Source organism: Colossoma macropomum, unplaced genomic scaffold (genome assembly GCF_904425465.1).
Source record: "Colossoma macropomum unplaced genomic scaffold, Colossoma_macropomum, whole genome shotgun sequence".
Classification (NCBI taxonomy): Eukaryota; Metazoa; Chordata; class Actinopteri; order Characiformes; family Serrasalmidae; genus Colossoma; species Colossoma macropomum.
Genome location: NW_023495625.1, coordinates 1 through 223,992, shown reverse-complemented (window position 1 = coordinate 223,992; position 223,992 = coordinate 1). Strand labels below are relative to the sequence as shown.

At 41.3% G+C, this 223,992-nt stretch overlaps 5 protein-coding genes and 50 non-coding genes across 58 annotated transcripts; 27 read left to right on the top strand and 28 right to left on the bottom strand.

Moving 5' to 3' along the window:
• Nucleotides 1–41,768: 41,768 nt before the first annotated feature.
• On the bottom strand, nt 41,769–67,561 carry nr5a1b (nuclear receptor subfamily 5, group A, member 1b). The gene is given in 7 exon segments (XM_036563102.1): nt 41,769–41,891; nt 41,893–42,023; nt 47,266–47,413; nt 47,574–47,693; nt 64,122–64,804; nt 66,875–67,016; nt 67,456–67,561. Coding segments are annotated over 7 exon segments (1,449 nt in total). The 5' UTR covers nt 67,558–67,561.
• Nucleotides 67,562–88,472: 20,911 nt separating this feature from the next.
• psmb7 (proteasome 20S subunit beta 7) lies at nt 88,473–100,839 on the top strand. Its single transcript, XM_036563097.1, has 8 exons — nt 88,473–88,615; nt 92,093–92,186; nt 92,878–92,975; nt 95,237–95,377; nt 96,076–96,191; nt 97,025–97,083; nt 97,158–97,309; nt 100,630–100,839. The coding sequence occupies exons 1-8, from the start codon at nt 88,554–88,556 to the stop codon at nt 100,739–100,741; spliced, it is 834 nt and encodes a 277-aa protein (XP_036418990.1). The 5' UTR covers nt 88,473–88,553; the 3' UTR covers nt 100,742–100,839.
• Nucleotides 100,840–103,060: 2,221 nt separating this feature from the next.
• Nucleotides 103,061–120,862, bottom strand: nek6 (NIMA-related kinase 6). The gene is made up of 10 exons (XM_036563101.1): nt 120,649–120,862; nt 112,870–112,950; nt 112,104–112,226; nt 109,446–109,508; nt 109,201–109,311; nt 107,068–107,176; nt 106,734–106,841; nt 105,963–106,057; nt 104,610–104,723; nt 103,061–103,612 (listed from the first exon to the last, which is right to left on the bottom strand). The coding sequence occupies exons 2-10, from the start codon at nt 112,933–112,935 to the stop codon at nt 103,502–103,504; spliced, it is 900 nt and encodes a 299-aa protein (XP_036418994.1). The 5' UTR covers nt 112,936–112,950; nt 120,649–120,862; the 3' UTR covers nt 103,061–103,501.
• Nucleotides 120,863–125,576: 4,714 nt separating this feature from the next.
• dennd1a (DENN/MADD domain containing 1A) lies at nt 125,577–161,508 on the top strand. 4 transcript variants are annotated; one of them, XM_036563091.1, is made up of 24 exons: nt 125,577–125,736; nt 129,932–129,996; nt 130,203–130,246; nt 131,334–131,383; nt 132,883–133,002; nt 133,218–133,287; nt 133,678–133,758; nt 134,306–134,359; nt 136,535–136,645; nt 138,366–138,466; nt 138,590–138,635; nt 139,434–139,535; nt 140,815–140,940; nt 141,767–141,868; nt 142,960–143,047; nt 145,868–145,908; nt 146,002–146,073; nt 147,555–147,611; nt 147,880–148,005; nt 149,297–149,401; nt 152,175–152,245; nt 154,494–154,622; nt 156,051–156,333; nt 157,489–161,508. In XM_036563091.1, exons 1-24 carry the CDS (start codon nt 125,720–125,722, stop codon nt 158,458–158,460), a joined length of 3,033 nt encoding a protein of 1,010 aa, XP_036418984.1. In that variant the 5' UTR covers nt 125,577–125,719; the 3' UTR covers nt 158,461–161,508. The 4 variants fall into 4 exon arrangements, with proteins under 4 accessions (XP_036418984.1, XP_036418985.1, XP_036418986.1 ...); XM_036563092.1 differs by lacking the exon at nt 149,297–149,401; XM_036563093.1 differs by lacking the exon at nt 154,494–154,622.
• A 3,668-nt stretch (nt 161,509–165,176) lies between these two features.
• Nucleotides 165,177–196,438, bottom strand: crb2a (crumbs cell polarity complex component 2a). The gene is made up of 13 exons (XM_036563100.1): nt 196,140–196,438; nt 182,054–182,713; nt 180,578–180,773; nt 179,678–179,817; nt 178,890–179,060; nt 178,246–178,359; nt 177,116–178,084; nt 175,700–176,274; nt 174,031–174,196; nt 170,467–171,337; nt 168,643–168,756; nt 166,106–166,232; nt 165,177–165,627 (listed from the first exon to the last, which is right to left on the bottom strand). The coding sequence occupies exons 1-13, from the start codon at nt 196,186–196,188 to the stop codon at nt 165,406–165,408; spliced, it is 4,374 nt and encodes a 1,457-aa protein (XP_036418993.1). The 5' UTR covers nt 196,189–196,438; the 3' UTR covers nt 165,177–165,405.
• A 4,781-nt stretch (nt 196,439–201,219) lies between these two features.
• Nucleotides 201,220–201,307, top strand: trnay-gua. Its single transcript is given in 2 exon segments — nt 201,220–201,256; nt 201,272–201,307. It is a non-coding gene; the product is annotated as a tRNA-Tyr (tRNA).
• Nucleotides 201,308–201,388: 81 nt separating this feature from the next.
• On the bottom strand, nt 201,389–201,460 carry trnae-cuc. The gene has a single exon. It is a non-coding gene; the product is annotated as a tRNA-Glu (tRNA).
• A 691-nt stretch (nt 201,461–202,151) lies between these two features.
• trnay-gua lies at nt 202,152–202,239 on the top strand. The gene is given in 2 exon segments: nt 202,152–202,188; nt 202,204–202,239. It is a non-coding gene; the product is annotated as a tRNA-Tyr (tRNA).
• An 81-nt stretch (nt 202,240–202,320) lies between these two features.
• Nucleotides 202,321–202,392, bottom strand: trnae-cuc. The gene has a single exon. It is a non-coding gene; the product is annotated as a tRNA-Glu (tRNA).
• A 691-nt stretch (nt 202,393–203,083) lies between these two features.
• Nucleotides 203,084–203,171, top strand: trnay-gua. The gene is given in 2 exon segments: nt 203,084–203,120; nt 203,136–203,171. It is a non-coding gene; the product is annotated as a tRNA-Tyr (tRNA).
• An 81-nt stretch (nt 203,172–203,252) lies between these two features.
• trnae-cuc lies at nt 203,253–203,324 on the bottom strand. Its single transcript has one exon. It is a non-coding gene; the product is annotated as a tRNA-Glu (tRNA).
• Nucleotides 203,325–204,015: 691 nt separating this feature from the next.
• Nucleotides 204,016–204,103, top strand: trnay-gua. The gene is given in 2 exon segments: nt 204,016–204,052; nt 204,068–204,103. It is a non-coding gene; the product is annotated as a tRNA-Tyr (tRNA).
• An 81-nt stretch (nt 204,104–204,184) lies between these two features.
• On the bottom strand, nt 204,185–204,256 carry trnae-cuc. Its single transcript has one exon. It is a non-coding gene; the product is annotated as a tRNA-Glu (tRNA).
• Nucleotides 204,257–204,947: 691 nt separating this feature from the next.
• trnay-gua lies at nt 204,948–205,035 on the top strand. Its single transcript is given in 2 exon segments — nt 204,948–204,984; nt 205,000–205,035. It is a non-coding gene; the product is annotated as a tRNA-Tyr (tRNA).
• An 81-nt stretch (nt 205,036–205,116) lies between these two features.
• trnae-cuc lies at nt 205,117–205,188 on the bottom strand. The gene has a single exon. It is a non-coding gene; the product is annotated as a tRNA-Glu (tRNA).
• A 690-nt stretch (nt 205,189–205,878) lies between these two features.
• On the top strand, nt 205,879–205,966 carry trnay-gua. The gene is given in 2 exon segments: nt 205,879–205,915; nt 205,931–205,966. It is a non-coding gene; the product is annotated as a tRNA-Tyr (tRNA).
• An 81-nt stretch (nt 205,967–206,047) lies between these two features.
• trnae-cuc lies at nt 206,048–206,119 on the bottom strand. The gene has a single exon. It is a non-coding gene; the product is annotated as a tRNA-Glu (tRNA).
• A 690-nt stretch (nt 206,120–206,809) lies between these two features.
• trnay-gua lies at nt 206,810–206,897 on the top strand. Its single transcript is given in 2 exon segments — nt 206,810–206,846; nt 206,862–206,897. It is a non-coding gene; the product is annotated as a tRNA-Tyr (tRNA).
• An 81-nt stretch (nt 206,898–206,978) lies between these two features.
• Nucleotides 206,979–207,050, bottom strand: trnae-cuc. Its single transcript has one exon. It is a non-coding gene; the product is annotated as a tRNA-Glu (tRNA).
• Nucleotides 207,051–207,741: 691 nt separating this feature from the next.
• On the top strand, nt 207,742–207,829 carry trnay-gua. The gene is given in 2 exon segments: nt 207,742–207,778; nt 207,794–207,829. It is a non-coding gene; the product is annotated as a tRNA-Tyr (tRNA).
• Nucleotides 207,830–207,910: 81 nt separating this feature from the next.
• Nucleotides 207,911–207,982, bottom strand: trnae-cuc. The gene has a single exon. It is a non-coding gene; the product is annotated as a tRNA-Glu (tRNA).
• A 691-nt stretch (nt 207,983–208,673) lies between these two features.
• Nucleotides 208,674–208,761, top strand: trnay-gua. The gene is given in 2 exon segments: nt 208,674–208,710; nt 208,726–208,761. It is a non-coding gene; the product is annotated as a tRNA-Tyr (tRNA).
• An 81-nt stretch (nt 208,762–208,842) lies between these two features.
• Nucleotides 208,843–208,914, bottom strand: trnae-cuc. The gene has a single exon. It is a non-coding gene; the product is annotated as a tRNA-Glu (tRNA).
• A 690-nt stretch (nt 208,915–209,604) lies between these two features.
• Nucleotides 209,605–209,692, top strand: trnay-gua. The gene is given in 2 exon segments: nt 209,605–209,641; nt 209,657–209,692. It is a non-coding gene; the product is annotated as a tRNA-Tyr (tRNA).
• An 81-nt stretch (nt 209,693–209,773) lies between these two features.
• trnae-cuc lies at nt 209,774–209,845 on the bottom strand. The gene has a single exon. It is a non-coding gene; the product is annotated as a tRNA-Glu (tRNA).
• Nucleotides 209,846–210,536: 691 nt separating this feature from the next.
• On the top strand, nt 210,537–210,624 carry trnay-gua. Its single transcript is given in 2 exon segments — nt 210,537–210,573; nt 210,589–210,624. It is a non-coding gene; the product is annotated as a tRNA-Tyr (tRNA).
• Nucleotides 210,625–210,705: 81 nt separating this feature from the next.
• On the bottom strand, nt 210,706–210,777 carry trnae-cuc. Its single transcript has one exon. It is a non-coding gene; the product is annotated as a tRNA-Glu (tRNA).
• A 691-nt stretch (nt 210,778–211,468) lies between these two features.
• On the top strand, nt 211,469–211,556 carry trnay-gua. The gene is given in 2 exon segments: nt 211,469–211,505; nt 211,521–211,556. It is a non-coding gene; the product is annotated as a tRNA-Tyr (tRNA).
• An 81-nt stretch (nt 211,557–211,637) lies between these two features.
• trnae-cuc lies at nt 211,638–211,709 on the bottom strand. The gene has a single exon. It is a non-coding gene; the product is annotated as a tRNA-Glu (tRNA).
• Nucleotides 211,710–212,400: 691 nt separating this feature from the next.
• trnay-gua lies at nt 212,401–212,488 on the top strand. The gene is given in 2 exon segments: nt 212,401–212,437; nt 212,453–212,488. It is a non-coding gene; the product is annotated as a tRNA-Tyr (tRNA).
• An 81-nt stretch (nt 212,489–212,569) lies between these two features.
• trnae-cuc lies at nt 212,570–212,641 on the bottom strand. The gene has a single exon. It is a non-coding gene; the product is annotated as a tRNA-Glu (tRNA).
• Nucleotides 212,642–213,331: 690 nt separating this feature from the next.
• On the top strand, nt 213,332–213,419 carry trnay-gua. Its single transcript is given in 2 exon segments — nt 213,332–213,368; nt 213,384–213,419. It is a non-coding gene; the product is annotated as a tRNA-Tyr (tRNA).
• An 81-nt stretch (nt 213,420–213,500) lies between these two features.
• trnae-cuc lies at nt 213,501–213,572 on the bottom strand. The gene has a single exon. It is a non-coding gene; the product is annotated as a tRNA-Glu (tRNA).
• A 690-nt stretch (nt 213,573–214,262) lies between these two features.
• trnay-gua lies at nt 214,263–214,350 on the top strand. The gene is given in 2 exon segments: nt 214,263–214,299; nt 214,315–214,350. It is a non-coding gene; the product is annotated as a tRNA-Tyr (tRNA).
• Nucleotides 214,351–214,431: 81 nt separating this feature from the next.
• On the bottom strand, nt 214,432–214,503 carry trnae-cuc. The gene has a single exon. It is a non-coding gene; the product is annotated as a tRNA-Glu (tRNA).
• A 690-nt stretch (nt 214,504–215,193) lies between these two features.
• trnay-gua lies at nt 215,194–215,281 on the top strand. The gene is given in 2 exon segments: nt 215,194–215,230; nt 215,246–215,281. It is a non-coding gene; the product is annotated as a tRNA-Tyr (tRNA).
• Nucleotides 215,282–215,362: 81 nt separating this feature from the next.
• trnae-cuc lies at nt 215,363–215,434 on the bottom strand. Its single transcript has one exon. It is a non-coding gene; the product is annotated as a tRNA-Glu (tRNA).
• Nucleotides 215,435–216,124: 690 nt separating this feature from the next.
• On the top strand, nt 216,125–216,212 carry trnay-gua. Its single transcript is given in 2 exon segments — nt 216,125–216,161; nt 216,177–216,212. It is a non-coding gene; the product is annotated as a tRNA-Tyr (tRNA).
• An 81-nt stretch (nt 216,213–216,293) lies between these two features.
• Nucleotides 216,294–216,365, bottom strand: trnae-cuc. Its single transcript has one exon. It is a non-coding gene; the product is annotated as a tRNA-Glu (tRNA).
• A 691-nt stretch (nt 216,366–217,056) lies between these two features.
• On the top strand, nt 217,057–217,144 carry trnay-gua. The gene is given in 2 exon segments: nt 217,057–217,093; nt 217,109–217,144. It is a non-coding gene; the product is annotated as a tRNA-Tyr (tRNA).
• An 81-nt stretch (nt 217,145–217,225) lies between these two features.
• trnae-cuc lies at nt 217,226–217,297 on the bottom strand. The gene has a single exon. It is a non-coding gene; the product is annotated as a tRNA-Glu (tRNA).
• Nucleotides 217,298–217,988: 691 nt separating this feature from the next.
• Nucleotides 217,989–218,076, top strand: trnay-gua. The gene is given in 2 exon segments: nt 217,989–218,025; nt 218,041–218,076. It is a non-coding gene; the product is annotated as a tRNA-Tyr (tRNA).
• An 81-nt stretch (nt 218,077–218,157) lies between these two features.
• trnae-cuc lies at nt 218,158–218,229 on the bottom strand. The gene has a single exon. It is a non-coding gene; the product is annotated as a tRNA-Glu (tRNA).
• Nucleotides 218,230–218,920: 691 nt separating this feature from the next.
• On the top strand, nt 218,921–219,008 carry trnay-gua. The gene is given in 2 exon segments: nt 218,921–218,957; nt 218,973–219,008. It is a non-coding gene; the product is annotated as a tRNA-Tyr (tRNA).
• An 81-nt stretch (nt 219,009–219,089) lies between these two features.
• On the bottom strand, nt 219,090–219,161 carry trnae-cuc. Its single transcript has one exon. It is a non-coding gene; the product is annotated as a tRNA-Glu (tRNA).
• Nucleotides 219,162–219,852: 691 nt separating this feature from the next.
• Nucleotides 219,853–219,940, top strand: trnay-gua. Its single transcript is given in 2 exon segments — nt 219,853–219,889; nt 219,905–219,940. It is a non-coding gene; the product is annotated as a tRNA-Tyr (tRNA).
• Nucleotides 219,941–220,021: 81 nt separating this feature from the next.
• trnae-cuc lies at nt 220,022–220,093 on the bottom strand. The gene has a single exon. It is a non-coding gene; the product is annotated as a tRNA-Glu (tRNA).
• Nucleotides 220,094–220,783: 690 nt separating this feature from the next.
• Nucleotides 220,784–220,871, top strand: trnay-gua. Its single transcript is given in 2 exon segments — nt 220,784–220,820; nt 220,836–220,871. It is a non-coding gene; the product is annotated as a tRNA-Tyr (tRNA).
• Nucleotides 220,872–220,952: 81 nt separating this feature from the next.
• trnae-cuc lies at nt 220,953–221,024 on the bottom strand. The gene has a single exon. It is a non-coding gene; the product is annotated as a tRNA-Glu (tRNA).
• A 691-nt stretch (nt 221,025–221,715) lies between these two features.
• Nucleotides 221,716–221,803, top strand: trnay-gua. The gene is given in 2 exon segments: nt 221,716–221,752; nt 221,768–221,803. It is a non-coding gene; the product is annotated as a tRNA-Tyr (tRNA).
• An 81-nt stretch (nt 221,804–221,884) lies between these two features.
• Nucleotides 221,885–221,956, bottom strand: trnae-cuc. Its single transcript has one exon. It is a non-coding gene; the product is annotated as a tRNA-Glu (tRNA).
• Nucleotides 221,957–222,648: 692 nt separating this feature from the next.
• On the top strand, nt 222,649–222,736 carry trnay-gua. Its single transcript is given in 2 exon segments — nt 222,649–222,685; nt 222,701–222,736. It is a non-coding gene; the product is annotated as a tRNA-Tyr (tRNA).
• Nucleotides 222,737–222,817: 81 nt separating this feature from the next.
• On the bottom strand, nt 222,818–222,889 carry trnae-cuc. Its single transcript has one exon. It is a non-coding gene; the product is annotated as a tRNA-Glu (tRNA).
• Nucleotides 222,890–223,579: 690 nt separating this feature from the next.
• Nucleotides 223,580–223,667, top strand: trnay-gua. The gene is given in 2 exon segments: nt 223,580–223,616; nt 223,632–223,667. It is a non-coding gene; the product is annotated as a tRNA-Tyr (tRNA).
• Nucleotides 223,668–223,748: 81 nt separating this feature from the next.
• On the bottom strand, nt 223,749–223,820 carry trnae-cuc. Its single transcript has one exon. It is a non-coding gene; the product is annotated as a tRNA-Glu (tRNA).
• Nucleotides 223,821–223,992: the final 172 nt, after the last annotated feature.

Below are 223,992 nucleotides of genomic sequence, written 5' to 3'. Positions count from 1 at the left end.
AGTGAGCTATAGAAAAGGCTTTAAAGCTGTGAATGAGTGATGTCGAGTTCTCATTTCAGTGTTCCACTGATTTTTATTTATTTATTTTTTTTGTAATAAAATTTCTAAATAATTAATTGGTGAAGATATAAAGAAAAAAAAAAAAAAACTTACCAAGTCAGAATTGTTCAGAGTGGTGGTGATAGGAACCAGACGTCCACCTCTAAAAGCTCCCTCACAGAAAGTTACTACATGAAATGGTTATGAATTCACTGCCTGATGACTGAGACACTGTTTTATGATAGTTTTGAGAACTTAAACTCCATTCATGGTGGAGGGATACATGGAGGGCGCTGTGAGGCAAAATAGTCCCCAAAGAAAACGTATTATTTCAGATTTTTGGAGGAAATTTTAATTATGTGAAAATTTTAAAATGGCCATAACCACCACAGGAGGGCAGCAGCAAGCTGCAGATCAGTTCTGAAGCTGCAGGTAAGCGAGGCCTACAGATATATTCTCATTTCAGGGTTAAAGGAACGTTTTTGTTCTGTTTTCTACACGTGGCCTCGTGTCCATTGTTGGTGCAGTCATAGTGGGGAAGAATAAAGCTCTTTAGTGTTATGGAGGGTCAGTATTCTGTGTCTGACTGTGAGATTTCTTATTCTTCATAAACTTCTAACGCAGCCCATTTCATGATAGCATATTATTACATATTGAGAAATATCTTTCAATAAACATGTACACTGACTATGTTATGTTTACCTCTGCCAGACACTCCATCTCACACAAATCAGAATGTATGTTACACATATGAGGAATTTGTCTTGGGTGCACAAATGTATGACATCTAACATCCTGAACAGACAATAAAAAATATTTCTGAGAAAATAAGATATCTAACTGAGAGACAAATAAAATACAAAATGAACGATTAGAATAAAGAATTAGGGAGTACATTGGACCTTAGTGCAGCATTCAATCCTGACTCCTTACTTTCAAAACTGTGTAGATATTTCAGTGACTGTTTTAGAATGGTTTAACTCATATTTGACAAACAGACAGTGTTTTACTACAGAGCCCTGCTGGTGATATCCTATATGAATAAAAGTAATGCGTGGCCACGCCTTATTAACGTGTGGAAACAAGATCCTAATGTGTGGCGATAACTTCGTAAGGCATGGGAATGAGATAATTAAGTCGTTAGGATCTCGTTCCCACACCTTACTAAGTTGTGGCCACACATTAGGATCTCATTCCCATGCCTTAGTCGTGGTCACTAATTATTTCATTTATACAAGATGTCACCAGCAGGGCTCTGTACTTTACTGCATTCGGGATATCATTTGTCTAAAAATGTATTTTTTCCTATGGAGTTCCACAAGGTTCCGCTCTAGGGCCGCTGATTTTTCTTACTTTACATGCTATCTCTAAGAACATGATTCGGAAACATGAGGTAATTTTCCATGGCAGTTAATGATGTGTAATTATACATTTCCCTTTCCCCCCTCAAAATCCCAGAGACACATACTTTGTGAGGCATTAGGTCCTCTTGCATTGTTTATAAAATCTTAAATAGGAGAACTGGGTGTCATTTTAAATTGTCATCTAAAATGTGAATTTGGCATTGTATCATCTAAAATGTTACTAAGCTTGCATTCTATCACCTACACTCTCATTAAAGATGGTTCTTCAAGGGTTCTTTAGTAAAGGGAATGGTTCTATTTAGGACCATGAGTACTATGTAGAACTATTTCATGCCTAATTGGTTCTTTGCATGGTGAAAAGGTTCTTCAGATTGATGGAGAATGTGTTGTATATGGTTCTTTATAGCATCAAAAGGGTTCTGCTATTGTTATGATGTCAAGGTTATAACATTATCAGAACCCGTTTTGGTGCTATATTGTACTATTTTCAAAAATATTCCAAATACAGAACCATATATGAGAAATGAGGTAAAGGATGGTCAGTATGACATATTTACCTTTTACCTTTACATCAATGAACTCAAGTTACAGTAGACCTAAAGTGAACAGCCACTGTGCGGTGATTAGAAGTGGTCACTAAGTAGTGACCACAAAGATACTTACTGTAGGATATTTTTACATTTAGTTCTACATCCAGTTTCTCATTTCCTCCGTATTCCTCAATTTAGGAATGTTGTTCAATTGTTCCTCTTCAGCTCCATTTTCTGCTCTTTCAGCTGTACTTTATCTTGAAAAAACAATCCACTTTTCTTCAATGTAAATGAGCAGGAATGATAATGTGTGGCATTGCAGGAACTTTTATTCAAGTTTCATACGTATTAATTTAATAATAGTTTAATTAAAATGACCACTTGAAACATGGTGGTCAGCCTACCTACACATCTAAAAGACATATATAGCTTAAGCAAAACAGCTAAACTCACACAGCTGCAGTAGTGCAGGTCAAACCCACACTTGACTGGACCTGGACACAGTTCTGTTTTCAAAAGGTCATTATCATAGAGGTCTACATACTGCTATCAATGACCTTATCAATATTTAAATCATTAGTTCAGTAAAGATACAGTTATGTACAATGATGAATGTTGTAGTTTAATAAAACCATCTTTATTATTTTTTATGAAGATTAGATCAAATTTTAGTAGCAAAAAATGACTGTGTGGCTGAGAAAACAATAAATATTCATATCAGCAGTTTTGATGTATGTGGGTCAATAGATATTTTAGTAGCTGGGTCTGTAGATGGGTCTGTGGGTGCTTCAGTACGTATGAAGATAGATCTTAAGTATTTGTGAGTCTAGATGGGTCTGCAGATGTATGAGTAAGTCTGTATATGGTCTGTAGATTTTTAAGTAAGTCTGTAGATGAGTGTAGGTGTTTCAGTAAGTCTGTAGATGGTCTGTGGATGTTTCTGTAAGTCTATAGATGAGTGTAGGTGTTTCAGTACGTCTGTAGATGAGTGTAGGTGTTTCAGTAGGTCTGTAGATGGTCTGTAGGTGTTTCAGTAGGTCTGTAGATGGTCTGTAGATTTTTAAGTAAGTCTGTAAATGAGTGTAGGTGTTTCAGTAAGTCTATAGGTGAATGTACATGTTTCAGTAGGTCTGTAGATGAGTCTAGGTGTTTCAGTAAGTCTGTAGATGGTCTGTAGGTGTTTCAGTAGGTCTGTAGATGGTCTGTATGTGTTTCAGTAAGTCTGTAGATGGTCTGTAGGTGTTTCAGTAAGTCTGTAGATGAGTGTAGGTGTTTCAGTACGTCTGTAGATGAGTGTAGGTGTTTCAGTAGGTCTGTAGATGGTCTGTAGGTGTTTCAGTAGGTCTGTAGATGGTCTGTAGATTTTTGAGTAAGTCTGTAAATGAGTGTAGGTGTTTCAGTAAGTCTATAGGTGAATGTACATGTTTCAGTAGGTCTGTAGATGAGTCTAGGTGTTTCAGTAAGTCTGTAGATGGTCTGTAGGTGTTTCCGTAGGTCTGTAGATGGTCTGTATGTGTTTCAGTAAGTCTGTAGATGGTCTGTAGGTGTTTCAGTAAGTCTGTAGATGAGTGTAGGTGTTTCAGTACGTCTGTAGATGAGTGTAGGTGTTTCAGTAGGTCTGTAGATGGTCTGTAGGTGTTTCAGTAGGTCTGTAGATGGTCTGTAGATTTTTAAGTAAGTCTGTAAATGAGTGTAGGTGTTTCAGTAAGTCTATAGGTGAATGTACATGTTTCAGTAGGTCTGTAGATGAGTCTAGGTGTTTCAGTAAGTCTGTAGATGGTCTGTAGGTGTTTCAGTAGGTCTGTAGATGGTCTGTATGTGTTTCAGTAAGTCTGTAGATGGTCTGTAGGTGTTTCAGTAAGTCTGTAGATGAGTGTAGGCGTTTCAGTAGGTCTGTAGATGAGTCTAGGTGTTTCAGTAAGTCTGTAGATGGTCTGTAGATGTTTCTGTAAGTCTATAGATGAGTGTAGGTGTTTCAGATCTGTAGATTGGCTGTGTCTCAGTAGGTAGTAGTAGTCTGTAGATGGGTCTGTAGGTGTTTCAGCAGATCCGTAGATGGTCTGTAGATTTTTAAGTAAGTAGGTGTTTCAGTAAGTTTTTATAGGTGAGCGTAGGTGTTTCAGTAGGTCTGTAGATGAGTATAGGCATTTCAGTAGGTCTGTAGATGAGTGTAGGTGTTTCAGTAGGTCTGTAGATGGTCTGTATGTGTTTCAGTAAGTCTGTAGATGAGTGTAGGTGTTTCAGTATGTCTGTAGATGAGTCTAGGTGTTTCAGTAAGTCTGTAATTGAGACTATGTGTTTCAGTAGGTCTGTAGATGAGACTATGTGTTTCAGTAAGTCTGTACGTGGGTCTGTAGGTGTTTCAGTAAGTCTGTAGATGAGACTATGTGTTTCAGTAAGTCTGTAGGTGGGTCTGTAGGTGTTTCAGTAAGTCTGTAGATGAGACTATGTGTTTCAGTAAGTCTGTAGATGAGACTATGTGTTTCAGTAAGTCTGTAGGTGGGTCTGTAGGTGTTTCAGTAAGTTTGTAATTGAGACTATGTGTTTCAGTAGGTCTGTAGATGGTCTGTATGTGTTTCAGTAGGTCTGTAGATGAGTGTAGGTGTTTCAGTATGTCTGTAGATGAGTCTAGGTGTTTCAGTAAGTCTGTAATTGAGACTATGTGTTTCAGTAGGTCTGTAGATGAGACTATGTGTTTCAGTAAGTCTGTACGTGGGTCTGTAGGTGTTTCAGTAAGTCTGTAGATGAGACTATGTGTTTCAGTAAGTCTGTAGGTGGGTCTGTAGGTGTTTCAGTAAGTCTGTAGATGAGACTATGTGTTTCAGTAAGTCTGTAGATGAGTGTAGATGTTTCAGTATGTCTGTAGATGAGTCTAGGTGTTTCAGTAAGTTTGTAATTGAGACTATGTGTTTCAGTAGGTCTGTAGATGGTCTGTATGTGTTTCAGTAGGTCTGTAGATGAGTGTAGGTGTTTCAGTATGTCTGTAGATGAGTCTAGGTGTTTCAGTAAGTCTGTAATTGAGACTATGTGTTTCAGTAGGTCTGTAGATGAGACTATGTGTTTCAGTAAGTCTGTACGTGGGTCTGTAGGTGTTTCAGTAAGTCTGTAGATGAGACTATGTGTTTCAGTAAGTCTGCAGGTGGGTCTGTAGTGTTTCAGTCTACATATGTAAGTCTCTATATGTAAGACTAAATATGGATACATAGATGGGTCTTTAGGTCTGTAAATTATTTTTTATATATCATCTGCGGTTTGTATTCATTGTTTGGTGAGCTACTGCAGCTCAAACCTACTGACAGCAATGAATGTTCATTACAGCCGTGATGACCAGGACCAAGCACCACCCACCAGTGTCTGTGTCTCATTATTGGTAATCCTCAGGGTACACTCAACGGCCGATGGTTTCTTACTCACATCCAAACTCACCGACAGCGTTGAATGTTCCCTGAACCCACCAGAAAGCTCTCTCTGTTCTTCTGTTATATAGAAGGAGCTCACTTTGCCTGGAAAAATGAAATATAACATTTTTGACTGATGACTGATATTTACATATTACAAACTAAATGGTCTGACAGGAAGTGACTTTCAGCTATTCTTTTAAGTTGGATGGATGCGAATTGAAAAATGAAAATGCTGATATAAACATATTTTTGTTGAATTTGGACATTTTTGAAGTTACAGTTTAAGAGAAAATGAAATATAGATGTTATAGAAAAATCTGAACAATAGTAGATGTCACCAAAATTGTGCTTTGAATACATTCATGGTGGAGGGATACATGCAGGGCGCTGTGCGACAGAATAGTCCCCAAACAAAACTTATTATTTCAGATTTTTCACTGTTTTCCATCATCAACATTCCATATAAACTCAGAAGACTCGTGTAGGTTCACTGGTGGTTCTGGAGAGTAAATAAAATGTCTATATTTGTGTTGTAGTCATGGCGACCCCTGGTTCCTATCACCACCACTGTAAAGACATCTGAACCATTTCACACCAAACCACTCTGAATTACTCTGTTTGCATCTCGACCACTGAATAGTTGGGGAATTTAGTAAAATTGGCAAAATTCCCATTTAAGGGTATAAATATTATGTCTTGCACATCACACTGATGACTGGGACACAAAGCTTTGATTTTTCTCTTCAAGGTTTTGTTCCAACAGTGACAGTGTTTGTTCAAAAATAAGTAAACACACTAAACTTTGTAGTAAAATGTACTATTATTATAATTTACAATACATAAACACAGATGAAGCTCTCGAATGAGTTAAATATAGCAGCTCATACGCTCCACTTTAAAAATAAAGTGTTCTTATGCCATAGAAGAACTACTTCTGTTCCCTAACGAAGCTTTCAGAGGAGTTTTGTAACTGAGAGTGTGAAGAACCTCCACATGATAAAATGGCTCTAGGAAGAAACCTTAATTTGGTCTAGAACCTTTACATTATGTGAAGTTTCTTTAAACCTTTAAATCTCACAAATCTCTTTTTCAGCCGTGGCTCTTTAGTAGTTCTTCTATAGCATAGATCAAAGAAGCCTTTGTTTTAAAGAGTGTACTGTTCAGAAGTTTGGAGTCACTGTTTTCATTAATATAAAACCAATTTTGTTGTGTTAAAATTAAATATTTAACTATTAAATGTGTCCAGAAAGATGATCCGATCAGAGCTGTAGGAGATTCTAAAATGACTGAGAAAACTGTAGAACAATCAAGAATTAAGTTATAATAAAATTTATATTCAGAATATCTCTTATATGAAAAGTGGTGATCAAACCTCATTGGGATCATTTGATAAGTTCTTGTTGTTCCCAAAGCATTTTGAAATATCTCCTTGGTAGTTTATAAAATTTCCATCTACACTATATGGCTTATTATTGATCTAAATAACAGCAATGATTACAATCAGAACAAAATATTACATATTAGGAATTAATTTTAACAGTTTAGTCATCATTGTTCAATTAGTCTGAACTGCACACTTTCACTAGCAATATCACACAAAATATACAGCGAATAATAAATCCCCATAATTCAGTGTGTGAGCTGTAATCAAGTGGTTTGGTGTGAAATAGCTTTTAGAGGTGGACGTCTGGTTCCTTTCACCACCATGGTGAACAATTCTGACTCAGTAAGTTTCACACCAAACCACTCTGAACTACTCTGTTTATGTCATAAACATTTATTTATGTAGGGATTTTTTTTTAAATCAGCAATGTTCCAAAGTTTTGAATAAAATATGAGAATAATAGAAATAGAATTGTACCTCTCTCTGCTGTCTTTGTGAAGAGGGCTGTTGTTTGCAGTGTGAGAGCTGCTGCCTGCTTCTCTTTATGGAATCTGTTGTATTTTAAATGAACTATATACAACCCAGCTGACAACTCCTCACTGAGTCATGTGTGCAGCTGTGAGGATTCTGATTGGCTGCTGGGAGCTCAGAGGGGTCTGTGATTGAATAGAGCAGAGAGAGGAGAGGGATGAGAAAGAGAGAGAGAGAGAGAGAGAGAGAGGCTGCAAACAATGATATGATTTTCAGTGTTTGACATAATTTGAAAATGCCTGTTGCCCTTTACATTTCATGATGAATTTCATGATGAATGGACCAAAAGAAACATCCCAAAATTACTTGTATATATATATATATATATATATATATATATATATATATAAAGCATTAATGAGGATGGTCAGTGATGGTCAGTTCTGAATCATTCCAACTCATCCCAAAGGTACTGGATGGAGCTCCATCACTCCAGACAACACAGTTCCACTGCTCCACAGCCCAGTGCTGGGGGGCTTTATACTCCTCTAGCCCTTGCTGGGCATTGGACATGGAGACCTTAGGATCATGGGTGGCTGCTCCAGAGCACCCCATTCTATTGGTCAGTGCTTTTCTATGGAAATTATACAAGCTGTTTTAGTAATGGGTGACCTTAAAGTAGCTGAACTCACTCAGTAGAAGGAACATCTGGACACTTTTGGACAGACAGTGGTGTGAAAAGTCTGAGATGTATTTTTTTCTAAACAGGAAGTTTTTTTCACTGTCACTGTTGAAGTTGACCATGTTAAGGTCAGATTTGTTTGGAGTCAGGGCGACTCTCAGGTGGATTTGATCTGCTCATCAAATTGTGGAATTCACGCCCCCAAACATGAAGGAATTTGAAAGATTCTACTCACACACCTTTTCTAAGCTGCTTATCCTTCTGGGTCGTGGGGGGAGCTGGAGCCTATGCCAGTGCTCATTGAGCAGAAAGCAGGAAACTCAAATTGTTACGCTGATAATAGAATTTGCAATGAAAATCTTTGCATTAAGTTACAAAAGAATAACATATGGCTCATGATTTTCCCATTTAGGGACCCTAATCACTATTCCCTGCACTGAAAAACCAAGAGACCTATTTAGAACCCCATTTTAATGGAATATAAAGGTTCCCCAATTCACTATTCCCTAAATTAGGGCACTGTGCAGAACACAATTACAAAAAGCATTATTATAAGTGTTATACTGCTCCAGTGTAGAAACGGCCCCCTAATCACTATTCCCTACATTGGAGTACTATACAATGCACTATTATAATAGACATTACTATAATAGTGTTGTACAGTATATAGTTCTCCAATATTAACATGCCTCAGTAATCATCATTCTCTATATTAAGCACATGTGTGTGTATTAGTTGGGGGCTGATATCTGGGGGGAGTGGGGTGTACACCTAGATCTTACTTTACCTCATTACCCATAATGCCTCTCTTTCAGAACAGTGCTTAAACTAGGTCAGTACTCACACTGTAGTGCTCTTCAGCTCCAGGATACAGAGATGTGTTTCACTGATACACATCAGTGTTTATAATGTGATTTACTTCAGAGTCGCTGTGTGACCTGTATCAGCATGTGTACACGTGTGTTTCAGCCAATGCTCTGTCTCCATTAGCCATGACATATATTACTATATGAGTTTTGCATTGTTTACTTGGAATAAAGTAGTAAAAAAAACATGTGGATGCAGTTTTAAGTACGAGTGTATCAAGAAATATTTATGTTTACATTAAGGAAAACAATGAGTGCTGGTAACAGAATGTCTTACAGACCTGACACAGCTTGCTTTGTTTAGACTGCTCTGAAACCTTATACAGTGCACTGGAAGCAGAATTTCAAAACGGAAATATACTATTTATTTAGTAGTTTATGTATCTTGTACGGTACATGAATACAGGTCAGTGGCAGCAGTATGAACGGCCTGGTGGTCCTAGGCCCACTGCTTTTGTCACTGGCCCACACAAAATAATTGCTCAAATGTCCTTCCAACATTACAATGTTATTAATAATTAAAACAGAATCACAAATGAAGTAAAAACTCTGAAAATCCCTCGTCTATCTCGGCTTCTGAATTATAGTGTTTTAATACAGTTCATTAGTCTGTTTGGTTGAGCCAATGACACTGAACAGTATTAATAAAAATTAGTGCTACATTCATAGTAACATTCTATTCCTTATGAAAAGGCTGCATTTCTGTTGCTAAGCAGTTTGTTCATGGGAGATATCTCACCTTTAACTAGTTCTGTGGTCCTTGAACAAATTTTGTAAGAAAAAGACTTTTGGAAGAAAAACAGCCCAAAACATCATTTAACACTGGGGAAGAGGTTCTTTCCTGTATATCCACATACTTAAAAAAGATGGTCCTTTATGGGTTCTTTAGTAAAGCCAGTGGTTCTACATAAAACCACGAACACTCAAAGAACCATTTGCATGCATAAAAACTCTTTTTGGTGCTATATATAACCCTTTTCAAAAAGGTTCTATATAGAACCATGTACAACACATTCTCCATCAATCTGAAGTTGAAGAACCAGTACATGATGCAAAGAACCATTTAAGCATGCTAGTGGTTCTTTGAATGTTCATTGTTCTACGGCCATTGTCTTTACTATGGAACCCTTGAAGAACCATCTTTTTTAAGAGTGTACCCTTCTTTTTACACCAAACCCAGTGTTTGTTGCCAACAATCTTTTTTCATCTGACCACAGAACTCGGTCGCAGTCTCAGCACCGTCTAGCTAACTCCAGGTGCTTACATTTGTGGTTGGATGAAAGAAAAGCCTTTTTTCTGGCATGAATTCTAAAATCTTTGTTGGTATGGAGGTGGTGTCTAATTGTTTTGGTGATTTGGTGACCCAAAAATTCTACCATCCTCTGCAATTCCCCAAAAAGTATCCTTGTAGAAATATTTGCCTCTCTTGTTTCTCAAATTAGATCGACAGTCGACTGTCTGCTCTGTTATTTGCAAGTGATCAGATCGGATTTGTGTGTCCAGACATCACCAGTCTATCTGCATGGGTTGCTGTGGTAACGAAGTAGATGTCAGTAACTACGTAACTATGATTGTGACGCGGATTTCAAATGCAGATGCAGGAGAGAGGAGGAGCATCATCTCGCCCTCGAAACTCTTCAGAATTCTCTTCATAATAATGAATCTTTGGAGCTCTTCCTCAATCTCAGCACTTCTTCACTCTGGATTTGACATTTTCATTGTTTGTTGTGTTGTGAGTAATGCAAAAGGAACCTTAGAATTTCATTTAAGTGCCCAGAGCGTTCAGACTGAGATGCATCTGTAAAGATCCAACATTTCAAGCCTCCTCCAAATATGGTTTGGATCCGATTTACAAAAATTGGATTTCATGTGGTTGTTTGCTGTCCAGACTATCAAAAATCAATCAGGATACAATCTGGATATGCAAAAAATTGGATTTGGGCTGGCAGTCTGAACAAGGCCCTATTGACAGTGCTCTTGCTTGGTTCTTATCCTATCTTCAGGATCTATTTTTACTTTCAGCCTTCCACAGTTTCCTTTTTGGAGTTCCTCAGGGGTCTGTTCTTGGACCACTTCTGTTTTCATGGCTTGCTAAATTACAGGGATCAGTAATAAGCTCACATGGCTAATCTTACCACAGTTACGCTGATGACACCTAGCTGCTTCTCTTGTTTCCTCCATCAACCACCCAGATCTCACAGAAGATATCTAGTTGTTTTTCTGATATCTCTTTGTGGATGGAGACCCACCACCTGAAAAAAAGGAAACTGATCTACCTGCCTTCAAAGCACTCTCCTACACTGGCCCTCTTCATCACTGTTGACTCCTTTACTGTCCATCTGTCATCCAGAGCGAAAAACTTGGGGGTTGGGGTGACATATAACATCACAATGCCTTAAGACATTTTCTTGATACATGATATGCATAACAATACAGGGTGATTCAAAAAGATTCATCGGATTTCAATGCGCCATATTTTTATAACCATGAGGCGTCTAGGAACCAATCACAATCCAACTGAAAGAGGGGGTCATAGAGTTTCTGATCGTCACCAGAAGATGGCTCCCTTCAGTCTGCAAGGAGATGGAGACCCCTGAGCAGAAAGTGTTCTGCATTCTCCACTTCAATAAGAGTGAATCCATCATAACTGTGCAGTGTGATTTTCGTGGGCAGTGAACCTCCAACAGCTCAGAGTGTTCGTCGTTGGTTCCACAACACTGGATGATCTCCGAAATCGCACTGAAAGAGCCGTGAGTGCAGCGACACCCGACATGCTCAATCCAGTATGGGATGAATTTGACTATGGCGTTGATGTTGTCCGTACAGCTGGAGGAGGTTCATACTGAGACCATGTACAGTTACATAATAAACTTTATGTACATTTAAACCATTTACAGTTTACTGCATTGATCTGTAATGATTTACAGGTGAAATAAATCATTTTGAAATCAGATGAATCTTTTTGAATCAGCCTGTATTTTGTTTTTCTGAGGTTTGATTAGTTGGAACAGACAAAAAAGCACCAGAAATGCTGCATAAAAAATCAACAAAGAATTCACTGATTTTTATTCGGTGTTTCATTCACTGTACTAAGGCCAGTTAAACAGGAGTAATTATGATGTCTTTGCAATGAAACATGCAGTTGCTCAATGTTCTTTAAACACCAATGATATCCATTATATGCTCTGAGAAGCATATTGTGATGTCATTTATTAGGATAACAATCTATAGCATCATATTGAAAACCTCTATTATAAACCTTGGCATAATGCTAAATGACCAGCTTCATTTCTCTGATCACATAATATCTGCCACCTACAGATTCCTACTTCATAACATCAGAAAAGTACAATTCTTTTTATTTCCTGATTACCCTGTGTCATATTACCTGAATGCTGGATACTTCGTTGTTAATAATTGTAATAATAATAATCCAAGTAGAAAAAGCTACATCTTCTCTATCAGTGCTAAATTAGCTGTCTTTAATATTGCCATGACCTTGGTTTTCCTCATATGGAGCTGAAGACTCATCTTTTTGCTCTGTTCTTTAACTTTCCTTATAAGAGCCTTCAGATCTTCATCCACGACCATCTTCCTCCATTCCTACTTTTCTTATGATATTGTCTGCATACATGGTGAACAGGTAAGGTGATAGTGGGCAGCCTTGCCTTACTCCTTTGCCGATGTGGAACCAGTCTGTCCATTTTCTGTGGCTTGTTGATCAGTATAGATGTTCCTCATTAGAACAATGAGATCCTCTGGAATTCCCATTTACCAGAGGAACTTCCATAATCTCACATGTTAGGTAGAGCTGAAATCTTTGCTGAAGTCAATCAGCATCTAAGATATTATCTATTCATCAACTTCATTCACCTTATTTTCCCAAACCCTAACCCTAAAACCTTATCCTAGCTCTAACCCGGGCCCTAAACTTAACTCTGGTCCAAATCTAAATTCTGACCCTAACAATGATAGTCAGCAGATACTCATATAATATACAGATGTTAATAATTTGAAAATGCAGCTAGGCAAATACAGTGGAAACAAGACTCCACATTGAGGAACACTTATTAGAGGAGAAATGTGTTTTTTTTTTTTAAATAAACTTCATATTTTTGTTTTCTCTTCTTTTGGTTGTCTGATGAAGAGTGCAGTCCTGCTCAGCTCTGAACTGTGAGAAGCCTCCACTGCAGCTCGGATACTGTCACTACTGTTAAAACTAGGCCAAACTCTACATGATGCAGTAATGAATGCTTTATGCGCAGCTATTCCAACACACGCATACACCACTGTGAATGTAAATAAATAAATAAATGAACTCATATCAGAGTCTCAGCTGGTGAGCTAGCGGAGAGATGCTGATCAGGCCTCACAGCTGCAGCAGTATTGGACTAACTGTGTAGAAGCTGATGGATAAGTACAGATAAGTCAGCTCACACAGAGTCTGCCTATCTGTCCTGTCTGTCTGTCTGTTCATATGTGTGTGTGTGTGTGTGTGTGTTAGCCCTTGAAACACTGGTCTGAACATGACGGGATCTGACTAGTTCAGGTTCTTCTGTGATTAATTGTCCATTTCTCTGTGTTGAAGAGAGTTTTCGTTGTTATTAGCAGGGCTGTTAGCTGTCCACTGACACTTTGGGTTGAGTCTGTCGACCAATCAGAGGTTTGTGTCCCTGACTCATCGAGTCAAAGCACCGAACAGCACACTATAGGAAACTTATCCAGACTAAACAGCTTTGGGATGTAGTTTTAAACATTGCTTCATGAACACATTTCTTAAGGCTGTCGATGAGGCTACTTTCAGTTTTCAGTTGATATGATATGAATGACCTTAGAATGAATGCCCTATGCATAATTACAGTATGACTGCATGCACGACTGTGTGGAAAGGTAGAGCCTTCTTTACGCATGGTTGTTTAAATGTATGTGGTTTTTTGTGATGGTCAGTCACAAATTTAAGTCCAGTATAAACTTCCATCAGGGACAATAAAACCAGTTCAGATCAAGACACATGCAGAAGTAAACATGCTCCAAATTGCATAAAATGTTAAGATTTCTGTAGATTATTCTCATAAATGTTAAACGCTAAATTCTTTGTATGTTTAGTGTTTATTCCAGGTTTTGCAAGTTTTTAAAGAAAAATATCCCTTTTGGTTAAAATTAGTTACATTATATTCTTCTAATTTTAAGGCCACACTTGTATAGATATTAGATGCTTTCTTTTAAAGTCCCTTTCCTTTTATCTTCCTCATACCTCTTTTCTCTCTCACATGTGCCTATTTAGTTATTTATTTATTTATTTAATCAGAAGCCAAGATCAGTGGTGTGTTATATGTAAATGTGCAGATAAAGATCAGTGTTTTGTTGTTTATGCCTGGAGATGATCAGGGGGAGTGGCTTTACGCTGTTTCTGTGATCATGCTGTGATTCTCACTCAGCTGGGACTGACCCACTTAGCTTTCTCTTTCAGCCACACAGAGAGTCTGTGTCCAAAACTGTGGAGACTCCAGAGTTTCCTCTGAAATGAAGGTGTTAACAGTGAGTCTGTGCTGCAGTAACAGCCTCTACTCTTCTGGGAAGGCTTTACTCTAGATGTTGGAACATTGCTGTGAGGATTTGATTGAGCATTAGTGAGGTCAGATACTGATGTTGGATGGTCAGTTCTGGATGACTCCAACTCATCCCAAAGGTATTAGATGGAGCTCCATCACTCCATTTTCATTAGTGAGCTACAGAATTTGCTCCTAGGGTATTTTAATCTCCTCTTGGTGACTGTAACACACATGATGATGATGATGATGATGATGATGATGGAGATGACGATGGACTTTGGACAACACACACTGAGACTGTGATGATGCTGCTGCTGCTGATGATGATGGTGATGATGATGGATTCAGGGCAACACACAATGATGATGATGATGATGATGATGATGGACTCAGGACAACACACATAATGATGATGATGATGATGATGATGAAGAAGAAGAAGATGATGATGATGATGATGATGGACTCAGGACAACACACATAATGATGATGATGATGATAACTATGATGATGATGATGATGAAGATGATGATAATGATGATGATGGACTCAGGACAACACACAATGGTGGTGATGATGATGATGATGATGATGATGAACAAAACACGATGATGATGATGATGATGATGATGATGATGCACACATGATGATGTATGAAGATAACAAGACATTGTTAGTGAAAACTTGCTTTATTGTAGCCTAACTATCTGAAGCTCAGCACTGACTACACAGAACAACATTTAGGTAAAAAAATTAGTATAATGGACTCAAAAAAATGTCCAAATAACAAAACATTATTTTTTATTTGTAATAATAAGCCAAACCTTCTAAGCTGAACTCAGAAAATCATACACATTTTAAAGGCTGTGTGTGCAATAGCATACTTTGTACTGTACATTGCATACTATGTCAGTGCTTACTGTATACTGCATCAGTACTCACTGTATACTACATCAGTACTCACTGTATACTGCATCAGTACTTCCTGTATACTGCATCAGTACTCACTGTATACTGCATCAGTACTTCCTGTATACTGCATCAGTACTCGCTGTATACTGCATCAGTACTCGCTGTATACTGCATCAGTACTTACTGTACACTGCGTCAGTACTCATTGTATACTGCATCAGTACTTAGTGTACACTGCGTCAGTACTCATTGTATACTGCAGTCAGTACTGCTAGTCTGTACACTGCGTCAGTACTCATTGTATACTGCATCAGTACTTAGTGTACACTGCGTCAGTACTCATTGTATACTGCGTCAGTACTTACTGTACACTGTGTCAGTACTCACTGTATACTGCATCAGTACTTAGTGTACACTGCGTCAGTACTCATTGTATACTGCGTCAGTACTCACTGTACACTGCGTCAGTACTCATTGTATACTGCGTCAGTACTAACTGTACACTGTGTCAGTACTCATTGTATAATGGACGCTACTCTTCATCAGTATTATACTGTACAGTTTTCAGTATACAATAAAAGCTGTGTGCCATACTGCAGTGAAGGGGTGCGAATAACCTGCCAACATCAGGGACAGAGCCAATTAGAACCATCTCAAGACCCACCCCATTTTCCTCAGCCCTCCAATCACTGCTTAGAAACCACTGCTAGCTGCTTTTCAGCATGTATGCTCGTATTTTGATCAAGAGAGTGACATTTAAAAGACACCCCACTCCATGACAGGCCGTGTTTTCTACTCACCTCCAGTGGGAGCTGTGGATCGGTCTGTGCGGAGAACCTGTGTGGTTTCCAAACACACTTGTTTTCCTCCATTTGTGAGTCATTTTGTTTTCATTACAGTTGTATTTGGTAATCTGAGCCTGTCTGAATAATAAGTAGTGAGCCTGAAAATCAGATGCTAAGCTGAGACCAACTTTACTACATTACAGTTTTTAGCCAAATTATCTGTGCAGTAAGTTTACTTTTAAACGAGCTCAAGACCTTTGAGATAGATACCAAGTATATTTTTACAAATTACTTACAAATAATTTACAAATTTACAATAAAAGTATGGTGCTATGCACAATCGTGGAGCATGCTAGCTGCTGTTCTAAGTAGCCCACATCTTTCTTAGTAGACAAGCTAACTGCAAAAATAGCAGGCTAGCTAATGTTTGCTAGCTTCCATGGTGATAGTTGTACTAAAGTAACAGAAAAGCTACGCATTCAAAAGAGCCTTAACTATTCACTTAGCAGAACACAGCAAACTGATAAAATAGGCTCTTCCTTGAACATTAGAAACTTTGGCAGGTCTGTTAGCTTAGCTCTACTTGTAGATTTCTTTTGGAGGGAAATCAGGCTTATACTGATGATGCCATAGATGTTAGGAGGTTTTGATTGGCTGGTGTGTTTTGTGTTCCTGTATTTTGTGGGCTTCAAAGTTGTTGCCCTCGGGACAGTCACGATTCGGCAAAATCAGGAGGTGCGATATCGAAACATACACATGAACAGGGTGTTCAGTCTTATCAGCAAAGGCCGATGTGGGTGCAGGTTTGTAATCCAAAAAAGAAGAGCACTCATTTAACCAGTCGGTCTCAGTCTTTAAACAACTGGTCGTGCTCCTGCTTGGTTTGCAATGAAAACCTGCAGCCACACCGGCCCTTTGTGGACTGGACACCCGTGTTGTAGAGCTGGAGGTTTAATGTCGTACCAGGGTCATTCTGGTGCTCTGTGCATGCACTACCCACTATAGACACCAGAGGGCACTGTTGATCTATGCTGTTGCACTACACAATACTCTCCCCTTCTCCCTGCTTCTCTCTCTTTCCCTCTCTTTCTGCTGTCAGAAGATGGAATACCAGCAGGTCAAACCAAAACTACTGAAGCTCTGGACTTTTTATTTTGTGCAATTGGGGAAACATTGTTACGTTCCAGCTAATTCCAGTTCTTCTTTACACTAATGGATGTATTGCATTTGGACCCCCCCAACACAACACACACGCACAGGCACACGCACACAATTTCATTATTTTATGTCAGTATAAGATATTTGACAATTTTCTTTGACAGTTTTAAACAATGTCAACATGTTTAAAACAGTGTATAATATATTTGATATATCTAGTCTGTATGTGTATATATTGTAATTTCTCAGAGATGCACTTCTTTTCCCATTTGTTTCTCCTTCGTTTTATCAGAAATTCACTTCTATATTCAAACCAAGCTGGAGAAATTCATCAGCTCACAATCATCAGAGACACGCTGCTGCAAAATTGAGCATCTTATCCCCAACAATCACCGAAAGGTTGTTCCAGTACTGAGCAGATAAAAGCTGTATATGTGTTACAGAGCCTGAGATGGACGTGGACTCTGGCCTTTTCCCAAATACAAACATATTTCAGTGTAATCCTTATTTAGATTGTTGTGAGGTAAGAATTCAGATGGTCCGCTGGTGTTTTGGGAGGGTCTGCAGGCCGAATGAACGCGAGATGTTTTCTATTCCTCGTTTGTTTTCTCTCCGTATGTCATCAGTTCAGCTCGGCTGAAAAGACTCGGCGTGAAAATTGTGTTTTGCATCTCGAGATGTGTGAGAGAATGTACATGTGTGTGTGTGTCCTGGTCAATAAAGACATGCTTGCTGATGGTTGTCATGGAGACAGTATTCAATAAAAGGTACAACTCCTGGCTGTTCCCTGCAAACGCACACAGCAGTAGCATCCCTTTTCCAGACATCCACCCGCAAATCTACAATCATTAGTTTTGCTATGCTATTCAAATGCAATTATGTAGTTACAGAGTTATTACACAGTTAATTACTTAAGGAATTACATATACTTTCGATGTGTACACTGTATTGGCGGGTTTGAGTCTGACATTTTTTTTTTTGAAAAAAGGATTTAAAAAAATGTGCCACATTCAAAAGGCTGCCTTTGAATTCTCCAAAACAAGACTGTACGCACAACAAGAACATTCCATCAGATTACAATCATAATAAAATATCTCTTATTCTACTTACAAACAAAAAGGATGTCAGAATGTGACTGCCCAGTGCTGCCAGCTCTGGTGAAGCATCATGACTAACTAGTGACTTTACGGAGGCAGCTGGTGTAGTGTAGTGGGTAACACCTCTTTCTTCTACACTGTAGACTGGGGTTCAATCCCCATCTGGGCAAGCAATTTAACAATGAGAGTCCTTGGGCAAGACTCCTAACACTACCTTCACCTACCTGTGTGAAATGATCATATTGTAAGCTGCTCTGGAGGAGAACAAATGCCATAAATGTATGTGTAGCATGCAGTTCTAGTATACAGACGCAGTTTCTGGGTCATGGTTTAGTCTATATCACAAGTGTGAACAATTGTAACCAGCTTTTATCTTTGCATTTCACACTGCACATAACATTTATGCTCGATGTGCAAACACAAAGCAGAAGACAATGAAATAAATGACTTTTAAAAGACTTTTAAAAACTCTCCTACAAAATAATTGCAAAACAAAGTAAAGAACAAGTAAGATTTAACAAAGTAGAACAAAACATCAACTGGAATAAAACATGAAGAGGTCAAGAAATTGTACCACTGAGTATAAAAACTGAAAACAGCAAGTGAATTAACTGTAAACATCAAGTGAAATAAACCAACCTATCACTCTTTTGTAACATTTTCCATTTATCAAGAGAGAAGCTGGTAGGACTTGAGATGTTCAGTTCTACTCAGCTTTTCACAAAGTTCTGTCTTTGTTATTTCTATCTTCAGCCCAGCATTGTGGGGAATTTAATATCACAGCTTGAGCTCCTTAAGTGATCAGAATCCTTCATTCTCTGAACTCCTGCAGCACTGCTGTGCCTGATCCACTCATAACAGCGCAACACACCACCACCACATTAGGGTCACTACAGTCCTGAGGATGACCCACCACCCAAATGATACCTGCTCTGTGAGGGGTCCTGACCATTGAAGAACAGAGTAACAAAGTATGCAGAGAAACAGATGGACTACAGTGTGTAATTGTAAAAGTAGTAGGTGCTACTATATGGTCAGTGGAGCAGATAAAATTGACAGGTTGGGCTGTATTTGATGATCTCAGGTGTATAGCAGAGCTGGCTGTACCTAATAAGTGGCATAAGCAGCTGCTTAGAACTGGAGTGTGAAGAGTTTGGAGATGCAAGAAGGTGAACTTTGGTGAACATTGGTGAAAGCATTTGCACAGAGCAGCACACTCTTTTGATGAGGCAGGAAAATATCACAGTTGACATCACATTCACCATGAGTCCAAACTGTAAACTAGGCCAGTGGTCTTCAGCCCTGGTCCTGGGCTGGACACAATTTGCTACACCCGCTCCAGCTAATCAACCTCTTCCCAAATCCCTGATTGGCTGGATCAGATGTATCAGAGTTAAGTAGGGGTGGGGCAGCTTATTGGATACAGATTGGAACTAAACTCTGCATGGTTGTAGCTCTCCAGGACCAGGACTAGAGACCACTGAGCTAGGACCTTTAGCTAGGTCAATGAAAATATATTTCTCTGACAAACCACATTCGCACACCATCCACTGTGAAGAAAACCGAAAATGCAGAACATCATGAGTTCTTATCAGCGTTTAGCTCTAGTTTTAGCTCACTAGCTCATCTGAAGAGGCAGCCTCGGTTACTCATCCAACACGAAAACCTACTGATGTTCCTAAATCTAAAACCTAAATCTATAAAACATGTTTACAAATGTATTTCTTTGGGTGCTGCTAAATGTTCCTGCTACTGATTTGTTGGCCTAGTAACAGCAGTGATATCATTTAGAACAGTTAGCCCACATCCCTATGCTAATATCAGACAAAGTACATTTATTATGTTGTTGGTTTTTCCTTCCCAATTAAACAATCAAACAGCTTGAGTTGATGCAAAACTGGCCTACAAAAAGCTTAATGATGTAGGAGCAGCGTATTAATCTGACATGCTGCAGCAATATGATAGTTCCATTAGAAACTAGTCTGTTAATTCTGTCGAAGGTGGAGACTGAACATGGAGAAGCAGCGTTTAGCTGCTATGCTGCTCTTAAATGGACCCACTTGACAGAGGGCATTAGAAGAGCCCCGACACTGGACACTTTGAATCAGCCTGAAAATGTTCCTATTAGAGCAGCTTTCAGCTCAGTTTAAACACTGTTAGCTCTACTGCACTTCTCACTATTATCCCAATTTAGTTTTTAAATAGATTTTTAATTTAATGTTTAGTTTTTTCTCTTTTAAAATGTTTATTTCTTCTATTTCAAATATTTTGTTTATAATCATGTTCTGATCATATTTTTCATTTCTATTCTCCTACATCTTTGTAAATTCTAACTTGAATTATCAGTATATGAAAGGTGCTCTATAAATAAACCTGTCTTGCCTTCTCAGATATCTGTTTATTAACTCTCACAGATACACGAATACCAGAATTAGTCAGAATGTACAAAGAACCATCTTCAATTCTTCACCCAGCCGTATCATTTTAATAAAACTGGAAAACGGTTTTGAAGAGCAGGTTGGGCTGTATTTGATGATCTCAGGTGTCTAGCAGAGCAGGCTGTACCTAATAAGTGACATAAGGAGCTGCTTAGAACCTCTTGGGAGTGTGTAGTGCGTGTGGTGCAGTGAGAGTGTGTGTAGAGAAAGCGTAAAGTATGTGTGGTTCAGTAAGAGAGTGAGTAGAGTGTGTGGTGCAATGAGAGTTTGTAGAGTGTGTGGTGCTCTCAGAGAGTGTGGAGTGTGTGTGGTGCAGTGAGAGAGTATGTAAAGTGTGTGTGGAGCACTGAGAAAGTATATAGTGTGTGCAGTGCAATGAGAGAGTTAAAGTGTGTGGTGCAGTGAGCAAGTGTGTACAGTGTGTATGGTGCAGTGAGAGCATGTACAGAGTGGGTACAGTGTGTGTGGTGCAGTGAGTGTGTAGAGTCTGGGTAGTGCAGTGAGAGTGTGTGGAGAGAATGTGTACTGGGTGTGTGGTGTCGTGAGAGTGCGTGGAGTGTGCGGTACACTGAGAGAGTGTACAGTGTGTGCGGTGCAATGCGAAATTGCAGAGTGTCGTGCAGTGAGCAAGTGTGTACAGTGAGTATGGTGCAGTGAGAGCAAATTCAGAGTCTGTACAGTGTGTGTGGTGCCGTGAGTGTGTAGAGTCTGTGGTGCAGTGAGAGTGTGTAGAGTGTGTGTGTGGCACACTGAGAAAGTATAAAGTGTGTGCAGCGCAACGAGAGAGTAAGAGTGTTTACAGAGTGTGTACAGTATGTATGGTGCAGTGAGAGCATGTACAGAGTGTGTACAGTGTGTGTGGTGCCGTGAGTGTGTACAGTGTGTGTGGTACAGTGAGAGTGTGTGTAGAGAATGTGTACCATGTGTGGTGTAGTGAGAGTGTGTGGAGTGTGTGTAGTGCACTGAGTGTATAGAATGTCTGGTGTAGTGAGAATGTGTGTAGAGTGTGTGTAGAGCAGTGAGAGAGTATGTAGAGGGTGTGTGGTGCAATGAGAGTGTGTAGAGTGTGTAGTGCAGTGAGAAAGTATGTAGAGGGAGTATTGTGCAGTGAGAGAATGTGTAGAATGTCTGTGGTGTAGTGAGAGAGTATGTATAGGGTGTGTGGTGCAGTAAGTGTGCAGAGTGTGTGTAGTGCAGTGAAAGAGTATTTAGAGGGTGTATAGTGCAGTGAGAGAGTGTGTAGAAGGTGTGTGGTGCAGTGAGAGTGTGTAAAGGGTGCATAGTGCAGTGAGAGAGTGTGTAGAAGGTGTGTGGTGCAGTGAGAGTGTGTAAAGGGTGTGTAGTACAGTGAGAGAGTACATAGAGGGTGTGTAAAGTGTGTATGGTACAGTATGAGAGTGTGAGGAGGGTGTCTAGTGCAGTGAGAGAGTATGTAGAGTGTGTGTAGTGCAGTGAGAGAGTAAGTAGAGAGTGTATTGTGCAGTGAGAGAGTGTGTGGAGTGTGTATAGTGCAGTGAGAGTAGGTAGAGAGTGTGGAGTACAGTGAGAGAGTAAGTAGAGAATGTGTGGTGCAGTGAGAGTGTGTATAGTGCAGTGAGAGAGTAAGTAGAGAGTGTGTGGTGCAGTGAGAGTGTGTAGAGTGTGTATAATGCAGTGAGAGAGTGTGTAGAGGGTGTGTGGTGCCGTCAGACAGTGAGGGGGTGTGAGGAGGTTTATCTGTCCGAGCTCTGAGCTGGTGGAAGCTGAAGGTTCCTCACACTGAGCTCATTGTTGAACGGAGCTGCAGTAATTTCCCCTCACTGTGTCCAACAGTGGCCTGTTTGTGTGAGTGGAACATCCTGTTTCTCTGGAGACTCTGGGAGTGAAAACGTCCTCTGAGCGGCAGAACAGCAGGAACAGGAGTCTTCCTCTCCATATCAGTGCGTGTGTGTGTGTGTGTGTGTGTGTGTGCGTGTGTGTGTGTGGTACTGCAGGTGTTATTTTCTGGTCAGGATAAAAAAGTCCTGGCTTACAGAAACAGAGAAGACAGTGCTTACCTATACATACACAAAAGGCATAAGTAAATGGACCTATGTCTTGTACAAAACCCAGTGTGTATGTGTTTGTATCTAGTGTTTGATCAGTGAGATCGGACTGCAGCTGTGTGAGATCAGTGTAGTTGACTGTCTGGAGCTGACCATCAGGGATGGGGGGGTGAGGTCAGATACAGGTCAGTAGAGCTTGCTGCACTGACTTACCTTCTCCGCACAATACACACACATACACACACGCTTATATACACACACACACTACTGTTTATTATCTGTCCTTACTGATACAGTCTCAACATCACTGTTATGTTCTCCTCCTTATTTAAGATTTACTCTCAGAGAAAGAGGGACAGAGACAGTGAGAGAGAAGAGAGACAAAGATGATATGGTTATGATTGGAAATACACCAATAACGCATAACATTATGACCACCTCCTTGTTTCTACGGTCATTGTCCATTATATCAACTCTGTTTACCATATAATAGCACTTTGTAGTTCTACAGTTACAGACTGTAGTCCATCTGTTTCTCTGCATACTTTGTTACCCTGTTCTTCAGTGGTCAGGACCCCATGGACCCTCACAGAGCAGGTACTATTTGGGTGGTGGATCATTCTCAGCACTGCAGTACCACTGACGTGGTGGTGGTGTGTTTATTGTGTGTTGTGCTGGTACGAGTGGATCAGACACAGCAGTGCTGCTGGAGTTTTTAAACACTGTGTCCACTCACTGTCCACTCTATTAGACACTCCTACCTTGTCAGTCCACCTTGTAGATGTGAAGTCAGAGACGATAGCTCATCTGCTGCTGCACAGTTTGTGTTGGTCATCCTCTAGTCCTTCATCAGTGGTCACAGGACGCTGCCCACAGGACGCTGTTGGCTGGATGTTTTTGGTTGGTGGACTATTCTTAGTCCAGCAGTGACACTGAGAGGAAGCAGCTCAAGGCGAGTCACACCTGCTCACTATATTTCATTAATTTATTCATGATTTTGTTTATCAGGCAGCACAGAACTTGTATGTGTCACTGGTGTTATGTGCTTTAATGGCTGGGTAATTATATTTTGTCAAAACAATGCCATTTATCATTTTTATTATTGATTTTAAACAGTTACACAAGGTCACCACGAGTCAGCCAGTTCACAAAATCCTCAGTTTTAACCAGAATGTCACTGGAGTCACAGTCACTGGTGTCACCCCATATTCATATTCATATAACACCAGTGACTGTAAGATATGTTTGGAATTAGGTTCTCCTTTCTGCATATATGATAATAGGAGATGTTAATGGACGTATTACGATTGTTTAGTTTTGGGATGAAAAACACTACAGTGTCAGCCAGTTGTTTACAGCACATTCATAAGCAGTTATGTTGTTTATATTCATATTCACAGCTTGCCACTTTAAGAAAGTAGCTTTTTTGCACATTTTAAGGTTGTGACAGCTTCTGCTGAGGGAAATCAGGTGAAGACAGGAGCTCATGCATGAACTTTTCAGAGGGCCCACAAGTCCTAATTCTGAGCAGCAACCCTCCTTTACTGCAGTAACAGCCTCTACTCTTCTGGGAAGGCGTTAGAGTAGATGTTGAACATTGCTGTGAGGATTTGATTGAGCATTAGTGAGAGTCGGTACTGATGCTGGATGGTCAGTTCTGGATCACTCCAACTCATCCCAAAGGTACTGGATGGAGCTCCATCACTCCAGGGAACACAGTTCCACTGCTCCACAGCCCAGTGCACATTCTATTGACAGTACTAGATTCACTTATTAGAATGAGTTTCTGGTCATTTTCTGATACCTTTATATGACACTAAGTGCAAAATAAAGGAATTTTTGAGTACAGCGGTTTGCTTTTGTAGTTGTTCACTAACAAGTGTGCTGACACGGGAAGAAAGTGCAACATTTGCACAAGCACATTTTTTATATTTACATTTTATTGCTTTTAACTTGTAATTCTCCATATTAAAAAATATATTTTGATTCTTTTAAGAATGTAGACTGCATGACAAACCATCTATTATCCTTCTTAAACCCTTAACTTTCCAGTTTATTTCCTACAAAGGCTTATTATTCAGTGACTACAGGGACTTAACTGCAAACTAATGGAGCTATTCTTAGGATATAGAAGGGCTTAATTAAGTGATTAAGAGTTTCTAAAGCAAATTTGAGCACAAGGGTGAACCTCTCAGTCTTTGTCGTGGGGTCCTTTGTAAAAAGCATCCACAAATTTGGGCCCTAGAGTTGCGGAGTTGTTGCCAGATGCTCACCGTATCTTCTGGAGAAGAGGTGAGTGTCCTGCAGCACCGCTGACCAGTTTCCACAGCAGTGAGGTACATCACATCGGATTGTAGCGTATTGTATGATGAGTAAATGGTGATCTGAACACAGCCGTTCAGGTTTGTTTAACGTTTAATGAGCTCAAGAGATCATTTCTCTGCAGCTTTGATTAAGTCTGAATGCAAATAACATCTCTCTCATTTAGAGTTACATTTACACATTAACATTCCATTCATTGAATCATTCACTGGTTAAAAAAACTCGAAATACATAAATACTCATTATTAAAGGTTCACCTAAACTTCCTGACCGAAGTTCAGGGCCACACTGACTCTTTTTACATTTGAATTTTCTCACTGTTACTTTTCAAAGAAGTACGATGGAATACTTGCAAAGAAGTTGTTAATATAGAACAGTGCTCATCAGTCTGTTTGGAGATGCCAGACTATATGTTTAATTTTCTACAATTCAGGGCCTTCCAGCATTTTTGGGGGCCCTATGCAGGATATTTTTGGGACTCCCATCTTGCTGGCAGATATACTGTAAAATCATGTGCTAATAACAATGACTACCACAGGTTTTCTAACTTATACACATTTATAACTGGCTAATTTGTGTATTGCTGATGCATATTTGATGTTCTAATATGTGACAATCTCAGGCTTATTACATACAAAGGCTTATTTCAGTGTCTGAGTGACTACTATTTCAGAATTCAGTGACTACGGAGACTTCAATGCAAACTGGCTGAGCTATGCTTTGGTTATAGAAGTGTGTAATAACACTTTGGGCTGCCTGTGCATCCTGGCCATTTAAGGGGTTAAATTACAGAGAACCTTTACAGCATTCTTGATCCAGGAGTCGATGCAGTTTGCACTTTGAGCTTAGCTGAATCTGACCCTGGTGGCACTGGAGACCGCATTGCTTTTCTCTGGTATAAAAGCTTTACTATCTAGATATTTAGGTACGCGCACGAGGATCAATCATAGCCTTAGTATCTAAAACATGGTTAAAGAGAAGGTTGTTACCTACTGTAGTAAAACAAGTTAAGCACATCTGTGCTTGTTATGTTTTGGCAAGTTGAAGCTGCTTCCTTAGCTGGATTGGTTCCTAAAGCAATAAAACACGAGAAGGAGTGTGTTATTGTGAAAAAACATCAAGGCTGTGAAAACTGGGCCATGAATGTGGCATTTAATATGTTTTAATGTTAGCAGTTCCCTCCGCCAAATTATAGTTCATTAACAAGCAGCTTGTTGCTGCGTCAGATAACGAGCTCCGCCCACTCGCTGTACAGCCAGCAGTTCGTTCTCCAACTCCTTGTTTTGTTCCAGCCAGTCTGTAAAGCATCTTACAGCCCATTTAGTTTGGCGAATGGTATTGGGTTCAGTTCTGGCTGATTCCAGGTTGTTTAGCTGTTCTTCTGTCACAGCTGCCGACTGAAAAGCTGCTCAGTGGTGATGACAGTTTGGGAGTTTAGTGTCGTCTCATCTTCAGAGTCTGACCAAATCGGCTGTCGGTCAAATGTGATCTTAAAAGTATCCATTTTCTGTTTCTGCAAAGTAAGAAGTAAAAATGTTCAAATGGCTTGAGCGTCTCCTACAGCGTTTTTTGTCCAACTACAATCCAAAACAACTGGCAAAACAAATGACTTTTTTTCCTCCTCACTCAAGCATCTTAAGCCCTATTCGAGTGGGATTAATATTAGCTGGGAATGTGCTATAATTTGAGTGATCACCGATAAGGTCTGTGATTTCAATCCAGTATGAATCTGCCATGTCCATAGTTTTTACAAGTCTGCTGAATAACAGCTCCATACCGCCTATAATTCGCCGAAGTCAGAGCTCCTCAGTATTAGTAGTCCTGCTCCAATCGAGGTCTTAGTGATGTAACAAAACCAGATAAAGAAAACGGATGAAGCTGAAGTGGCTTCTTATTTGTATTTGCCACCTTCTTGTTCAAATTTCTTGCGCCACCTTCAACAGTAAGTGGTGGAAGTTTAAGAAAATTTGTGGTGGAACAAGAAAATTTGAGCAAGAAGCTGGCAAATAAGAAGCTGACTTCAGCTTCAAAGAAAACGGTGACTCACTTTGCATTCCTTTTTGACCCCCAGACAAGGCTATTAGCTAAAATGGAGCTCGATTTGACCGCTAATCCTCAAGTTCATGGCAAGATATGAAATCCAAAAACATTTTTGTTGATGGCTGAATTACAAGGAGAGGAAAACTGAAATATCTCGAAAGCACCTTTCACAGGGCAGTGCATCGTCTGTGTTGTTGGGTGTCATTTGGTAAGTTAAATGAACCCTCTTTACTAGCCTAATGCTAGTCTACATATCGTATAGAAGCACAGTATGTTGTTATTGCTCAGAAGTGTGGCGCCTGACACATAATGCTGAGACAAACATCCACACAATGATGCTTTGATCAGACTATTTGCGGTAATTTGGGGAAATTACAGAGATCCTTTATGGATGTGTGTATGAATGAGTGAAATCACACATATATCACCTTTAGAATTGGGCTTTAGACAACATAATGGTACAGTAATAACCCAAATGTTGCTCGCGGCTGTAGGGCCTTAAGCAGCTGCTTATGTCGCTTATTATGTAGATCAGACACTGGTTCAACTTGTCCAGTTCATGTACAACTTGTTCTCAATTTTTGCTCGATTGAAAAGTCCAGCTGTATCAGACTTTTCAGTCACATCTGTGCAAAGCTTACATCCCTGTTATAGGCTAATTAACTAAAATTAAAAATTAAAAACTAAATTAAAAATTTGAAACATAATCTTTCTAAATTTAATTTCATAAAATGATAACACAAATCACTTCATGTTAAAAATGATCTCCTGGAAACTGCCTATGTTTTTTTTCTCTGCAGCCTGTGGCTTTCTGGGATGTGTCTGTGTTGTGTGCATGTGACCACTAGGGGGCGCCTGACCAGAGAGATTCTGAGCTGAGCCAGACACACAGAACCGAAAGAATCGTAGAACGAGATAAAGAGCCAAACCCAAGAATGTTAACTTTTTCATTGAATTTACACTGAGAGGTGTTGGAGCTTCACAATGAGTCCTAAACTTAAATCCTGCCTTTGATATATATTTAACATATTACTAGCCAGTTAGCATGTTAGTTGTCTACTGACCTGATCAGCCTATGTGACTGAGGGCAGAATATAGTCCAGTTATTACAAACAATATAACAGAACCGAAATTACTGAGGCCTGTGGTAACTACTAGCAGCATTGGTAATTGGTAATTCTTGGGTTTAATGAATGTAAATACAGCTAATAGAAGCACAATGTCCATTTATGGAACTTTATTAACTTCCTTTAGACCTTATAACCCTCTTATGCACTATTACAGTGGTGTAGTATAGACACAATGCAGTTTGACATCATTACATTAGCTCAATAATAACTAACTACACTGCAAATATGCCATTTTTAGCAGTCTTAAATGGGTTGACGTGCTGTGCACTACTTTCTCTCTGTGTTTATCTATTTGATCCTACATGCTTAATGCTGGCACTAATATGCCACCTGCCTGGCACCAGTTACCACAACAACCAGGACGTGTCTGATCACCAGATCACTTAAAATCCCCCACAAACAGACAAATGCACACTTTTATTTTTAAAGCGAAATGCACCTGTACAGCACTGTGCTGACCTTATCACATTGCTGCTATGGCTTTGTGGGAAAAAAAATCATAAAACTACTAATTTAGCCAATCCCACCATTCTCTTTTAATGGGGCTTTATTTAATGTTTGTATTGATCAGTGGAGTGGAATGGAAGTCCCATGTCCAGGACAGTGCTTAAGTAATGATGTCATGTGATCAGATTACCCAGCGTCCTTCAACGTGGGCACAGAAAGAGTAAGATGACCGTGCAGAGGAAAACCCGGCTCATTGCCACAGCTACCGTGATCAGAGCGCCTTGGTGACCACCTGCTTTTGGCCAGCATCCAGCCCAAGCCAACCTGACCCTTTTCCTCCAACACTGCTTCCTACAAACTCAGTCTTACTTCATATTCCAAACTTCTAACCCTGACCCTTAAAAGATTTCTCCACATGTGTGCATAATTAACTCATGAAGATGTTAACGGACTCATCCAGAGTGGTTTGGTGTGAAACGCTCTGTTCTAGATAAACTTACCGAGTCAGAACTGTTCACAGTGGTGCTGATAGGAACCAAATGTCCACCTCTGAAAGCTCCCTCACAGAAAGTTACTACATGAAATGGTTATGAATTCACTGCCTGATGACTGAGACACTGTTTTATGATAGTTTTGAGAGAATTTTGACCTACAATGCAGGGAATTATTTACAAAATAGACCCCAAATATCATTCATTACCATCATCAACATCATAGAAGACTCGTGTAGGTTCACTGGTGGTTCTGGATAGTAAATAAAATGTCTATATTTGTGTTGTAGTCATGGCAACCCCTGGTTCCTATCACCACCACTGTAAAGACATCTGAACCATTTCACACCAGACCACTCTGAATCACTCCGTTTATCTCAACTGTTGCATTACGGGGGGATTTTTAGAAATTTTGGAAATTTACTTACTTACTATTACCCTAAATCCTAATTTATAAGAATAAGTTCTGGCAGGAAAACTCTAATGCTTTAATGAATGCTAATGCTCATTTATTTATTGGTCCTGACCAATCACGGGCCTACATCTGTCTTTAAAGTGACTCGACTTTAGTACCTATTCTGTTGCTTTCAGGTGCCCACGGTTTGACACTCCCCTTCTCCCCACCACCACCAGTTGAGTCCCTGGTTGTCCGGGGGTAGGTTCTGCCCCTGCTGTCTCTATCCGACAGGATCAGCGAGGGTCTTGACGTTCCAAGCCCTGAACCGAGGAAAAGGCCTACACCAAAGACTCTTTCATTTCTACTGAATTGTTCTCTTTCAACTTGTAAAATTCCACTGAGGATATAAAAACTGTCCTCCTTCACTCCTGCCTCCTAGAGTCTTTGTGGCAGAACTAACAGGAAACAGCAAGACATAAATCTCTGAGGTCCTGTGTCATTTTCCAATTAGCAACATGCCCAAATAAGGAACTCGGGGTCAGAGCAGTTTATCTCTATGGGAAGAACGAGTGGCATATTTGAAAAGTGCTTCTAACTAAAAGTTTTGAACCTCTCTTTATCCCTTACAGCTAAACAGGCTGTTTATGTTACTGTGACTTCAACTAAGAATTAATATTTGAGGTGTTTCATGCAAGCAGCTCCATTAAGAGAGCCTGTTATCAGTAACCAGAGATGTTGTGCACTTAAATTCGTCACATGGTTGCATATGGTAGGTGTGGATTTCACCTGTACCAACAATGTGTAAAGACATGCTTCTCACTCTGGTAGTTTTGTATGTCGCTCTTACATTCGCTAGAGTCCAGTAAGGAAACAGTTGGACAGCTAAATTAGTCACTGTTAAATTAGTCTGTGGAAGGTTCTGTAGTATCAGCTCTTAATGGCTGCTGCGGTTCTTATTAAGAGTTTTTGAAAAAAGCCATATTAAAGCCCTAAGCGGCACATATCTGAGCCTGTCTGAACCCATTAACAGGTTGATGCACATTAAACCCTGTTATATAAGCCATGAGAGGGGAAAGTAAAGAGTGCTGATATTCAGCAGAGTGCCGTGTGTGTATGTGTGTCTGAAGGTGAAGGTTTTCGGGTCTTTTGGAGCGTGCTCTATTGAAAAGGTGGGATGAGTTCTTTCATGTCAAACGACCAATTAATGGAGCTGAAGAGGCTCTTCAGCTGTCCCTGTTTACGCTCCGACTGAAAACAGCCCCCAACAGACAGACACGCACACATACAGATGGGCTGAAAAGACCGATTCACTCATCAGCATCAGCCTCTCTCATGCACCTGCTCCCACACACATGCACGGACACACACGACCTCGGACCTACGCTGTCGCAGTCGGAACAAAACCTTGATTTTTTAATTATTATTATTTTTGCGCATAGTTTGAAAATGCTAGCTGCTGTTTACACTGTGGCAAACTTTCATGACGTACGGACAAACAGAAACGGTCAAAAATGACATTGAATAAAATCTTGTTACAATAAACTACATTGAAAGCTAGGATTTCTTTACCATTTTCAATAAAATGTATGGTTTAAATTATTTGCACATCACTGCATTCTGTTTTTATTTAAATTTTCTCAGCATCCCAATTTTTTTGCAAATAAGGTTGTACAATCCAAAACAAATGGCACAATAAATGGCATTTTGACTTGTCACTCAAGCATCTTAGACAACACATTAAAAACCCAGATGTTGTTAGGGGGTCCCTTGACAGCTGTGTGGCCTTAAGCTGCTGCTTATGTCGTTTATTAGGTAGAGCCGGCACTGGTCCAATTCGCCCAATTTGTGAACAACTTGTTCTCAATTAGTGGTCGATTGAAAGGTCCAGCTGTATCAAACTTTTCTCTAGCATCGTGCTCATATCCATGATATAGACTAATTAACTCTAATAAAATTTGAATCATAATGTTTCAAATTTAACCTCATAAAATTTTAGCACAAAAAAAGACCACTAGGGGGCAGCCAGCTAGAGAGATTCTGAATCGAGTCAGACTCACAGAGATGAAAGAATCGTAAACAAGATTTAAACACACAAGCAGCTGTTTACAGTGTGGCAAACGTTTCATGACAAATGGACCAACAGAAACCGTCCAAAACGACGTTGAATAAAATCTTGTTACAACGACCTACACTGAAGTTAGGATTTTTTTTACTCTTCTGTAAAGTGACAACGTGCTGCTGACTGCTGACATTTCTCCACTGGGCAGTACAGCACGGAATCCATATCCGCTCAAGTACCTGCGTCCATTTCAACTTCGCATGACAAATCTGTGAAAGTAGACAGAATTCACTTTAACTTGTGTGGTCGCATGATTTCTTGCACAAATCGGGTGTTAACAGTAAACACAAACAGCAGCAACATTGAAGGAGCCTCAAGTTCTGATTTACCTTAACTGCATTTGGTTTTGCATGAGAGTCACTGACCAATCAGTGGGTCGCACCATTGCTAGGTTCACCCATACGTTGCAGGTTTGTACACTTGGTACCCCAACGAGGTTTAGTACAGTCACTCAGGTGCAACGGAAATGACCACAAAATGTGTGATCATTGATTAAGGATGCAGTGGTGCAGTGGGCCCATGGTTTGGTATGTACCACGGTTTTTGAGCCACAGTAACAGTAAAGTTTGTGTATCTATATTTAAAGAAAAAAAAACAGCTCTCTTTAAATGATGACCTCTGCCTATAGACAAGAAAACCTTCTATTCAGAAAAATGGCAGCATGACTAACTAGGCCTGGTTTCTGTCTCTACTGTGTGAAATTAAGGGGAGAACAAAGTGCTTCTTAGCTTTGACCACCTGTAGGTGCTTCGCCTTCTCTATTTTAAATAGTTAACGAGAGCTCGATGGGGTTTCTGTGTCAATACATTTTCAGTTTCTCGCTGTGATGTTAGAGTTTACTACTGAAATGTGTGCAGGAGGGGACATAGTAAAGGCCACCACCCACTGGACACGCTGAGTCATGTAGTGTCATGTAGCATCATGCGCTGGCAAGGAAAGCCAGTAATGACCAGGTTCAAGTTTATTTTTACACTCTATTCATATAAATTGAATGGAATAAAGATTTCAGCATCACTTATCATGCTTGTTTACTACTGTTTACTACCTTTTCACAAACTAACTGTTTCTGAGCTGAAAGATACGAGCTGAAAAAGGCTTGGCTAGTAATGTTAGCTGAGGTAACCATTAGCTGTTTACACGACTTGTCGTGTGGATCTCCAATAAAATCTAAAGTTTGGGCTCCTGAGTGGCGCAACCGTCTAAGCATTAGCCCCATCATCAGGAGATCATGAGTCCAGTCCCTGGTGATGCTACAGCTGTCTGTGGCCAGAAGTCCAAGAGAGCACAATGGCTCTTCCTCTCCCCCCATCACTTAGCGCGATGCTAGACAGGGCAGGCGTCTGTTAGCTGACATAACTGATCTGGCTTTTGGTGCTTTTCTCCAATCGCGTTTAGCTTTCCAATGATGTTGCATTAGTGGCAATTCGAAAATATGCAGTGGGGGTTCACAGGTCTCAGAGGAAGCCTGTGCTAGCTTTTTCCCTCCTAGTGCTGGTGTGACTGGGGGAGTCCTAACTAGTGGGTGGAATTGGACATGACTAAACTGAGAAGAAAATTGGGAAAAATGTAGAATTTTTGGACACTGCATGACGTGACGCGACGCATCTGGTGTGTGGTGGCCGTAACTCTCTGTCTCGCTAGTGCTTACCACTGTCATGTTCCAGCTCACATTTGCATACAAAGCACTGACAGGCTCCAGGGAAATTCTGATAGGCTCCAGAGATGTTCTGTGGATCTGACTGTTCAGCACGCGTGTCTGCAGCACAATGAGTTTTGGAAATTATAGGACAATAACAGGCATATTCTAATACCATGGTTAATGTGTGCGTATTGAACCGTAGTGGCCTTACCGAACAGTCCGATAACATATCGTGTACCGTTGCATCCCTATCCGTGACTGTACCACACTGCCTGGAGGACAAATGGTGAAAAACAGAGCCCACCTAAGATCGTAACACTGGGGAGGTTGATCAGGACCTTCTGTTGGAGGGTTTTCAGCCATGAGAAATAAATCACAAAAGATGTTAAAAAGCTTTTGGAAGTATTCACAAATGATAACAAGAATGATCCAGTCTGACCAAAACAGTTCCATCCTAAATATGCTTTTAAACAGGTCTATCACAGCAAGAGAACCAACCCTCTTCTACAGTGATACAGAGACCATATTAACAGTAGTTAGATAATCCAACCAGCTCAATTGTTTCTACTGGGTTCGACTATTTGTACTATTTTGGGAACAACCAAGTACTTTGGAATGGGGAGTTGGCAAAAAAAAAAAAAATATTTTAATCACTATTTATTATATCAGTATAAGAAATGTTTATTTAGAATAGAATTTATTACTACAGAAAAAAAAACTATTTTTGTCATGTTTTATTACAAAGTAATTATTATCAAAATTCATTTTTGGGGGGTTACATGGTTAGAATCCATCCATTCATTCATCCATCCATATGAATATATGCCTCTCTATTCCTATATTTTGCATTCAAGTATTCAAGTACATCAACACATTTCCATATACAGTGTAAAATATGCTGCACACAGTAAAACACATACTGATACAGGCTGCAGTTACTGGCAGGAACTCAGAGCCGAACATACAGGCTTATCTCCTGGCACAAAACCAGACACTCCACCATTAATTATGTCCTGACTTTCACTCTCTCTCTCTCTTTCAGGTGCAGCGCTGAAGGCCAAAGAAAAGAAAAACGCTTTTTCTCTTTTCTTTTTAATTTTGCGCTCTGAAAAGGGCCCAGCTGTGCTCTGTCTCTCCGCCTTGCACTGAGAGGATCTGTCTGTTCTCTCCTACCTCCTAAAAGAAAGATCTCGCATGTTTCGTGTACGGACCCATTTCGGGATTTCTGATGTTCTGATGTGTTTTTATGGACTGGCCTCAAGACCACACACACGCACACACACACACACACACACACACACACACACACACACACACACACACACACACAGACACAGACAGTGCTTAAAAGGACATTCTTCACTTCTTCTTCTGCAGATCCCAAAAACAAATGCCCCATTACCATTTACTATCATTCTTACTCATGATGCTTGTGTTATGAAGAGTTGTCCATTCTTACGGTGTAGTTTAGCTAACGTCCAGTGTTACAGTGTAGTTTAGCTAATGTTGTGATACAGTGTAGTGTACCTAATGACCAGTGTTACAGTGTAGTTCAGTTAAAACTCAGTGTTACATTGTAGTTTAGCTAACATCTGGTTACAGTACAGTTTAGTTAGGGTCCAATGTTACGGACTTGTTTAGTTAATCTGCAGTGTTACCAACATCCAGTGCTACAGTGTAGTTTAGCTAAGATCAAGTGTTATAGTGTAATTTAACTCATTTCCAGTGTTACAGTGTGGTTTAGCTAAGATCCAGTGTTACAGTGTTGTTTAGCTAAGATCCAGTGTTATAGTGTAAATTAACTCAATTCCAGTGTTACAGTGTGGTTAAGCTAAAACTCTGTGTCTCTCACTCTCTCAAGTGTTAAAGAGTAGTGTAGTTAAAGTGCAGAGCTACAGTGTAGCTTAATTAAAATACAGTGTTACAGTGTAGTTTAGCTAAGATCTAGTGTTTTAGTGTAATTTAACTAATGTCCAGTGTTACAATGTGGTTTAGCTAACATGCACTGTTACAGAGTAGTTTAGTTAAAGCACGGTGTTACAGTGTAGTTTAGCTAACTTCCAGTTAGTGTAGTTTAGCTAGGCATGAGTGTTAAAGAGTAGTGTAGTTAAAGTGCAGAGCTATGGTGTAGCTTAGTTAAAATACAGTGTTACAGTGTAGTTTAGCTAACTTTCGTTGTTACAGTGTAGTTTAGCTAACTTTCAGTGCTACAGTGTTGTTTAGTTAATGCACAGTTTTACAATGTAGTTTAGCTAGCATCCAGTGTATTTAGGGTCCAGTGTTATAGTGTAGCTTAGTTAAAGTACAGTGATACAGTGTCATTAAACTAACACCCAGTGTTATGGTGTAATTTAGCTAAGATCCAGTGTTATAGTGTAGTTTAACTAATTTCCAGTGTTACAGTGTAGTTTAGCTAATGTCCAGTGTTACAGTGTACTTTAGCTAATGTCTAGTGTTACAGTGTAGTTAACCTAATGGCCATTGTTACTGTGCAGTTTAGCTAACATTGAGTGTTACAGTCTAGTTTAACTAAAGTTGCTACAAGGCTGCAGGATGCAGTGTGTGCAGGATGCAGGATGCAGTGTGTGTGCAGGATGCAGGATGCAGTGTGTGTGCAGGATGCAGGATGCTGTGTGTGTGCAGGATGCAGGATGCTGTGTGTGTGCTGCGGTGCAAATGTCTAATTTAAAGCAAATAAAAACAACAGTTAAAACAGGTTTAAATAATAATAATAATCATTTATTTGTAACAATACTTTTCAACACATTCATAACAAAACTGGCTCACATACACATAGTACACAGATACAAACAGAGAACCTGACCAATCACACTTCACTTACAAGGAAACCAATCAGAACAGAGAGTCAGTGTTACCACAGAGGGGCGTGGCCTGAGCATTTCAGCATGAGAAGATACAGCACAGATATGAGCAATATATTCACTCTCTCGCTCTCTTATACACATACATACACTCGCACGCCCTCAAACCCTTTAAAATAGTATTTTACAGTATAGTTTGATATATTTATATGCAGTTCTGTGCCTCTCTTGGTTAAGACTGGGCTTTCACAGGATCAACAGTGTTAAGGCAGAGATTCACATTCTAGAAACGCCCTAATAATCCACACACACATACTCATACAGTGCTGTGCAAAAGTTAGAGACCCCCTTCATTTATTTCATTTGCAGACGAAAACAGCTATTAAGCAAAATTTATTAATTTTTTAGCGTCAGGAAAAAATCTCAGAACATATTTAACAGAAAATGACACAGAAGGCTCAACAACTTGATCCGATATCAGCTGTGTGAGTGTTGAGTGTGTCACCCCACTGCTGCGCTCCCTTCACTGGCTTCCTGTAGCTGCACGCATCAGATTTAAAACCCTTATGTTTGCCTACAAAGCCAAAAATGGACCAGCCCCTCCCTACTTGATGGCAATGGTGAAATCTCGAACTGTACCACGAGCCCTTCGAGCACAGCTCGGCTTGACCCACCATCCTTCAAGGCGCGCGGAAGGCAAGCATCAAGACTTTTCTCTGTGCTGGCACCCAGGTGGTGGAATGAACTCCCACTGGCTGTCCGAACAGCAGAGTCTCTCGCTGTCTTCAAACGCAGACTGAAGACACACCTGTTTATTCAGCACTTAAATGAGCACTAAATTAAGTATTGTTTGTAAAGTATTGTACTGCACTTATGTATTGTATTGTATTGTATTGTATTGTATTGCACTGTTCTGTGTTTAACTCTGTCCCTTTTTCTCTAGGTGTCAATAATGACTTTCTGATTCTAGCAGTATCTGAGCTCAGGACTGGCTTTCTCTCTAACCTATTGGTAACTAGCAAAGATACTTTCTCTGGACAGACAAAGCACTTTTTGTAAGTCCCTCTGAATAAGAGCGTCTGCTAAATGCTGTAAATGTAAATGTAAATGTAACTGTCACTCTTTCCCTTTATTCCAGCTTCCATTCTCTTCAGGAGACTCACTTTCAGTTCCTCAAAGAATCTGCAGACACACCTCCAAAGTTCAGTGGTGTTGAGGTCTGGACTCTGGGGTGGTCAGTCCATTGTTCAGCTTCTTTGTTTGATGTCCGTCTCCTTTTCTCAGTGAGGTTCTTCTTGATCAGCTACACATCCTTTCAGACCCACAGCGCTGAGTCGTCTTCTCACAGTGGAAGGATGGACAGAAACACCTGTGGATGTTTTCAGATCTGAAGCAGCTTGATTTTCTCCTCTCTCTCAAAGACGAAATCTTTAAGTGCTGTTTATCTGATAGTTTTGGTGTTTACCAGCTCTTCCAGGTGGTTGTTAGGAGCCCCATTTTCTCTGGAGCAGTTTTTGAATATCAGTTTTTTCATGTTGACTTTCTCCTTCATTATGTAAGTAAATTATCTTATATCTAACCTCCTCACAAACATCTCCTGAAAAATCAGTGACTTGTACTTAGTGGATGTTTTGACTAGTAATTAAATGAATGAGGTGGGTCTCTGACTTTTGTACAGTGCAGTATGTGAAAACTGAAGAAGAGGAACAGAGAAAATTACCGTAGCATTACAGAAATCTGTTGCGGTCTGGCGTGCGGTGTTTGTACATGTGACTGTTGTATTCAGTGTCTTTATGGTGAACGTATGACGTTGTAATGACAGAACAACAGATATTCTCTCTCTCTGATTTAAAATGGCTGCTCTGTATATTCGCTGTCTGTATTGAGGAGCTCAGATAAAGAATCTGTTGTCAAAAAAGTATTTTCTGACTGTTGGACTGATGGTTCTTTAAGGGTTCCTTAGTGAAGAAAATGGTTCTATTTAGAACTACGAATGCTCAAAGAACCCTTTACATGATTTAAGGGTTCTTTGCATCATGAAAGCATTCCTTAGACTTATGGAGAATGTGCTACAGATGGTTCTATATAGCACCAAAAAGGGTTCCACTATTTTTACAAGCTAAAGAACACTTTTTTATAACTATATAGAACCCTTTTTGCTAAGGGTGTTTCCTGTAGAGTTTAGTTCCATGCCTCTAACAATCCACCTGGAGATTTACAGTCTTAAAAAAGATGGTTCTTTAAGGGTTCTTTAGTGAAGAAAATAGTTCCATATAGAACCACGAATGCTCAAAGAACCTTTACATGATTTAAGGGTTCTTTGCATCATGAAAGCGTTCCTCAGATTGATGGAGAATGTGCTGCAGCTGGTTCTATATAGCACCAAAAGGGTTCCACTATTGTTACAAGCTAAAGAACCCTTTTTGGTACTATAAAGAACCCTTTTTGCTAAGAGTGTTTCCTGCAGAGTTTAGTTCCATGCCTCTAACAATCCACCTGGAGATTTACACTCTTAAAAAAGATGCTTCTTCAAGGGTTCCTAAGTGAAGAAAATGGTTCTATATAAAACCATGAACACTCAAAGAACCCTTTACATGATTTAAGGGTTCTTTGCATCGTGAAAGCATTCCTTAGATTTATGGAGAATGTGCTACAGATGGTTCTATATAGCACCAAAAAGGGTTCCACTATTGTTACAAGCTAAAGAACCCTTTTTGGTACTATAAAGAACCCTTTTTGCTAAGGGTGTTTCCTGTAGAATTTAGTTCCAAACTGCCTCTAACCTGCTCATCCAACACTAAAACATCTGATCCAGCCAATCAGGACCTTCTGAAGAAGTTAAAGATCTGGAGCTGGAGGGTCGGATGGTGGTTGGAACTAGACTCCAAATGAAGGTGGATCTCCAGGAGCTGGTGACCGCTGCTCTACATTATTTCTGGTTCTGAGCAGGATTTAGTCTTCATTTTTTTGTGGGCGAGAGAGAGAGAGAGAGAGGTTTTTACTGCAATGAGAGAATGAAGGCACATTAAAACTAATGCTGCTTTATCTGAAACCCAAACCGCAATCATTCAAGAATCAGGAGTGTCACAGTGGTGAGTTTTCGCTCTTCAGCAGGTTTGCAGTGTCTCTTTACTTCCACCCCCCCCGACCCCTGCATGCACTAATGCACTAATGCCAGGCGAGGGGGGATGACAAGATCTATGTGTGCATAAACCTCAGATCTCCAAAATAATAACTTTACAGGAGAAGGACCAAAAAAATGTTTAGCTTTTAAAGCTTTTAAAGCTTTTTTTTAGCTTTTGAAGTCATTTTGCACTGTTTCTGTTGGTCCATTTGCCTTGACATCTTGCCACAGTGCAAACGGCAGCTGGTGTTTTCGAAATAAAAACAAACAAAGTGGAGATACGAGGTTCTGTTCCGACAGTGACAATATGTTTGCACATGTAAGTAAGAGCTGACGTTCTGTTCCTAAGAATCCTTTTAAGTGGGATTTGCACAGTTTAAAACATGGATAAAACACGAGGAGCACTGCACAGCCTTTGTTTTGTTGGGGAGGATCACACTGCATCTTTTGTGCACTGCCTCTGGCTGGGTGTCTACCTGTAACTGTCAATCAGCTGGGCTGGCTAGCTCTTGTTTCCTCACCCACTCATCACCTAAGCTGATTATCCTCCTGGGTCGCGGGGAGGTGCTGGAGCCTATCCCAGTGTTCACTGGGTAGACGGCAGGAAATTCCTTGGACAGGCTGCCAGACTCTCACAGGGCAGACACACACACACATTTTTACACATACACACACACACCTAGGGGCAATTCAGTATCTTCAATTGACTGCATGTCTTTGGACTGTGGGAGGAAACCCATGCAGACATGGGGAGAACATGCAGAAAGGACCCTGGTTGCCCGGCCGGGGAATCGAACCCAGGCCCTTCTTGCTGTGCTACTGTGCCGCCCCAGCTATTGTTTAACTAAACTGAAAAAAACAGAAATAAATAAACTACCAATCCTCCTCCATTACAACTGTAACTGAAGGCTGGCCTTACCTTTAATCTGATTGATCAGCTTAGAAAAAAATGCTCAAAACGTAGACTCCAGGCGCCTGGAGCACTCAGCACAAAAGGCAGCTCACAAAAACCGCAAGCTAAATGTTCTTTCCTGTAGAAAACAACTGGAAATAACAACATCTGTCTGCAAAAAAACGGTGTGTATGGTATGTTCCAGTTTTTTTTCTATGCAAAACCTTCAAGTCAACAGATTTTGAAACAATGACTTGGCCATAAATCAAGTTTATCCATTTACTCCACATATAGTCGATCAGCCAAAACATATTTGGTGTCTGAAGTTTGCTTCTTTAGTTTTAGCACAGTAGCTACGAGGCTAAGCTAGCTAACAAGTAATGGAAGTTTATGGCTACTAGCCTTTAGCACATGCCCAAATCAACACTTACATCACAACAAGTCTTGTTGTTCAGTCATTTCTAATAGACTTTATTGAGTTGTTCTCTGGCGCTGTATGATACGCTGTTATCTATAAATATGGGCTACTGTACAGATACAATTCAGGATCCGGGATGCTGCTACAGTTTTTAGCTATGGTAATGTACTTTCAGTCATATTTCAGATTGGTCAGCTAGTCATACTGCATCAGAAACCAAACAGAGTCTATGATTTAGGCACGTAGGTTGTGCAATGCTTGTTGGTGGCTATAAGCTTCCATTACTTGTTAGCTACATTATTCTTACAGCACATGAATTTCACATGTGATTTTTAGACACCATCATGTTATTTTTAACACGTTTGTGTTAAAAATGTGTGATCAAATGTAAAAAGTGTGATCATGTGAAAATCGTGATCACATGTGGAAAACTGTTATCATGTGGAAAACATGTTATCATGTGTGAAAACCCTTGTGATAATGTGAAAATGTGCTCATGTTAAAAATGTGATCACATGTTAAAAACGCGATGATGACATGATTACATAAAAACAATCACGTGGAAAAAACATGATCACATGAAAAAATGCATGATCGCTTCAGAATATCGTGTGATCATGTGGAAAACCATGTTATCATATGTGAAAACCCATGTGATCATGTGAAAATATGCTCACATGAAAAATGTGATCACATGATAAAACAAAATTATGTGAAACAAAACATGATTACATGTGAAAACATGATTTTTAAAAAAAAAAATCACATTTGAAAAGCATGATCATGTGAAAAATGCGATCATGTGAAAAAATGTATGATCACTTCAGAAAAATCTGATCATGTGAAGAATGCGATCATGTGAAAAATGATGTGAAAAATGTGTGATCACGTGCTATTTCGGGTTGTGATGACATGCGATCATACATCAAGTTACATGTGTTTGCTGGTGATCATGTGCTTTTTAGACACTTCATAGATGGAATAAATGTGACTGTTCTGTAAAGGTAGCCTTGTAGCTCCAGTGGATAACTAAAGAAGTGACACTCATTCTGGTTAATTGTCCAGATTTTGGGTCAACAGGAAATCTCTGTAAACTCGTTCCTTCTCCTACAAAGTTATTCTGTAGTTTCTTATGACGGCGATGGTGTCTGTGTGTACAGATGAGGTGGTCAGTCGTGGGTTCTCTCGGCGCGAGTGCGGTAAAGCGGCGGTGCGCGTTGGCGGTCAGACGCAGGCTCTCTTGGCGTGCAGCATCTCTATGAGCAGGTTGTTGCAGGGTACCTCTCCGCTCAGGTGTTTGTAGCACAGGTAATCCTCGGCCTGCACGCTCAGGGCTCTCAGCTCTGGGCAGGCGCAGCAGCAGCTGACTGAAACGCTCCACGTGCTGAGGGTAAACGCACAACGTGTACTCCAGCAGCGCCCCGCTTACCTGCTCGTACACGCTCTCCACATACACCTGGTTCTCCAGCAGCTTCACATCTACACAGAACCACACATACAAGAACATCAGGGACTGTCAAAGTCAGCCAAGAATCTAATTTACACATTGTTCCTCATGTTTTTATCTGGACAAACATGCAGATAAAAAATTACTGTGGCTGCTATTTTTAGCTATGCTGCTGTAATTTAGCCCATGTTTCTAGATACAGTGATTCTTACAGTGTCAGAAACCACATAATCAAGTCTGTTAGAGATACTGAACATACTGAGATACTGGGGTGTTCAGGCAGTGTATTTTTCATAGATGCTTCTCTTAATTGTTGTCCATGGAGCACCGCTCACCACCACTGAGAAGCTCTCCATGTTTATAAAACGCAAGTTGAGGTTGGAAAAAAAACAACTTTTCTGCTGACCGCCTACGAAAGAGCACCATGTCATGTATAGCTGACAAGTCAATATTAAGGATGCCCTCTCCCTAGTCACTCATCCAACTCTCACACTGTTATCTATTAACATGGACTGAATTATTAGCATAGCTAAATTCATCAGCAGGCATTGTTTGGCTGCTTTCGAAGCTCTTCAGCACTCGACACAAAGATTACCACTTTCTTTATTGTCGTAATCATATATGTTAATTTCCAAATGTTTATCAATCATCGTCTTTTGCGTTCTATGTGTCAGTCGACTGCTTCTTCTTGCGCATGAGACACAAATTGCGTTTAAAAATGCACCATATGAACACCCCTTTTAGACATACATTACATACAAGTTATTCAATTTTTTACATAAGGAAAAAAAGCAGAAAACACATTGACACTGATTTGGAACTTACAGTACGTAACCTGGCCTCACAGTTTTCAAATAATGAAACAGAATAGAACCATTCGTGTCCATTGGAAACTATAGCATGGCCAGCAGAGGGCGCTGGGGAGTCTAGAGGAAGGGAAATTTCCAACATGTGTTTTCATGCATGCCAAATTATCTTTTGTAATTATCGGCCATAATTTCAATATTGGACCAGCAGTTATGATAACGGTAACTCTTTACTAGCCATGTTTACATGCAGCCTGATAATAAGTTTGATTAGTCCCACAATGGGGAAATTTCACCTCCACATTTTAACTATCTGTGCAGTGAAACACCACATACACACTAGTGAATGCACACAGCCCTATCCACAGGGCCTGGGGAGCCGTTGGGTGTTAAGTGCCTTATTCAAGGACATTTCAGTCATGTACTGTCAGGTCAGGGGATCAAACCAGCAACCTTCCGGTCATAAGGCTGGTTCCTTAACCTCCAGCCCATGACTGCCCCTACCCTGTCCCAACCTGACTAACAGATCAATAGGAATAGACCTTCAGAATATAGTTTCTATCCCATTGAATGAGGTGGGTAATCCTGTAAATAATCCTTTAAATGGAATAATAATGTCTGTGTAAACACCTGTATCTGATTACATTCCCAGTCATTCTGATCATGTGCGTCTCGTCATAGTGAAAGTGTATAACATTCAACATGGCGGAGCAGAAACTGGTCTGCAGAGGAGACGAAGTTTATCCTCTGATCTTTAAAAGACGGCGGTGAGACGGACGTCCAGCTTATGTGTCTCAGAACACGACGTCTTCCTCTCAGCCTTCTTTAATAAGGACGTTTTCCTGAGTCTGACAACATTTTAAAGCAGTTAAAAACACAAGCACTGCTCACTGCTGCTCATCTCACTCTGACTGGACTCACATGATGCCGGTTGTCATGGTAACGTCAACACTAATTGGTTCTCAACACATGCGTGTAATTTTGTATCTGATTACTTGTAGTGAGCATGTAAACTAAGACTTTCATCAGATTGTTGAGTAGAGTGAGAATATAAACATCTCAGTCTTAATCTATAATCTGAATTTATTCAATCAGAATGGAGAAAATCTTTGCGTGTAAACACAGTCAGCACAGTCTTCATGAGTTTTCATTATACATGATAATTGATATAAACATACATAAACATTTATAAATGGTAGGGGTCATCTGTCTTTTAGCTTTAATGTCTAGTGATATAACACTTCTATCAAGTGACACTGATGTTTTCTGGGTTGTCATTGAGTAAAAATGACTGCATGTTATGATATAATACTGATGATATAACAGCTTAAATCTTATAAATGGTAAAGTCTCTTTATCGAAGACCACCGAAAATGTTCACTCCTGTTCACCCAGCCTGAAACTGTGTAATAATATCAGAATCTGTGGCAGCTCTACCTAATAAGTGACATAAGCAGCTGTTAGGATTTGTGAATATAAGTGTTTGGATTAAATTAAGACTCATCCTCACACGATAATTCAGCAAGTCATTTCTATATTAAACAGAATTAGACTGAAAATAAATAAAAGCAAGAGATTTCAGCCATTAGACAGCTTAGAGACAAACAGGACACCTCAATAAGTTGCTAAATTGATTATTCAAAATGACAGCTGGAGGCCTCAGAAAGAAAATTATTCTCTCCGCTTTTATTTTTAAACAGTGTAGTTCTGGAGGTTGCCTAGTACGATGGTGTTTAGGGCCACTGTTAAAAAAAGTAAATAATAACAGACTTATCTAAAAGTCATAGTATTTGGAGAATAAAGTGTAACTTTTTTAATAAAATCGCAATATTTTAAGGAAAAAGTCACAACGTTTACAGAATAAAGTCATATTTTTTGGAATAAAGTCATAATATTTTGATTATACAGTTGTAAATTTACAAGAATAAACTAGTAATGTTTTGAGGATAAAGTGGGCTAACTGTAGGGGGCTGCCATAACGTGTTGGGGTCTCAGTTGCTGTCCTAACACCAGAGTTCCACACACTACTGTCTCCTTGTGGATCAATCATTTTGATTATCATTCATTCAACTTCATGCCCTCTTTGAATGGGGGGAGATGGAGCCCCGATAGCCGTGTAGACGACCCTGCCTGCAATTCTCCTTCAACAACACAGACAGACAGTTTCCTCCGAGTCCGTCTGGCTCTTTATTCTAGATAAACACAGTTTCCTGCTCAGCCGTTTCAGCCGTTTCTTATACTAATAATAGGCTGGTGCTGATGTGCAGGAGAGACAGGGAGGCTGAGTGTTTCTTTATGGGTGAATCGATATGAAAGTAGAACTCCACCAACTCACTGCCCCTCATTTAACACGAGGAGGGGCTGCCTTCACTTCGCAAAGCCTTTGGCCACAATATTGCAGCCTTTCCTGGTATTAATGCCACTTTAATGTCGTAATTCTATGACTTTATTTTCAAAATATTATAACTTTATTCTCAAAGTCTGCTGTTTAACATTTTTTTAACAGTGGCCCTAAAACGCCATCATAGCCTAGAGAGATGAGGGGCTCCCCAAAAATAGTCCTGCTCAGGACCCCCAAAATGTTCATAGAGTGTCATAGCAGCCCAATTTCAGAAGGAAAATCAATACCAGCTGATATAGATGTTAACTTGACATCAGATTTGGCATAAGCAGCCTTTGTAACAGATGACATCTATTAGAATGAACCTTTATTAAAGTTTATGTTAGTTTATGTCAGTTATCACGATGCGCTTGTGTAGGTGCCGTGTAGCCTTATGAACTCTGACCTACAGTAAAGTGTTGCCATAGTAATTGCATTTTTCCATTTATTGGCCGCTGATATACCACAGATCCCTAAGAAGAAAGGTACCCAGCGTAGAGAGAGGTAGAAAAAGGCAACAGAGAAAGAGATGGAGAACGAGCGAGAGAGAGCGAGAGAGAGAAAGAGATGTATGGCGATAGAATCTTATCATTGACAGAACGAGTGGAAAGTGGATGCTCAAGCACTTCCACATATGTGCACCCATGTTGCTGCACGTCCGTGCAGTGGGCCGCGCTGCACCGTCGCTGAGCTACTTAAGCACTCATTACAGAAAGCAGCCTTTGTTGGCTGCAGGCTGGCACTAAATTGCTCTCACTTAAAGGGAATGTGGGGAATAAAGGGCCATTTTCCCCACTGGAGCCACACACAACCACACACCATGGTGAGGTCAGTCCATTAAACCCCTATTGAACACAAGTGTGCATGTACGAGCGTGTGTTTGTGTACGTGAGTGAGAGAGAGACGGGCGGCCCGTCTGTACGCCATTATAAACACAGCTTTATTTTTAATTAAGCCCATTAAAGCTTCGCTAACGACACACGCCAAACAGCTCGGCGCTCGCACATGGGAACAAACAGCCAATATCGCCGTGTCCTCGTTAGTGGCAGGCGAAATCAATTCAATATACTTCTTTTGACAAGTTAATTAGCCTGGGTCAAATCGCAGGCAAGGAGAAATAGAGCGGCCCTGAATGCGAGGAGGAGGAGAAGAGGGCCGAAGGGTCCTCCTCGCACAGAAAGCGTGATTGCAGAATGAGGAAACTATTAAAACATCTTAAATATCTTATTCATCTGCAGCAGGAGAGAATGTGCTAGAGTACAGACCCAGCGCAGGAGGGAGGGGGAGCAAATGAGAGAGAGAGAGAGAGAGAGAGAGTTTCATCTTCAGCCAAATATCTTCCTTCATCAATACTCAAAAATCCTTAGCAGTATAGGCCCAAAAACTAACCCATAATCTAACTCTAACATATACTCATAATCTAGTCTTAACTGTTACCCAACCCCACAATCTAGTCCCTACCAAAGCTCATAATCTAATCCTAATTTTAACCCATATTCATAAACTAGCCCTAATCCAAATTCATAATCTAATCCTAACCCACACTCATAATTTAAGATTAACTCTAACACACCCATAATCTAGCCCTAACATAACCCATAATCTAACTTTAACCCACACCCATAACCAAAACCCATAATCTAGCCCTAACATAACCCATAATCTAACTCTAACCCACACGTATAACCAAAACCCATAATCTAGCCCTAACATAACCCATAATCTAACTCTAACCCACACGTATAACCAAAACCCATAATCTAGCCCTAACATAACCCATAATCTAACGCTAACCCACACGTATAACCAAAATCCATAATCTAGCCCTAACTGAACCCCCATAATCTAATCCTAACCCACACCCATGATCTAATCCTAATTAGTTCATAGAGCTACATGACACCTACACAGTCTCATCCTGATGACAGACAAAAGCCTACATTGTTGCTGTCAAGAGACAGTTATGGATTATTTTCTGACATTAGGTTGTCCTGCCACTTTCTGGGTTCTGTGGCTCATAGACAAAGTGAGTTTCATTTGACTATTTTTAAGATTTAAGATGGATTATGTCAGTGCGGGTGGTCTCACCGGGGTTGAACAGAATGAGGTATTTGAAGCAGGCGATTTCTCTGCGGTCCAGCTGAAGCTCCTGAAGACGCTGCACCAGTTCTTGACCTCCTTGCACCAGTTCAGCCAGAGTAACACCAGCCTGAGCCAGCAGAGATCCCAGCTCTACCTAACACACACACATAAAGGTTAGGGTTATACAGTGTCAGCGTGTGAGGTCATACATATGCCTCATATATATATATAGGTATATCATTTCTATTGGGTCCCATATGTATGTACAGTGTGTATGTATACTTGTTTGGAAGTATGTATGTGTTTATTTGTACCTCTTGTCCAGTGATGAGCAATATGCTGTCCTGTTTCCCATGATGCACCTGTCTAGAGATGTAATCAAGTACCAGCAACTCACTCCAGCAGTTATGAAGAAGCTTCATCTGATCGCCCACCTGAGACAGAGAGAGAGTTTGAGAGGCTGAATGACAGACATATACGGACATCATGCTGTACAGCTCTTGTTTAAAATGATAGTTCAGTAATCACCCCCCCCCAAACACACACACACCCTTTACCACAAATATAGTCAATCAGCCAAGACGTGTTTAGCACTGGAGCAATGAGGCTAATATAGTTTACAGCTATGGAAGCTTATACCCCACCAATTAGCACGGCGCTAACTGCATGACTAAATCAGCACACGCTTGCCTCAAACATTCACCAGTGTCTTATTTGAATTTTCCGTTCCAGCTTAAATGCTACAGTTTCATTCTGCCTTTTTGATGTTGTACAGGTTCTCCATCATAGGAAAGAATGAATTAACCATATGTGCCCTGTGCCCATCCACCTCGAACACCGCTGAGGGACACAAGTGATGGCAGGAGGAGGTGGGCAGCCACCAGAGATGGAAAGACAACGACAGCCACGAGAGGCACAAAGGCAGGACACAAGTCCCGAACTCCACCGCCCAGGCCCCGATCTCTGTTCTGCAGCAAGGCCGCTAGACTGCACCTTATATTCGACCCAGGCGACCAAGCTGTGGAGCAGGGGCAGTGCTGGGGAGGCAGAACACCGAGCTCTCTTTCCCTTTTGGCTGAGGTGCTCACGCTGCCCTCCTCCTCCTACTGTCACTTGCATCCCTCAGCGGTGCTAGGGGTTCAGGGTTCAGGCCCTGCCCTCCCGCCGGCTCTCGTGGCCTGAGGTACAGGTGCTGGGCGAATCATGGAAAGGGCTATTTAAGCATTCAGATTCCTTGAGTTGTTGTCATTCTATAAATAACCACTGCCTTAACTAAAGAGCACTTGAAAAAAACCTTTTTAACGTATTTACATTGCATTGTAGCTATGCGAACTTTAGATGCCAAACATCTCTGGCAAATTGCACCTAAACATCACTGTCAGTACATCTGGCTTGACAGTATGCAAGTGGAAGCACAGCTAATCAGTCCCTGAGCAGGTGCAGCACGCAGGATTTCTCTCAGACTGATGATCAGAAATGTAAGAGAGAAAAAGATCTGCAGGACGACCTGAAAACAGCAGAACAACAGATACACAGAATAATAAGCGATGAACTGCACCAACCATCTCCGTTCCTAAACTCCTCTGATAAAAAAGAAGCTCAGAAAATCAGAACTGGTTTGGAACAATGTTCTCTAATCAGAAGAAACAAAAATAGAACTCTTTGGCAATGATTTAGCTCATCATGTTTGGAGAAAGAAGCATCTGATCCCAAGAACTCCCACAGTAAAGCATGATGGTGGGTGCATCATGACATGGAGCTGCTCCTCTGTAAACAGTACTAGAGCATCACATGTTGAAGGAAACATGAATGAAGTGATAAACCAAATATTAGAGAAGAATTTAATCTTCTTTAAACTGAATCTGGGGAGGAGGTGGACATTTCATCAAGACAAGCCAAGATAACCAAAGACTAGTTTCTAAAAAGTGCTAAAAAGGTGACGGCGCTTGCATTGTCGAGTGTACAGACCCCCTGACTTGAATCCCCCTGAAAATTCATGGAGGATTTTCAAATAGTGAGTCCATCGGGGGGACCCTCTTAACCTTGGGGAGCTGAACCACAATGCTGCAAAAAGTGAATCACTTCTAACTGTAGGTGTCTCAAACCTGTAAAACGGCTTAGCAACAAAGTACTAATGCCATTAATTTGTGTCTGAACATTGAATCTTTGGTTTTGCTTCTGAAAACATGTATTTTGTACAAGTTGTACAATGGCAGTTTATTAAATAACAAAAACAAAAGTGTCTGAATTCTTGTTTCCCCTCATTGTGGGGCAGCTGCTGAAAAACGTTCAGGCAAAACGCATATTTTTGTAGAACACTTAGGAATTCTTTCGTCTAATTTGTAATTTTTGAGGGACTAGTTTTCCACAGGGAAGAATTTATGATAATACGATGCTGACGTAGTGGTGTGGGTGGAGCTGTGAGGCTCTGAGTGATGGTGCATTGATACCAGAAGGGAAAGTAACTGGAACTGCTTTTTCTCTCCAGTTTTTGCTTAAGATAAGTTCAAGAACAGCTTTGGTAAGACATTCTCTCTCCTCTGAGCAGTACTGTTCCAGCACAATGGCTGTATTTTCAAATGATATGGGATTATATAGTCACACATTTTAAACATTTATGAATAAAAATCAGCACTTGCCCCTTGGCTCCTGTTATTTTGAGTTTGCGGTCTAAATGCACATCTGCCGGAACGCATTACGGTACGCATAACTATTTACCAACCGAATTCAGCAGCTGTCCAGTATTTTCTGTTCTTTTCTAAGACCGCTGACCCCTGCTAAACCACTGACCATTCACACAGAGGGGTCACTGTGGAGGGGTGATCCCTCATGACTGCTCTCATGTTGCTAGCTCTGTAAAACGAGTTTAATCAAGTGGTCTTTATTGTCGTTCCTCAATATAACTGATGGAACGAAATGTGGTTCTTCAGGCCCCAAACACACAACAGCAGCACATCACACAGGACTACGCAGAGTGCAGACACACAGCAGAATATACAGTAAATACATCAGACAGAAAATATACACAACAATAAATACACTAGACAGGATGACAAAACAATAACAAAGCGTTTCATTTGAGAATCTTTCAGTAAACATCATACTCTTTAAAAAAAGGAACAAATATCAACAAATTTGTGAGCCTCTGTATCTTCAGGTACTCGGAATCAATGTAATCCCCTCAAAACACCCCCCCACCACCACACCCCACCCACCCAACTGCCCACATGTGTGTGGATGTTGTGGATGCTGACGGGTGAAAAGATGGAAACATTACTGTTAGGTAGGGACAATGGAACTCCATACACGCTTTCTTTTATACACGTTTCTGTTGCCATGACGAGAGGATGCAGTGTTATGCACATACACTCAGTATCTCTCTCTCGCTCGCACTCTCTCTCTCTCTCTCTCTCTGTCTCTCTCTCTCTCTCTCTTTCTCATACAGGCTAATATAAGATGTCTCTCTCATTGCTGCAGTGCTGTGTATCTATTCAGAAACATTCCAGCTCTGTTCTTCTACAATCCTCAAAAAGATGGTTCCTCAAGTGTTCTTTAGTATAGAAACTGGTTCCATCTAGAACCCTGAGCGCTTAAAGAACCCTTTGCATGATTAAAGGGTTCTTTGCATCATTAAAAGTGTTCTTCAGATTGATGGAGAATGTATTTTACGTGGTTCTATATAGAAACTTTTACAAAAGGGTTCTATGTAGCAAAGGGTTCTGCTGTTGTTACAGGCTTGACATCGTAACAATAGAAGAACCTTTTTTGGTGCTATATACAACCCTTTCCAAAAAAAGACAGAACCATATAAAACGCATTCTCCATCAATCTGAAGAACACCTTTAATCATACAAAGGGTTCTTTATGTGCTCCTGGTTCTAGATAGAACTAGTTTCTATACTAAAAAACCCTTGAGGAACCATTTTTTAAAATGTGTACCATGGTGAGTGAAGCTATGGTCAATTTAGATTTCTTGCTTTCCAGCAAATGTCAGTGGTTGTATGAGCCCATAATTTATTTTTATGTTAAATATTTTGGCAGTAAAAAGAGACCCGTGGATACAGCCCGACCCGAACACACCCCTGGGCAGCTCCAGTTCTGGTGAGACGGAGATGGCAGGTATCAACATAGGCCATTGATTTGGATGGCTGAAAAAGTGACACAGTCTACAACAATGGTGCACTACTTGTAGATCGCATGGCCCCTACATTCAAGTAGATTGTATGCCTATACAAACCAACCTACCTATCACCTGATAGTACGACTGAAGTCCCATAACCCCACCCCTGCTTTAACCCCTGGGTTACCTCATGTCTCAAAAAGACGTTTGTGGTGACTCACTTGATACTTGCTAGCTTCTGGTCGAGTTTTACACAGCAGTAAAACTAGGTGAGCAAGTGGCAGACGTGGTTAGTAGATGGCAGTAGCCAGCCGGTTCTGTTTGCCAAAATTCGAATCTATTTTTTGTCAAATTATCCCATCATGAAAAACACAGCATTTATTTTCTTATGACCTTTACCATTCCTTAACTCCCCACCATTTATTTGCCACATATTTTAAGCATTTTATACATTTATCTATAACCGAACTGTTTCTATGTTATCAGAAAGTGATTTCAAGCTTCTGGACGTCCCATATGTTGAATGGTAATGGATCTCTCCATAGGTGTTGCTTGTGTTACCGATCCTCATTGGTGTTACACATAAGAAAGGTATTTTTAATGAACATTTTTAATGAACGATGCATTCTACAAAATAACTGCTACAGAGTATCAAACCACATGTCGTCAATCATGGAATCTCCACTAAAATATGGAATTTAATCCATTTGTATTCTATTTTTTTCACAGTTACCTCAGAGTAAAGTCGGTCACTCCAGTGACTTCAGCTAAAAGCTTCATATGAAATCATGAGCTAAATGAGAAAATCTCTGATAACTGAAAGACACAGTGGACTCATCATGTGCTTTTCTTCATAGATCCTCAGAAAACAGGTAAAACGAAGTCAAGTGATGTCATCAGTGTGACTTTTATTTCAGAATAAGAGATTTTTGTTATGCAGTAACACCAGTGACTTGACTCCAGGGGAACTTTCATTATATATTTTATAATATTTATTTGACATTTGTTTTCTTTACGTTATTTAAATCATATATTCCATTGTCATGTAGAGATTATTGAAGTAAAAATTGCAGAAAAACATGTTTTTTCTCTCAAAATATGGCCTCAACCTTTACACATGACTGTGGGGACAAGCAATTCTGTGGTGCTTGGAATTCTACTTTATTGATTTAAAAATCGATATCGCCAAATTGACGGCTTAAGAAGGTGTAATTGTTAAAATAGCTTATTGTTTTATTTTTAAATATAAATAAATTGTAACCCTAACATGTTTTTCAAGTGTAGTATATCTGTAGATGCTAGGGACACAAAAATGGACGTTTCTGTAGAATGACCCTAATGTAAATAAGGAGCTGGTCCTGAAGGAATCAGGGGTCATTCATGTTCCACATGCATTTCATGGCTGCTGGATCTGATACAGATGTGAGAGCAGAACTGTGCTACACCAATAGACGCGTCCAGCAGACTGTGCTGTAAACACAGACGTCTGCACAGAGTAAATAAACTAACAGCTCACGTCCGGAAGCATGTACGCGTGTGTGAAACTCAATATGCGCCTGTGTGTGTGTGTGTTAGCTCACCTGTGCAGGTGTGACAACAGAAGCTGGAAGCAGGACATCAGCACTGTGATGATGCCTGCAGTACTCAGCTCTGTACAGCACACTGGGCTACTGTGAACAGAGAGTCGAGCTGCAGTTTGATGGAAATGTAAATCATCTTCATGAGATTGTTTAACTGGACACTGGACACATTTTCAGATACATAGATAGATAGATAGATAGATAGATAGATAGATAGATAGACATACAGATAGATAGATAGATAGACAGACAGACAGACAGACAGACAGATAGATAGATAGATAGATAGATAGATAGACAGATAGACAGACAGACAGATAGATAGATAAATAGATAGACAGACATACAGACAGACAGACAGATAGATAGATAGATAGATAGATAGACAGATAGATAGACAGATAGATAGATAGATAGATAGATAGATAGATAGATAGATAGACAGATAGATAGATAGATAGATAGACAGACAGACAGACATACAGACAGATAGATAGATAGATAGATAGATAGATAGATAGATAGATAGATAGATAGACAGACAGACAGAGAGATAGATAGATAGATAGATAGATAGATAGATAGATAGATAGATAGATAGATAGATAGATAACAGACAGAGATAGATAGATAGATAGATAGATAGATAGATAGATAGACATACAGGCAGATAGATAGATAGATAGATAGATAGATAGATAGATAGACAAACAGATTGATAGATAGATGAATACATAGATAGACAGACATACAGGCAGAGAGGTAGATAGATAGATAGATAGATAGATAGATAGATAGACAAAGAGATTGATAGATAGATCAATTTATAGATAGACAGACAGACAGAAAGATAGATGGAAATATAGATAGATAGATAGATAGATAGATAGATAGATAGATAAACAGATAGACAGATAGATGTATAGATAGATAGATAGATATTTCTAACATGTTATTGTGGTTAAATTCGTTCATTCATTGCTCACTAGCAGCTCAACAACTTTTCACACACAGAGAAACAACAGAGTACTAGATCATCTGATAGCAGAGTTACGGGGAAAGCAAGTTTGATGTTATTTTTATTAAAAATATCTGAGTTGATTTCCATTCTAACAACAGAACCACTAGGGGGCACTGCAGAAAGAGGCCAACTTAAAAGCGATTATGTACAAATCATAAATTTTTCGAAAGACATTTCTAAGGAAACAATTCAGCGCTATGGGTCTGAAAGGATGTGTAGCTGTCAAGAAGAACCTCACTGAGAAAAGGAGACGGACACATCAAACAAAGAAGCTGAACAATGGACTGACCACCCCAGAGTCCAGACCTCAACACCACTGAATGTGTTTGATTACTTCAGAAAATCATCAACCAGCTTCTAAGACTGAACTTTGGAGGTGTGTCTGCAGATTCTTTGAGGGACTGAAAGTGAGTCTCCTGAACAGAATGGAAGCTGGAATAAAGGGAAAGAGTGACTCACTGACTCACACAGCTGAGAGCAGAGTTAGCTGCTGAGGCCTCTGTGTAATCTTTTGTTAAAATTTGTGATTCTGTTTATTACCTGATGCTGAAAAATGAATTATTTGTACTTCATGGCCATTTTGACTGGAAATGAAATAAATGAAGGTGGGCTCCTGAATCCCGGTTTAATCTCTGCCAACAGCAGTCATCCTCTCCAAACTGGACCAAGCCAAACCAAAACAGCTGGATTGAGCACAGTTTGACCGAACACAGGGTGAATATGTGTGTGGCGTGAGAGGCGTGAAAAAGAGGGATGGAGTGGTGAGTCAGAGATGGCAGGAGGAGAGGGGGTGTGTTTGGTCTATAGCAGGTGGCAGATGTGTGGCTGTGAGAGAGAAACGAGCTGACTTACTGAAACAGTACAGATACCAAAAACATGCAGGATACATGTCTTTATTACAGATCAGTTCTACTTAAAGGCAGTTAGTTTGTAAGAAATGGAAGAATTCTTGTCACAGCTCTGAACTCTACATGGAAGAGCTGCTAAACTGTCCCAAGTTTGGAGTTCAGAGAGAATGGAAAAAATTCACTGGACGCTGTTGGACATAACTTGAAAGCATCTACTGCTGTGTTTTTTTTTTTTAATGAAGCAGTGTGAATGCGGATGGTTCTGACTTTATATGCTATTGTACAGTGTCCTTGGGCGACTTGAAAATGCTTATAAATAAAATTCTACTCAGTTATTCATTTTGAGACTATTCAGTAAGTACTATGAATGAGGGGTTTAGGTCACCAGATGTAGAGAAAACACAAAAATAGCTACTGCTTATATAATCTCCAGTCACTCTTCCTAGAAGGTTATAAGACCTCAGCACTGGGCTGTGGAGCAGTGGAACTGTGTTCTCTGGAGTGATGGAGCTCCATCCAGTACCTTTGGGGAGAGCTGGAGTTGAGTGGAGTAAAGCTCCTGGAGTTTCTACAGGTTTTGGAGATGTTTTGTTATGGCAGCAACTATACAGGTGGCAATTCTCTGTCAGTGGGAACGTGTATGTGCAGTGTACACCAAGACAGCATACAGGCCTGAGTTCTGTCCAGTGGCTCTGTTATGCCATGGGAACATTTTGTTGCTCCCTTATCCACTTAGAGGCAATGGTCACTACTAATCAATATAAGGTTATTCTGATCGAGCACCTAAATCCTATGAAAAGACTTTTCTATCTTGATAGGAGTGGTCAGTGCCCCCCATCTACAAAGATGCTTTGATGAGTATGAAATTGGTCTTAGCCGGCATTCTCTACCACTATCGACAAAACACCAACTAGGGGGAACATCTTTTTGAAGAACGGTGTTCTTTCCCTCCAGTACAGTTCCAGAGACTTGTAGAATGTATGACAAGGGGTACTCAAGCTGTTCTGCTGGACTGTTAGCTCATGGGGCCTTTACTACTACACCTTACTATGATGCTTTATATTTTTACTTTAATTTGTAATCCATGTATAGCATTCTTCATTAATTCAATTTCCAGTCAAAACAGCCATTGTTGTTCATTTTCAGGAAATATTTCACAAGCTCCAGAGAAAATGTGGCTCCTAACAACCACCTGGAAGACCCGGTAGACCCCAAAACTGCCCCCATCAGATAAACAGCACTTAAAGCTTTCATCTCTGAGAGAGAGGAGAAAATCGAGCTGCTTCAGATCTAAAAACATCCACAGGTGTTTCTGTCCATCCTTCCACTGTGAGAAGACGACTCAGCGCTGTGGGTCTGAAAGGATGTGTAGCTGTCAAGAAGAACCTCACTGAGAAAAGGAGACGGACACATCAAACAAAGAAGCTGGACGATGGACTGACCACCCCAGAGTCCAGACCTCAACACCACTGAATGTGTTTGATTACTTCAGAAAATCATCAACCAGCTTCTAAGATTGAACTTTGGAGGTGTGTCTGCAGATTCTTTGAGGAACTGAAAGTGAGTCTCCTGAACAGAATGGAAGCTGGAATAAAGGGAAAGAGAGACTCACTGACTCACACAGCTGAGAGCAGAGTTAGTCACTGAAGCTTTTGTGTCATTTTAAGTTAAATGTGTGTTTTCTGCTTTTATCCTGACACTGATCGATAGATAGATAGATAGATAGATAGATAGATAGATAGATAGACAGACAGGTAGATAGACAGACAGACAGACAGACAGACAGATAGATAGATAGATAGATAGATAGATAGACAGATAGATAGATAGATTTTGTGTCATTTTCTGTTAAATGTGTTTTCTGCTTTTATACTGTCACTGAAAAATGGAGAACCTGCTCTGCTACGAAGAACCCAAACACAGCAGATTTCACACAAACACACTGTAGCACTCCATCCTTATCACACGCAGTGCTAAAGGCAGGGCTCTGAGCCTCACTGACAGTGCAGCTTCTTCACCATAGCACCTCTACAATCAGCTGAACACAGTCTGGACACATAGAGCGCGAATGCCTGACGGTACCTTAACCACCACCGTACTCCGTCTCTCTCACTCACTTACACTGTAAGCAGGGTTACGGTGGTGTGTATTTGTACAGACATGTTTCCTGCACTGCTGTATTTCTAATGTACAGCTCGTATGAGCTCTAATTCAGGGTTTCTCAGACACTCAGCTGGGGAATAGAAAGGGGCCGCAAGGCATCTCTGGTGGCCTTCAGGCCTATACTGTGGTGGAACCAACAATAACTGACTTAATAATAAGAAAGAAATATACAGTTTTCAATGAGTAAACAATACTAAACCTATAACAATGGTGCACGAAGCAGCTTCGTCTAACTGTTGCCTTACTAACATTTCATTTGTCCACTTGTGAGCAGCTCATATAAAAATAGGTTGCAGAAAGATTTTATCCTAAATGGCCACCATTACACTTGATTTATGGTATAAAGCAAAGCTACGTTAACATAAATCTGCTGATATTTTATGCTCAGTGTTACATGTTGCATATCATTGGGCTGAACAGCCTTAATATCAACACTGCAACCAGAAAAACATGCACACACATCTGGAATTAGATATCAGAGGAAAACAGTTCACAGCTGTGCTCTCCTCATTCAGTGTCCAGTTATTGAACATGTTTAGCCCAACGCTAAGTCCAAGAAGGACAAAGAAAGATCTTTACTTTCATTTGCTCCCAAACAGTACAATACAGAGTTGAATTAAGACTGGCTGTTAGGTCAATATTGTTTATTATTATTATTACTACCATTATTACTACTGTTATTACTATTCCTTATGGGCTTTCGTGGAAAAGGTTGAGAAGCCCCCTAGAACAACAAGACAAGACAATAGCAGATCTATTCAGCTTCTAGCATCAAATGCTTAAACGTCCATGAACGTTGATACACAGTTAAAAGAATGATAACACTATTTTTCACAACAGTGTACACTGTAAAAATGGCTCATCAGTTCAACTTAAAGAAAGACTATATGTGGTAACAATGAGTCGTTGTTTCAATCAAAGTATTATTTGAGAAGAATAAAACTAGTTTCTTTTTACCAAATGAAGCACTTTTTTAGGTTGAATTTACAAACAGATATTTTACAGTATATTTTCTGTTTAGCGACTGAACATCACGTTACAGCAGTTACTGCACTCATACCAGGTGTTAAGACTTTGAGGGTAGCAGTAACCAAATATCCAATAATTATAACATGATAGGATAAACTAGTTACTGAAACACCAACCACCATCACGGTTAGCATCACAAAACACATAAAATACATTCAAACATATCATTGGACTGAATATGATGTTAAACAAAATAATCTTCTGTGAAATGAAGCAAAGATTAGCAAAACAACAACTAACAAAGCCACAAAGAGTGCTGCAAAGCTCCGCCCTCCTCACTACAGTGTTCAGAGACAGTGATAAAGGTAACATGCTCTGCAAATAACAGTTAATTACTGTAAAATCATTTGGTATCTTTGACCAGAAGTGTGACCTCTGTGTCCCAGAATGCACCATTTTCTACAGCAGTCTGCTGTATTTTGCAGATTCTAAATGTTCAGTCCAAACCATATTTGTGTTTTTAAGTAGACAATACTTGAATAATTTGAATGTGAAGTTATTTGTGTGAGTACAAAGAGAGAATAAAACATCCTTCACATTCATGTAATGCTTTTATCATTTCTTAACATTGAAATAAACAGAAAAATTCAGAAGAGCACAGTCAAACCTCTCCATACAGAATGTAAACTGAATTTAAATGCAGGGGAGCACGGAGAACAACGCAGGGCACAAATTAACACAGACTTTTTGGGTTGTTAAAGAAGGTCAAGCAGCGTGTGTTTCTGGCCACATCACCACATTTCCTAGCCGCAGCCTCCCACCAAAATTCAGAGCATTTTGTCAGCGTTTTAAAAAGATCTGAGCCAAAGAGTGTTTTCAGAGCAAGTCATATTTTTAACACAGATTTTTTTTCAGTTACTGAGCTGTTTGTGTGAATCACAAAATCCAACCTTGTAGTACTGTAAATGCAGTACTGTACTAGTGAGAACACTACTTCCTTCAGAGGTTTAAGTCCAGCCTTCATACTGCAGGGTTAGTCCTTACACAGCGTTACAGCTCAGACACCTTCAGTACACAAAGACTAATAAAGCACATTCAGTCTTTTCGTTCCAGTTTACACAGATTTAAACTGAAACAGAGAAACACCTGAGAACAGAAATGTTCTTCTGCTTTATTAGGATCTTTCAGATGTCAGTATTTTGGTTTTCAAGACGTATTTTAATGAAATTGACATTATCAGTTGGTAAAGCTGTAGCTATTCAGAAACAATGTTCATGTTTTACTAAAGTTTTTATTTACTGGACTAAAATAAATAAGTCATTGTTTGACACAGTCTTAGTCAGTGTTCATATATGATTTGATGTGTGCGTATCAGTTGATCTGTCTGTCTTATAGATGATAATGTATAATGCAGTACGGTTGGAAAAAAATATTTGAATTATACTGAATTAAGTCTGTTTGCACTGATTGATCAGGTGTTAAACTGACCCTTCTGTCTGTTACAGTGAACCCACCCATGGGCTAAACTGGAACACTGCACTTCCCTCATTTTGGGTGGACTTGTACTGAATGGTAGGAGCTACAAACAAAGTTCAAGTGTTTGTTTGTAGCAGAGATGTTTATGTTGCTTGTATAAGAACATGATTATTCCAACTTAAAATTTTTTTAAGTTATTCAACATAAAAATTGTGTTCCATTCTCCCCTAATTCATGACAAAACTATGTAATTATTGATGTATAGCACATAAGCTGCACTCTCAGTGTTATGCTCTATGATGGGGATGTATATAAGAAAGATGTGAGCGGAGGTTTTTAATGTAGTACTGTTTGTCTGGAAACTAGCAGAGAGGATTGACTGATCTGCTGAAAGGCTGTTTCCTCCAAAACCACAGCATTCTGTCCCAAATCTAAACTACAATCAAATACAATAAAAAACAATAAAAAAAAAAAATACTTAGAAGTTCCTCAAACCTTAATGCTTAATTCACAGGCAATGATACTGCTGCATCAGCTCTTCTTTTAACAACACTCTGTTAGAGGAGGAGACACTGCTGTAGTTCTGAAAGTGAAATGTTTTCCTGCTCTTGTTTGATATAGGATTTCAGCTGCTCAGCAATTCTTAACTCCTTTGTCGTATTTTTCATTTCATAATGTGGCGAATATTTTCAGTGGGTGACAGATCTGGACTTCAGTCAGGTCAGTTTAGCGCCTGGACTCTTTTAATAAAGAGCAATGCTGTTGTAATACATGCAGAATGTGGTTTGGCATTGTATTGCTGAAATAATCAAGACCTTCCCTGAAAAAGACGTCGTCTGGATGGCAGCATACGTTGCCAAAACATATATATATTGTTCAGCATTAATGGTGCCTTCACAGATGTGCACATCACCTAGACCATGTACACTAATGCCCCCCTATACCATCATGAATACTGGTTTTTGAACTGTGCACGAATAACAAACTGAGTGATCTTTATCCTGGGGGACACAGTGTCCATGATTTCCAAAAATAATCTCTATTTTTGATTTATCGGACCACAGGACACAATTCCACTTCCACTCCAGTCCATTTTAAATGAGCTCAGGCCCAGAGAAGGTGGCAGCATTTCTGGATCTTGTTTATATATGATTTCTTTTTTGTGTTTTAGAGTTTTAACTTGCATTTGTGGATGCAGTGATCAACTGTTTTCACACACAGTGGTTTCCAGAAGTGTTCCTGAGCCCATGCAGTGATTTCCTCTACAAAATCATGTCTGTTTTTAATGCAGTGCTACCTGAGAGCCCAAAGATCACAGCCAGCAAATACTGGTTTTTGGCCTTCACCCTTGCATACAGAGATTTGTCCAGATTCTCTGAATCTTTTAATGATATTATGTACTGTAGATGATGAAATCCTCAAGTTCTTTGTTGTTTTACATTGAGAAATACTGACAAGCATTGTTGCACTATTTGAGCCTCTCTGAGATGCTCTTTAAATACTCAGTCATGTTACTGACCTGTTGCCAATTAACCTGATTAGTTGTAAGATGTTCCATCTGGTGTTTTTTTAATATTACACAACCAGTCTTTTGTTGCCCCCATCTCAACTTTTTTGAAATGTGTTGCTGGCATCAAATACAAAATGTGCATAACACTGCATTTGTAACTGTAAAGTTATACAAAATAGATCACAATATTTAGCAATTCTGAGGTTTGTAAAAACATTAGAATGGAAAAATGCACCAGCTTAACAGTACAAAGTATGAACTATTTAAGAAGGAACCCAATGACACAATGAAAACAACAAGAAAAACAGCAAGAAAAAAATAAATAATGGTAAAGAAAATAAAGATGGTGAATGGGCCAACATCCAATCAGCTACTTGTTACTACTGTGCACCACAATGTCATATTAAGTACTGTATTCTGTATACAGACCACCAGAAAAGCACTACATAGAGAGAGAGAGAGAGAGAGAGAGAGAGAGAGAGAGAGACAGACAGAGAGAGAGAGAGAGAGAGAGATGATTTATCACATTACATGTTCCTGCCACTCACTGCCACTGCCACACACAGAGTTGGAGTCAGTTTTGGTATGATGTTAGTGTTAAGTACCGGGGTTATGTTAGAGTTAGGGTCAGTGTTGGGTCAGTGTTAGTGTTGAGGTTTTGCTAGGGCTTGGTTGAGTTTTTGGGGCAGTGTTAGGCCAGTGTTAGTGATGGCACAGTGGTCAGTGTTGGTGTCAGTGCTGGGTCAGTGTCAGTGTTGAAGCATGTTTGAGTGGTGTTAGTGTTGTGGTCAGTGTTGAGGCAGTGCTGGTGATGGCATGGTGTTAGTGCTGTGTTGTGGTCAGTGTGGAGGCAGTGTTAGTGATGGGGTGATGTTCAGTGGTCAGTGTTGGTGTCAGTGCTGGGTTGTTAGTGTTGGAGCATATTTGAGTGGTGTTAGTGTTGTGGTCAGTGTTGAGGCAGTGTTAGTGATGGGGTGATGTTCAGTGGTCAGTGTCGGTGTCTTTGCTGGGTTGTTAGGGTTGGAGCATATTTGAGTGGTGTCAGTGTTGTAGTCAGTGTTGAGGCAGTGTTAGTGATGGGGTGATGTTCAGTGGTCAGTGTTGGTGTCAGTGCTGGGTTGTTAGTGTTGGAGCATGTTTGAGTGGTGTTAGTGTTGTGGTCAGTGTTGAGGCAGTGTTAGTGATGGAGTGATGTTCAGTGGTCAGTGTTGGTGTCAGTGCTGGGTCGTTAGTGTTGGAGCATGTTTGAGTGGTGTTAGTGTTGTGGTCAGTGTTGAGGCAGTGTTAGTGATGGGGTGATGTTGAGTGGTCAGTGTTGGTGTCAGTGCTGGGTTGTTAGTGTTGGAGCATGTTTGAGTGGTGTTAGTGTTGTGGTCAATGTTGAGGCAGTGTTACTGATGGGGTGATGTTCAGTGGTCAGTGTTGGTGTCTTTGCTGGGTTGTTAGTGTTGGAGCATGTTTGAGTGGTGTTAGTGTTGTGGTCAGTGTTGAGGCAGTGTTACTGATGGGGTGATGTTCAGTGGTCAGTGTTGGTGTCTTTGCTGGGTTATTAGTGTTGGAGCATGTTTGAGTGGTGTTAGTGTTGTGGTCAGTGTTGAGGCAGTGTTAGTGATGGAGTGATGTTCAGTGGTCAGTGTTGGTGTCTTTGCTGGGTTGTTAGTGTTGGAGCATGTTTGAGTGGTGTTAGTGTTGTGGTCAGTGTTGAGGCAGTGTTACTGATGGGATGATGTTCAGTGGTCAGTGTTGGTGTCTTTGCTGGGTCGTTAGTGTTGGAGCATATTTGAGTGGTGTTAGTGTTGTGGTCAGTGTTGAGGCAGTGTTAGTGATGGGGTGATGTTCAGTGGTCAGTGTTGGTGTCAGTGCTTGGTTGTTAGTGTTGGAGCATGTTTGAGTGGTGTCAGTGTTGTGGTCAGTGTTGAGGCAGTGTTACTGATGGGGTGATGTTCAGTGGTCAGTGTTGGTGTCAGTGCTGGGTCGTTAGTGTTGGAGCATGTTTGAGTGGTGTTAGTGTTGTGGTCAGTGTTGAGGCAGTGTTACTGATGGGGTGATGTTCAGTGGTCAGTGTTGGTGTCTTTGCTGGGTTGTTAGTGTTGGAGCATGTTTGAGTGGTGTTAGTGTTGTGGTCAGTGTTGAGGCAGTGTTACTGATGGGGTGATGTTCAGTGGTCAGTGTTGGTGTCTTTGCTGGGTTGTTAGTGTTGGAGCATATTTGAGTGGTGTCAGTGTTGTGGTCAGTGTTGAGGCAGTGTTACTGATGGGGTGATGTTCAGTGATCAGTGTTGGTGTCTTTGCTGGGTTGTTAGTGTTGGAGCATATTTGAGTGGTGTTAGTGTTGTGGTCAGTGTTGAGGCAGTGTTAGTGATGGGGTGATGTTCAGTGGTCAGTGTTGGTGTCAGTGCTGGGTTGTTAGTGTTGGAGCATATTTGAGTGGTGTCAGTGTTGAGGCAGTGTTACTGATGGGGTGATGTTGAGTGGTCAGTGTTGGTGTCAGTGCTGGGTTGTTAGTGTTGGAGCATATTTGAGTGGTGTCAGTGTTGTGGTCAGTGTTGAGGCAGTGTTAGTGATGGGGTGATGTTCAGTGGTCAGTGTTGGTGTCAGTGCTGGGTCGTTAGTGTTGGAGCATATTTGAGTGGTGTCAGTGTTGTGGTCAGTGTTGAGGCAGTGTTAGTGATGGGGTGATGTTCAGTGATCAGTGTTGGTGTCTTTGCTGGGTTGTTAGTGTTGGAGCATGTTTGAGTGGTGTTAGTGTTGTGGTCAGTGTTGAGGCAGTGTTAGTGATGGGGTGATGTTCAGTGGTCAGTGTTGGTGTCAGTGCTGGGTTGTTAGTGTTGGAGCATATTTGAGTGGTGTCAGTGTTGAGGCAGTGTTGCTGATGGGGTGATGTTGAGTGGTCAGTGTTGGTGTCTTTGCTGGGTTGTTAGTGTTGGAGCATATTTGAGTGGTGTCAGTGTTGTGGTCAGTGTTGAGGCAGTGTTACTGATGAGGGTGATGTTCAGTGGTCAGTGTTGGTGTCTTTGCTGGGTCGTTAGTGTTGGAGCATGTTTGAGTGGTGTTAGTGTTTAATAAATGATTTCCTGACTGATCCTCTGTATTTCAGCTCTGAGCTCCACTCTTCACTCACTTTTCAGACACGTTTCTCTAACACGCTCTTCCCTGCGGTGCGCTTCCTCACTCACCTTGAGCTCTTTGAAGAAGGTGCAGCTGCGCGCCCACTCCACGATAGAGAACAGTGTCTGGTCTGCGACGTGGCACATCAGGCCGAAGGTGGAGAGCGGTTCGGCTTTGCCGCTGCGGGAGTTCTGCTCCTGCTGCAGGTGCGCCAGGTGAGCGCTGATCTTGCTGCGCACCTGCAGCTCATCCTGTTCACAGCGCACAAACTCCAGCACTAGTGTCGGCACCGGCAGGCCTGCAGGGGGTGCTGATGGGCTACCGGCCTGTGTGTGCTCACTGTATGTGAATCCCAGGGCGGAGTCGGGCGAGCTGGCATTGGCATAGTGATCTGGGAGCTCGGATTTGATGGCGCGACTGGGGAAGGATGCGTAAGGGTACTGCGGCGACAGAGGGCCGTGAGCAGGTACAGGCATGCAGCCGGTCGTGTACAGACTGTAGTCTGCAGCTGCGGCGGTGGAGGAGGGCATGGTTGAGAGGGCGTGTTTAGGGGTGGAGACGGGCGGGAGGCTCGGCAGCATGCTGCCAAAGCTGTAGTCTGTCTGGATGGGTGACTGGAGGGGGGGTGTGGTCTCCATCTTAAGCCCACTCGCCCGTATTAGAGCTTTCTTCTGTTGCTTCAGGGCACGGTCTCGCTTGTACATAGGTCCAAACTTGTTCCTGCCACCTCGCATCCGGTCTGCGCGAACCGCTGGGAACAAATGGGAACAAACACTGCTGAAAATTCCCAAAACCTCCTAAAAATTTTGCATACATTCTCAAATTCTAAAACACATTCCAAACACTTCCAAATTCCAAACCCTCTCACACATTCCCAAAACTACATACACATTCCAAAAATCTCTGACACATTCCCGGAACTGATTACACATTCTAAAACCCTTACATATATTTCGAAGACCTCTCATACATTCCCAGACCTTGCTGACATTCTTTAAACATCTCCCAGATTCCCAAATCTTTTCAAATATTCACCGTTCGTTTACACATTCCCAAAACAAATGTTACATCCAAAAACCTCATACATTGCCCAAATTACACACATTCCCAAAACCTTGCTCACATTCCAGAAACATCGCATATATCCCCAAAACCTCTCAGGCAGTCCAAAAAACATCTCCCAGATCACCAGAACCTGTCATACATTCCCAAAACCTCACTGACATTGCTGATAACCATTTCACAGATCCCCCAAGCCTCTCACACCTTCCCAAAACTTCTCAAAAATAAAATCATACATTCCAAAAACCTTGCTGACATTCCCAATAATATCTCACAGATTCTTACTCATTATACATTCTTACACATTCCAGAAAACTCATTATGCATTCCAAAAACCTCTGACACGTTCCCAAAATTCACTGACTTTCCAAAAAAAAATTAAAAAACAGTACAGATTCCAAAAACCTTTCATACATTCCCGAACCTTCTCACACATTCCAACACACATTCCAAAAATACACATTCCAAAATACCTCACACATTCCCAAAACCGAATGCACATTCTCAAATCTATATTTCCAAAACCTCTCCTACATTACCCAGACCTCACTGACATTCTAAAACATCTTACACCAAAGGTTCATCCCCTAAAACTCTCAAACATTTCCAAAACACTCACAGATCCCAAAACCTTCCATAAATTCCAAAAATCTTATATTTGTCTCCTTGTGAATTTTGAGCATAAATTTTAAGAGGCTTTCACATTCAGAGCATTTTAAAATTCAGAGACTTTTTGAAGTTGGTTGATTAATGTAATTTCTAAATCGAGGTCTAAATTCTAAATTCTAAATGAATATGAATATGAATATGAACATTGCTGCTGTTTTGAATGCAGGCTCCATAGAGGCGCTGCGTCCATTAACTCAGGCTTTGGCTAAATAACTCCGGCTGCTTTGCTTATCCTTGATCAGAACCGCAGAGGGTCTCGCGATAATAACGACCTTGTAAAGCAGCGGTGATCATTTCTGACCTAAATCATTGCAGCGCGCGGACACAGGACTTCATCAGGAATATAAAGGGAACGCAGATTTTCACACAGTGCGACAACAAAGCTTTAGTGGGCATTAACAGCAAAGAAAATATGTCTGTTATCATATCAACACATAAACAATACAAAAGAAAAATCTGCTGTCAGGGCTGAGGGTATATTATTATTATTATTATTATTATTATTATTATTATTATTATGTTACTTTTGTCGTTATAAATTAATAATAAAATAAATAATTCATTACAGATATTATTATTGTTTTTATTATTGCTATTATTATTAGTAGTAACAATGATAATAATAATAATAATAATATAGAGTGTTACAGCTAAAACCATTAATAATAAAGATATTACGTCATTAATGTGTGCACTGTCAGATGAACAGCTAGTTTTATTGATCCAGTTATAAACACTGTAACTGTTCCTCAGTTTATTTATACATTTTAATACCTGAACAATATAATAATAATATACAGTTTACAGTAAAGACTGACCGTGTGGATCAAACACAGCCTGAAATACAGAACCTTTACAGTAATGTTCCCTAAATAAAGACCCTACAGTGGAACCTGCAGTGATGACGACACAAACACTAACGTACCGATTCATTATTAAACACGGCTCGGCGGCGGTTTAGCTGCACCGATTACATTATTACACATTAATATACATGATGACGTATTATGATGTATTATTGTATTGTTCTGTCTGTTAATGTAGCAGCTCGTGCGGTCAGTGAGGAGTGCGCGCTCGGCTCTCTGCTCACCTTCCAGCCTCATGCCGACGGTCAGGCACTTCTGGAAGCGGCAGAACGGACAGCGCTTCCGCTGAGTCTTATCGATCTTACAGTCCTGACTCTCCGCGCACGTGTAGCGCTTATTGTTCTGGACCGTCCGCTTAAAGAAGCCCTGCGGACAAACACATCACAGCATAATATAATATAATATAATATAATATAATATAATATAATATAATATAATATAATACACAGTAAAAAGTCAGTGAGAGCTGACTAAAAACCCAAGTTATCGCTATTAGCTTTGTTATTAATATTATGTTTATTTCTGTCATATTATTTTTCTTGTACACAGTACTGAATACAGAAAAAATACACAATAGTAACTGTAACATTATAATAATATATGACATTACAGAGAGAGAGACAGAGAGAGAGGGAGAGAGAGATAGACAGAGAGAGAGAGGGAGAGACAGAGAGATAGAGAGCAAGAGACAGAGAGAGGGAGAGAGAGAGATAGAAAGATAGAGAGAGAGAGAGAAGAAGAGAGGGAGAGACAGAGAGAGACAGACAGAGAGAGAGAGACAGAGAGAGAGGTGTAGTTACTGTACCTTGCAGCTCTCGCAGGTGAGCAGGCCGTAGTGATATCCGGACACTTTATCTCCACAGACCGGACACAGCTCCTCTAGATCGGCATCATAACCGTACTCCATCCTCCACGCACACACACACACACACACACAGCGGCACATCAATCATCGCTGCTAACCCAACACAGTGTAGTAACATTTGTGTTGTGTGTAGAACTCAGAGTGTGTTAATAGTGTTAGTCTTAGTGTTTATATTAATATTAGTATTAGTGTTAATGAATGTTAATATTAGAATATTAGTGCTATATTTTCATAAGTGAAATTTAACCTATATATATATATATATATAATCTGTATTACTAGCTATAATAATGTAATGAAAGTCTCGTGAGCGGCTCCTTTTGATCCTCATTTTAGCACTTTCATTCTTCAATAATCAACAAGAAAACAAAGGCTTCTTCTGCAGTCTGTTACTATTGTGTACATAATAAATCATCTGAAGACGCTTATTTTTCCATCTAATATTTAAAACAACATTAATGCATTACTAATAATAAAATTTAAGAATTCTACGAATTTAATCAGATGCATTTAATTTATTGTTTTTTCACGAAAACGTGTTATATATGCGTTATTATTATTATTACTCAAAACAGCATTATTATTATGTATCTCTCTCTTTCTCTCTCTCTCTCTCTCTCTCTCTCTCTCTCTATATATATATATATATATATATATATATATATATATATATACACTGAGTCTTAGCGTAATAATAATGATAATAATAATAATAATAATAATAAAAGAACACACAGATCTGAAAGCCCGAGCGCTATGAAGCTGTGCGGTTCTGTGGTTCTGTTTGCTGCGCTGCTCTGATGAAGGCGGCTGGGAGAGTCAGCTCGGTAGTTTGTTTGTTTGTTTGTTTAGGTGTTTGTTTGTCCAGGTGTTGTCCTACCTGTGTGCTGTCCGGTGCTCCTCTCGGCCCCCCGCGGTGGAGGACACGCGCTCCTCCAGGCCGTGCTGCTGCTCGAGCTGACTCACGTGCGGCAGGTCTCAGCAGCTACAGGCGCGAGACTAACTGCTTCACTTCTCGCTCGTGGCGCTTTGGCCTCATCCGCGCGCGCTGTACACCCCGAGCGCGACATCCCTTCATATGAACGCGCGCGCACACACATACGTAGACACACACACAGTAACAGAGTGTGTGCGCGTGCGACAGGTAGAGAGGGGTGGGAGGGGCCACATTAACCCCTCACTAATTACACTCGGCAGCGCGAGGAGGCCTGCAATCTGTATTATTATTATTGCTGTAATTACATTACGCACGCAGACATTACACAACATATAACAGCAATAACTTTATTATTATTATTATTATTATTATTATTTATTATTATTTTATGATTAATATTAATGTCAGTGAAAAGAAATGTAATGCAGCATTTTTGTACTAGTAATATATGTATATGAACATTACAATAGCCTAAGATACATATATATATATATATATATATATATATATATATATATATATATATATATATATTACAATAGCCTTAGATATATAGTGTGTGGGGTTCTTAAGGGTTCTTTATATAAATGTATTAATGGTTCTCTCTATAATGCTTCTATAGCACCAAAAACGTTGTTACAGGTCAGAGAACCTTCTTATGCTACTCCAGTAAAAAGTGGCTCCTTTGTAAGGTGGTTCTTTTATATAGAACCGTGACAAAGAACCTTCTGAACGCAAGATTGGTTCATGGATCGGTCCACGTTGTTTGTTTTATTTAAAGAACATTTAAAGAACAGCTGTTTACATAGGAATAGAACTAGGAGTAGGAGCAGAACCAGGAGCAGATCCGGAACCAGGTGCAGAACCAAAAGCCAAAACAAGAGCAGAACCAGAACCAAGAGCAGACCCAGAAGCAGAAGCAGGACGAGAATGAGCAAGAGCAGAATCAAGAGCAGAATCTATTGTGAGCGTCACTGGCGCGAGCTGTTAAGAGATTTTAAAATAAACCCCCCAAAGAAAGGAACTCAGAGAGCTCCCACCTCTGGCTTTAATTCAAGGACAAATACTGTGTTATAAAAACTAAGAGGCTGCAGAAAAAACTCAGCCCTTCATATTTACAGTCTCATACACACCCGTAAACACATAAATAAGTAAATAAGTAAACAAACCAATAGATAAACAAATAAATAAATATACGGGATAATAAATAAATAATATTTTAAGCTAGTTAAGTTTTTTTTACATTTATTCTACTGTTATTCTCGGCGTAATTACGTGGTTAAGATGTAAACAGAGCGGTTCAGAGTGGTTCAGAGTGGTTTGGTGTGAAACGCTCTGTTCTAGAGAAACTTACCCAGTCAGAACTGTTCACAGTGGTAGTGATAGGAACCAGACGTCCACCTCTAAATGCTCCCTCACAGAAAGTTACTACATGGAATGGTTATGAATTCACTGCCTGATGACTGAGACACTGTTTTATGATAGTTTTGAGAACTTAAACTCCATTCATGGTGGAGGGATACATGCAGGGCACTGTGAGGCAAAATAGTCCCCAAAGAAAACTTATTATTTCAGATTTTCCACTATTTTCCATCATCAACATCCCATATAAACTCAGAAGACTCGTGTAGGTTCACTGGTGGTTCTGGATAGCAAATAAAATGTCTGTAATTGTGTTGTAGTCATGGCGACCCCTGGTTCCTATCACCACCACTGTAAAGAAAGGAAGACCACAGAATTATAGAGGAATTTTGAAAATGGGTGGAATTGCCCTTTAAATTATGAAAAAACGGGTAAAAAGTAAAAACTTTTTATTTTTTCAAAATTCAATAGTTTCCTTTTTTTAATTAAACGTGCACGCGCCTCTATTCGGAACAATAATCAACAGCGCTGAACAGTTCACATTCAATTCCCCAGTTCAGCTCTCGAGCTTCTTTTAGCGCCGGCAACAAGCGATCCTTGCGCCCCTCCCCAAACACACACGCGCGCGCACAAAGAATTCCTCATTCTTCCTCTCCGTTCGCGCACAAGTGTCTCCATATGGCGCGTTTCCCATCAGCTTTTGTGCGCGAGCCAGTCAATCAGCAACACCCCGCGCGCACACTTACACACACACACGCATATACACGCGCGCCTGATGGAAACTGCGTGGGCATTACACCTGTGTCACGAGCGCAGGTCACTAATTATATAATTATTATGAAAGAAAAGGGCGCTAAAAATTACTGCTGAAACCCGGATGTAGACTCGCTTCAGCTCCTCTAATAACTAATATTAATATTGCTTATGGAATAATAATAATAATAATAATAATAATAAATAATAATAATAACATTCATATGCAGGCTTCTTGCCTCATGATTGCATTAAAGAGCCCATATCACTAAAAACTCATTTAAAAATGTATTGGTTTTGTGATGTCACAAAGACTAATGCATTTACACAAATCTACCTATTCCGCCTATGGCAGTTTAGCTCCGCCCATCTATGCAGAAGTTAAGGAGTGTTTAGGCCTGGATTGCTTTTTGAAGTAGGCACAGCCAATTGAACAGAACTCATTTGCATTAAACCAGGCTTAAAGGGCCCATGTCCTACATTTTTTTCTTGTATTTTATTTTTTTTCCACTGTGCCTCATTCAGTAAGCATTTAGGGCTGAAACACTCAGAGCATTAATGTGTATGGGTAGAACTAAACTGCTGTAGGCTGAATGGGTAGAACTAAACGGCTGTAGACTGAATGGGTAGAACTAAACGGCTGTAGACTGAATGGGTAGAACTAAACTGCTGTAGACTGAATGGGTAGAACGAAACTGCTGTAGACTGAATGGGTAGAACTAAACTGCTGTAGACTGAATGGTGGGGCTAAACTGCTGTAGCTGAATGGTGGAGCTAAACTGCTGTAGACTGAATGGTGGGGCTAAACTGCTGTAGACTGAATGGTGGGGCTAAACTGCTGTAGACTGAATGGTGGGGCTAAACTGCTGTAGGCTGAATGGGCGGGACTAAATTACTGTAGGCTGAATGGTGGGGCTAAACTGCTGTAGACTGAATGGTGGAGCTAAACTGCTGTAGCTGAATGGTGGAGCTAAACTGCTGTAGCTGAACGGGTGGAGCTAAACTGCTGTAGACTGAATGGGTGGACCTAAACTGCTGTAGCTGAATGGTGGGGCTAAACTGCTGTAGACTGAATGGGTGGGGCTAAACTGCTGTAGTCTGAATGGTGGGGCTAAACTGCTGTAGACTGAATGGATGGAGCTAAACTGAGGTTTGCTGTGAAATGGTTCAGATGTCTTTACAGTGGTGGTGATAGGAACCAGGGGTCGCCATGACTACAACACAAATATAGACATTTTATTTACCATCCAGAAACCACCAGTGAACCTACACGAGTCTTCTGAGTTTATATGGAATGTTGATGATGGGAAATAGTGGAAAATCTGAGAGTTTACTTTAATTAATTCACTTTTCATTAAACACAGATGAAGAGGGAGAGTAAATAGATCCATCGAGAAGAAAGATTAAGTCCTCATTTTTCTGTTGGTCAGTGAGATTCAGAGACACAGATGCTGAGTTACAGCCTGTTCTGCCGAATAGAGCTGAACACAGACTCACAGCTGAAACTCAGTGAGGGAAGTTTGAGGATCTGCTGCAGCTCTGAGCATTAAGAGGAGCTAACAGGTGCCAATCGATCATGAGGAGATAGACAGCATTACTGTTAACACGTACATCTTCAAAACCTGCCTTTTGTTTTTCTGTTGTTGTTGTTTTTGTCTGTAAAAGTCAGATTTGAAAAGGCTTTCAGGATTTGTCGCCCCCTTTTGGCTCAGATGGAAACTGTCTAAATATTATTAAATATACTCTAAATATTACAGTAAAATAAAGATTTAAACAATGAAAATATTTCCACCATTATACAGAACTGCAGTCCCAAAGTAAAAACTATTTAAACACAATTAGTATCAAATCTTGGATATTTACAAGGATTACGTTCTGATCTATTTAAACCCATGGCCTTAATAGAGATAGCAATAAGCTAACAGGGTGCTTTCTATTGGGAGGTGTCTGTCCTAAACTCTAACCCCTAAATTTACACTTGTGAAAGTATTTCTTTGTAAAGTGAAGTTGAAAGACTTACTAAAATAAAATAAAATAATAAATAAAATCACATAAAAAATTTTTGCCCTTGTCAACACCGAAACACAGAGTTTTAGCCAGCAGGTGGGGCCTTATTTTAGCCACGCCCCTGCATTTTAGAGCAGGAAGTTAGTCTGCATCCCTGTCCCTCATGGCCACATGGTGTGCAATTAGATCCCATTGTTTTGGAGTAAATGTGTGCGACATTAAGAGCCGTCACTCCCGAAACATGTATTTTCTGAAGTTAAGTAAACTGTTTTGTGTTTTAATGAAAAATATGATGATTTTATGTTCAAAACTGCTCAAAGCTGTGTTTGCTGGTCATGTACTGGCTACATTTTTGAGTTCTGCTCAAAATGAGCTAAAATTGTCACCATCGAAACACACACACACTTTCTTAGCCACTTATCCTTCTAGGCCACGGGGGGAACTGGAGCTTATCCCAGCAGTCATTGGGCGGAAGACAGGAAACACCCTGGACAGGTCGCCAGTCCATCACAGGGCAGACACATACGCTCACAAACACATTCACACCGAGGGGCAGTTTAGCGTGTCCAATTGGTCTTTGGACTGTGGGAGTACCCAGAGGAACCCACACAGACACGCAGAGAACATGCAAACTCCACACAGAAAGGACCCCAGTCGCCCGGCCGGGAATCGAACCCAGGCTCTTCTTGCTGTGAGGCAACAGCCCCACCATGCTGCCCACCACCAAAACAGACATTACTGAAACATTTGGTACAGTTACAGTACTTCCAGGGTGATGACCATTTGGACAGTGACAAAAAAGGAACAGTCAGCTGTTACTGTCGGTAGCGCTGTCGCCTCACAGAGAGAAAGGCCTGGGTTTGATTCCCCGGCCGGGTAACCAGCGTCCTCTCTGTGTAAAGTTCGCATGTTCTCCCCGTGTCTGTGTAGGTTTCCTCCTGCATGCTACTGGACTGGGGAAGCTGCTGTGTGCTGGACTGGTGACCTGTCCAGGGTGTTTCCTGCCTTCTGTCCTTTGAATGCTGGGATAGGCTCCAGCACCACTAAGTGAAAAGCAGAAGTCTTTTAATCGAAAGTTCAGTTAAAAGTCCTGAATGTATTTTCAACTCTGACTTTGACCCGGTTCAGCAGACTGACCCAGCTCTTTCTAAAAGAGAAACGATAGCTGTAAATAAACTGTGGAAGCTTCAGGTGCTGGTGGGCTTTAATGGATGAGGATCAGATCTCTTCTCCACACGCCACTGAAGTTGCTGGTTGTGGTGAGAAGTGTTGGGTAGCAGCTGTAAAAGATCAGCTCAGTCAATGACTCTGATCTTCTGTGTGATCATTACTGTAGCAGGACCTGAACCGCTGACTCTCTGAGAGCTGTTTGGGGGGGTGTATAGGGTCCTAAGGATGAGAGTCTGTAACCACCACTGTTGCTTAGAGACGCTCACAGCAGCACCGCAGGCAGCTGGCGGGTTCTGCGTCTGAGAAGAAAGAAATAATACACAGATTAGCAGTATTACTGAGAGACGTTCTGATTATATGACGATTATATGATGATGATATGATGAGTTTTGTGGGTGGGATCGATTTTAAAGAGCTAAACATTCCAATAGCTGATATAAATTAATATTTATATGTTTGACAATAATTTAATCAGCTTTCAAACTTTAATCTGCAGCTGGGATGATAAGAAGGTTTTAAAAATATTGATACGTGTGAATCATTTTACTGAACCCATTCAAATTCAGATCTGAAAACACATTTGGGACTTTTAACTGAACTTGGACTTAGACTAAAATCCTTTAGATTCTGAGTGACCCCATACCTTAATTATATTTATTTTATTAAAACAAATGATTAAACGTTCCCTTTTGTCACTACCAAAATAATCATAACAGTACAGAAATGGGTGTTTCTTGGCTAATTTAAATATAAAATGTTATATTTAAGATTCATTTCCTGAACACAGAGCAGCATTAAACATTTTAACACTGATGTTATATTTAAGAGCTTTTAAACTCGAGTTATAGGAGTTTAAAACGGCGCCTCATGAACGTTCATGAAGTCAGTGAGCGTGAACGGCCAATGAGCTGCTCTGCTCGCCAATCAATCATCACGCTCTAGCAGTAAAGCCCACCTTCTGCTGCCCAAAACCCGTTTGCTGTAGAAAAAGGAAACATACAGGTGAGTTTTCTTTGTTTTTTTACTGAAATCCATCCTTCTACTTTCTAAAATTAAAGAAAAGTTCTGGGTGATTAGAAACTATTTTAACATTTAGCTTTTAGCCGTTGAGCTCCATTTACTCCCATTCACTGAGGACTCACTCGCAGGCACCCTCTGCTGTTTAGCAGTCCTGTTTTTGATATAACGGGGGAAATAGGGAGCGACCAGACTCCTCATAAACTGGCTCTGGCACTGCACCGTAACCAATAGCCGAGCTGAAGACAGGATTTTAGCTAAAAGTGCTGAACATTAGACCTTCTTCAAAAGAAGGATAGAGGGATAGAAATAACGTCAGTGACAGCTTTTTACACTGTTTGTTTTTAGATTTCTCTTCGGTATTTGGAAAAAATGACATCAGTAATTGACATATATTGTTTATAGTAATTTAGTGTCAGTGAAAATGTGGAGACTGAAGTTGTTTCCTATTCGCCAGATTCTGCAGCATTTAAGGTGGAACGGAAAATTTAAACAAGAAGCGATTTCAGCTTTGAAAAAAGTTTACTTAACTGCAGAAAATGTGTTTCAGAAGTGACATTTCGTAATTTTACACACTGATTTTCAGACTTTGGGACACATTTACTTCAAAACAATGGGGTCTAACTGCTCACCATGTGGCCATGAGGGACAGGGATGCAGACTCACTTCCTGCTTTAAAATACAGGGGTGTGGCTTAAACAAGGCTCCGCCTACAGACTAAAACTGAGTTTTGAAGCACTTTTTGAATAGGTTTTTTAAGTTTTAAATTAAACTAATGACAAATCTAATTCTTTCAACTTCAACAATAGAAGAAATCTTAAAAAAATTCACAGGTGTAAATGTTGGGGTTGGACCAGGGGTTGCAACCCATATGTTAAGAAGAGCCATTTTCTCCTTTAAACAAAAATCAAACCACCTTGGAAGCCACAACATTTTATGATTTTTATTAAAGTGACATTTCACCATCTTGGCTGTAAATGTGTCTTAGAATGCGCTAATGTTCTAGTATAGACTAAAAAATATAAGCTTAATGAAAACACAGCCTTATTTTCTGCTTTAATCTTTAGCTCAGCTGTAGCTGCTTTTCTCGCGTCTCTGGCAGGAAACTTTTCCACAAAAGTGGAATATTTCCTTGTAAAATGTCTCTCAATGTTCAACTTTTTAAAAGGCTGACGTCGCTCCTCATTTACCAGCTTCTTGGTCAAATTTTTCTGTTCCACCCTAAACAAATGCAAAGAATGTAACTGCTGCACCATTTAAGCTGGAACGGGAAAATTTGAATAAAAAGCTGGCAAATGAGAAACTGACCTCAGCTTCACAACTTTAGTGTTTGTCAGTTTCTCACTGCAGATTAAACGTATCAGGAAACCAGATGGAGTGATTATAAATGTAAAAAATAAGTCCATTCATCTCCAAATTATCAACGCCACTGACTACTGACTACTGACCACTGTGTTTATGTTTATTTGTGTTTATTGTAGTGTTTATACAGTTTTTTTTACAGGTAAAGTTGCTGAAAGTTAGTTTCAGTCTGTCACCTGCCCAGTCGCTCTGCTGTGGTTCGATACATCATGCTCCTATGCGAAGGGTGAAGGTTTGGAGGGTCTGTTGGTGGAGCTGGTTAACGTCACCATGGCAGTCAGCACAGGGCCGGATCAGCAGTCAATGCCACTCACACAAGCGTAAACACTCTAACACTAACGGGCAAGGACACTGCCGGACACGCTGACCCTCACAGCGCACTGTACAGCTGCTTCTGGGTACATTTCCAAACATCTGGACTCCTTGATAGCCACATACAGTTAGAGCGAGTTAGATTATTTCATAAAAGAGATGCTGAGTTACAGCAGCTGCTTACACTGACCAGCTACTCTCTCCTGGTTAGCAGCAGGGTTTAACAATTAGAAATTGGTGTTAGATTGAAGTTGTGATGTTTATTGAATGGTGGATTTAAAATCGTGCACTGCTTTCATTTATTTGCCATCCATGTGAGTAAACAGAACATATCTGATTGTTTTTGGGTTTGAAATAATGCAGCAGGATATACTGACATAAGCATAGAACCAATCAGCAAATAGCTACATCGTTACGTCATCCCACCGAATGGTTCTCCGCCTCCGAGTACGGCTAACCGTGGCACTTTTTAAGTGTTCCATGTCGAACTGTGTCTGCGTGGAAACGCCACTGGAACGTTTATCTTCATATAGATTAGACATGGAGCTCACTGGACTCACTGCTTGATCACCACTGTTGAAGTATGATGAGTTCTGGATATTAATGTAATTAGATGTTCATTCTGGATGTTCTACAGCTTTCAAACCTGTGTTCTACTGAACTACATACTGACTGCTGTGTTGTGTTTATTCTAGTTATACAGTGTTGTTACAGAAAAGCACACACTTTCACATAGTTTCACACCCAGACACATAGTTTTAAAGAATACAAGACGTTCACACAGCGCTGTGTATTTTTCAGTTTTCAGTGTAGAACGTCTGAAACACATCAGTCCAAACGGTGTCAATCAGCAGTTCTCACACAACGAGGAACATGAGGGTGAAGTCAAATACCGAATTCTCTACAAACACGTTAAAGACCAAAACTGTAGTTTCTACAATAATAACTGCACTTCAGCTCCGTCACAGCTCAGCACTCACTGACTTCCTGTCTGAGAGACACTCAGAGTGATAGAGTAGAGAAGTGAAGGTCAGTTGGGGTTTCAGTTTCTGATCTGATTCCTCACCTTAACTAATAAGATTACATGCAGAGAGAGACAGAGAGAGTGAGAGAAAGAGAGAGACAGCGAGAGACACAGTGTGAGAGACAGAGAAACAGAGAGAGAGAAAGAGAGAGACGGAGAGTGAGAGAAAGAGAGAGACAGAGAGACAGAGAGAGAGAGTGAGAGAAAGAGAGAGACAGAGAGAGACAGTGAGAGAGAGACAAAGAAACAGAGACAAAGAAAGAGACAGAGAGAGAGAGAGACAGAGAAACAGAGAGAGAAAGGGGGAGAGAGATACAGTGAGAGAGAGACAGAGAAACAGAGAGAGAAAGGGGGAGAGAGACACAGTGAGAGAGAGACAGAGAGAGAAAGGGAGAGAGAGCCAGAGAGAGAGAGACAGAGAGAGAAAGGGAGAGAGTTCCTGAAGTAGTCCATTTTAAACAGCAGGGGGAGACACTGAGTGAAGAGAGAGTGAGTGAATGCGTGACTAAGAAGAGAGAGGATAAACGAGAGATGCTAAAAGGTCTATTAAATGACGCTGTATTTTACTTTGATACACAGTCAGTATTTAGTCTGTAAAGCAGGTGCGGCATGTTTGGAGGCTGCTGTGTGAAGCAGAGATCAGCCGTGACTGTTAGAGCTCAGCTTCAGTTCAGGCCATAAAACACCTCTACCATAATGCTGATTTCTGCTAGCACCCCTATGGGATTGCTAATAATGTGTTAGCTGTAAGCTAAAGCTGGCGCACATGAACATTTTTGTTCTATGGTCAAACCAGAGTCTTTACACGGGGAGTCTGTCCACTCAGCGGCCATCTTGGTAACATCACCAGGCAGTTATTTCCCCTCTTACGAGACCGATCTCCTCTCTCTCTCTCTGGGAGAGAGACCTTTAAAACAGCAGCTAAAAGCCAATCATAAAAACATAATTAAAGTCCCTGAAAAAAACTGACAGAAACAGCATAAATAGTTTGTAGTAACACAGACCTCCACCACGAGGGGGACTTTTCCCCTGACTGACTCATTTCTCTAAAGGGCAGGATTTTCCTCATAAACAGACGCCATGTTGAGTGTTATGAGCTTTCTCATTCATACCTTAACCAGTGACCATCTCTTTATAACGTCTCTGATCAAACACAGACGTTTGAAGCTTGTAAAAGAGATTCCATGATCCGCCTGTTTTCTGTTCCTAACAATTAATCAGAACCTGCTTAGACTGTGGCTCATATTCAGTCAGTGACGTATCTAGAACCTCCAGACGGACTAGAGTGACTCTTTTTTCAATATTCCAAATGTATTTATCAAATATAGTTTTGTAATGTATGAAAATGGCCAAAAATGTGTTTGGTAAATATATATTTTAATATGCATTTTAAGTGCATTTTCCAAGTATATTTGTCAGGTTTTTTTTTTTGCAATTTATGAAAATGACATTATATATTTTTTAAATGCATTTTAATTGTATTTTTCAGATATGCTTATTACATTTTTTGTTTTTTTTTCTGCAATTTATATATTTTAATGTGCATTCTAAATGTATTTTCCCAATATATTCATAAAAAATATTTCTGCAATTTATGAAAAGAGCCAAAAAATGCATTTGTTAAATATATTTTTAAAATGCAAATACGGTTTTGCAATAAGTGAAAATGGCTAAGAAATGTCTTTGTTAGATGTATTTTTAATGCTTTTTTAAATGTATTATTATAATGCATTTATTAGTTTTGTTATTGTACTTTTTCAATTGTATGCGATTTCAACCAAGTTTACAGATAAGTTAATATACAGTAACCGAATGAATGAAACTGACCTCTGTGATCTGCACTGTACTTTACATTAACCATGTACGTCTGCAGTGAGACTCTCACACACAATGCATTTCACATAAACAAGATATCAGATCATAACTGCATTTTCACAGAGTATCAATACCCACAACACTCGCTTCTGTCCTGTTAAAGGATCATTTGATCAGATTTAAAATGAAGATACTGGAACACAAATTCATTTCTAAAAGAATCAGACAGGATTTGGGGTATTTTCCTACATGTTCAAATGGATTTGATAAACACATTTACACACAGTTATTTTTGTATGGTACATTTCTGTGTGTAATATTTCCCCATACATTTTAAAATAAATGTATTTTCAAATATATTTGGTTAATATGGCAAAATATTCTGAAATACATGTTAGTGTTTGAATGTATTTCAGCGTCGAACGCAGTGTGTTTGAAATGTATTTCAAATATGTTTGAAAAACATGTCTGTATATATATTTTTCGGTATGGGTCCTCTGTCACTTTATTATGATGTTGGTATTGGATCTAACGTGTGTTATTGTTATCACTATTATTATTTAATGAATGAAGCATTTCAATTAAGAGTCCCTTAGTAGACCTGAAAAGTGTTTGTGAGCTCCTGTCGCCCTTGAAACCGCCCTAATCGTCCACCCTGTTCTGATGACTCTGACTGAGACAGGAGGTTCAGGACCTTTTAGACTCTTGATGAAGGTTCTGCAGAAACAGATCTAACTCCTCAATCTGACCCCAGCAGGAACAGCAGGTAGGAGCACAGCAGCAGGAAGACATTATTCTCTCCGGTGGAGACACACGAAAGAAGAGAAGGAGAGGAGGAATAAAGAGAGGAAGAGCGGCAGAAACGGCCGAGCTAAAAACAGCTCCTGCTCCGCTCGTCCTGCAGGAAGGGGAGGGGCTTAAAGAGGAAACAGCAGCTTCAGATGCTTTAAGTGATGATATGATGATTCAGCATCTGACAGTGGAGAGTATTTGGGGTGAATATCTGACAGTGTTTACAGTTTACTGACTAATACAGAGAGAGAGAGAGAGAGAGACAGAGAGAGAGAGAAAGAGAGAGAGAATAACGGGAAGATAAAGTGGTTCATGGTCATCTACAATGTCTTTAAGTGTCCACTTAGAAATGTGCTGAGCTGTAGAGCTGGACGTGCTTCCTCCACTGCTGATCTCAGCTCTAATACACAGCAGCATTTCTACTTTTAGAGAACCGACAGAGCTGAAAATGACCGGCCCATAGCACTTCAGAGATCACGAGGGACAAAATTACAGCTTCAGCATTTTTTATTTCGTTTCAAATGTGTATAAAATATGTGAGTCATTCTTTGGAAATAAAACAATACGTTATTTTAACAATTACACCTTCTCGAGCCTCAATTTAGCAAGATTAGTTTTTAAATTAATCATATAGAAGCACCACAGAAGAGCTCGTCCTCACAGTCATGTGTAAAGGGTGATGCCATATTTTGAGGTAACAAACGTTTTTCTGGGGCTGATAGCCGATACTGATCGGCTGGACACCAAATTCAAAGGCGCAGTAAGAAATTCTGAAGACTGTTAATATTTGAACTCAACAGCAAAACAAATGCACCTCTCCCTTTAGATGCCCCAACCCCCATCCCCAATCAAATTCATTGCATTGCCAAGGTGAAGAACACTTTTGAGACCTTTGTGGCCATAAAACCCTTAGCAAATGTTGTATGGACAAAAAACAGTTAGCACACTGTCGCTACTGCGAAGCTACCCATTTGGGATCAGCAAACAGTACAAAACAATACTGACCTGCTGGTTCTGTGAAACACTGAAAATAAATGAATGTAGCCCACCTGTCAAGCAACCTCCTTAACCCTTTTCAAGTCTCTTAACTCTCAATGAAGCTGAAGTCAGCTTCCTATTCGCCAGGTCCTTGTTGGAATTTTCCCGTTCCACCTTAAATGGTGCGGTAGTCACATTGTGGAGCCTAATCATTGAAATAATCAGAGCAGTTAACAGGACAGAACAGTCTTCCTGCTTCAGGGAGGCATTTTAAATATGGGAGAAAAACGGGCTAACATGCTAACAGAAACAACTCATTCAAGCTTTGACAACAAACTGCATTAAGTTACAGTGCTGCACGCTCATATACAGTAAACTAGAGAAACAGAAACGACCACACTGAATATAACACTTCCTGTTCGCCTGCTTCTTGTGCAACCATTCTACCTTTCTTGTTTTGCTGTCTGGCATAGATGGATGGATAGATTTATATTATTTAGATTGTTTTATTTGTACGTAATTAAATAAACTACGGAGTCCAAAAACTGTGATTCCTTCACGTGAAAAAGTTTTAAAGTAGTCTGTGTCCATTTGGCGCTGATCTAATGCAATTAATGGGTTGAGTCCTGTGTGTTAGATGAGGCTACAAAAGTAGTGTTGGGTCTCCAGGACTAGTACTGTACTAAGAGATAACCTGCCCCCATACTCACACCTGCCTTAAACAGTGGAGTCCACGATTTTCATCTCCATGGCAACTGTCTCTGAACTAGAAAAGCCCTAAACTGAACTAGAAACGCCCTTACCAACAGGAAACACTCACATCAGCCAATCAAACAACCAACCAATGTCAGTTAATTAAACTGTGGTGAACTCTAAAATCTAGTCTAAATTGTAAACTCTAAAATCTAAACTCTAAAGTCTAAACTATTAGGTTACTAATAGGTGCACCGCGGTCCGAGTCCGGACACAGCCGCTGTCCTATGTGGACCTGGATCTATAACCCATAAACTATAGAGAGTTATTTAATTTTGATGGGGTGGTCCTGTTTTAATCGGCGTAACTTTTCTAGCCTTTACGGTAGCTTTAGCGGTCGGAGACTCGCACACCAATGTCATGCGTTGTACATATCACATGTGACGCTACTCAGCCAATCAGATCTGTGCATTACGATGAGCACTGAGACTCGAGTGAGTGACGCGCACACAGGGGAGGGACGAGGCGAGAAACAGCAGTCGGAGAAGAAAGTGAGTCAGAGGGTTATTTCACACGTAGTGATCTAAAGAGAAAACTGACAGTAAATGTTATTGAAATGTTACTGAAATGTACTTTATTTGGTTTGACATTCAGTTGTTGACTGTATAAGATGTTGATATACTTACTAGGCTACTTCAGTAAACAGTAGAGGGCACTGAGTCATGATGTAAGTTAGACATTATGAAGTTCTGGACCTTTGCTTGAGGAAATTTTCTCTAACTGGACCTTATTGGATTTTAATTAAAGACCCCTGATCTAAAGTCTAAATTCTAATATCTAAAGTCTTAACTCTAAAGTCCAACTTCTAAACTTTAATTTCTAAACTCTAAACTCTGAACTCTAAAGCCTAAATTCTAAGCTCTAAAGTCTAAATTCAAACTCTAAAGTCTAAATTCTAAAGTCTAAACTCTAAACTCTAAATTCTAAACTCTAAAATCTAAACTCTAAAGTCTCTAAACTCCAAAGTCTAAACTCAAAATTCTAAACTCTGAAGTCTAAACTCTAAAGTCTAAATTCTCAACTCTAAATTCTAAACTCTAAAGTCTCAATCTCAAACTCTAAAGTCTCAATCTCAAACTCTAAAATCTAACCTCAAAATTCTAAACTCTAAAGTCTGAAATCTAAACTTTAAAGACTAAAGTCCAAACTTTAGAGTCTAAATTCTAAAGTCTTGAGTCCCTTTAGCCAAAAACCCTTAACCCTAGCCAACCCACACACTTCAGAAGAATATAAAGCACAACTAATATACATGCTAACCAGGAACCTGGGTTCCTCTCAGTGGTTTCTCGTGGTCTTAAAGAGGTTCAGCTTTTGAGCCTTGGTTCTTCTCAGTGGTTCTTCCTTGGTTCCTCTCAGTGGTTCCCTCCTTTCTGGAAAGCTGCTTTGGGACATTGATTCCAGCTCACCAACCCGAGAGGCAAACCCCTTACCGAGGCCTTGGTTTCCAAGGGCAGCACCAGGTGGTGGCTTGGCGTAACTGCAGGCACCCCTAACCAGGTCATAACAAGTTTGCCTTTAGCGATGATAGCATCCCAACTGGAGAACATCCGTCTGTTAGCTTTGTGTTTATGAAAAGGTTCAGAATAACCAACACTATTATACTATAACACTATTAGATCACAATCTGATTAAAACTGGCTAAAAAAGCTGAATTCAGTAATTAGCCATTTGAATATCTCCCACCCCTGCTGACAGTCTCTACACTCCTCAGTTTGACTCAGTTTGTTGCATCATCTTGCTGTTTCTTTGTGAAGTCTGAAATACATTTATGCTACAGCAGTTTAGCCCCACCCAGTCTACAGAATTTAGTCCCACTCATTCAGCCTACAGCAGTTTAGCCCTGCCCATACAGCCTTCAGCAGCTTAGCCCCGCCCATTCAGCCTACAGCAGTTTAGCCCTGCTGAAAAACTTCAGCAGTTTAGCCCCGCCCATTCAGTCTTTTTGACTCTGTGAACATCTTGCTGCCCACAACATTGTGCTCATCGCACCTGCGGAATTTATTATTTTTTATTAAGTGAACGTTTTCAAAAAACATAGAAATATTCAGTATAAAGTTTAAATATAAACATATTGCAAACTATACTGACATAATTCATAACTGTAGCACCAAATAAAAACTGATCAAACAGTTTACTAACCATCAGTCAGCAGTAAAGTATCAAGATGAGCCACTTACCAAGAAAAAAACTGCAAAGAACTTTCCACTGTGTTAATGTGAATCTCAGCCATAGCTGTCAATCAAACACAGGGCCCTTTACAATATCACCACATAACGTTTGTCATTAGGCTGGCTGTGAATGGAGAGGCTTTATTTAGTATGTAACTTATTTGTATCAGATTGGCTTACAACTTACGAGTGTGATATGATTGGCTTACAACTTACGAGTCTGATATGATTGGCTTACAACTTACGAGTCTGATATGATTGGTTTACAACTTGCAAGGTCTGATATGATTGGCTTAAACTTAAGAGTCTCATATGATTGGTTTACAACTTGCAAGGTCTGATATGATTGGCTTAAACTTAAGAGTCTGATATGATTAGTTTACAACTTGCAATGTCTGAAATGATTGACTTAAACTTAAGAGTCTGATATGATTGGTTTACAAGTAAAATGTCTGATATCTGTAATAATTACAGACTAATAAAGATGAAATAAAGTAATCATAAGCAGCTGTTGTTTGAGTCATTACGGGGTTGTGAATGTGATGTTGCTGGTGTAAATGGGGGGTATGTTTGTGTGTAAAAGAGAGATTTAAGCGTTTTGAAAAGTGTGATCTGGGATTATTGATCTGTGCCGGGGTCAGTGCTGTTATTGATCAGGAGCTCACTTCAGGCGGAATGCTAACAGTACAGGAAGCTAACCTGGCGGATCTGTCAGGTCTCACTGTATGAGTGTCTGTGTGTGTCTTTCTTACAGACAGTGAAACGTGCAGTCAGAGAAAACTGTGAGCGGTTTGCTACACTCGTCCTTCCCCCAGCCTCTCTCTCTCCCTCTCTCTCCTCCTCTTCACTAACACGATCAATAGTGAGACTCGGCTTTGCGTGTGCGGCTGTATGTAGATAAAGCTGGACCGGAGGTGTGATCCTGCACTCGTTTGCACGGCTGGTTGGGAGACTGTGCTCCAGTTAATTCAGTCATTCCTCTTCAGTGTTGCCAGATTGGGGGGATTTTGGTGGAGAAAGAGAATATCAAAAAGTACTTCAACTTTAAAGCTGCACCATGTAAGATCTGTGTTGTTAAACCTGAAAGAGCAACTGAAGCGGTAGAATGTAAACAGGCTAAAGTATAGTGAGCGGCGCTGCTGTAAGTCGCCCTGTAAAGCCCGGAATAATCAGTTAAAGTCAGATGCGTCAGGTTAGGAGCTTTTCACACCACGTCATATGCCTTTACATCACGTCACACAAAGAGGCTCAAAAAGAAGGTCTGGTTCAGTGTTTAGGTCTCAAATGATCTAAAAATCAACATTACAATATGAAGAGAAAAATCTGATTGGCTGAGCCACATTCGAAGCTGCTGTAAAGTATTCGATATACTGTAAAGTATTCGAGTGCACAGATGAAGTAAGAACCCATTTTTTGTTAAAACTTATTTTCTTATCCAGAACTAGTCTGGTCAGCTAGCTAACAGGCTAAAAGATAGCAAACATGCTAAACAACTCCAACATTAATATCACAGGTTTGAATTAAAGCACTTACGGTATGATTTACTGTAAAACGGCAGTATAAAAGTCTAAAAATGTCACTCTAATGTCTTACACGCTTCAAATGTTCCTGTTTCAGTCAGAAGTCACGTCAAACCCAGGCTGAATCCCAAACATCTCCGTACTCCCTAAATAGTGTGCTAGCTAGGGACGTTTAGAAGTTCTAGCCTCCATATCCAAACAATGCAATAAGTGTTATCAAGTTTATCGAGTGTGGATGTGTCTGAGTCCCAAATGACTATTCCTTAGCTGTATTTTGCTCTGTTGGGCTGCAGAATCCAGTATTTAAACTCCTATGTAGTGCACTATGTAGCGAGCAGGAAGCCATAAGAGGTTTAGCCCCAGCTTGGGAAGATGGGCATTGTTAGCTTGGTGCTAAGTAAGATGGGAAATTGCGCAGTGGCGCTAATAGAAATTAGCACGGTGGTAATTTGGTGACCAAAAAGTACTTACAAAGGGAAAGTTTCTGCATTAAACACTGCTTTGTTATAAAATGTTCATTCTTATACGATAAAAAGTCAAAAATATCATGAAATGTCTGCAGTGAACAGCGATGAGCGACTGAACGTTCTACTCACTCAGTGGTATATGGTTGCTTGGCAAAAAGCACTCTAAAAAAGCTATATTTCTTGGCGGAATACTTGTTTATGTTGATTATTAATAATAATAACTTAAATTATGTACTAAAATTTGTGTATTTTGTCATATTTTATGTGGTCTGCCGTTTTATAAAAACAATAAGCCACTGTTATTGGGATTTTATCACAGGGAAGGGAGTTTTACTCCCTTTCACGTTGGGCCTAAGAACATCCTTCCTCAGGATGAAATCGCTGTAACACACAGCCTCTAGTGTCTTGTTGCTTAATTACACTGAAGAACTTATGATGACAAGAGTACATAATGTGTAATTACACATTTTCACCAGAGAGGTCTCCAAATCCCCAAAATTGTATTTCTTAATAATGCAGCCAAACTTTACCCAACTTTGAATCAGTTATCAAAACTTTGACATTTTATTCACTCCTGTTCAGAGGAGACCCTTCAGCATCATCCTCAGTCTCAGAGCTAATGGATTGATCAGGACCCTCTGCGTTATTGACTGTACTGAGTATTATTATTATGACTGTACTGAGACTGTACTGTACAGTGTTCTGCAGTATTTGGACATTAGAGTAGCTCATAGCAGAGGAACCTATAAAGATAAGCAAGGTTTAAAAATGTGTATGATTATTTCACTGCATGCACTATTATTGATATTTATATTTTACTTATTGTTCTGTTTATTTGTTGTTATTTATTTGTTTATGTGGTATCATGTCAAGTCTTTTCACTCCACTTCAATAAACCAAAATTATTTTTGTATGAAGGGGGTCATTAATTTTTTTGCACCAGAGCTCAATTGTGGCAATCCATGGAATTTTCAAAATTCCCCCATAACTCAGTGTGTGAGATGTAAACGGAGTGATTCAGAGTGGTTTGGTGTGAAATGGTTCAGATCTCTTTACAGTGGTGGTGATAGGAACCAGGGGTCGCCATGACTACAACACAAATATAGACATTTTATTTAGACATTTAGTTTATATAGAATGTTGATGATGGAAAATAGTGGAAAATCTGGAATAATAAGTTTTGTTTGGGGACTATTTTGCCTCACAACGTCTGGTTCCTGTCTAATGTGATTATGCACATATTAAGAAAGATCTTCTTCTCTAATGGTAGAAGCAGCTGGAAATACTTCTAATGTGTAGCCTACTGGTCAAGTGCATGGACAAAAAAAGCCCTACAGTCAGCCTGGGGTCAGTCTGCGGTTTTAGATTTTAATTTTCCTTCAGGAGCTCTGAGCTCTTGCTGCTCCCGAGTGGTCAGAAATGGAAAAACACTCATATAAACTGGCTCAGCCAGTTTTTTTACCAAAATGAAACACTTTCTCATTAAATTACCAAAACTAAACAACTTCGCTGAAATCCACTGAATAAAAATGATCTGTACTGAGTCAACGAGTATGGAGAAAAATAAGTAATGGTCCACTCCTTCAGTGGAGTGAGCTCCATCCATACCTTTAACAGACTGTTGAAATATTGTTAGTGTATGTTTGGATCCCCTAAAATCTCATACAATATTGTTTATTTGTCTCAGTAGGAAAGGAGTGCACTCGTTAGCGTTTTGAGCGGTCTGCAGTTTATGGTGCAGCCCTTAAAGTAAAAGAAGTGCACTTGTCTGTGTAGTGAGTGGTCTGTGGTTTAGGATGCTGCCGGTGGTTGAACTTTGTACAGGCCCCGTTGAGAGGAAAAGACACATACTCTTTAGTGTAGTGAGCAGTCTGTGGTTTAGGAAGCTGCTCTGTTGAGGGGTAAAAAAGTTCCTTTGTTAGTGTAGTGAGCGGTCTGTGGTTTAGGATGCGGCCCTGTTGAACAATAAAGGAGTGCCCTTGTTAGTGCAGTCAGCACTCTATGGTTTAGGACATGGCCCTGTTGAATAATAAAGGAGTGCCCTTGTTAGTGCAGTGAATGGTCTGTGGTTTAAGATGCGGCCCTGTTTGGGGGTAAATAAGTGCATCCTTTAGTGTAGTGAGCGGTCTGTGGTTTAGGACTTGGCCCTGTTGAATGATAAAGGAGTGTCCTTGTTAGTGCAGTGAGCGGTCTGTGGTTTGGACACGGCCCTGTTGAATGATAAAGGATTGCTCTTGTTAGTGCAGTGAGCGGTCTGTGGTTTAGGACACGGCCCTGTTGAGGGGTAAATAAGTGCACCCTTTAGTGTAGTGAGCGGTCTGTGGTTCAGGACGCGGCCCTGTTGAATGATAAAGCAGTGCCCTTGTTAGTACAGTAAGCGGTCTGTGGTTTTGGACGCGGCCCTGTTGAATGATAAAGCAGTGTCCTTGTTAGTGCAGTGAGCGGTCTGTGGTTTAGGACGCGGCCCTGTTGAATGATAAAGGAGTGCCCTTGTTAGTGCAGTGAGCGGTCTGTGGTTTAGGACGCGGCCCTGTTGAGGGGTAAGGGCCTCCAGCGCTGTGAGCTCCACTTCCCGGAAACAGCAGCTCAGTGTACTGAATAATGGCGACTCTATCGGTGTGCCAGCCTCAGCTCGGAGGTTTCAGTTTCGAGAACTGTAAGAGGTAAGAAGGGGCCGATAAAGAGCCCGCTCCGCTCACCTTTGGGGCAGTTCGGTTAGACCGCTGTGGGGGATACTCCGCCGAGTCCTGCTGGTGGAGTGTGTAACGTTAGTGTGTGTGTTTGTTAGCTAGCAGCTCGGCCCGTGAATGACTCAGTAGATTTCATTGAAACTGTCCGGCGCGGGGATTAAACTGCAGTTAGTAAAGCTGCGGAGGAAACCCCGCTTCTGTGGAAATGTGACTGAATAATTATGGTTTATTTTAGAACGAAATATGTATTTTCTTCAGTTTGTGAGCTGTTTCATTCCAGCGCGGTGACCATGTGAGCGTTAGCCGGTGAGCTGAGCTCAGTCATGATGTTGCATCGCTAACAGAACCGGCGCTGCGCTCACAGCGTCGCGCTACTGAAAGCTGTTTAAAATAAAAATATCTGCTGATTCATTCAGAAAAATTGCTAAAATAATGGCCGTAAATATGATAACCTAAAATGTAACGTTGTTCCTGCGCTTTATAGCGGCTAATGTACCGAAAAGCTCTCAAAAAGCACCAACTATGGAGAGAAAATTAGCCACTGCTAACGAGCTCCTTTGTTTTGTTTTTTCGGTGTTTTTACACAGATATTCCTGAAACAAAGGGGCGAAAATGTGTAAATAAATGTTTTATTTAAAATGGGAACGGATGAAACTGAAAAATGTTTTGAATATTTTACACCGATTAAATACACAAAAAGCTCAGAGCGTTAGTTACGTGACAGTCCAGAGAAGCCCGCGTGTGCCTTTTAAATAAACTAGTAATAAAGTAGTAATAAATAAATCGTTCATGTCTCTGAACACTTGCAGCTGTTAAGTTTATATCGTTAGTTTAACTGTGTTGAAAATGTTCTAAACTGTGGGTCTTTAATTTGAAGGTAAACGATTCTCCTGTTTAACCCGGTTCTCAAACTTTTATTCAGTAAATTGATTTGTATCTTCTATAAATATGGACTTATTTATTTGTTTGTTTGTTTGCTTGCTTGCTCTCACAGTTGGAAATTGCTCTGATTCCTTTGCTCTAAGCTGTGTGGGTTTTTAGATCCTTAAAGAGGAATTCCACCCATTTTTCAAAATTCCCCCATAACTCAGTGTGTGAGATGTAAACGGAGTGATTCAGAGTGGTTTGGTGTGAAATGGTTCAGATCTCTTTACAGTGGTGGTGATAGGAACCAGGGGTCGCCATGACTACAACACAAATATAGACATTTTATTTACTATCCAGAACCACCAGTGAACCTACATGAGTCTTCTGAGTTTATATGGAATGTTGATGATGGAAAATAGTGGAAAATCTGAAATAATAAGTTTTCTTTGGGGACTATTTTGCCTCACAGCGCCCTGCATGTATCCCTCCACCATGAATGGAGTTTAAGTTCTCTATAAACGATTATAAAACAGTGTCTCAGTCATCAGGCAGTAAATTCATAACCATTTCACGTAGTAACTTTCTGTGAGGGAGCTTTTAGAGGTGGACGTCTGGTTCCTATCACCACCACTCTGAATGACTTTACATCTTGATCATTTAACTGTGTATAAATTTATAAAAATCACCCTTTATGCCTTCATATTTTCCTCCTTCAGATGGAAATGGTGGGTGTGTGTAAAACTCCAGCCCCTCTGGTGAAGGATGTAAAGGATAAACATTCCTCCTAACCTAGGAGTAATTTGAATCTGAGACTCGCACAAGAAACTAAACGTCCTGCTGAAATTTCACTCCCTGTTGTTTGATTTAAACATCTCATGTCTCTGGTGTCCATCAGTCACTGTAACAAGTTGAAGATTCTGACGGTGCAGTTTTCGTTCTCTAACGTGATCATTAAAGCTGCAGATGCGCTGAGATGGGACTTTAAATCCACCTGAATCAGCAGAGCAGAGATGTGGAGCTTTTATTTGTAGAGGGTTGAAAATGCAGATATTGGTGCCTAACTCGGCGTCACAGCGATGTAACTGCATCAGCTAATACTGGTTTGAAACATCAGCCAAATTTAATCAGCTGTCTGGTGCTGGTATTTAGATATGATTCCAGTATTGTTTTAATTAAAATGTGTATTCTTCTGTAGTTTGTTGTACCTGTTGCAACATTTACGTCTCCCCAAAAGGGCAGTTTTAGAGGAGAAGCTACACATTTTCTCTGCTTTTAATATGAGTTAATGTCAAAAGGTTTTATTCCAGGTAGGTTTGGAGCATTTCTAATAATCCATTCATCATTACACATTCATGCAGAGCTCAAATGACGTGTACACACACACATACACTTTCTAAGCTACTTATCCTTCTGGGTTGCGGGGGATGTAGAAAAATAAAAATGTGAAAAAATTGAGTTTTTTTGGACAGCGATGATACAATGAATGTAAACATTAGCCCAATAACTTCATAAAAATAGTTTAAAAATATACAGAAAATGAGGTTTTAAACAGTGAAGCGTCAGTGAAATTCATTCAGGTGAACTGAGAGAATAATGAGAAAACAATGATTAACATAAACAAGACATTTAGATGTCAATAAAGCATGTTTAAAGGAATTATTTAAAAAATAGGTTTGCCTCATTTAGTTTCTGAATGCTTCATGTGATACAGCACCATTTTAGCAAATGTGCTACAATTTTATGTTCTGAAACGAGTTTACAGTGAAACCTGTTGGTCATTTTATCTCTCAGATGCATAAAATTAATCACATGATGCAGCAATTTAAGTGTGTGTTGAAAAACTCGGATGTGAATCAGTGGTTGTAAATGTGAATCAGTGGTTGTAAATGTGAATCTGCATGTCTGATTCGCCCCTCACTCTCTACAGTGTATCTCACTGAAACCCCTGTTAGTGATAGAGTAAAGTGGGCAGAGGGGGTGGGGCTTATGCTGTGGACACACCCACCAGGAGCTGAAAATGTTCTTCTGGAGAACCTTTAAATCCATGTGTTAATTTAAAAGGAGCAGTGGACAGTTTAGCTTTATTTTTGTCTTTTCCAAAAGCTTGATTATCATCTAACAGTAGGCTCAGTAATATTGGAATCATTTCAGTCTTAACAGATAATTGCTTAAATAGGGGCAGTTACTTAGATTTAGCTGATATTTCAGACAAATATGTGTTTATTGAGCTCCAGAAGGGCCGAACATTTAGGAGATGCTGTGTTACTGCACTGCAGTATCTGCATTTTTCATTTTACTGCATTCTATTCTAATGTATCCTTAGAGAAATAAATATTATATTTCTTTGTAATGCTAATCTGGGTAGATGTAATCACAATTTCTACATTTTCTAAATGTTTATCAGCATCTGCAGATACGTACATTAAAATGACAAACCTCGGCATCAGCACACATTTAACTCCTTATTTATACAGGTAGTTCAAGGATGGTTGAAAATCATTAATATTCTCACTGTTTATATAAAACTGAAGCATGAACTGATTCATTTTCTGTGTAATGTGTTGTTTCTGTGTTTTTCTGCAGGAATGCTCTGCTAGAAGCTAACATTGCTAAGCTGGGATGCAGTCTGCCTGCAGCTCGTAAAACCGGCACCACCATCTGTGGAATCGTGTACAAGGTGACTTTCACAGAACGTTACTCTTACAGTGTCTGACGGGTGTTGTTTTCTCCTCCTTTCGCTCTTCATTCGCTGACAGCTGAGATGCAACATAAAATATATTTGACTTTTAGTGCAGAATGTGCATATATTTACATGAAGTAAATATATTGAAAAGAATATATGGAGTAAATTAGAGTGTATTGCACTGTAACCATACACACAGTCGTATGACCCTCAGTCAGATTACATCCTCGACAGGGAACGCACTTAAATATGACATTTTTCTGCAATTGTTTTGCATAAGTTATATATATATTAGCTGAGTTTAATGCACTGGAACAATATAAAATGTGCTGTAACCTTTGCTCAGGCCACAGTTTCATTTATTTCTCTTATGTTAATTTCTGCAAAAAACCATAACTGTACATTAAAATGTGCAGAACTGAGTCTCTGTGGAGGTCAGTATGTGGAGTTTGACTGGGGCACCCCAACTTTTGCACACGGCTATGCAGCTGCCACCGCTGCATCCTTTTTTTCAAGTACAGCAGTTTTTCAGAATGGGAAAAGAGTAGGAAAGATTACATACTAAATATCTCTGTGATGCGTTTGTTCTTTTGAGTGGGTCGTTTTAAAAACTCCTCACTGTTTGTTTGTTTTGTGCAGCTCATTGTTGTGATTATTTGTTGTGTATTTCTCTCTGCCTGTCCAGGATGGAGTGGTGCTGGGAGCTGATACCAGAGCGACTGAAGGAATGGTTGTAGCTGATAAGAACTGCTCTAAGATCCACTACATCTCCCCGAACATTTAGTGAGTCCTCATCTCACCATATACAGTGCTGTGAGAATCGATTTAACCTCTCGTCCGATTTCTTAAATCATTTACACGTTGCAGACTTGTGCGATGTCAGTATTGCAAAGACCAATATTGCGACAATTGACAAACAATATACTAAATATTTATTATATTTATTGGTTGAGAAGTGTTCTAACCATGCTGTTATTTTGCCATAACATCACAGGTTTTTCACAAACAATATCACTCCGCTGAGATGACGCTGCTGGGCAATGACTCTGTCAGCTGTAGGAGACCCTTAAGCCATTTGAACATTTTTACTTCTTACTTTGCCACAAACAGAAAATGGACACTTTTAAGATCACATTTGACCGACAGCTGATTTGGTCAGACTCTGAAGATGAGACGACACTAAATTCCCAAACTGTCATCACTGAGCAGCTTTTCAGTCGGCAGCTGTGACAGAAGAACAGCTGAACAACCTGGAATCAGCCAGAAATGAACCCAACACCATTTGCCAAACAAAATGGGCTGTAAGATGCTTTACAGACTGGCTGGAACAAAACAACATTAATACTGATCTGGCAAAAACTGACAAAACTGAGCTGAACTTGATATTGCGGCAGTTTTATGGCTCAGTCCGATTTGGTCAGACTCTGAAGATCAGACTACACGTTTGGCGAATGGTATTGGGTTCAGTTCTGGCTGATTCCAGGTTGTTTAGCTGTTCTTCTGTCACAGCTGCCAACTGAAAAGCTGCTCAGTGGTGATGACAGTTTGGGAGTTTAGTGTAAGGAGCTGGAGAACGAACTGCCGGCTGTGCAGCGAGTGGGCGGAGCTCGTTACTCTGACGAAGCAACAAGCTGCTTGTTAAAGAACTATAATTTGGTGAAGGAAATGCGAACATTAAAACAAATTAAACGCCGCGTTCACGGCCCAGTTTATTAATTTATTACTTTATTTAACTGTTGTATTAAAGCAATAGAACACTCGAGGAGTGTGTTATCGCCAATAACATCGGTTCGTGTTCGTGCCTGCGACCAAATCACAGCCGCGATGTTATTTCGCAATAACACACTCCCTCTCGCGTTCTGTAGCTTAAATAATATGCCAAATAGCGCATTGTGACTGTATTGCTATACATTACAATTTATGCAAATTATTCCTCCAAATAACTTTCATATAGCAAAGCTTACATTTTCTCACTTCAACCTTTTTTACTGAAGCAAAACTGAACTGTTGACAACTCAACATAAACATTTTCTTACGCTTACATATTTGATAGGTACTTTTAGTAAGAATCTTATCTAATGACTCTTATGGGTATATTTATGATAATGTTTCTGATTCCTGCCTAAACACTGCAAGTGAACCTCGTTATACCACTTTCAGGCAAGCATGTTAGCAACCACACTACTCATCTCTTCATAGCAGAACCTTCACTGGTGTAAATCCTGGTCTCATTAGAAAGAAACAGCTACATCTTGTGGACTAAGACAGAATTGCATCTTGGTAATCTATGAGTCTCAGAAGGGGTTTAATACGTAAAAAATATGTTAAAGATTCAAAATTAAATAAAACATCAATACTTGAATATGTAAGTATAAGGAAATATGCAAATAGAGATACTTTTATTTCTACTCTCTTATACTGTATCCTATGTATGTTTTTTTTGGTCTGTTTTTATTTCTGTTTTTTTATTTTCTGCATAGTATATGTAAGTTTATGTGCAGTTATGTGTGTTGCTACTGAAACACTGCAATTTTCCTTTGGGTCGGTCGGTCTGTCTGTCTGTCTAGCTGTCTTTCTATCTAGCTGTCTATCTAGCTGTCTGTCTGTGTCTAGCTATCTGTCTGTCTGTCTATCTATCTGTCTATCTATCTGTATCTATGTGTCTGTCTATCTATGTATATTTCCATCTGTCTGTCTGTCTGTCTATCTGTCCCTCTGTCTGTCTGTCTGTCTGTCTCTCTATCTGTCTGTCTATCTGTCTCTGTCTATCTAGCTGTCTGTCTGTCTGTCTATCTGTCTATCTATCTGTCTGTCTATCTAGCTGTCTATCTGTCTCTCTATCTTTCTATCTGTCTGTCTGTCTATCTGTCTCTCTATGTGTCTGTCTATCTATCTGTTCCTCGTTGTATTTGTAGGATTTCTAAGCCCCAAATATTGTGACATCATATTATATGGGAATAATATGTATATATTCAACTCTGCAATCTGATTGTCCAGCTGGACAGTGAGTTACTGTGTAAACCGGGTTGTGTTTGTTCGTGTAGCTGTTGCGGAGCTGGTACGGCAGCAGATACGGAGATGACCACCCAGCTGATCTCCTCTAATCTGGAGCTGCACTCTCTCTCCACCAACCGCCTTCCAAGAGTGGCCACTGCTAACCGCATGCTCAAACAGATGCTCTTCAGGTGCCCACCAACAAACACCTTCTTTCTCCCGGTGTCTTTCTTTCCTTATATATTACAGTTTACAAACAATTCAAAGATTTATCACTTAATCAGCTGAGTGATTCAGTACTGCTCACATCTCACCTCCTGCACACAAACAGATATTGTCGTACTGACGACCACAGAGGAGATCTGCTCTGCTCCTTTAGATTTCTCACAGCCCCCTCAGAACATCTTTTAAAGGCTTCCTTCATAACATCACATTCCTGTGGGTCTCTGGGGCTTAATTTTAATCAGGGGGCTCCTGATTGGATGACGATCCTAATGCTGCGGAATGTTAAACCCCCCCCCCAATATGAGGTGTTATAAAGCATGCGAACAAAATGTGTTCTTGTTAGGATATTAGAATACTCCTCAAAATGCATCTGTCTCAGTAGAAATGGTTGAAATGAAAGTTTAAAATTTACACTTATAAAAAGCTGCATTATTTTAGATTTATATTATATAAATTTGTAATTTTATGATCTTGTATGTCTTACGCACGATCTTTAGATTATATATACATGCTGCATTCCATCCACTTAGCTATTGAAGAGTGTTAACCTTTTATTTAATCCCTTTTCTTTGTCTCTGTTTCCCTAACATCTGGTTTATTTATCTGCCATTTGGTAAATTTTTCCATTTTTGACTTTGTGGTGTCTTTGCGTTTGTGTGTGCAGGTATCAGGGTTATATCGGAGCAGCGCTGGTGTTGGGTGGAGTTGACTGTAACGGGCCGCACCTCTACAGCATCTACCCTCATGGCTCAACAGACAAGCTGCCCTATGTTACAATGGGTGAGTCTCTGACACTGAAAGGCATTTTTCTAACGGGCCTTGTGGTACAGAGTGGTACGATTGTTAATTCCAGAACTATCCGAACCCTGCTCAAATACCCGTATCATGCTTAGTGACTTTACGGTGAAGGGAGGACCACTGTACCCACTCAAAGAGGAAGGACATTCATGATCTCTGACTCACACTTACAGATGGCTGTGGCATCACTTGGCATCAGACTCACGATCTCACAATGATGGAGCGCTTAGATTGTTGTGCCACTCAGGTGTTGATTCACCATTTGCTTTTTTCTGGCTAGCTGATGTGGCAGAAATGGCAGTTGTCTGATTTGAGTGACATGCGAAGATTAAGTTTGATTGATGGCCTGCACTGTTTGTATCACAATCCGAACATCCTCATTCAGCAAATGTGATGTGTTGTAGCTCTGGGGGCCGAGCTACACAGAATTCTTTGCTCTTTTTCCTTTCTGTTAATCATCTAATTTTTTTTTTTATTTATTAGTTCCCTTCAGTGAGAGACTGAGAGTTTGTATCTGGTTAGTGTGCAACCTAAAATAGGTGCTAATTATCAGTGTGTTATCGACAAGGTTATTGGCCAACACTGATAATTCGGCATGTCGCTAGTATCACCTGGTATCGGTCAGCTGATCTATCAGACGTTACTTTAAACTTTTTCCGCTGCAGTGAAATCTGAGAAATATAAAATCAGCGGCGCAGATTAATCGGCCCCTCATGTTTTTAGATGTGCTGGTTCAGTGGTTATATTATTGTTTCTGTTAAGGTTCTGAGTTGTTTCTGCGTGGTGTGATGTGCATCTCCGGTCTGTATTGTCAGGTTCTGGCTCTCTGGCTGCTATGGCCGTGTTTGAAGACCGATTCAAACCCAGCATGGAGGTGAGTGTCCGCCTGTCTATTTCTCTTCCTGTCAGTGAAGCATTGCGATGCTCACCGTATGTTCTGCCCATCAGGAGGAGGAGGCGAAGCAGCTGGTGCGTGATGCGATAGCAGCCGGGATCTTTAGCGACCTCGGCTCAGGCAGCAACATCGATCTGTGCGTGATCACCAAAGGCAAGGTGGACTACCTGAGACCACACGACGAGGCCAACAAGAAGGGCGTCAGGTGAGTGACACCTGCAGACAGGCCACCAGTCAGGACTTCTCTTAGCCTGTCATGAAAACACTTCAGTTCTTCTTTAAGCACTAAATGAGCAGAAAAGATGGGCGTTAGCAGAATTATGCAGAAATTAGCAAAATAAAAAAGGCGTTAGAAAAACAGAACTGTCAGTGTTATAAAAATGCGTTACACAATGATGTTTCCTGCAGAAAAGACCCCCATTTAAGCTTTGCTTTATCAAATAAAGTTATGTTCCTATCAAGAATTTCATTTAAAGTGCATTTTGCTGTTTCAGTCACATACTTCATTGAAGTGTTAAAACATGTTTTGCATAGAAATTATCAGTGCACGTGGGTAGAGCTACCCAGAATTCTTTGAGGCTTTGGTTTCTATTAATTGCATCTTATGTTGTTGATTTTCTTTACTTCTCTTCATAAAGAGGTTGTTTGTGTCATAACATGCTATGTTGATGATAAATGTGAAGTTTGTGTTTTACTTGTGTTTATTTTAATTATGATTGTGGAATGCGCTCGTCCCCCAGACCCCGACGACGGCCGCAAGAGCTGTCCCTGTCACTTTAATTTGCCTCACATTTGACCCCGGTGGCCAGGAGACGGGCGCATGCCACAATGATGTTCGGTCCCCACCTCCCCCTCCACCCCCACCCCAAAGCAAAACCATTTCAGATGCTTGGATGTCACTTCACTTTTTAACAAGAGCCACATTAAATCTGAAATATTTTTGTTGTGGCAATAATAAAATAATAGATAACCCAATATGCACAGATAAATATATAAACCTTTGATTTTTAACCTTAATCGCACAGCGGTTTCTCTCGGCACGGCAAAAACGGTGCTAAAAAACAATGTTATTTCACGTCTGAATTTCTACGGGGCTGGAGAGGCTTCTTATTCAGTGTCTGGCTGTTTGAATGTCCTGTTCCACCTTAAATAGAGCAGCAGGTATGTTCTGGAACCTGTACAGGCCGTTCAGCCCCTTCCCCTCACCGTCAGACTTTGCTCGGATATAAAAAATATTTCATTTGTTCACACTTCAGTATGAGCTGCACCTGGGCTTATTTTAAGACTGCGGCTTCCTCTGTTGCACCTGATTGAGTCAGGCAGCTACTCAGGCGCAACAAGAGGAAACAGAAGCGCTCTGGTGCCCATGCCATGCTTATGCTAACCCCAAAAGTCCCTGCAGTTGTTATCAGGCTATTTGGATACATGAAATTTTCTCTTAGTTTCTAACAACGCTAATGGAACCACAGTATCAGACAGTTAAGCCAACATTATTTTTTTTCTGAGAAAGCATGTAGTGGAGGGCTGCAGCACGGCTTTATCGGTTTAACAAGCACGACCACAGTAAGCAAAGTGCTGCCTCTCGGCGCTGTAGAACGTTCTGAAGCCAGACCACGAATCAGGACTGATACAGAGCGTGGACTACACATTAAAAGAAGACAGTTCACTAGACGTGTCCGTTTTAGAGCTGCGGATGGTGCGTTGTCTGACATTTAAATCATCCAACCTGATAGCCTTTGTGATGGCTGCAATCTGATGGTGATTCGTGATACTATCGTCAATAAGCTCGAGGCTAAAATCCCAGAGATGCAGCAAACAAAAGAAATTGCGAATTTTGTTTGTCAATACTGATAAAAAGCCCAGTAACTAATATGTGGGTCAGTGCTGGTGTGGAGTGCTGTGTGTGCTGAGACTCTGACCAAATCTCCACCTGTTCTGCTTTAAGACTGGAAGAGCATGTTCGAGCTGAAGAGTGAGTAAAAACGCGTGTGATTTAGAGAGTCTGTGTTTTAATGTTGAAACTTGTAGACAAAACAGATTCTGAAGCGTGTTTGTTTTTAACCTTTGCTAACATCGATTCCAAATAAAACGGGCCCCCCCACCCCTCACTTCCTACACACTTACGCCTCCTGTTAAGGGAGAATAAGTACAGCTGTGTAATTCAGGGGGGTTAAAGTGATAATTTAGCATAAAATTACATTTATACAGATTTCATATCAGCCAGGACATTGGAGTCTGAAGTTAGCTTCTTTAGTTTCAGCACTGGAGCTATGAGGCTAATGTAGCTAACAAGTAATGGAAGCCTATATCCCACCAGTTAGCATTGTGCTAACTGCATCCCTGAAACCATGTTAATAACTCAGACGGTGTGGAGTTGTTAAGTAAGATGTAATAGATTTGATGGTGGTTTCTGATAGGGTTGTGCATTCAAACTAATATTGATAATTGTGTATCTGCAAGGATTAATCAATGAATAATCCATTGGCTGCATGGAAGAACACCCCACCCCCCAAAAAGGAATGAAATTAATGTAGTCCTGTAGGCTTACCATTTAGGTGGGAGCACTGGTGTTGCACAAAAATTAGTACTCATGTTGGATAGTAAAATAGGCTAATGAGCTAAAGCAAACACTACAGCTAATTGGCACAACACTGGATACTCGTGCCAACATGTGGATTTTTAGTGTTCCTGGGCCTAGCTAACAGTAGCACAGTAGTCAATAGTAGCCTAGTTAGCGATAAAGAAGCCCTCCATCTGACTTCTTAGTCAGTTCAGAACCTCCAACAGCTCAGAGCGTTCGTCGTTGGTTCCACAACACTGGATGATCTCCGAAATCGCACTGAAAGAGCCGTGAGTGCAGCGACACCCGACATGCTCAATCCAGTATGGGATGAATTTGACTATGGCGTTGATGTTGTCTGTACAGCTGGAGGAGGTTCATACTGAGACCTTGTACAATTACATAATAAACTTTATGCTCATTTAAACCGTTTACAGTTTTCTGCATTGATCTGTAATGATTTACAGGTGAAATAAATCATTTTGAATCTTTTTGAATCACCCTGTACATGATCTTTAAGTCTGAACAGTTGGTCCCTGTTTATAGATAACAGTGAGTCATACATATACTGAACTACTCCGCACGCTTTGAGGCTAATGATGAGTTAGACATGCACTTAGCACCATGCTAGTTGGTGGGGTACTTGTTAACTGCACTAGCCTCGTCACTTCAGTGCTGAAACTAAAGAATCAAGCTTCAGACACCAGACCCATCCTGACTGATCGACTACATTTGGTGTAGAGGGAAAACTGTAAATGTAATTATTTGCTAAAGTATCACTTTAAGGGCTCGTCTGGAATTGCGCAGGTTGCGAGTGCAGTTCTTACTGACTTTACTGACATTCTAACAGTGGTTTACTGCAGTGCTCTGCTCGGAGGACGTACTGATCTCTGTGGAGTAGACGGGTAGAGTGCTGAACTGAACTGAACTACACGCTCGCTCACGCTCTGCTTTTCTTCCTGCAGAACCGGTGACTACAAGTACAAGCACGGCACCACAGGCGTTTTGACAAAGGAAGTGACCCCTCTTCAGCTGGAGGTGATGGAGGAGAGCGTGCAGACCATGGACACGTCCTGAACAGACACCACGCTGACCGTCACCCTTGACCCCGTTCTGTATTTCATGTATGGAGATGTTTTTTCCCCGTGTTTACAATAAAATCTGTTGTGAAGAGACGTGCGGTTCTTCCTAAAGCTTCATACGTGTTGAAACTCTGACGTTCAGCTTCGCGGAACAAACGCAGCTGCAGGGAACGACCTGCTGTTAGTCCAGGCTTAGATACTCAGGCTGTGGTTAGTCCTTGAGCACATGAAGGTGGTACGCTTATGACGAACGGTGTTTATTAGAGTAATAACTGCTTTATACTTGGGCCACAATTGTTACAAATCTGCCCGATCAGTTATTTGAGATGATCGCAGTTATTTAGGACCACAATATTTCTCCACAGTTGTTAGATTTCTGCCACTAGCAAAATGTGAATCAAGTGTAAGCAGTAAATGCGTTCACTGAGACATCATAGGGTTTATGACAACACAAAAGGTCTGACTTATAAGTTGGCGCTCCATGTTTAGAGGGCATTTGTTAGCTATGTGGCTAATTCTAACCTCTTTAGCATGTACGCTGGCAGAATGAATGTTTTTTGGCTTAGAGTTTAACTCTGTACACCATTCTGTAGACAACTGTTCTTGCATAAGTGTAGTGCATCATTTTGACAGGAAGCAAGGTGGCTTATCAGCGAGTTTGGCCAATTTAGGCTTGTTCATTGAAGGTAAATATTACAGTAGAAGAACAGAATTAATTAGAATTAATTATCAGCTGAAATTTCATAATCGTGGCCGCCCTAGTTATATTATCTTTGTAGTACTTTTCCTCCCTGAAAAGCAATGTTTTTCACCTGATAGATGCCACAAACATCACAAAGAGGGAGTAAAAACTTAGGGGAAAGAGACAGCCATCCCTGATTGGCCCAAGAGCTGTTTGTGATCCTAGATGTTTTGGTTTAGATTAGTCCCATATAGCAGCAAATAAGGTCAGCCCCCTGCTTGACTGTTTGCCACCGCTGGTCCACCCTCAGACCACCCAGATTACTGTCCTGCATACAAGCTGTAACTAGTTTTTAATCTCCTCAAACAAATTTTAAATGCACAGAGACTTTTATTTTAGAAAATAAACTTAGACAAATATTACAAACAACTGAGAGAAAAATATAATGGCAAGGCTGATATAAAATGATTTTATAGATGTTATTGCTGACACTGAGCTGGATTAAAATTATTTACTAATTTACAAAGTGTAACTAAAGAAGGGAAGGAAGGAAAATCAGTAAATTGGACTGGGGGAGGAATATGAGCGATGATACTTGGAATTTTGTCTAATATTCTGCTTAACCACCGGTGGGCCGCCCGGAAAACACCAGTAGACCACCAACTTTGCCATCAGTGGGCTGACAGTGATCCACTATCCTCTTGCTATCATAGGTATTGGGTGGTGGGGTGGAAACATGATTTTATTGGTGTACAATTTTGATCAATAATGAGCAGGAAATATATATATATATATATAATATATATATATTGTATTCTTCAATAACTAGTATGATTACAGTACTAAGTTGTGTGGTTTTGAGAGAGGAGCCTATGTGTGGGCCCTCATGCTGTGCTTATGACGGTAGAAACCGTATAGTTCATGTTTTTAATGGGGCAGCAGCCATAATCGCAGCGTAGCGCAGCTGTCTGCAGAACGTCCCGTTAAGACCTTTTGTGGTCAGGATTAGTGGTGGGAAAAACTGGATCTTGATTCCTTTAGCAACATGGCTGCTGACTGTTTGTAGCTGTCCAGGCGTACGGCCGAACGCTTAATTGTTTAAATATCAAAACTGCGATAAAAAAAAAAAATGACATCATATCGCGATAACCTAATCTCACGCAGCTCTGGCGCACTAAACCTCGAGTCTGAAAAAAGGATGTGCTGGTCTTCTTGGCAAAATGAAGCCTAATTAACAGAAAACAATCTCATTTAAACTGCAAAAAATGTTGGTTAGAAAGTCGAAGTTGGATGTTTTTCCCAGATTTTCCCTCCTCCAGATGTGCCCGTAGGAATATTAGCATGTGTTCAAAATACCTTTTAGGATAAAACGCTGTCGCCTTGCACTCAAACAGGAAGGCCACTGTAATTCCACTAATGTTATCACCATGGCAACATTTACATCACCGCATGCAGTCGTCGGTCATGTACCATTGCTGATATTTTTCAGCGCAAACGTACAGTCGGCTTTTTAAGGAGTTAATGCATACAGCCTCAGTAGGGTACGAGTAGGGAGCAGTCATTTTCCCTGACCACCACTGAGGTCAGACCCCTCCCTGACCACCAGCGAGAGTAACCGCTAAACACAAATACTTCACAAGGTTTCCAGAATATGTATTTGAACTGTTAGTACTTGAACATGAGCACAATTAAGGGGGGGTTACATATTAAGCTGTTCAGTCCACTTTCTCCAAACTCATCGAGTCTAGTTACAGTTCATCGGACGGTAAGACGGTCAGGGATCCGTCCAGTTAAAGCGAAAGTTCAAATGGTGAATATTGATCCCACGTTGAGCAGAAAAAGAACAGTAAAGGAACTGATATTTGACAGTGCAGGAGTTTTTGATGAAGCGTTTTAAGGCGTTTTGGAGAACAGCGTCTGTGTGAGTTTGTTATAGTTGTGTTTGATCAGTGCAGTAATACAGCAGAGTTCTTCAGGCACAGAGTCTGAATGAGTCCACAGTTCACACACAGTCCTTCTTCTGCCTCAGCAGCGCTTGGCAGGTGTGTGCAGGTGTGTCTCCAGAGGGCCGTTTCAGGTGCTGGCCGTCCACAGCTGCATCTGTTTGGAGAACTGCAGGACTAACACGATGTCCGGCCGCTCGTCTGGATCCGGGTTGATGCACATGCTGACCAAATTCCTCAACTACGACACAAAGACAGTTTTTACATTCAGTTAAAACATTAAACTACTACATCTGAACTTCAGAAAGGTCTGAAAACAGTTTTTAATAATAAGAAACCAATATAGTTGTAGAGAAGTGTATAAAAAGTATATAGTAAATGTATAAAATGGTTCTAATGTGCTGCATGGTTTCCCTGTTGTGCAATGGTCAGGATCCCCACAGAGCAGGTACTGTTTGGGTGGTGGATCATTCTCAGCACTGCAGTAACACTGACATGGTGGTGGTGTGTTAGTGTGTGTTGTGCTGGTCTGAGTGGATCAGACACAGCAGTGCTGCTGGAGTTTTTAAACACCTCAGTGGCACTGCTGGACTGAGAATAGTCCACCAACCAAAAATATCCAGCCAACAGCGTCCTGTGGGCAGCGTCCTGTGACCACTGGTGAAGGACTAGAGGATGACCGACACAAACTGTGCAGCAGCAGATGAGCTATCGTCTCTGACTTTACATCTACAAGGTGGACTGACAAGGTGGGAGTGTCTGATAGAGTGGACAGTGAGTGGACACAGTGGTTAAAAACTCCAGCAGCACTGCTGTGTCTGATCCACTCAGACCAGCACAACACACACTAACACACCACCACCACGTCAGTGTTACAACAGTGCTGAGAATGATCCACCACCCAAATAGTACCTGCTCTGTGAGGGTCCATGGGGGTCCTGACCACTGAAGAACAGGGTAACAAAGTATGCAGAGAAACAGATGGACTACAGTCTGTAACTGTAGAACTACAAAGTGAAACTATACGGTCAGTGGAGCTGATAAAGTGGACAATGAGTGTAGAAACAAGGAGGGGGATGGTGTGTGTATGTATGTAAACATCTAAAAACATCTTCTGATATCTGGTTTATATCATCTACACTGTGCTCGTCATTAGTGACTAAATTGGCCAAAACTATTACTATGAAAGTGTGTGTGTGTGTGTGTGTGTGTGTGTGTGTGTGTGTGTGTGTGTGTACCTTCTCTGAAAAGTGGTCTGGAGGTAGAGGAGGATAATCACACTGCTCAATCTTCTGGCAGAGCATCAGCAGGTTCATCTGATCGCTGTAGAATGGGCTCTGCAGCGCCGCCATCTGATACAAACACACACACATTAACATTTCCTCTAATCTACATCGGTGAGATTCAGACAATTTAAAGGAAGCTGTAACAAGAACTTTTCACAGATGAACGGAGCTGCAGATGATTCCATAATAACTGAGGAAGTTCATTTTTCAGCATTGGGAAAAAAAAAGCAGAAAACACATTTAACAGAAAATGACTCAGAAGCCTCAGTGACTAACTCTACTCTCAGCTGTGTGAGTCAGTGAGTCACTCCTTCCCTTTATTCCAGCTTCCATTCTGTTCAGGAGACTCACTTTCAGTTCCTCAAAGAATCTGCAGACACACCTCCAAAGTTCAGTCGTAGAAGCTGGTTGATGATTTTCTGAAGTAATCAAACACATTCAGTGGTGTTGAGGTCTGGACTCTGGGGTGGTCAGTCCATTGTTCAGCTTCTTTGTTTGATGTGTCCGTCTCCTTTTCTCAGTGAGGTTCTTCTTGACAGCTACACATCCTTTCAGACCCACAGCGCTGAGTCGTCTTCTCACAGTGGAAGGATGGACAGAAACACCTGTGGATGTTTTCAGATCTGAAGCAGCTCGATTTTCTCCTCTCTCTCAAAGATGAAAGCTCTAAGTGCTGTTTATCTGATGGGGCAGTTTTGGGGTCTAACAGCTCTTCCAGGCGGTTGTTAGGAGGCACACGGGAGTCTGTAACTTTTAATCAGTTTTTAAACTCCAGTTTTAGAAACTCACTTATTTCCCTTCATTACCTCATGTCTAATCTCCTCACAAATATCTCCTTTAGTCATTTTAGATGAGAGAAATGTGTGAGGCAGCTGAGGTGAGTTTGGGTAGTTCTTTGTATGAATGTGTCAGTCTGAAGGGGAACAACGTCAGTGACACCTTTAGGAAGCTTTTGTTGGAGGACAGCTGTAACTGGTTGGGTTTAAGATTGTAAGGATGGAGTTAAAGTGACAGCAGGTGCACAAAAGTAAAGAGTGGACAAATTAAATGCTGATATCTGGTTGTTGAGGCTTGTGTGAAATTTTCTGTTAAATGTGTTTTCTGTTTTTTTTTCTGACGCTGAAAACAAATTATGACTTTTGACAGAAAATTACATAAAAGGAGGTGTCTCTGTACAGTACTCTCTCTCGCTCTCTTTATATATATATATATATATATATATATATATATATATATATATATAGAGATATAGAGAGAGAGAGAGAGAGAGTAATTAATAGTAATACATGAACTGTATTTGTGTACCTCGTACAACAGACAGCCCAGAGACCAGATGTCTGACTTGAAGTTGTAGCCGTTCTCGTGGATTCTCTCAGGAGACATGTAGTACGGGGTTCCCACTGAGAGGGGGGTCAAACAGAGGATTCAGAAACTGAGGGTGGGACAAACACAGCTTTCAGAAACTGATGTGGTTGTTGTTGGAGTGATTTATATGAAAGAAGTCGATGACGGAATGAATCAGATCATCAGATCCTGCTCACTAATGACCATCACAAACAAATTCAAATGCCTGGACTTACAAACCCTGGAGATTCCTTCCTGCGGACTTTAGCTCCAACCCGAATCCACCACACCTAATCAGTCTAATTCTTACCTTCAGAAGTTCTTTATTAGCGTATTAATGTGTGTTACCTTTAGGTTGGGTGTGCAGAAAGGAAGATCTCCAGGAGGAAGTGTTGGTGACCACTGATGCACTGAAGATTCAGCCAGCAATACTTAACCATTACAAACACTGTACAGTAGCTTTAGCTAAAGTACAGCAACTACAGCCAAAAATCTACTCCCATTAGATCCTTCAGTGGACAATCATCATAAAATAAACTGTCATAACTATACTTATATTACTAATAATTACTATTATTAATAGTAGTATTTCTAACTTATTTATCTTAGCAGTGCTTAACTTTTTATCACTGAATACATGGGGCTGATGTGCGATCTGTGCATGTGTGTATGTATATATATGTATACATGTGATATGCATATATGTGTATGTGTGTGTGTGTATATATTCACCCAGTGAATGAACGACTGTAGTTTTGGAGCTGAAGAAGCGTCCCAAACCCAGATCTCCCAGTTTGACCACTCCAGTCGCTGTGATGAACACGTTAGCTGGTTTTATATCTGACAGAGACAGAAACATACACACAGACCGTTACACCACCAGTCAAGAGTCTGGAGTCACAGAAGAGTTCAGAAGTTTAGAATTACAGTTCCAAAATTTGGAATCACAGTTGAAAAGTTAAGAATAATGGTGTGCGTGTGTGTGTGTGTGTGTGTGTGTCTGTGTGTGTGTGTGTGTGTGTATGTGTGTGAGTGTGGGTGTGTGTGTGTGTGTGTGTGTGTGTACCTCGGTGCATGACTCTGCGGGAGTGCATGTGCTCCACTGCACTGCACAGCTGAACAAAGTACTTCCATATCGTCCTCTCAGGAATCAGCCTCCGCTTCTTCTTAAAGTACTGCACACACACACACACGCTGTTATTTTAGTCGGTAATATTCAGTGTAGACTGAAATACTCTAAGTAAGATGACAGAAGGTATTTTCAGATGCTTTATTAAATATTTCATGTTTTCTGGGATCATCAAAAAGTTATTAAATGATAAGGCTTTTTCGATCCCAGGTGGGTAACATAAGTATTCACAACAGCATTAAAGATGTAAGAATAAGCAAGAGTATGAATACATGTAGGAAAAAAAAACATAAAATATGAAATAACCCTAAGTTTTGCACAGGCCATATTTTATGGTCTATTTGTTTTCCGATAGGTTAAATGCAGTAAATAAACAGTAACTGTGTAGTACAATGTGCAGAAGTGTGTTCTCTGTACAGGATGTCTTAACTTTTCACTTCAACAACAACAATATGGAATTTGACCAGGGTGCACAAACTTTTGCATACAACTGTACACCGATCAGGCATAACATTATGACCACCTCCTTGTTTCTACGCTCATTGTCCACTTTATCAGCTCCACTTACTATATAGGTGCACTTTGTAGTTCTACAGTTACAGACTGTAGGACCCCCATGGACCCTCAGAGCCGGTACTATTTGGGTGGTGGATCATTCTCAGCACTGCAGTAACACTGATGTGGTGGTGGTGTGTTAGTGTGTGTTGCGCTGGTCTGAGTGGATCAGACACAGCAGTGCTGCTGGAGTTGTGTGTATATATATATATATATATGCAGATATGCAGACAGCTCACTAAACAGCAGCACTGTGATAATAAATAATTACTGTAATTATTTCAAATAAGCGTATTCTGGATGTTAGTTTTATTATAACTGTTAGAATTCTGTATACAAATTTTATCATAAGATTGATATTAATTTTATTATAATCTCAAGATGTATTCAAAACCTATATCATTCATGTGAAAAAGTAACTGCCCCTAAACCTAATAGCTGGTTGTCACACCTGCAATCAGACGTTTGCGATAACTTGCAGTGAGTCCTCTACATCACTGTGGAGGAATTCTGGCCGACGTTTCTTTACAGAATTGTTTTAATTCGGCTACATTAGAGGGTTTTTGAGCATGAGCTGCCTGTTTAAGGTCTCACCCACAGCATCTCAATAGGGGTTCTAGTCAGACTTTGACTCAGCCACTCCTTCATTTTAGTTCTTTTGAGCCATTCAGAGGTGGACTTGTGTGGAGCATGTGTGCTTCAGATCATCGTCCTCCTGCAAACCCAACTGCACTTGAGCTTTAGGTCACAAACTGACGGGCAGACATTCTCCACTTCATGGCTCGATTAATTATGACTAGTCGTCCAGGTCGTGCAGAAGCAAAGCAGGCCCAGACCATCACACTACCACCACCGTGTTTCACTGTTGGTATAATGTTATGGTGGAATGAGGTGTTAGCTTTGCGCTAGATGCAATGGGACCCATATCTTCAAGTTTTCTCCAGTTTGTAAGATGACTGGAGTCCCAGAGTCTTGGCAATGGCTTTGTAACCTTTTCCAGACGGTAGATTTCAGTGACTTTGTTTCGCCTCTGTATTTGAATCTCTTTAGAACGTGGCATCATGTGCTGCTTTTTGAGACCTTCTAGCTGTTTCACACTGCCAGACAGGTTGTTTTTAAGTGATGTTTAGATTTAACAGGTCTGGCAGTAATCATGCCTGGGTGTGGTCAGTGAAACTGAACCCAGTAGTCAAATAAAATTTGGTTAACTGGTTCATTTAGTAGCTAAGGGGGCAGTTACTTTTTCACATAGGGTCAGGTAGGGATGAACGGCATTTTTCTTTATAAAAATGAAATTATCATTTAAAAACATTATTTTTTGTTTACTTGCGTATCTTTGTGTAGCAATAAGAGTAGTCTGATGATCTGAAACATTCAAGTGTGACAAATATGCAAAAAAATGGAGAAAATGGGAAGGGGGTGAATACTTTCTCACAGCACTGTAACTCCGTTCTGGATGTTCTACAGTTTCCTCGGTCATTTTCGAATCTCCTGCAGCTCTGATCACAAACTCACCTTTATCATGTGTGACAGATCTCCAGCGTCGGCCAACTCCAACACGATGTTCAGCTCGTTATCCTCAATGAAGGAGTCCAGATACTTTATCACGTTGGGATGATTCAGCTGCTGCAGGACGGAAGAGGACAGTGTCACACACACGTATATATACATAAACATATCTCACAGAAATGTTTCTTTTTCAAAACATAGATAAACACTCTGACCTCCATCACAGAGCAGAGTTTAATCTCATCACTAACCTTCAGCAAGTCGATCTCTTTAATGCAGTCCTGACGAGATTTAGCGTCCATCATCTCAAAAATCTGAGACACGCAAACACACAGCAACAATAAAACACAAACACTGTTATTATATACAGATATTCACACGCACACATCATCTAAACCACTTATCCTTCTGGGTCGCGGTGGGGTGCTGGAGCCTATCCCAGCTGTCACTGGGCGGAAGGCAGGATACACCCTGGACAGGTTGCCAGTCCATCGCAGGGCTATATACAGATATTATATCTCTACATACACATATACTGTATATATATCACTGTACATATGACATATATACCACACTATATACAAAAAGTATTGGAACACACCTCTTAATCAGTGAATTCAGGTGTTTAATTCAGTCTCATTGCCACAGGTGTATCATAGGTGTATAAACTCAAACTCTTAGCCATGCAGTTTGCCTTTACAGACATTAGTGAAAGACTAGTTTGTTCTAAAGAGCCCACTGAATTCCAGAGTGGTGCTGTAAGATGCCCCCGTTGTAACAAGTCAGTTTGTGAAATTTCTTCCCTCCTAAATATTCCACAATCAGCTGTGAGAGGTATTATTGAAAAGTGAAGCGTTTAGGAACCACAGCACGAAGTGTCAGACCATGTAAAGTTGCAGAGCGGGTCGCAGAGTGCTGAGACGTATAGTGCATAACAGTCTTTAATGCTCTGCTGATCAATAACTGCGGATTTAAACCTCCTCTGGCATCAACGTCAGCACAAACACTGAGCGCCGGGAGTTTCATGGCAGGGTTTCCATGGTCGAGCAGCTGCATGCAGCCTTACATCACCAAGCACAATGCCAAGCGTCGGATGGAGTGGAGTAAAGCACCACCACTGGACTCTGGAGCAGTGGAGACGTGTTCTGTGGAGTGATGAATCAGCTTCTCTATCTGTCAGTCTGATGGACGAGTCTGGGTTTGGTGAATGCCAGGAGAACGTTACCTGCCTGACTGCACTGTGCCAGCTGTAAAGTTTGGTGGAGGAGGGATGATGATATGGGGCTGTTTTTCAGGGGTTGATCTAGAACCCTTAGTTCCGGTGAAGGGAAATCTTAATGCTTCAGCAGACCAAGACATTTTGGACAACTGTACACTTCCAACTTTGTGGGAACAGTTTGGGGAAGAACCTTTCCTGTTCCAGCCTGACTGAGACCCAGTGCACAAAGCAGCTCCATAAAGTCATGACTGGGTGAGTTTGGTGTGGAAGAACTTGACTGGCCCTCACAGAGCCCTGACCTCAACCCCATCGAACACCTTTGGGATGAACTAGAATGGAGATTGTGAGTCAGACCCTCTCGTCCAACATCAGTGTCTGACCTCACAAATGCTCTTCTGGATGAATGGGCAAAACTTATTAAACTTACTAAATTATTCAGCATGAATTATCATCTAATTTCATTCACTATTAGTGTATGATTGGCAATGTTTTATTACTGAAGCATTAACAAGTTTTCAAGTCAGTTTTCTTTACAAATTCAGGAAAGTTTAACTGCAAAAATCACTAAAAGCTCTTCCATATTTATCCACAACTGGTTGTTAAAATAGGTTTAAACCAACTTAAATATTCTGAGACTAAAACTATATGAATCTAAATAGTTTACTACCTAAAGGTAAGAATCGGTCTTAATAAGTGATTTTTGATTTAATCAGCTCTTTATTATTACCTGGTTCTAGATAGTATATAGGCTAAAGGCAGTAGGAACAGCAGGGGGCACCTCAGCTTTCAGATCTAGAGAAGTCTTTAGGAAGGGCTTCGTTTTTTTAACAGGCAAACCGTAAAATCACAAATCATTGCTGGCTTTAACGATAACATTACAGCCCCCAAAAAAACTTCTGGGCATTTAGTACATCGTGAGAACCTTTGTTTACAGACATCTGGATTTGCCCTCTATTTTTCATATTACCTGATGGACTACAATTACCATAAACACAAGAACTGAACCTTCGTTTCAGCTCACACGACTACGCAGAGCAGATGGTTTGCGCGGTGGGGAAATGTCTGATATTGTTCACGCCATGTAGTCTGATGTCTTGTGTGAGTGTTTTGGGGGGGTGGGGGTGTTGTTACACTGTTAGAAATAAAGGTTCTGTTCAGGTACATTTTTCCCTCATCAAGGTACAAACAATGTAAACTTTCCCTCAAAGCTCCAACAGTGGTTTTAAGGTCTGATTGTGAACCTTAAATAAGTTTTTCCAGGTGAAAAGTTTGTATTTGTACCTTTTCATAACCGAATGTTTTAAAACAGAACAGTAAAATAAAAGCCTGGAGGCGAGACGGGGTGTGTGGAGTCAGTACAGCTTAGAACATATCATTTCAGTGGATTATGGTTCAGTTATGTTCCCTGACTAAAGGTCCTGAGATGGAGCCTTGAGGGGACCACCCCAGTGACAAGATTGTGACAGTTTACTACCTTTATTTCTGAGAGTATAATATACATTATTATGATGAATTTTGTGATGACACGCATTTCTGAGAAAGTGATGGGTATGTTCACAACTCTGTAAGCAGAACCTTAGAAAAATGACTGTCATGTTCTGTGTATAGCGAAGATGTTTTCAAAAATCACATTTTTACAGTTTCTATGTATTGCTGACCCTCTCAGTCACAGTGCGCATGGTAGAGGTACCTGTACTTTCTTCAGAGCCACCTGCTTGTTCTCCAGCAGATACGTGGCTCTGTACACCTCACTGAACTGCCCGCGGCCGATCTTCTTCTCGATGCGGAAGTTGGACAGTGCGCTGCAGTAACTCTGCCAAAACGAAAGAGGAGCGAGAGTTACTTACACGTAACACCAGAACCAGAACCAGAACCTGCACAACAGAATCTCAACTCAAACTATTAAAGCACATATTATAAACACTGCACATACAGTCTGTGTCCAAACCTGTGGACACTCCAGAGTTTCCTCTGAAATGAAGGTGTTAATAGTGAGTCTGTGCTGCAGTAACAGCCTCTACTCTGCTGTGAAGGCTTTACACTATATCTTGAACATTGCAGTGAGGATTTAATTGCACAACACCTCTGTAGCAGAACTAACTGACTATAGCGCCCTCATGTGTGCAATCCATAAACGTGCTTCAGCTCGAATGGTTTACTAATTGGCTAGCAGTTAATCATTTACACTCTAGCTCTATCTAACAGCTTTTGCTGATTAAATTAATTGCAGCAGTGATGAATAAATACTCGAGTACTGTAATTACTGTAATTACTCTACGGGAGAGTCAGTAAGAGTAACTAACTCTAGATAACAGAAATGAGTGGACAGATGAGTGGGCAGTTTTTAGGGGATGAGTAAGGCAAACTGAAATCAGTATTAAAGTGTTAAAGTGTTGTAAAGTGTGTGTGCGGTGGGGGTGGTTCTGTGGTAGTGTGTGTGTGTGTGTGTGTCTGACCTGGTTGTCGTGTTCTGGTAGCGTGTCATTTTTATTCTGATCCTGCTGGCTGTGCTGACCCTCCATACTGACATACCACACCTGTAACACATAAACACACAGTATATAATCAATACATCATCAGTTCATTATCAGTACATTATCAATAAACTATCATTATATTATCAGTTTATTATCAATATTTCATCAGTACACTATCAGTATATTAGCAGAACATCAGTTCTTTGTCAATATATTGGTGTGTTATCAATACATTATCAATATATTATCAGTACATTATCAGTTCATTGTTAGTACATCATCAATATATTATCAGTATATTATCAATCCATTATTAGTACATTATCAATATGTTATTAGTACAATATCAGTACACTATTAGTATATTATCATTACATTATCAGTGCATTATCAATAAACTATCATCAATATACTACCAGTACATTATTGGTACATTATCAGTATATTAGCAGAACATCAGTTCATTGTCACTATATTATTGGTGTGTTATCAATACATTATCAATATAGTATGAGCACATTGTCAGTTTATTATTAATATATTATCAGTACATTATCAGCATACTATCATCAATATATTATCAGTATGTTATCAGTTCATTTTTAGTACATTATTAATATGTTGCCAGTACATTAGTACATTACCAGTACATTATCACTTCATTATCAGTACGTTATTAATACATTGTTAGTACATTATCAGTATATTGTCAGTATGTTATCAGTATATTATCAATATATTATCACTTCATTATCAGTACATTATCAGTACATTATTAGTACATTAAAGGTTCATTATTAGTTCATTATCAGTATATTATCAGTTCAGAGGAATCTGGGCAGAGTTGCAGTTTCTAGGCTATGAAGGACCAACTGGGTGAACCAGTCTGCTACAGCGCCACCCTGAGGCAGAGCAGTGCTGCAGCTCTGGTTAGTTAAGAACACCAAAGACAGAAGCTGATTGTGGGTGAAGCAGATAAACAATGACAGCATGACGTCATAATATGTTTATTTTCAGGGGCCCCAGGAATTTTGATTTTGAGATATTCAGGGGGTCCAAGAGGTTAATTAGGGAGTCCCAGACCCCTAGGACCCCTTGTATTTTGCACCTTGGTTGTAACCCGAAAAAGGGAATAAATAAGGAAATGAAACTAAAGCGTTTGCCATTTAATCAACTAGTAAAACCAGTGAGAGCTCCCCCTGCCGAATGTTTACAGACATAAACATTATGTCTTCTTATAGCATTCTTCACAAGGCCTTATAATCAAATGCAGATCAATCTGGGCATCATACAGCATTTAGAGTTGATACATAAACGTTCTACAACATAGTCTAACTTTTCTTATCCGTTTCTACAGAAATATATGCAAATTATTCTCTGACTCATTATGAACTGTAAAGCATTCAGTTATAAAATAACTTTAGTGCCATGCAAATGTTTTCTAAATGAGCTGATTTGCATAATCTGACTAACCAGAGACGCATCTGATTAGCAAGCATACATACAAGTGATTAAAATCCAAAATCCATAAATCCTCTGAAACGAGCAGGTGTAAAATGGGGTCTCACCCTACCAACAACACATCTGATTGGCTCAAACACATAACGAGGACATTCCATTTGTTACCTTCTAATACGACTCACACAGTAATTAGGATGATACATAATGTGTCCAAAGAGTTTCTTCTGAAATGAAGGTGTTCACAGTGAGTCTGTGCTGCAGTAACAGCCTCTACTCTTCTGGGAAAGCTCTATACTAGATGTTGAACATTGCTGTGAGGATTTGATTGAGCACTAGTGAGGTCAGGTACTGATGTTGGATGGTCAGTTCTGGATCACTCTGACTCATCCCAAAGGTACTGAATGGAGCTCCATCACTACAGAGAACACAGCTCCACTGCTCCACAGCCCAATGCTGGGGGGCTTTATACCCCCTAGCCCAGGCTGGGCATTGGACATGGAGACCTTAGGATCATGTGCAGCTGCTCTATTCTATTGGTCAGTGCTTCTAAGGAGATTCTACAAGCTGTGTCAGCGATGGACGACCTTATAGCAGCTGAACTCACTTCATGTCATTCAGACTCTTTTCCAGCGTGGTCAGTTTAGTAGCTGCTGCTCTTTTCCTTCTCACTTTGTTTCTTTCTTTATTCTCTCCTTGCTCTGCTCTGAGCTGTTGGAAACTCTCTGTTGTCACGGTCCACAGACACGTGTCAATCCAGATTACTCAGAATATCACAGCAAGGAACCCGCGCACATGAGCAGTTCTAGGAAAGAGTGCTCGCACAGGCTTGCTGCACACACAGCAGCTCCACGGATTCCTCTGCTCTGATGTTCTGGGTATTTCGGATATGAGTAGCTTTTTTTTCTCGGCCTGCGTGAGCGGAGTGACGTCGTCTAATTGCACTCTTTATTTGGTGTTCCACAGAAAGGTTTCACACTGCGTCACTCAACACTTTTCACCTGCTACAAGATGCTGGAGAGGAATTTACCCACAAAAACCTCCCGCCACAGACACACACACACACACACACACACACACACACACACACACACACACACACACAGACACACACACACACACACACACACTCACTCTACATTCAGACACTGCACGCAGCTCTGAATGAATGTGTAAAAGTTGCGGTAACCGTTCTGTCTAATTTAGCTCCACGTGTTGGACAATGTGATAAAAATATCATACTGCAGTACTAAAGACATGTTTCAACACACCAGCAGTGCCACAAACGCTGACAAAAACGATGATTTGTATTCAACATTTCACAGTCTGCACTGCACTAAACCAATTAAACAGCGCTGACCTCTTCAGCACCCTCTAGTGGTCATTCTGCTGGTGGACTAGAAATCAACTCTATATTTTTAGGCAATATAATCAAATAAAACTGACTCTGTTATCACATGAACTAGGACAGGGGTCAGCAACATGTGGCAGAATTATGTTTGTAGGTAAAAATAAAATAATCCTCCTTTACAGTAAAATAAAGCTCTGCTGATCGTTCAACACAGTTTAACAATAAATGATCTTAAACGCTGGAGTTAATGTAGAACTGCTAATTCACCCTTTAACCCTGAAGATCAGCGCAGACTGCTGGTCACCATAGCAACACAGACAACAGTCTGGCATAGCTAATAGATAATGGACTTACTTGCGTTTATAATCACTCCAGCTGAGAAGCGACTTCAGCCTCGTAAAAAGTCAAACGTTGAGAGACATTTTACAAGAAATTGTTCTACTTTTGCTGAAAAGTTTGCTGGAGATGCGAGAAAAGCGGCTATAGCTGAGCTAAAGCTTAAAGCAGAGCAAAGTAAGTCTGCGTTTTCGTTTATATATAATTTGATAGCCTACACTAGCACATTAACTCATACTGCGACGTATTTAAAGCCAAGATGGTAAAATGGACATAAAATGTTGTGGCTCCCAGGATGGATTGATTTTTGTAGAAAGGACAAAATGGCTCTTCTTAACATTTGGGGTGCGACCTCTGGGCTACACAATGTCGTCTCTCAGTGTGTGAAACGTTGAGCTGCTAGTGAGAAATGAGATTGAAAGGGGAGGGGTGTGAGGCCCCGCTGTGAAAGACAGTTCACACCTCTCCACAAGACGTCCGTGCTGAGATAGACGACTGCAGCTTCTTAAACAGTCCTGAACAACAACACTTCTAGAAACGAAGATAAAAATCCAGTTCACTTCTGGTTTAATACCTACAAATTTCCATCTGAATATATTCCAACAATGTTACTGAATACAAAAAAATACATAGTTCAGAAAGTGAGCAGCTCCAACACAGGCAGAAACTGTATTTTATAGCTGCTGCGAAAAAATCCTAATTATACTTTCACTTTAGTGATATAAAATCCACCACATGCTCACAAAAGCCTGCTGATTATGACAGTAACATTTGTCATAATGAGATTAAAATACCATCATATTTCCAAGCTCTGCAGATGGTGCTGTGACACTAACTGGTGATCCAGCTTCAGTTTTAACCTGCGATGCTCTTCATACATGGATTACAGTCTCAGCAGGTTTAAAACTGCAGAAATATGATTAAAATCCAGGAGAGCTGAAGTTTTAATTATCATCTACATCATCAGGTCTATGGTCTAATAACACTGAGCTCGTTAGAGACAGGCAAACATCACAATGTGTGACATCACAACCATGAGTTCCCCACTGCCTGCCTGCCTGCCTGTCTATCTCTCTGTATGCCTGTCTTTCTCTTTGTCTGCCTCTCTGTCTTTCTCTTTGTCTACATGTCTGTCTGCCTTTCTCCCTCTCTGCCTGTCTGTCACTCTGTCTTTCTGTCTGCCTTTCTTTGTGTGCCTGTCTGTCTGTCTGTCTCCCTGTTTGCCAGTCTGTCTTTATTTCTCTTTGTCTGCCTGCCTATCTCTCTGTTAGCCTGTCTCTCTGTCTTTCTCCCTCTCTGCCTGTCTGTCACTCTGTCTTTCTCTTTGTCTGCCTGTCTGTCTGTCTGTCTCCCTGTTTGCCAGTCTGTCTTTATTTCTCTTTGTCTGCTTGCCTGTCTCTCTGTCTGCCTGTCTTTCTCTTTGTCTACATGTCTGTCTGTCTTTCTCCCTCTCTGCCTGTCTGTTGCTCTGTCTTTCTCTTTGTCTGCCTGTCTGTCTTTCTTTGTTTGCCTGTTTGTCTGCCTCTCTCTGCCTGTCTGTCCGTATCTCTTTCTCTCTCTGTTTCTCTGTCTGTCTGTCTGTCTGTCTGCCTGTCTGTCTGTACTTCTGTCCTCTTTTCTCCATCTGTCTGTGTGCGTGAGTTGAGTGACACAGTTTAATTTCGCTATTCATTCAGTTCAGTGTTTGTTCCACAAAAATGGTTTCAGTGTCACTCAAACACTCTCCCTGCAAACCCACAAACCCCCCACCACACACATTACACACACACATTCACAGACTATACACACACACACACTCACTACACACACAGACTACACACACATACACACACACACACAGACATATTACATCTACAAGGTGGACTGACAAGGTAGGAGTGTCTAATAGAGTGGACAGTGAGTGGACACAGTGTTTAAAAACTCCAGCAGGACTGCTGTGTCTGATCCACTCATACCAGCACAACACACACTAACACACCACCACGTCAGTGTTACTGCAGTGCTGAGAATGATCCACCACCCAAATAGTACCAGCTCTGTGAGGGTCCTGTGGGGGTCCTGACCACTGAAGAACAGGGTAACCAAGTATGCAGAGAAACAGATGGACTACAGTCAGTAATTGTAGAACTACAAAGTGAAACTATACGGTCAGTGGAGCTGATAAAGTGGACACTGAGTGTAGAAACAAGGACGTGTACTAAAGTCCTACATGTATATGTTATAAAACTATCATAAAACAGTGTCTCAGTCATCAGGCAGTGAATTCATAACCATTTCATGTAGTAACTTTCTGTGAGGGAGCTTTTAGAGGTGGACGTCTGGTTCCTATCACCACCACTGTGAACAACCCTGACTCAGTAAGTTTCTCTAGAGCTAAGAACCACTCTAAACTACTCTGAACCACTCTGAACGAATCTGTTCATGAGAAATTTTGAAAAACAGGTAAAAGCTGCTTTTTTTATTTGCTAAATAACACATATTGATCAGGCACAGAGAGATCTGTCAGAACACAGCCTGTACTGTACGAACATGATCTCAGATTACTGTTAAACAAACTGAACAGAGTTAGTCAGAGAGAGAGAGAGAGAGAGAGAGAGAGAGAGAGAAAGAGAGACAGACAGAGAGAGAGAAAGAGAGAGAGAGAGAGAGAGAGAGAGAGAGAGGCCGAAGGAGGAAGCAGGGCGTTTGTTATGATTCAGATTGTAAGAGAATCCCGCTCTCTCTCCTCCCTCTTCTCTTTCTCTGTGTTTTTTTGGAAGTGTTGGTCTGGAGTGACTCACGCTGAAGGCATTAAAGAGCACTTCCACAATCAGAAGACACACTGAGGTTCACTCAGTAACACACACACACTACATAATACACGCTTTCACAGAGCACGGCTACTCAGTTAACCCGGAGAACTTCATCCAGACGTCAGATTAGTCCAAAAGGTAAAGAGCAGAGAGACTTTCACATCTAACGGTCTTCAGTTCAGGCTTAAAGGGGAACTCCACTGATTTTCCTAAGGTTCTCTGCATAATTTAGTGGTTAAGATGTAAACAGAATCGTCCAGAGTGGTTTGGTGTGAAACGCTCTGTTCTAGATAAATTTACCGAGTCAGAACTTTTCACAGTGGTGGTGATAGGAACCAGACGTCCACCTCTAAAAGCTCCCTCACAGAAAGTTACTACATGAAATGGTTATGAATTCACTGCCTGATGACTGAGACACTGTTTTATGATAGTTTAGAGGGGTTATGGGGGAATTTTGGAAAATGGGTGGAATTCCTCTTTAAGTTCTGCAGTGTGCTTTGTGAAATCCCCCCGAGTCTTAAAGACGCAGTGCAGGATGTGAAAGTTAGTGCAGGAAAAACACTGAACAATGTGAGACTGAATCAGTGATTAGAATGTGACCCGTATTACTGTGTAATTAACCTCTGGACATCACAGTTACAGTTAGTGCTGCAAGCGTGCTGTTATTTTAAACCTATTATAGTTTTTAGATTAGATTAGTAAATCCTGTGTGTAATTAATGAAATATAATGTTAATGTAACTCATTAACAGGGCAATTAAATATGTAATAACATAATTACAGTTTAATGGTATTGCCAAAGGCGTAAAGAACACGCCATTGAAAATTAGGACTGATACAATTAATTGTAATAATAATTGAAAAATCTGCTGATTATTTGGATGATTAATCGAGAAATGTGCGTTGTTTTTAAGACCAAATAATAAAAACAAGCTTAACTGAGCAATAATATAATGTGTAGAGTTGTTCAAACAGTCCAATATACTTTACTGAAAAAGATACAAACGAAGTCTTTATTGCATACAAAATACAATAAATATAGTATTTCGTAGAAGAAACACTGTGGCCGACACAAACACTTCACAGATTAATCGATTAATCGAGAACGCAACTTCTAACCGTTTTTAATCGCCCAGTCAAAAACCAACCATTTCAAGACATGTGAGGGGGCGGGGCCGCGCGTTGAAAAGTAGTGGTGCTCATGAATATTAATGAGCTCACAGCAGCACTGCAGATGCGCGAATAAGACTTACTGAAACTTGAAGCGAACAAAAAAAAGACCCTTCTGTCTATGTTTTCAGTGTAATTACGCTCAGACGCCTGAATTGGCTGCTAAGTCCTCAGCACAGCTCCTCTAGACTCCTCATCAGCTTCCTCTTCGCCAGTTTCATGCTCGAATTTTCCCGTTCCACCTTAAATGGTGCAGCAGTTACATTCTGGCGCCTGCACCATTTAAGGTGGAACGGGAAAATTCGAGCATGAAACGGACTTTTAGCAGTTAAGCTGAGTTGAGGAAGTTAAAGTGAAGCAGTGCGCAGCTCGGCCTGCTCTCCATTTCCCTGTTTACCCCCCAAAAGACACACACACACACACCCACACACCCACTGTGAAACAGGCTGTTTCAGCTAAAGTTAGCGTCTCAGCTCACTGTAAAGCACGCGCTCAGCCTCTGCGCCAACACTCACGCATCACACAGATATAACGTGTACGCACGTGCACTTATTATTGACGCTCCTGCGCAGTCTTACTATCAGGAGCGCGAGCCATTTCACCACGCTTATCCAGCTTTAACTTTCTAAGCGCGTTTTTTTCATCATCCTACCTTTAATCTCCTTCTATCCGGATCAGAAACGCATCAGCCTTGTTTTACTCCTCTTCGTGCCTCGTGCAGCTGCGCGCTCCTCTTCTTCTCCTTTCCACTCTCACTCTCACTCTCTCTCTCTGTCTGTCTCTCTCTCTCTCTCTCTACATGTTCTCCTGTAGCGCGCGGGCGCTCCGCTCTGTTTTTCCGCGAGCTGGGCGGAGAGAGTCTTCGCTGAACTTCGGAAGCGCCTCAGCATCAGTGGAGCTGCCGCGCATGCGCATAGCGCCACAGACGCTAGTCGGAGAGGAATTGGGTGAAAAGTCGTCGAAGAGCTTCAGGATCGAACTTCACAACCAAAGGGAGGTTCCATCACTATTCTGGCGCTCCAGATTTAGAAAAGTAATACAAAATTATTGTAATTATTGTTTGGATTATCGACAGAGACAGACAGAGCGCGCCCTCTGGCGACGAACGCACAAAGTGCTGAGGAGGCGCGCGCGTCTTTGAGAAGGAAACAGAGCCTGAATGTGTTTATAACCTCCATCAAAGCTAATACACACTCTTCAGTAGGCTTAATGATCGGTACTGTTAAAAGCTGCCAAGGCTTTTCTGAGTCTTCACAATCTCCCTCTTCAGTTCCTGCTCGGTGGTGGTCCTGTGGTGCTACTGTGGGGGTCCTGTGGTGGTCTTAGGAGCATCCTGTGGGGGTCCTGCGGTGGTCCGGACCTTGTTTCTTTGATTATATTAGTTGTTTTGTTGATGCAAATGAAAATCATGTAAAAATGATTCCAACAATCATGTCCTGGTTAACTCTAGACCTTTAGATTAGATTAGATTAGATCCAACTTTATTGTCATTGTGCAGAGTACAAGTACAGAGCCAATGAAATGCAGTTAGCATCTAACCAGAAGTGCAAAATACAGTGTTATTTACATATAAAGTACAGAAGAACGGTATAGTGGTAAAAGATATGCAAATATAAATATATTTACATACATACAGAGTGAGTGGAGAGCGTACAATGAGGTAGTATGTCCTGTGAGAGCAGCATATCACTGTCGTCCAAAATGGTAATTTCACAGAAGAAGGAAAAACACATAATTTACTTTCAATGTAAGTCAATGGAACCAGACTTCTTTCCAAGTCATTTTGGGTTGTTTCTTTTGGTCCATTCATTATGAAATTTATACACAATGTAAAGAGCAACAGGTTTTTGCAAATTATGTCAAAAACTGAAAAACTGAAAAACTTGTACAGTAACTGTTGGTGCAAATATAAATAGTGCAGTAATAGACTTATTTTTTTAATAATTATAAATGTTATTTGGATTTATTCTAATATTAGTGCTTTTTCTAAACAAATAAATACTTACTGACCAGATTATCAGATTTTTTCTAATTTTCTCAGATGTATAAACATAGATAGATAGATAGATAGATAGAAAAATAGATAGATAGATAGATAGATAGATAGATAGATAGACAGATAGACAGAAACTTTCATAAAGATATTCTGGATGCAAACCTTCAGAAACCCTGCAAAGAAGAACTTCACCAGGCAACTTCTTAAAGAAGACTTTACCAGAAATAAAATGTCAGGGACTGACATTCAGTTTTCTAACTAACACAACGAACTTAAAACACCATTAAATATGAAACAAAAGTCCAGACACTTTTGGCCCCGCTGTTAACTACACACTGCTGTACACAACACGTTTCCCAACACGTGAAGCGGCTCTCATCATCTGCGTCATTTCCGGTGAGGTAATACTTTCAATTCACGTATTCTCCAATGCTCAACGTCATCAAGAGATTTACAGAGAGGTTGTCGCCATGACAACAGCCCGTCATCTTCATCAACAGCGGATCACATGACCCTGAGTCGCGGCCCGTCGACGAAAAAGAGAAACTAAAACAAGCGGCGACCTAAAAACGGTCATTTCTAAAAGCAGCGAGCCGGAGCGGCTTCCTCATTCACTGCTGTACCACTGAGACCCGACAGGGGGCAGCACCCTCACACTGCGGTTACCATGGAGACAGACAACACCGTTATGAACTAACAGCGGCTTGGGTTGCCTGGAAACAGGCATGACAACTGATGATCGACCTCGATTGCATAGTTTAGGGTTTTTATAAGACGATATAAAATTAAATCCACTTCTGTGATCTTATTTATTTATCTTAACTGAGGACTTAAAATAGGGAGGTTCTGTAACACAGACACTGATACTGGTTTAGTCTGAGATGTGCATAAGCAAACAGAGCAATTAACAGAATAAAACAAACAAATAATGATTAATTACAATACATAATATATAAGAAACCCATAGGTCAAATGAAAATCCATAGCAACCCATTTAAATTCTGAAGTTACACAATTTCAGCCGAGAATAATAAAGCAAAGACACTGATCTGGGGGGAAAGTTAAAGTTTGGTGGGAATTTCAAAAATCTACCTTTATGAATAAAGAATCCGAATTTAAAATATTAACTAATAAACATGTTCCTTAACTTATACCATATGTTGCCTTTGGCCCACCAGATATTAAACCCCCCCACCTCCCAAAAGAATACACAGAATTTGACACAACATGTAAATTATTTAATTCATATTTTCTTTTTAAAGTCATATTTTTGAAGTAGATTAGTAACAAATATAGTGTAAAATTATAGTGTAATGTTGTAAAATACAGTACAGTGAAAAAAGCTATGTAAGCTGTTTATCTCAGTAACAGTATATTTGCTGAATTAATCCCTATTAGATCAAATACAAACATAAATATTAGTACAGTAAGTAATGATGTATGTTCAGTGTGTTTGTTCGACTGTTTCCTGGCCTCTCCTCAACAAGATCCAGTATTATCTGTAGTTACACTATATGGACAAAAGTATTGGGATACCTACACTTGACACCTACAGGAGCTTTTATGAATCCCATTCTAAATCCATAGGCATAAATATGGAGTTGGTCCCCCTTTGCAGCTCTAACAGCTTCCAGTCTTCTGGGAAGCACAAAGTTGGAAGTGCACAATTGTCTAAAATGTCTTGGTCTGCTGAAGCATTAAGATTTCCCTTCACTGGAACTAAGGGTTCCAGACCAACCCCTGAAAAACAGCCCCATATCATCGTCCCTCCTCCACCAAACTTTACAGTTGGCACAGTGCAGTCAGGCAGGTAACGTTCTCCTGGCATTCGCCAAACCCAGACTCGTCCATCAGACTGACAGATAGAGAAGCTGATTCATCACTCCACAGAACATGTTTCCACTGCTCCAGAGTCCAGTGGTGGTGCTTTACACTGCCTACACTGCCAATGTTTGTCTATGGAGATTGCAAGACTGTGTTTAATTTTATCCACCTGTTAGCAATGAGTGTGGCTGAAACACCTGAACTCAATAATTAGGAGGGGTGTCCCAATAATTTTGTCTATATGGTGTATCATCCAATGGAACGTTTCACAAAGCAACTGACTGTTGATTACTCATTGAAAATCTACTGCTCTATTAATTTATTAGAACATGCCGCTTGAATGTTAAAAGCTCCAAATGCTTCAGAGGTTCGTGTTTAAGTGCAGGACTATAGACCACTGAAGACCACAGACCATCTTCATATGCATATTTGAAACCCTGGCTCTAAGCTTAAGTTCTCCATAGCAAAAATGAATGGAGCTTTTGAAAAATTGCCTCTTGCACCCTGTGGTGAATAAAAATGTTCAGAACCCAATACATTTTGTCATGTATATGTTTTTTCCCAAATATCACTGGATCCTTGGAATTACGAGGTTGTTAAAGAGCCATATTACTAATATTGCTACATGCTAATGCTGCTGAAGATCAATTTGACATCACTAAGCTAGACGAAAGTAAGCCGGGTGTTCTGACGAATTGTGCTACCTTGTCGAAACGTCCTACTGTAGTGTATATTTATAGGTAGCTTCATATATAAAACCTGTTAGTAGGATGTTCTGAAATTTAAATAAATTTTATCAAACAGTACTGCCAGCAGCAAAACTACTATTTACGTGTATACCTGTAATTATGCGCTACGGTAGAACATTTCGATAAGGTAGCACAGCTCGTCAGAGCACCGCCACAGCCCGCCTTAGTTTCAAATAGCTTAGTGACATCAAATTGATGCGCAGTAGCTTTAGCTCGCATGTAGCAATGTTAGCATTAAGGCTCTTCAACGACCTCATAATTAGATAGATAAATAGATAGATAGATAGATAGATAGATAGATATACAGATAGATAGATAGATAGATAGATAGATAGATAGATAGATAGACACACACTTGGATGCGACAGAGGCCATTTTCGAAAATTCCAGTCATTTTTTTCATAGAGAAATTCCTTTTAGACCCGGAGTTCCTTATATGGGTATAAGAGTATGGCGCCGACTACAGAAGGACGATATGACAAAGTCTAATTAAAATGTATTACAGACTTTACAGTAGGGCACGCAGAAAACACTGAAAAATAAATGTGAATCCAGAGACAAGGTCTCAAAAACTTTTAGCCATGAGCCCAGTTTCCATTTAGAGTAGGTTTGTTTGGCTTTGAATTAAACTCCATTTTAAATCATTTGGTCAGCTCGTGGTAAGAACATGTGGGACAGAAAAGAGCAGGGAAGAATGTCCGTTACAATTAGCAACTGTGTGAAAACGGGTTATGACGCTGATAAAATATGTAACATGCTCTGCCCTAAAACTTCTGAACAAACATCCACAAACCCACAGCTTTAAAGTTATTAAAGGAACATCCAGAACCGACCCATCCAGCTGTCACCGCGCTATTCGAGCCTGTACGTTTCTCTGTCATGAGACTCCTGCGTCGCTGCCCGGTGGCTTCATGGTAGATGTAGTTTATTTATACTGTACACGCCGCGGCTCCCTTTCCACCGACACGCCTCTGACTGCTTCCGGAACTACAGCTCCCAGAATTCCCGCGGACAGTCGGTACCGTGATCTGCGTGTGGAGACTATGGCGTTCCGGAGTGCTGTGTAACGGGCGGACTGAGGGGGAATCTCACTGTTTCACCGCCTTCATGTTCACAGTCACCCCGGGAGAGACGGACTGAGGAAAAGAGGAGAAATGGGCTCCCGCATCAAGTAAGCGTCCTTCCGTTTGAGCTCCTCTGCTGAGTCTGGGTCTCCGGACGGAGCGGTTAGCGGGGCGAGTCCGGCTCTCCGTGTCCGGGCCTGAGCAGACTTGTTGCGGTAACAGTGCCGGAGCTGAACGCTGATACTGCTGTTTACCCTGTACCGGATTCAGCGATAGAAACATTAAACGGGATTAAATCAGCTTAAGTGTCTGTTTATGAGCTCCAGGCTGGGTTTACTCTCCGGGCTCGAGCCGTAAACAGCGGACCTGATTAAGGTTCTTAAATTATGAATGTGGCGCGTTTGTTTATAGTAGCGTCTTCAGCGTCTTCAGTGTCTTAAACGGTCTCAAAGCAGGAAAACGGGAGTTTGAATCATCACGGGAACTCTTCGCTGTCATTGCAGAAGCAGTGTTTTATTTCGGTTTGTTTACAACTCGGACAGGTGGAGATAACACACATTTACCGTCCTTAGACTGGCTGTTTTAGTCGCGGAAAACAGAATTTTCTGTGCTGTTTTTAAAATGAAAATGAAATTTTAGAGCGTAAACACTGTAAAAGTTGACTCTCCACTCCATACAGTCCATATATGGGGACTAAACCAGCATATTTAATCAAGCCTAGTTTTTCTGTACTGAGCTGCATGAAATTTGTTTGAGGCAAATGTCAACAGTACAGGATAAAATACCCTTGCAGGGAGGCATAAAAATACTTATAATTAATTAAATTTATATTGTTATTTCCAATAACAATAATAATAACATGAAGAATATGAATATTAATTGGTAGGATGTTTATTGAAGCACATATACAGTCTGCTTTATTATAAAGGACTCTTATTGTGACAGCAGTGCTGTTCTACTTTGAACAGGAGATAAGTTCTCCACTACGTTATGAAGTTGGTACCCTGTTGGTGAAGAGAGCGGATAAATCTTCATTCTCTGCAGATCTGATCGATAATTAGATTTGGTTTATAGCTGTGAAGTCAAACCAATGTAAACATCTGAGCAAAGACCGCCGGATTTTAAGACTTAGGACCACCACTCAAATAACACCTGCTCTGTGGGGGTCCTGACCACTGAAGAACAGGGTAACAAAGTATGCAGAGAAACAGATGGACTACAGTCTGTAACTGTAGAACTACAAAGTGCACCTATATAGTAAGTGGAGCTGATAAAGTGGACAATGAGTGTAGAAACAAGGTTGTGGTCATAATGTTATGCCTGATTGGTGTTTTGTTATCAGCTTAAAAAACCTTCCCACGTCCCTGAATACCACTCACTCTCTAGTCGTGAGCTGGAGATAGTTAGGCCTGCTCTGTAAACAGAGACTAACTGTGTAGAAGACAGCAGGAAACAGTTAAACCAGGTTCACATTCAACCAGCGCAGCTCAACAGCTGCATCTACACAGTCTCATCTATATCAGTCCAATAAATGTGGTATTAACATGGATCACGTCACCAACATGTTTAACAGTTCAGTTATGATCATGTGTGGGAATATTAGTGTCTTGCTGTGGTTTACGTGAAATAAATCCACAAATAAATGATGTTTTTTAAACCTGCAATAAAGTGTTTTTAATTGTATCTCGGTGAGCTGTCACCAGGCACAGGCCTAGAGCCGGTAATATCAATCTCCACCTGTAAATCAGTGTAAATATCAGGATTTAAAGGCTGGTTAGGTCAGACAGAGTTCATATTAGTATTGGTGTTAGATCCCTGGTGATGCTACAGCCGTCCGTGTCCAGGAGTCCAAGAGAGCACAGTTAGCCTTGCACTCTCTGGGTGGACAGGATGCCAGTGGAGGCGTCTGTTAGCTGACGTAACAGAACTGGCGGTTAGCGTCTCCTCCGAGCACGTTCAGCTGTCCAATGACGCTGCATTAGCGGCAGTTTGAAAAGATGCGGTGGAGCTTCACATGACACAAGGGAAGCTTGTGCTCGCCTTTGCCCTCCTAGCACTGGTGGTATAGTGTGATTGGGGGAGTCACGGGCAGAACTGGATACGACTAAACTGGCGAGAAAATTGGCCAGTTTGTTTTGTACTTTTCAGCCCAGCTATTTCAGAAAGAGTCATAAGAGCTCATGTACATATCAGTCTATGAGGTGTGAGTTCATATCTGTAGTTTGGTTCTTTTAGTCCGACCGTGTCCAAAGTCCAGCCCCAGGGCCAAATGCAGCCTGCAGGCAGATTTTAATTATATGAGGCCTGCCAGTCAATATGTTGCCATTTTTCCTTTCACCTGATGGTGGCACCAGTGGCGTTAAATGAAGCGAAATAAAGTTAGCTAGAGTTTAGGAGCCTTTCTCCTCTGACTGACCTGCAGTTTCATTTACTGAAAGACAGTTAGTCCAGACTGCAGCCATAAAACTGGCGATTCTGGCGAGATGGAAATTTGAATATTCTTTCATTGAGAGCCACAGCAAATGTGTGAGCCTCAGATTTCAAAACACTAACAAATTCAGTGTCGGTAGATACAAAACAAAGTATGGACATTACAGTGAATATTCAGAGAGCAGAGAAACTAAAGTAACTGCAGCTGTTCAGGTCTCACAGCACCAACGCCTTGCCAGATCAAATTTAGTAATTTAGTAAGTATGCAAAAAAAAATGTGGCAGTTTATGCTGGTTAATCTGCTCCGCTTGTTTAATGACGCAGTTTCTGAATGCTGTCGTTGCATTTATTTGATATGACAGTGCTGAAAATTTAAAGATTTTTATTTCGTTGGTCACACAAATGATATTTCTGAACAAGTAAACACTGGAATAGAAAACATTATTGTCACGTTTTATTGTTACTCTTAAAGAAATCAGTAATTTGTCCTAAGCAGTTCCCGATCTAAATTACTCTGAATGAGCAATCCAGCAATGAAAGAGCCTCGTCCATCTTTTATACAGTGATAGGAAACACAGTTGCTCACAGAAAGCTCTGATTCTGCATGCTAATGTGTTTCTGACCAGCGTTTTCCAGACAGTGTATTTATGTATGCTTAAGTGGTCATCAAATTCTCAAAATGGATTTCTCGGTTCGGTTAATTTCTATACCTGTATTTGTATTGTATTTGTCATATTTAATATTTTTAATCATTTATGAATAATATCTCAGCCCTCACATTGCGACCTTGGTGTCTGATTTGGCCCTGTTTGAAAAATTTTTAGACCAAAGCAAAAAATTATACATTGTTGCATTTTAGTTTTTGTTCTCTTATACATTTTGAACATCAGACCAGGAGATATAAACAGTGATATGACTAAAATATTTCAATTGATTGGACAGATTTTATGAAAAATTATTGTGTGTATTGTCTTGTTTTGTAGAAAGGAAGTCGTTTTTGTCATTCAGTGTGTTTACATGCATTTAATAATCCGATAACAGATGCAGAAAATCAGATTTTGTCAGTAATCCGATCAGCGCGTTTACATGCACTTGGGCAATCAGATAATGTGAAACTCCAGGTCTATATGAGTAAGGCAGTAATCAGATTTCTGCTTTACAACCAGCCAATAAGCTCACAGAATAAGACATGATGAAGCGTAATGTAAAACTCAAACTTCATGATGTGGCTTTTTTTAAAAACTTGCCGCTTTACCTGAATCTAGGAACATACGTCATCTAGAAGATGAAGAATATTTAAATCCATCATTTCATCAAGCATGTATTTGGTCTGTGCATGTCTGAGAACAGACTGCAGTACCAGAAATAAGCAAGCAGCGTCGCTCCAAAAGTGTTTTGTTGCGTTTCACGGCGACGCTACTCGCTTATTTCTGGTACTGCAGTCTGTTCTCAGACATGCACAGACTGAGAAACACGAAAGAAATCAGAGTAAGAGTTTACATGCACTGAGAAATCTGATTACTGAGCTAAAATCGGATCTAAGAAATCGGAGTATGTTGTTTATATGACCGTTTAAATAATCAGATAACTGCAGAAATCCGATTACGATCAGATTATTGAGTGGATGTAAACGCACTAATTTTTTTGATGTTGAAGTGAACAAAAACTTCAGAAGTGCAGGCATGAATCTGTGGATACAGAATGTAAATTGACTGTAAATTAAACTTTTCTCTTGTTACTATGTAATTGAATGTGTAATTACATGTAAATAATAATGTAACGAACAGCTAATGCCCAGCTGCAGTACTGTTGCTGTGGTTATGCTCTTCTGTTTATGTTGCATTTTAAAGTTTGGGCTCCGCTGTATTTCAGGGACAGCCCTGAGACCACCTTTGAGATGTACATGGAGGTGGGCCATTCTGGGACGGTGGGCACAGGTAAAACTCTGCTCATGAATAATGCAGCATCATCCCATTAATATTCATATTAAGGAGGTCTCTGCCAGTTTCCATTTGGAAGAGCAGTGACTGATACAGCTTGCTGTTTTTGGTAGCGGCAGTAATAATAATAATAATGATAACAGCAACATCATTGAAACGTTATAATAACTGTCTCTCTGTCTTTCTGTGGTTGTGTTGTGCAGAGCCGGAGGTGCGGAGAGTTTTTCCTGAGGACTATGCTGAGCAGGTCTGTATTATACTGTGTATTATGAGCTCATTTCTCTTTTCACACTCAAAGCCTGAAATATTATCGCCATACTTTCACTGTTTTTTTTTCTTTGCGTTATTCACACATGCAGCTATTTGGGATCATTATCGCTTTACTGGACCCCCCAGTCATACCATAATCTTGCTATAGCAGATGTCATATGTGGTCATGACACGTAAAGTCCAGTAATATAACAGTGTCATGCTATTATTACTGGTAATTGTCATTTATGGATGTTGTAATGTTTCACATCAGTTTATGTCACATAGTCATTTTTGCTAAGTGTGCTCTAATGAACCATCATGACATAAAATTTTCTGACATCTGTCATTATAATCATCGGTAATGATAACATAATACTTTTATCATTCTCATAAATCTGAAAACCTGACCGTAAAAACACGCAGTAGCAGTCATGCACGCACACGTTGTAGATTTTCACCACTTCACTGTAGAATCCAAATTCACTCCTGTGATGTTTTCACTCTCAAAACAAAACTAAGAAACTCGGCTGTTAAACTAAAGGAGCACAGAAATGTTCAGCTTTGCCAGCTATAAACTAAACATCGCTGTATTTCCCAGAAAAGAATTAGCTTTCGCTCACAAGAGTCCTCCAGGTAGCTTCCCAGATGTCGTACTGGGTCTCCTGCAGGTAAATTACCAACTCCAGCTTGTGCTCACACTGAAACCCTTCCTGTTTAGTATTTAATTACCATTTTACTCGAATCTTCTAAAAAACATGGAAGCTGGAATAAAAGGAAAGAGTGGACACAATAAATACTGCAACATCTGATATTAGATATATTGTTGAGGCTGAAAATGAATAACCTGAACCTAATGATCATTTTGACTGGAAATCAAATTAACTAAAGGGTGTCTGAGTTTAGCACAGCACTCTGTGTGTTATAGATTTTAGGAGAGCATGACTACCAGCAACTAACGGAAGTCTGGATCTTGCACAATTCGCAAAATTTCCTCTGAATGTGTTAAGTTTAAAGGCTGTAATACTCTCTCTCTCTCTCTCTCTCGCTCTTTCTCTCTCTCTCTCTCTTTCTCTCTCTCTCAGGAAACTCTGCAGACTGTGCCAAAATTTTGTTTCCCCTTCAGTGTGGACAGGTATAACACCTACTGCTCATGGTTTTTACTGGCAATACCAGAAGTTAAACTCCTGGTATTTCACTGAGACTTCCTGTTTACCACACTGTTAGTAAATTGTGTTTTTTAAAGAGCTTGTGTAGTTCAGCCAACTGCAGTTTAGCCCCGCCCATTCAGCCTACAGCAGTTTAGCCCCACCCATTCAGCCTACAGCAGTTTAGGCCCACCATTCAGCTACAGTAGTTTTGCCCCACCATTCAGACTACAGTAGTTTAGCTCCACCCATTCAGCCTACAGCAGTTTAGCCCCACCCATTTAACCTACAGCAGTTTAGCCCCACCCATTTAACCTACAGCAGTTTAGCTCTGCCCATTCAGCCTACAGTAGTTTAGTCCCGCCCATTCAGCCTACAGCAGTTTAGCCCCACCCATTCAGCCAACTGCAGTTTAGCCCTGCCCATTCAGCCTACAGCAGTTTAGCCCCACCTATTCAGCCTACAGTAGTTTAGCCCTGCCCATTCAGCCTACAGCAGTTTAGCCCCACCTATTCAGCCTACAGTAATTTAGTCCCGCCCATTCAGCCTACAGCAGTTTAGCCCCACCCATTCAGCCAACTGCAGTTTAGCCCTGCCCATTCAGCCTACAGCAGTTTAGCCCCACCCATTCAGCCTACAGCAGTTTAGCCCCACCCATTCAACCTACAGCAGTTAAGCCTACAGCAGTTTAGCTCTGCCCATTCAGTCTACAGCAGTTTAGCTCCACCCATTGAGTCTACAGTAGTTTAGCCCCACCCATTCAGCCAACTGCAGTTTAGCCCCGCCCATTCAGCCTACAGCAGTTTAGCCCCAACTATTCAGCCTACAGTAGTTTAGCCCTGCCCATTCAGCCTACAGCAGTTTAGCCCTGCCCATTCAACCTACAGCAGTTAAGTCCCACCCATTTAACCTACAGCAGTTTAGCTCTGCCCATTCAGCCTACAGCAGGTTAGCTCCACCCATTTAGCCTACAGCAGTTTAGCCCCACCCATTCAAAATACAGCAGTTAAGCCCCACCCATTTAACCTACAGCAGTTTAGCCCCACCCATTCAACCTACAGCAGTTTAGCCCCACCCATTTAACCTAAAGCAGTTTAGCTCTGCCCATTCAGTCTACAGCAGTTTAGCTCCACCCATTCAGTCTACAGCAGTTTAGCTCCACGCATTCAGCCTACAGCAGTTTAGTTCCACCCATTCAGCCTACAGCAGTTTAGCCCCACCCATTCAACCTACAGCAGTTTAGCCCTGACCTTTCACACTGAAGTTATAAGGAGTGTTTCAGTCCAAATTGCTTATCATATGTGGCACAATACAGAGGAGCCAATGAAAACATTTACATATATCAGTCCCGAAGACACAGTAATAAAAACAGCCTGTTTAATTCTAAGGAACAAAGCAAGGCTGGAAAATGATCATGCAAAAATGAGTTATGGTTCTTTCCCTGTATCTCTCTCTCTCTTTCTCTCTCTCTCTCTCTCACTCACAGTCTGGCAGTGGGTCAGGTGGGGCAGAACTTCACCTTTGTTCTGACTGATATTGACAGTAAGCAGCGTTTTGGGTTCTGCCGTCTCTCGTCTGGAGTTCAGAGTTGTTATTGCATCCTCAGGTCTGTATGTTCTCTGCTGTGGTTCTACAGAGTGATACGTGTATATATATATATATATATATATATATATATATATATATATATATACACACACACACACACACACATATGTATGTATATATATATATATATATATATATGTATTTATATGTATATATATATATGTATATACAAGCTATTATTCAGTGTATCTATGCTTGTGTGTGTGTGTGTAGTTATCTTCCATGGTTCGAGGTGTTTTACAAGCTGCTGAACGTGCTGGCTGACTACACCATTAAAGGACAGGTCAGTGACATCACCCACACTGGGAACGTCAGGTGTGTTTACCAGCACAGGCGCTGTGCAACAGGCATCTCTGTACGAGTATTTACCTACAGTGCATCTGTAATGAAAGTGTTTTCATGACGCATATGGTGACAGTGTGTAGGGGTGCATATATTTTTTATTGACTTGTAGTTCAAGAGAAGAGTATAAATAACAAACATACTAAAACAAAATATTAAAATTTATAGGAAATCTTTTTTTTTTTTTCATTCAGTCAGTAAAGTGAATTTAAAATATTCAAATGTTTCTGATAGTATATCTTAGAATATTTGAAAATGAAAATATTTTATAGGTGCAGTCTAGAAAAAGTAACCTCTGTTATTTATGTGTATGTTCTGCAAATATGTGCAGGAGAGTCAGTGGAGGGAGCTGCTGGAGTCTCTGTATGCGTTACCAATCCCTGAACCTGGAGTCCCTGTACACCTGAGCGTGGTAATGTTGTCTTTTTACTCCAACACACACTGTGTCCCTGTCTGAGCACATCTCAGTGATGACATTAATCAGAGTCAGATTTGAAAAAAATATTCTAAACAAGAAGAAAGTTAGAAAAACTGTTCTCTGCTTCATCAGGACTATGTGAACATGTCTGACAGCACAGTGATTGACAGTGGTATAACCGCAGCAAAATAAAGTAGCTTTTCTGGCAGAGGTCAGATTAGGACACTGTGTAAGATACTGAATTATGGAGGTAAAATGATGTTCTGCTGGGAGTTGTTTAGCACTTGACATTAGAATCTACCAGTATATTTCTGCCCAACTCAAATGCAACTGAGAAAACGCAAAAGGACAAAAGTCTCACAAATGAAATGACCCATGTTGTTCTTAATTTGATAGTCAAATGTAAACTCCTGCAGGAGCACAAACCTAAAATCATAAACAGATCAACAAAACAAGTTGACAGCAGTTACTGAAGTTTTATGATTGATACTTGAATGATAATCATGCATATCTCTCTCTGTCTCTCTCTCTTTCTTTCAAGCATGCCTTTTTCTCAGTGCCTGATCTGAGGGAGTTGCCAAGTATTCCGGAAAATGTGAGTTTACTTGTTGTGTTCTACGTTCTACACATTAGACAGATACAGCATTACAGTGATCCAGTGCCTGTTTCATACCACAGAATGCTTCACACTACATACTACACGTTAATCCACTGCATTCTACATACTACACACTAAACCACTGCATTCTACATATTACACACTAAACCACTGCATTCTACATGCTACACACGAATCCACTGCACTCTACTTACTACACACTAATCCACTGCATTCTACATACTACACACTAATCCACTGCACTCTACTTCCTACACACTAATCCACTGCATTCTACTTCCTACACACTAATCCACTGCACTCTACTTCCTACACACTAATCCACTGCATTCTACTTCCTACACACTAATCCACTGCATTCTACATAGTACACACTAATCCACTGCACTCTACTTCCTACACACTAATCCACTGCACTCTACTTCCTACACACTAATCCACTGCATTCTACATACTACACACTAATCCACTGCACTCTACTTCCTACACACTAATCCACTGCATTCTACATACTACACACTAATCCACTGCATTCTACATACTACACACTAATCCACTGCACTCTACTTCCTACACACTAATCCACTGCATTCTACTTCCTACACACTAATCCACTGCACTCTACTTCCTACACACTAATCCACTGCATTCTACATACTACACATTAAACCACTGCACATTACACACTAAACCAATGCACAGTACATTCTACACATTTATCTACTGCATATCACTAGGGGTGGGAATCTCTAGGCAACCTGTAGCTCTTTTACTGGCCGGTTGCAGCTCCACAGCAGAATTAGATTTCTAGGTAAAAATAAAATAATCCTCCTTTGCAGTAAAATAAAGCTTTGCTGATCGTTCAACACAGTTTAACAATAAATGGTCTTAAACTCTGGAATTATTGTAGTCTATAACTGCTAGTTCACCTAGCTAGTAGCTAACGAAAAGGCAAAGAGAAAGATTTAAGATGAACATCGATAATTTGGAGACGAATAGACTTATTTGCGTTTGTAATCACTCCAGCTGGTTTCCTGATATGTTTAATCTGTAACAAGAAACTGTCGAACACTAAAACACACGTGAAACTGAAGTCAGTTTCTCGTTCCTCAGCTTCTTGTTTGAATTTTCCCATTCCACCTTAAATAATGCAGCAGCTCATTCTGCCGCCTCAGGAACCATTTAAGGTGGAACGGGAAAATTCAAACGAGAACCTGGAGAATGAGAAACTGACTTCAACCTCGTAAAAAGCAGAACATCGAGAGACATTTTACAAGAAATTGTTCTACTTTTGCGGAAAAGTTTCCAGTTGGAGAAGTGAGAAAAGCGGCTATAGCTGAGCTACAGCTTAAAGCAGTGCAGAGTGAGTCTGTGTTTTTGTCTGTATTATATTTTTACCCTACAATAGGATATCAGCACGTACTGAGACACACGTACAGCCAAGATGGTAAAATGGACATAAAATTTTGTGGTTCCCAAGGTGGTTTGATTTTTGTTGAAAAGACAAAATGACTCTTATTAACATTTGGGTTGCGACCCCTGCGCTAGCTTTTAATGTTGTGTGCTGCCACAGACTGTCCGGGTGCTGCACTTCTGCACTTCGCAAAGTTGCGCCTTTTTCATTCCGTCAATGTTACGTTATCGATTAAAATTTAGAAAATCAATTTTTGACGTTTGTGAATCGATTCAGAATCATCCATGTCTGAATCACGATGCATCTAAGAATCGATTTTTTCCCCCACCCCTACACACTTAACCACTGTAGACTACGTAGTACACACCAAACCACTGCACACTACAGAATTTGTTTATCATAATATTCTCCTTTGCAATACTGACATCACAGCAGGCCTCCATATGCAAATGAGCCCCCTGACCAATCACTGAATGTCTGACTGTGCTGTGAACATCCTGAACCATCTCAGACATTCAGGATGAGTTTCTGCGCATATTTTGATAAATCGAGTGATTCACATTATCACTTTATCAGACTTAAATCATTTTAATCAAATATCCAGTGTTTAACCACGTCACATCAAAGAACCACTAAAGTGTTTTTGTTTATTTAATGGATTGTAAATTATATCATGATCAAGATATGGAATTTTGTCTGTATCATTTGGTAAAACATCACTTGTTTGTTTGTCACAGAGGAACCTGACGGAGTATTTTGTAGCAGTAGATGTGAATAACATGCTCCACCTGTACGCCAGCCTGCTGTATGAGCGCAGGGTCCTCATCAGCTCCAGCAAACTGAGCACTGTGAGTGTCCGACTGTACAGACACCTTCAGCATTCTTTGGGTTTTGTTCTCAGGTGAATTCAGCGTCTGGATCCCAGACAGTGTGTTAGGAATGAGGGGCATTTTATCCATTTCTGCAGTTTGAATATTTGCTTATTAAATGAACAATATATCTCAATAGGAAATTGTTTTCTACTGATATAAGTACAAAATAAAAACACAGAAGGTTCATATTGGTTTATAGAGTGCAGCTATTGTTAGAGATGATCCGTACCTCATAATTTGGTTGATTTAATGATTTCTATGCCACAAAAAAGACAGATACCATACAGATAGTCTAAAACACTGAATTTCTCACCTTGTGTGTAGCTGCATTTTGAGGGCAGTTAGTGCAGTCTGAGATAAATGACTTCAGAAATTTGGGCGTAAAACAACATTCAGCTCTAGTTTTTCAGAGCTCGGAGATGATGCAGTGTGCTTACATGCGCTCATGTTTAGCTAATAAGTGAAAGCCATACCATGAAATTTTTCTTCATATTTTATTTATTTCTGTTTATACTATTTTATCCAATACAATTATTTTAGCTTTATTTCAGTTGTTAAATATAATTCTTATTAAAAGTAAGACACATTCCAGAATAATATGCCACTGATAATCCACATAAATAGCTTTAATGAAGCATCTAAAATGATTTTATTTAAAAAAATATGAAGAGCTTCATTCCAACATGCTGTATAGCCACTGGTAATAAATTTGGATATAGAAAATGTATGAAAAGAATAACAGCTTGTGTGTAACAGAAATACATTATTTTCTGTAATTAAGTTGGTTTTAATCATAGCATTGATATTTCTTGTATGTGTACAGCCCACTTCCTACAACATGTATCATGAAAAATTTGACAGTGACCTATAATGAAACTGCAGCTAAACTCCTTAAATGTATAAACACACTGTACCTGATACGTACTGAAACCATCAGAAACTGTTCTGTGACGTATGTTATTGGTTACACTACCATCCACTACGTTTCTCAGCCATAGACCACTATGATAAACCCACCTGGGAAATAAAGGCAATGATGCGTTATAAACCTAAACCTTTAATTATTGCCTAACGACACTGTCAACATTGGAATAGGGTAGATGCTTATTTGAGGCTTTTAATTAATGAAAAATGTTGCTTTTGTTTATCTAACCTGACTACATTGCTTTTCGTTGGTTTATTTAAAGCGTTTATGTGAGTTGAATAAAATCAGGTCACTTATTTAGATTGAACATTGGACATTTTTTAATAGTGCATTGTAAAAATGGTTAAAATAGGTTAGATAAACAAAAGCTGTGTTTTACAGTTCAGAGCTGAAAAAATTGTTTGCAGTGTATGGTGGTGGTAATTAAAGGTTTATAATGGGTAATTTCATTTTTCCTCCCAGGTGGGACTTTCAACCCATCTGTGCAGTGAACACACACACACAGTGAGCACACTTGCCTGGAGCTAGTTGGGGGTTAGGTGCCTTGCTCAAGGGCACTTCAGTCACATACTGTCAGCTCAGGGGATCAAACCGGCGACCTTCCGGTCACTGGGCTGTTTCCCTAACCTCCAGTCTATGACTGCCCCCGTATGACTAAAGGGCGGTTTTGCATGGAAAACCTGCAGTGCGTGTTATTGTTATACCAAATGTTCTCTCTCTCTCTCTCTCTCTCTCTCTCTCTCTCTCTCTCTCTCTCTCTCTCTCTCTCAGTTAACAGCGTGTGTCCACGGTGCAGCAGCCATGTTGTATCCCATGTACTGGCAACATGTTTACATCCCGGTTCTGCCACAGCATCTGATAGACTACTGCTGGTGAGAGAATACACACACACACACACACACACACAAACGCACACTATCTTACAGACTGCACTCTGTCAACACTCTGTGTGTGTGTGTGTGAATATTTGTGACCTTTTTCTCTCTCTGTGTTAGCGCGCCGATGCCGTACCTCATAGGAGTTCACTCAAGCCTGATGGAGGTAAGAGGAGACGCCTATAGTATAACCAGTAACTTCCAACTCACCACTAACCTCTATAACCTGCTTTAGCTGGCCCAGCCTAACTAAACTAAACCACTAAAACATCATCATCCCTGACCACTAACCCCATGATCCCTGACCACTGACCCATAATCCCTAACTATTGATCCACCATTCTCTACTGCTAATGCTTTATCCCTACCCACTGACCCATCATCCCTGACAATTTAGCTAGTATCCTTAACCATTACCCACTAACACATAATCCTTAACCCCAACTCTTAATCCATTACTACTAACCCATGATCCCCAACCCCTAATCCATATTCCCTTACTCCAACCCCAGCATCTAATCCATAATCCCTTACTTCTAATCCATAACCCATAATCTATAACCCCTAACCCTTAATCCATAACCCCTAACCCTTAATCTAGAACCACTAATTCTCAATCCATAACCAGTAATTCTCGATCCATAACCAGTAATTCTCGTTCCATAACTAGTAATTCTCAATCCATAACCACTACGTTTTTATCCATGACCACTAACCCTTAATCCTTAACTCCTAATCCCTGATCACTAACCAGTAATCCCTTACCACTAAAACCTAATCTCTGAAAACGAACCTCTAACTCCTAATCTTTAGCCCTCTGCGAAGTTCCATTTGGTTCACCCCAAGGAGTCAGTTTCACCCTAACTGCAAATCTTTAAATCCTATATCTAAAATCTAGTATCTAGTCACTAATTACTAATCTAGCTTTACAGGTTTCTAAGAAGAGATGTATGTGTGTTTGCAGAAGGTCAGAGGAATGGCTCTGGATGATGTTGTCATTCTCAACGTGGACACTAACACGCTGGAGACACCGTTTGATGATCTGCAGAGTCTTCCTAACGATGTGGTGAGAGTTCACATACGGACGCATATACAAATCAATAAGATCAGAGCGTTAGAAGGAGAGAAGTAAGAAAATTCTCGTCTCTCTCTGTCACACACAAACAGTCTAATTCTTTTAATAAGTAGACGTGGGCTGGTATTCGGTAGTTTGGCATGCCATGATTTTAGTCGTGTTCGGTTATCGTGCACGCTTTAAAAATATCGTTACATGTTACTCAAACAAGCTGCAGTTTTACCAGAGATTTTTAGATCTGCAGCTCTGCTTTCACACCCTCCCACTGCACTTTCACGCTCTCATCACCTGATACAGTCCTTCCTCTGAGAGAAGCCACAAACTCATCATAACAGCCACAGCACGGCAGAAGGAGGAGCGAACTGAGTTTTTCAGAAAGGTGAAAACTCATGTCTCATCCAGATTAGAGAAGGGAAAAATGCTCCATCTCACAAATACACATATGCTGCATGTTTATGAAGTAAAAGACAAAAGAATACCGGACTAAACCTGTTTTTATTTAACAAGCAGAATGCTAATGAGCTAACAGGCTTATCCAGTAATATTCAGCTTTTGGCTTTAAGATGAACTATTTACTAAATGATTCAGTGTAAAACTGGAACAAAAATGTTTTCCAAGGTCAGTGAGTAGACTTGAGCCATGTAGAATGGAACCCAGTGTGGGGAGAAAACACCCTCATTAGCCTAATAATAGAAAATTTCATACATACGATAGCAAAATTAACACCATTGTTTTTTTTAATAAGTAAAGGCTGCTAATAAAGTAAAGGTGTCCACATCTTCAGCAAAGGGCTGACGAGCACTGTTATGTAATGACTAGCGCAGCATGTTCATCATTGTATGATACAGTGCAGTATATGACATTTATTCAGATAAGTTCAGGTACTGGTAGGATGTTTTACGCTGTAGGATGTTGGAGCAGCTCTTGATAAAGGTCTCAGTCTGAACTGCTAATGGTCCTGTATGATAGTGACAGTGAGCATCTTTATGTGGAAGTTTAGAATTTTTATTTTTAACGATGATGTTTTTGCAAATATTATACACATATGCTACTATTCTTAAAAATGACATTCAGAACATCTTTATAATATTAAAAACATCGAGATGTGGAAAGATATTTTTTTAAATCAATATTGTGGTGATATTGTGAACTATGATGAGAGTTTCAGCAGTTATAGTGCCAAACAAATTAAATGTTGGCACATGCCCGTTAGTAACTGCATGCTGTGTTTTTATGTATCTCTGTTGTGTTGTGTTGTGTTGTGTTGTAGGTGTCTTCTCTGAAGAATCGCTTGAAAAAGGTTTCCACGACAACAGGAGACGGAGTAGCCAGAGCGTTTCTGAAAGCACAGGCTTCTCTGTTCGGCAGCTACAGGAGCGCTCTGCGCATAGAACCGGTAATACACACAGTCTGCACATAGAACCACTAATACATACACACACAATCTGTGCAAAGAACCGGTAATACACACACATCTGCGCATAGAACAACTAATACAAACACAATCTGCGCATAGAACCACTAATACATACACACAATTTGCGCATAGAACCACTAATACATACACACACAATCTGTGCATAGAACCAGTAGTACATGCACACACAATCTGCGCATAGAACCACTAATACATGCACACACAATCTGCGCATAGAACCAGTAGTACATGCACACACAATCTGCGCATAGAACCACTAATACATACACACACAATCTGCGCATAGAACCAGTAGTACATGCACACACAATCTGCGCATAGAACCACTAATACATGCACACACAATCTGCACATAGAACCACTAATACACACACAATCTGCGTATAGACCTGGTAATACATACACACACAATCTGCGCATAGAACCACTAATACACACACAATCTGCATATAGACCTGGTAATACATACACACACAATCTGCGCATAGAACCGGTAATACATACACACACAATCTGCACATAGAACTGCTTATACATTCATAATGGGTGTGTTTACGGCTCCTTTCAGACAAATTCCTGTTCTGAGACAATCTCCTGAGTCAATTGTGTAACTGGAGTGAAGATGTCTTTAGATGTTTTGAAGTATCACAATGTTATATGTTGTTTTAGATTGCCCATCCATCCATAAAAGGTTTTATTATTATTAGTAGTATTATTATTATTACTTGTCTGAGTGATATTAACGCAGTGGTCACTGAGAGTTTTCTTGTGTGTCTGTTTTCAGGAGGAGCCGATTACGTTCAGTGAGGATGCGTTCATCACACATCGATCCAGCACCATGAGACAGTTCCTCCAGAACGCCATCCAGCTCCAGCTGTTCAAACAGGTACACGCACACATAGGAACAATGCCATATAGTCCCCACAAATACAGTAGTACAAGTAATTATATACAGAGAGACACACCCAGCAGCAAAATATTTATTAAAAACTTTACATTAAAACACACAACTTGCTTTTGTGTATGTCATTTAAATAGAAGAAACAGCCGTGAACTCACACCATCAGGAACTCACTAGAGCAGGTGTCGACAGTCACAGCTTTCAAAATGACATGGAATAGTTCACAACTAAAAGATGTTGAGATGGTGAAGACTTTCGTTGAATTGGTTAAGCTTAAAAAGCATACAAGCTTTTAGCGTAGGATGTAGTGGAATGTGTGTTCAAAAAGATTATATCCTGTATGTTTAGTAATGTAGTTAGTTTTGGAAGATTTATTTTTAGATGATAGATTATATTTTTTAGATATTGTCCAGGCCTGGTGAAAAGAATTTGTTTTGTTTATTAAGATGAATTCTGCTGGTGTTGTGGGTTTTTGAAAGAAAAAGAAATTTCCAGGGCAGGTGATCAAGGCCACAGAACATGAGTATTATATGGACAGATAAACGCACATTATTTTTTTTACTGCATGTACTTTACATTTTGCCCAGAACATGAACATTTTCTGACTCCTCATCACTGAGTTACACACTGTCCTCCAGATTTATTGGCGCTCTTGGAGAAAATGAGCAAAAAGGTCTTTGAAAAAGTCTCTTCATTGGGGGGCAGGGTGATGTTATTGGATATTCCAATTATGATGATGAAAAACAAAAACATTTTGTTGCATACATGCAATACTCCTCATGGACTTGACTTTGTAGCACACTCACTCATGTTTATCAGGCTAAAGACTCTCCATAAGAGGGCGCTGTTAGCACTTATAGTGGCACTTGAGCAAATAAACCTTTGGTGCCAATATTTATTTATTATTTTTTTTTAATTATTAGATTATTCTGTGTCTCTGTAACTCTGAAGAACAGTGGGTTTTTAATATTTGAGTAAACAGTTATTTTGATTTTATGTTTTTGGTCATGAGGCTGATTTTTTTTCTCAGTATTTGTCTTTTCTGTGGATTTTAGTGTCTGTATTTATGTGTTTAGTTTATAGACGGGCGTTTGGAGCTGCTGAACTCTGGTGAAGGTTTCAGTGACGTGTTTGAGGAAGAGATTAATATGGGGGAATATGCTGGTGAGTAGATTAGCAGATTATGTTTGCATTGAGTGCGTTTACCTCCACTTAATAATCCGATAACTCCAGGTCTAGAGGAGTCAGGCAGTAATTGGGTTAAATTGGGTAAACAAGAATTCTTGTGTATATTTTAAGAAGCAGTAATTGATGAGATCTGTGCCTGATACCTGAACACACAGTACATTCAGTATATAGAGGTTAAGTATTATTGTGTAAATATGCATGGATCTCTTTCAGTTGTATTATTCTAATTATAAAACTGATAGTCTCAGTCCTAAAATCTGATTGGCTGAGCCGCATTTGAAGCCATTGTAAAATACACAGTGTACCGCGGCTATGACGCCTCGCCGCTACTGAACTCGAAAAACCCTTCTGCTTTTAATGAATTAATCTTTGACTCTAATGCTGCTCACACGGAGCACTGAGTGTACTGATGAAATAAGAACCTGTTTTTGTTTAAACTGAGGAGCTGACAGCTTATGTTCTTATCTAGAACAAGGCTGGTCAGCTAGCTAACAAGCTAAAAGACAACTCCATCATTAATATCACAGGCTTGAATTAAAGTACTTACGGTATGATTATCTGTAAAACTGCAGTATGAACCACTAAAGAATGTAACTTGAATATCTTTTATGTAGGGCTGGGCGATAAAACGGTAACGATAATTATCGCGATATAACTTTTCCTCGATAGGGCGATACGTCATGTTCGATAAATGTTCGTTATAATACACTACTCTCACACTTCCACGTTCAGCGACAGCCTTGGTGCCGTTTTGTACTACAAGGAAAGCGACACTACTCTGCTGTCGCCAGGAGAGGGCGCACTTCCGAGTTTTTCTACATGATTAGAGAGGGAGGGGGCCACGAGTAAGATGAGTCTTTAGCAACGGCTGAAATGCGGAGTTATACATTCCCTGTTTGAGTGGAGCGACAGGCGATCTCTTCTCCTGTGACCGAGTGTGAGTGACGAGGTCAGTGGCGTATCTGTACTGACCTACAGCGAACTCACCTCTTTCCCAACATCCTAACCAGCTTTAGCAGTGTTAAATCACAATCCTCACAACTACAGCGCTGTTACAGCGCTCGGATAGTCATATTTAAGTATGAGTGCATTCCCAAGCAACGAAAGTGAAAGAAAGAAGTGGTTCATGTAAATTACAGCCCTGATTTAAACGAAAGTAAACTGAGGAAGCTGTGAGGCATTGGAGAGCGGGAGAGCGCTACCTTTCCAGGCTAGCTGTTTTTAGCAGCTGGCTAACTTGAAGCAGCGCTCCGTCACTCACACAACACAGGGAATTGATGATACTGTAGATCAAACAAGACACAAAAGCACTGCTTTCAGTTTAAACGTTCCTAAAAGGAGGACTCTGTTTGTCTGGTGTTGATATTTTGCGGTTCACCACTTAAACTACTACGATAGTATAGAGAAATCCAGTCGTTGCTAGCTGGTGTTTGAATACTGTGATGTCATTTGTAGCGGGGTAGCCGAGCGCTCGTCACCAGCTAAAATAATCTGTTTTCTTTCTTAAATTATGACTATTACAAAACAGCCATGCTTTTCCAGCTGGTAAAAACAGCTCACCAGACACTTTCTCCCACTCTCTCATGACAGATGTGTGAAAGGTTCCACTGTTTGAGTGTTTGTCGTGTTCCGACCATAAAGGATAGTTTAAAACAGCAATTAACCACCCAGGAGCAAAAATCAGCCTTCAAACTTGTAATAAATAATGATTTGACATTTATCGCGGTATGTATCGATATCGAACGATATGAATTTTGTTTATCGTGATAACATTTTTGGCCATATCGCCCAGCTCTACTTTCATGCATGTTTCAGTCAGAAGTTGCACCAAACCCAGGCTGAATTCCAAACGGCTCTGTATTCCCTAAATAGTGTGCTAGCTAAGAAACTTTAGAAATTTTAGCCTACAGCCAAACAGCGCATCATTTAACCAGTATAAATGTTGCTGAATCCCAAATGACTGTTTCTAAGCTGTATTATTCTCTCTTGGGCTGCAGGATCCAGTGTTTAAATTCCTACATAGTGCACTATTTAGGGAGCAGGGATTCATTTGAAATTCAGCCCCAGCGTAAGAAGAGGAGCACTACTAGATTGTTGCTATATAAGACTTGCGGTGGAAATTTGTTAACCAAACACATGATCAGAATTGAACGGTTAAATGTGTTGATGTTACCACAGTTACCGTACTAATATAGAAGAGATATTTTTTAACAGAGCTGGTTGAACAAGCTAGGTGCTGCAGGCAGATATCAGGCCTACAAAAAGCCGTCTGAACATTTTAGAACATCCTCAGAGCACAGAGTCCAGATTTACAGATCACACACAGCAGACTCAGAACGCAGTCTCAGCTCTCATACAGTCAAGAGAGACTGGATGTTAGATCATTGGACGATAAAGTTTGTGTGACATGCACAGTTCTGCTCTTTATGACTAATTACAGTTTTTTGCTAAATGATGGGTGCCAGCAAACCACAATGTTTACTGAGCTGCGCTTTGTTATGTTCTTTAATTTGACAGCGATTTAACTCGCATGCTGTCACTGCACAGTCAGGGACCGTCTCAAAATTACTGAAAGAAAACATATATAAAGGCTTTGTGGAAATAAAAAAAGCTAAAAAAAGATTTAAAATTCCCCTCTCCCTCCCTGAAGTCTGGTTTACCTGATTCCTGTGGTTATGTTTCACATGGTTTCCCAGTTAAGAGGATTCCGTTACAGGCACAGATCTATGTCAGTGTATGCCCAGTACGACTTCACGCTGTGTGAAATGTGTGATGTGTTTGTGTTTGTGTTGACAGGCAGCGATAAAGTTTACCATCAGTGGCTTCTCACAGTGAAGGTGGGTGTTTCGCTGCTGAGTATGAGAGCTTTATGTAGGTATCCGAGTCTTTGTGTCTTTTTTAACATCACTGGCCTTGCATCTGTCCTGCAGAAGGGCGGTGGAGCCATCTTCAACACCGTGAAGACGAAAGCAAATCCTGCCATGAAAACCGTCTACAAGTTTGTACGTTCAGCTCCGCACAGATGCATCACATTGAGCTCCAACCAGCCACGCTGCAAAAAAGTGTCTGAGCAAGTGTAAACATCTTAAATGTAGTTAATATGTCTAATGTTTCTCATTATGAGATTGTTGTAATGATATCATACGATTATTTAACTTGTTTCTGCACAGTTTTACTTGTTTTAAGTAATTTTATCCAGAAAGTGTCTCATTCCATTAGCAGATCATTGTGTTTCAAGAAGTAAAGAAGATAATTTTGCTTGTTTCCAGTAATATTGCTTTAAACATATGAAAAAGATCTGCCAGCGGAAGAAGATAAAACAATTAAAGACTGTGTCAAAATAGGTTAAATAATCTTAGAATGGTTTTACAACAGGGTCATGACGAGAACTTACATATATTGGCTACATTTAAGATGATTTCACTTGCTGAGATAAATATTTCTATAAATTGCTTATAAGCATTTTACATGCAGTTTTACCTGCAGTGTGTGAAACTTCACTTTGTTTTCAGTCTTCATGTTCAGGTTCTACATTCACACGATAAAAAATGTTATTGAATTACTTGAAAGTAATACATTCAGATGAAGCTCATTTTGTTAACTTCTATACGGTCGCAGGTCTTCAGATTCAGTTCAGTGTTGAGTTGTTTAGTGCTGGAGTTGAACTGGACGTCTGTATGTTAGTGATGATTCTTTTGTGGTTCAGTTATAAATTCTGTTCTGCGGCTGGATTCACGAAAGTGTCCTAAGAAAGAAAATCTTAAATTTGTGTTTTTTCTTTATTTTATTCTTAAGAAAAAAGTTGAGAAATTGTTATTCTTCAAATAATTTCTCAAGAATTCTCTTATTTTCTTTTCTTAATGATTTTCTTAAGAATGATTCTAAGAACAAATGTTATTCTTAAAAATATTATTTTCTTAAATGTTTTCTTAACATTGCGACAGTTTGGCTGTAAGAGTCAACAAGGTGAGCATCTGAATTTATCACGGATGCTGCCTCTGCTGCTCCTGCCTATCTTCGTCTGTCACTCCACAATTATCATATTTTCCAATGAGGATTTTTTTTCTGTTTGCTGTTTCTGACACCATCACCTATAGTTGTTTGCTAAACTTTTCTACTGCTTGGTTTGATGTTTTTCCTCCATTTTGCTCCTCTGAGCGGATTAAACTAAATAATGGAAATAGCAGTTAATACAAATTCAAATTAAATCTCACATTGTTTATTTTATGTGGTAAAATGCAGCACAGCCTACGTAAGAAAACGAAGATTCTTTAAAGAAAATCTTAAGAAAGTAATTAAGATTATCTTAAGAGAATATTTGGGAACTTCTCAAATGTTTTGGAGAATTGCATTTAAGAACGTTCTTATAAACTTCTTAGTTTTCGTCATAATTTAAGAACGTTTTTTCTCAAGATAGCTTTTGTGAATCTAGCCCCTGCTTCCTTTGCTTTTCTCGTGTCGTACTGATGTTTCTCTCTAACAGGCCAAAGATCACGCGAAGATGGGTATCAAAGAAGTGAAGAGCCGCCTTAAACAGAAGGTACGTACACACACTTGTGCACTGTGGGGAACAAAAGAGTAACTTTACAGGAGAAGATAAAAGTGTTCTCAGTTTGTAATGGAACATTTTATTTGTCATTTTGAACTGTTGAACGAAGTTTTGATATGATGCAAAACTTATCAATAAATAAATAAATAGTGGAAATATGAAGTTTTCTTCTGACAGTAATGAGATGTTTGTTGGCTCAGCACAACTACACACACACACACACACACACACACAACCTTACGTGTCTTTTTCTCTGCAGGAACTGACGGAGAACGGTTACTCCGGCAACAGAGACGAACCTGGCTCCGCCCACATACCCTCCACACACAGTAAGGACTCGCTCACCTGGGAACAGAGACGACCAATCACAGTGCACTTCGGACAGGTGGGTCCTCTTCTGCGTGTGCTTGAGTGAGAGAGATGGGTGGTCTCATTTAGGTGGGGTTCATATTTGTTGAAGAACTTGTTGGGTTTTTGAATGAGTCTGTGTGGCGGAACTCAGCACAGTTGGTGTATGATGAGAGGATGGAGCTGCCGGAGACGCGTTTGGGAAATCTTTTATTTACGTTTAGTGAGACTTCGGCTAAAATACGCTACACAACAAAATACGCTACACAATAAAATATGCTACACAGCACAATATGCTATGCAATAAAATATGCTACACAATAAAATACGCTACACAACAAAATACACTAGACAAGACAAATACACTACACAACAAAATACACAAAGAAAATATGCAACACAAGAAAATACGCTACACAATACTGGAAATTAAACATTTTCAAACTGTTGTTTTTTTTTTTGTTTGTTTTTGGCAGCTGAAAAACTGAGAATCAGTCACTACCCAACCTAAAACCTTAAACACACCAGGCAGCTTTCTCATTAATTCACAAAGCACAAGAAACATGAAGCTTGTTTTGCTGTAATTCCATTGGTCATTAATGAGATCCATTCAGATTACAGTCGATCACCAGCGGGCACTGCTAGATCACTCTTCTGTTAAAAGATTGGAATTAATATTATGTAAAACCAATTTGCTTTACAATAAATGTATCAAATAAATCCATAATAATAATTATATAAATACGTTAATAAAATCAATATCCAGAATGTCATTTTTCAAAAGTGGTGATCACATTTAGAGAAAAACACTGTAAATTCAGCATTGCAATATTTAGTTAGTGTATAAGCTTTCAGTCCACAATGTATGCATCATTATTTCTTATTGATCAGACTGCAGAGTAGAACCAGCAGACTGAGCCTGATCAGCTCTTCTGTCAAGCTGCTAAATAGATGAATGTGTTTCTATAGAATAAAGCTGTGACCACTTATTGATGACTAATCGATTTGAATACTACCATGAAATCTACTTTTTCTTTTAGCGTAACGTTCTGAGCTCTGATCTGAGACTGTGTAACTGACTCTCTCAGCAGTGAGAGCTGCCGTGTGAGACAGGGTCTCGGTGGGTCTCGGTGGGTCTGCTCTTGGAAAAAGAATGTATCTTCATTTAAATTGAATGAAATGTCACTTCTGGTTCGGATGGAAACTGGACTGAATATCGAACTGAATATTGAATGTTTATCTATGTTTTTTTTATCCTGATTTATGAACTTTTCTGATTGATCATCTGAGCTCTAATGGAGAAGTGTTTTTATATGTGCCTGTAACAGTCGGAGCGAGGTCAGCCCCCTCGGCCCACCCGCCCCCAGCGTCCCCCTGCCCCCCAGCGCCCCCCTCCCCCACACCCCTCCAAACTGCAGCGCAGCAGTCGTCCAGTGAGTACAACAGGCTGACCCTTCGCTCTGGAGTTTTCACCTTCGGGCCTGTCCACTTCCTCCTGACCGCACTGCTTCATCTACTGATTGCATGCAGATGTGCTGGTTTTAACACTTTCTTAAAGGCTCTCAGAGAATGCTAGTGAGAGCAGTTCAGCGAGTTGTTGAGTACAAATCAAACAGTTGATACAGATTTTGTGGTCAAAATTGCCACAGTGATTTGTTAAATGTAATCAATCACTCAAGAAGTGTCCAGTATCTCAAGTGTACTTCTTTAGTTTTAGCAGTGAAGCTACGAGGTTAATGTAGCTAACAAGTGATAGCAGCTTATACCCCACCAATTAGCATGGTGCTAACTGCATGCCTAAATCTCACACTTTCCTCAAACCGTGTGCCGTTCGGTATCTCTAATAGACTTGATTGTGTGATTTTGTGATGCACTGTTATCGGTGAAATACACTGTACAGCTGAAAAACCGTAGTAGCAGCTGTCCTGAACTTGACCACATTGTATTTAAATGCTCCCTCCTTATCAAATATCTAGTGGTGTCACCACATAGGATAAGTCTGTTGAGAAAAGCACCCCAGGTGGCCCTGCAGAGGAGGGAGTGGGTTACTTTAAAGAGCCCAAAATAGACATTTGAATTTGTTTATCACTTTTTGGGCGTTGCCAACATCTGTAGGTGTTTTACAGTAACTTTTAGAGTTTCGATTTCTGGAGATCCTTTTTCCCAAATGGGTAAGTAGTGAAACTTTGCTTAAATAATCAGATCATGTTGCTTTTTTTTTATTACTCTCAGCAGTTTTCTGACTTGTGATTGATCAATCATTTCAATCCTGTAGGTGTTCCAGAAATGTACCTGTGTTTGTAGCATGAAATGTTTAACTAGTAGTTTAGCGAGTATTTTGCTTGATAACAGCCATGAATGTGGCAGGCCAGGGTTGGAACAGGAAGGCAGATCTCCTGGACTGGGTTGCACCACGTTTGCGTAAGTTTATGTGTAAGTTTGAGCGTAAAGTCTTTACTGAGTCCTTAGTTACACTTGTTAGTTTAAACCGTCATTTTGCTAAATTTGGTTGCATCACAAATCTGTGCGTCATGTCTTAACTAGTAACAGCTAACAAATGCGTACGTTGCTTTAACACGACGATAACATGATCAGAACTGATCAGTAAACGTGCTGCCATGGAAACACAGCGGCAGCTGCTCTGACTGAGTATCCAGTCTAGAAGAGAACGACGTGTACAGGTTAAAGTGAATGATCTACAGCTGCTGTCTGTTTATTCTTTAATATTTCACTGAGAAACAAATATGCAACGGCGGTTTCTGGCTGAGCGACACAACAGCAGATCAGTTTAGCTGTCTGTGCAGCTGTTCAGTCTATCTGGGCTGGAGCTGTGGGGGTTGAGCTTCACGCTCAGAGTTTAAACCAGGACGACGATCAGAGCTGTGAGGAAAATCACAGAGTACAGCTTCTAGAGTTTTAGTTTAGTAACCAAAAAAGTCGTGTTTTTGGTCTTTTTGTGATTCCTATGTACAAAACCTACACCTGCTGAGGGGGTGTGAATATTTAGTAACTGCTAAGCTGAACATTAAAACTAGTTTGTGTGCAACTCGTTCTGATTTAGTGATGATAAAACTGAGCTTGTGTTATAACTAGCCTACGTTTGAACGGACGGCTGGTGCATCTGGCTACAGGACAGAGTTGGTCACTCTCTTACACGTTAAGACTTTGCGTTAATCATCTTAAATTGTCACTGAAGAGAATCTAACGCGTAAATTTGAACTAGACGCAAACCACACTCCAGAAAGGAAGCCTAGCAGTTATGTCCACTATCTGTCCAAAGTTTGTGGACACCCGCTGATCCAGCATTTCTTCTGAAATGAAGGTGTTAATAGTGAGTCTGTGCTGCAGTATCAGCCTCTACTCTTCTGGGAAGGCTTTACTCTAGATATTGAACATTGCTGTGAGGATTTAATTGAGCATTAGTGAGGTCAGGTGCTGATGTTGGATGGTCAGTTCTGGATCACTCTAACCCATTCCAAAGGTACTGGAGCTCCATCACTCCAGAGAACACAGTTCCACTGCTCCGCAGCCCAATGCTGTGGGGCTTTATATCCCTCTAGTCCACGCTTGGCATTGGATGTGGAGACCTTAGGATCATGTGCAGCTGCTCCAGAGTGTCCCATTCTATTGGTCAGAGCTTTTTTATGGAACTTATACAAGCTGTGTCAGCAATGTGTGACCTTCAAGTGGTTAAACTTGCTGAGTAGAACGGCCGTCCAGATACTTTTGGAAATGTAGTGTATTTTGAAGCATAAACAGTTTGAAGCACCCAGAAAACTACCTATACTGCGGTTATCTACATTCTCTTTATTAATCTAGACCTGAAAATGAATATTAATGTGCAACAGATGCCTGTATATAAGTACAGCTGCTGGATCTCCCAGCGCCGCAGTTGAATGTGATGAGTTGTATCTGTAGGTCTGGGTGGGCGGGTGGTCTTTTCTCTGCTGCTCTGCCACGTTCCTCAGGGTGCAGACTGATCTCTTTGGCCAGCATGTAGCCCAGCTAACTTGAACCTTTCTGACTCACAGATAATCTTCACATGCTAATGTTTTTCTTCTCTGTAGCTTCTGACTGAGCATGTTTATTATGAGCAGGTTTACAGCTGAATCTGAAACTCGTCTGATCTCTGTGTTCTAACATCACATTTATCTCTGAGAGGTTCTGACTGGTGTTCCTGTGTGGTTGATGTGCTTGTGTGTGCAGGCTCGTCCTCCTCGGCCGCTGGTGGCGAAGAGGCCGCGCAGTAACGTGGGATTGGAGGGCAGTCCTGAACAGTAAGACTCACAGACTCATATGACCAAAGTCCCAACATTCTCTTTTACAGATTCATATATTAAAAATTACTTGCAGATTTGTTGTGATTTTGATTTTAAGTTAAAACATTAATGTGGTGCTTGTAGCTGATTACTGTAGAATGTTAATGCTCTCCAATAAAACCTGTATTTTCACTGCATTGCCCTCCGCAGTTATTGACACCATTAGTAAAAATTAGCAGAAATTAAAACTGATCTGTTGTCTGTCAGCTTAATCTTACACTGAAAATGCATGATCAAGATTCGTAACTTTCAGTGAAGTTAAATTATTAGCACCTCTGCATGTTCTTTCTGCAGCACTAAGACTTTTATAAAGCTGAGTGAGGTAGGAATATAAGAGTTTGAGAAGAACGTTCCTCAAAATGTCTTCGATCCTCGTCTTTGATGGACTCTCCTCATCAGCTCAGCTCGCTGGTTTTCAGTCAGGGTTAAAGGTCAGGAGGCTGGGATATGCACTACTAATGCTTCATTCTGTGGACAATGAATCTTTTTTTGTATGGATTTAAAGGGTTTGCTTTGGATCATTGTTCTGCTAGAGCAGGGGTGTCAAACTCAACCAGTAAAAGGGCCATATTAGAAAATCTCATCAAATCTGTGGGCCAGAGAAAAAATGTTTGATTTAATTTTTAATTAAAGTTGTGCTGTAACCCAAACTGGCCATTGTTTATTCAAAATATGCAAAAACTTCAACTGTAAAATAAAGACACTTGTAGTAGCCCTTGAAATATTACATAGACACTTGAAATATCCAAAATGTAAATGTCCCCAGGTGCTTGGTCTTTTAAACCTACCTATCTGCTTGAACTAGACGCCTGGCATCCTCTCTTTGCTGCAAGTTCATTAAGACTTGGGCTCAGTTTCTGAGCTGCTGGGCTGATGTTCAGTGTTTAAATTGGCTGAACTGCAGTTAGTGTGTTTGGTAATATGACTAGTGTGGAATTGTGTAGAATTGTGTAGAACTGAGGTGTAACCACTGTCCCATAGACTGTTGTTGGAGTAGGAGAGTCAGAGCACACATTATGTTGCAGTGCATGCTGGGGACTGTAGTTCAGCACATTGTGAAACAGGCTAATATTAATAGAAAATTAGAATACCTTTGCTGGCTGGATAGGATTGTGAGGCCTAGTGTTTGACACATGAGTGCTAGAAGATAGAACCAGTCTTAGATGTTGATGTCAAATCTCCTGGTATTTGTCCATCATGCTGTATATTCTAAACATCACGCATCCACCACCATACTTCTCCATAGAGATTGTTTTTGATGCCAAAATATCTGTCATTGTCTTTTCTGACCACAGAACCTGGTTCCAGTAAGGTCTACTGATGTTTAGTGAACATATTCTACTTTTCAGACACATACTTTTATGGATTGATGACCACAGGAGGCTTTCTAAACGTTTTCTAAATAGTTTGTTGGCGTAGAGATGGTGTATAATTGTAGTTTTGGAGACTTGGTGACCCCAGGATGCAGCCACTTCCTGCCTTTGTCCAGCCGTGATCTTGAGAGAAAGTTCTGCCTCTCAAACCTCCGGCGAGGGCAGAGCCTGGTGGTTATCCAGTTCACTGCAGCTCTGGTTGTTTTAAACTTCTTAATTATTGCTGTAACAGTGGAGATGAGCATTTTTATGCAAGTAGATGTTTTTTTATAGCCATTATCTGATTTTTTTAACTTTTTTTTTTGATGATGATGGTCACGTCTCTGTACAGTGAAACAGAAAGTCATGTATGACTCGTCTTAGGTGAGGTTAAAAATGGTGAAGTTTCTTTTACTAATTTAATCTCACTGAAATGTCATATTGCTCCCATATTATCAAATTTATTGTAAGATTGATGCGATAAACAACAGACATTTTTCACAGCCTTTTGGAAAGGTGCCAATAATTCTAGAACTCATGGTGTGTCTAAGTTTCTATGTACGGTGAGTTTGGCTGGAGCAAAACTGTGGACTGTCTGGGGGCCCTGGTTTACTAATGGGGGTTTCAGGGGTCAGTCCTGACTCAACTTAGACTGTACCAGGGCCAGATCAGACTGTAGCTCATGTAGTTCATGGAAACCAATCAGCATCTTTTTCAACAGTAATGAAATTTGTATGATTTGTTTTTTGCATGTCTCACATTGCACTTCCATCTCTCTCTCTCTCTCTCTCTCTCTCTCTCTCTCTCTCTCTCTCTCTCTCTCTATGCATCTCGCTTTGTCTCTCTCTCTTTAGCTGTATGCGCCCTACGCGTCACTACACTGTGTTTCTGTGTGAGGACTCTTCTGGTGATGAGCTTTCACAGGACGACGACTCCGTCTCTGCTTTTCCTGACCACTTCCTGCTCTCCGCCCCCTTTGAATGGTCTCTTCTTTAATCTGCTTTTGAACCAATCACAGCATGCCCCTTTATTCTCAGCCTGTTGGTTATCTCCATGTGGGTGTGGTCTAATCCTTCTGACTGAGTATCTCAGATTGGGTGAATACTTTCTAGGAAAAATGTCCTCTTGGATGGTGGATAGTGTGTAAGAATGTGGGCTTGTGTTTTCATTAGGTTCTTAAATATCGGTTCTTTGAAACTGACGTGTCCTTAATTTGCCTTAAGCCTCATTCTCACTAGATACTTCCTGTGTTTGTCATCTCACTGACAATAAAGGGCAGAAACAAAAAGTAAAGAGCTCTGCCATCTAAAACTGGCTGTGTATCACACAGTCTCTCTCGTGTGTATTTATATCCAGGGAGGCAGAAATCTTTAGCCATTCATGTTTAGACGCTGATAAAAATAGCGTTTGGTCAGTGCTGCTCTGTGAAGCCCTGCCCCTTCAGATGTCACACCAGCCAAAGCTGTAGTGCTGTTGGTCAAGGATGCAAACTGGCAGGTCAGATTTCACTGTAGTTGAGGCCAAAGCAAAGTTTTGTGACATGATGCTGCTAATCACAGCAAATTCCATTAAATGAAACACATGAACTTGTGTTATTATTATAATGTTTGTTTATTTATTTAAAAAAATGTACAACCTTGAGTTCAAGGACAAAGGTTTATACAGGGGTCCAAGTACAAAGACGCATGTTTTCAGTAGCAGTAAATAACTCTTTAAATGTAATATATCTGAGTGTGTGAGGTTGCGCCACCTGACATTTTCTGGGAGGTAAAACTGATCTTGTTTAAAAATGGATTATAAAAGTAATGAAACAAATATTAACACAGTGAATCTGTTCTTTCAGAAAAAAATACACAAACCATCCTTGTTACTCATTTTTTAGAGTGTCATTTTGAAATCTTGCATTTTTTTACTGACCCAACTGCGTGTTTAGGGTGGAGCCTCAGATAATGGAGTCAAAAATCAAGATTAAATTATTCATTCTATGCTTTGGCACTTTTGCGCATGCAGGCATTGACATCACGTCCTGCAGCTGCACTCTCACGCCAAATAAACTGCATTAGGGTCTACCCACGAGCGGAACTGCATGCCTGCTCGAATACCATCTTTCTCATGTGTTGAAACAAAGAACTGCACCAGTGGAGCTAATGTACCAGTGTTCAGTTATATTAAAACAAAGAGGCCAAACCAGAACTCTGTCTGTCTCCAGAGAGTCTGGTAGTTTTCGGTTCTCTACATGGTCAAGAACCGCCTACTTTAGCAGGAAAGGACCGTTTCACTGACAGAATGACCAACCAGAGTCAGTTGTTTTTGTATGACGTGTAGCTGTGAGTGGAGTGTCTTGCTGAGGCAGAGTGTGAACGTGCTTCTGTGTCTCTGCCTCTGTGTTCACTTGTCTGTATGTCTCTCAGGCCTCAGCCTTACAGATCTCTTAAGGAGGCGGAGCTTGTGGAGGAGGGTGAGGAGGTGGGGGCAGAGCGTTTCCAGGGCAACACTGCCCCACCCAGCCCAATACAGGATAAATTCTCTGAGCTGAGTCTGTTGGAGACTTCCTTCAGCAGCCAGCAGGGGGAGCCCACGCATGCTTCCCGCACTAAACTCTACATGCACGTACCGCTTGGTCCAGCACGGAGTCTGGAAGAGCTCAGCTCAGTGCCCGAGACGCAGGAGCAGCGCGCCAACTTCAACTATCAGGTGACCAAACATACACGAGGGCCTGAGGGGTATATTGGTTGTCAGATATTTTGCCACAACTTCAGAAACTAAATCCACAGTGTTTTGTGTTGCTCCACCTATATGTATATATATATATATATATATATATATGTAGCTATTAGAGGATAACATTACAGTATACACCAACTCTATCAAGTCCACTTTCCTGTATACACTCATTCCATTCAGTCCATTTTATTAGCTCCATTTACTTTGTAGTTCTACAGTTACAGACTGTAGTCCATCTGTTTCTCTGCATACTTGTTACCCTGTCCTTCAATGGTCAGGACCCCCAAAGGACCCCCACAGAGCAGGTATTATGGATGATGGATCATTCTCAGCACTGCAGTGACACTGACTGCATTGACTGGTGTGTTAGTGTGTGTTGCGCTGGTGCGAGTGGATCAGACACAGCAGTGCTGCTGGAGTTTTTAAACACTGTGTCCACTCACTGTCCACTCTATTAGACACTCCTACCTGGTCAGTCCACCTTATAGATGTAAAGTCAGAGACGATAGCTCATCTGCTGCTGCACTGTTTGTGTTGGACATCCTCTAGTCCTTCATCAGTGGTCACAGGACGCTGCCCACAGGACGCTGTTGGCTGGATATTTTTGGTTCTCAGTCCAGCAGCGACACTGAGGTGTTTAAAAACTCCAGCAGCACTGCTGTGTCTGATCCACTCAGACCAGCGCAACACACACTAATCATACATTACTCTGTTAGTACATGAGAACAATAGTATAAACATCCCAGGGCTGAATTGATTGTTTATCAAAATTTTAAAGATTTTGATCTGAAAGAGTGCAATTTTCAAATTGCAAGAGTTGCCATTATATAGTTCACAATAATTTGAATCGCAGATTCAATATTAGTCAGAAAAATCACAAAGAGATATTTTCCCCAAACTGTTCAGCCGTAAACCAAGTTGGAAAATGGTGTACTATGTTATTAGTATTTCATTCAGTTGAAATGCAACAACAAACCATAGTGTTTCCGTTTTCCATTGTCCTGCAGTTCTGATTTGACGACATGACAGCTTTATGACTTCACGAGTTATTGAGGACCATCTGTACACACTGTACATGTGTATGTATATAACACGCATGTAACCATGTTTGTTTGTGTGATGTAGCGCATGGAGATTAGTGGCGATGAACGTACTCGCACTCTCCCGGGACTCAAGCACTCCAGTTATAACAAGTTGCGCAGCCAGAAAGGGCCGGACGATGTGACTGTTTCAGACCGTGAGTCTCCTTGCTGGGAGCGGCCTCTATCCGTCCCACCCCTGGAGCCACCAGAGCCACGCCCACCGAGCAGCGAGAGTCCCGCCCCGACCCAGGAGAGCGCAGAGAGGACGGAGACTGGCAGCATAACCATCCCACGCCCTCAGGGCCGCAAAACGCCCGAGCCGGGAAAGGTGTTGGCACCAGCCGTCACCTTGCTGCAGTGCCTGAAGCAGGGGGACAAAGAGGTGGGGCTAAGTGTGAGTGCGGGGGGGCAGGAGTTCCGACAAGCACTCAACATGTCCCCTTTGTCACAGCCCTGCCCAGCCAGTGCGGAGGCAGAGCCCGACTTGCTCAGCCTGCTGGACCCTCTGAGTGGTGCAGAAGAACCCCGCCCACCTCCCAAACCTCCTGTCCCCCCACGGCCTGCCCTGCCCACGTTCCCGCCCCCTCTTTCCCTCAACCCCTTCACACAACACCCCCAGTACACCCTCCAGAGACACTACAGCCCTGTCGCTCCCAGCAACCCCTTCAGCTCCACTTACGTGCCTCCTCAAACTGGCACTTACTTCAACGCTCCACCCCCCCGCCCCCTCTCAGTGTTCGGTCAGCCTTCTGCTTTGGGTGGAACTCAGGCGAGTGGGGCGTGGCCACCTGCCAAAATCCCACCCACTTCCAACAGCAGCAGCTCTCTCTCTAGCTTGTTAGATTCTCCGGCCCCACCCTCTCTGAGCCAGGCTCTGCCGCCTTCCAAACCTGTAGACGCGCCTCACGACCCCTTCTGTGACCTGCTCACCATGACAACCATGCCCACCGGTGTGTCCACGCCCCCTAAGAAAAAAGTGGAGGACTTGCGGAGGAGGTGGGAGACTTTTGATTAGCCTTGAGCACACCTTACCTCCACTGCTGCTACTGACCAATGAGGGACAGCACTTGTCTGTTGACCACTGGGTATTTTTTTAAAGGACTGCGCCCTCTGCTGGCCTGAACGCCCTGCTACATGTGTGCGAGTGAGTGTGTGCGTACACTAATGCTCAAACTGCAGCTGTTTGTTTTCCCTGAGTTTATGAACTGACCTCAGACAAAATCAGGCCTTCGGCTGACCTCGCGTGCTGTCTACTAGAATGTGGAAAGGTGAAAGGTCATGCTCACAGTAGTTTAGCTCGGCATTTATCTAATAGCATCCAGACTAATAGTACAGTTTGTATAGCTACCACTCTGATGGCGTAGCTGTTGTGGTGTGTAACTTTCTATCCGCCCCTCTGCAGGCTTTCTTCATCACATCGTGCTGTTAGGTACTCACTGAAGCGGCTGTTTAGGGTCAGTGTGAAGGTCAGGGGTTTGGATTAAGGTGCCACACAAACTATGACGCCTTCCTCAGCTGATGCTGCAGTGTTTCCCAGACTTCATAACACTATCGTGTAGTCCTATCCCAAAACCAGAGCCCTTAACCAAGTTTTCACTGATAAACCTAAACCTGAAGTCAAATCTGATCTCAAATTACTACAAAATAAAAGTACATAACACAAAGCACACTATTCACTACACAACGTCCACTACACACCTTGTAGCCTAAATATCAGAGACACTAAACAGGACTCTAGGGCTGCATGATATGGACAAAATCCTTTTATTGCAATTATGTTGCAGTTTCAGTGGGGAATAAATAATGTGATGATATGCTTAAAGATTGATCTGCATTATTTGACCAAAAGTATTATTTTGCCTTTATTGATCTACATCTATATTTGCATATTGCATCTTTCTGAGACATCTGCGTTGTGATAATTAAGGCTGCAACAAATATTGGATAATATCAAACACTGACCACACCTGACCAGATAAGTTGTATTTGTTTGTAAGATAATGATAAACAGGTGCTTTCTTCAGCGTTGCCAGATTGGGCAGGATTAGGTAGCATTTTATGCTGCTTCCTATGAAAATTATCTATCAGTGATGTTTTTATATCAATATTTCTTATAATAATTAATATTAATGTTATAGTGTAATAACGATAATAAAATAATAATGACAATAATAATAATAATAAAAATGAAACATCTTAATTTTTTCTTATTCTTACAGAATATTCGAATGTTAAAGATAATACTGGATAGAATATCATAAAATTAACACATTTGATAGTTGCAGCCCTAATAATGACCTTTTCACTCAAACTGAGCCACAGCTTCTCCTGCAAGGGGTGCACTGGATTATAACCCCCTTAGGCCTAATCCTGATCCCTAATACTAATCCTAACACTGATCCTAACATTAATCCTGATCCCTCAACCTAATCCTAACCTTAATCCTAATCATGATCCCTAATACTAATCCTAACACTAATCCTGATCCCTAGTCCTAATCCTGATCCCTAATACTAATCCTGATCGCTAATACTAATCCTAATCCCTAATACTAATCTTAACACTAATCCTGATCCCTAGTCCTAATCCTGATCCCTTACCCTAATCCTGATCCCTGACGGCAGCCGCAAAAGTGACAGGCTCTGAAAGCAAGCTCCGCTGAGTTGCTGAGGTCAGCTGGCTGACCGTCAGCTCTACATGTAGTTATTATGTCGTAGTAATGAGTTAAACGGTGAGGGCTGGGTTGGGGTCACTGTGTGAGAGTTGGGGCAGGTTGTCCTCAGTAGCTCATCAGTCATGATGTCTGTTGTGTCCACTCAGTGCTGCTCAGTGAAAACACACAGCAAAGTTAGACTCTCGGTTCTGTATTGTTTGGACTGGATGAACTGGAGTGGACAGGTTGGTGTACAGCGCCTTTTTTCTGGTTCTGGTTGTTGCGGAACATAGAAGAAGCAGGACTTGTATTTAAATAAAAAATATGTAAAGTGTTAGGTGAGCAGTGGTCTTAGATCTCTGTACCAGTCCAAAGAGATGTGGTAGTTTAGGGTTTAGAGCATTCTGTGAGGAGTCGCCGCTCGTTCAGCTCAGACGTTAGTGCTGAATCTCAGCACGTTTAGTGTAAGACGTACAGTAACCATCATAATCTGTTGTGTTTATTACAGTCTGGTAAGCACCCGTTCCACCCAGTCCAGTGCTGACCAGTAAACCTGACTAAAACCAGCTAAAACCAGTAAACCCTGTTAAATCACACCACAATATTTCAGATTAGTACAGTGAGGAGGGATGACTGAAAGGGCAATTCCAGTGATTTTTCTAAATTCCTCCATAATTGAGGGTGTGAGGTGTAAACAGAGTGATTCAGAGTGGTTTGGTGTGAAATGGTTCAGATGTCTTTACAGTGGTGGTGATAGGAACCAGGGGTCGCCATGACAACGACACAAATATAGACATTTTATTTACTATCCAGAACCACCAGTGAACCTACACGAGTCTTCTGAGTTTATATGGAATGTTGATGATGGGAAATAGTGGAAAATCTGAAATAATAAGTTTATGAAAAATCAGTGAAGCTCCCTTTGAAGTGCTAGTCAGGCGTCCTCCACTTCACTGATACTCCTTTTAAGAGTAGTTTGAGTGGGAGGCGAAGGCTGATGTAGTCTCTCTGAGGAGATTCAGTCAGTGATTGAGAGTCATGGTGCCCTCTACTGGCCCACTGCAGCACTGCAGGCTCACTGGTGAAGGTGCCTTAAAGGACATTGAAGCGTCGTTCTGTAAAGAAAGGCCGTAAAGCTTGTTTCCTGAGACCTGTCAGTAAAGCAGCTCTGTTAGTGTAGGTTAGTGCGAGCCAGGTGTATTTACCCCTCTGAACAAAGCCAGGCTGCAGACAGAAGCTTCAAAACACACTTTTTTTGTTGTCTGAATATTCCCAGGTTTATTTGTGCCCTTTTGAAATGTGAACTCATGTTTTTCGTTTATATCATCATCAAGCACTTTGAGTTTGTTTTTATTTGAATGGTATGATTTTATGTATAATGTATGTCAGCATTAAAGAGCACATATTATATTCCTGTGAAAATTCGGACTCTTTTCTTTTCTCATTCCTTTTTTTTTTATAGCTAGTAAATGATGTAGTGGTCAAGGATGGACAGAACTGGCTCACACATTCAGCTCACACTGCTGTGCAGATTTTAGCGATTGATGTTGACACTCACTCACACATTATTTACACTGTTAAAACCTTCACACCAAGTACGACTCTTTAGTACTAAAAAAAAGGATGTGTTTTCAACGCAGAGGAACCTTCACATCAAGTTCAATGCACTTTTTTGTTAAAGCACTTTGTAAGAAGACAAAAGAGGAAGAACAGTGGACTGAAAGTAAAGGTACAGTCACTGGTAGACCTCATTCTACAGAAACACACAGGATTCACAGAGATGAACAGTGATGAAGATCTATAAACAGTCTCTGTTGTACACTGAGGTTCTCACCATCGTTTCTGGTCCACCATATTTTCCTTTTGCCTCCGTATGTTCATAGTTTGTGTTGATCGTTGTAAAACCTTCGTGCCATGAGACACATCTGCCCAACTTTATGCATTGCCGCAGTCCATCAGTTTCAGGTGTTTGGTGTCTGAAGTTTGCTTCTTTAGTTTTAGCACTGGAGCTACAAGGCTGATGGAAGCTTATACCCTCCATTAGCATCCTGACCCATAAATCTTCATTTAAGCTGTGTGGTGTTGTTAAATAATCTGTAATATATTTAATTATGTAGTTTTTGATATTTATCTCTAAATGTCAACATATCCAGACAAAATTCATGCTTTAAAATGACCATCATATTCAAGTATATTAGAGATTACAGAACAGCTCCACACAGTTTGATGGTTTAGGCTGCAGTTCGGCTGATTAACTACATTTGGGGTCAGAAAGGTGAGTAACGCTTGTCAGTGTTGATAAAGCTGCATCACACCTACATGTGTTCATCATGATTATTGGCATAAACCTACATAAACACTGTACACATCATCAGCATTAACAACACCAACTTCACATCAAACAGCCTTTATCACAGACAACACCTGTATTGTAATAATAAAGCTTTATAATTGTTGATGTAGGTTTATGTCACTTATCAACACTGACTGACAGTAAAGAATTTCTGAAAATGTGTTGATTCCATTTTGCCGTCCCATCACTTTAACTCTGCTCTGCAGTGAGGAGCACCTGCAGTAGTGCTAAGTGAGGAGAGGAGGACCTCTAGTGGAGTTACAGCAGCATCACAACCTAAACCTGAACATGGCTAGAAGTGAAATATTTTAGCTGCAGGTAAGAAGGCTGGGCAAACTTGGGTTAAGCCGTCTGTATGCAGTCTAGAAAAAATGAATCGTATGGTTCTAGGTAAAGCCTTTAATTGGTAAAGAACCTACCTTTTGCAAAAAGGTTGTTCAGGGAATAAAAGTGGTTCTTCAGTGGCATCACTCCTTTCTTGGCATGTGTGTGTGTGTGTATGTTTTTAAGGTTCTCAAGTCATCATACTGTTTTACTCCTCAATATAGAAAACTCAGCTTAAAGTGAATGGAGGTGGTTCTATCAGTTAGGATGTCAGCACAATTACAGCAACACAGTTTTATTACAGCGGTTTGTACACATTTTTACATGGAAAAATACAGAGCTAGAACATCTTTACAGTACCATTCACAAAACTGCACAACTGTGGAGTGCACCACAACCTGTGTGTGTGTGCGCACACCGTACACTGATGGTGAAACAACCAATGCTGAGAAAATACAAAGCAGTGATAAAACAACAATACATGATTCAGCAATTTACAACAATCAGAAACTCCAAACAGTCTCACCAACACCTGAACCTGTCCTGCACTAGATTCAACACTCGGTAACAGTCATCACTTCACTACTGATGTAGTTCAGTCGTTTCATTTATTTCACATTATATTCATTTTATGTTGGAAATCCCATTAGTATTTATTAATGTATTTGAAAATGCTCATAGTAATTGCCAATAATATTAAATCCATCTCCACCCACAAATGCGTTTTTGTTGATGTTGTGAGGGCACTGTACATACTGTACCACTATATACTGTACACAGTTTCATTTCATTTCACAGTGTCAATATATACTATATACTCTACCAGTATGTACCGTATACTGTTTAAATGTATGTACTGTATACTGTATATACTATATCAATATGTACTGCATAGTGTCAATATATATTGCATAATATATCAGTGTATATTGAATCAATATATACTGTATGCTGTATCGTATATACTGTATATACTGTATAGTATATCGACATATGCTGTATATTGTACCAGTATATACCACATACTGTATCAGTATATACTGTATACTGTGTCAATATACATAGCATACTGTATGAATATATACTGTGTACTGTATCAGTAGTTCATGTATACTGTATCAAGTATATACTGCATACTGCATCAATACATCAGTACATATAATGATCGGTATATACTGTATGTCAGTATATACTGCATATTGTATCGGTATATGCTGTATTAGCTATATACTGCTTCCTGTGTCAGTATGTGCTGTTGAAAAATGTTCATTCATTTTTTTTGGCCGTGTTAGCACCACAGTGGCTTGGGGATCATGACCGATTACAGCTGAGGACATTCATAGCAGAAACCCCTAAAACTCACACCAAGCTAGAACAATTAAAAACCTACTCAACATTAATCAGGTACCGCAGAGGAGGTGAACAGTCACAGCTCTGTAACAAGAACTGGGTTACTGAAACAGTCAAACACACACTGAAATATCATCTTATAAATAATTATCCTCCAATTATTCCCCACAAACTGAATGACCGTTTCATCTTTTCAGAACTAAAGACTTCATTAAAAGGAGAATAGTTGGCCAATCTGGGCGCCATGTAAATCAAACACTGCACCTGATGACTGTTTACACCTGAACACGGTGTTTATTACCGTAAAGAAGCCTGAATAAAATGACCAGAATATGACATTTATTACAGTAATTATGTCATTATTAAGGTTAAGACTGGCCCGCAGTGTGTTTTACACACTTTGATTCCTTTGTTGGTATTTCACCTTTAAAAATCATAATAATTACATTTCATAAATAAGCACAATTTTAAGTTAATATTTGCTATTGCAGTTCAAAATCTGTCCAGTAGGGGGTGATGATGTATTAATAGTGTAGAACCGTGGTTGTGGTGTGAGGTATGTAGAGTCCAAGCAGCACTTGGATCAGGATCACTCTATTTACATATTTGAAATGATTCGTCCCTTCATCATGATTTTATGGCTTTATGATTGTATAGGTTTTGGTGTATGATTGTTGTTAGGGAGGGTGTTTGTGTTTGTGTGGGTTTGGAATAGAAATTCCGGAACAGCGCTAAAGTCTCTGGTTTCCCGCACCAGACGCCAAAAGATGGGCAGATGATCAGCTTATCCACGAACATTAAAGCAGGTAAAGCACTAACCTGTGCAGTGTTTAAAGCGACAGCTCATAGCCCCCCTCCCCCCATTTACCCCAAATTTAGTCCATCAGCCAAGAGATGTGTTCCTCTTCAGTTTTAGCACTGCAACTACAAGGCTAATGTGGCTAACAAGTAATGAAGGCTTATAACTCTGCCATGTTGTGGTGATCGTGACCAAAACTAGAGTTTAATATGTTATTCGTGGTGTTCAATTCATGAATTTATGGCTTTTCTGTTCCACTCAACAAGGTTCTCTCACTAAAATGCCCAGCATGCATTATGCTAATACAGCATACATCCATTGGGACTAACAGACATTAGCATAGCTAATAACACTAGCAGTCATCTGGAGGCCTGTTTATATTTTCATTCATTTTTTTAATAAACAGTTTATATATTATATTTGGAGATAATTACGTAAATCAGATGTTTTTGCTCTGATTGAACGGGGATGTTGGCGTGTCCTAGATGAGGCGTTCCTCTGGAGGGACTTTTAGCATACTGTCCATTTCCAGACGAGCGCCTGCTACTTCCTGTTGGCTGGGTGAGTACGCCCCCTCAGACTGACGCTTCCTGCGCGCCGTCATCAGTATGAAAATCAGACCAATCACAGCCAAGAGAGCGCAGCCGCACGCCAGCGGAATCGCCACCACCAGCCACGGCATCCGATCCCGCTGAGCCTCTTTCTGCACACAAACAATCACCGATATAAACACAAACAAACAAATATAAACACAAACAGACACAATAGAGACACAGCCACAGACATGACCATAAACAGACATAAACACATATTTAAATATAATGTAATATATACATACATTTACTAATATAATAATGACATAATATACTAATAATAATAATAATAATACTAATAATAAAAACAACATACAAGCATATACACATATAAACATAAACACAAACAGACATCTTTAGTATCACAGAGATTAATAGTTTAATATTAGTAATCAGACTGACAGTGATTTGATTATGTATTCATATCCACAGTCAGCCATTCATTTTACTGCACATAGAGGAAGAACCGATATGTGCCCATGTCTCTTCATGTGTCTTGTATAGAAAGACATCATTAGACATGTAGGTCTCTGATATGTATGTCGATGGTCAGTACAGTGTTAATGAGGGATGTTTAGTTCAACGTACGTTAGTTTCGCAGTACGGTCCACTGAACCCTGCAGCGCACACACACTGAAAGAAGCTCAGACGATCCAGACACGTCCCGCCATTCAGACACGGACTGGACAAACACTCGTCAATCTCCGTCTCACACCTGCACACAGAAACCGCTCATACACTTACTTCAGGACGTCCTCAGTGTCCCGCACGGCTCAACACTCGCATACAGAACAGTTCAGTGTGGAGGCTTTAAAGCACATGTCAGGCTCCTGTCCTTGTGGGCCAAAAACTGCAGACTTCAGCTCACTGCCTCATTCAGCCAATTAGTGAGGCCTTCATGAACTGAATAAAGAGCGTTAGATGAAGGTAAAGATTAATGTCCACTGCACTTTGGCCTGGAATATTTTCCCTAGTTTGACACACCTGCTTAACAACATCGAGCTCAGTAAATACGGCTCTATCGCCAATTAGTCAATACAAGGAATATATACTGTGGAAAATGTGCAAACTTCAATAAGTGAATCATGTTGAAATGTTTAGGGATTAATTTATTTTTACACTAACACGTTCTTACATTAATCTGGTACATTAATCTGGTACATTAATCTGGTACATTAGTCTGGTACATTAATCTGGTACATTAGTCTGGTACATTAGTCTGTTACATTAGCCTGTTGCATTAGCTTGTTACATTGGCCTGTTATATTAGCTTGTTACGTTAGGCTATTATATTAGTCTGTTACATTAGCCTGCTGCATTAGCGTGTTACACAAGCCTGTAACGTTAACATGCTACAGTAGTCTATTAAATTAGCCTGTTGCATTAGGCTATTATATTAGTTTGTTACATTAGCCCATTACATTAGCCTGTTACATTACCATGCTACAGTAGTTTATTACATTAGCCTGTTACATTACCCTGTTACGTTAGGCTGTTATATTAGTCTGTTACTTTAGCGCACTGCATTAGCCTGCTGCATTAGCATGTTACATAAGCCTGTTACGTTAACATGCTACAGTAGTGTATTACATTAGCCCATTACATTAGCCTGTTACATTAACATGCTACAGTAGTCTATTAAATTAGCCTGTTGCATTAGGCTATTATATTAGTTTGTTACATTAGCCCATTACATTAGCCTGTTGCATTAGCCTGTTACATTAACATGCTACAGTAGTCTATTACATTAGCCTGTTACATTAGCCTGTTACATTAGGCTATTATATCCGTTTGTTACATTAGCCCATTACATTAGCCTGTTGCATTAGCCTGTTACATTAACATGCTACAGTAGTCTATTACATTAGCCTGTTACATTAGCCTGTTACATTAGGCTATTATATTAGTTTGTTACATTAGCCCATTACACATTAGCCCATTACATTAGCCTGTTGCATGCTACAGTAGTCTATTACATTAGCCTGCTACATTAGGCTATTATATTAGTCTGTTACATTAGCCCATTACATTAGCCTGTTACATTAGTCTGTTACATTAGCCTGTTACGTTAACATGCTACAGTAGTGTATTACATTAGCCCATTACATTAGCCTGCTGCATTAGCGTGTCACATTAGCCTGTTATATTAGCTTGTTACGTTAGCCTGTTACGTTAACATGCTACAGTAGTGTATTACATTAGCCCATTACATTAGCCTGCTGCATTAGCGTGTCACATTAGCCTGTTACATTAACATGCTACAGTAGTTTATTACATTAGTCTGTTACATTAGCCTGTTACATTAACATGCTACAGTAGTCTATTACATTAGTCTGTTACATTAGCCTGTTACATTAACATGCTACAGTAGTCTATTACATTAGCCTGTTACATTAGGCTATTATATTAGTCTGTTACATTAGCCCATTACATTAGCCTGCTGCATTAGCATGTTACATAAGCCTGTTACGTTAACATGCTACAGTAGTGTATTACATTAGCCTGTTACATTGTTCTTTTTATATTAGTCAGTTACATTAGCATGTTACATTAGCCTGTTACATTAGCCTAGTTTAAAGGTCTAATTCAGAATGCATTAGTTATAAATTAACAGTGATGACTTGCAGAATATACTGAATATGAATAGATGATATTTAATTTGCTTTTGATGAATCTGGAGACTCCTACATTAGGTTTCCACACTTTAGTGACTGATTTATTATGTTTCTTTATGATTTCATTGACAGTAGGCAGGTCTGGCTTTGAAATAACGTTTTATCAGCCACTGTTGTGGATGTATAAATGTAGGTCAGACATATTTATAGAAAATCAAATAACGCAACAACAGAATAAATGTATTTTTGTAATTTAGTATTCACTTTTTATGCATCTGAAGATTTAACACTAAGGTGTGGGACGTGAACAAAACTGGCATCAGTTCATTATATTTACACTTTCATTGTGTATGTAAAATTAAGTTATGACATTGATAAAAATATTTTCTATGCTTTGTGCTACAAATGTCACCACACATCCAAAAATCCATAGCTGAGACTTTAATGTGTCTGAAGCTGCAGAAAGACATTTTTAACAGGATTTTAAAGATCAGGCGTGAGTGGACATACCTGTGTCCAGTGAATCCTGGTGTGCAGATACACTCGGCTCCCCACAGCGCATCTCGACACACTCCACCATTTTCACACTCTAGGTTCTCACACTTCTGAGGAGGATGGTTCCACCTGAAGGGCAATGAATATATATTATAAACAGAACTGCTGCAGTTTAGAGCTGTCAGTATGGACAGAATGCGCTTCTCTCTCATACAGTCACATTTACAGGGAAGATTGTCCAAAATGTCAACGAAGTTAACAGTGGTTTAGTGTAAAATGCTCCATTCTAGAGAAACTTACTGAGTCAGAACTGTTCACAGTGGTGGTGATAGGAAACAGACGTCTACCTCTATTCACAGGAAGCTATTACATGAAATGGTTATGAATTCACTGCCTGATGACTGAAACACTGTTTTATGATAGTTTTGAGAACTTAAACTCCATTCATGGTGGAGGGATACATGCAGGGCGCTGTGAGGCAAAATAGTCCCCAAAGAAAACTTATTATTTCAGATTTTCCACTATTTTAATCATCAACATTCCATATAAATTCAGAAGACTTGTGTAGATTCACTGGTGGTTTTGGATAGTAAATAAAATGTCTATATTTGTGTTGTAGTCATGGCGACCCCTGGTTCTTATCACCACCACTGTAAAGAAAAAAACTGCTGGAATTCCTGTTTAATTTCAGGTGCACTGTGGGCTCATATTGCTGTTGCATCGAGGCACATTGTGCCTGTGCTCGTACGTACACTATATTGCCGAAAGTATTCGCTCGTCTGCCTTCACACGCATATGAATTTGAGTGACATCCCATTCTTAATCCATAGGGTTTAATATGATGTCGGCCCGCCCTTTGCAGCTTTAACAGCTTCAACTCGTCTGGGAAGGCGTTCCACAAGGTTTAGGAGTGTGTTTATGGGAATTTTTGACCATTCTTCCAGAAGCGCATTTGTGGCTTGCAGTCTCTGCTCTAATTCATCCCAAAGGTGTTCTATCAGGTTGAGGTCAGGACTCTGTACAGGCCAGTCAAGTTCTTCCAGTCATGCTGGAACAGGAAGGGGCAATCTCCAAACTGTTCCCACAAAGTTGGGAGCATGAAATTGTCCAAAAGCATTAAGAGTTTCTTTCACTGGAACTAAGGGGCCGAGCCCAACTCCTTGTCCATTGGATTGCCAGATGGAGAAGTGTGATTCGTCACTCCAGAGAACATGTCTCCACTGCTCTAGAGTCCAGTGGCGGCGCTTTACACCACTGCATTTGGCGCTTTGCATTGCGCTTGGTGATGTAAGGCTTGGATGCAGCTGCTCGGCCATGGAAACCCATTCCATGAAGCTCTCTACACTGTTCTTGAGCTAATCTGAAGGCCACATGAGTTTGGAGGTCTGTAGTGATTGACTATGCAGAAAGTTGGTGACCTCTGCGCACTATGCGCCTCAGCATCCGCTGACCCCACTCTGTCATTTTACGTGGCCGACCACTTTGTGGCTCTGTTGCTGTCGTTCTCAATCGCTTCCACTTTGTTATAATCCCACTGACAGTTGACTGTGGAATATTTAGTAGCGAGGAAATTTCACGACTGGACTTGTTGCACAGGTGGCATCCTATCACGGTACCACGCTGGAATTCACTGAGCTCCTGAGAGCGACCCATTCTTTCACTAATGTTTGTAGAAGCAGTCTGCATGCCTAGGTGCTTGATTTTATACACCTGTGGCCATGGAAGTGATTGGAACACCCGAATTCAATGGTTTGGATGGGTGAGTGAATACTTTTGGCAATATAGTGTATATCTGGCCCTGAATGTAGAATTACAGAGAGTGAGAGAGGATGTTCTCACTGGCAGTGTTTGCCGCTGTAGCCACGTCTGCAGATGCAGGTGTACTGATTGACTCCATCCATGCAGGTGGCTCTGTTCAGGCAGGGAGAGTCTTTACATTCATCTAAGTCCTGAGCGCAGGTGGGTCCACCATAACCTGGCTCACACTCGCATTCAAAGCCCCCAAGCTTGTCCCTGCAGCTGCCGTGGAGACAGGGCCCCGAGGCGCACTCGTCCGTGTTGGTTTCACAGGTGAGCCCCTCCCAGCCAGGTGGGCAGGCACAGCGGAACAGGTGGAATAAGTCCTCACATGTGCCCCCGTGCTGGCAGGGCTGCGGCCGGCACACGGGGGCGCCCACACATCCCAGCCGTGCCCGTTCACCCCGCCGCCGACGGAAGCGCAACACCTGCGGTGGTGCGACATCATCAGTGAAGGGCAGGTAAACTCCACCCACCCTGACCACACCAAGACAGCCACCATAGCTCTCCGCCAGCGCCACTTCGCTCGTCACGTCGCTGAGGAAGCGCAGAGCTTCGGCCTGCTCTGGGGCACTGCTGCCGTCAGAGATGCCATCGACCATGATCACCCATGACGAAGCCTCTTGCTCTGGATGTTCCATGGCAACCACAAGGTGATGCCAGCGTCCATCTGTGATGCGCTGTGTTCCAGAAAATGCCACCGGCTCCAGGCTGTTCTCTCCGTGTAGCTCTGCCCTCACCGTGCCGTCCAGCAGACCAATCAGGAGAAATTCCGCCCCCCTCCAGGCTCGCAGCAGCACACTGTTCTCCTGCCGTGTGCGTAGATCAATAGTGATGTTGGTCACCGGAGCCACTAGAGAGCCTTTAGCAGTGTAGTGGAGGGGGGAGTTATCGAAGGTAGCGTTAGCTACACCTGTGAAGAAAAATTTAGACCTGTTACACCACTGTGCCTTTAAAGAGCCTTTATGTAGTAATAATAATAATTATTATTATTATTATTATAGAATAATAATAATAATAATAATATTAATATTAATAATAATATTCATAATAGTATGCAAATACACAAATATAAAATTGCCTATATAAAATATGTCCCATATATATATATATATATATGTAAGTCTCTGTATGTAATAAGGACCCATGTATGCAATGTATATAGATATTAGTACACATATATAAAACAATATATCCAGCAATAAACAATATTGCCAACAAAACTTTACCAATCATAATCTAACTCTAAACTTTACTCAACCACGATCTGATTCTAAACCTCATATGACCATAATCTAACCCTAAATCTCACCTGACCATAATCTAACCCTAAATCTCAACTGACCATAATCTAACCCTAAATCTCACCTGACCATAATCTAACCCTAAATCTCAACTGACCATAATATAACCCTAAATCTCACTTGAAAATAATCTAACCCAAATTTTACCAATCATATCTAAACCTAAATCTCACCTGACCATAATCTAAACCCAAATCTCACTTGACCATAATCTAACCCTAAATCTCACTTGACCAAAATCTATCCCTAAACCTCACCTGACCATAATCTTACCCTAAACCTTACCTGACCATATCTAACCCTAAACCTCACCTGACCATAATCTTACCCTAAACCTTACCTGACCATATCTAACCCTAAACCTCACCTGACCATAATCTAATCCTAAATCTCACCTGACCATATCTAACCCTAAACCTCCCTTGACAATAATCTAAGCCTAAATCTCACCTGACCATAATCTAATGCTAAACCTCACTTGACCATATCTAACCCTAAACCTCACCTGACCATATCTAACCCTAAACCTCACTTGACCATAATCTAACCCTAAATCTCACCTGACCATAATCTAACCCTAAATCTCAACTGACCATAATATAACCCTAAATCTCACTTGAAAATAATCTAACCCAAATTTTACCAATCATATCTAAACCTAAATCTCATCTGACCATAATCTAACCCCAAATCTCACCTGACCATAATCTAAACCCAAATCTCACTTGACCATAATCTAACCCTAAATCTCAGCTGACCATAATATAACCCTAAATCTCACTTGAAAATAATCTAACCCAAATTTTACCAATCATATCTAAACCTAAATCTCATCTGACCATAATCTAAACCCAAATCTCACTTGACCATAATCTAACCCTAAATCTCACTTGACCAAAATCTATCCCTAAACCTCACCTGACCATAATCTTACCCTAAACCTTACCTGACCATATCTAACCCTAAACCTCACCTGACCATAATCTTACCCTAAACCTTACCTGACCATATCTAACCCTAAACCTCACCTGACCATAATCTAATCCTAAATCTCACCTGACCATATCTAACCCTAAACCTCCCTTGACAATAATCTAAGCCTAAATCTCACCTGACCATAATCTAATGCTAAACCTCACTTGACCATATCTAACCCTAAACCTCACCTGACCATATCTAACCCTAAACCTCACTTGACCATAATCTAACCCTAAATCTCACCTGACCATAATCTAACCCTAAATCTCAACTGACCATAATATAACCCTAAATCTCACTTGAAAATAATCTAACCCAAATTTTACCAATCATATCTAAACCTAAATCTCATCTGACCATAATCTAACCCCAAATCTCACCTGACCATAATCTAAACCCAAATCTCACTTGACCATAATCTAACCCTAAATCTCACTTGACCAAAATCTATCCCTAAACCTCACCTGACCATAATCTTACCCTAAACCTTACCTGACCATATCTAACCCTAAACCTCACCTGACCATAATCTTACCCTAAACCTTACCTGACCATATCTAACCCTAAACCTCACCTGACCATAATCTAATCCTAAATCTCACCTGACCATATCTAACCCTAAACCTCCCTTGACAATAATCTAAGCCTAAATCTCACCTGACCATAATCTAATGCTAAACCTCACCTGACCATATCTAACCCTAAAGCTCACTTGAAAAGAATCTAACCCTAAACCTCACGTGATCATAATCTAACCCTAAACCTCACTTGACCATATCTAACCCTAAACCTCACCTGACCATATCTAACCCTAAACCTCACTTGACCATAATCTAACCCTAAACCTCACCTGACCATATCTAACCCTAAAGCTCACTTGAAAAGAATCTAACCCTAAACCTCACGTGATCATAATCTAACCCTAAACCTAACTTGACCATATCTAACCCTAAACCTCACCTGACCATATCTAACCCTAAACCTCACTTGACCATAATCTAACCCTAAACCTCACTTGACCATATCTAACCCTAAACCTCACTTGACAATAATCTAACCCTAAACCTCACTTGACCATAATCTAACCCTAAACCTCACCTGACTACATCTAACCCTAAACCTCACTTGACAATAATCTATCCCTAAACCTCACGTGATCGTAATCTACCCCTAAACCTCACCTGACCATAATCTAACCCTAAACCTCACCATAAAAAGCTTTAGCCCTAAAATAAAGTGAAGACCTGAGAGTCACCTGCTCATTTTCCTACATCTCAGAGACCAGTGAGTCTCAGATGAGCTCTGTGTAGAGAGAAGAACTTACATTCAAATCCGTCCAGCAGATCCACACAGAGCCCCCCGTTTACACACGGATCACTGACGCACCACACACGGGTTTCACATGTCTTCCCTGTGAAGTTCAGCGGACACGAACATGTGAAATCGTTCCAGGTGATGGAGCACTCTCCTCCGTTCATACACGGCTCTGCCTTCCACACAAACCAACACAGAGCAGCTGATTTAGTACGGACTTCAGACCTGACTTCAGTGTTCTCATACATTCAGCTCATTTTTGATGCTAATTAGTTTCATTAGTAAGTTCATTAGTGATTATTAAAAAGTGAATAAAACAAAATAAATAATCTTCGAGTCACTGGGAGTTTTGAGAGTGAAAACAGAAACTGCTGAACATTTAAACAGTTGTAGGAGTTGTTTGGATCCTGGAGCCTCCACAACTACAGTGAGATGTTTCCTCCATGCTGATGAATTTTTTAGAAAGAAAAATTAAGGTTTAATAAAGTTGTGGGAAAAATACCTTGAGAGGAGTCGATAAATACATATTTTTCACATAAACATCTACTCTTGTGGGGACATTTTACTTGTTGTCATGACAAAGGCTCTTCTCCATTTTAAGTCATATAAGCAAAATGTTTCTATCTTGACTTATTATTAATATTAGTAGTTGATAATGATCAGATAATATAATATTATCAGACATCTTCTGCGATAGATCCTGTAGGAGGTGTCTTGTATTTTTAAGATACGATTTCATACAACTATGAGATAATATGTCATAACATTTCACAGTTATATAGATGTGAGATCATGCATCTCCTAAAAAGTGCTGTGATGAATTTGGTTATAATTAGCTCTGTACCATGAAGCTGTCTTCTAGACAAACGTGTGCTCTGGAATCAATACTGTCTAGGTATACCTCCACTGCCCAAGGTGGCGCTGATCTGCTGGCGATGCTGTGCTGCTCCCAGATTGGGCATAGTCAAGAGACATTTTAGAGAAATTGCTGCCCAACAACTTTATTCTTTCCTAAGTAGGAATAATACACATCATGTTGTGAAAGTGATGTGTTTCTGTTACAGTGCTGTTAGATCCAAGTACAGCATTTGACACTACTAATAATAAAAATGTTAATTTGTAGACTTCTTACCTGGTTTAGATCATATCTGACCCATCATTACCAATTTGTGAGCGTCAATGAAGAGTTTTCAGAGCCTAAAAGAGTGCATTATGGTGTCCCACAAAGCTCTGTTTTAGGCCCCCCATTGTTTTCACTCTACTTACAGCCCCTTGGGATGTGTAATCCACAAAGCTAGTACTGGTTTACATTTTTATGCTGATGATACAGTACAATCACACCCAAAAAAGGAATGCAAGACTTTAAAGACATTAAAGCCTGGATGACTTAGAAAATGTCTTCTCCTAAATCATGACAAAACTGAAGTACTGACATCGGATACTAAATCTGCTCAAGATAAGGTCATTAACTTCACCCTAGAGCTCAGTGGTTGTTCAGTAAAACCAAAAGCTACAGTCAAGGACCTTGGTGCAATACTTGCTGGTTTATCATTTGATTCTCATCTAAACAACATTTCTAAAACTGCATTTAATCATTTGAGAAACATAGCAAAACATGCTATTTTTATATGATAGAACCCAACAGGAAATAATGCAGAAATCTGTTTGCGTTGGTGTACCTTGCATGTATCATCACTGATGCAGCCATGCAGCACGTTTTCTGCGTCGCTGGGGACGTATGCCGTGTCATTGGCAGTGTTGTTCCACGCACCTACGTCCAGATGCACATTGTCCAGTCTCACATCCTGCAGGCAGCCCTTAAACTGGCCACCCCACTCACTCGCCATCCCCTCATCTGGCAGCCCCCCCACATACACCATGTCACCCTCCTGCGGGGTCACAGGGGTCACAGAACCGAGGTGATAATTGAACCCTGCATGGCTGAAGAACACGTCGCCCTGCTGTAGCTCCACCTGAAGCTCCTGTTTGTGTCCATCACACACAAACACAGGGGACCTCACGCTCTGCCCCACTGCGTTCACCTGCACCCGCCCCATCTGCAGGTACACAGTGAGGTACGGCTCCGCCTCCTCAGTCCCACCCGACTCCGCCTCCTGCAGCTGCAGCAGAACTCCGTCTGGCTTCAGCGAACGCAGGAAGAAGGAGATGCTGAAATTCTCACCATGACCTGCCAGCAGGTTGAATGAGCTGAAACTCGCTGAGCTCTCGTGACCGTACGTCCAAGAGGAAAACTCTGAGAGAGAGAGAGAGAGTTCAGAGAGTGACTGTGTGTGAGTGTTGAGGTTTGATTTTATTAGATTTAGTCCACAGTCTGATGTCATTAGAACTGAAGACTAATTTTAAAGGGTGGAGGGCTCTGTGTGTGTTTGCTTATATTCATACTTGTATTCTTATTACAGGGATGAAGTATAACAGATCTCATTTTTTGTCTAAATATGTTTAAGGATCAGTTTATTTAGAGCAGAACACAAAAATCAGATCTTTTCTAACTGAATTAAAGCTGTTTTCATATGTGCTCCTAAATCAGATAGGTACTTATAAGCGTGGTGTATTCATTTGACCATAATGAGAAGAGGGGATCTCTTAGGTGAACAAGCTTATAATGTAAATGTGATGTGGCTCTCAGAGCAAGCAGGATGTCATACTGTGCAAAAGTCTTAGTCCTTCTGAGAAAATAAAATATAAAGCTGTTTCTCTGGACACAGCAAACATTTATTGGTATTTTACATTGGTAGAGGAAGGTAGTATTGCAAGGCTTGCCCAAGGACTCTTATTGGTATAGTGTAGAGCCCAGGTAGGGGGATTGAACCCCAATCTACAGCGTAGAATGTAGAGGTGTTACCCACTACACTATACCAACCACGACCTGGTGGGGGCTATTACACAAAGCAGGATTTCTCAGTTTAGCAAGACAAATAAGCCCCAAAGTTAAGCCTGTCCAATAGGAAACAAGCTGAAGGACATTAATGGACAGTTTTCATCATTAGGCTTAAGTTATCTGACTAACTGAGAAATCATGCTTTGTGAAATATCCCCCTGACATTAATGTCAAGTGTAAACAGGTCTTTAGTTACCTTGGCTGCAGTCTTGTCCATAATATGGTCTGTGGCAGGAGCACTTGTAGCTAGTCCAGAGATCAATGCAGTCTCCATGGTAACTGCAGGGGTGAGGCTCTTCCTGACACCACTCCCTCTTACTGCAGCCCAGCTCAAGCTCTGGCCCCTCTGCGCCCTGTGGCAAGATGGTCCGCCCATCCACCAGGAGGTCCTCCATACAGCCCACAAAGCCACGCCCACTCTTGGTAAGGCTCAGGTACTCCTCCGGAGCTCCACCCACGTACACTTGTGTGAGCTGGTGGTGTTGTAAGAAGGGGGCATGATCTGTGTTATGCTGTGCCCTGCAGCCTTCTTTACCACACCCACCACCTTTAATCTCCAGCACAATTTCTGCTTGCTCAACTGGTGCCACGGCAACGCTCACGCACACTTTATGCCAACTACCATCATTCACCAATCCAGAGGAAGTGATCTGTAATGAGACTCCGTCTTCTCTGGACTCTGCCCATGCTCGCAGAGCACCTTCCACCAGTTCAAGGATCAAGAAGTGGTCAGTGCTGCCCCGGAAGAAAAGCAGCCTGTTAGACAGCGTGGTGCGAAAGCGCAGACACACCTGCAGGGGGCGCTCCGTTTCCACAGAGCGCTTCTTCCGCTCATCCACAGGAACCTCCAACAGGAAATAGCCTGGCTGGGAGAAGGAGAATGTGGTGGGGGTGGAGCAAAAGTCATCAGAGAAACCAGGTGCGCACAGGCAGGTGTGCCTGTGTTCCTCCCCATCCAGCCAAGGCGTGCAGGTGGCTCCATTCTGACACTGGTGGTCGAGGCATCCAAGCAGCTCCACTGCACACTGGCGCCCTCCCCAGGCCGGGAGGCCCTCTGTAGGCTCTTGACAGTGACACAGGTAGTCAGCCACTAAATCCTCACACACTCCACCGTTCAGACACGGGGCGTTTTCACACTCGTCTATGTCCACCTCACACTCCACACCTGGGCAAAACAGAGAACAGAGACAGCGTTTGTCATCTCACAAGCGAAGATATAACCTGTTTCTCAGTTAGGGCTTTGTGCAATACATTCACGTCATTAAATCATGCCTAATTCCTTGTCCAGAGACCGATCAGTGTCTTTATGACACACATAATTCTTACCTGTGAATCCATCTGCACACAAACACACGTATCCGTTCACCAAATCCTCACATGTCCCGCCGTTCTGACACGGCTCCGACACACATTCATTAATGTTTACGGAGCAGTTCTCTCCTGTCAACAAAAACACATTAACAAACACATTGTCATATTCATCTTTCCCCAAATTTTCATATTCAACCTAAAGGAAAAGTAGTCGTTCAACATAGAACCACTTAGTGTAGACGTTACCATGACAAACAGCATCACGTGAGTCCAGTCAGAGTGAGATGAGCAGCAGTGAGCAGCGCTTTTGTTTTTAATTGCTTTAAAATGATGTCAGACTCAGGAAAATGTCCTTCACAAAGAAGGCAGAGACGAAGACGTTGTGTTCTGAGACACATAAGCTGGACGCCCGTCCCACCACCATCTTTTAAAGATCAGCGCTTATATTTATGAGAAAACAATGAAGTTGATAAGATAAAACAGTAAATAATTTATCTTTGTATTGTTTTTTCAAAATTCAGGTTAAAGTGGATTTACACATTACCCTTTTCTGTTTGTTAGCATTACACACATCCCGACGTTTTCGGAGTTGAGATTAGTAGTTTCCACATTTAAGAATAATAGTAAATAATGAATGAATAGTAAATAGTGAATGCTACCTGTGTATCCTGGCTGACACTGACACACATATCCTGCGGCTGTAGCATAACTGAAGGTCCACTCAGTATCCCAGTTTGTGGGGTCAGACTTCTCAAAGCACTCGCCTCCATTCTCACAGGGAGAATCAGCACAATCATCAACATCCACTTCACAGTTCAGCCCCTTGAAACCTGCACACACACACACACACACACACACACACACACACACACACACACAGAAAAATATACTGTCACTCCCATTTGAAAAAATCTTCACTTTTCTACAGCAGGAAGACGACAATCCTATTTAAAGGAGGTTGCTGTGGCTGCAGGTTTTCATCTCAATCCGGCTGGAGCTCACTGGTTTATACATGTTTAATCAGGTGGTCGAACAGTTAATCAGGTATTCCTGCTTTGTTGGATTGAAAACCTGTAGCCATGCCCTCTGCGGATCAGAGTGGGCACTCCTGATCTGCACCATTTGGGAACCAGCTGGCTTTTTTTAAAGAGGTTTTTGTAAACTCATACAGCTACAACACAATACACTGCTTCATGAATGGAAAGTATATTTTTGAGTCAAATCTGAGTAAATAAAACAAATGAGATTAATCACGATAAACTACACAATATAATGTGATTATGTTAATTGTTTGACAGTCTTAATATATTTTAACAAGTAATCTTAACAAGTATAGCAATAAATGCACACGGGTTTATGTATGATTTATGTCTTTATACATCTGTCATTATTTCCACAGTTATAGCTTCATAAACACCTGTTCTGTGTGTGTGTGTGAGTGTCTTACCTGGCCAGCAGGTACAGGTGTATCCATTAGTCCCTTCGACACAGGTGGCTCCGTGCTGACAGGGGTCCGATGCACACTCAGGAATGTCCTCCTCACAAACATCACCCATGAATCCAGAGTCCCCACAGTCGCATTCAAAACTACACACAAACACATCAACATTCCTATTAGTGCACCACACAAGTGAAATGTATTAGTGTATCATATTAGTATACTGTATTAGTGCAGTGTATTAATGTGTGATATCAGTGTTCTGTATAAGTGTGTCATATTAATGTACCGTATTAGTGCACTGTATTAATGTATGATATCAGTGTGCTGTATTAGTGCACTGTATTAGTGCTTCATATTAATGTATTGTATTAGTGTACTGTATTAGTGCATCATATTAATGTACTGTATTAGTGCACTGTATTAGTGTACCATTTTAGTGCATTGTATTACTGTACCATAAAGTATTCTATTAGTGCAATATATTAGTGTAAACAGGTTAAGATAAGTCTGTTTCAGTACAAAAGGCATAATTATTTATCCATTTTTCTCCCCTATGTTTTTCAATTAGTCCTGTCCATTTCCCCCGTTAGCTAGGTCTCCCTCTGTCACACAAAGCTACCAAGCTGGGAGGGTGAAGGCTAGCACGAGATTCCTCTAAAACACATGACACAAGGTAAACACATTTAGAGGAGAATGTTAATGGCTAATTCTGTTACGTTAGCTTACAGGTGGCCACATTGGCTACCATCTTGCTGGTTGATGGGGAGAGAGAGAGACATTACCACCCTACCCACACAGAGAGAGACAGGACCACCCTACCCACCCAGAGAAAAGGCCAAAAAAGACCAAAACATAAAAAACATACGTGTTTGTCTGTGTAAGTATAGACAAGATCGTTGTTTTTACCTGTCGACCAGATCGTGGCAGGTGCCTCCATTCTGACACGGTGCACTCTCACACTCATCGATGTTGATCTCACAGTTGAGGCCACTGAATCCTTTCACACAGTCGCAGGTGTACAAACCCATCAGGTCATTACAGGTAGCTCCATTCTCACATGGGTCTGACTCACACTCATCCACCTCCACCTCACAGTTCGTTCCTACATATAGTCAAAAAGGAGACGACAGAAATGATTCACAACGTTAGAAAACATGAGAGTGACTCGTAAACGCCAAAGAAATGTTTCAGAAAATGATTTTCAGGAAAAAAACACAAATTTATCAGCAATGTATATCAGACTGAGGGTCATCATCAAGATATTGTGCTTATGTACCTCATTTTTAAATGTTTACCTGCTATTTATATTATTTAGGATACCAGGCTACCACATTTACAGTAATAGCAGAGGTAGTTGCTGTATTAAATATAATGTTTTTTCATTACAATGACGACAGCGTAATACTGTAATCTTAGACTTGAACCATAAATCTTAAACTATCTGCTGTTGCATCAGGCAGTGTACTGTATTAATGTAATGTATTAGTGCACTATATTAATGTACTGTATTAGTGTAATGTATTAGTATATTATAATAGTGTACTGTATTAGTGTAATGTATTAGTGCACTATATTAGTGTAATATATTAGTGCACTATAACAGTGTACTATATTAGTGTACTGTATTAATGTACTATATTAGTGTAATATGTTAGTGCACTATAATAGTGTACTGCATTATGCACCATATTAGTGTACTGTATTAATGTAATGTATTAGCACACTATATTAGTGTACTGTATTGGTGTAATGTATTAATGAACTATATTAGTGTAGTGTATTGGTGTAATGTATTAATGAACTATATTAGTGTACTGTATTGGTGTAATGTATTAATGAACTATATTAGTGTAAAGTATTAATGCACTATAATAGGTTACTGTTTTAGTGTACTGTATAAGTGCACCGTATTGGTGTACTGTATTGATGTAATGCATGTAATAAACCTTAAAACTTAAACTGTCTGCTGACTCATCAGACAGAAAAATGCTATCAGTCTCAGGCTAAGCTAAGCGGCTACAGACATCACAGGCTTGGACGGTGCAATCTGTTTGATGTTCAAAATTCATTTTTTTCTTATTAAATTAATTTTAGTTTTGTGCTAAAGATGACAGTAATCTACAACCGCAACTTCTACTGAGCTGTGCTTTTATTTTGTTCTTTTTCTTTTAAGCTATCACTGTGTTTCTTTCCATGTTCAGTGTTAGGGACTGTCTCACAATTACTGGACTACAACAAGTGGAAATGGTGTGTGGACATAAAACAGACAAAAAACTATTTCATGTAGTTAATCGTATAAAAAAAAACAAAAAAATGACGTATATGTCATTTTAATTCTCCAACAGTCATTACAGAACTAAATATGAAGACTCTTCTCGTTACCTGTGTATCCCAGGAGGCACTCACAAATGTAGCGGTCCTTTCCATTGATGCAGGTTCCATTGTTCTCACACGGTCGGGATGCGCATTCATTAATGTCGATCTCGCAGTTGTAACCTTGGTAACCAGGTACGCAGAAGCAGTGGTACTCATTGGTTCCATCCTTGCATATTGCACCATTCTGGCAAGGCTGTGACACACACTCGTCTATGTCCTCCTCGCAGCGTTCTCCGCGGAACCCTGGAACGCACTCACACCTAAAGCCGTCCAGCTGCCGCCTGCAGGTGGCGTTGTTTAGGCAGGGCTCGTCCACGCAGTCAGTAATGCGTGCAACACAGTCTTCTCCTCCGAACCCATCCGGGCACAAGCAGGAGAATCCATCCGGTTCTTTTATGCACTCAGACCGAACGCCTATGCAAGGCCCACTCGCACACTCATCCACCTCTGCTGGACAGGTGAACTGGTCAGTGCCCAGCTCACTCGTGCAGCCCTCACAGTCCACAAACACACAGGCGTCGTACAGTTCTTCACAGTCCTTCCCCATGTACCGCACACCGTCCCATGCACACAGACACACATAATCGTCCATTGTGTCCACACACGTCGCTCCATTCTGACACGGAGACGACACGCATTTCTCAGACGACTCTGAGCAGAAAATACCTGCAGAGGAGAGAGAGAGAAAACAGGTAAGGGTCAATAACCTGAGTGAATACAAAGTTCATATTGCGGTGTTAGTGAAAAAGATGACCCAGGAAACATAGAGCTTTAGGCAAATACTCTTTTATTGAACACAGCAGCAGTAGCTAATACTGCCTGGAAGCAGGCAAGTCACCAATAGCCACATAACTATAGTCTACAGTAGATATACAGACCCACCAAACTTCCCCACAATGCAGAACAATACAGCACATATAACATTGCTGCACCTCATCAACTGAACATCAACCACTTATTTACAAATTTAAGTCTTTTATTGCGAGTCTGACGCTCCCATGGTGCTCTGCATGGCCATGCCTCCCAAGTGTCCATGGCTGAACAAGCCAGTAGCAGAACGTTACAATATATTGTCACCGTTGTAAATGTTTCACTAGGGCTGCTCGGCTGGACACTATGACGATACATTATTATAACAACACTGACCAACTGCATGTTTATTTACAAAGAGATTATAATTAGTAATGATTAATTGGATTTAGTGCAATGAGTGAAACACTGAATAAAAATCATTGTATTTATAGTTTTTGATTTTTTTTCTATTTTTCAAATGAGGATTTTTCTTAGTTCCAGCTTATCAAATCTGTGAAAAACTAAATATTGTGATGCGCATTTTGTATCAAGAAAGCTGTTGGACATGATGTTATGATAAGCCATAAATTATTATTAAAATAGTGAGTCTCTGACTGGCGGTGTAGCAAGTGTGAACAGAAATTTAAGCAAATTACAAATTGCAAAAGCTCCATTTACTATTACTATTAAATAAAAATAAAACAATATTAATGGCTACGTATGTCAGAAGTGCGAGCACATTGTTGTGCACTGAAACACTGCTATAAAAAATCACCACCATTTCCTAAACAGCCATTACTGCTTCTCACATTCAGAGCTGATCGGCTCCATATGCTCACAACACGTTACAAAGGGCCCAGCAAATTATGTCCCGCGGCCCTCAGGTGTCACAGCTGCTTATTATTAAATACTTTGATGAGAGAATGAAGAGTAACTATCATGGAAAAAAAAAAACACCAAGAAAGAGTGAATTGCAGGAACATCAATCAGGTAAACTCTCTCCTCTCCATGTTTGATGTCAGCAAGTAACAAAAAAGTGAGAGTAAAATACACCTATTTATTACGTTTGATTAAATCCAGTGGGCACCGGTGTTTACAAACTGCAGTTCGGAAAAGATAACCACTGTTTTAAAGGAGGGAGGAATGTAGTGGGAGCTCAGAGGTGTCAGGTGTGACTATGTGGCAATTGCGAATGGTTTACATGGATCATGGGTCAGGTAGGAGGGCCCTTTGCAGAATTTTGCTTAGAGGCCCAGAGAGATCAGGACTGGCTCTGCACATATCTAACACAGAGCTCTGAGACAGGGTTGCACTTGTTATGTCCCCCTAATCCAATTATGCCACACTGCACGACGTGATTTGGTTCATTCAGCCATTGTAGCCCTCTACACAGTGTTTTCTCATTATAGTATCTAGCATGCTTTACACCAGTGATGCTTAAACTGGTCTTTAGCACCCCCAGACCAACCACCAACACAGAGAGTCAGAGTTCCTGAGAACCAGTTTAAAAACCATTGCACTGCACAAATATATCATAGAGCCACAGATCCTCACACCCTCATGCCTGTGTTAGGAACTGCAGGTCTGTTGGGAAAAATGAACTTTTTTCTTTACTTTGCAAAGCAGTCGTATCAAACCAGTCAAACATTTGAGGCCATGTGTTACTGCAAATAACGTCACATATAATGACATGTTGCTTGTGTACCTGCTTTAAACTTCTTGCATGCATTCATATCAGAACTCTTTTACAGTGTACTTCAACTCAACTTCCCAACAAAAACCTGTATTTAGCACATTCACGGTTAGATATTTGGGTGAAAGTCATTTTGATCTATATCTGTGGTGCTGCTGTAACTTCCTACTGACGAACTGATCTGCTAAGTAGCATTAAAACGTATTTATAAGTGTAACCGGATTTCCACTACTTGGCTGTCCTGCAGTCTGTAGACTATAAATACTGCCAGTAAGTCAAAGCCAACTGGCTGTTCTGTCATTTCTTCTTCTCAACACCCACATTTTTCTCTCAGATTACAATGTGGCCTGATTGCTTCTGTTTTGATTGCTCTCTAGCTAAAGATGACAAGATTCATAGGGAGTATTAATATATCTTATTTTCATGGTATGCAAAAAAGTGCCAAAGTGTATAACTGCAACTAGTGTATACCAACTTTATGTTGGTAGCACTACATCTATTTTTCTTTTTTCATTCCTCCATCCGGCCATGGAAGCTACAGCCATCAAGCTTTGGCATAAACCTGCCAAACTAAATGTCTGGTTTGGAAAAAATCCAACAAAAAAGCCATGAAGCTGCCATTTGGGAAAAGAACAGATGAATAGAGGAACAAAGCCACAGTACTCTTCTACCCAAAAAGTTATAATGCTTTATTACCTACATAGAAAATCTAAAAACAAGAATATCGCTGTTGTAGGAAGAAAACCTCATATCTCCAAAATGGTAACTTTACAGGAGAAGAAAAAAACCTGCTTCACCTTTAATGTAAGTCAATGGAACCAGTGTTTTTTCCAAGTCATTTTGGGCCATTTCTTTTGGTCCACTCATCATGAAATGTACAAACAATGTAAAGGACAATGGACTTTTTCAAATAATGTCAAAAACTGAAAAATGACAAAAATGGAAATATGAGGTTTTCTTCAGACAGCAGTGATATGTGCCTCACATAGAAATGAATAGAAAATTTTTCATTTTTATAAAAGCACTCAGCAAATCGGAAACAGGAGCAGGAGACAGGTGAGCTCTGGGTAACAGTATGCATTTATACCACTAGGGGACAGAAAGCACATCAATCAACAATTAGACAATAATCAACTTTAAATTCAAACCAGGATCTTAGCACAAACCTTATTCTTACAAAAAAAAAAGGGCTAAAAAATATCCTCATTTAAAGGGGACCTGTTATGTTTGTTTTCAGTGTTCATAATGTTATTTCTGGGCTCTTCTAGAACAGATTTACATGCTATGATGTTCCAAAAACGTTATTTTTCTCATACTGTTCATCTCTATTCACTCTCTGTCTGAAACACTCTGTCAGAGCTCCTGTGTCTTTAAGCCCCGCCTCCCGATGAGCCCAGTGTGCTCTGATTTGTCAGCTTGCTCGCTCTGTTCTAATTGGTCAGCCTCCAGATTGGTTCCGTCCCTCCAGGTTCTGCACCAGTCCTGCAGTCTGCAGACAGACCCTTCTCTCCTGAGCAGCTGTAAACTCCACTGGGGCTGGATTCTGTGGGAGAGAGTTTCTCCCTCTGGAGGGAATGCTGAGCTTTGGGACTTTACAAGCACAAAGAGCTATATAACACACTAAAGGAAAGAGAGAAACAAAAAACAGAAAAGCATAATAGGTCCACCTTACATCCTGGAAAAACTGTGGTTTTCATTTCATAAATAGAAAAAGCGAAAACATAAAGAAAGCTGTCTCCTTCTCGAATATGCTTTTCAATAGTTTCTAAACCTTCAACCACAGGACATTCATCACTGTTGTGTTCATTAGAACTGCATGCCATATTTCCACCTAAAGCTACTTTTCCTTCTTTCGTCACTTCCTTCCTTCCAGAGAAATAACATTACCCCACTGATTTTGCTCTTCTTTAAATGTGCTAGAGAAAAACAGGAAATTCAGCAGAAAGATTGCTCCACTGACCCAAATCACATTCCTGTATTTCATAATAACAGATACTGCAACACGACTAACCTCTTCTGTCTCTCCTGTATTACATAAAATCCTATAAATTATAAATTTGAAATTTTAAGCTAGAATTTTCCCATATCCTTAGTTAGCAGAACATTCTTTTAGCAGGCTAGCTTTAAACATTGTCCAGCGTTTTTCTACCTAATTTCTACTTGCTGTATCTCTAACATACCATCGATTACAACAATCATTTCATGCTTTTTCTTAGAAAAAACAAGATTACTGCAGTTCAGCCCATTAGCTTGTATTATGAGTGTGTTTCGAATCAGCAGTTTCTCTGCTCTTTTGTAAGTTCAGAAAAACATTTTGAAATGATTATCTGTGGTAACTGATCGTATAATACAGGCACAGCAGATTGAGATTGGGTCCTACATGCTGGAGAATTCGATGATCGTTAGCCAAAGATCCTCAGCCCATAACCACATCCAACACCACTCCCCCCATGCTTAATCCTGCAAGGGATTTACAGAGACCACCCTCCAAGCTTTAAGTCAACAAATAAATGAGCAGAGAGAGGCTAATAGTATTAGAAATGCTCCAAAATGTGAATCAGAGTTAGTGACAAAATAGGTAATGAGATATGTTGGGCATGATGACATGATAAGCCATAAATTATAGAATTTTATGAATATGCAGTCTTCACCTGCCTTTCACACAGACTGCACTTCTGATGGAGAGATACAGAGAGAGAGAGAGAGAGAGAGAGAGAGAGAGAGAGAGAGTGAGAGAGAGAGAGAGAAAGAGAGAGGGAGAAGCAGAAAAAGACAGAAGAGAGAGAGATACAGAGATAGAGGGAGAGAGAGAAGAGCAGGAAGTGTTCAGGGGGGATTTGTATGCTGTTCAAATTGACCAATCACGTGAGAGCACTGTTAAGTCCTTCCACATTCCTGCTAGCTGGCTGAGCTTGACTATACACCCTCCCAAAACTCCCTGACCACCCTCCCTGCCCCCTTCACCTTCACACTCTGAATGAATACACCTTCACACTCTGAATGAATACCCCTTCAGACTCCCAAATCTGACTGAAAGGTTCATCCGGCGACCCAAAGTGTACGACTGTCACAGCGGGCCTGGCAGGTCACTACATGAAAAAATCGAGCAAGAACTTAAAATTAAATTCTTGCAACCACATACATTTTTAAAAATGTTGCTTGTTTTTTTTCATATTTAAATTTTTCTTTTAAAATAATGAAATTTGCTTCAGAAGGTTTGAAGCTCTGGCTGTATGTAGAGTGACTAAACTGGGCTGAATAAGTGAGATTTCACTGCTGTTCAAAAATTTGGAATTGCAATTCTAAAGTTTAGCAACATTTTTTTAATAATATAAATTCAATAATGTAAATAAAAGTGTAGAAATTTTAGATGTGTCCATGAACAGAGCTATAGAAGATTCTATAATGATCGACACATTGGAAAATATCTATCTATCTATCTACCTATCTATCTATCTATCTATCTATCTAACTATCTATCTATCTATCTATCTATCTATCTATCCTTTCAATCTCTTATCCTTCCATTCTTCCATACAGCCCAACCCCCCTCTCCCTCACCAAACAGGGCCCCTCATCTCCCGCTCCTTTAGCTCCTCCCCCTGCTTTGATCAGTCCTCTCTCACCTAAATCTTCATTCATGTGGAAGATATTAATGAGTGCAGGACAGGAATGTAGGGGTGTTAGTGTGGGTGTGGGTGGGCAATCGAGGGTGGTGAGACAGTGCGATGCTCTTACACAAGTAAACTTCAGTAGCAGGTCCTTTCGAGGGTAGAGGGGCTTTATCGAAAACAACAGAAACTTAATTAGACAGAAATTACGCTTTAATAAAAGCTTATAATAAAATGTTTGAAAAAACAGCTTTTTAAACTTTGACAAAATTCTAATTAATGATTTTATTTAAGTGAGTGTGCTGTGCAAAAAAAACAAAACTCTTTTACTGTAAACAAGTCTTAGTATTTATTTATTATATATTATATATTTAACTGTAACTTTTAATCTCTCTTTCTTGCGATTAACCGTTTCCTGCCGGTTTGTATTTGAGTTGCAGATGCCTACCAGAATTCTGCTAAGATCATTACTATTCATTACTATATTACTATTTATTCACGTCTGTAGGTCACCTCAAGGGTGAAGCAAACACATGCATTTAACACCTAATCAGTAGAGAGGGACGGAAACAGAGGACCAACTGGGACTTCTGGACAGAGTAGTGACCACAGGTGACATCTTAATGCTTAATGCCATTTGAACACGCTGTTAAGCTCACACAAACAGAGAGTAGTAGCTGATTTTGCATTTGAGACACAAACATCAAGCCGGACCTTCTTTTGTGTCTGTGTGATGTTAATATATAAAGACGTATGACGTTATCCAAAACACTGTCCTGGTGCTGCTGACTTTTCAATGAACATTTCAGGCTTTACAGGGCGACTCACAGCAGCGCACACTCACCACATTTTGGTGTGTTCTTTTTTCTCCATATTGAGTAATGCTACTAACAAAAAAAAATACACAAAGCTGCTTTAAGGTCACCCATTACTGATACATCATGTATAATCTCCATAGAAATACACTGACCAATTGAATGGGACACTCTTTATTTATTTACACATATTTATTCAGTACTGTCATTATATGCCGTTACCAGTGCCTCCTGGTACAATCATTGCACTGCCACTTTCATCTCAGGTTATAGATATTATTCCAGATTGTCGTATTTTTCTATTTGTATATATGCCTGTAGATAGGATTTTTTTTTTTTTTTTAATATTTATTCTTCCTGTTATATTGTTTACACCCTTACTACTATTGCTGTCCTGTGTTGTGTGACTGCTACTGGCTGCTAAATTTCCTTTGGGATCAATAAAGTATCTATCTATCTATCTATCTATCTATCTATCTATCTATCTATCTCTGGAGCAGCTGCACACGATCCTAAGGTCTCCAAGTCCAATGCCAATTGTGGGCTAGAGGGGTATAAACCCCCCCCAGCATTGGGCTGTGAAGCAGTGGAACTGTGTTCTCTGGAGTGATGGAGCTCCATCCAGTACCTTTGGACATCTAGTGTAAAGCCTTCCCAGCAGAGTAGGGGCTGTGACTGCAGCACAAACTCACTATTAATACCATCATTTCAGAAGGAAGACATTTTCTGCTGCCATCCCCTCTGCAGAGTTTAACTTTTAAGGGGTCAAAGGTTTAGGCCACCGTAGCCATAGCAACAGCTTCAGTTGAGAGGAGCGGCTGACCTCAGTGACCTCCTCCTCCACCTCAGACCCTCACATACATAAACACCCTCATACCAACCAAATAACACGTTTCCTTCAGTTAGATTAATTAAAATGCACATCATTTAGAATAAATATTCTAAATATTCGTTTTATTTATTTGAAAGTCGTAGCAACTCTATTTTTATTGCACTCACTCACAGTCTCTCTCTTCTCCGCTGTAGAGGACACGCTGCTCTCTTTTCCATCCTGATCTGATCTTAACTCTGTCCGTCTGTCTGATCAAGCTGCTTCTTTACAGGAAATTAAAGTGGATTAAACCACCTCCACCTGTCCTGCTTTACACAGACTCACCTCAGGTGACTAAACGATGTTGATGTTTAGCTGGCAGAGCTGATGCTAACCCTTAGCCTTCCAACGATCACCGAAGAAGTTTGCGAACATACAGAGTTAAGGACCTATCACACCCACATTTCTGTAATATTCATGTAGCATTTTAAGTATTTGTGGTTTTGCTTTAGATAAGGCTGCTAAGCTGAATAATTACTCCAGCGTTTTTCATCCTAATCTACAGTGTACAGTTGATCACCACAGACAGTAAAGCTACAGGTTTCCTAGTTCTTAGAAAGAAACAACTATGGACTCATTTATAAGAGAAACCAATTTGCAGTTGCTAAAGTTTAAACACCGGTCAGTGGAGCACTGGAAACTTACTGTCCCCCTCAGTCTTTCTTTCACTCTCTCTGTCTGCCTGTCTGACCTCTTCAGTTCTTTAGCAGCTAATCTCAATCTGCCCTGCGCATGTAAGCCATGGATTACTACAAAGACTCAGTCAAACTGTCTCACACGTGCACACACTCACTCATATTCACCGACAAAGCTGCTTTTGAGAAAACGGTGTGTAGTCCAGCTTTTGCAGTACACAAGTCATTCAGAGCTTTTATCGCTGATCCTATATTAATAACCCAGTGTTTACTGTGAGACAGTAATGCTATGATGGGGTGTTTGTGGTAGACAGGTGATGGCAAACTGGATATTCCATTGTTTTCAATAGAGTAACAATTGGAAATTCTGCCATCACAAGTTGCAACATTTTGCAGACCGCAGTGATGAGCGGAACACTCCGTCAAGAGTTCAGTTTTACCAACTTTTGCCACTGATCATAGTGATGGAATAAACTGGATGTTGATTTTTTGGGAGCCATGGGTGCCAAATGTCTTAGTTTTGAATTTCATATTTATGCAGTAGATGTCCTGATCCCATCAGGGCTGATTCAGGCATAATTTAATGGACCGGGTATCAGCTATTTTAAGCCAGGTCAAGTCCTGTTTTTTTGCATTCGACTTATGCCACTGACATAAACAGACATTCCATCAAGTAGTTAACAGAAGAATATGAAAACTTGTACTATGTGCAACAGTAGGTTTTCAACTGTATTTGAGACACATTTCATCTGATGAATGACATGCGAAATGTGAGTGAACGGTTATTATGCTTCGAGTCTATTTTCAGCCACTTGTCACTTGCAGACATGAACACCTTTAAGGGCGGATTTTGCAGATTACAGGAATACAAAAACAATGCTAGTAACCAACTAAAATTACATTCTCATGCACTTTTGTAAAAGCATTGTTTTATTTTGAGTTAAATCTAATTTAAAACAGTATTTCTTAATCAGAGTGTACAGCTTTGTAAATAATTGATCAAGGTTATTACTGCTTTACTGTCATATATGAACAATGACACTTGATGTTGCTGGTGTCGAGGCAACTTGTCACTTTTCATTGCTGAAGAATTTGGATCTTTTTTATACTTTATTTTTTCCCATTTTACAATGACCACTCAATAAATTTCAGGGGATACAACACATAAATACAAAAATGGACAGATGTAACTAAAACAGAGGCTGTCTAGCAGATAGTCTAGTATAAAATTTCTTACAAGGCCATTTTACAAACATAAAGGATTACAAAGTATTACACAATACTACACATAACCACTTATTTAACAGGGAAGGGTGAAATCCATTTTCCCAATATTTTGTAAAATATTCCATCTTCAGTTGTAACATATTAAATAGATTTTATGGGCAATTTCAATTATTTGTTTTTGTTGGGGGATCCTGCGGCATCCATTTTCTTATTATGGTCTTTTTATTGGCTATCAACAATATTTTAAGCAAGTGTTTATAATTGTTCCCTAAGAAATAAAGATTTAACCATTAAAACTCAAACTTAATTCCAAATAAGTCCCCTATAGTGTTTCCAATCTCAAAATATATGTTTAAGTTGCTGACTTTTGGAACAGAATGATTGCCTACTCATTTTTAGTTCTGTTGCCTGCTGGTGTGAATGTGGGGTAAGCCTAATACGTTTCAGGAGTGCTCTGTGTCTGAGTGGGGGTGCATCTGTCAGTGTGTCTGTCTGTCTGTCTTTGTGTGTGTCCATCTTTCAGTGTGGCTGTGTTATCAGTGTGGCACTGCTGGAGGAATTGCAGTAATGTAAAGCAAGTTCCAGGCTGATAGGCAGGTTTGTTACAGAACCCTGATCTCACCTATATCTACCAGCCACTCATAGCTCCACCACAGTCCTTGCACTTATACTAACTCACACCAAAACGCACAGAAAATTCACACCAGACACAATGTGTAAACGCAGCGGAAATGAAATGTGAGTGATCAGGCGTCCCATCCACACTGCTTCTAGCTGAGTTCTGTTCCATAAGATAGATCACAGTGTTATAGAAAGTGAGTCTGAATGGATCTCTACAGAGTTTATAGGGGTCAGAAGGTAGAACAGGTCATGGTTTGGTGGACAGTAAAATGTGTTGTTGTGGACTGAAATGATTTGATTGCTTGATTAAAATGGAGTTACGTATATTCCATCAGACAGACAAATGAAAAACGTGAGTTCCAATGATTTAAAATCATTCTATTTAACTAATACAGCACTGTGCGAAAGTCAGAAGCCTTATTCATTTATTTAATTTCCAGTCATAACAGCCATTGAGAAGTTATTCATGTTTAAGTTTCACAAAAAGCAAATCACATATTTGAATGAAAATTACACAGAAGCCTCAGCAGCTAAATCTAATCTCAGATGTATGAGTGTTCAGTGAGTCGCTCTTTCCCTTAATTCCAGCTTCCATTCTTTTCAGGAGACTCATTTTCAGTTCCTCAAGTAAATCTGCAGACACACCTCCAAAGTTCAGTCTCAGAAGCTGGTTGATCATTTTCTGAAGTAATTAAATACATTCAGTGGTGCTGAGGTCTGGACTCTGGGGTGGTTAGTCCATCGTGCAGCTTCTTTGTTTGATGTGTCCGTCTTCTTTTCTCAGTGAGGTTCTTCTTGACAGCTACACATCCTTTCAGACCCATAGCGCTGAGTCGTCTTCTCACAGTGGAAGGATGGACAGAAACACCTGTGGATGTTGAAGCAGCTTGATTTTCTCCTCTCTCTCAAAGATGAAAGCTTTAAGTGCTGTTTATCTGATGGGGGGCAGTTTTGGTGTCTACCAGGTCTTCCAGGTGTTTGCTAGGAGCCCCATTTTCTCTGGAGCTTTTAATCAGTTTCTGAACTCTTTTTTCACTTTGACTTTCTGCTTCCTTATGCAAATGTATTATATGATATGTAATCTCCTCACAACCATCTCCTGAAAAATCAATTTATATTTAATGGACATTTTGCTTGGAAATTAATAAACCAGAGGTGGACTTTTGCACAGTACTGTATAATGGGCTTCATGGAAAAGCCTGAATTTAAACCATGAACTTCGCACACATACAGGTACACATCTGTGGAGTTTGTGCCTGGACTCTGAGGGGGAAGCGCAGGAGTGGGATTGATCTGGTTAATCTTTCACTGCCACAAACACATACGAAGAGATAACACTTCACTGTAATAACACTGAACAGACAGAGCTTAAAAACAGAGAGAGAGAGAGTGAGATAGAGAGAAAGAGAGAGAGAGAGGTGTGAGTGATGTGTGACAGCAGTCTGATAGTCTCTGCTCTGTTTGTTTTCAAACTGAGATTTCAGCTGTTTAACTCAGCTAGCAGAACTTTATCAGAGTGGGAAGGTTAGCATTAGCAGGCTATCAGTTCTTTTAGAGAAGCGCCCTTATGGATCTAGGAATTAAAATGCATTTTTTCCTTTAAGGCATGTGCAAAAAAGTGTCTATTTCTGCTGTTTTATTGATGTTCTTCACTAATATTGTGATTTCCCAGTGCTGTTGTTGCATTTATTTTGCTATGTAAAGGAGGTGATCTAACAAACACCATTAGGGTTTAAGTCACACATCAAAGGCACTTTGTTGTTACTCTGATTAAACAAAACAATCAACTGCATGCTGAATGAGCTCAAAATCATGGTGCATCCAGCAGTAAAGGAGACATGTGCATCTTTTACACAGTGATAGGAAACACAGTAGCTCACAGAAAACTCTGGCTCCACAGTAATCAATTGCTGATAAACAAAAGTTATTAGCTAATTATGTACACACGAGTTTGGCCTAGGGGCGGCACGGTGGCGCAGTGGGTAGCGCTGTCGCCTCACAGCAAGAATGGCCTGGGTTCGATTCCCGGTTGGGTGACCAGGGTCGTTTCTGGGTGGAGTTTGCCTGTTCTCCCCGTGTCTGCGTGGGTTTCCTCCGGGTACTCCGGTTTCCTCCCACAGTCCAAAAAACATGCAGTCAGGTCAATTGGACGTGCTAAATTGCCCCTAGGTGTGAGTGTGTGTGTGTGTGGATGTATATGTCTGTTTGTCTGCCCTGCGATGGACTGGCGACCTGTCCAGGGTGTATCCTGCCTTCCGCCCGATGACAGCTGGGATAGGCTCCAGCACCCCACCGCGACCCAGAAGGATAAGCGGTTTAGATGATGGATGGATGGATGGAGTTTGGCCTATTTCCAGAGTGGCCTATAGAGTGTTGTTACCCCCAGGACAGAACCACAGCTCATATTATCTACTGTTTTGGGAGAACTGTTTTTACTGCTTCACGTGGTTTGAGGAAGATGATGTCGGCTTCATATTCCCCAGCTTTTTATTTAAATTTCCCATTCCATCTCAAATGGTGCAGCAATCAAAGCACTGCTGGTGAACTTCAATAACACGGCTTGAAGAAAGCACATGATGACTTAGGGATGCAGTAGCACCATGCTAATTGAAGTATACGTTTCCATTACTTCCATTACCTACATTAGCCTTGTAGCTCCAGTGCTAAAACTAAAGAAGCAAAGTTCAGGCACCGAACATGTCTTGACTGATCGACTACCTTTAGGGTAAGTGGGAAAAACTGAAAATTAGATATTGTTGTCGAACTATCATGTTAACTGTGAATTGCTTCCCCTTTTGTTTTAAAAATAGGAGAAAAATAAATCACACACGACACAGACACTGTAAAAGCTAAATAATATTCACTTGGAAATAATTTTTTAGCTTGTTAATTAAACAAAAACTTTCACTTTGCTACATCATCACTCACAGGACAAAGTGACAGCCGAAACTTTGCCTTGTGGTGAACTTTCATAAGGACATAAATCAGCTATTACATGGAATAAAGTCTTTTTATAATTACTTACATAAGATTTTTTTTACAAATTTTGAAATGCAACCACATAAAGGACTCTTTGTTGCAGCCACTTTGTTCTTCAGTACTCAGCGTGCTGTACAAGTGATGCATGTAAAATTGAAATAGAATGAAGCTTAAACTTATGTGGACATTCACTAAGCTTACGGTCCAAACCTCCATGTGCAGAAATATGTCACTATAAATATTTAACTAGATAAAACTATTTACAGTACTGTGCAAAAAGCTTAGGCAGATAAAATTTTATCTGAGCAGTAATTGTGTTTTTGCTGTAAAAACACTATAAAACTTTAGAATAAGTACAACTAAACACTGTACAATAAAAATACCATTAAAAGTGAGGGACCATGAAAAAAGAAGGATTGATTACTGTAAATACCAGAATTCATTAAAGGTATATTGTTTTATTCGATAATGTTGCATAAACATTTGTCCAAAACAGCTTATGTTAATATGTTAATGGACAACACATTTTTATTCTCTAATAATATTAGAGGGGATATTAATCATAATATAGCACTGCTATTTCCTGCGCCCCTGGTCAAATTATTTTTTATTGATTTTCTAAGTGAATATAAGTTTGTACATCCTCTACTGAGACCACACTTCAAGTGACAAGTTTCTGCAAATTTTAGTACACAATTTTTCTTTCTATGCTGAGTTTAATATTAACAAAATTTTCCTGATGTGTAAAATTCATATATATATATATATATATACATATATATATAGATAGAGAGAGAGAGAGAGAGGTAGAGAGAGAGAGAGAGAGAAGCTGATGAAACCAGACTCACCACATTTGAACATCATTGTGGTCAGTAAAACAACTTTTCCAAACTCCATTGTAATAGTAGAGCTCTAGTTCCACAGGAAATGTTCTCTAGTCTTGTCTCTTTGAGTTCTCCATCCCTCAGCAGGTTCTTCACTTTCCAAACACTTAAATTAAAACTTTGTGGTCCACATTTTTAGTTGAGATCTGATTCCAGGTGATGTAGCGTTTTGAAGGTGCTTTCAAAGGCTTGGTTGACGTCTTCGGTCTTTAGTTTCGGTCAGTAATGCCATGGCCAGAGAAGCAGCTCATTCCACAGGCTCTAATGAGACTAACTCGCACTGCCTGGCTTAACGCCCTCATCACCCACTAATGGGGGCAGGGAAGGGGGTGGGGTGGGGTCAGCCAAGCACAGATTGGACTGTGTGTAGTAGGGGTGGGAATCTTTAGGCACCTCACGATTTGATTACGATTCAGAGGGCTGCGATACAATTATAAAACGATTATCGATGCATTGTGATGCATCATTTTTTTTTTTCTTACTGTCTGAGGACTTCGTCGTTTTAAAGCAAAGTATTTGTAATGATCCATAATGCATTTACTTGCAATATCTTTTATTATTAAATCAAATGGAAGTGATGTGGCAAGTGAACTAGAAGGCTCTCATTCACTGCTCTTGTTTGGAGCACATGAGGTGCTGATGCCACTCATCTGCGATAAAATGTGCTGTTAGGGTGACATAAGATCCAGTGGTAATGGATGTCCACGCAGCACATGTTACAGCTGTCCTACCCGTTTTCTTTAGTGATTTTATAACTTTGGTTTTGGTCTCATGGTAGAGAATGAGTCGCTGTGTCAGTAAAATATCTTCGAGACTGGACGCTGAATCTCGGCTCCAAAGTGTGCAACATAGCGCAAAAGCCCTGTTTCTCAAAGACTGAGAAATGGCGTGCAGACTGCAGGTCACTTAGCAACGAAGTCTCGCCTGGCTAGTAACGAACAAAAGGACAGACAGAGATTTAAGACGAACATTTGGAGTTGAATGGACTTATTTGCATTTATAAGCACTGCAGTTGGTTCCCTGGTACGTTAAATCTGCAACAAGAGACTGTCAAACACTAAAAAGTTGCAAAGATGAAGTCAGCTTCTCTTTCTCATTTCCCCGTTCCACCTTAAATGGTGCAGCACTTACATTCGATGCCTCAGGCAGAATTTAAGGTGAAATGGGAAAATTCGAACGAGAAGCTGGAGAATAAGAAGCAACTTCAGCTTCATAAAACAGTTGAACGTTGAGAGACATTTTACAAGAAACTGATCTACTTTTGAGGGAAAGTTTTCTGGTGGAGATGGGAGGAAAGCGGCTACAGCTAAAGCTTAAAGCAGAGCAAAGTAAGTCTGTGTTTTCATTTATATTTTTTAGCCTATACTAGGACATTAATACACACTGACACATACTGGACAATAAATGTTTTGGCTCCCAAGGTGGTTTGATTTTTGTTGAAGGGACAAAATGGCTCTTCTTAACATTTGGGTTGTGACTCCTGACCTAACCTGTCTTTTAATGCAGAGGGAGCTGGTCGGATTTCTCGCTCATCCAGTTGTGTTTTTGTTATGTGCCACCACAGACTGTCCGGTCGCTGCACTTACCCACTTCCAAGTTCCGCTTTTTACGTCCCGTCAACATTACATTATAAATTAAATATTTAGAAAATCGATTTTTGACATTTATGAATCGATTCAGAATCATTCACGTCCGCATCGTGAGGCATCTAAGAATCAAGTTTTTCCCCCACCCCTAGTGTGTAGAGTGTGTTTGTGTGAATCAGTGTGTAGTAACTAGTTCCACTTATTTAAATACAATTCTGATTGATGTGTACTTTGCTGAGTATTTTCCAAAGGTTACTGCTTTTCCTTCTACTTGAGCACTTTTGTAATGATCTTCTCCCCCTAAGCCATTCTCACTTATTCTTTTTTTTGTGTTTAATTTCATTCTGTTGTGGTGGTTCAAGTCTTGGACTGCTTTGCTCTTTATGTCTCTTTTGAGCCTATGCTGCAAAATAATTATATCTTTGCAAATTTAAATATAATATATAATGTGTATTTTAGCTCTTTGATGGACTGGCGACCTGCCCAGGGTCTTTCCTGTCTTCCGCCCAATGACTGCAGGGATATGCTCCCCATGACCCAGAATAACAAGCTACTTAAAAAATGTGTGTGTGTGTGTGTGTTATTTTTAGTTATAACACTGCTGTAAGAATATTATAAGTATCAAACTATTTCTAATAATGGAATAGAATAACATAATTAACTACATAAATAAGTAAAAATGTCTAGAAATAAGTTTAATCTTATACCATTCTTGCAATAATCTTTTGATTAGAAATATTAGATACATTTACTAGATTTAAGATCATTTCACTTGGCAAGATGTAATTTTTTGGAGTGTACAATTTTCCAAACCAGAGAAATGGAAAGAAATGATCCAGAAACAGGAGGAGGAGTGGCAGCGTAGATTTCCAAAGATGGAAGGAAAGAAAGAGAAAGAAATCAAGGCTCAGAGAATCAGAGAAGCACAGAGAAGAGGAAAGAGAGAAAGAGAGGAGGGAGAGACAGTAGGAGAAAGCAAGAGAGGAGCATATGAAGAAAGAAAAAAAGCAGAAGAAAGAGTGGATGAAGTGGATGTTTGGTGAGGGGAGTATATTCAGGCCACAGCAGGGAGCTGAGCATGAAAAATGAGCAACAAGCCTTTGATGATGACCGATGGCGACCAGAAGCAGGATGGGCCTTTGGAGCAGAAGACAGCGGAGCCATTGAGCAGGTATGTTTCTACAAATATGTATGTTGTAGGCCTGCAGTTAGCGTTGTGCTAATTGGTGGGGTGAAATTCATGTTCTCCTCTAGGAACAGAAATAGGACCATGACAGCTAACTATGTGATATCAGTGGATCCCACAGGCCTGTCTGAAAAGGGTAAGAACATTGTAGGGAAACTAAGGTATGTATGAGCTCCCTTTCTGTGCAGCTGTCTTCCTCTCCATAAACCCATCTTCCTCTCTCAGTAGGTCTGATCATGTAGTCTTAGGTTTTCTGTCTTTTGTAGATCAAACATGTTGGGGACTAAATTCACTTTATGTGGAAAAAGCAGCACAACACACAGATCAGCAGAGCTCTGCTGAAGAAAAGAAGCCCAGAGAAGGAGCTCCGAACAATCCGCTATGTGAGTACACAAACATAAGCACACACATTCTTATTGGGAAACAACCAGCGTAAAGGATTAATGAACATATATGTTGTGTGTTCTTTCTGTAGGAGGCCAATCTGATGGGAGATGCCCGTCATCATCTCTGGCATGAATGTGAACTTTGAGCGCGTTCCGTTTCACTCTAAGGTGAGTTTATGCTATTCACTGTTGATGACCACAGATTATCACATCTCACGTTACCTCTCACAGTTCTCATGGGTTCTCAGTTGTTTTAGAAGCTGGATGAGCTTAGTGAGCTGATAAAGATGTACAAAGATTCTTTTTAATGTTCCCCATCATCAAACCTTATTACTATGGTCTCAGTGTGGTTCACATAGCTTAGACTATATATGATTCCAAGAGCCCTAACGAGACAGGGGCTGACAAAGATCGTACCCTTTTCTTTATTTTTTAGCATGACATTTTTAGTCTTACTGAAAGATTCTTAATTAAAACGCTTCATTCATTAAATATTAATTAAAAACTGCTTTTACTAGTTTACATCTCAAATGGAGATGCTGCCAAAAATATTATTCAGGCCATCAGAAACACCAGAAAAAAAATGAAAAAAAGAGAAAAACAACAAAACAAGAAAGACTGTGTCAGACTTTATTTTAGGCATCTGGTCAGTGGTGGTCCAATGGTGGTTCCACTGATGGACAGGGTAGTGTTGCAACAGATCAGCTAATATTGTTTCTAATATCTCTATGTGTGTATCGTTAACATGATCAGTGATCTTTTTTAAAGAAGTGGCTAAGGCCTAAACAGGAGAATGTCATTCAGCCGCAGAAAAGAAGCAGTGTGGAATGATGTGACTGAGGGGTACGAGCTGAACTTCTAAGGAATGATGCCATGGGCTTCCAGGAGAAAGTTTCAGCGTTCATGCTGACAAAAGTAAGTTCACAAACTTTACTCATTTGTACATTTGTTATGTGTATTCAGATAGATGTTTCTCATTTCATTGGGTCGTTTCTTCTCTCCTTGGGTCAGAACAGCTCAGCTGATTAACTTTTTTTCTCGTGTTTGGATTTTGAAGAGTCTTTTGTCTGCATGCTATTCCTCAGCTGACAACACTCTGATGCTGTTTGTCTGCATGGCTAATAATGACTTCACGCTGGAGTAACTAGCTATGAGGACACCAAGGTCCGGACATTGGTAGTTTCAGAAGGGTTTTTTACTTTCCTGCATTTATGAAATTAAAGGTAGAAACATCGCCATTATGATAATACAGTAGCCTACTCAGGGGCAGAGCCACAGTAACACATGCTTACCTATGAGACGTGGAAAATTTTTTTTGACAAAAACCTTTATCAAGGTCACAAATGCAGTTTCGATGATTGCGTCTGCACACCGGAGGGCCTGGCATAGCAAGAGTTCGCGTGTCTAAAGATTTTTACTCAAAACAAGCAGGAGCACACCTCATTCAACTTCTTGAATCAGTTGGTGCCAGTCTTGTAACAACTGAACTTTCCAACTCCTGCTTTGTTGAAATAAAAGCTTGTAAGCAAGTCGGCTCTCTGCATATAGGATTGGACATACCTGCTTCACGGTGACACGGCTGCAGGATTTCAGCCCACATGCAAGGTCTTGATGTCTATTCATTTATGTATCATTTTACACCAAGTGATGAAGTGCTCTTTCTGGAGCTCGGCTGAAATGCAGCTGTGAATAACCATCAGTTCCACCAGACACTCTGCTAACTTTGATGGCTCCTTTGGTAGCTGTAATAGGAAAAGGATGCCTTGCACTCTAGGGCATTCAGCCATAAGCCAGGATCCTCAAAAGTCACTGCGTCGCATGTTGGCGTGTGGCAGAATTTCAAGCGTGTCCCATGAAAGTTGGGGAACACACGAGCGAGCTGGGCACCTTCGATAGCTCAGTTGGTAGAGCGGAGGACTGTAGATGTTACAAACGGCCATCCTTAGGTCGCTGGTTCAAATCCGGCTCGAAGGACGTCTCGTTTTAGCAAAGAGGTGTGAGGACAAGCTGACAGCTGATTTTGGTTATGTTTTTCGCTAGCAAGAAACAGTGTACTTCCCTGACCGGGAATCGAACCCGGGCCGCGGCGGTGAGAGCGCCGAATCCTAGCCACTAGACCACCAGGGACAGCAGTGGGAAAGTTTTGCGACAAAAACCTTTTTCAAGGTCACAAATGCAGCTCTGTCGATCTGGTCTCCTTGCTGGAGGGCCTAGCGTCCAAAACAATTCCAGAACTTTAATGCAGCCGCAAGTGTCTGAAGGTTTTTTTTCACAAATGCAGCTTCGTTGATTGCGTCTTCACACCGGAGGGCCTGGCATAGCAAGGGTTCGCGTGTCTAAAGATTTTTACTCAAAAGAAGCAGGAGCACACCTCATTCAACTTCTTGAATCGGTCGGTGCCAGTCTTGTAACAACCGAACTTTCCAACTCCTGCTTTGCTGAAATAAAAGCTTGTAAGCAAGTCGGCTCTCTGCATATAGGATTGGACATACCTGCTTCACGGTGACACGGCTGCAGGATTTCAGCCCACATGCAAGGTCTTGATGTCTATTCATTTATGTATCATTTTACACCAAGTGATGAAGTGCTCTTTCTGGAGCTCGGCTGAAATGCAGCTGTGAATAACCATCAGTTCCACCAGACACTCTGCTAACTTTGATGGCTCCTTTGGTAGCTGTAATAGGAAAAGGATGCCTTGCACTCTAGGGCATTCAGCCATAAGCCAGGATCCTCAAAAGTCACTGCGTCGCATGTTGGCGTGTGGCAGAATTTCAAGCGTGTCCCATGAAAGTTGGGGAACACACGAGCGAGCTGGGCACCTTCGATAGCTCAGTTGGTAGAGCGGAGGACTGTAGATGTTACAAACGGCCATCCTTAGGTCGCTGGTTCAAATCCGGCTCGAAGGACGTCTCGTTTTAGCAAAGAGGTGTGAGGACAAGCTGACAGCTGATTTTGGTTATGTTTTTCGCTAGCAAGAAACAGTGTACTTCCCTGACCGGGAATCGAACCCGGGCCGCGGCGGTGAGAGCGCCGAATCCTAGCCACTAGACCACCAGGGACAGCAGTGGGAAAGTTTTGCGACAAAAACCTTTTTCAAGGTCACAAATGCAGCTCTGTCGATCTGGTCTCCTTGCTGGAGGGCCTAGCGTCCAAAACAATTCCAGAACTTTAATGCAGCCGCAAGTGTCTGAAGGTTTTTTTTCACAAATGCAGCTTCGTTGATTGCGTCTTCACACCGGAGGGCCTGGCATAGCAAGGGTTCGCGTGTCTAAAGATTTTTACTCAAAAGAAGCAGGAGCACACCTCATTCAACTTCTTGAATCGGTCGGTGCCAGTCTTGTAACAACCGAACTTTCCAACTCCTGCTTTGCTGAAATAAAAGCTTGTAAGCAAGTCGGCTCTCTGCATATAGGATTGGACATACCTGCTTCACGGTGACACGGCTGCAGGATTTCAGCCCACATGCAAGGTCTTGATGTCTATTCATTTATGTATCATTTTACACCAAGTGATGAAGTGCTCTTTCTGGAGCTCGGCTGAAATGCAGCTGTGAATAACCATCAGTTCCACCAGACACTCTGCTAACTTTGATGGCTCCTTTGGTAGCTGTAATAGGAAAAGGATGCCTTGCACTCTAGGGCATTCAGCCATAAGCCAGGATCCTCAAAAGTCACTGCGTCGCATGTTGGCGTGTGGCAGAATTTCAAGCGTGTCCCATGAAAGTTGGGGAACACACGAGCGAGCTGGGCACCTTCGATAGCTCAGTTGGTAGAGCGGAGGACTGTAGATGTTACAAACGGCCATCCTTAGGTCGCTGGTTCAAATCCGGCTCGAAGGACGTCTCGTTTTAGCAAAGAGGTGTGAGGACAAGCTGACAGCTGATTTTGGTTATGTTTTTCGCTAGCAAGAAACAGTGTACTTCCCTGACCGGGAATCGAACCCGGGCCGCGGCGGTGAGAGCGCCGAATCCTAGCCACTAGACCACCAGGGACAGCAGTGGGAAAGTTTTGCGACAAAAACCTTTTTCAAGGTCACAAATGCAGCTCTGTCGATCTGGTCTCCTTGCTGGAGGGCCTAGCGTCCAAAACAATTCCAGAACTTTAATGCAGCCGCAAGTGTCTGAAGGTTTTTTTTCACAAATGCAGCTTCGTTGATTGCGTCTTCACACCGGAGGGCCTGGCATAGCAAGGGTTCGCGTGTCTAAAGATTTTTACTCAAAAGAAGCAGGAGCACACCTCATTCAACTTCTTGAATCGGTCGGTGCCAGTCTTGTAACAACCGAACTTTCCAACTCCTGCTTTGCTGAAATAAAAGCTTGTAAGCAAGTCGGCTCTCTGCATATAGGATTGGACATACCTGCTTCACGGTGACACGGCTGCAGGATTTCAGCCCACATGCAAGGTCTTGATGTCTATTCATTTATGTATCATTTTACACCAAGTGATGAAGTGCTCTTTCTGGAGCTCGGCTGAAATGCAGCTGTGAATAACCATCAGTTCCACCAGACACTCTGCTAACTTTGATGGCTCCTTTGGTAGCTGTAATAGGAAAAGGATGCCTTGCACTCTAGGGCATTCAGCCATAAGCCAGGATCCTCAAAAGTCACTGCGTCGCATGTTGGCGTGTGGCAGAATTTCAAGCGTGTCCCATGAAAGTTGGGGAACACACGAGCGAGCTGGGCACCTTCGATAGCTCAGTTGGTAGAGCGGAGGACTGTAGATGTTACAAACGGCCATCCTTAGGTCGCTGGTTCAAATCCGGCTCGAAGGACGTCTCGTTTTAGCAAAGAGGTGTGAGGACAAGCTGACAGCTGATTTTGGTTATGTTTTTCGCTAGCAAGAAACAGTGTACTTCCCTGACCGGGAATCGAACCCGGGCCGCGGCGGTGAGAGCGCCGAATCCTAGCCACTAGACCACCAGGGACAGCAGTGGGAAAGTTTTGCGACAAAAACCTTTTTCAAGGTCACAAATGCAGCTCTGTCGATCTGGTCTCCTTGCTGGAGGGCCTAGCGTCCAAAACAATTCCAGAACTTTAATGCAGCCGCAAGTGTCTGAAGGTTTTTTTTCACAAATGCAGCTTCGTTGATTGCGTCTTCACACCGGAGGGCCTGGCATAGCAAGGGTTCGCGTGTCTAAAGATTTTTACTCAAAAGAAGCAGGAGCACACCTCATTCAACTTCTTGAATCGGTCGGTGCCAGTCTTGTAACAACCGAACTTTCCAACTCCTGCTTTGCTGAAATAAAAGCTTGTAAGCAAGTCGGCTCTCTGCATATAGGATTGGACATACCTGCTTCACGGTGACACGGCTGCAGGATTTCAGCCCACATGCAAGGTCTTGATGTCTATTCATTTATGTATCATTTTACACCAAGTGATGAAGTGCTCTTTCTGGAGCTCGGCTGAAATGCAGCTGTGAATAACCATCAGTTCCACCAGACACTCTGCTAACTTTGATGGCTCCTTTGGTAGCTGTAATAGGAAAAGGATGCCTTGCACTCTAGGGCATTCAGCCATAAGCCAGGATCCTCAAAAGTCACTGCGTCGCATGTTGGCGTGTGGCAGAATTTCAAGCGTGTCCCATGAAAGTTGGGGAACACACGAGCGAGCTGGGCACCTTCGATAGCTCAGTTGGTAGAGCGGAGGACTGTAGATGTTACAAACGGCCATCCTTAGGTCGCTGGTTCAAATCCGGCTCGAAGGACGTCTCGTTTTAGCAAAGAGGTGTGAGGACAAGCTGACAGCTGATTTTGGTTATGTTTTTCGCTAGCAAGAAACAGTGTACTTCCCTGACCGGGAATCGAACCCGGGCCGCGGCGGTGAGAGCGCCGAATCCTAGCCACTAGACCACCAGGGACAGCAGTGGGAAAGTTTTGCGACAAAAACCTTTTTCAAGGTCACAAATGCAGCTCTGTCGATCTGGTCTCCTTGCTGGAGGGCCTAGCGTCCAAAACAATTCCAGAACTTTAATGCAGCCGCAAGTGTCTGAAGGTTTTTTTCACAAATGCAGCTTCGTTGATTGCGTCTTCACACCGGAGGGCCTGGCATAGCAAGGGTTCGCGTGTCTAAAGATTTTTACTCAAAAGAAGCAGGAGCACACCTCATTCAACTTCTTGAATCGGTCGGTGCCAGTCTTGTAACAACCGAACTTTCCAACTCCTGCTTTGCTGAAATAAAAGCTTGTAAGCAAGTCGGCTCTCTGCATATAGGATTGGACATACCTGCTTCACGGTGACACGGCTGCAGGATTTCAGCCCACATGCAAGGTCTTGATGTCTATTCATTTATGTATCATTTTACACCAAGTGATGAAGTGCTCTTTCTGGAGCTCGGCTGAAATGCAGCTGTGAATAACCATCAGTTCCACCAGACACTCTGCTAACTTTGATGGCTCCTTTGGTAGCTGTAATAGGAAAAGGATGCCTTGCACTCTAGGGCATTCAGCCATAAGCCAGGATCCTCAAAAGTCACTGCGTCGCATGTTGGCGTGTGGCAGAATTTCAAGCGTGTCCCATGAAAGTTGGGGAACACACGAGCGAGCTGGGCACCTTCGATAGCTCAGTTGGTAGAGCGGAGGACTGTAGATGTTACAAACGGCCATCCTTAGGTCGCTGGTTCAAATCCGGCTCGAAGGACGTCTCGTTTTAGCAAAGAGGTGTGAGGACAAGCTGACAGCTGATTTTGGTTATGTTTTTCGCTAGCAAGAAACAGTGTACTTCCCTGACCGGGAATCGAACCCGGGCCGCGGCGGTGAGAGCGCCGAATCCTAGCCACTAGACCACCAGGGACAGCAGTGGGAAAGTTTTGCGACAAAAACCTTTTTCAAGGTCACAAATGCAGCTCTGTCGATCTGGTCTCCTTGCTGGAGGGCCTAGCGTCCAAAACAATTCCAGAACTTTAATGCAGCCGCAAGTGTCTGAAGGTTTTTTTCACAAATGCAGCTTCGTTGATTGCGTCTTCACACCGGAGGGCCTGGCATAGCAAGGGTTCGCGTGTCTAAAGATTTTTACTCAAAAGAAGCAGGAGCACACCTCATTCAACTTCTTGAATCGGTCGGTGCCAGTCTTGTAACAACCGAACTTTCCAACTCCTGCTTTGCTGAAATAAAAGCTTGTAAGCAAGTCGGCTCTCTGCATATAGGATTGGACATACCTGCTTCACGGTGACACGGCTGCAGGATTTCAGCCCACATGCAAGGTCTTGATGTCTATTCATTTATGTATCATTTTACACCAAGTGATGAAGTGCTCTTTCTGGAGCTCGGCTGAAATGCAGCTGTGAATAACCATCAGTTCCACCAGACACTCTGCTAACTTTGATGGCTCCTTTGGTAGCTGTAATAGGAAAAGGATGCCTTGCACTCTAGGGCATTCAGCCATAAGCCAGGATCCTCAAAAGTCACTGCGTCGCATGTTGGCGTGTGGCAGAATTTCAAGCGTGTCCCATGAAAGTTGGGGAACACACGAGCGAGCTGGGCACCTTCGATAGCTCAGTTGGTAGAGCGGAGGACTGTAGATGTTACAAACGGCCATCCTTAGGTCGCTGGTTCAAATCCGGCTCGAAGGACGTCTCGTTTTAGCAAAGAGGTGTGAGGACAAGCTGACAGCTGATTTTGGTTATGTTTTTCGCTAGCAAGAAACAGTGTACTTCCCTGACCGGGAATCGAACCCGGGCCGCGGCGGTGAGAGCGCCGAATCCTAGCCACTAGACCACCAGGGACAGCAGTGGGAAAGTTTTGCAACAAAAACCTTTTTCAAGGTCACAAATGCAGCTCTGTCGATCTGGTCTCCTTGCTGGAGGGCCTAGCGTCCAAAACAATTCCAGAACTTTAATGCAGCCGCAAGTGTCTGAAGGTTTTTTTTCACAAATGCAGCTTCGTTGATTGCGTCTTCACACCGGAGGGCCTGGCAGAGCAAGGGTTCGCGTGTCTAAAGATTTTTACTCAAAAGAAGCAGGAGCACACCTCATTCAACTTCTTGAATCGGTCGGTGCCAGTCTTGTAACAACCGAACTTTCCAACTCCTGCTTTGCTGAAATAAAAGCTTGTAAGCAAGTCGGCTCTCTGCATATAGGATTGGACATACCTGCTTCACGGTGACACGGCTGCAGGATTTCAGCCCACATGCAAGGTCTTGATGTCTATTCATTTATGTATCATTTTACACCAAGTGATGAAGGGCTCTTTCTGGAGCTCGGCTGAAATGCAGCTGTGAATAACCATCAGTTCCACCAGACACTCTGCTAACTTTGATGGCTCCTTTGGTAGCTGTAATAGGAAAAGGATGCCTTGCACTCTAGGGCATTCAGCCATAAGCCAGGATCCTCAAAAGTCACTGCGTCGCATGTTGGCGTGTGGCAGAATTTCAAGCGTGTCCCATGAAAGTTGGGGAACACACGAGCGAGCTGGGCACCTTCGATAGCTCAGTTGGTAGAGCGGAGGACTGTAGATGTTACAAACGGCCATCCTTAGGTCGCTGGTTCAAATCCGGCTCGAAGGACGTCTCGTTTTAGCAAAGAGGTGTGAGGACAAGCTGACAGCTGATTTTGGTTATGTTTTTCGCTAGCAAGAAACAGTGTACTTCCCTGACCGGGAATCGAACCCGGGCCGCGGCGGTGAGAGCGCCGAATCCTAGCCACTAGACCACCAGGGACAGCAGTGGGAAAGTTTTGCGACAAAAACCTTTTTCAAGGTCACAAATGCAGCTCTGTCGATCTGGTCTCCTTGCTGGAGGGCCTAGCGTCCAAAACAATTCCAGAACTTTAATGCAGCCGCAAGTGTCTGAAGGTTTTTTTTCACAAATGCAGCTTCGTTGATTGCGTCTTCACACCGGAGGGCCTGGCATAGCAAGGGTTCGCGTGTCTAAAGATTTTTACTCAAAAGAAGCAGGAGCACACCTCATTCAACTTCTTGAATCGGTCGGTGCCAGTCTTGTAACAACCGAACTTTCCAACTCCTGCTTTGCTGAAATAAAAGCTTGTAAGCAAGTCGGCTCTCTGCATATAGGATTGGACATACCTGCTTCACGGTGACACGGCTGCAGGATTTCAGCCCACATGCAAGGTCTTGATGTCTATTCATTTATGTATCATTTTACACCAAGTGATGAAGTGCTCTTTCTGGAGCTCGGCTGAAATGCAGCTGTGAATAACCATCAGTTCCACCAGACACTCTGCTAACTTTGATGGCTCCTTTGGTAGCTGTAATAGGAAAAGGATGCCTTGCACTCTAGGGCATTCAGCCATAAGCCAGGATCCTCAAAAGTCACTGCGTCGCATGTTGGCGTGTGGCAGAATTTCAAGCGTGTCCCATGAAAGTTGGGGAACACACGAGCGAGCTGGGCACCTTCGATAGCTCAGTTGGTAGAGCGGAGGACTGTAGATGTTACAAACGGCCATCCTTAGGTCGCTGGTTCAAATCCGGCTCGAAGGACGTCTCGTTTTAGCAAAGAGGTGTGAGGACAAGCTGACAGCTGATTTTGGTTATGTTTTTCGCTAGCAAGAAACAGTGTACTTCCCTGACCGGGAATCGAACCCGGGCCGCGGCGGTGAGAGCGCCGAATCCTAGCCACTAGACCACCAGGGACAGCAGTGGGAAAGTTTTGCGACAAAAACCTTTTTCAAGGTCACAAATGCAGCTCTGTCGATCTGGTCTCCTTGCTGGAGGGCCTAGCGTCCAAAACAATTCCAGAACTTTAATGCAGCCGCAAGTGTCTGAAGGTTTTTTTCACAAATGCAGCTTCGTTGATTGCGTCTTCACACCGGAGGGCCTGGCATAGCAAGGGTTCGCGTGTCTAAAGATTTTTACTCAAAAGAAGCAGGAGCACACCTCATTCAACTTCTTGAATCGGTCGGTGCCAGTCTTGTAACAACCGAACTTTCCAACTCCTGCTTTGCTGAAATAAAAGCTTGTAAGCAAGTCGGCTCTCTGCATATAGGATTGGACATACCTGCTTCACGGTGACACGGCTGCAGGATTTCAGCCCACATGCAAGGTCTTGATGTCTATTCATTTATGTATCATTTTACACCAAGTGATGAAGTGCTCTTTCTGGAGCTCGGCTGAAATGCAGCTGTGAATAACCATCAGTTCCACCAGACACTCTGCTAACTTTGATGGCTCCTTTGGTAGCTGTAATAGGAAAAGGATGCCTTGCACTCTAGGGCATTCAGCCATAAGCCAGGATCCTCAAAAGTCACTGCGTCGCATGTTGGCGTGTGGCAGAATTTCAAGCGTGTCCCATGAAAGTTGGGGAACACACGAGCGAGCTGGGCACCTTCGATAGCTCAGTTGGTAGAGCGGAGGACTGTAGATGTTACAAACGGCCATCCTTAGGTCGCTGGTTCAAATCCGGCTCGAAGGACGTCTCGTTTTAGCAAAGAGGTGTGAGGACAAGCTGACAGCTGATTTTGGTTATGTTTTTCGCTAGCAAGAAACAGTGTACTTCCCTGACCGGGAATCGAACCCGGGCCGCGGCGGTGAGAGCGCCGAATCCTAGCCACTAGACCACCAGGGACAGCAGTGGGAAAGTTTTGCGACAAAAACCTTTTTCAAGGTCACAAATGCAGCTCTGTCGATCTGGTCTCCTTGCTGGAGGGCCTAGCGTCCAAAACAATTCCAGAACTTTAATGCAGCCGCAAGTGTCTGAAGGTTTTTTTTCACAAATGCAGCTTCGTTGATTGCGTCTTCACACCGGAGGGCCTGGCATAGCAAGGGTTCGCGTGTCTAAAGATTTTTACTCAAAAGAAGCAGGAGCACACCTCATTCAACTTCTTGAATCGGTCGGTGCCAGTCTTGTAACAACCGAACTTTCCAACTCCTGCTTTGCTGAAATAAAAGCTTGTAAGCAAGTCGGCTCTCTGCATATAGGATTGGACATACCTGCTTCACGGTGACACGGCTGCAGGATTTCAGCCCACATGCAAGGTCTTGATGTCTATTCATTTATGTATCATTTTACACCAAGTGATGAAGTGCTCTTTCTGGAGCTCGGCTGAAATGCAGCTGTGAATAACCATCAGTTCCACCAGACACTCTGCTAACTTTGATGGCTCCTTTGGTAGCTGTAATAGGAAAAGGATGCCTTGCACTCTAGGGCATTCAGCCATAAGCCAGGATCCTCAAAAGTCACTGCGTCGCATGTTGGCGTGTGGCAGAATTTCAAGCGTGTCCCATGAAAGTTGGGGAACACACGAGCGAGCTGGGCACCTTCGATAGCTCAGTTGGTAGAGCGGAGGACTGTAGATGTTACAAACGGCCATCCTTAGGTCGCTGGTTCAAATCCGGCTCGAAGGACGTCTCGTTTTAGCAAAGAGGTGTGAGGACAAGCTGACAGCTGATTTTGGTTATGTTTTTCGCTAGCAAGAAACAGTGTACTTCCCTGACCGGGAATCGAACCCGGGCCGCGGCGGTGAGAGCGCCGAATCCTAGCCACTAGACCACCAGGGACAGCAGTGGGAAAGTTTTGCGACAAAAACCTTTTTCAAGGTCACAAATGCAGCTCTGTCGATCTGGTCTCCTTGCTGGAGGGCCTAGCGTCCAAAACAATTCCAGAACTTTAATGCAGCCGCAAGTGTCTGAAGGTTTTTTTTCACAAATGCAGCTTCGTTGATTGCGTCTTCACACCGGAGGGCCTGGCATAGCAAGGGTTCGCGTGTCTAAAGATTTTTACTCAAAAGAAGCAGGAGCACACCTCATTCAACTTCTTGAATCGGTCGGTGCCAGTCTTGTAACAACCGAACTTTCCAACTCCTGCTTTGCTGAAATAAAAGCTTGTAAGCAAGTCGGCTCTCTGCATATAGGATTGGACATACCTGCTTCACGGTGACACGGCTGCAGGATTTCAGCCCACATGCAAGGTCTTGATGTCTATTCATTTATGTATCATTTTACACCAAGTGATGAAGTGCTCTTTCTGGAGCTCGGCTGAAATGCAGCTGTGAATAACCATCAGTTCCACCAGACACTCTGCTAACTTTGATGGCTCCTTTGGTAGCTGTAATAGGAAAAGGATGCCTTGCACTCTAGGGCATTCAGCCATAAGCCAGGATCCTCAAAAGTCACTGCGTCGCATGTTGGCGTGTGGCAGAATTTCAAGCGTGTCCCATGAAAGTTGGGGAACACACGAGCGAGCTGGGCACCTTCGATAGCTCAGTTGGTAGAGCGGAGGACTGTAGATGTTACAAACGGCCATCCTTAGGTCGCTGGTTCAAATCCGGCTCGAAGGACGTCTCGTTTTAGCAAAGAGGTGTGAGGACAAGCTGACAGCTGATTTTGGTTATGTTTTTCGCTAGCAAGAAACAGTGTACTTCCCTGACCGGGAATCGAACCCGGGCCGCGGCGGTGAGAGCGCCGAATCCTAGCCACTAGACCACCAGGGACAGCAGTGGGAAAGTTTTGCGACAAAAACCTTTTTCAAGGTCACAAATGCAGCTCTGTCGATCTGGTCTCCTTGCTGGAGGGCCTAGCGTCCAAAACAATTCCAGAACTTTAATGCAGCCGCAAGTGTCTGAAGGTTTTTTTTCACAAATGCAGCTTCGTTGATTGCGTCTTCACACCGGAGGGCCTGGCATAGCAAGGGTTCGCGTGTCTAAAGATTTTTACTCAAAAGAAGCAGGAGCACACCTCATTCAACTTCTTGAATCGGTCGGTGCCAGTCTTGTAACAACCGAACTTTCCAACTCCTGCTTTGCTGAAATAAAAGCTTGTAAGCAAGTCGGCTCTCTGCATATAGGATTGGACATACCTGCTTCACGGTGACACGGCTGCAGGATTTCAGCCCACATGCAAGGTCTTGATGTCTATTCATTTATGTATCATTTTACACCAAGTGATGAAGTGCTCTTTCTGGAGCTCGGCTGAAATGCAGCTGTGAATAACCATCAGTTCCACCAGACACTCTGCTAACTTTGATGGCTCCTTTGGTAGCTGTAATAGGAAAAGGATGCCTTGCACTCTAGGGCATTCAGCCATAAGCCAGGATCCTCAAAAGTCACTGCGTCGCATGTTGGCGTGTGGCAGAATTTCAAGCGTGTCCCATGAAAGTTGGGGAACACACGAGCGAGCTGGGCACCTTCGATAGCTCAGTTGGTAGAGCGGAGGACTGTAGATGTTACAAACGGCCATCCTTAGGTCGCTGGTTCAAATCCGGCTCGAAGGACGTCTCGTTTTAGCAAAGAGGTGTGAGGACAAGCTGACAGCTGATTTTGGTTATGTTTTTCGCTAGCAAGAAACAGTGTACTTCCCTGACCGGGAATCGAACCCGGGCCGCGGCGGTGAGAGCGCCGAATCCTAGCCACTAGACCACCAGGGACAGCAGTGGGAAAGTTTTGCGACAAAAACCTTTTTCAAGGTCACAAATGCAGCTCTGTCGATCTGGTCTCCTTGCTGGAGGGCCTAGCGTCCAAAACAATTCCAGAACTTTAATGCAGCCGCAAGTGTCTGAAGGTTTTTTTCACAAATGCAGCTTCGTTGATTGCGTCTTCACACCGGAGGGCCTGGCAGAGCAAGGGTTCGCGTGTCTAAAGATTTTTACTCAAAAGAAGCAGGAGCACACCTCATTCAACTTCTTGAATCGGTCGGTGCCAGTCTTGTAACAACCGAACTTTCCAACTCCTGCTTTGCTGAAATAAAAGCTTGTAAGCAAGTCGGCTCTCTGCATATAGGATTGGACATACCTGCTTCACGGTGACACGGCTGCAGGATTTCAGCCCACATGCAAGGTCTTGATGTCTATTCATTTATGTATCATTTTACACCAAGTGATGAAGGGCTCTTTCTGGAGCTCGGCTGAAATGCAGCTGTGAATAACCATCAGTTCCACCAGACACTCTGCTAACTTTGATGGCTCCTTTGGTAGCTGTAATAGGAAAAGGATGCCTTGCACTCTAGGGCATTCAGCCATAAGCCAGGATCCTCAAAAGTCACTGCGTCGCATGTTGGCGTGTGGCAGAATTTCAAGCGTGTCCCATGAAAGTTGGGGAACACACGAGCGAGCTGGGCACCTTCGATAGCTCAGTTGGTAGAGCGGAGGACTGTAGATGTTACAAACGGCCATCCTTAGGTCGCTGGTTCAAATCCGGCTCGAAGGACGTCTCGTTTTAGCAAAGAGGTGTGAGGACAAGCTGACAGCTGATTTTGGTTATGTTTTTCGCTAGCAAGAAACAGTGTACTTCCCTGACCGGGAATCGAACCCGGGCCGCGGCGGTGAGAGCGCCGAATCCTAGCCACTAGACCACCAGGGACAGCAGTGGGAAAGTTTTGCGACAAAAACCTTTTTCAAGGTCACAAATGCAGCTCTGTCGATCTGGTCTCCTTGCTGGAGGGCCTAGCGTCCAAAACAATTCCAGAACTTTAATGCAGCCGCAAGTGTCTGAAGGTTTTTTTCACAAATGCAGCTTCGTTGATTGCGTCTTCACACCGGAGGGCCTGGCAGAGCAAGGGTTCGCGTGTCTAAAGATTTTTACTCAAAAGAAGCAGGAGCACACCTCATTCAACTTCTTGAATCGGTCGGTGCCAGTCTTGTAACAACCGAACTTTCCAACTCCTGCTTTGCTGAAATAAAAGCTTGTAAGCAAGTCGGCTCTCTGCATATAGGATTGGACATACCTGCTTCACGGTGACACGGCTGCAGGATTTCAGCCCACATGCAAGGTCTTGATGTCTATTCATTTATGTATCATTTTACACCAAGTGATGAAGTGCTCTTTCTGGAGCTCGGCTGAAATGCAGCTGTGAATAACCATCAGTTCCACCAGACACTCTGCTAACTTTGATGGCTCCTTTGGTAGCTGTAATAGGAAAAGGATGCCTTGCACTCTAGGGCATTCAGCCATAAGCCAGGATCCTCAAAAGTCACTGCGTCGCATGTTGGCGTGTGGCAGAATTTCAAGCGTGTCCCATGAAAGTTGGGGAACACACGATTGAGCTGGGCACCTTCGATAGCTCAGTTGGTAGAGCGGAGGACTGTAGATGTTACAAACGGCCATCCTTAGGTCGCTGGTTCAAATCCGGCTCGAAGGACGTCTCGTTTTAGCAAAGAGGTGTGAGGACAAGCTGACAGCTGATTTTGGTTATGTTTTTCGCTAGCAAGAAACAGTGTACTTCCCTGACCGGGAATCGAACCCGGGCCGCGGCGGTGAGAGCGCCGAATCCTAGCCACTAGACCACCAGGGACAGCAGTGGGAAAGTTTTGCAACAAAAACCTTTTTCAAGGTCACAAATGCAGCTCTGTCGATCTGGTCTCCTTGCTGGAGGGCCTAGCGTCCAAAACAATTCCAGAACTTTAATGCAGCCGCAAGTGTCTGAAGGTTTTTTTCACAAATGCAGCTTCGTTGATTGCGTCTTCACACCGGAGGGCCTGGCAGAGCAAGGGTTCGCGTGTCTAAAGATTTTTACTCAAAAGAAGCAGGAGCACACCTCATTCAACTTCTTGAATCGGTCGGTGCCAGTCTTGTAACAACCGAACTTTCCAACTCCTGCTTTGCTGAAATAAAAGCTTGTAAGCAAGTCGGCTCTCTGCATATAGGATTGGACATACCTGCTTCACGGTGACACGGCTGCAGGATTTCAGCCCACATGCAAGGTCTTGATGTCTATTCATTTATGTATCATTTTACACCAAGTGATGAAGTGCTCTTTCTGGAGCTCGGCTGAAATGCAGCTGTGAATAACCATCAGTTCCACCAGACACTCTGCTAACTTTGATGGCTCCTTTGGTAGCTGTAATAGGAAAAGGATGCCTTGCACTCTAGGGCATTCAGCCATAAGCCAGGATCCTCAAAAGTCACTGCGTCGCATGTTGGCGTGTGGCAGAATTTCAAGCGTGTCCCATGAAAGTTGGGGAACACACGAGCGAGCTGGGCACCTTCGATAGCTCAGTTGGTAGAGCGGAGGACTGTAGATGTTACAAACGGCCATCCTTAGGTCGCTGGTTCAAATCCGGCTCGAAGGACGTCTCGTTTTAGCAAAGAGGTGTGAGGACAAGCTGACAGCTGATTTTGGTTATGTTTTTCGCTAGCAAGAAACAGTGTACTTCCCTGACCGGGAATCGAACCCGGGCCGCGGCGGTGAGAGCGCCGAATCCTAGCCACTAGACCACCAGGGACAGCAGTGGGAAAGTTTTGCGACAAAAACCTTTTTCAAGGTCACAAATGCAGCTCTGTCGATCTGGTCTCCTTGCTGGAGGGCCTAGCGTCCAAAACAATTCCAGAACTTTAATGCAGCCGCAAGTGTCTGAAGGTTTTTTTCACAAATGCAGCTTCGTTGATTGCGTCTTCACACCGGAGGGCCTGGCAGAGCAAGGGTTCGCGTGTCTAAAGATTTTTACTCAAAAGAAGCAGGAGCACACCTCATTCAACTTCTTGAATCGGTCGGTGCCAGTCTTGTAACAACCGAACTTTCCAACTCCTGCTTTGCTGAAATAAAAGCTTGTAAGCAAGTCGGCTCTCTGCATATAGGATTGGACATACCTGCTTCACGGTGACACGGCTGCAGGATTTCAGCCCACATGCAAGGTCTTGATGTCTATTCATTTATGTATCATTTTACACCAAGTGATGAAGTGCTCTTTCTGGAGCTCGGCTGAAATGCAGCTGTGAATAACCATCAGTTCCACCAGACACTCTGCTAACTTTGATGGCTCCTTTGGTAGCTGTAATAGGAAAAGGATGCCTTGCACTCTAGGGCATTCAGCCATAAGCCAGGATCCTCAAAAGTCACTGCGTCGCATGTTGGCGTGTGGCAGAATTTCAAGCGTGTCCCATGAAAGTTGGGGAACACACGAGCGAGCTGGGCACCTTCGATAGCTCAGTTGGTAGAGCGGAGGACTGTAGATGTTACAAACGGCCATCCTTAGGTCGCTGGTTCAAATCCGGCTCGAAGGACGTCTCGTTTTAGCAAAGAGGTGTGAGGACAAGCTGACAGCTGATTTTGGTTATGTTTTTCGCTAGCAAGAAACAGTGTACTTCCCTGACCGGGAATCGAACCCGGGCCGCGGCGGTGAGAGCGCCGAATCCTAGCCACTAGACCACCAGGGACAGCAGTGGGAAAGTTTTGCGACAAAAACCTTTTTCAAGGTCACAAATGCAGCTCTGTCGATCTGGTCTCCTTGCTGGAGGGCCTAGCGTCCAAAACAATTCCAGAACTTTAATGCAGCCGCAAGTGTCTGAAGGTTTTTTTTCACAAATGCAGCTTCGTTGATTGCGTCTTCACACCGGAGGGCCTGGCATAGCAAGGGTTCGCGTGTCTAAAGATTTTTACTCAAAAGAAGCAGGAGCACACCTCATTCAACTTCTTGAATCGGTCGGTGCCAGTCTTGTAACAACCGAACTTTCCAACTCCTGCTTTGCTGAAATAAAAGCTTGTAAGCAAGTCGGCTCTCTGCATATAGGATTGGACATACCTGCTTCACGGTGACACGGCTGCAGGATTTCAGCCCACATGCAAGGTCTTGATGTCTATTCATTTATGTATCATTTTACACCAAGTGATGAAGTGCTCTTTCTGGAGCTCGGCTGAAATGCAGCTGTGAATAACCATCAGTTCCACCAGACACTCTGCTAACTTTGATGGCTCCTTTGGTAGCTGTAATAGGAAAAGGATGCCTTGCACTCTAGGGCATTCAGCCATAAGCCAGGATCCTCAAAAGTCACTGCGTCGCATGTTGGCGTGTGGCAGAATTTCAAGCGTGTCCCATGAAAGTTGGGGAACACACGAGCGAGCTGGGCACCTTCGATAGCTCAGTTGGTAGAGCGGAGGACTGTAGATGTTACAAACGGCCATCCTTAGGTCGCTGGTTCAAATCCGGCTCGAAGGACGTCTCGTTTTAGCAAAGAGGTGTGAGGACAAGCTGACAGCTGATTTTGGTTATGTTTTTCGCTAGCAAGAAACAGTGTACTTCCCTGACCGGGAATCGAACCCGGGCCGCGGCGGTGAGAGCGCCGAATCCTAGCCACTAGACCACCAGGGACAGCAGTGGGAAAGTTTTGCGACAAAAACCTTTTTCAAGGTCACAAATGCAGCTCTGTCGATCTGGTCTCCTTGCTGGAGGGCCTAGCGTCCAAAACAATTCCAGAACTTTAATGCAGCCGCAAGTGTCTGAAGGTTTTTTTTCACAAATGCAGCTTCGTTGATTGCGTCTTCACACCGGAGGGCCTGGCATAGCAAGGGTTCGCGTGTCTAAAGATTTTTACTCAAAAGAAGCAGGAGCACACCTCATTCAACTTCTTGAATCGGTCGGTGCCAGTCTTGTAACAACCGAACTTTCCAACTCCTGCTTTGCTGAAATAAAAGCTTGTAAGCAAGTCGGCTCTCTGCATATAGGATTGGACATACCTGCTTCACGGTGACACGGCTGCAGGATTTCAGCCCACATGCAAGGTCTTGATGTCTATTCATTTATGTATCATTTTACACCAAGTGATGAAGTGCTCTTTCTGGAGCTCGGCTGAAATGCAGCTGTGAATAACCATCAGTTCCACCAGACACTCTGCTAACTTTGATGGCTCCTTTGGTAGCTGTAATAGGAAAAGGATGCCTTGCACTCTAGGGCATTCAGCCATAAGCCAGGATCCTCAAAAGTCACTGCGTCGCATGTTGGCGTGTGGCAGAATTTCAAGCGTGTCCCATGAAAGTTGGGGAACACACGAGCGAGCTGGGCACCTTCGATAGCTCAGTTGGTAGAGCGGAGGACTGTAGATGTTACAAACGGCCATCCTTAGGTCGCTGGTTCAAATCCGGCTCGAAGGACGTCTCGTTTTAGCAAAGAGGTGTGAGGACAAGCTGACAGCTGATTTTGGTTATGTTTTTCGCTAGCAAGAAACAGTGTACTTCCCTGACCGGGAATCGAACCCGGGCCGCGGCGGTGAGAGCGCCGAATCCTAGCCACTAGACCACCAGGGACAGCAGTGGGAAAGTTTTGCGACAAAAACCTTTTTCAAGGTCACAAATGCAGCTCTGTCGATCTGGTCTCCTTGCTGGAGGGCCTAGCGTCCAAAACAATTCCAGAACTTTAATGCAGCCGCAAGTGTCTGAAGGTTTTTTTTCACAAATGCAGCTTCGTTGATTGCGTCTTCACACCGGAGGGCCTGGCATAGCAAGGGTTCGCGTGTCTAAAGATTTTTACTCAAAAGAAGCAGGAGCACACCTCATTCAACTTCTTGAATCGGTCGGTGCCAGTCTTGTAACAACCGAACTTTCCAACTCCTGCTTTGCTGAAATAAAAGCTTGTAAGCAAGTCGGCTCTCTGCATATAGGATTGGACATACCTGCTTCACGGTGACACGGCTGCAGGATTTCAGCCCACATGCAAGGTCTTGATGTCTATTCATTTATGTATCATTTTACACCAAGTGATGAAGTGCTCTTTCTGGAGCTCGGCTGAAATGCAGCTGTGAATAACCATCAGTTCCACCAGACACTCTGCTAACTTTGATGGCTCCTTTGGTAGCTGTAATAGGAAAAGGATGCCTTGCACTCTAGGGCATTCAGCCATAAGCCAGGATCCTCAAAAGTCACTGCGTCGCATGTTGGCGTGTGGCAGAATTTCAAGCGTGTCCCATGAAAGTTGGGGAACACACGAGCGAGCTGGGCACCTTCGATAGCTCAGTTGGTAGAGCGGAGGACTGTAGATGTTACAAACGGCCATCCTTAGGTCGCTGGTTCAAATCCGGCTCGAAGGACGTCTCGTTTTAGCAAAGAGGTGTGAGGACAAGCTGACAGCTGATTTTGGTTATGTTTTTCGCTAGCAAGAAACAGTGTACTTCCCTGACCGGGAATCGAACCCGGGCCGCGGCGGTGAGAGCGCCGAATCCTAGCCACTAGACCACCAGGGACAGCAGTGGGAAAGTTTTGCGACAAAAACCTTTTTCAAGGTCACAAATGCAGCTCTGTCGATCTGGTCTCCTTGCTGGAGGGCCTAGCGTCCAAAACAATTCCAGAACTTTAATGCAGCCGCAAGTGTCTGAAGGTTTTTTTTCACAAATGCAGCTTCGTTGATTGCGTCTTCACACCGGAGGGCCTGGCATAGCAAGGGTTCGCGTGTCTAAAGATTTTTACTCAAAAGAAGCAGGAGCACACCTCATTCAACTTCTTGAATCGGTCGGTGCCAGTCTTGTAACAACCGAACTTTCCAACTCCTGCTTTGCTGAAATAAAAGCTTGTAAGCAAGTCGGCTCTCTGCATATAGGATTGGACATACCTGCTTCACGGTGACACGGCTGCAGGATTTCAGCCCACATGCAAGGTCTTGATGTCTATTCATTTATGTATCATTTTACACCAAGTGATGAAGTGCTCTTTCTGGAGCTCGGCTGAAATGCAGCTGTGAATAACCATCAGTTCCACCAGACACTCTGCTAACTTTGATGGCTCCTTTGGTAGCTGTAATAGGAAAAGGATGCCTTGCACTCTAGGGCATTCAGCCATAAGCCAGGATCCTCAAAAGTCACTGCGTCGCATGTTGGCGTGTGGCAGAATTTCAAGCGTGTCCCATGAAAGTTGGGGAACACACGAGCGAGCTGGGCACCTTCGATAGCTCAGTTGGTAGAGCGGAGGACTGTAGATGTTACAAACGGCCATCCTTAGGTCGCTGGTTCAAATCCGGCTCGAAGGACGTCTCGTTTTAGCAAAGAGGTGTGAGGACAAGCTGACAGCTGATTTTGGTTATGTTTTTCGCTAGCAAGAAACAGTGTACTTCCCTGACCGGGAATCGAACCCGGGCCGCGGCGGTGAGAGCGCCGAATCCTAGCCACTAGACCACCAGGGACAGCAGTGGGAAAGTTTTGCGACAAAAACCTTTTTCAAGGTCACAAATGCAGCTCTGTCGATCTGGTCTCCTTGCTGGAGGGCCTAGCGTCCAAAACAATTCCAGAACTTTAATGCAGCCGCAAGTGTCTGAAGGTTTTTTTCACAAATGCAGCTTCGTTGATTGCGTCTTCACACCGGAGGGCCTGGCATAGCAAGGGTTCGCGTGTCTAAAGATTTTTACTCAAAAGAAGCAGGAGCACACCTCATTCAACTTCTTGAATCGGTCGGTGCCAGTCTTGTAACAACCGAACTTTCCAACTCCTGCTTTGCTGAAATAAAAGCTTGTAAGCAAGTCGGCTCTCTGCATATAGGATTGGACATACCTGCTTCACGGTGACACGGCTGCAGGATTTCAGCCCACATGCAAGGTCTTGATGTCTATTCATTTATGTATCATTTTACACCAAGTGATGAAGTGCTCTTTCTGGAGCTCGGCTGAAATGCAGCTGTGAATAACCATCAGTTCCACCAGACACTCTGCTAACTTTGATGGCTCCTTTGGTAGCTGTAATAGGAAAAGGATGCCTTGCACTCTAGGGCATTCAGCCATAAGCCAGGATCCTCAAAAGTCACTGCGTCGCATGTTGGCGTGTGGCAGAATTTCAAGCGTGTCCCATGAAAGTTGGGGAACACACGAGCGAGCTGGGCACCTTCGATAGCTCAGTTGGTAGAGCGGAGGACTGTAGATGTTACAAACGGCCATCCTTAGGTCGCTGGTTCAAATCCGGCTCGAAGGACGTCTCGTTTTAGCAAAGAGGTGTGAGGACAAGCTGACAGCTGATTTTGGTTATGTTTTTCGCTAGCAAGAAACAGTGTACTTCCCTGACCGGGAATCGAACCCGGGCCGCGGCGGTGAGAGCGCCGAATCCTAGCCACTAGACCACCAGGGACAGCAGTGGGAAAGTTTTGCGACAAAAACCTTTTTCAAGGTCACAAATGCAGCTCTGTCGATCTGGTCTCCTTGCTGGAGGGCCTAGCGTCCAAAACAATTCCAGAACTTTAATGCAGCCGCAAGTGTCTGAAGGTTTTTTTTCACAAATGCAGCTTCGTTGATTGCGTCTTCACACCGGAGGGCCTGGCATAGCAAGGGTTCGCGTGTCTAAAGATTTTTACTCAAAAGAAGCAGGAGCACACCTCATTCAACTTCTTGAATCGGTCGGTGCCAGTCTTGTAACAACCGAACTTTCCAACTCCTGCTTTGCTGAAATAAAAGCTTGTAAGCAAGTCGGCTCTCTGCATATAGGATTGGACATACCTGCTTCACGGTGACACGGCTGCAGGATTTCAGCCCACATGCAAGGTCTTGATGTCTATTCATTTATGTATCATTTTACACCAAGTGATGAAGTGCTCTTTCTGGAGCTCGGCTGAAATGCAGCTGTGAATAACCATCAGTTCCACCAGACACTCTGCTAACTTTGATGGCTCCTTTGGTAGCTGTAATAGGAAAAGGATGCCTTGCACTCTAGGGCATTCAGCCATAAGCCAGGATCCTCAAAAGTCACTGCGTCGCATGTTGGCGTGTGGCAGAATTTCAAGCGTGTCCCATGAAAGTTGGAGAACACACGAGCGAGCTGGGCACCTTCGATAGCTCAGTTGGTAGAGCGGAGGACTGTAGATGTTACAAACGGCCATCCTTAGGTCGCTGGTTCAAATCCGGCTCGAAGGACGTCTCGTTTTAGCAAAGAGGTGTGAGGACAAGCTGACAGCTGATTTCGGTTATGTTTTTCGCTAGCAAGAAACAGTGTACTTCCCTGACCGGGAATCGAACCCGGGCCGCGGCGGTGAGAGCGCCGAATCCTAGCCACTAGACCACCAGGGACAGCAGTGGGAAAGTTTTGCGACAAAAACCTTTTTCAAGGTCACAAATGCAGCTCTGTCGATCTGGTCTCCTTGCTGGAGGGCCTAGCGTCCAAAACAATTCCAGAACTTTAATGCAGCCGCAAGTGTCTGAAGGTTTTTTTTCACAAATGCAGCTTCGTTGATTGCGTCTTCACACCGGAGGGCCTGGCATAGCAAGGGTTCGCGTGTCTAAAGATTTTTACTCAAAAGAAGCAGGAGCACACCTCATTCAACTTCTTGAATCGGTCGGTGCCAGTCTTGTAACAACCGAACTTTCCAACTCCTGCTTTGCTGAAATAAAAGCTTGTAAGCAAGTCGGCTCTCTGCATATAGGATTGGACATACCTGCTTCACGGTGACACGGCTGCAGGATTTCAGCCCACATGCAAGGTCTTGATGTCTATTCATTTATGTATCATTTTACACCAAGTGATGAAGTGCTCTTTCTGGAGCTCGGCTGAAATGCAGCTGTGAATAACCATCAGTTCCACCAGACACTCTGCTAACTTTGATGGCTCCTTTGGTAGCTGTAATAGGAAAAGGATGCCTTGCACTCTAGGGCATTCAGCCATAAGCCAGGATCCTCAAAAGTCACTGCGTCGCATGTTGGCGTGTGGCAGAATTTCAAGCGTGTCCCATGAAAGTTGGGAGAACACACGAGCGAGCTGGGCACCTTCGATAGCTCAGTTGGTAGAGCGGAGGACTGTAGATGTTACAAACGGCCATCCTTAGGTCGCTGGTTCAAATCCGGCTCGAAGGACGTCTCGTTTTAGCAAAGAGGTGTGAGGACAAGCTGACAGCTGATTTTGGTTATGTTTTTCGCTAGCAAGAAACAGTGTACTTCCCTGACCGGGAATCGAACCCGGGCCGCGGCGGTGAGAGCGCCGAATCCTAGCCACTAGACCACCAGGGACAGCAGTGGGAAAGTTTTGCGACAAAAACCTTTTTCAAGGTCACAAATGCAGCTCTGTCGATCTGGTCTCCTTGCTGGAGGGCCTAGCGTCCAAAACAATTCCAGAACTTTAATGCAGCCGCAAGTGTCTGAAGGTTTTTTTCACAAATGCAGCTTCGTTGATTGCGTCTTCACACCGGAGGGCCTGGCATAGCAAGGGTTCGCGTGTCTAAAGATTTTTACTCAAAAGAAGCAGGAGCACACCTCATTCAACTTCTTGAATCGGTCGGTGCCAGTCTTGTAACAACCGAACTTTCCAACTCCTGCTTTGCTGAAATAAAAGCTTGTAAGCAAGTCGGCTCTCTGCATATAGGATTGGACATACCTGCTTCACGGTGACACGGCTGCAGGATTTCAGCCCACATGCAAGGTCTTGATGTCTATTCATTTATGTATCATTTTACACCAAGTGATGAAGTGCTCTTTCTGGAGCTCGGCTGAAATGCAGCTGTGAATAACCATCAGTTCCACCAGACACTCTGCTAACTTTGATGGCTCCTTTGGTAGCTGTAATAGGAAAAGGATGCCTTGCACTCTAGGGCATTCAGCCATAAGCCAGGATCCTCAAAAGTCACTGCGTCGCATGTTGGCGTGTGGCAGAATTTCAAGCGTGTCCCATGAAAGTTGGGGAACACACGAGCGAGCTGGGCACCTTCGATAGCTCAGTTGGTAGAGCGGAGGACTGTAGATGTTACAAACGGCCATCCTTAGGTCGCTGGTTCAAATCCGGCTCGAAGGACGTCTCGTTTTAGCAAAGAGGTGTGAGGACAAGCTGACAGCTGATTTTGGTTATGTTTTTCGCTAGCAAGAAACAGTGTACTTCCCTGACCGGGAATCGAACCCGGGCCGCGGCGGTGAGAGCGCCGAATCCTAGCCACTAGACCACCAGGGACAGCAGTGGGAAAGTTTTGCGACAAAAACCTTTTTCAAGGTCACAAATGCAGCTCTGTCGATCTGGTCTCCTTGCTGGAGGGCCTAGCGTCCAAAACAATTCCAGAACTTTAATGCAGCCGCAAGTGTCTGAAGGTTTTTTTTCACAAATGCAGCTTCGTTGATTGCGTCTT

Bases quoted from the DNA above. Each gene is read 5' to 3' on its own strand.
- psmb7 (XM_036563097.1), top strand. From the start codon at position 88,554: ATGGCGACTCTATCGGTGTGCCAGCCTCAGCTCGGAGGTTTCAGTTTC. The intron at 95,378-96,075 runs GTGCCCACCAAC...TTGTGTGTGCAG, and splicing joins CTCAAACAGATGCTCTTCAG to GTATCAGGGTTATATCGGAG. The intron at 97,084-97,157 runs GTGAGTGTCCGC...TCTGCCCATCAG, and splicing joins GATTCAAACCCAGCATGGAG to GAGGAGGAGGCGAAGCAGCT.
- nek6 (XM_036563101.1), bottom strand. From the start codon at position 112,935: ATGGAGGGTCAGCACAGCCAGCAGGATCAGAATAAAAATGACACGCTA. The intron at 112,227-112,869 runs GTCAGACACACA...TCGTTTTGGCAG, and splicing joins TACCAGAACACGACAACCAG to AGTTACTGCAGCGCACTGTC. The intron at 104,724-105,962 runs GTACACAAATAC...TGTTTGTATCAG, and splicing joins TGGGCTGTCTGTTGTACGAG to ATGGCGGCGCTGCAGAGCCC.
- dennd1a (XM_036563091.1), top strand. The intron at 149,402-152,174 runs GTGAGTACAACA...TTGTGTGTGCAG, and splicing joins TGCAGCGCAGCAGTCGTCCA to GCTCGTCCTCCTCGGCCGCT. The intron at 156,334-157,488 runs GTGACCAAACAT...TGTGTGATGTAG, and splicing joins GCGCCAACTTCAACTATCAG to CGCATGGAGATTAGTGGCGA.
- crb2a (XM_036563100.1), bottom strand. From the start codon at position 196,188: ATGGAGTTTGGAAAAGTTGTTTTACTGACCACAATGATGTTCAAATGT. The intron at 182,714-196,139 runs GTGAGTCTGGTT...TCTCCTCTGCAG, and splicing joins CACAATGATGTTCAAATGTG to GTATTTTCTGCTCAGAGTCG. The intron at 176,275-177,115 runs GTAACTAAAGAC...TCTCTCTCTCAG, and splicing joins TGGACAAGACTGCAGCCAAG to AGTTTTCCTCTTGGACGTAC.